The sequence below is a fragment of the Geotrypetes seraphini genome, chromosome 7 (genome assembly GCF_902459505.1).
Source record: "Geotrypetes seraphini chromosome 7, aGeoSer1.1, whole genome shotgun sequence".
Lineage (NCBI taxonomy): Eukaryota > Metazoa > Chordata > Amphibia > Gymnophiona > Dermophiidae > Geotrypetes > Geotrypetes seraphini.
The window spans coordinates 189,875,089-190,083,750 of NC_047090.1; the positions used below are offsets into that span (position 1 = coordinate 189,875,089).

The 208,662-nt window shown below is 45.5% G+C and overlaps 2 protein-coding genes across 8 annotated transcripts; one reads left to right on the forward strand and one right to left on the reverse strand.

The window, feature by feature from the left end:
* Positions 1-5,987: 5,987 nt before the first annotated feature.
* On the reverse strand, positions 5,988-79,100 carry AHSA1 (activator of HSP90 ATPase activity 1). The gene is made up of 9 exons (XM_033952371.1): positions 78,904-79,100; positions 52,566-52,756; positions 43,263-43,345; positions 34,026-34,143; positions 26,507-26,595; positions 16,928-17,056; positions 8,344-8,445; positions 6,666-6,717; positions 5,988-6,526 (listed from the first exon to the last, which is right to left on the reverse strand). The coding sequence occupies exons 1-9, from the start codon at positions 78,981-78,983 to the stop codon at positions 6,354-6,356; spliced, it is 1,017 nt and encodes a 338-aa protein (XP_033808262.1). The 5' UTR covers positions 78,984-79,100; the 3' UTR covers positions 5,988-6,353.
* Positions 79,101-79,191: 91 nt separating this feature from the next.
* VIPAS39 (VPS33B interacting protein, apical-basolateral polarity regulator, spe-39 homolog) lies at positions 79,192-206,890 on the forward strand. Of its 7 annotated transcripts, XM_033952364.1 has the most exons (21): positions 88,986-89,202; positions 89,876-89,923; positions 91,407-91,499; positions 94,200-94,302; positions 94,400-94,543; positions 95,573-95,611; positions 101,717-101,781; positions 113,928-113,984; positions 118,925-119,017; positions 120,026-120,059; positions 120,179-120,281; positions 125,320-125,347; positions 147,001-147,077; positions 150,389-150,464; positions 151,880-152,014; positions 176,258-176,299; positions 177,719-177,808; positions 186,827-186,913; positions 187,686-187,775; positions 199,036-199,140; positions 206,493-206,890. In XM_033952364.1, the coding sequence occupies exons 3-21, from the start codon at positions 91,407-91,409 to the stop codon at positions 206,511-206,513; spliced, it is 1,482 nt and encodes a 493-aa protein (XP_033808255.1). In that variant the 5' UTR covers positions 88,986-89,202; positions 89,876-89,923; the 3' UTR covers positions 206,514-206,890. The 7 variants fall into 7 exon arrangements, with proteins under 7 accessions (XP_033808259.1, XP_033808260.1, XP_033808261.1 ...); XM_033952368.1 differs by lacking the exons at positions 88,986-89,202; positions 89,876-89,923 and adding an exon at positions 79,192-79,212; XM_033952369.1 differs by lacking the exons at positions 88,986-89,202; positions 89,876-89,923 and adding an exon at positions 88,164-88,182.
* Positions 206,891-208,662: the final 1,772 nt, after the last annotated feature.

A 208,662-nucleotide genomic window follows, 5' to 3' on the forward strand; every position in this document is an offset into this window, starting at 1 on the left:
CTCCCGCCCAATTTTCCCTATTCCCTCCTTCGTCCCATGTTAGTGCCCCTTCCTCCTTTGTGTTCCACAATCACACCTTTGTCCCAATATTGTGTCTCAACCAAGTCCCAACATGCTCCTACCCCTTCTCCCTTACTTGTTCCAGGGCTAAGCTTCCTTCAGCACTGTTCAGCTGGACTCCTCCTTCCTGCCTTCAGTGGCACGTGTGGCAGCGGCTTACATGCTGCATGTGGTTGACCCACAGCCTTTCATCTGACATCAGCAAGAAAGCTTCGGGTCAGCAATGTGCAAGAGCTGCACATCCCTGCAACAAGTGCCGTTGAAGGCAGTAACTAGAATCCCCCGCTGACCTGGAAGGCATCCCTCTGCCTTCCGGGTTGGCTTTGGCGAGGGGACGGGCCAAAAGGAAGACATGGAATCCCCATCAGCTTTTGGAGGAAGGGAGCAACCCAGTGCTGTGTACCCCCTAAGAGTATGCCTAATGCAGGGGTGTCCAATGTCGGTCCTTGAGGGCTGCAATCCAGTCGGGTTTTCAGGATTTCCTCAATGAATATGCATGAGATCTATTAGCATACAATGAAAGCAGTGCATGCAAATAGACCTCATGTATATTCATTGGGGAAATCCTGAAAATCCAACTGGACTGCGGCCCTCGAGGACCGACATTGGACACCCCTGGCCTAACGCATGTTGAAAAACTGTTTTATGTCGTCCAAGTGAGACTTGGGTGGTTTTTAGATGTTTACATTTTGATTATAAGCCCTAGATCGTACTGAGGGTAAGGTGGCAAGCTCTAAAGCTTAACTGGATGTAGAAGACACTAGAAAAGATGAAGAATCAGGAAGACAAGTATCTTCTTCTGTTAAGTCAGAATGGCTGGGAGAAAATTGCCCATGCAAAGGAGCTGCATAAGCAACAATGAAGCAGATGAGACAAGGCTGTGGTATATTAGAGATGTCTCATCTCGCCTGGTGTGCAGGTACTAAATAGAAGGCAATATGGGTGGGGGATAGTTGCTGCAAAATCTTCTGAAATAACCATAGTAAGGTATATGCTGAGTGGTGCAGGGAGGGGAACAAGCGGCATTATGGACCCAATTTGTGACCATTAAAGTGGTAGTTCATGGTGAATTGTGACAGTGTGTCATCTTTCCTTGCTAGAAGAGGAGAGGTTATACTGACTAAGAACATGTGAAACAGTGAGACATTGAATTTGCTTTTACCACTGAAATGCCCAGTACAATCAACATGTTGCAGCTTCTGCTGGCTGCTTAGCCTTAGAGTTCTGGTCACCAGTAGTTATCTTGCAGTGTTTTGACCCATCTCTAATTATCTCTACATGAACAAGAACTTGTAGGAAAAACCCTATGGCATTTTAGAAACATTCCCACAAAAAAGTATACACAGCAGCAGAACTGGGATGAATATTCCTTTATTCAGTAAAAGGCCCAGCACTGCCAGTGTTTTGACTCTTGGCCTGCCTCAGTGGTCTTTTTGATCATCTGTTATATAATTTCCTTGTAAAGCCGATTGTCCCAATATCAAATCATCTTCTATGGCCAGCATTCAGAAAAGCTTTCTATACTTGCCATTTTAGAAATATTCATCAGGTCAGCACACCTTGGTATTTACATCATTCCCTTGCAACATCTAATTTTAAAATTCAAGTTTATTTATAGTTTGATATTCCCACCATCAACATGTAGCTTGGTTGGTTTAGAATGCTAAAAAGTAATAAAAGTAAAAATTAAGAAGTGGGGAAATGAGAACATGACTATGACAAAGACATTAACAAAAATAGATACAAGAGGTGCTTGGGAAAGGGAAGATTAGAAATTACATCAAAAAATAAAATTAAAGTGAGGTACTAGGGGAAGGGAAGTTGCTTCCCGTCGCTTGTAGTTCTGCCCTTATATATCTGTTAGTTTGTATGTTAGTATGTCAAACTTATTTACTCTATTATAATTAACCTAATGTGTACACCTTTTTTTCTTTTTATTTGTAAATCGCTTAGCAAATTAAATTAAGCAATTCAATAAGTTAAAAATAAACTTGAAACTCAAAAAGCAGTTCTGATGGTTTGAACGAGGTGGGTGGAAGAGGAATCTTATCTATGTTGGTAGGCATCTTGAAATAAAAAATTCAAAATCTTGTCAAGAGAATTTTCATGACATAAATGTGATGGCATAGCATTCCATAGGGTAGGAGCTGTGGCGGAGAAAATTGTGTTTCTGGTATAATAGAGTTCTTTAATGAGGGAACAGTCAGTAAGTTCTGCTCAGCTGATCAGAAGGCCCTGGATGAAGTTTGTCTAAAAAAAAAAAAAGAAAGGGAGTGGGTAAGTTTAATTTTGAAAATGAGCAGAAGCATCTTATAAGTAGTTTAATGGGAGACTGGTAGCCAATGAGCTTCTCGGAGTAGAGGGGTGACAGTTGTATTTTCTTGGTGGTATTTTGGATCAGCTGTAGTTGATGGATTTCCTTTTGAGTTATTCCATGATATAAGGAATTGCATTAATCAATATGTGAGATAATTAGAGAATGAATTAGGGTTTGGATAAAGGCAGGTTCAAGAACAGGTTTTAAAGCAGATAAACTTTATAGAAAACATTTTTTGGTCAAGGAACTGATTTGGTTGTGATAGGTAAGATCTTTGTCAAGGATAATTCCTAGTAATTTTACTTTGGGTTCCATTTGGATTAGACAAGAGTTGATACATATTTGTCCTTTTAGGTTTCATTGTTTTTAACTGGATAAAGTATCCCCTGGGATTTGGTTATGTTGACAGATAGTCTTAATTCAGAGCCATGAGCTGATTGTCAAGTTTGGTATTAATTTCTTGAATCTCATTAATATGGGATGTAAAAGTTGAATGTCATCAGCATAAGCAAAGTGGTAAATTCAACTAATTGAGCTCAAGTCAGTAGGAGAAAGCTGGCATGTCATTAATGTGAAGAAAAAAATGCAAAGCAGGAAGCACACAGAGCAAAACTGTTAAGTCTTCAATCAAGCTAGAGCACAGTATTCTGTATTTCCAGCATAATGCTTAGCCACAAAACTGGTTTATGCTGCTTGCAGATGAGGCCTCCAGAATCTCAACAGTAGTACTCCAAATGAGATATCAGGAATTAGACACCATCATCTTTTTTCCTGATGGCCATTCTCCACCCTACACAATTGCCCTTGAGCAGCTTTCTGGCTTTTGTTGTCTTAATATACCTGTTTGACCACTTTTAAGATTGGATATAATCATCACCAGCTCCTGCTCTTTTTTGCACAGAACTTCACCCTGATCCTTTGGGATATGCATTACAGATGACTCTATATAGGTGGTTTTTTGGGTGTGTGTGTTTTTTTTTTTTTTTACACATCAAGTTCTAAGCTGAGGAAAGCTCAAGCTGCCAGCTTTGTAAACTCACCATTTCACACCTTTCAGATTTGTCCTGCAGAAACAAGGTTTTCCTGATAGTCCTGGGGCTGTTCTCCCTGGAAAAGCGGAGACTCAGAGGAAATATGATAGAGACCTTCAAGATCCTGAGGGCCATCGAAAAGGTTGACAAGGACAGATTTTTCAATTTGAAAGAAACCACAAGAACAAGGGGTCACTCGATGAAATTGAAGGGGGACAGGTTTAGAACAAACGCAAGGAAATTCTTTTTCACACAGAGGGTGGTGGACACATGGAACACCCTTCCGGAGGCCGTGATAGGAAATAGCACAGTACAGGGTTTCAAGGAAGACCTGGATAGGTTCCTAGAGGACAAAGGGATTGAGGGGTACAGATAAGAGCAGTGGAAGGTTTAGAGATAAGTGTAGAGGTAGGTATAAAATTAGTCAGGGACCGATGCTCAGGCAATATGCCTGATGGGCCACCGTGTGAGCGGACCGCTGGGCGGGATGGACCTCTGGTCTGCCCCGGCAGAGGCGACTACTTATGTTCTTATGTCCTACAAAAATATTGTAAACTGAACTGAATTAATTGCTGTAGCATATCGCCAGGGTTAACTTCCATGCAACCAGGTTCTGAACCTATTGCTTAGCTATACAGCAGCAAGTTAACCATACAAAGTCACTGCTCATCTCTGTGACAGTCTGTGGGTAGAGCCAAGGAGGCTAACATAGTAGATGAAGGCAGATAAAGACCCGAATGGTCCATCCAGTCTGCCCAACCTGATTCAATTTAAAATTTAAATTTTTTTTCTTAGCTATTTCTGGGCAAGAATCCAAAGCTTTACCTGGTACTGTGCTTGGGTTCCTACTGCCAAAATCTCAGTTAAAACCTACTCCAGCCCATCTACACCCTCCCAGCCATTGAAGCCCTCCCCAGCCCATCCTCCACCAAATGGCCAGACACAGACCGTGCAAGTCTGCCCAGTACTGGCCTTAGTTCAATTTTAATATTTCCCGATTCTAGATCCTGTGTTCATCCCACACTTCTTTGAACTCAGTCACAGTTTTACTCTCCACCACCTTTCTCAGGAGCGCATTCCAGGCATCCACCACCCTCTCTGTAAAATAGAATTTCCTAACATTGCCTTTGAATCTACCACCCCTCAACCTCAAATTATGTCCTCTGGTTTTACCATTTTCCTTTCTCTGTAAAAGATTATGTTCTACATTAATACCCTTCAAGTATTAAAACGTCTGAATCATATCTCCCTGTCTCTCCTTTCCTCTAGGGTATACATATTCAGGGCTTCCGGTCTCTCCTCATACGTCTTCTGGCACAAGCCTCCTATCATTTTCGTCACCCTCCTCTGGACCGCTTCAAGTCTTCTTACATCCTTCGCCAGATACGGTCTCCAAAACTGAACACAATACTCCAAGTGGGGCATCAACACCTTCTTCCTTCTACTGGCTACACCTCTCTTTATACAGCCCAGCAGCCACTGCCTTGTCACACTGTTTTTTCACCTTTAGATCTTCGGACACTATCACCCCAAGGTCCCTCTCCCCGTCCGTGCATATCAGCTTCTCTCCTCCCAGCATATACGGTTCCTTCCGATTATTAATCCCCAAATACATTACTCTGCATTTCATTGCATTGAATTTTAGTTGCCAGGCATTAGACCATTCCTCTAACTTTTGCAGATCCTTTTTCATATTTTCCACTCCATCTTCGGTATCTACTTTGTTACAAATTTTGGTATCGTCTGCAAACAGGCACACTTTTCCTTCTAACGCTTCAGCAATGTCACTCAAACATATTGAACAGGATTGGCCCCAGCACCGAACCCTGAGGGACTCCACTACTCACCTTTCCTTCCTCCGAGCGACTTCCATTAACCACCACCCTCTGGTGTCTGGCAGTTGTGGAGTGTGCAGTCATATCCGTCTTGTCAGCCCTAGCTTTGCCTGGTTAGCTATGCAGATCCCGACACTGGATTTTGGCCAGTATTTACTTAACTTATGGGTTAGCAGCTGAGACAGATAATTCAGTGCCTGACACTGCCCCATATCATTATTAAATACAGAGGGTCCAGTTACTGGGGTTCTTGCTTTGAGCTGGCTTAACCAAGACTGACCCTAAAAATAAAGGCACATCAGAGAATGAGGCATAAACTAATGGACAAGCCTTAGTAACAGCATGATATTTTTACAGTACAGACTTCACCATTTACTGTAGATTTTCCTAAGCATTTTGTAATGGAAACTAGAACACACCATGTATAAGACCCAGAAAAGATGAGTTATGACTGACCTGAATCCCAGTTCTGTTCCTGTAGCAGGATGTGGATGACTGCAAAAGCCAATATAAGCTGCAGTATTTTCACAGGTTTGGGTAATAAGGGCTTCATCAACCCTTTGTGGAATAGTGAACAATTTCTAAAGGCTTTAATCTACTGCTCTATAATCTAAACTTCTATTTGTGTGTCGCTCAAGGCAACTGTAAAGAGGGGAGAGGATGGGGAGGGAGCATTTACTTGCTTTTGCCATTGCAAGGCAATATAGGGTTTTTAAGTCACACATAAAGAACAGCACACCAATGCAATGCTTACAAAACACTGTATTTGCAGTTTTGGGTACAGCATATGTCTCAGTCTTTATAAATTAGTTATGTACTTAAAACATTTGATACAGACAACCCCAACATCTTTCAGAAAGAATGCCTTGTAGGTTAACAAGTACTTCTTTAACAGTATGCCAGACTGAACAAACCTGCCTTCAAGTCCCTTGCTGCTGAGCCGGCGGCAGCTAGATCTCCTGGATTTCACGGTGCAGTCCAGTTTCTAGGTCCCACTTCAGCCGAGGAACCCGAATTTAAAATGCATACAACTTAAATAAATTTCAGTCCACACAACAGGAATAGGTTTTGTTTTAAATTGGGAGTAAAAAAAAGTTTGAATGCCAGGCATTAAAATAACCGTGCACCATATCCAAATGTCTGTTTAATGGCATCAAAATAGTATCGTTGCCAGCCTTCCCTGGTTCGCTCTTCCTCTTTGGCAGGGATACTTTTCCCTTCCAGTTTCAGTTCTGTCTCTCCATTCTTGTCAATGAAAGTCAAGCTAATGGTGGCATGGTGCTCTAGAGGCAGAAGGACAGTGTCATTAGCGAGGCATGAAACGTAGCTCAATCTCATCTTAGGAGGCTCATACAAGACAGCGCCATTCTACAATTCAGACAAGCCCTCAAAACCCAGAGACCATATTTTTATACAACTTACCTGAAGGCCAAGATTTAAATCGCCATTTCATAACTATCTGTTTCTCAGGATCCTGAAAGAAAAGAAATCCATCAAATTCTAGACCCTACAGCATTCAAGCTTTTTGTTTCAGAAAAGCAGTGCTTATCGTCCGATACAGACCAGATGGGAATGCAGTTTCCCCCACCTTCCAACACCAAGTACTTGAATCATCATACATGCTTACAGAAGTTAGTAAGACTGATAGAAAGCTACAAGTGGCATGACCACAACACATCCTTCAAGCAAGTACTACATTGGAGACCAGTTTGAAATTTAACCCTTAAGGAGCTATGGCCAAGATTCACTAAAGAGAGCAACTCAATCGCTGTTGGCGGATTTTCAAAATAGCGATTGATTCACTATCAAATTTGCATGCAAATTTCCAGAGGTACAAATCTTTTGCATGCAAACCCACTGACTCAATCGCTCACTAAGCCACCAGAGTCCTTCCATTTGTAACTTCCGGTTTTGTGAAACCAGAAGTTACATCAAAAGCAAGAACTCCAGTCGCAGAGGGAAAGCCTGAACAGGCCTCTGCGTGCAGATCGGCGGCAGCAGTGCTCTCTCCTCCACAGCTGGAAGAATTTCTCTTCCCCAGCCAGGAAAAAGCGGCGGTAGCAAATGCTGCTACTCCTTATGCCTTCTCTCCATTCGGAACAGGAAGTTTTCACTGAGGGTGGGCCGCAGTGGAGAGAAGACGCAAGGAGTGGCGGCAGAAGTAGATTGCTAAATCACTACCGCCACTGGTAACATGTTGTAACATCAAAATAAAGGTAGATGGGGACTTGGGGGGGACGGGACTTGGTGGACTGGAGAAGGACTAACTCCAAAGAACACAGCTTCCCAGCTCTTTGGAAAACTGAGAATTGATGGTATTGCAAGCTCAGATGGGAAGGCACCGGAACACACGTGGCAAGGCCAGTCTCAAGATCTAAAAAAACTCTTTAAAGTGACAGTACATTTTTGTATTATCCATATTGGGCTCTGTGAATGACATTACCTACATGTGAGAATATGCTGCCTCCTTGTCTTAAGATAGTTATTCACATGTAAGTTATTACATCTTCCAATTACAATACAATTACTTCATTAAAATCCAATGATAAATTGCATAGGACTGCATTTTGCCACTTGGTCCATTGACAAGAAATCATATGACTAATTGTACTTCATTAGTAATTTTTCCCTAACATTAGCAAAACTATAATGGTTTATTCAATCATGTACAATTATTTTCACTCCTGTCAGCAATATAGAGGGTTACATCTAGACTCTTATGCTCTCCCCAATCCAGAACCTCCCACCTCCAACTTTTTACTGCACAAAATGAGCTTTTTAATTTGTAAATCACCTAGAACCTATTTAGGCATAGAGCGATCCAAAAACTGAAGATTAGATCTTTAGAAGGCAACAGAAAGTACACCACTTTCCATTAATCCTACTAAATCAATGTAATTAGTTGGGATCGACTACCTTGTAGGAATTAGTGACCCAAACACTAAGGAGAGGGCAAGAGGCATTGTATTGTCATTGTGGTATAAATGAGGGGAGTGGTTAAGGCAGCAGGTACAAGATAAAATTCTAGTCTAACTACCAGTTATATATTTCACCCTTTAACTTGAAAGTATGTTCTGTTCCTGGATAATTCTGAACTCACCAATTCCAAAAATTCTCCACTGACACTTCCATTCAGTAGCTGGAACCTGCCTCCTTTACTTGCATCTATGACTGCAGGAGAATGGGTAAAGGCCTGCACCAGCTGCAAAGAAGTACAAATCTGAGGCATTGAAGATCATAGCATAGAACAAGTTCCCAAAAAGCCAATACACATTTCTCATTCTAAATTGGAAGTGAAGATTGTTGGCCTGTTTGATCTCTAAGCTTTGTTCAGCTTAACACCTCCTACGAGTATATCAGCGCCACAAAAGAGACCAAACAAGGTAATGCACAGAACACAGAGAAAGCATCATTTTAGTACATGATATGAACGCAAATAGTCCAGTTATATGCAATGCACACTATATGAAGTAGATGCCGACACAAGGCGATAGTGTAGAGAATAACACGGTGGCAGTTAGCCGTGGGTAACCTGCTGAAACGGGGGGAGGGGGAGGAGAGTGCTCACTGCGGGCACGGGGTTAAGGGAGGGAAGGCACGTGGTCACCAATCACACGTGATCCCCTCTCTCCGGCCAAATCTATCTCACCATCTCCTGCACCGGCCCAAGAATCTCCCTCCCTCCCCCCTTACCTTTGCGGCGCTTTAGTAAAGAAACTTACTGAAACTGGCGAAGCCTGCCTGCCGTCACGTGTGTGTGGGCGGAAGCTTCTCCTCTGATGCGACTGCAGGCAGGCAGGCTTTTGCCAGCTTCGGTAAGTTTCTTTACTAAAGCGCCACGAAGGTAAGGGGGAGGGAGGGAGATTTTTGGGCCGCTGAAGGGTGGTGAAGGGGATGGGGCAGTGATGGGGACAGATTTTTTTCCCTGTGTCATTCTCTAATATAGTCAATGGAATCCACCACAGGAGACCAGACTCTAGTATTTAGGTGCTAGGGATAGCAAAGTTGCTTACCTGTAACAGATGTTCACCATAGACAGCAGGAGAATGCAGCCACACTTGTTGGTGAAGTCCTCTGAGCCTGTGCATCAGTGCTCTCCCCTATGTGTAGGATGCTCTACACCTGGAGCCCTTACCCCTCGCCCTGTCAGTTTTGTCTTTAGCAATAAAACAAGTCAAGATGGGACGGTGGGCAGGCAAATGTAGCTGCATTCCCCTGCTGTCTACAGAGAACATGTGTCACAGGTAAGCAACTTTGCTTTCTCTGGAGACAAGCACGGGATATTCAGGCACACTTCTTGGCGAGTCCCAAGCTGAAAAAGCAGATAAGTGGTGGATATAAATTACAATGCAAATAAAATTACGCAAGACTGATTGTCCAAAACGAACGTCTTGTGCTAAGCTTTGGTCTAAATAGTGCTTTGTAAACATATGCACTGAAGACCAGGTTGCTGCTCTGGATTTCAAGTTTGCTATTGAAGCAGCTGTAGCTCGTAGTTTATATTCAAACATTTTTATTGATGACAAAGAATCACCACACTTTCAACACCACCAAGTCCACTAACAAGTGTATCTAGTCATCAATCCGTTTTAACATGAATGTTCCACAACTCCCCATAGCCCAGTCCTTGGATATCAGCAGGAGCTAAATAGGCCACTTCATAACTGCAGCAAACAATCCGAGGCCCTGTTTCTTATGGTCCCCGAATTAGCGCTGCTACAAGCTTGTCAGGTTCCATACAACCAAACACCTGCAACTGTTCCTACCAAAAGAATCACATTCCCTTTATAGATGGGCTATTTATTCAATCCCCTAAACAGAATGTACTAAACAAATATTTTCCCTTCTAGTATACAACCCCCACCTTCTTACCAAGCCTCATTACAGCCCCAAACGATAGCCCCCCATTCCCATTCTCAACCCCCCTCCCTAACAATTACATCATAAACTGCACCCAGTAGGTGATAAGATATCCAAATAAGGACCCCACTCTTTCATAAAAGTACATGTTTTACCTTTTCTCTTGGCTTCCCATCCCTCCAATGCCACTCATTAGGTGGCTCCTCTACGACACAATCCCTTCTCCTTAGGCAAAGCTGTAAAAGCTCCAGGTAAGTCTAGCACCATTTGTTCTCGTGTACCCACAAAGGAAACCCCAACCACTAGACGTATAAATCTAATCTCTTTCCAAAAACCCTGAATAGGTGCATACCAACATCCCAGTTTCCCGACCACATGTGGGGTGCCGCAGGGCTCGGTGCTTGGACCCATGCTCTTCAACATCTTTAAACAATCTGGACATAGGTATGACGAGCGAGGTGATTAAATTTGCGGACAATACAAAGTTGTTCAGAGTAGTGAAGACGCAGGGGAATTGCGAAGATCTGCAACGTGACATAATCAGGCTCGAGGAATGGGTATCGACATGGCAGATGAGGTTCAACGTTGATAAGTGTAAAGTAATGCATGTCTGTAACAAAAATCTCATGCAGGAATGCAGGATGTCTAGGGTGGTACTTGGAGACCTCTCAGGAAAGGGACTTGGGAGTTCTAATCAACAAGTCGATGAAGCATTCCATGCAATGTGTGGCGGCAGTGAAAAGGGCGAACAGAGGCGAACAAAATGCTAGGAATGATAAAGAAGGGGATCACTCGGAGAAGGTTATCATGCCGCTGTACCAGGCATGGTGCACCCTCACCTGGAGTACTGCGTTCAGCACTGGTTGCTGTACATGAAGAAAAATACGGTACTACTCAAAAGGGTCCAGAGAAGAGCAACTAAGATGGTTAAGGGGTTGGAGGAGCTGCCGTACAGCAAAAGATTAGAGAAACTGGGCCTCTTCTCCCTCGAACAGAGGAGATTGAGATGGGACATGATCGAAAACATTCAAAGTACTGAAAGGGATAGACTTAGTAGATAAGGACAGGTTGTTCATCCTCTCCAAGGTAGGAAGAACGAGAGGGCACTCTCTAAAGTTGAAAGGGGTTAGATTCCAGTTTCACTAGTAGCCAGATCGGGAGCCCTTTCCAGCAGGGCACCCGACACCATCTTCACTCCTCCCCATTCCAGCAGGGGAGAGAACTACAGGAGGAGCAGCGCTGACGGTGCTCGGCACCAACTGCCAGTTTCACTAGTGGCCAGATCGGGAGCCCGTTCCAGTAGGGCACCCGACATCATCTACACCCCTCCCCCATTCCAGCAGGGGAGAGAACTACAGGAGGAGCAGCGCTGACGGTGCTCGGCACCAACTGCCAGTTTCACTAGTGGCCAGATCGGGAGCCCGTTCCAGCAGGGCACCCGACACCATCTACACCCCTCCCCCATTCCAGCAGGGGAGAGAACTACAGGAGGAGCAGCGCTGACGGTGCTCGGCACCAACTGCCAGTTTCACTAGTGGCCAGATCGGGAGCCCGTTCCAGCAGGGCACCCGACACCATCTTCACTCCTCCCCATTCCAGCAGGGGAGAGAACTACAGGAGGAGCAGCGCTGACGGTGCTCGGCACCAACTGCCAGTTTCACTAGTGGCCAGATCGGGAGCCCGTTCCAGCAGGGCACCCGACACCATCTTCACTCCTCCCCATTCCAGCAGGGGAGAGAACTACAGGAGGAGCAGCGCTGACGGTGCTCGGCACCAACTGCCAGTTTCACTAGTAGCCAGATCGGGAGCCCTTTCCAGCAGGGCACCCGACACCATCTTCACTCCTCCCCATTCCAGCAGGGGAGAGAACTACAGGAGGAGCAGCGCTGACGGTGCTCGGCACCAACTGCCAGTTTCACTAGTGGCCAGATCGGGAGCCCGTTCCAGCAGGGCACCCGACATCATCTACACCCCTCCCCCATTCCAGCAGGGGAGAGAACTACAGGAGGAGCAGCGCTGACGGTGCTCGGCACCAACTGCCAGTTTCACTAGTGGCCAGATCGGGAGCCCGTTCCAGCAGGGCACCCGACACCATCTACACCCCTCCCCCATTCCAGCAGGGGAGAGAACTACAGGAGGAGCAGCGCTGACGGTGCTCGGCACCAACTGCCAGTTTCACTAGTGGCCAGATCGGGAGCCCGTTCCAGCAGGGCACCCGACACCATCTTCACTCCTCCCCATTCCAGCAGGGGAGAGAACTACAGGAGGAGCAGCGCTGACGGTGCTCGGCACCAACTGCCAGTTTCACTAGTGGCCAGATCGGGAGCCCGTTCCAGCAGGGCACCCGACACCATCTTCACTCCTCCCCATTCCAGCAGGGGAGAGAACTACAGGAGGAGCAGCGCTGACGGTGCTCGGCACCAACTGCCAGTTTCACTAGTGGCCAGATCGGGAGCCCGTTCCAGCAGGGCACCCGACACCATCTTCACTCCTCCCCATTCCAGCAGGGGAGAGAACTACAGGAGGAGCAGCGCTGACGGTGCTCGGCACCAACTGCCAGTTTCACTAGTGGCCAGATCGGGAGCCCGTTCCAGCAGGGCACCCGACACCATCTACACCCCTCCCCCATTCCAGCAGGGGAGAGAACTACAGGAGGAGCAGCGCTGACGGTGCTCGGCACCAACTGCCAGTTTCACTAGTGGCCAGATCGGGAGCCCGTTCCAGCAGGGCACCCGACACCATCTTCACTCCTCCCCATTCCAGCAGGGGAGAGAACTACAGGAGGAGCAGCGCTGACGGTGCTCGGCACCAACTGCCAGTTTCACTAGTGGCCAGATCGGGAGCCCGTTCCAGCAGGGCACCCGACACCATCTACACCCCTCCCCCATTCCAGCAGGGGAGAGAACTACAGGAGGAGCAGCGCTGACGGTGCTCGGCACCAACTGCCAGTTTCACTAGTGGCCAGATCGGGAGCCCGTTCCAGCAGGGCACCCGACACCATCTTCACTCCTCCCCATTCCAGCAGGGGAGAGAACTACAGGAGGAGCAGCGCTGACGGTGCTCGGCACCAACTGCCAGTTTCACTAGTGGCCAGATCGGGAGCCCGTTCCAGCAGGGCACCCGACACCATCTTCACTCCTCCCCATTCCAGCAGGGGAGAGAACTACAGGAGGAGCAGCGCTGACGGTGCTCGGCACCAACTGCCAGTTTCACTAGTGGCCAGATCGGGAGCCCGTTCCAGCAGGGCACCCGACACCATCTTCACTCCTCCCCATTCCAGCAGGGGAGAGAACTACAGGAGGAGCAGCGCTGACGGTGCTCGGCACCAACTGCCAGTTTCACTAGTGGCCAGATCGGGAGCCCGTTCCAGCAGGGCACCCGACACCATCTTCACTCCTCCCCATTCCAGCAGGGGAGAGAACTACAGGAGGAGCAGCGCTGACGGTGCTCGGCACCAACTGCCAGTTTCACTAGTGGCCAGATCGGGAGCCCGTTCCAGCAGGGCACCCGACACCATCTTCACTCCTCCCCATTCCAGCAGGGGAGAGAACTACAGGAGGAGCAGCGCTGACGGTGCTCGGCACCAACTGCCAGTTTCACTAGTGGCCAGATCGGGAGCCCGTTCCAGCAGGGCACCCGACACCATCTTCACTCCTCCCCATTCCAGCAGGGGAGAGAACTACAGGAGGAGCAGCGCTGACGGTGCTCGGCACCAACTGCCAGTTTCACTAGTGGCCAGATCGGGAGCCCGTTCCAGCAGGGCACCCGACACCATCTTCACTCCTCCCCATTCCAGCAGGGGAGAGAACTACAGGAGGAGCAGCGCTGACGGTGCTCGGCACCAACTGCCAGTTTCACTAGTGGCCAGATCGGGAGCCCGTTCCAGCAGGGCACCCGACACCATCTTCACTCCTCCCCATTCCAGCAGGGGAGAGAACTACAGGAGGAGCAGCGCTGACGGTGCTCGGCACCAACTGCCAGTTTCACTAGTGGCCAGATCGGGAGCCCGTTCCAGCAGGGCACCCGACACCATCTTCACTCCTCCCCATTCCAGCAGGGGAGAGAACTACAGGAGGAGCAGCGCTGACGGTGCTCGGCACCAACTGCCAGTTTCACTAGTGGCCAGATCGGGAGCCCGTTCCAGCAGGGCACCCGACACCATCTTCACTCCTCCCCATTCCAGCAGGGGAGAGAACTACAGGAGGAGCAGCGCTGACGGTGCTCGGCACCAACTGCCAGTTTCACTAGTGGCCAGATCGGGAGCCCGTTCCAGCAGGGCACCCGACACCATCTTCACTCCTCCCCATTCCAGCAGGGGAGAGAACTACAGGAGGAGCAGCGCTGACGGTGCTCGGCACCAACTGCCAGTTTCACTAGTGGCCAGATCGGGAGCCCGTTCCAGCAGGGCACCCGACACCATCTTCACTCCTCCCCATTCCAGCAGGGGAGAGAACTACAGGAGGAGCAGCGCTGACGGTGCTCGGCACCAACTGCCAGTTTCACTAGTGGCCAGATCGGGAGCCCGTTCCAGCAGGGCACCCGACACCATCTTCACTCCTCCCCATTCCAGCAGGGGAGAGAACTACAGGAGGAGCAGCGCTGACGGTGCTCGGCACCAACTGCCAGTTTCACTAGTGGCCAGATCGGGAGCCCGTTCCAGCAGGGCACCCGACACCATCTTCACTCCTCCCCATTCCAGCAGGGGAGAGAACTACAGGAGGAGCAGCGCTGACGGTGCTCGGCACCAACTGCCAGTTTCACTAGTGGCCAGATCGGGAGCCCGTTCCAGCAGGGCACCCGACACCATCTTCACTCCTCCCCATTCCAGCAGGGGAGAGAACTACATGAGGAGCAGCGCTGACGGTGCTCGGCACCAACTGCCAGTTTCACTAGTGGCCAGATCGGGAGCCCGTTCCAGCAGGGCACCCGACACCATCTTTACTCCTCCCCATTCCAGCAGGGGAGAGAACTACAGGAGGAGCAGCGCTGACGGTCCTCGGCACCAACTGCCAGTTTCACTAGTGGCCAGATCGGGAGCCCGTTCCAGCAGGGCACCCGACACCATCTTCACTCCTCCCCATTCCAGCAGGGGAGAGAACTACAGGAGGAGCAGCGCTGACGGTGCTTGGCACCAACGGCCAGTTTCACTAGTGGCCAGATCGGGAGCCCTTTCCAGCAGGGCACCTAGCATCATCTACACCCCTCCCCCGTTCCAGCAGGGGAGAGCCGACAAAGGAGAGCTGCAGTCCGACGCTCAGACCAACGGTCGGTTCGGGAGCCCGTTCCAGCAGGGTACCTGACACCATCTTCACTCCTCCCCCATTCTAAAGGATCTACCTCTGAGGATCTCGCATCATGTGCAGCAGCGGTGGAGATTACCATGCCAGAGATGTCGCCTGTTCTTGAAGGAAACTCGGGACCCAGATGATAGCCATCGGAACTGGGGTTGACGGCAGTTAAAGAATAGAATGGGAATGGTGGTTGAAGTGAATTGGGGTGGAGATTGAGGTGGGTATGGAGAGGGATAGGGATATGATGTATTCCAGAAAGGCATTTAAGATCTGGTGTTAAATGATCATAATAATTACAAGTCAAAGATCTTGATGCTTTTTTGGAGTGTGTTTCTGTTTCTCACTATGCTTATTTTTATCTCTATTTTGTTTACTTTAATTATTTTAATTCTATCTTTAAATTATTTATTCATTACTTGTTGGAATATTTCATTTCTATCTCTATCTCTGTCTTTATTTCTTCAGGTACTTTAGTTAGATTGTGAGCCTTTGGGACAGTTAGGGAATTTCCAAGTACCTATCTTATTTATTTAGTTTGTATTTATTGTATCTTTAATGCATCATTTTTGTAAACCACTTAGAAACCTCACGGTTATTAGCGGTATATAAGAATTAAATTAAATTCCGTACGAACGTAAGGAAGCTCTTCTTCACCCAGAGAGTGGTAGAAAACTGGAATGCTCTTCCGGAGTCTGTCATAGGGGAAAACACCCTCCAGGGATTTAAGACAAAGTTGGACAAGTTCCTGCTAAATTGGAACGTATGCAGGTGAGGCTTGACTCATTTAGAGCACTGGTCTTTGACCTGGGGGCCGACGCGTGAGCGGACTGCTGGGCATGATGGACCACTGGTATGACCCAGCAGCGGCAATTCTTATGTTCTGTCCATGTCAGTCTTGAAAGAAAAAAGGTGTTTTCTTAGTCTTAAAGCCCGCAGTATTTAAGCGGTTTTTAACACTTTATATTTTGTATGTTAAATTTTATTTCTCGTTGCTTTCACTCTTTTTTTATTAATGAAAAGAATCAATGCCCTAATGGCTAAAGGGTCCTTTGACTTTCTCTTTCTTTCTCCAAGGAGATTGAGGGGAGAGCTGCGACTGTACAGGGGCTGTTGAAGAAAAAACTGAAGGGATGAGGGGAGGGGCTCCAGGTGTAGGGCATCCTGCACATGCTCAGTGAGACACACAGCTCAGAGAACTTCACCAAGTGCTTGCATATCTCCTGCTTGTCTCCGGAGAAACTGTGTACGGTTCCTCACTGTCTCTCTTGTCTCAGTCTTACACCAAGTTTTGGCCTGAAACACTTAAGACACCAGTCTTCTTCTAGCACTTTCACACACAATCCATTATTGATCAAAAACAGGATGAAGCATTGCCAACACAAATTTTTAAGCTACCCAAACTTTTCCAGGAGGGGTGAAGCCTATCCTGCCTCCTGCTGGATGAAGTGACTTGAACATAGCTGCCTAGCCCACCTCCTGTTTTCTAAAGTGATGAGTAATGTATATACCAGAATATTACAAGTTCTCTCTCACCTCTTGAGCAGTAAAGACTCTGTAGAGTTCCTCTGGGGACGTTAAGAACACATCCTTCAAAGTGATCTTGCATGTGTGGATCTTTACTCCTGATGTATGTGGCTGGATTGGGAAATTACTTGTTTGGACCTAAAAAAAAAAAAAAGAGGAAAGGTTACTGCAGCAGTGTTAGACAGTTATCCAAGGTTAAAGCAAGGCAACTTGTGGGAGAGGAAGGGCTTATTGTTTAGAACTGGGCAGATGATATTAGTGAGTGGACTGTACAGGCCCTATGGCTTTCTGATATACTTGACTTAACATAGAAACAGCATAACTGCAGTGTCACACCAGACTTTATACAGTAAGAAAAATAGGCCATTTGCTATCAAGAATTGATCCAAAGTTGAAACCCAGACTAGAGAATGACACGGGGGAAAAAATTCACCATTCCCGCCCCAACCCCGCAAGCTCAGTCCTCGTTCCTGCAAACTGTCAGATCCCAACTACACAAGCCTCAAATAGTTACGATTTTATACTGAACCGATTGTCATTTTATAAACACAAATACAGAGCAAGGTTCGACAAAACCCATCTCCCCTCCCTTTCACAAATATCCCCACCACTATTGTGAAAACTGACCAAATCAAATTACTACAGAATGTTACATAGAAAAATCAATTTAACAGAATACTTCAGTCAAACATGGCAGGAATAGTGTTAGGGGAGTGCAACTGCCCCCTGGTCAGAGAGAGACCTAAGCCAGCTGGAAGCAAAAGAAGCGCAGCCTGGGCTTTGTGGACCCCAGTTATGTCTAATACCAGCTCTAGCAGGATACATATTTCAAATCTGAAATATTCTAATCACAAAATATAAAATTTTTCTCTCTACCTTTTGTCGTCTGGTAATTTTATTATCCCAGGACAAGCAGGCAATCTATTCTCAACATGTGGGTGACATCATCCAAAGAGCACAGATGCAGACAGCTTTGCAAGCAGACTTGCTTGAAGAACTTTAGAAAGTTTGTGACTGCCGCACTGTGCATGAGCGAGTGCCTTCCCGCCTGATGCAGGGCACGCGTCTCCTCAGTTCTTAGTTTTCTGCGGAACTGAGAAGTCCTATTTTGACGCTCTGCGCTAGACTCAGTTCTACTTCGTGCCTTCTCTACCACGGCTCGTGTTTGTTTCACAGGGTTGCTGTGTTTTTGCGCGTTTTCATTAAAAAAAAACAAAAAAACCCACACTTGTCTTTATTTTTCTTTTGTGTCATGGCGGAGCCTGCCTGTGGGCTTCGATCTTGCCGAGGCAATTTTTCTGTTTTATGTCCCGGCCGGCGTAGCCATTGCCAGCGCGCGATCTCCCTCACTGACCTACATAGGTGGTGTGTTCAGTGTTTGGGACCTGACCATCGTCTGGAGTCATTTGCCCGCTGTGAAACATAGAAATAGACGGCAGATAAGGGCCCACGGCCCATCCAGTCTGCCCACCTTAATGTCCCTCCCCTACCTTTGCCCTGTGAATAGATCCCATGTGCCGATCCCATTTGGCCTTAAAATCAGGCACGCTGCTGGCCTCAATCACCTGTAGTGGAAGACTATTCCAGCGATCAACCACTCTTTCAGTGAAAAAGAATTTCCTGGTGTCACCTCGTAGTTTCCCGCCCCTGATTTTCAACGGATGCCCTCTTGTTGTCGTGGGACCCTTGAAAAAGAAGATATCTTCCTCCGCCTCGATGCGGCCCGTAAGATACTTGAACGTCTCGATCATGTCCCCTCTCTCTCTGCGCTCCTCGAGCGAGTATAGCTGTAATTTGTCAAGCCGTTTTTCGTATGGTAGATCCTTGAGTCCCGAGACCATCCGGGTGGCCATTCTTTGCACCGACTCCAGTCTCAGCACATCCTTGCGATAATGCGGCCTCCAGAATTGCACACAGTATTCCAGGTGGGGCCTCACCATGGATCTATACAATGGCATAATGACTTCCGCCTTACGACTGACGAAACCCCTTCGCATGAAGCCCATGATTTGTCTTGCCTTGGACGAAGCCTGCTCCACTTGATTGGCAGACTTCATGTCCTCACTGACGATTACCCCCAAGTCTCGTTCTGCTACCGTTTTTGCTAGGATCTCGCCATTAAGGGTATAAGACTTGCATGGATTCTGGCTGCCCAGGTGCATAACTTTGCATTTTTTGGCATTGAAGTTGAGTTGCCATGTCCTAGACCATCGCTCCAGTAGGAGTAGGTCGTGCATCATGTTGTCGGGCACTGAATCTTCGTCTGTTGTGCATTTGCCCACTACATTACTCAGTTTGGCGTCATCGGCGAATAATGTTATTTTACCTCAAAGCCCTTCTGCCAAGTCTCTTATAAAGATGTTGAATAGGATTGGGCCCAAGACTGAGCCCTGTGGTACTCCACTAATCACCTCCGTCATTTCGGAGGGGGTGCCGTTCACCACCACCCTTTGGAGCCTACCTCCAAGCCAGCTCCCAACCCATTTCGTCAATGTGTTACCTAATCCTATAGAACTCATCTTGCTCAGTAACCTGCGGTGTGGTACACTATCGAATGCTTTGCTACCCTTCAAGCTCGAGCCCTCAAACGTCGAGTTCAGGTGAAGAAACTCTTTGGCAGTATGGATCCACTTTCCCCTGTCTCGACCTCGAATCCAGTCAAGCTTCAGGGGTTCGACTTTCTGCCTCGACCTCATCCTTAATCAAGCCCTTCTGGTTCGGAGGGTCCTCATCCTTGAGCAGATCTGCCAAGTCTTCTGACGAGACGCTTGCCTTGCTGCCTCCCTCAGGTCAGGTACCAGCAGTGGTTATCAAGCTCCCAAGCAGCATGTCTCAGTCAACGAGTCATTCTTCCTCCTCTTCCTCAGACTACAGCAGGGGTGTCCAACCTTTTGGCTTTCCTGGGCCGCATTGGCCAAAAAAAAATGTTTCTGGAGCTTCACAAATGCGCAAATGCTGCAGCAAAACAGAGGAGGGAGCTGGCAAGATGGTAAACACCCAGGGGCAGCAGAGGAAAACACTGCATCGCCCTCGACTGGGGCTGCACAAAATACTTCATTGGGCCGCAGGTTGGACACCCCTGGACTACAGCCACACCAAATGTACCGGATCCTCAAGTCTGTCACATTTGGAAGCTATGATCCAGACCATTTTGGGTCGCCAGTTTGGTAACATGCTTGCCAAACATACTCCTGCCTCGACTGCTTCCTGCAGTCCAGTCTGAGCACTTAGAAGTATCACAAGGAGTCGAGTCCTTGGTAGTGCCTCGAGCTGAATCTACTCACTCTATACAAGGAGTCGAGACTTTGCGAGTGTCTCATCTGGAGCATAAGCACGTTACTCAAGGAGCAGAGTCCTTGTCAGTGCCTCAAGATACCTCAACACAAGGAGTTCAATGCCTTTTGATGTCTCGATCTCCAGTCCTCTTTACTCGCATAAGGCATCGCCCTTTGAGGCATAAAGCATCGCCCTTTCTGAGGCATAGGGCGAAGACTCGATGTTCCTCTCAGCGAGACCTGCCTGGTTCGAGGTACAGTTCTTCACATCAGTCAAGGCATCCATCGAGGCACAGATCCTCTTTTCGAGACAGGCCTCGAGACTGAGGCCTCCAACTCAAGGACACCACCTCCAGAACCTTATGCCTATACTTCTTCACCTGCGAGGGATTCCATCCATTCTCTGAGAGTCATCTATACCTGCATATTCAGACCTCAGGTATCAGTACTCCAGAGAAGCTTCACCTTCGTTCTCTGCTTTGCAAGGTGCCTCGAGATCACCTTCTTTCCCTTGAGGTCAACCTTCCTTGGAGCAGATATCTTTTTCTTCTTTCCTACATCAAATCAGTAAAGACCTCAATATTACTTTGGACTCCGATTCCAAATACTCTATGGACTATTTAGAAGAAATGGGTTATCTCTTGTCCTCCTGCGGAGTCTCTTAAATTGCCCATTAATAGACTTCTTTCTCAAACTTTCAAGCAGAATCTTGAAACACCTTATTCCATTCCTGCTGTACCAGGAAAGCTGGAATCTTGTTACAGGATGGTCCACAGCAAGGGCTTCAAGAAATCTCAGTTATCCCATCAGTCCCTTCTCGTGGAGTCTTCTCTGAAGAGAACCAATCCTGCCAAGGTTTATGCCACTGTCCCTCCTGGAAGAGAGGGCAGGACCATGGACAAGTTTGGTCGATGTTTGTATCAAAATTCTCTTATGGCAACTAGAGTTTTGAATTACAATTTTGGTTTTCATTTATTTCAAGCATTTGGTTGACACACTGCCTGAATATTTCAAATATATTCCTCAACACTATCTTCCAGGGTTTCAGAATGCGATTACCACTCTTGACTCAACTCCGCATGCATCTCCTTCAATCTTCCTATGATGCATTTGAACATTCGAGGGTCAATGCGCCGGCTTGCCTGGCTCCGCACTGTAGACATGGACCCCAAACTTCAAGATCGTCTGGCCAATGATTTGTTTGATGACTCCCATCAAGGCAGCTACTAAACGATTGTCTGAACATGAGAAATCTTTTTGCTTCCATCATTCGTCCTAAGCCTAAACCTTCTACCTCTAAAGGCTTCAGGCCTCTTCCATCTTACCAGAGGTGTTTTCCACAGAGAGCAGCAACTTATACATGAGCGCCTCCTAAGAAACAACCACAACAGCAGCAAAAATCTTAAACTCCTGCTGCACCTAAGGCCTCTCAACCTTTTTGACCATCTAATACAGATGGTAACCTCCATTGTTCTGCCTGTCTTCTCCCCTTCCCATTGGAGGTCGTCTCCGTCATTTTTACCACTATTGGGAGATGATTACATCTGACCTCTGGGTGCTGTCTATCCTCAAGGAAGGATACTCTCGTTTCCTTCAGATCTTCCCCCAAGAGAGTATCCTTCCATTTCATCGCAGACCACCCTTCTTCAGGAAGCTCAAGCTCTACTTTAGTCTCCGTGCCATTGAGGAAGTTCCCTTGGAACAGCAGAGCATGGGGTTTTATTCCCGTTACTTCCTAGTTCCGAAGAAGACGGGTGATCTGCGCCCCATCTTGGATCTCAGACCACTCAAGAAATTTTTAGTCAAAGAAAAATTCTGCATGTTGTCTGGCATCCTTATATCCCCTTCTAGATCAGAACGATTGGTTATGTTCTCTAGATCTCAAAGAGACTTACTCACATTCCCGTTCATCCAGCCTCTTGACAGTTCCTCAGATTTCAGGTGGGAAATTAGCATTTCCAACAGTGCTACCCTTTGGCCTGGCATATTTCCAAGAGTTTTCACCAAGTGCCTAGTTGTAGTAGCAGCAGTTCTGCGGAACCATTGTCTACAGGTGTTCCCATACCTGGATGACTGGATCAAAGATTCAACATCTCAAGGAGTTATTGGAGCGACCCAAAGGACTATTTGGTTCCTTCAAAGTTTGGGGTTCAAAATCAATTTTCCCAAGTCCCAGCTACAGCCCTCTCAAACTCTACAGTTCATTGGAGCTGTCTTGGATACTGTACAACTCAGAGCATTTCTTCCTCTGCAGCGTCAGGATGCTCTCATTCACCTTTGTCACAAAGTGTCATCCCTCACTACACTGTCAGCGAGACACATGATGGTTCTCCTAGGTCACATGGCCTCTACAGTTCACATGACTCCTTTTGCTAGACTTCACCTCATAATCCCTCAGTGTACCCTGGCATCTCAGTGGGCTCAGGCTTTCGACCCACTCTCTCAAAACAGAGCGACTCCTTCGTTGAGTCTCTCCATCTGTGGATGCTCTCTTCCAATCTCTCCAGAGGTTTACCGTTTCAAACACCCCCTCATCAGAAGGTCCTCATGACAGATACCTCAACCTACGTTTGGGGGGCTCATCTCGATAGTCTCTGTACTCAAGGCCAATGGTCCAGCATGGATCGTCAGTGTCGCATCAATCTGTTGGAACTCAGAGCGATCTTCAAAGCTCTCAAAGCTTTTCAGCATCTTCTTCACAACCAGGTAGTCCTCATTCGAACATACAACCAAGTCGCCATGTACTATGTCAACAAGCATGAACAGGATCTTTCCCTCTTTGCCAGGAAGTTCTCAAGGTTTGGAATTGGGCAATTCTTCACAACACCTTCCTGAAAGCTGTCTACATTCAAGGAGAGAAAAACTATCTGGTGGACAAATTGAGTCGTCTTCACGAATGGACACTCAATTCCTCGCCTCTTCGTCACATTTTTTCTCAGTGGGGAACTCCTCATATAGATCTCTTTGTGTCTCCCCACAACAACAAGCTGCCTCAGTTCTGCTCCAGGATATACTCCCCTCACAGACTGGAGGCAGATGCTTTTCTCAAGGAATGGATGAATCAGTTTCTCTATGTGTTTCCTCCATTCCCATTCCCTCTCATTCACAAGACACTTGTCAAAACACAAACAGGAACATGCCACCCAGGCAACCTTGGTTCTCCCTTCTACTTCAACTCAGCAGCAGGGAGCCACTACTACTTCTACCAGTTTTTCCCCACTCTGCTTATAGAGTCAGGGGTCTCTACTTCATCCCAATCTGCAGTCTACAACTGACAGCTTGGTACCTCTCAACCTAACTGCCACTCTACAGTTTTCTCAATCTGTACAGGACATTTGAGGCTTCTAGGAAGCCTAACACTAGACAATGCTACAACCAGAAATGGACTAGATTTTCTGCTTGGTGCACTATTCATCACAAGGAGCCTCAATCTACCTCCTTGTCTTCAATTTTGGGATTACCTGTTCCATTTGTCTCAATCAGGCCTCAAATCCACATCCATTCAAGTCCATCTCAGTGCAATTGCTGCTTTTCATCAGCCTATCGAAGAGAAACCCCTTTCTGCTCATCCTGTGGTTTCCAGATTTATGAAAGGTCTTTTCAATGTCAAACCACCTCCAGTGATTTGGGATCTCAATGTTGTTCTTGCTCAATTGATGAAATCTCCTTTTGATCCAATGACTTCGGCTCATCTTAAATATCTCAGTTGGAAAGTGTTTTTTCTCATTGCTCGCACGTCTGCTCGCAGGGTCAGCTTTAGTTGCAGACCCACCTTTCACAGTATTCCATCATGACAAGGTAGTCCTCTGTACTCATCCTAAATTCTTACCTAAAGTGGTCTCAGAATTTCATCTCAATCAATCCATTGTACTTCCAGTGTTTTTTTCCAAAGCCTCATTCTCATCATGGAGAAACAGCTCTTCATACTCTAGACTGTAAACGTGCTTTGGCTTTCTACTTGCAAAGAACTAAGCCACACAGATCTGCACCTCAACTTTTTCTCTCCTTTGATCCAAACAAGTGGGGACATCCGATTTCCAAGCACACCATCTCCAACTGGTTAGCTGCTTGCATCTCTTTCTGCTATGCTCAGGCTGGACTGCATCTACAGAGTCGAGTCACAGCCCATACAGTCAGAGCCATGGTGGCATCAGTAGCTTTCCTTAGATCTACTCCTATTGAGGAAATCTGTAAAGCTGCCTCCTGGTCCTCAGTTCATACCTTCACCTCATTATTGTCTGGATGCTTTTTCCAGACGGGATGGCCATTTCAGCCAGGCCAGGCAATGTTACAAAAGTCTCTTGAATATCTCTGACTCCACCCCACCTTGTAATTCTACCTTTAACTACGCCTTGTACCTCCTACCTACCTGCCTCCTACCTACCTGCACCCGACTTCCTAAGCTACGCTGATTAACTTGTTTGTAACTTCGCTATTTCCTTCTTGCCTGCTCCGACTTGCTAAGCTATTTTGATTGACTTATTTGTAACTTCGCTGTCGATGTACAGTCTCTTGCCATGTAAACTGCTTTGAACTATTCTGGTACTGCAGTATACAAAAATAAAGTTATTATTTTATTATTATTAACACTCACCATCCCATTCTGGTTAGCTTGGAGGTCACCCACATGTTGAGAATAGGCTGCCTGCTTGTCCTGGGATAAAGCAGTTACTTTCCGTAACAGGTGTTATCCAAGGACAGCAGGCAGTTATTCTCACAACCCACCCACCTCCCCTGGGTTGGCTTCTCTGCTAGCTATCTGAACTGAGGAGATGCGCGCCCTGCGTTAGGCAGGAAGGTACTCGCGCATATGCAGTGTGGCAGTCGAACTTTCTAAAGTTCTTCAAGCAAGTCTGCTTGCTAAGCTGTCCGCATCTGGGCTCCGTGGATGACGTCACCCACATGTTGAGAATAGCTGCCTGCTGTTCCTGGATAACACCTGTTATGGTAAGTAACTGTGCTTTCTTCAAATCACATTGGTCTCGGGCTTTGTTTTGGGTTCCTTTTGTCTTCATTGTGGCATAGCTGGCTCCTGAAGGTAAAATAGGCCCAATAGGAGCTGGAGATGAGATGCCGAGTTTGACATAGGCGCAATTTTTTTTTTACCACAGGAGCAAGACTTTTCATCACTTCCACGGGGCAGTGATAGGTCTTGTCCCCATTCTTGCAGTAAATCAGTTGCAAATGTCCCCATTACTGCGGTAAACTGTCCCCATGTCATTCTCTAACCCAGACCACAAATCTGTGCACTCTCTGGAAAAACAATTAAACAAGTTGGGAGTCAAGCACATTGGAGACTGTCACATTTTATATACAGAGCTGAACTACTCTGGCGATACCAAACTATCCTTCTGGAGACTGATTTGAATAGAAGCATGGCACCAGCCTATGAAACATATGTTAACCCTATGTTCAAAAAAAATAAAAAAAATATGAACTGATGCTGCATGGAAGCATTCTTGCACGCTTTAAACGGACAAGCAGTACGTGAGATGCTACTTACTTGTTACATGTGTTATCCAAGGACAGCAGGCAGATATTCTCACATGTCGGTGACATCATTCATAGAGCCCGGTACGAATAGTGCTAAAGTATACTGTCACTAACTTCTTTAGCAGTCTCGAGACCGCCCATACTGTGCATGTATGAGTGCCCTCCAGCCCGACGTTGGCTTGTGGGACTATCAGTTCCGTAAACAAGCTAAGCAGCCAACTAGAGGAGGGAGGATGCAAGACAAGAAAAGAACGACGAAAATCAGCGATTCTGAGAAAAAGAACCCAAAATCACGGACTAAAGAAGGCACAAGTGAAAAACACTTCACGCAGAGAGTCAAAGACGGACTTCTCGGCTCCGCGGAAAAGTAAGAACTGAGGCGACACGCCCTGCACTGGGCGGGAAGGCACTCATGCATGCGCGGTACGGGCGACTCAAAACTTCGAATTTCTTCAAGCAAGTCTGCTTGTGAGGCGTCCACATCAGGGCTCCGTTGGATCACGTCACCCACTAGTGAGAATACCTGTCTGCTTGTCCTGTGATAACTCATATTACAGATAAGTAACCAAGGACAAGTAGCAGCCAGCAACCAAAAAAGAAACATGTAAAAAAGATGCACAGGCTTGGGGCTCATTCCTGCAGTCGGTCAGTGGTCAGTATTCACTACATTAACTTTTACAAATCTCCAAGACTACATATATGAGACAACAGCTTTACCAGTAGGCCACTCCTCCCCTACAATATACAAAAGCCCAAGCTATTAATCCAAGTAGTCAAGCTACATATCTGGACAACACACAGTATAATCTATAGAGCATACCTTCTGAGGCTGGTGTTTCGGTACTGGCTCTGCATCCTGCTCCTTTGGCTCACCATTCACAGTTGGCAAGATCATACCTTGAGCAAACTCTGAAACAACCAAATGGGAACTGTTCTTTAAACCAAGCGCTTTGCATTTATTTCTGTTTAGTTGGGGAAGGTGGGTGCACATAAAGCTACACTTTCAGGATTTTTCAGCTCTATCAGAAGCAACTGAACCTTGACATCATGAGCAGTCACCACCACCTTAGGATTCTCAACTTCCATTTCAGTTTTTATCTAGGTTCCAAAAGCTAGTAGACCTATACTATGCAGCAAAAGCCAAGTCAAATGCCAAGCAAAGTCTAACACCTTCTTTAAGCATCAATGCACATGGAATAAATTCTTTAGCAAAGTCTGGGAGGCTGCAGAAAGAAAGATTAGGTTCTTACCTCAGCAATCTCCTCTCTTGTAGATGTGTCTAGTGGTCCTGAAATGATAGTGTTCTATCTTGCAGAAAACTGTCAATCATGTTTTCAACTCCGCCTCCTTTCCAAGGAGCTGCCCTACAAGCAAGCTACTGTGGGGGCCATAGTGGCCCCCATTGTCACCCTCTAGATCTGCAGAAAAAAAAGTTTTGATCTAAGAAAAAAAAGTTTTGATCTAACAAAAAATAGTTTTTCTCCAATGCAATTTTAGCTATGGCAGTTAAACTGAACCTTTGAATCCAAGATCTGGAGTGCCTGTAAATGAGTCTGGATAATATTCAACAGCTCGCTTTGTGGGACATCTGTATATAAGGCTGCTATATCCAACGTTACTAAGAACAAATCAGCTGGTAAATCCTTAATGGCTTCTAACAATAGCATGTGTGTGCTATCTTTCACATATTACCAGGCCTCTTGAGATGAAAGGAGAAATTAGGTTTACCTGCTAATTTTCTCTTTTAGACTCTCCAGACCAGTATAGATCTTACAGATAGGTAATATCTCATGACCAGCAGATGGAGAGACAACTTTGGAATAGTACATAATAGGTGACTCTCCCTAATTCCATCAGTCTGCCGAATAGCCAAGCAGAACCAAGAACTATAAACAGAAAAAACACGACTCTGAACAGGAGTAACAATATACATGAGTGCTGTTGGAAAATGCAAAGGAGATACCCCTGCAGCAGAATGTTCCCACAGCTCGCCAGCTATACCAGTCAAGCCACAGCTGCTGTTCTTTGATCTCCCCAGCTTTAGAAAAATACTAGAACCCACACAAAGAGCAAAATCTGTACATGCAACCACTGTTCCCTCTAAGCTGAGCAGGTGTCCTCCAGCTGCATTGCTACCACTAGGGGGTGGAATATTTTCAGTCGCTAAGAACAGGTATGTTCCCTGAAGTCCTGCAGAACTTGCCTGTCCCTCACAATTGAAAATGTGACAGTAAAACAACACCCTCTATTGGTGAGACTGTGGGTGGAGGACTCCTGCTCAGCTTAGAGGGAACACTGCTTGATGCAACCCACAAGAACACGACAGACAGAGTGGGGTCCTATACCGGTCTGGAGAGTCTAAAAGAAAGAAAATTAGCAGGTAAGAACCTAATTTCTCCTTCTTTAGCAAACTCTCCAGACAAGTATAGATCTTATAGATGGGACATACCAAAGCAGTACCCATCAGAGATGGGACCCCCTGAAGGCTGACACCAGAACATGCTCACTGAACACTTTAATATCCAATTTGCAAGTTCTTCCAGAATTAATCCAGGTACCTCTCCTCCCTTGTAACCAAAAAAAACCCCCCCAAAACTGTTGTAACTTCACTGGAAATGTCCAGTTAGCTCTTTTGTAATCCGCCTTGAACTGCAAGGTATAGGCGGAATAGAACTCCCTAATGTAATGTAATGTAACGTGTCCCAAAGTGCTTGACAAATGAATGCAAGGAAGACTAAAGCACAGCCTTACAAATATCCACTGGAAGCACTAACAAAGACTCAACACAAGAAGCTGCCTGACCGAGTGGAATGAGCTTTGAGAAATTCTGGAACAGGCTTTTTCTGAAGGTATGCGGAAGCAATAGTCTCCTTGATCCAATGCGCAATGGTAGCCTTGGAAACGCCATCCCCCTTGGCGCTAGATGGAAAAAAAGATGATCGGATTTCCTGATCTCCTGGGTCCTCTGCACATAAGAGCACATTCAACTTGTGCAACTGTTTCTGCTCACAAGATCCTTCCTGAGTACCCAACACCAGGAGGACCATTGCCTGATTGACATGAAAAGGAGAAACTACTTTGGCAGAAAGGAAGGAACAGGTCACAACACAACCTACTCCCTAGAGAACTCCAGGAAGGGAGACCTACAAGAGAAAGCCTGTAGCTCAGAAACATGTCGAACAGAAGTAATAGCCACCAAGAAGACCACTTTAAGGATAAGGTCATTCAACGAGCAGGCACCCAAAGGCTCCAAAGGTGAGTGCACCAGCACAGACAAGACCAGATTAAGATCCCAAGATGGAACAGACGGTCACATGGGAGGCTTGAGCAATTTGGCCACCTGCAAGAAGTGAACGACATCAGGAATGGCAGTCAAATGCTGTCCTCATAAAAACCCACAAAAGGCTGACAAGGCTGCAAGCTGGACCCAGAGAGAAGACCAAGCCAGGCCCCTGTCCAGGCTATCCTGCAAGAACTCTTAAGATGTTAAGCAGAGAAGTGCGAGAGACCACTCCACGTGCAGCACACCACTCCTCAAAGACACGCCAAACCTGCACATAAGCCCGAGAAGTGGAAAGTCTCCAGGACTCCAACAGGGTTGAGATTACTTTATCTGAATACCCCTTCTTACCTAGGCATTCCCTGTCAAGAGTCAAGCCGTAAGACAAAAGGGACCTGGATTGAACATTGGAATGGGACTCCGAGTCAGAAGGTTGGGTGCCACCAGATGCAGCACCAGGTCTTCGAACCATGGGTGCCTAGGCCAACCCAGGGCCACCAGAATCACAAGGCCTGGATGACAAATGTGGAGAACTCTACCCACTAATGGCCATGGAGAACACGTACAACAGACCATCCCTTGGCCATGACTGAAAAAGCGGGGTGTTTTTGGCGTTGACACTTGTACAAATGCCTTTTGAAAATCCAAATACACAATATCAACCAGCTCACCTTTATCCAAATGTTAATTTACTCTTTCAAAGAAATGTAGATTGGTGAAGCAAGATTTCCCTTAACTAAATCTGTGTTGATGCGTCTCAATTCATGCATATGTATACGCTCCAGAATTTTGCTCTTAGAGTCTCTACCATTTTGCCTGGCACTGATATCAGACTCACTGGTCTACTTTTCCAGTTCACCTCCAGAGCCCTTTTTAAGAATTGGTTTCTGCTTTCCTCATGTTCTCATTCAATTCCTTCCATCCACTGTCTCTCTTCCTTCTGCATCTTCCATTTGCTCTGTTACTGTGCCTCTCCCTTTCTTCCCCCTTCCAAATTGGTCTGGCACCCATCTCCTTCTCTCCGCTCCCCCCATAGTCTGGCATCTGTCTTCTTCCCTGCCAGCGTCTTCTCCCTACTCTCTCTTCCCCATTTCCTTTCAGCGTCCTTCTCCCCCCATCTTCCCCCATGTCCTGTCAGCGTCCTTCTCCCCCCTCTGTCTTCCCCATGGCCTTTCAGCGTCCTTCTCCACCCCCCCCCGTCTTCCCCATGTCCTTTCAGCGTCCTTCTCCACCCTCTGTCTTCCACAAGTGCTTTCAGAGTCCTCCCCCCCCCCGCCCTTCCCATGGCCTTTCAGCGTCCTTCCCCACCCCTTTGTATTCCCCATGTGCTTTCAGCGTCCTTCTCCCTCCTCTGTCTTCAAGTGCTTTCAGAGTCCTTCCCCCCCCTCCCGTCTTCCACCCCCCTCCCGTCTTCCCCATGGCCTTTCAGCGTCCTTCTCCCCACTCCTTCTCTACCGCCCCGGGTGCAGCACAGCCGGCCAGGTCCCCTTACTTTTGTGGCACTTCCCCGACCGACTGACAACAGCCCCGGTCCGACAAACCTCCCTGCCCTTAACTGCGAATCTAAATTACCTTATTACAGCTGCTGTAAGAAGATAATTTAGATTCGCGGCTACAGGGCAGGGAGGATTGTCGGACCGGGGCTGTTGTCGGTCGGTCGGGGAAGTGCCACAAAAGTAAGGGGACCTGGCCGGCTGTGCTGCAACCGGGGCAGGGTGTGGCGGGGTGGACCGCCCCCTCCCTTGGTAGCCACTCGAACCGCGAGGCTACTCTCCTCCTTACCTGCACTGTCTGCAGCACAGAGCCAAACGGAAGTCTTCCCGACGTCAGCGCTGACGTCGGAAGGAGGGAGGGCTTTGTTTAAGCCCTCCCTCCCCTCCGACGTCAGCGCTGACGTCGGGAAGACTTCCGTTCGGCTCTGTGCTGCAAGCAGAGAAGGTAGGGAGAAGAGCCGCGCGACTGAGTACATCCAGCCCCGCAGGAACCCCGCGACCCTCGGAGGCGTCCCCACGGGATCCCCGCGACCCTAGGGGCGTCCCCACGGGATCCCCGTGACCCAAAGGGGGAACCCGCGGGATGCTCGCGGGTCCCGCGGGATTCCCGTCGTCCCCGTTCCCATGCAGCTCTCTACTCCCAACGGCTGAGGAAGATTTGGAGGCGACCTCCGATAGGCTGAGGAAGAGGCAATGATGGTGGGAGACTGGCTATGCCCTGGAGGAAAAAGTCAAAAGGGCTGAGATGGTTTTGAAGGAGGGAGAGGCTTGGCAGGTTGGTGAGACTGTGAGCGAGCCTGAGATTGATGATGTTGACGAGGTCGGCGAGGCTGCTGTTGAGGCGGGTTGAGAGTTCTGGCCGAGAACCTGCGCTGGTATGAAGACTGCTGTCTTTAGGTGCGAGCAGGTGGAGTCTTCTTTTTAGGTTTAATCAGAGTGTCCCACCTGGTCTCATGTGCTGAGTTTCTGGGTTGTTGAGTCCAGGGACTCTCCGAAGAGTTCATCACCCAGATAAGGTGCGTTAGCCAGGCGGTCCTGGTGGTTAATGTCCAGGTCAGAGACTCTCAGCCATGCCAAACGTCGCATGGCCACCGCCATGGCAGATGCACGAGAGGTCAGCTCAAATGAGTTGTAGATGGAGTGAACCATGAATTTCCTGAGTTGGAGGAGGCTGGAAATATGTTGCTGGAAAAGAGGGACCTTACGTTCAGGAAGGTATTTCTGTAAGGAGGAGAGCTGTTGCACCAGATGCTTCATATAGAAGGAAACGTGGAAGGTGTAGTTGTTGGCTCTATTGGCTAGCATGGCATTTTGGAAAAGGCGCTTACCAAATTTATCCATGGTTTTTCCCTCTCTGCCAGGAGGGGTGGAGGCATATACACTGGAACCCTGAGACTTTTTCAAAGTAGATTCCACCAGGAGGGATTCGTGGGGCAATTGAGGTTTGTCAAACCCTGGGATTGGAATAACCCGGTACAAGCTTTCCAATTTGCGAGGGGCCCCGGGAACAGTGAGGGGAGTCTCCCAGTTTTTATAGAAAGTTTCCCGTAAGATGTCATGGACGGGCAACTTTAGAAATTCCTTGGGAGGTTGCTCAAAGTCTAGGGCATCGAGGAAAGCCTGAGACTTTTTAGAGTCGGACTCTAAGGGGATGGAAAGAGCTGCTGCCATCTCCCTAAGGAATTTAGAAAAAGAGGATTGTTCTGGTTTTGAGGCGGTATCGGTCATGGAGGGTTCGTCGGTTGACGAAGCATCCTCTTCGGTACCGTGCGGGGAGTCTTCCCACAAGTCTGGGTCTCTAACGTCAGGGTGTGCACGTTTGGACATCAGTGTGGAAGGCTCGGGATGGCGGGTCTTTGAGAGAGATTTGCCTGAGCGCACCGAGGCGGTACTGGGAGAGGAAGACCGATGTCGTTCCTGGGACCGGGAAGGGTCGGCAGCAGTACGGGTATGCACTGTAGGTGTTTCAGCCAAGAGCACAGGCATGGAGGTATTAATCGGTACCGAGGGGAGTCGACACCGATGGGACAGTGCGAGGCTCGGACCGGTCCCGTACCGGAAGGTGCGGTGCCAGCAACGCCGGCAACAGTTGTTGGAGTTGTTGCTGGAGCTGCTCCTGTAATTGGTTTTGGAGTATGGCCGCGATGCGGTCATCCAGGGGGGGCACCGGTACCGCTTTTTTCTTCTTCGGTACCATAGGTGCCGCTCTACGCTCCGGCGATGAGGAGGCCGATGATGAGGCACTCACCGATATCGGAGCGAAGCGTTTGCGGGGTCGGTGCGGTGCCGGGAGGGCCGGTGTCGCAACCGTGGCAGGAGGGCGCTCAAGGGAAGTGGAAGGCTTCTTAGCCGGCTTACCTTGGCCCAACGACACCGAAGAAGGGTCAGGTGGTGTCGACGTCGTGGGTGCCGACTTTTGTGGTGCCGTCGACGTCGCAGCAGGTTCCATGGCAGATCCGGTACCGAATAAAAGATTTTGCTGGATCTGCCTGTTTAATGTGCGCTTTTTAAGCGTAGCACAGCGGGTGCAAGAGTCAGCCCGATGCTCTGGACCCAGGCACTGCAGGCACCAATTGTGCGGGTCGGTGAGAGAGATCGAGCGTGCACACCGCTGGCACTTCTTAAAGCCCGGTTGAGGGGGCATGAAGGGAAACACGGCCTCCGCAAAATCGAATCCGGAGGCTTGTATGGTGGCAACAGGCCCCGCCGGGGCCGGCCTGAAAAAATAAAGAAAACTGGACGAGTTTTTTTTTTTTTTTGTAAGTAAAAATAGGGAATCCGAAAGGAAAAATTAGAAGAAAAACGAAAAATTACGCGAGCGGGAAGGCAGAAACTAGCTTTTCAACGGCCGTTGAAAGCACATGCGTCTTCTTTGCTCCGCGGAAACGAAGAAACTGGGGACCACGCTCTCCGTCGGGCGGGAAGGCACTCGCGCATGCGCGGTGCGGTCAACTAGAACTTTCTAGTTAAAAAGGTCCGTACCGGGGCTTCGTCGGTGACGTCACCCATGCGTTAAGAATATGCTGCCTGCTTGTCCTGGGATAATACTTGATATTGCGTTTAAATCAAAATCTCAATAAACTTGAAACTTGATTTAATGCATACAAGTTGTTACTTCCACCCTTTAAAAAAAGGTGCTCATTCTCTCTTTTTACAATCTTTTGGAACAAACTACCTATTAATCTAAGCTCATGTTTCATCTATAACTGTTTAAGAGGCTTTTAAACGGGAAGGTACAGAAACAAAAAGCAAGGCAGCAGGAACAAGGAACAGGCAGTAAGGGGAACCTCGCTGCCCAGGTAAACTCCCAGCTGAACTGGACAGAGCGGCCCAGCCTATTTCCATCCACTGTAGCATAGGACCCTTAAGACAAAAGCACTTTGCTTATTTAGATGGACATAATCCACAAGTCTCTGGATTGATCTCTGGAATGTAATGGGACCCCCCCCCCCCCCCCACACACACACACCCAAAAACAAAACAGCTATAAGCAAACCTTCAGAAACACAAAAATAAGTGCCTACTGTGTTATACTAAGAGGAAATAGTGCAACACTGACTCATTACCTGTTTTCAGTGAAGTGATGTAAGTGGCCACTGCAGCTCTAATTCTCTTCACCCCTTCCTTCTTCATGAAGACCAGTAACTGTGTGTGTGGCTCATCTTTAAGAAGACTTGCACAGATCTATGGGAAACAACTTGTATTTACAATTCAGGCTATACCTTCCAGCAGGCTAAATAGCTTAGTACACAAAATGTGTATTATGTGCCTGGTTAATTCCAGGAGAAAAAAAGGTGACCCATCTTAGCTCAAATACAGGTACAAGATCCTTTATACAAAGTCACTGGGACCAGGCATAGTTCAGTGATGTTAAAGTCAGAAAGAGACTATAATTACAATAAAAATTGCCAACTAATCTTACACCAACAGCAGCTGATTGAAAAATTAGGTTCTTACCTTAGTTAATCTTTCCTGTAGATAGAAGCATCAGTCTTAAGCAGTGGGTAATTATCCTACCCAACCTGCAAGGATTTGTAGAAACCCAAATTTGCATCTCAGCTCTTTCCCCTTACACTCTGGGTTGTGTCTGACCTCAGTCCATTCCAAAGCAGTTGAATAGCCTGGTAGTATCAACCTGGAAAAACAGGCAACACGGTGAGCAGCCTCTGCAATACACTTTTGTTCTGCTCGGTATGAAATAAGAGAAAGTTAACCAGCAAATAGTGAACAAGCAACACCGAATGCAAAACTTGCATGAACCAGCTGCATTTAGAATACAGCACACTGTAAACAAAGTACCTCTATAAATCATCTCCTGAACCCCCAGGGGCACAAAGGAAACTAAAGTCATCTGACCATCTAGATGAGACTAAAGCAGAAAGCAGGCTTACCAACTGACTAGACAGACGTCAAGACAGTCATGTCTACAGGAAAGATTAGCAAAGGTAAGAATCTAATCTTTCATTCCTGTGCAACATGACCATCAATCTTGACCAGTGGGATGTTCAAAAGCAGTCCCCTAAGAAGAAAGTGGGACCTGTGAGCCTACTGCAAGCACAGCAGCACCAAAGGCAGAGTCCACTCTTGCCGCTATGTCCACCCGGTAGAATTTGGTAAAAGAATCGAGGTGGGACCACATCACAGCTCTACAAGTCTCCTCGGGTGAGACTGGCTTTACTTCTGCCTGTGAAGCCACCACACCTCTGGTTGAATAGGCCCCGATCTCCGCTGGAGGGAGCTTTCCACTTTCAATATATGCAGAGGAAATCGCACACCGGAACCACCTGGTGATAATAGCTTTTGAGGCCAATCTCCCTCAGCGTGCCACCCCTGTGAGTACAAACAGGTGCTTGAGCAGATAAATCAGTCACCTCCAAGCACCGATAGAGGACTCTTATGAACATCTAGATGCTGCAGAATTCTGTCTTCCTTCTTCACTCCTGTTGACAGGCCAAAAGGAATACTTCCCAATTCTCATGGAACGTGGAAACCACTTTTGGCAGAAAGAACAGTGTGCAAGGATACTCCTGTCTCCGATATTCAGAGGAATGATTCCCTGCAGGACAAGGCCTGCAACTCAGATACTCTTCTGGCCAAGGCAATGACCACCAAAACATGGTCAACCATAAGATCTGTGAGCGAGGCCTCTTCCAAAGGCTCAGAGAGCTTGAGCAAGGGCTCCGAGGACAGTATTGAGACCCCAAGATAGGAAAGCCTGATGTACAGGTGGCCATTACAGCAAAGCCCCCTTCAAACACCTGGACACACCTGGATGAGATGCTAGAGACTAGCAACCTAACTCAAAAGCACAAGTCAGTGACCTGGACCTTGAGAGATGCCACCATTAGACTCCTCATGTAAAAATGCTGCAGCACTGTATATAATAGGCACCTCTGAAGAATCAGTCTGCTATTGGCTGTACCAGTGCTGGAAACATTTCCAAGCTTTCGCATTGGTAGAATGCTTCTTGGAACTCATGAGGGAGGCGATCACCAGATCAGAATACTCTTTATGCTTTAGAGCAAAGCATTCAATAGCCATGCCGCCAACCCCCGAGACAGAAATTGGCGAGACAGGGCCACTGGAGGGCAATTGAAGACCCCTGTTCACTTGCAGATACACTGTCTACATACCAAGGCCTTTGTGGCCAATGTAGAGTGACTAGAATCACCTGTCCCTTGTAGGCAGCAATCTTGTGAAGGAAAGCCACAGAGAGAACATAAAGCAGCTCAGATACTAGGGCTGGACCAGCATGTCCATCCTTGCCCTTCCTGGCTCAGGTCTTTAACTGAAGAACCAAGCAATCTTGTTTGAAACAGTGGCCATGAGGTCGAATGGATCCCCCCAGTGCCCCACAATGCGATCAAAGGCCTGTTGAGAGAGAGACCACTCCACCAGATCCAAAGTCTGCCGACTCAAAGTCTGCCTGGACATTGTCCACACCAACTACATGAGCTGCAGAGACACACCAGGTGAGTTTCCACCCATCAAAACAGCATATGAGCTTCAACAGTTGCTTCTAGTGCCTCCCTGCCTGACATAGGCCACTGTGGTAGCATTTCTAAGAATACCCAGACTACCTTGCTCCTGAAAAGAGCTTCCAGAGCCTGAAGGACCAGCCAGATCACTCACCTCCAAATGGTTAATGGACCAATGCCCAGAATAAGTTGCCTCTGGCAATAAGCCCCCAGACAAACAGGCTGGCATGCATTGTGAAGATCTCCCAAGAGGAGATTTGACAAGGCATCCTCTGTGACAAGACGCTGTAGATTCAAGCACCAGTCCAAGCTGCGCAGAGCTGTGGATGTCCATGGCAGTGAAAGGTCCAGCAGATCCAGTTGCAGGGGCCACAGTGAGAGCACCGCCTCCTGGAGTAGGTTCATTCGAACCTTGGCTCAAGGCACAATCTCTATTGTAGCCACCATGGACCTCAGCAGCTGCAAATGGTGCCATGTGGATGGGGCTTCTATCTCCATGTACTAGAACTGACCCTAAAGCTTCATTCTGCATGCCTCTGTAAGAGAGATACTCTTGTTCTGTGCTGTATTGAAGAGGAGACCCAGATAGTCTAAAGACTAGCAAGGCTGAAAATGGCTTCTCCTGTAATTTATCACTCAGCCCAAGCTCTGCAGAAACTAAGCCACCCGGGCAACAGTTTTGATCCCCTCTGTTTTTTGAAGGAGCTTGTATCAGCCAGTTGTCTAGGTTCAGATGAACCTGTATCGCCTCCTTGTGGAGGTGCGCTGCCACTACCACCATTATCTTGGTGAAGGTGTGTATCTGCCCAAGCCCCACTCTTCCGAGCACTGGTTCTATGGCACCTAGGTCCAGTAGCCTTTGCACAGTAGCCAAGATTCTGGCCACTTTGTCCCACTTTCCTGCCGGAGAGGTACAGAAGAGATCCAAGATCAAAGTGCAAAAAAGTCTGAAAAGTGGTTTGAAAAGGTGGGGGACTTAAAACCCTGGTTTCGGAACCCAGAAAACCCATTTTTGAAGGACCACTCCCTCCCTCCCCGATGTTCCAATAGTGCCTTACTGCAAAAACCTCAGAGGTATGAGAAGACTTTCTGCCTCAGACAAGCATGGGGAGCACTGAAATGGCCCATATCAGACAGCAATCCAACCCCTCTTTGGAACAGGACCCCTCACTGAAGCCTGCAAGCAGTGGGAAGGAAGAAGCACAGTCGGCCCCAATCCTGGAAAATCCACCCAGAGCTGTGCAACCTGCATATACCCACCGCAGACAAAATCTGGGGTGAGCAGCTCAAGCTCACTGAAGATGAACTTGGGGCATGCAAGCTCCCAAGGGGGAATTTTTGAACTTCCTAGCTGACATTTAGGTGGTATATCAAATGCAATAAACTTGAAACAGGAGGCTAGCCACACAGTAATCAAGCAAAACTTGTGGACTACAGATTTCCACTTGAAGCCTCTTCTCGCAGCTAGAAATGTCTTGGGGTGCCGAGCCCCTCTGCAGCACAAAAAAGCTTCGTCTGGAGGGGGGGGAACCAAACCAAAAAACTATACAAGCAGAAGAGAAAGGGCTCCTACATACTTACTGTAGGAAATTAAAGAGTTCAGGCACAGTCCAGAGTGTAAGGGGGGGAGGAGCTGAAAGATACTAATTTAGGTTTCTACATATCCTCGTGGGTTGGGTAGGATAATTACCCAATGGTCAAGACAGACAGTCATGTTGCACAGGAACTATCGCCATATTTATGGAATGTGTGCAAAACTGAGGAAAGAGTCGCAATATTTACAAAGTGTTCCTTCTACAAAGCTGCTACAATGGCTTTGTAAAAGGGGCCGACAAGACTGCAAATTACTGGGGAAGAGTGTCGCAAACATTACACTATAAAACAAACTTGTTCCAAACAGTCCCTTAACCAAATACACACAGAAGATGATGCATGTTAGATGTTTTTGGCTATCTGATGATGGTGCAGGAACAGTGGCAGTCTTTAAAAAAACACTTCTTCCAGTGTCACTCATTCTATTGTTTCAGTAGACTGCCATGATCTCATGCTCACTGATCTGCAAGTTGTTCCATGCCAGCAATTAATTGGTCTTACTAGAGAATGTCCCCGTCACCGCCCCGTCCCACCATCCTCTGCACCGCTCCGTCACCACCATTCCCTTCACCGCCCCGTCACAGTCATCCCTTTCACCGCCTCGTCACCGCCACTGCCATCCCATTCACCGCCCTGTCACCGTCCCCGCTGCATCCATAAAAGCCTTAGTACTGTAATATTTAGCTTATTCCTTTCTTATAAATCAAAGTTCCTGCTGCTGAACTAGAGAAAGAGATGTTCAACTGGCAGGGCTTTGTTTAAAATTTTTATCAACACAACTAATATACTACTTTATCCTAAAGCAAAAAATAAATAAATAAATATAATTTTTTTTCTACCTTTATTGTCTGGTTTCTGCTTTCCACATCTTCTCATTCAATTTCTTCCATCCACTGTGTGTCTTCTCTCTGCGTCTTCCATTTGCTGTTACTGTGCCTCTCCCTTCACCCTCCCCCAATTGGTCTAGCACCCATTTTCTTCCCTCCACTCCCCCCATAGTCTGGCATCTGTCTTCTTCCCTTCCAGCATCTTCTCCCCACTCTGTCTTCCACATTTCCCTTCAGGGTCTGTTCTTCTCTACCCTCTTTCAATGTCTGTTCTATTCCTTTCCACCACCACCCTTCCCTCCCTCCTTTACAATCTGTTCCTTTCTACCACCCTTCAGCTCCTCTCGTGTGGCCTATCTACCTCCCTCCCTCTTTTCGTGGCACGTTACAATGTAATTTGTGCAAGCCGCTGGAGCCTGCAAGCTCTGTTCCTGTCCCATTCCCACAAACTATCTCGCTTCTGTGTTCCTATTTTCCCCATTTCTAATATCTCCCCTATGTATCTGCCATTGCCCCCCCCCCCCTGTGTCCATATACCATCCCCATGGCATGTCCCCTTTATGTCTCTGTCCCTATGCCCCATGCACATAATTTCCCCTCTTTCTGTTACCTTCCTCTGTCCAGATTTCCCCTATCTTCCTCTTCCATACCAGCGTGTCTCTTCTTTTCAACCCCATCTAGCTTCTTTCCCTCTTTCTCCCCCCCCCCTGCTTCCAGCATCTGGCTCACCTGCCTGTCTTCCCCTTTCTTTCCTGCTGTGGGTTTCTTTCTTTCCCTCTTCATCCCCTTGGCCCAGAATTTTTTTTCCTTTCACTCCCTCCTTCCTAGTATGAGCCGGGAACAAACGCGATCTCACGGTCTAGCAGCCCCCACCTACCCGATCGCAACGTTTAGCCAGCTCCCTCCTTCCACCTCACCTTACATTCTGAGTTTGCCAGCTTCCTTTTTCCTCAAGCCGCATGCGTAAAAAGGTGCGGCTGCACGAGTCCATCAAGCTTCTCCTCTCCTGCAACTTCCTGTTTCCGGTTGCGTCAGAGGAGAAGCTTGATGGACTCGCGCAGCTGCGCGTGCACGGCTTTTTGAACGCGTGCGGCTCAGGAAAATGGAAGCCGGCAAACTCAGAATTTAAGGTGAGGTAGAGGGAGGGAGCTGGCTAAACACTACGGGCGGGCAGTGGCTGCGGGGACCACGCGATCCTAAATGCCTCACTGCGGAGACAAGACCATTCACCGCTCCACGGGCGGTGAATGTTCTTGTCCCCGTCCCCGCAGCGACTGTTATTTTTCATTCCCCGTTCCGGCGGGTAACCGCCACCGTGTCATTCTCTAGTTCTTACATTTTCACCATATCCTCCAATGTTCACAAGATCGTTACTATTCTCAAGCTTTTCTTTAACACACTTCAGCAATCTCACCATCACTGAAGGAATGCACAACAGAAGCATATTTTATTAATGAAGTGCTGAATATTGACATCAGCTGCCTCTAACTTATTAAGTTTTTCAGAGGATAGATTTCTAACATAAGCACAGGTTTTATATAGCACAGTTACTTACTGTAACAGGCATTATCCAGAGACAGCAGGCAGATGTTCTCACATGTGGGTGACATTGTCCACGGAGCCCAATATGGACAGCATTGAACGTGAACTGTCACTAAGTTAAGAAACTTTGTGAGTGCCTTCCCACCTGACATAGGCTTGCAGTATCTAAGTTCGGTAAGCGAAGCTAAGAAGAAAACTCGGGGAGGTAGGAGGGATGTGAGAATACCTACCTGCTGTCTCCAGATAACACCTATTATGGTGAGTAACTGTGCTTTATCCTAGGACAAGCAGGCAGCTTATCATCATATGTGGGACTCCCTAGCTGAACATAATGGGATGGAGGGAGAGTTGGCCATTAAGAAGAAAATAAATTGTTAATACTGCCTGGCTGAAATGACCATCTCGTCTGGAATAGGATTCTAGACAGCAGTGAGATGTGAAAGTATGTACTGAGGACCAAGTAGCTGCTTTCCAAATTTCATCAATGGGAGTAGAACGTAAGAAAGCTACTGATGCTGCCATAGCTTGAACTTTGTGCTGTTACATGTCCCTCAAGCTGCAGTTCAGCCTGTGCATAGCAAAAAGAAATACATACCGCTAGCCATGTGGAAATCATTCTTTTGGCTACAGGTCTTCCCAATCTGTGAACAGTTGGTGATATCTTGTGTGGTTTAGTCCTTTATACTTAGTAAGCCAAGACACATTTACAGTCCAATGTATGAACAGCTGTTACTCTAGGATGAGAATGAGGCTTTGGAAAGAATACTGGAAACACAATGAATTGATTGAAATGAAATTTCATGACCACCTTTGGAAGGAATTTAGGATGAGTGCGGAGGACCATCTTATGATGAAATACTGTGAATGGTGAGTCCACCACCAAGGCTTGGCGTTCACTCACTTCCAAGTAAACTTGATGAGTGGAAGCCTTTGGTTCAAATGGCAGTTTCATCAAAGTTGTTAGTACTACATTAAGACCCCAAACCACTGGAAGTGGCTTAAGTGGAGGTTTGGATTTGAAAAGTCCTTTCATAAATCTGGAAACAAGAGGATGAGATGCCAGATTAAGATGGAGCATCCTGTTGGTGGACAGAACGCCACATATTGAAACGTGTCCATTTCTGTTGATAGCACTGCCGAGTAGAAATTTTTCTGGAAGCAGCTATAATGGCAGACATTAATCTTTGAGGCTGTACAAGCTGAGGTCAGGCAAAGAGGTACCAAGCTGTGCAATGCAGCAATATCTGATTAGGATGTTAGAGATCCTTGACTGAGTGAGCAGAGATGAAAGGTCTTAAAGGTAATTTGATCTTTGGCACTCAGCTGAAGTAAAAGGGAGTACAAAGTTGACTGGGCCATCGAGGAGCTATGAGGATCATGGTGGCCAATTCAGTCTTGAATTTGGCCAAGGTCTTGAGAAAGAGGGATTGGAAGAAAAGTATATAGGAACTTGTCTAATCCAGAAGAAAAACATCTGCCTCTATGCACTGAGCAGAATACTGCCTGGAACAATACTGAGGCAATTTGTGATTGTGGGGAGAGGCAAACAGATCCGAGGAGTTCTTCATAGAGAAAAAATGTGATGTAAACACTTTGGAGTTGAGTCCATTTGTGTAGTTGAAGAATCTGCTGAGTTTTGTTGGCTAAAGTGTTCTGAGATACATAGACAGCTTTGAGAAATATGTTGTGAGCAATCACCAATTCCAAATGTACTTAACTTCTTGACTTCCTCCTTGTTTGTTGATGTAATACATCGCTACTTGGTTGTCTGTGCGAAATAGGACTTGATCGGAAAGGCTGCTCTGAAAAGTTTGAAGAGCATACAGAAATGCCCCGAGTTACAACAGGTTGATGTGAAATCCCTTTTCTTGATCTGACCAGGTGCCCTGCATACAAAAACCATACCTGTGGGCTCCCCAAGCATACATGGACAAGTTTAGTTACTGCAATATCACCTCAGTAACTATAGAAAAATAAGACAAATATTCTCAAACTGACATTTCGATCACTAAATTGAAAATAAAATTTTTCCTACCTGTGTTGTCTGGTGATTTCATGAGTCTCTGGTTGCACTTCCTTCTGACTGTGCATCCAATATTTCTTTCTTTCTGCTTCCTGCATGCTTCTCTCATCCAGACCTCATTGCAGTCCCCAACCAACATCTGTTTCTCCATGAATCCAACTTTTCTTCCTCTCTCCCTGCCGAAACCACCATCGCCAATTCCTCCCTACCCCACCCCCGAAGCTGACCTTACCAGACAAGCTCCATTCCCCCACCCCTACCCTGCCGCAGCAACAGGGATGTGCCAGGCGTGTGCAACTGCACACGGCCAGCCCACAAGCTTTCCCCCCCTGGCTGGCCCAGAACCTTCTCTCCAACGTCAAATTGCTGCAGTCTGCTGGATTTACACATTTTGTTTTTTCTTTTTTAATACGAGGAGGAAGTAGGAGTAAAGGGTAAACATCCCATGGGGCTACAGCGGACAAGTAAAGAACTGGAACCACCAGCTATACCCTGATAGGCACCCAGGCAGCCTAATCGCCTTGCTCAACTGAGTTAGCATAGTCAAAACAGGAGCTTAGCTGCACCTGGAGCTGTACCTAGCCCACAAAGCTTCAGATGAGACCAGGAGCTGGAGAAAGACCATCCATCCTGGGAGCCTACCATCCTATGAATGGCAGAGCTCTGTTTTTGTGTTCTCTATCTCCACCTGCTGGTAGATGGTCACAATCCACTTATCTCTGGATTTACCTATACAAATAACGAGTTGATATGTTCTGAAGTACTAGTGTCAAAGTAAATTCATAGCATGCAATGTTACTCATATCAACTCTTAGGGTCATTTGCTCAAAGTGCATTTACCTCAACTTCACTGGCATCATTTTCATCAGAGAGATTAGGGATCTCCACTTGCCCCTTGTACTTCACACCAGACTTGGCTGTACCTGAAGGATCATAAAGACATATCAGTGCAATGTTGTACTATTACAAACTAGGGCTGAACCAAAATATTTGTTATTTGATTCGGCCCCAAATAGTTTCCCAATTGTTTGTATTTGGCCACATAGTAATTTAAAATTCAAATATGAATAATCTGGGATTCAGTGCTAAATCCTACTAAACACACCTCTAATTTCACATTGCTTTTTATATCCATTGTTCCATTTTGCTATTTGCATTCAGTTGAATACTAGTTTGGCCAAATAGTATATTTTACTATTTGGTACAGCTCTACAAAACAATCAATTTTTTGCCATGTAATATTGTTGAAAAAGCACTCAGCTGCTTGTCACCATGCAATGTCAGTGCTGCTCTGAAAAGCATGTGGTGCCAGAGGAAGAGAGGAAAATTCTTATTGCTATTTAGTGCAGCAGGGGTCAGCTCAGTCCTTGGGAAGCACCCAGCCAGATTATCAGGATATGCACAATGAATACACCTGAAACAGATTTGCATACAAAGTAGTAATACATGCATATTAAAGGAAATTATAAAATTTGTTTTCTGCTGTAATGAATTATGTAGAGGCGAGTATTCAGTGCTTCTCACTAAACGCCATTATTAACCTACAGAAAGGGGGAGGAATGAGATTAAACATACTTTGCAGGGTTTAAAAAAGGCTTGGATAACTTCTTAAAAAAGCAAAGTCCATAGGTCATTATTGAGGTGATTTGGGGAAATCCACTGCTTATTTTTTAGGATAAGCAGCATAAAATTTGTTTTACTACTTGGGATCTGGATTGGCCACTGTTAGAACAGGATACTGGGAATGATGGACTAGTATAGCAATTCTTATGTTAAACTGTGCCATATCTGATGAGCAGAGTAGTACAGAGTACCAGTCTGTGAAAGCAAATGCATATGTTAGATTAAGAGTTCCTGTTAGATCTATAGTGATACGAACTCTAAGTGCATGGTAGGATGAAGTTTGCAAAATGGGAGGTAAAATTTTGCTTTTTACCTTCTGACCAATTTCTGCTTACTGTGCATGCTTGGAATATCGATGTGATTAAATGGTAAAAGGGATGGACTTTATATACTGCTTTTTTTGTGTGGTTCCAACCAAAACATATTTTAGAGAAGTATGCATTTTGTACCTGGGACAATGAAGTGACTTGTCCAGAGTCACAGGGAGCAGGCTGGGGATCAAACTCACAACCTCAGGGGGCCGAGTCAGCTGCTTTAACCACAAGGCCACTCCTCCAAACCATTAATGATTCTTCCTGGATGCATACATGGAAATCAGATTTGTAACATTATATAAAGGTAAGTGCAGTTTTGTATGAGGGACAGAGGATCTGGTTTTTGGATCAGTCTTCCAGTGCAGACCAAACAAAAAGCTCTTCTGGTTGATGGAAGGGAATGCAGAGACCTTGAACTGTACCATTTCAGGTGCCCAGAGATACTGGTTACAGCTTAGTGCTTGATAAGAAATTTATTCTTACTCTGGTAAGGCCGAGTAATATTTTAATATGCCAAATGGCGATTGGGGCCCCTATTACAGATCTCCTAGAAGTAGGGAGATTTTGGATTCTCTGCAGCAGTTGGTAATGGAATTCAAGCGGGAGAAGGTGCTTCTGATGTTATTGTGGTTGATCATTTGGCATGCTGTGGTTCAATATTAAAGACAAGCGTAGACGGGGTGCATTTGAAAGTGAAGGTCCTAAACTTAAAAAAAAACAAAAAACAAACACACATTCAGATGCAGAATTATGTCAAGGAATTTTTGTCTGGATGGGAACATCTGGAAGTAGGAAAGCAATGGGTAAAACTTAAGAGGAGCTATTTGCAAGGGCAACAAACCATTTTGTACAAAAAAAAAAAAAAGTCAGAGTATATGACTGCAGATAAAGACCTGAATGGTCCATCTAGTTTGCCCTATAATTACATGCTTTAGAGATTTCATGATTAAATTAAAATTCCCACTACTGGAGTGGCTATTGAGTTCACTCCAGCCTACACAAACCATCTCATTTGCAGGATTCAGACTATGCAAATCTGCCCATTCATATTCTAATTAGCAATATTCTGTTCATGCGTCACCACTGCCCTCGGGAGGGTATTCCAGGCATCCACCACCCTCCCCATGAAAAAGAATTTCCCAACATTACTCTAAGGTCTACCACCTCTCAAACTCAATTTATGTCTTCTCGTTTTACGATTTCCCTTCTCTGGAAAAGATTTGGTCCTATACATATTAATACCTTTCAAATATTTAATATTTAAGTATCTGTATCATATCGCCTCTGTTCATCCTCTCCAAATTATACATATTAAGGTCTTCCAGTCTCTTCTCGTACTCCTTTTGGTCGAACCCCCTACCATTTTTGTCATTTTCCTCTGGAACACTTCAAGTTGTCTTATATTCTTGTCCAGATACAGCCTCCAAAACTGAATACAATCCTCCAAATGGGGCCTCACCAATGGCCTTTCCGCAGCAGTGGGGGATTTTTTTTTTATGGGACAGATATTTTGTGTGTGTAATACACGGAAAATAGCTGTGCCATTTAAAAAAAAAAAAAAACAGCAGGTCTACAGCAGTCTGGTTTTAGGATCGTAAAACCCGATGCAAAATAGCCAAGCAAATGTTAGGGAATCATTCGCTTGGTAGGTTGTTTTGTGAATCAGGTCTGTTAGCAGCAATCATCGCTAAACCTGTAAAGAGAGGTTTACTGACAATCGATGACACTAGTGAATCGAGGTCTAAGCTCTTTTGAGCAGAGAGTCTATGTTTTGATGCACAAGCACTGCATTATGTCACTGCATTACTCACTGGGGAGGAAGAGGCAGTGGAAGATATGGAATTGTTTTAAAAAAAGGTTTTGGGGAAACAGGAATAACCAACAAAGCCCCAGAAGAAACAGATGTCCAGCTATGGGCGCATGACCTTGTGGTCACCCCCAGGAGCAAGACTTGCTCCTTGGGTGCATGCTGCCAAGAGCACATGCCACTGCTGCAGTTTGCGCTTTAAAGGAATCCTTACATCAGGCTTGGTTGTGCAACACTGAGCTGTCCAGATTGACTTAATTAGGGACCCTATGAAGTAGCCACAAACACAGGAGGTCAGCATTCAACAGGTAAAGAACAGCAAAGAGACACAAATCTCAGTGTTTCACCATGCATTAAGTTTGGGGGTATTTTTTTCTTTATGAAGGATCCTCAAGCCCCTCAGCATGGCACCCCCTATTGTGATGGGGGGGGGGTCTAGGTCTGTCCCTTCAACATTCGTTGTGGATATCCTGAAACACCCAGCCAGTCAGGTTGTCTCGAGGACAGAGTTGTGAAGCCCTGGCTTAGAGAAATCATATTTCAACTGAGAAATGGCTAAAATGGAGAAGTTAGGTTGTTACTTGCTAATTCTCTTTTTTTTATCCCTCCAGACCGGCACAGACAGATGGGTTTATGCTCCTCTGCCAGCAGATGGAGACTGAGAACACATTAATTTTTGGTAGTATAAATGGGCTGTACAGTCTCATCAACAATCTGTCTAACAAATAGCCAAGCAGGACTTAACTGAAAACTGATAACTAGAAAAACAGAAAACACACGCAAAAAGGAGACACTGTTGGATACAGACTAGAACAGGGGTGTCAAAGTCCCTCCTTGAGGGCCGCAATCCAGTCGGGTTTTCAGGATTTCCCCAATGAATATGCATGAGATCTACAGTGTTCCCGCTAAGCTGCGTTGGCCTGCGCTCACGCACAAAATATTACATCGCAGCGCACAAGTTTCTCTTCACAGCGCACACACGCGTCGCAAATTTCCCCACAATTGCCATGCTTCGGTTCCTCTTCTTCCTTCCTTCCTCCCCCCCCGCGGGACCCTGCGGCACCATCAACTCTTACTCCCTCTAATGTCGGCCCTGCAGCTCCAGACTTCCTCGCACCTTCTCCCCTCCCCCTTTGGATCGCTATTATTTTAAATGTTATAGCCGCGGAGCTGTATCCATCAGTGGAGATGTCTAACCTCGGCCTGCCCCGGAACTCTTACTGCAACAGTGACTTCCTGTTCCTGCCTAGAAGGGCGGCTGCTGCAGTAAGAGTTCCGGGGCAGGCCGAGGTTAGACATCTCCACTGATGGATACAGCTCCGCGGCTATAACATTTAAAATAATAGCGATCCAAAGGGGGAGGGGAGAAGGTGCGAGGAAGTCTGGAGCTGCAGGGCCGACATTAGAGGGAGTAAGAGTTGATGGTGCCGCAGGGTCCCGCGGGGGGGGGGGGGGAGGAAGGAAGGAAGAAGAGGAACCGAAGCATGGCAATTGTGGGGAAGTGCAGAGCTGCAGGGAAGAGTGTTGCGGTACCCAGCTGGAGGGAGAAGGAAGATGAGGGAGGGAATTAAAGGAGATGCCAGGGCTTGGAGCGTAGGAGGAAGGTATGCCAGTCTAAGGGAAAAGGAAGGGGGAGATGTGAGAGCATGGAGGGGGAGCGAAAGATGGAAGAAAAGGAAAGGAGAGAGATGCCAGAGAATCAGGGAAGGGGAGATACCAGACTATGAGGAGAGGTGTGGGAGAGGGAAGGCGAGGAGAGAGATGCCAGACCAATGGGGTGAAAGGAGAGATGGAAGGGGGAGGCATACAGTTTCTGGAAGGGGCATAGAAGGAGAGAAGATGCCATATAGGGGAAGAGAGACGGCAGACAGTGGATGGAAGGAAGAGAGTTACAAGAAGATGAGGAAAGGAGAAACCACAGAAGACAAAGGTAGAAAAAAATTTCTATTTATTTATTGCTTTAGGAGACATGTGTCACTGTTTCTGTGAAGCATTGTATGCAGAGTCCAGCTTCTTGCTGGTTCAATTTAACCTTTGTCTATGTATTTTTATTTTATCCCCCCTTTTACAAAACTGTGAAGCGTTTTTAGCACCAGCCTTGGTGGTAGCAGCTCTGATGCTCAGAATTTTATGAGCATCAGAGCTGTTACCTCCGTAGCTAAAATCCACACTACAGTTTTGTAAAAGAGGGAGGGGTTAGTTTGTGATTACATATTCCTTACTAGGCGAAGGTGTTTTCTGTGTTCTGTGTGTTTTCTGTTAGGATTGACGGTGTAGGATTGATCTGTGCTGGTCTGGCTTGTTTAGTTTTACAATGGGTGTATTGATGTACTGCTCACTGCAATATGTAAGATGCTGCCTTTTCCTAGGTACTCATGTGTGACGTGTGGTTTGTTACTAAAAATCATGTTTTTCTTACAGATGGGGGGGGTGCCAAAAAATGATGGGCCCCGGATGTTACATATGCTAGGTACGCCACTGTATGTAAAGATACCAGAAAGCTGGCGTAGCAAAAACTTCTAAGTTTTGAGTATTTAACCCTCCCACAATCTCACGGGCACTCGTTTCAAGTTTATTGAGATTTTGATTTAAACGCAATATCAAATATTTTCAATGCGTATAACAAAAATAAATTTGGGGAAATAAATAAAACCATTTGAACCAGTGTTCCCGCTAAGCTGCGCTGGCGCACAAAATATTACATCGCAGCGCACACGTTTCTCGTCACAGCGCACAATCGGAAGAGGCGTACGGCAGATGGCAGGGCGGCGAGAGGAGAATCGGGCGAGTTGGCTCATAACTTGCTGGCGCCCGATATTTTTGGCTCACGGTGAAAAAAGTTTGCTCACAACACCCGCCCGCTTAGAGGGAACACTGGAGATCTATGCACTGCTTTCAATGCATATTCATTGGGGAAATCCTGAAAACCCGACTGGATTGCGGCCCTCAAGGAGGGACTTTGAGATCCCTGGACTAGAACAAAGCCCAAAGTGTGTCCCCACAGTTTTGTCAGCTGAACCAGATACCGCTGCTCCTAGCACAGTCCCCCCAAAAAACCACATAAAGGCACCTCAGGAAAAAAACTGACTCTTCGTGAAAAAAACAAGAACAAAAATGACAAGGTGGGTTCTATGCCAGCCTGGACGGACTAAAACAAAGAAAATTAGCAGGTAAGAACCTCAATTTTTCCTTTATGGTCCCTCTAGACTGGCACAGACGGATGGGACATACCAAAGCAGTACCCATCATGGCTGGAACCCTGAAGAGCTGCCACCACATAAACGTGCCTGAACATCTACTTGGTAGTGACAAAAGAATGAAAAGACCAAACTGCAGCCTTACAGATATCCACCGGGTACATGAGAGAGGACTCAGCCCAAGAAGTCGCCTGACCCCCGAGTGGAATGAGCTTTGAGAAAATCCAGAACTGGTTTCTTCTGAAGGTACGCCAAAGTGATAGTCTCTTTGATCCAGTGCATGATTAAAGCCCTAGAGACACCTTCCCCCTTACGACTGCCCGCCAGGTGAATAAAAAGACGATCCAACCACCTAAACCCGAGTGTTTCGCATGAATATGGAGAACACCGCGAACATCTAACTTGTGCAACTGACGCTGCTCTATAGTGCCCTCCTGATTACCCAAAACTGAAGGGCAACAGTCTGATTCACATGAAAAGGGGAAACAACCTTAGGAAGAAAAGGAACAGGCAGCAACACCACCCGTTTCTTTGTAAACTGCAAGAAGGGAGAACAAGAAAAGGCTTGTAATTCCAACACACAGAGTGGAGGAAATGGCCACAAGAAAAACCGGTCTTCAAAGTAAGATCCTTCAGAGTGCAGGAGCCAAGGGGCTCATGGGGGAGTGGGGAACAAATTAACTCCAAAAGCACCGAAAGCCATTTCTGAGATCAAACTGAAACCGGGTGAACCAGAGGTCAAATCAACTTTGTTGCCCTGGATCACATCAGAAAGAACAACCGACCACGCAAAAGACTTCTATAAGAGGACAAGGCTGCCACCTCAGGGAGGACCAGGCAAGGCCGTGCTCCAGGCCATCCTGCAAAAACTCCAAGATGTGCGGCAGGGATGCCTGCAGGGGAATGACTGCCCTATTGGAACACCAAACCTTGAAAAAGTGCCAAATGCTCACATAAGTCCTGGAAGTAGAAAACCGGTGAGAGCTCACAAGAGCAGAGATCACCTTATCTGAATATCTTTTCTTGCTTAGGTGATCCCTTTCAAGAGCCAAGTCATAAGAAAAGGGACCCAGCTCAAATGTGGGAATGGGATCCTGAGTGAGAAGATCATTTGAGAGGAGCAGAGGAAAAGGATCTGCCATGAGAAGGCAATTCAGACCTGTGGACCAAGGGTGCCTGGGCCAATCCAGAGCCACCAGGATCACACAGCCCACATGACACAATGCGAAGAACTCTGCCCACTATGGGCCATGGAGGAAAGACACACAGCAGGCCATCCGTTGGCCAAGCCTGCACCAGAGCATCCAACCCCTCTGCCTGGTAATCCCTGCGCCGACTGAAGAAACTGTACCTTGGCGTTGACACTCATAGCCATGAGGTTCATGATCGGATGACCTCACGACTGATCAACTTGAATGCTTCTAGCCCAAGACACCACTGAAAAGCATCAAGCACATGACAACTGAGGAAGTCTGCCTGAACATTCTCCACTCCAGCGATATGCGTCGCCAAGATGTCCAGGTGGTGAGCTGGTGCCCACTCCATGAGAAGGGATGTCTCCTGCGCCATGAGAAAACTCTTTGGTCCCTCACCCCATTGACATAAGCCACTGCTATGGCATTGTCTGAGAAAACTCGCTCAGCTTTTCCCACCAGCAACAACTGAAAGACCTCCAAAGCCAAACTGAAGACACCTAAAGAATAAGCTCCTATAGCTTTTCCCAGTGAAAAATATACTATATTAAACTGACTTTTTATAACATGTGCAATGTAGTGTCTGATGAAAAATTATGAGTGTTTTATATGGAAACCGCTTTGGTTCAAGCGCTTTAAAAATTTTAGAAATAAAAAAATGCACAACAGAAACGTACTTGCCAATCGGCAGATCCAAAGCCCAACCAACTGCTGCCATCATTCTCACCCCCCCCCTCCCCAACTGAGAGAGTCACCCAAGAGTTCAGGAGAGTCCTCGGTGAGAAAAAAAAAATCCTCATTCCACGAAACATTCCACGGATGCTTGGATGGAGGAGGGGGGCTGGACGGGGGCCAAAGGGAGTGACCCCCCCCCAGAAGAACTGGAGACTCCAGTGGAAGATGCAGGACCCCCAGCCATATGCAAGTGAGCCTTGTATATGGCCAAGACGAAAAGCACACACTGCCGGGAAGAAATCTGTTCCTGCCTTTTTAAAACAGGGAGGTCACAGGCAAAAATGGCGGAGCTTCCCGCTGAAAAATGCTCCCCCTGAAACTGGCAGTGCTAAAGAGGCCTTACTGAGCCTAGATGCTAAAGAAAAATAGCCAGCAAAAATCAGCTGGCACAGTAAGAAATCCCCAGAACTATCGGTGGTAAGGGAAACCTGATTTCCCACAATGACTGTTGAAACCCATGTGGGTGGTAGGGGAAGTCTGGGCCTCCCCACTGCCAATGGCCAACAAGCAGTGCACACGCAAAGGGAAACCCTGCTCGCTGGCATGCAATGCCAACACGAACTCACCCTCGCAGCGGCCAGGATACTTAGAGCAGATGTCAAATGCATCAACTGCTTGGCAGGAACACACTGAGCACTTATTCAATTTCTTAGATGTGCTCACTGTGAACCGATAGGAGGAAAAACACAAAACTGCCTGTTAATAAAAAGCAATTAAAGGTAATTAAATACTTCCCTTCATACTGGCACAGCCTCAGGACTTTTTTTGTCAAATAAAAAAAAAAATACTAATTTACTGAGCAAAGGCGCAGACCCCACAGGGTCTTTGCCAAACTGTGGCACCTCTAAGAAAAAAATTGGGGTGGGGAATAGGGGGAGGGACTCTGCTGCTTGAGTGTAACACTCCCCGAGGGTGGATGGCCCCTGAAAGGAGTTCCCCCCCCCAGCTCAATCCGAGGAAAGACTGCACAGGCTTACCACCTCTTCCTGCCGGAGCCTGAGAACAGACTGATTGTAGATAGGACTGCAGAGCCCTCTTGTTCTACTGCCGAAAGTCAATGTGTTCTCAGTCTCCCCCTGCTGGCAGAGAAGTGTAAACCCATCTGTTCTGTGCCGGTCTGGAGGGACAATAAAGAAATGGCAGTTTCAGAATTTGAACAAGCATTAATGCACTTCTACAAAAAAATAAAGCACATCTCAGCATAACAGAAAGCAGCACTATCTGTTCTTTACCCACCTGACCATGGCCCAGTTTAAGAGGAAGACTCCCCTCACCTGTCCAGTTCAATATGATGTTCCACTCATAAAAGAAGATGAGCTTGCCCTTGCGATTGTTGATGGAGGCTTCTCCTTCTAGTTTACTCACTTCTGTCACCTCACAGCTTCCTTCCTCATTCTCCACTTTGACTGCCAGTAACAGTTCTTTCAGCTTATCCATGGACCAGTTTGAAGCATCTCGTTCAGTCCTGTATTAATGAACATATATGTTCAGAAGTTTACTGTACAGCAAATGGAAACTCGTTACTCTAACATTCATCACTATTCTATTCAAATCTCCTGAGCAAACTATTTTTAGCATGTGCCACAAAACTAAGATTCCAACTTATAACTGCTGTGTCGCCAGTCTTTTGCACCTAAATGGAGATGCAAGATGACATGAGCAAAAAGCCTAAAAGTAAATATAAAAATAGCCTTACTGGGTCAGACCAATCTCACGGTAGCCAATCCAGGTCACTAGTACCTGGCCAAAACCCAAGGAGTAGCAACATTCCATACAGGATCTCAAAGATCAGCAACATTCCGGAATCCCAAAGAGTAACAAAAGATTCTAGAACCTCAAAGAGTAGCAACATTCCATACAGAATCTCAAAGAATAGCAAGATTCCGGAATCTCAGAGAGTAACAAGGTTCTAGAATCCCAAAGAATAGCAACATTCCATGCTACCAATCCAGGGCCAGCAGTGGCTTCCCCCATGTCTTTCTCAATAACAGACTATGGACTTTTCCTCCAGGAACTTGTCCAAACCTTTCTTAAAACCAGCTACGCTATCCACTCTTACCACATCTTCTGGCAATGCGTTCCAGAGCTTAACCATTCTCTGAGTGAAAAAAAATTTCCTCCTATTGGTTTTAAAAAAGTATTTCCCTGTATCTTCATTGAGTGTCCCCTAGTCTTTGTAATTTTTGAAGGAGTGAAAATCGATCCACTTGCACCTGTTCTACTCGATTCAGGACAATCATATCTACCATTTTAATCTTTCCTCATACGAGTATGTCTGATGTTATAATGGATGATCTTATCTATCACAAACACTAACAAGTGCTCAAAGGAAACAAGCAATCAATAAAATAAAAAAAAGAATATACGTGTTTATGCTAAGACTTAAGTAAAATTTGTTTTCCTGATCCTCTTTTGTGGACTAAATAAGTTTCCTTTATATGTTATATTGAATGTAATTTCTAGATCTGTAGCAAGTAGGAGAAAGCATTGCTTGTATGTAAAATTGAAAATCTTATAAATAGACATATAAGTAGAGTGTGCTCTGTGTAGCGCTGCCTGATTCGCCGATTCAAATTGATTCGTTTTAAATTTAAAAAAATAAAAATTGGGCTCACCAATTCATTCAGGCCTCCTAAAGTAGGAGCAGCAGCGCTGCCTCTTGCAGGCATGGGTCAGTTGTGAAGTGCTGCATGGGTGCTCTTTCTAGTGTCCTCCGGCTTCCTCCCTGGCCTCCCAGTCTCACCTTCAGCTAATTAGGGCAGCCTGCAGAGGATCACCGGTGCTGCATGGGTCAATGATTGGCTGAGTGGTGGTGGTCAACGGCACCCTCTCTGAGACTTCGGAGGTGACTAGCGGAGTGCCGCAGGGCTCAATCCTGGGACCATCCCTTTTTAACATATTCATAAGGGACCTGACCCGGGGGCTTCAGGGTAAAGTATTACTGTTTGCCGACGACGCCAAACTGTGTAACATAGTAAGTGAAAGCAACCTCAAGGACAGTATGACGCAGGATCTGATCACGTTGGAAAACTGGGCCTCGACATGGCAGCTGGACTTCAACGCTAAAAAATGTAAGGTCATGCATCTCGGCAGCGGAAATCCATGCAGAACATACTCCTTGAATGGAGAAACGCTAGCTAGGACTTCAGAGGAACGGGACTTGGGGGTAATCATCAGTGCAGACATGAAGGCTGCCAAACAAGTAGAGAAGGCCTCATCAAAGGCAAGGCAAATGATGGGATGTATCAATAGAAGCTTCGTCAGCCACAAACCTGAAGTCATAATGCCACTCTACAGAACCATGGTGAGACCTCATCTGGAATACTGTGTGCAATTCTGGAGGCCACATTACCGGAAAGATGTGCTTCGAGCTGAGTCGGTCCAGTGGATGGCCACAAGGATGGTCGCCGGACTCAAGGGTCTCTCATACGAAGAAAGACTGGGCAAACTGCAGCTCTATATCCTGGAGGAGCGCAGAGAAAGGGGTGACATGATTGAGACATTTAAGTACATCACTGGTCGTGTCGAGGTGGAAAACGATATATTCATTCCCAAGGGACCCTTGGTCACAAGGGGACACCCGCTCAAACTCAGAGGGGGGAAATTTAGTGGTGACACCAGGAAGTATTTCTTCACAGAAAGGGTGGTAGATCACTGGAACAAACTTCCGGTGCAGGTGATCAAGGCCACCAGCGTGCTCGATTTTAAGAATAAATGGGACATCCACGTGGGATCCCTACGAGGGTCAAGTTAAGGAACTAGGTCACTAGCACTCACTCAATGGGCTGGGTCAATAGAGTGGGCAGACTTGATGGGCTGTGGCCCTTTTCTGCCGTCATCTTTCTATGTTTCTATGTTTCTAATCCTAGCAGGCTACCGTCATTCTCCGCAGCATGTTCCCTCTGCCGCGATCTTACCCTTGATGTCAGAGGAGGAGCGGGACTGTGGCAGCAGCAGAGGGAACATGCTGCGGAAGACGACAGCAGCCTGCTAGGGGGTGGGATGGGTAAAGAGGGTATAAAATAAACCCACCAGGATATTTGAGAAAAAAAAAACCCACCCAATTGGGCAGGAAAATCGGATTTAAAAAAAAAAAAATTGATTCAATAGGTTGATTAGATATTGAAAAATTTTTCCTGAATTGGGCAGCACTAGCTCTGTGGACTTAAATCCCCAGAAAGCTTTGCTTCTCCCAGAGAGCTAGGCTGTGACCACAGAGCTCAAGCCTGCCCTTCTTCAGTTTGAGAAAGAAGAGTTGCCATATTTGTACACTACAGTACAAGGCTGCATGAGAACCCGAGTCTAGCATTGTTCCCACCAGGTTTTCACTCTTTATTTCTAACAGTCTAGGTTCTAAGGCTGGAGCACAGTAATACACAAGGTGTATGGACACTAGAGAATGACATGAGGGACACATTTTTCCTCATTCCCGTGAGTTTTGTCGCTGTCCTATTCATGCAAGCTCTGCCTTAACCACACACGTCTCGAACGCTTATGATTTTAAAGTGTTTGAGGCTTTTACAGATGAGAGCTTGCAGGAATGAGGCAGTGACAGGAAATGAACTCAGCAGGATGGGAAAATGAGTTCCCCTGGAGACAGGGAAAATTTTGTCCGTGTCATTCTCTAGTGGACACTCCCAGCTTCCTTATGAATAGAATATGCTGGTCAAGTGAGAAGATTCTGTGAAAGTTGAACTGCCTTGAAATATCCATTGTTAGGTGTTTATTCTTTACTTCATGTTATTAAGTTGTTCAAGATCTAGAGCAGGGGTGTCAAAGTCCCTCCTCGAGGGCCGGAATCCAGTCGGGTTTTCTGGATTTCCCCAATGAATATGCATTGAAGGCAGTGCATGCAAATAGATCTCATGCAGATTCATTGGGGAAATCCTGAAAACCCGACTGGATTCTGGCCCTCGAGGACCGACTTTGACACCTGTGATCTAGAATCTGGCTGATAACACTAAAAGGGGCAATTTCGATAGAATGTCTAAGTTTGAGGATGGACATTTGGGGTAACATGTCTACAAACCCAATAGAAAAAAAGCAGTTATTTACCGTTAACAGTTGTTATCCTGGGACAGTAGGCAGCTTTTCTCACAAATGGGTGACGTCATCCACGGAGCCCGGATGCAGACAGCCTCGCAAGCAGACTTGCTTGTAGAAACGTAGAAGTTTTGAGTCAGCCGCACTGCGCATGTGCGAGTGCCTTCCCGCCCAGCTCAGGGCAAGTCTCCTCAGTTCAGATAGCTAGCAGAGAAGCCAACTAGGGGAGCTGGATGAGTTGTGAGAATAGCTGCCTGCTGTCCCTGGATAACAACTGTTACGTAAGTAACTATGCTTTATCCCAGGAAAAGCAGGCAGCCTATTCTCACATATGGGTGACCTCCAAGCTAACCAGAATGGGGTGGTGGGAGTGTTGGCAATTTAGGAGAATATATTTTGTAATACTGTCTGGCTAAAATGGCCATCCCATCTGGAGAAAACATCCAGACAATAGTGAGAGGTAAAAGTATGAACCGAGGACCAAGTAGCAGCCTTGCAAATTTCCTCAATAGGTGTAGATCTGAGGAAAGCTACTGAAGCTGCCATTGCTCTGATTTTATGGGCTGTGACTCAACTCCAATAGTTGTAATCCAGCCTGGGCATAGCAGAAAGATACCAGCAGCCATCCAGTTGGAGATGGTACACTTAGAGATTGGATGTACCAACTTGTTTGAATCAAAGGAGACAAAAAGTTGAGGAGCAGTTTTGTGTGGTTGGTGCATTCCAAATAGAAGGCCAAAGCACGTTTACCGTCCAGAGTATGAAGAGCTGATTCTCCAGGATGAGAATGAAGCTTTGGAAAGAACACTAGAAGAACAAAGGATTGGTTGAAATGAAATTCAGAAACCATTTTAGGTAGGAATTTAGGATGAGTACGAAGGATCACCTTGTCATGATGAACACAGTGAAAGGTGGATCAGCAACTAAAGCATGCAGCTCACTGACTCTTCAAGCAGATGCGAGAGCAATGAGAAACACCACTTTCCAAGTGAGATAATTCAGATGAGCCATAGACATTGGTTCAAATGGAAGCTTCATCAATTGAGCAAGAACATTGAAATCCCAAACCACTGGAGGCGGTTTGAGAGGAGGTTTGACATTGAAAAGTCCTTTCATAAATCTGGAAACCACCGAATGAGCAGAGAGGGGTTTCCCTTCAATATGCTGATGGAAAGCAGCAATTGCACTGAGATGGACTCGGATCGATATAGACTTGAGGCCAGAGGTGGATAAGTGCAAAAGATAATCCAGAACAGAAGATAAGGAGGAACCTTGAGGCTCCTTATCGTGAGAAATGCACCATGTAGAAAATCTAGTCCATTTTTGGTGGTTTCATTGTCTAGTGTCAGGCTTCCTAGAGGCTTCTAAAATGTCTCTTACAGTTGAGAAAACTGAAGAGGAGTTATGTTGAGAGGTACCAAGCTGTCAGGTGTAAAGACTGCAGTTTGGGATGAAGCAGAGATCCCCGACTCTGTGTAAGCAGAGATGGAAAAACTGGTAGAAGATATGGCTCCATGCTGCTGAGTTGAAGTAGAAGGGAGTACCAAGGTTGTCTCGGCCACCGAGGAGCAATCAGAATCATGGTGGCATGATTTGTTCTTCAACTTGACCAGAGCCTAGAGAATGAGAGGGAATGGAGGGAATGCATACAGGAAGAGATTCGTCCAATCCAGAAGAAAAGCATCTGCCTCAAGGCGACGAGGAGAATATATCCTGGAACAGAATTGAGGCAGTTTGTGGTTGTGGGGAGCTGTAAAGAGATCTGAGGCATTCCCCACTGTGAAAAATATGTGATGAAAAGGCAAGGAATTGAGTGTCCATTTGTGAGGTTGCAGAAGACGACTCAAGTTGTCCACCAAGCAATTTTTCGCCCCTTGGATGTAGACAGCTTTGAGGAAGGTGTTGTGGCGGATTGCCCAGTCCCAAACCTTCAGAGCTTCTTGACAAAGGGATGGAGATACCGTTCCCCCCCTGTTTGTTGACATAGTACATGGCAACCTGGTCGTCCAGCCGAATGAGGACTACCTGGTTATGAAGATGTTGAAAAGCTTTGAGAGCGTTGAAAATTGCTCTGAGTTCCAACAGATTGATGCGAGACTGACGATCCGTACTGGTCTAGTGGCCTTGAGTACGGAGACCATCGAGATGAGCTCCCCAAGCATAGGTCGAGGAATCTGTTGTGAGGACCTTCTAATGTGGGGGGGGGGGGGGGCGTTTGAAACAGCAAGCCTCTGGAGATTAGAAGAGAGCATCCACTAGCGGAGAGACTGTCTCAAGGAAGGAGTGACTGCAATGTGTCGAGAGTGGGTCGCAAGCCTACTGAGGAATTCAGAGGTGAAGTCTGGCAAAAGAAGTCACGTGTACTGTGGAGGTCATGTGACCTAGTAGTACCATCATGTATCTTGCTGAGATTGAAGAGCGGGAAGACACTGTATGACAGAGCTGAAGGAGAGCTCCCAAACGTTGCGGAAGGAATACTCCGAGTTGGATAGTGTCCAGAACAGCTCTGATGAATTGTAGATTCTGAGAGTGCTGAAGTTGCGATTTGGGAAAGTTGATTTACATAGTAACATAGTAGATGACAGCAGATAAAGACCTGAATGGTCCATCCAGTCTGCCCAACCTGGTTCAATTAAAATTTTTTAAATTTTATTTTTTTCTTAGCTATTTCTGGGCAAGAATCCAAAGCTCTACCCGGTACTGTGCTTGGGTTCCAACTGTCGAAATCTCCGTCAAAACCTACTCCAGCCCATCTACACCCTCCCAGCCATTGAAGCCCTCTCCAGCCCATTCTCCCCTAAACGGTCATATACGGTTCATACCACGCTTCTTTGAATTTCGAATCCCAAACTTTATAGAAACCACGTAGTCCACTGGATCGCTACAATAACCCCCTGAGATGTGGAATCCTTGATGAGCCAGTCGTCCAGGTAGGGAAACACCTGAAGACCGTGATTTTGTAGAGCTGCTGCTACCACCACTAGGCACTTGGTGAACCCTCGCCAAAGGGTAGCACTCTGTATTGGTAGTGTAGATTCCCAACCCGAAATCTGAGATATTGACGGAAGGCCAGATGAATGTGAATGAAAACAAGCCTCCTTGAGATCCAGAGAGCATAACCAGTCGTTCTGATCTAGAAGGGGATAAAGGGACATCAGGGACAACATACAAAATTTTTCTTTGACTAAAAATTTGTTGAGAACCCCGAGATCCAGAATGGGTTGCAGATCACCCGTCTTTTTCGGAACGAGGAAGTAATGCGAGTAAAACCCCCTGTTCTGCTGTTCCAAAGGAACTGGCTCGATGGCACGGAGACAAAGCAGAGCTTGAGCTTCCTGAAGAAGGGCGGTCTAGGATGGACTGGAAGGATACTCTTGGAGGAAGCTCTGGTGGAACCTGTAAGTATCCTTCCCTGATGATTGAGAGCACCCAGAGGTCGGATGTAATTGTCTCCCATCAGTGATAAAAATGATGGAGAAGACTTCCTATAGGGGGAAGAGAGGACAGAGACAGAACGGTGGAGGTTATGCTCTGTTTAAACAGTCAAAAAGGCTGTACAGCCTTCGGTGCAGCAGAAGGTTGAGATTTTTGTTGCTTCTGATTCTGCTGCTTCTTGGGAGGCGGCCGATTGTAAGGAGCTGCCCTCGGAACATAACGCCTCTGGATAACTGGAGGAGGCTTGACAGGAGCTGGCTTAGGCTTTGGTCTGACAATGGAAGCAAAAGATTTTTCATAGACAATTTCTTGGTGGCTGCCTCGATAGATTCATCGAAGAGGTCATTGCCTGCAAATAGAATGTTAGCCAAGCGATCCTGAAGATAAGGGTCTATGTCAATGGTGCAAAGCCAGGCCAGATGGCGCATTGCTACAGAACAAGCAGTCACCCTGTCTGACAACTCAAAAGCATCATAAGAAGACTGGAGAAGATGCAATCTGAGTTGTGACAGAGTAGCGAAGTTCTTCTGTATATTTAATAGCTGAGAAATTTAGGGAGAAGATCAATGAGGAACTTGAGATAAGTTACAAATTATAATTGAGGATTTTGGAGGACATCATAGCATTTTGGTAAAGGCGACATCCAAACTTGTCCTTCCAGGGGAACGGTAGCATAAACTCTGGAAGGATGGGAACTTTAAGGAGGACTCCACAAGCAGGGATTGGCGAGACAATTGCGAGTTGTCAAATCCTTTGCAATGATGAATTCTATACCTGGAGTCCAACTTGCCTGGAACAGCTGGAATTGCATAAGGAGTCTCTAGGCATCGTGTTAAAGTCTGAGACAGAAGCTTGTGAAGAGGAAGCTTAAGGAACTCTGCAGGAGGTTGAGGAAGATGCATGACCTCGAGATACTCCTTAGAGTATTTAAACCAGCATACAATTGAAGTTCCAGGTCATCAGCCATCTGACGAAGAAAAGAAGAGAAAGACAGCTGATTCGCCAAAGCCTTGCCTCGAGAGGGACTTGATGACCGAGGCAGCCTGGGTTGAAGATGAAGCCTCAGCAGGGAAATAGTCTTTAAAAGAATAAGGAGACTTGGATAAGGCAATGGAAGCCTCTGAGTCCTATCGAGAAGTCGGTGGTCTGGAAGAGCTGGAAGGTATAGATCGAGGTTTAGTTAAAGAAGGGCGCTCTTTGGAAGAGCTATGTCTGGAGGTATGCCGCGGTGAGAGAAGGCACGAAGTAACAAAGTTAAACGCAGAGAGTGAAAGACGAATTTCTCGGCTCCGCGGAAAACTGAGAAGACTCGCCCTGCGCTGGGCGGAAGGCACTCACGCATGCGCGGTGCGGCTGACTCTAAACTTCTACGTTTCTACAAGCAAGTCTGCTTGCGAAGCTGTCCACATCCGGGCTCTGTGGATGACGTCACCCATATGTGAGAATAGGCTGCCTGCTTGTCCTGGGATAATGTCCATTTTCAAAGCTGCCAGACGTCTTATCTTATTTTCGATAATGACCTATGGATAAGTTTTGGTCCTCAGGATTCTTTTGTGGCCATTAAAAAAAACAAAACAACCCACAAAACCATCCACATGAAACATGCACAAAAGCAATTTTTGTAGACATACCCACTACCTTGTCTGATTGCAGTAGGGACTCCATTAGCTGAGGCAGTTTCGTGATTCTTGTCAGCTTAACTGATGAGGATTTCCCCTGCCAGTATCAACTGAGTTGGTAGGGAGATTCCTTTCCTACCTCACAAGCACTGATCTCCCAGCCCTCCCCCCACCCCCCACTATACCCCTTTCTTCTCAACAGCACTGGCAACACCCCGTACCTTGCACTGCAAAATCGGCAGGAGGGAAGCCCACTCACTCCTGCCTACAGAGACGCATGCTGCGAATGATGGGCTTTCCCCCTCCAAATGCATCTTGGGATGCAATGGGAGGGGCCTAAGGCCCTGATTGTATCAATCTCTCATAGCCACATTTGTAAAGCAACAAGACACCACTGAGGTCATTTCTGACAATACAGGTACATTGTGGTTCTCTACACAATATACTGTACAGCCCATGTTCAGGACTAGTAACAAGATTTCTGAAATTATTTTGGTTTTTGATGCAGTGTGTTCATACTCTGAAGCAGCCATGAATATGAAAAACTGGCCTTTCCTAACACATATAATCCTATTATTTGTTAATCTTTGGAATTTCAGTGGATTTACTTGCATTAAACAGAGCACCAAATTTGCATTTGAGGAGTTTATGCCTATGAGGTTTACCTTGCTATATCTGCCACTGTAGGGTAGAGGTTGGGATCTGAGGCTTTCCTCCTCATTTTTTTCATTTTAATGGTTGCTCTTTTCCTTTGGGCACTTGTTGCAGTGCCCCTGTATTAGTGTTCATGATACACGTATGCACCTGCTTTGTTTCAGACAAGTATGTTGTATTTTTCTGCTTGCTTTTGTATTGATTCAACCTGGTTTAATATTAAGATAGGTACAGAGAGGGTTTATTCAAAAGTGACGATGTAGAGTAAAAACAAACAAAAAAAAAACACCCCGTATTTTTTGCTCCATAAGATGCACCCTAGATTTAGAGGAGGAAGAACCAAGAAAAAAATATTCTGAACCAAAAATTGTGCTTCTAAACCCAGCCCCCTAGATATAGACAAATATACTGTAGCAGACAGATTTTGATCACTAAATTGAATCCTACCTTTGTCTGGTGATTTCTGGTTGCACTAGATAGTTCTCTTTTTCTTTCCTTCTCTTTTTCTTTCCTTCAGCCCAACAATTGTCTATTTCCTCCCTCCTTCCTGCCTATGTCCCGAGTTTGTGCCCCTCCCCCTCACTGTCTTCCAGCCTTTGTCCTTCCTCCTTCCTGCACCAAATTCTGCCTGGATCTTCTCTCCGACTTCAGAATTGACATCAGGGGAATACTTGTGGTCCCGATTGCACATCGCCGGCCCTTCCCTTCCTGCGGTGGTGAGCAGGTAAGAGGGCGGCGAGAACCAGAGGCGGGTGGGGGCAACGGGCAGCAGCAAAACATTGGGGGGGGGGCAACAAGCAGCAGAATGCTTGGGGGGGTTTATTTGCTCCATAAGATGCACCCACTTTTCCACCCCCTTTTGGGTGCATCTTTTGGAGCAAAAAATACAGTACAATTTTGTTCGGCGGGGGATTGTGTCAAGGAGTTGTCTAGATATGAACATCTAGAAGTAGGAGAAGGCAGTGGACAAAACTGAAAGGAACTATGGAAAGGGCAACAAACCATTTTCTAAGGATAAGTAAGAGGAAAGAAAGCTGCTCTGGTTTTCAAAAGTAGTAGCTGAGAAGGTAAAGAAAAAGGTTAGTCTTCATAAACTACAAAAGATTGCAGAAAGATGAGAGACAAAAATATCTTGAAAATGTTAAGCAAAGCTAGTAGAGTAAGTCAGGAAAGCAAAAATACAGCTGGAAGAAAAAAATAACTGACAGTAAAACAGTGGGACAAGGAGAAATTGGGTCTTGTCTGTTAATTTTCTCTTTTAGTCCCTCCAGACTAACAGAGACAGATGGGTTTTATGCTCCTTAGTCAGTAGGTAGAATTCAGTGTGTTCTCAGTGTCCCAACAGTAGAAGTAGGCTGTGCAATCCCTCATAGAATCAGTCTGATGAATAGCCAAATAGGAACACCAGGAACATTCCAGCTGGAAGAACAGAACTCCAACCCCCACTTTTTTTTTCTTATTGTATTCCCTTCTAAAACACAATTGTTGGAGAAAGATCGGAACAGGCAACCAAAACTGACCTTATAGTTCGCCAACTACATCAGACGAACCAGATGCTGCTGCTCAACTATTTACACTCCCCAGAAAGGAAAAAGGCAAACAGGGGAGAGGGGGACAAAAAATTAAAAAAAATTTAAAAATCTGCCACATTCCTGAGGAAAAAAAAAATGACTTCACATCAAGAGCACACACCGGGCAGGTTCTGTGCCGATCTGGAGGGACTAAAAGTAAATAAAAGAAATAAAAATTAGCAGGTAAGACCCAATTTCTCATTCTTTAGCATCCCTTCAGACCAGCACAGACAGTAGCCATCATGGGTGGGACCCCCTAAAGGGCTGCCACAAGAACACGCTCACAAAAACCAGCACCCCAATGCACCTGAACGTCAACCCAATAGCGACACCCAAAAGAATGCAGAGAAGACCAAACTGCAGCCTCACAGATATCCACTGGGGGCACAAGAGAACTCTCAGCCGAGGAAGCTGGCTGATCCCGAGTGGAATGAGCTTTGAGAAATTCTGGAACTGGTTTCTTCTGAAGGTACACCAAAGCAATAGCTTCTTTGATCCACCGTGTACCACCATGTAATCAAAGCCTTGGAGGCACCTTTCCCCTTATGGGCAGCCGACTAGAAAAATAAAGAAATGACTAGACTATCAGAGCTCCCGAGTCCATTTCACGTTAAGTGCAGAGGACGCCTTAGACATCCAACTTGTGAAACTGCCTCTGCTACAAGGTACCCTCCTGACTACCCAAATCAGAAATGGTTCACATGAAAAGGTGAAACAACCTTAGGAAGAAAAGAAGGAACAGGCCGCAGTACTACATGCTCCTTTCAAATTTCTAAGAACATAAGAATAGCCTTACTGGGTCAGACCAATGGTCCATTAAGTCCAGTAGTCCGTTCTCCCAATCCAGGTCACTAGTACCTGGTCAAAACCAAAAGTAGCAATATCCATGCTACCGATCCAGGGCAAGCAGTGGCTTCCCCCATGTCTTTAACAGACTATGGACTTTTCTTCTAAGAACGCGTCCAAACCTTTCTTAAAACCAGCTACGCTATCCGCTCTTACCACAACCTCTGGCAAATGCGTTCCAGAGCTTAGCTATTCTCAGAGTAAAAAAATAATTTCGCCCTAGTGGTTTTAAAAGTATTTCCCTGTTACTTCGAGTGTCCCCTAATCTTTATAATTTTTTTTTTTTTTTTTTTTATATTTATCAAATTTTACATTTTATAAATCAAGTATCCACTTGTACAGAAAGTGTAAGAAAAGCAGAAAAATAATACTCATAGGTAAAATACATAATAATCAACTAAATAAAAATAAAGGTTTAGCTTAAATTCAGCTCAAGTCCTCTAAATTAGATCCAAAATGGATGAGGCGGACATATTAACAGATGCTGACAAATATCAAATCAAGTATTAGGAAAACAAAGTCCCTTAGCTGAGGAAGGATATCATTTATTCAAATGGACCTCGCTTGATTTCCCTTCATCCAGTCGAGTTCCTGCCAGAAAAGCTGTCAACTGGAATGGCTCAAAGAATACATATTTCTTCATATGGTACTGTATTACACATTTGCAAGGGTGTCGTAGGAAAAAGGTCCCTCCAAGAGATATAACACCTGGCTTCATCAAAAGAAACTCTCGCCTTCTTCTCTGGGTTTCCCGTGCCAAATCTGGGAACATTAATATTTTATGTCCAAGAAATTCTTTCATTTTATTCCTAAAGTACATTCTAAGCAACCAGTTTTTATCTGGTGCAAGGGCCACCGTAAGAAGCAATGTTGCCGGAGATGCTAGCTCTCTGTCCGAAAGTTCCAAGATTGCAGAAACATTAAGTGGTTGATTATCCTCCTGTTGTTTAAGTGGTAATTTAGTAGTTTTCATTGGTAAGTAATATACTTGAGTAAGTGGTGGTAATGTATCCTCTGGAATACCCAAAATCTCTACCATATAACGTTTCATCATATCTCTAGGTGTCACAGAGGCTATCTTAGGAAAATTAATCAAGCGGAGATTATTATTACGAGAAAAGTTCTCCAAATTTTCCAATTTTCTGCGCAAACTTGTGTTATCTTTTACCATTGCTTCATTAAGCTGTTTTGATGCTTTTAACTCCTGTTGTATATTCAGAATTGAGTTCTTGGATTCATCAACTTCAACTTTTATATTTTTTATATCATTTTCTTGAAGAGTAATTTTATTTTCCAGCTGCAAAAGCTGGGGCTTAACAGACTTGGCTAGGTCAGCAACTAAATCCCAGATTGAGTCCAGTGTTACTTCTCTGGGTTTTTCAATAACATATGAAAGATTGGGAATTTGAATAGTCTCACCGGTTATCAGTTGATTCTGGCAATCCTTCTGCTGGGCTGAAATGATCCCTGATGTTTCCAAATCCTCTGTACTTCTTGGACTCACCTGGAAACTCAGGGAGTCCATCTCCACGCTCCCCTCTCTGTTCTTCCTGGCCTCCGAGGGTAGGTGCTTGCTTCCTTCCGGGAGCTCCTCCACTCGTGGGGAGCTGGTAACCTGAGGAGGTGGGGGAGGTACCCTAGCGTCGGGGCTGAGCGTAGTCTCTAGCCCCAAGGAGATCACCTCATTTCCGCCTCTCTGAGGCGTCTCCAGCGGGGGGGGTGCCGACGCTGCCGGGATATCCTGCATCCGACGCAGGAGCTCTTCAATATTGCCGAAAGAGGGGACCGCTGAACGCCGCGAGGCTCCAGCGGCGCTGCGGCCTCTCCTCTTCGGCATCTCAAGTAGGTAATCGCTCCAAAAAGAAAATTTTTTCAAATCAGACTTCTCCGGCGTGCTACTCAGCGTCCGGGACCATCGGCCATCTTGGATCCTTTCGCCGTGACCAGCCCATTCTGAAAACAAAACAGGACTCCAAGGTCAGGATCTTTATAATTTTTTAACAGTAAAAAAAAAAAAAAATAGAGAGATCTACCTGTACATATTCTACTCAGGATTTTGTAGACTTCAATCATATCTCCCCCCTCAACCGTCTTTTCCAAGCTGAAGAGCCCTATTTTAGTCTTTACTCATATGAGAGGTGTTTCATCCCCTTTATCATCTTAGTTGCTCTTCTTTGAACCTTTTCTAGTGCCGCTATATCTTTCTTGAAATAAGGAGACCGGAATTGAACACAATACTCCAGATGAGGTCGCACAATGGAGCAATACAGGGGCATTGTCCCCAAGGGCTAATTTCAACTTTTTAGACTGGCCCCGGCTGGAGTGATCAGCAGGACTCCCCAAAAAGGGGGGGGGGGGTTTTGAGGAAACCAGGGCCAACAAAATCTCACCCCTTCCCGTGCCTCAGAACATGGCAGCTCGCCAAACAGCCATCCACTACAAACAGGGCATGAATCCAAGGTATCCTGCCCTGAGGAGCCCATCCGAGTGGCTTTCTTGCAAAAATGAAGCTTGTGGAGGCAAATTTTTTTTTTTTTTAAGTTCAAATCAGGCACAATTTTCAGGGAAACAGCCCAGGGAAAAAACAGGATCTCTCAAAAAGCTGCTATTTTATGATTTTAGTGGTTGGGGAGGCTAGGACCAACTCCCCCAAAACTACTTAAGACCCCCCTCCCTCACTGGGTCATGCTGCATGCTGGGAAGAAGCAGAAAACAGCCAAGCCTTGCAAACTGGACTGCTGGTCTTCTGACTGCCACCCTGGTCAGACTACTGACCAGGGACCTCCACCACCCACAATCCCAAGCACACCTCCACAGAGCCACACAGCCTACACTCAAACTCACTAGAAGACTAACCTGGAGTGAGCTAACTCCCAAGGGAATGGTCCCTGAGCCCCGATCTGAAGGTGCAGGCTCTCCAGGAGGTAAACTGCAAGGCAGTCAATCATCTGGAAAGACTATTCACAAAGTCTGATAGCCCAGTCAGAGCTATTCCCGCCAAGAACCTCTGCCACACAGACACAAAACGCGTAAGAATACTGATATGAATAATCAGACATGAGCAGAAGAGATTAGATCTTACTCATGCATATTCATTAAGGATATCTTGAAAACCCTGCTGTCTGGGGGGCCCCAGGACAGGAATAAAAACCACTGTATTAAACTGTAGTAAAAAGTGGCCTTAGTGCATGCACCATTATATGCATGTCTTCCCCATGTTAATGCATTTTTTTACCACAGCCACTGGTTTAGTAAAGTGGTGCTTCTCATTGGCCTCACTTCTGCCCGTCGACTGAGTGAACTTCAAGCATTGGTTGCGGATCCGCCCTTTACAGTGTTTCATCATGACAAGGTGGTCCTTCGCACTCATCCCAAATTCCTCCCCAAGGTGGTCTCGGAATTTCATCTGAATCAATCCATTGTTCTTCCTGTGTTTTTCCCGAAGCCGCATTCTCATCCTGGAGAATCAGCTCTTCACACTCTGGACTGTAAGCGTGCTTTGGCTTTTTACCTGGAACGCACCAAGCCTCACAGAACTGCTCCTCAACTTTTCATCTCCTTTGATCCGAACAAGTTGGGATGTCCTATCTCTAAGCGCACCATCTCCAACTGGATGGCGGCTTGTATCTCTTTCTGCTATGCCCAGGCTGGATTACCCCTTCACAGTAAAGTCACAGCCCATAAGGTCAGAGCAATGGCAGCCTCTGTAACTTTCCTCAGATCGACATCGATTGAGATTTGTAAAGCTGCCACTTGGTCCTCGGTTCATACCTTCACCTCACACTATTGTCTGGATATCTTCTCCAGACAGGATGGACAGTTTGGCCAAACAGTGTTACAAAATTTGTTCTCCTAAGTTGCCAACTCTCCCACCATCCCATTGTGGTAAGCTTGGAGGTCACCCACTAGTGAGAATTCCTGCCTGCTTATCCTGGGATAAAGCAATGGTACTTACCGTAACAGTTGTTATCCAGGGACAGCAGGCAGCTATTCTCACGTCCCACCCACCTCCCCTGGGTTGGCTTCTCTGCTAGCTATCTGAACTGAGGAGACATGCCCGGTGCATCGGGCGGGAAGGCACTCGCGCATGCGCGGTGTGGGCAACTCGAAACTTCTAAAAGTTTCTACAAGCAAGTATGCTAAGTTGTGAGATGTCCGCATCGGGGCTCCGTTGGATGATGTCACTAATAGTGCAATTACCAATAGGTATAAGAATCCTGAGTGGGTAACAAGAACTGTTTGTAGAGACAAAAAGGGTCATATTACCCCTTCATCTATGAGAACCTGATGGAGATAGCAAAGACCCCGAGTCCACCGATGGTGGAATAGTCTATAGGTCTGTCCTGGTTCAAAGTTGGGATGATTACCTTGTATAGGCAATAAAGGTGAATAATCAGATCAAACTTTTAAGAGCTGAGAGCCATATGCAAGCCATATAAATAGCAGAGTAGATCGGCTAGGCCTGGATAAGAGAATGAAAGTGTTTCCAAAGCGTGTAAACAGGGCACTGAGGTGAAAGCACAGTTACTTACCGTAACAGGTGTTATCCAGGGACAGCAGGCAGATATTCTCTACATGTGGGCGACGTCATCCACGGAGCCCTGTCTGACAGCTTTTCAAACAAACTTGATTGAAGTGAGATACTTCAGATGAACCTTATAGATCGGTTTGAAGGGAGGTTTCATCAATTGAGACAGAACCACATTAAGATCCCAAACCACAGGGGTTGGCTTGAGTGGAGGATGGACATTGAAAAGACCCTTCATAAATCTGGAAATCACCGGATGGACTGAGAGCAGTTTCCCATCAAGAGGCTGATGAAAAGCAGCAATCGCACTGAGGTGGACTCAAATAGACGTTGTTTTGAGACCAGATCGAGACAAGTGCAGCAGATAATCCAGTACTGAAGATAAGGAGGCAGACAGTGGCTCCAAGTGATACGTAGTACACAACGAAGCAAATCTAGTCCCATTTCTGGGTGTAACATTGTCGAGTGGATTGCTTCCGAGAGGCCTCGAGACCATCCTGTACAGACTGTGAAAAACAGAAGGAAGGAATCACGTTGAGAGGAACCAAGCTGTTAAGTGTAGAGACTGCAGATTGGGATGAAGCAGAGAACCTTGATTCTGACACAGCAGAGAAGGAAACAGAGGCAGAAGCAGAAGCTCCCTGTCACTGAGTCAAAGCAGAAGGGATAACCACGGTTGTCTGGGCCACTGCGGAGCTATCAAAATCATGGTGACATGGACTGACTTGAGCCGGACAAGTCTTCAGAATGAGAGGACACGAAGGGAACGCATAGAGAAAACAGTCCGTCCAGTTCAGGAGGAAAGCATCCGCCTCGAGTCAGTGCAGGGAGTAAATCCTGGAGCAGAAATGAGGCAACTTGTGGTTGAGGGGGGGGGACGCGTACAAATCTATCTGCGGAGTCCACCACCGAGCAAACACCCGATGCAGAGTGGAGGAATGGAGCGTCCATTCGTGTGGCTGGAGAAGGCGGCTCAATTTGTCTGCCAGGCAGTTCTGCTGGCCCTAGATATAAACCACCCTGAGAAAGATGTTTTGATGTAACGCCCAATCCCACATCCTCAGAGCTTCCTGGCAAAGAGGCAGGGATCCTGTACCTCCCTGTTTGTTGACATAATACATCGCCACCTGATTGTCGGTCCGAACCAGGACCACGTAGTCGTGCAGCAGATGACGAAAAACCTTTAGGGCGTTGAAAATGGCCCGAAGCTCCAGCAGATTGATGTGACAGCGACGATTGGCGGACCAAAGACCCCAAGTCCGGAGACTGTTGAGGTGAGTCCCCCAGGCGTACGCGGAAGAGTCCATTGTCAGGACCTTCTGCGGAGGAGGTGCATGAAAAAGAAAATCTCTAGAAAGATTGGAAGAGAGCATCCACCAGCAAAGAGATCTCTTCAACGAAGGAGTCACCGCAATGTGTGGAGAGACGGGATCCCGGTCCTACCTCCACTGCGACACCAGAGTCCACTGAGAAACTCTGAGGCGAAGTCTGGCGAAAGGAGTCACGTGAACTGTGGAGGCCATGTGATCCAGCAGGATCATCATGTGCTTGGCTGAAACAGGACATTAGAGAAACCCTCTGGCAGGGGCAAATGAGGGCCGAGGCAGAAAAGAGTGGAGATGAGTCGTGTCCAGCACCGCTCCGATGAACTGAAGAGACCAAGAGGGACACAACTGGGACTTGGGGAAGTTGACTTTGAAACCCAGACGTTGAAGAAACGTAATAGTCCGTTGGGTCGCTGCAATAACCCCCAGCCTGGACGGTGCTTTGATGAGCCAGTCATCGAGGTACAGGAACACCTGAAGACCCTGCGTCCGCAGGGCCGCAGCCACCACCACAAGGCACTTTGTAAACACCCTCGGGGATGATGCGAGTCCAAAAGGGAGAACCCGATACTGGAGATGGAGATTCCCCACCTGAAATCTTAGAAACCTGCGAGAGACTGGATGAATCTGGATGCAAGTATAGGCCTCTGAGATCCAGCAAGCATAGCTAATCCCCCTCATACATCAGGGGATACAAAGTGGGAAGAGAGAGTATGCAAAACTTTTCCTTGTCCAGAAATTTGTTCAATGCTGAGATCCAGAATAGGACGAAGGTCCCTGGTCTTCTTGGGGACCAGAAAACACCGGAAGTAAAACCCAGTGCCTGTTGACACGAGGGAACGTCTTCCACCACCCGGAGGCGAAGGAGGGCCTGAGCTTCCTGAAGAAGGGGAAGCTGCGACCTGTTGGAAAGACACTCTTGGAGGCAGGTCTGGAGGCGCCGTCAGGAACTGAAGGGAGTACCCCTCCCGGATGATGGAGAGGACCCAAAGGTCTGACATGATCACTTCCCACTGATGATAAAAAAAGCTGAGACGACCTTCGATGGGCAGAGGAAATGGCTCGTGGACGAAAGGGGGCGGCATGCTCAAACCAGGATTGTCAAAAAGACGGCACTGGTTTAGCAGTCACAGGGGCCTGAGGCTTTTGAGGGGCCCTCTGCTGCTGCCACCTAGGCGGCAGCCTTAAAAACACCGGCGTGGACTTCTGAGGATAGCGCCGGGGTGGCAATTTGTACGCCTTAGGAGGAAGAGCCTTCGCCTTCGGTCTCACCAAGGAGGCAAAGGAAAGGTCATGTTCTGAGAGGCATTTGGTAGCCACCTCGATGGAGTCGAAGAGCTCGTTGCCAAAGCACGGGAGATTCGTCAGACGGTTCTGCAGATTCGGGTCCATGTCCACTATCCGCAGCCAGGTGAGGCGATACATAGCGATCGCAAAGGCTATGACCCTCGATGACAGTTCAAAGGCATCATAAGAGGCCTGGAGCATATAAAGGTGAATCTGCGACAGCATGTCCTGAAGCTGATGAAACTCCGAATGGCAGTGGGCAGCCAAATCATCCTGGAAAGATGGTATGGTTTTAATGCAGTGTTTGAGATTGGACGTGAAATTAAAATTGTAATTGAGGACCCTGTTCGCCATCATCGAGTTCTGGTACAGATGACGGCCGAACTTGTCCATAGTGCACCCCTCCCTGCCTGGGGGGACAGCAGCGTAGACCTTGGAGGGGTTAGACTTCTTTAAAGAAGATTCTGGTGGAAGAGCTGCGCCCTCTCAAACCCTTTGCACGGGACCATCCGATAGCGGGACTCCATCTTGGATGGGATGGCAGGGATGGCATAGGGAGTCTCCAAATTCCGAAAGAAAGTCTGCTTCAAGACTGGGTTCAGCGGGAGACGCAGAGATTCCCTGGGCGGATGAGGAAATTCCATCTTCTCCAAATACTCCCGGATATATCAAGATTCAGACTGGAGATCCAACTGAAGAGCCTTAACCATGTCAACAACGAACCTAGTGAAGGACACTTTGGCAGAGGAATGTCCTTCTAGAGGCGTCGAGGATCTGGATCTCGGGGCAGCAGAAAAGGAGGGAGAGGCCTCCCTCGAATACTTCACCAGCACATCCGTGTCAACAAGCATGGACGCCGAAGAAGCTCTGCTAAGGGACAGCAGAGGTGTCGAAGAAGGCTTGTGTGTAGTCTGCCTGGAAGGCGAGGATCCCGGGATCCGAGGGACGGAAACCCAGGGGGGCAAGCTCAGAGAGCCAAGGGAGGAAGAGACCCTCCCGACGTGGCTGAGAGGAGGGAGTCCTCGGCCTCAATGTGCCTCGACTTGGGGATCGGAGGAGGTATGGAAGACCGTTGAGGTCGACGCTGAAACTCCTGGTGTGCCGAAGCCTCGAGGGACCTCGAAGCACCAGAGATCCACCCCGCCGAGGAGGGAGTCCCTCGGCCGTTTGGTAGATGGCAGCTTCAAAGACGAGGCCCGTTTCGAATGGTGCTTCGAGCGGAGTCGGGCGGCCGGTGATGCCCGCCTCGAGGGAGCAGGTGAAGAATCACTTGAGGACAACCGGCGAGACCGGCGATGCTTGGCCCGGGGAGTCTCGATGGGCTGCTCAGGCTGGATTGCAGGGAGCAGGGTCGAGGCCAGGGCAAGTTGTCCCAGAACTGAGGAGATCTGCGTGGTCATAATTGCCTTAAGCATGTCCTCAAACATCGGAACTGAGACCAATGAATCTGGTCAGACAGGTGCAGCAGCATGCTCCAACGAGGGCGACCTCGAGGTAGAGTATTCCCGTAAATTGGAGGCACACTTGGGAAGAGGTCTCATAAAGGCTGGCAGTTCTGCACTCACTGCCTGGGATGCCAGAGACTCTGTGGTGGGCTTCTTGGGTAGCAAACCTGAGGGAGGAAGAGGAGACTTACCCGAGGATGAGGCCTTAGCAAGCAGAGCAGACGAGGCCCTCGAGGCTGAGGGAGACTTACTCGAGGCCAAGGCCTTCGGGACCAAGGTAGAGGCCTTGTCTGCAGGCTGTTCCATCGGGCCAAAGAGTTTGAGGATCCTGGCACATCAACAATGAAGAGCCTGCTGTTGGAGAACGGCACAATGCGGGCAAGACTCAGTAGGATGGCTGGCGCCCAGGCAGAGGATACACCAACAGTGGGGGTTGGTAATTGAAGTCACCCGCCCGCACTGTGTATACTTCTTAAACCCAGTAACAGGCCGGAACAAAGGGAAAAGCTGAAGCCGAGGCCACACGAAGCCAGGTGGCCAGACTGAAAACCGAGGTCCCCCGGTCGAAACTTAAAATAATAAAAGTTGAAAAACGATTGGAAAAGTTTGGAAAACGCACCGCCAAGCACAGCGACTTCCGATCGAGAAAAACAATAAAAGAAGCCACAGTGCAAGAAAGGCACTTAGATGCAACAGGGCTTTCTGGTAGAGAGCTGCACGGGAACGGGGATGACGGGGATCCCGCGGGTTCCCCCTTTGGGTCACGGGGATCCCGTGGGGACGCCCCCTAGGGTCGCGGGGATCCCGTGGGGACGCCTCCGAGGGTCGCGGGGATCCTGCGGGGTTGGATTGCAGCGGGGTTGGTCGAGCCGCGAGGGTAGTCTCCTTCTCCTTACCTGCCCTGTCGCAGCACACATCCGAACGGAAATCTTCCCGATGTCAGCGCTGACGTCGGAGGAAGGGAGGGCTTTGCTTAAGGAAGACTTCCGGTCGGCTGTGTGCGGCAGGGCAGGTAGGAAGAAGGCAATGGCGTACGAAAGAGGGGGGAGGGGGCGGACCGCCCCGGAGAATGTGCACAGCCGGTCAGATCCCCCGATCGACCGACAACAGGCCCGGCCGACAAATCTCCCTGCCCTATATCCGCGAATCTAAATTACCTCTTACAGCAGCTTCACTACTCCAGCTGCTGTAAGAAGGTAATTTAGATTCGCGGCTACAGGACAGGGAGATTTGTCCGACCGGGCCTGTTCTGTTGTCGGTCGGGTGCAAAAGCGCCACAAAGGTGGAGGCAGGGAGGGAGGAAAGGTGGAGTGGAGAAGAAAAGACGCTTAAGGGGGGAGAAGGCCGCTGAAAGTACTGGGGAAGACAAAGGGGTGGAAAAGAACGCTGAAAGGACATGGGGTAAACGGGAGAAAGGGGGGGGGGAAGGACCCTGAAAGCACTGGGGAAGACAAAGGGGTGGAGAATGCCACTGAAAGGACATGGGGAAGACAGAGGGGGGAGAAGGCCGCTGAAAGGACATGGGGAAGGCAGAGAGGGGAGAAGGATGCTGCCTGACAGGACATGGGAAAGATGGTGGGGGAGAAGGACACTGAAAGGAAATGGGGAAGAGGGAATGGGAAGAAGACGCTGGCAGGGAAGAAGACAGAGGTGCCAGACTATGGAGGGAGCGGAGGGAAAAAGATGGGTGCCAGACCAATTTGGGAGGGGGGAGAAAGGGAGAGGCACAGTAACAGAGCAAATGGAAGACACAGAGAGAAGAGAGGCAGTGGATGGAAGGAATTGAATGAGAACATGAAGAAAGCAGAAACCAGGCAATAAAGGTAGGAAAAAAATTATTATTATTTTTTTTTTTTGCTTAAGGATAAAGTAGTATATTAGTTGTGTTGATAAAAATTTATAAACATTAGAGGCTCTGGTAGAAACCCGTTTACAAAGTATGTATTCTTCCCAATTAATATTTCCAAATTAATAAAGTCTTTTTGCTTATTTTTAAATGGGTTTCTACCAGAGCCTTTAATTCAGTAGCATAATTAAATGAAATAACTATTTCTGTAGTTTATAGGGACAGGCGGGGACGTAGGGGATTCCTCGCGGGGACGGGTGGGGACGGAGGGGATTCCTCGCGGGGACGGGTGGGGACGGAGGGATTCCTCGCGGGGACGGGTGGGGACGGAGGGATTCCTCGCGGGGACGGGTGGGAGTCCTCACGGGGACGGGTGGGGACGGGTGGGACTTTGGCGGGGACGGGTGGGATTTCTGTCCCCGCGCAACTCTCTACTTTCTGGCTCCGCGGAAAACTAAGAACTGAGGCCACGCTGAGGAGACACACCTTCTAGCTAGAGCAGGAAGGCACACGCGCATGCGCGGTGCAGCACTAGCAAACTTCAAAGATCTTCAATCAAGTTTGCTTGAAAAGCTGTCCGCGACAGGGCTCCGTGGATGACATCACCCACATGTAGAGAATATGCTGCCTGCTTGTCCTGGGATAAAAGGATATATAGTAAAGTTGCCCCTGCCGAAGTGAAAGAAAAAGTAAACCAGTCATTAATATGACGAAGTTGGTATCCACTTCGAATAGTTGTATATTAAGGAGACCCAGTCCTCCCTTGTCCCTCAGAGAAGCAACAACTCTATGCCAGTTGAGGTCTCTTTCCATTCTATAAATATTTGTTTATGGCTCTAATTATGCTAGTATGAGTTTGGGGCATAAGTGTCAAAAGATAACATTTGAAAGAGCCATAGGGCAATAAAAGCATGTTGTACAGTGCAATCTTACCCGATAGGGAAAGAGGATAAGCCCTCCAGACCATCAACTTCTGTTCTATGAAACGTGAACAGGTGGTGATATTTAGAATTAAAATCAATTTTAATGCATCCACCACAGCTGAATGGAACAGTGTGAGAAGTAGAGAAATAAAAATTCTAATCCCACCCCCAACCCCAATGTTTCCTGTGACCTTAAGCAAGTATTTCATACACCGTTATCTCAAGTATTTAGAACATTTCTAATCTACCAATCACTATCCATCATAGATGGATTCCAAAATGCATATCATTTGGCTATATAATAGCTTGCTTGATAATTAAGACATCATAAAACAAAAAGATGGAGAAGGAATAAAATAGAAACATTATTGAATGCATCTCTCAAGAGGAAGTAGTAAAAAAGTTTGACTTAATGTGCCCAAAAATCTTACCTAGCCCTGCCACCTTTTAACCAAATGTGATACTAAGAAGAAAAATCAAAACAAAACTACAGGCATCTCAATGAGAATGTTGTGATGTCACCAAGGTATGTTGGATCCAGATCATATGTGATGACTGTACTGTTTGATGGTGGATTTTAACTTTAATAATCTCATAACAAAAATTAAATACACTTTTGAACAGAAATATCTACTTCAACCATTTTTTTTATTACCAACAAAAGCGTAAGTAGAATCCTAGCATACATTCTTAATTAACACCCCCAAACACCACGACTTGTAGACACATCACTGAAACCATCCGTCCAATGCGTGGTGGCGGTGAAAAGGGCAAACAGAATGCTAGGAATGATTAAGAAGGGGATCACAAACAGATCTGAAAAGGTTATGCCGTTATACCGGGCCATGATACACCCCACACCTGGAATACTGCATCCAACACTGGTCGCCGTACATGAAAAAGGACATAGTACTACTCGAAAAGGTCCAGAGGAGAGCAACAAAAATGGTTAAGGGACTGGAGGAGTTGCCGTACAATGAGAAGACCGAGAGGGGACATGAAGAGAATTGACTTAGTAGAGAAAGAGAGATTGTTTACCCTCTCCAAGGTGAAGAGTACGAGAGGGCACTTGCTAAAGTTAGAAGGGAAAAGATTCCGTACAAACGTAAGGAAGTTTTCTTCACTCAGAGTGGTAGAAATCTGAAATGCTCTTCCAGAGGCTGTTATAGGGGAAAGTACCCTTCAGGGATTCAAGAAAAGGTTGGATAAGTTCCTACTTGAACAGAACATACACAGGTAAGGCTAGACTTAAATAGGGCACTAGTCTTTGACACGATGGACCACTGGTCTGACCCAGCAGCGGCAATTTTTATGTTCTTATGCTAATATAAGGAAAACATGAAAGCATTTCAGGGATAGGAAGAGGGTGGTATTGGTGGGCAGGAGACAGAAATGTGACAGCGCAGTTTGGAAAGAATTTGCTTTGAGGGGAAGTTTGTTGTAATCCCTTTTTATATATGCAATGCTAATGCTAATGTCCTTATACGAGCTTAAGGTTATGGAATCTGATCACTTTCCATACTTTCAGAATTGTGGACACTGAGGACTATTAAGAAATATTTTGACATGAATCCTTTCAGTTACTGGTCCAGTTTACAGTATTGTCTTCCCTGGATTCTTGTAATATTGTTTGTCTAAGATTACTGAAAAAGATCTTAAGACTCCGACTGGTTCTGAATACTGCGGTTCGTTTAATTTTTGGTCTTAAAAACCTGGCTCTTCTCTAACATGTAATTTCTTTTTTCCCTTACTTTTCCACTCGATTTATAAACTTATGTAAACCATTTCCTACCCTTTCTCATTTTTAAGTTCTTGTAAACCGTGCCGAGCTCTACTTCCGTGGAGATGATGCGGTATATAAACTTAAGGTTCAGTTTAGTTTAAAAATATGATCACGTAAGCCCTCTTTATGCTAGACTACATTGGCTGCCGTTTGGGGCCAGAGTGTTTTTCAAGTTTAGATGCGTTTGCTACAAGTCTCTATTTTGGACTATTACCCTCTTATCTGGTGCCATATCTGAAACTGTTTAATTAAAAAAAAAACATACTAGAAATTTGGCCATGTTTATTTTCCCTACCCCAAGAGCTTGTTGTTATAAAACTTTCTTTGACAGGACTTTAGAATATCAGTGAATTCCTGGATAAGCCCGTTGATTGGTCAGAAATTATTAAAATCTTATTTATTTGATAAACAAGAATGTTAACGTAGTAACATAGTAGATGACGGCAGATAAAGACCTGAATGGTCCATCCAGTCTGCCCAACCTGATTCAATTTAAATTTTTTTTTTTTTTCTTCTTAGCTATTTCTGGGCAAGAATCCAAAGCTCCACCCGGCACTGTGCTTGGGTTCCAACTGCCGAAATCTCTGTTAAGACTTACTCCAGCCCATCTACACCCTCCCAGCCATTGAAGCCCTCCCATGCCCATCCTCCACCAAACGGCCATACACAGACACAGACCGTGCAAGTCTGCCCAGTAACTGGCCTAGTTCAATATTTAATATTATTTTCTGATTCTAAATCTTCTGTGTTCATCCCACGCTTCTTTGAACTCAGTCACAGTTTTACTCTCCACCACCTCTCTCGGGAGCGCATTCCAGGCATCCACCACCCTCTCCGTAAAGTAGAATTTCCTAACATTGCCCCTGAATCTACCACCCCTCAACCTCAAATTATGTCCTCTGGTTGATTTTTGTTAGGCTGTGTTTTTGTAACCTTTTCCTCCAATTAGGTTGTACTTAATTGAGATGTTAAGGGCTGTGTGTATGAAATTGTATTTTAACTTGTTCATGTGTCTGTATTTAACCGCCTAGAACTACTGGCAGGGGGTATACAAGAAATCAATCGTTATTATTACACCTCCATTCAATAGTGATAGTCACCCATTTGATTGGGGAACTGCTGAACTGGCCAGCCAGAGTTTTTAAGGTCGTTTCAATCACGTATTTCACGCGAGTTACGTAACCACCTTTCAGAATGCTCTTTGTTGGGCCTCCAATCGCGCGCGTGGACTCCGCGCGCGCTGCTTCTCGAACCTTGCCCTGGCGCTCTCGCGCCGCCTTCCACCATTAACGCTCCCTCCCTCTTACCAGTGCCAGTTGTTGACGTTGGTGGCGTCCGCCCGCTGCTCCACGATCCAGCGCGGGTCTCCCTGCCCCCACTTAGCCATGACGACGACGGCCCCGCGCTCGCTGACCAGACCAAGCTGCCGCTGCCCTGACAGCCGAGCGCCCCTCCTGCCGCAGCGCTGCCTTTATACTCCGGCGCAGTGGAACGTACTAGAAAGGCCTGGAAGCCGGGAGCGCGTCATTTCCCGATCCGGCCGGCCCTCGCTGCGTTTCCGGTCCAGTTGAGCAGCCATTGGAAGGGTGGCGGAATACACTTCCTCCTCACTAAATGTAAATAGTTCCTACAGTTACTTTGTTTATTAATTATAACTGTTTGTTTTTTAAAACATATCAATACACGCATAATTAAAACAATCAGTATTTTATTTTCAAATTAGTTTCTTATTGGCTCTGAGCATTAAAGAAATTAAAAAATGGAGTGGAAACAATATCATATGGCTGGACCTCAGCCTAGACAGGACTCTACTCCTGGGTTAGAGGACTGAAACCCTACCAATCACAATCTTTGACTACTTCAATGCAATACATGATCAGATAGATCCAAACAGTACAAAATGCTGCAGCTACTGTTTCCGCCCATCCCTGTGAACTTCAGAAGTAGTTATTTCATTTAATTATGCTACTGAATTAGAGACACATTTACAAATAAGCAAAGACACTTTATTCATTTGGAAATATTAATTGGGAAGAATACATACTTTGTAAATGGGTTTATCCCAGGACAAGCAGGCATGATATTCTCACATGTGGGTGACGTCATCTACGGAGCCCCAGCGCAGACAGCTTTTCAAGCAAACTTGATTGAAGTTTCAAGTTTGCTACACTGCACCACCCATGTGCATGCCTTCTTGCCCACTAGAGGGCGCATCCCCACCTCATGGTCCTCAGTTCATTCTCTTCCGCAGAGCCAGAAGCCCTGTGGTAATTGTGCTCTTCGTGTTTAGCCTTTTGACACCGCGGCTGAGGGGTTTTTTCTCGGTCGCTGTGCTTATTTTGGTTTTTTCTTTTATTCTGTATCGAGTTCCGTCGGAAAAAAAAAAAAACACTCTTTTATTTTCTTCCGTCGGCTCCGGGGGCTCCCGGTAGCCGCGGCCGCGGGACCTCGTTAGTTCCCGGACGGTTTTCGTGTCCATGTCCCGTCCCTTGACGGGTTTTAAAAAGTGCACCCGGTGCGATCGCCTCCTTTCAATTACCGATCCTCACCAGTGGTGCTTGCTTTGTCTGGGCCCTGAGCACCCGATGGATTCTTGTACTCGGTGCTCCACTTTTCAAAACAGGGCCCTTCGCCGCCGTCGCGCTCGGATGGCGGAGCTCTTTGCGGTGGACATCGGGGCGGGGAAGGCCTCGACGTCGGCCTCGGCTTCAGCCCCGGCCTTGACCTCGGCCTCATCTCCCTCGACCTCGCCCCGACAGCCCGCTTCGTCGAAGCCGGTCTCTTCGACCCTGAAATCGACGAAGGGTAAGTCCCCACTTCCTTCTTCTCTTCCAGCCTCGCAGAAGCCATCCTCTGGTTCATCGAAGGGGGCGGGTGGGTCGTCCTCGGCCCCGCCCCGAGCGTCGAAGTCGGGTGCCCCGCGGGAATACTCGAGACCGAGGTCGCCCTCGAGGGAGCACCCGCCGGCCCAGGATCTACCTGCCATGATGGCGGTACCGGCCTTTCAGGACTTACTCCGTGCGCTTATTACCTCGGAGTTGTCCAGTGCCCTCGCGCACCTCCAGCCGCCTTCGGTGGCCCCGGCGTCGGCGGCCTCGGTCTCGGTACCCTCGACTTCAGCCCCCGGGACGGCTTCGGCCTCGACCCCGGCCTTGCCCTCGACTTCGGCTGACCAGCCTGAGCGGAGCGTGCGGCCTCGGGACAAGGGGCGGAGTGTTCGGAGGATCTCTTCCTCTTCGACCTCGTCGAGATCCTCCCGGGACTCCTCGCCCTCGGGTCGGCTTTGGGCGAAGCGTCGGTCGAGGAAGCCCAAACGTCAACGGGTTTCTCCTCGACGACGCGGTCGCTCCTCGACGACCGGGGCCGAGACCCTTCGGGTCTCCGAGCTTCGCCTCGATAATCCGAGGCTTCTCCGTTCCTCCGAGGTTGAGTACTCGAGGGACTCTTCGCCGAGACGGAGGGGGCGTGCCTCGATCCCTCATACCCCGGGGACTTCCCGCAGGGGTTCCTCGGGGCGTGGCCGGTCCCCGACCCCGTCGAGGTCGCTTGGTGCGGCCTCTTGGGGTTCGGGTTCGGGCACGGGGAGGGAGCCTCGTTATTCCCGTGAGGCTTCCCCTTCCTTCTTGGCGACGAAAGCTTCTCGTTCTCCCTCGCCTCCTTCGAAGCCCTCTTCCTTTTCCAGATTTGTCCTTGATATGGGAAGAGCCTTGGACCTTGATCTGGCGTCAGGGTCTCAATATTCGAAGGAATTTTTGGAGGAGCAGGATTTGCCCTCTCCTCCCAGAGAGACCCCCCGGCTGCCTCTTAACAAGGTTCTACACCAGACCTTCCTGAGGAACTTGGACTCCCCTCTTACAGTCACAGCTGTTCCATCTAAGATGGAGTCGAAGTACCGCACAGTCCCCTGCAAGGGCTTCGATAAAGCGCAGTTGTCTCACCAGTCGTTGCTGGTGGAATCGGCGTTGAAGAAGTCCCAGCCTTCTCGGGTCTCGGCTGCGACCCCCCCCGGGCGGGAGGGGCAGACCCTGGACAAGTTTGGTCGTCGCCTCTATTCTAACTCCTTGATGGCGGCCAGGGTCCTTAATTATGCATTCACCTTCTCCTCCTATTTGAGGCAGATGGTCAAGGCGTTGCCCAGGTATTATGGAGTCATGCCTGATTCCCATAAGGAGGATTTTGGCGCCTTTAGGGCCAATCTATCCCAGCTGCGCCTCTACCTCTTTCACGCAGTCTACGATGCCTTTGAGTTGGCCTCTCGCGTATCCGCCTTTGCGGTCACGATGCGCCGTCTCGCGTGGCTTCGTGCGTTGGATATGGACCCGAACTTACAGGAACGTCTGGCCAACCTTCCCTGTGTTGGCTCCGAGTTGTTCAATGAGTCCTTGGAGGCGGCGACCAAACGCTTGTCTGAACATGAGCGCTCTATCGCCTCATTGGTCCGTCCTAAACCCCGGGCCCCGCCACAGAAGCCGTTTAGACCTCCTCCGCGGCGGTACCCACAGAAGTCGACGCCGGCCTTCTCCAGGCCTCCGCCCCGGCGTCCCCAGCAGCAGGGCAGAGCGTCCCAACCAAAGCCTCAGGCGCAGGGAGCGTCTAAACCCGCTCCGTCTTTTTGACGTGATGCGCGGTTGGGGGCGGGCCCCCTCCGCACTGTCAAAGGACCCCCTTCCTATCGGGGGCCGTTTGCAGGCCTTTCTTCCAGCCTGGGCCGAGATCACGTCAGACGCTTGGGTGCTCCGGATCATCTCCGAGGGGTACTCGCTAAACTTCTTAGCCAGGCCGCCGGAACATCCGCCGGGGGCTTCCCTTGGCTGTCGAGACCAGCTTCCTCTTCTCCTGTCGGAAGCCAGGTCCTTGTTGAGCCTTCGGGCGGTGGAGCCCGTGCCCCTGAACCAAAGGGGACGGGGGTTTTACTCCCGTTACTTTTTGGTCCCCATTCTGGACCTCCGGAGGCTCAACAAGTTCCTTGTCCGGGAGAAGTTCCGTATGTTGTCCCTTCCGATCCTGTACCCTCTGTTAGAATCGGGGGACTGGATGTGCTCCCTGGACCTGAAGGAAGCATATACGCATGTTCCGGTGCATCCCGCCTTCCGCAAGTTCTTACGGTTCCAGGTGGGGGATTTGCACCTCCAGTATCGCGTTCTCCCCTTCGGGCTGGCCTCGTCCCCTCGGGTCTTCACGAAGTGTATGGTGGTGGTCGCGGCTGCCCTGAGATCTCAGGGGCTACAGGTCTTCCCCTACCTGGACGATTGGCTGATCAAGGCTTCATCCAGGGAGGGGGTTACCTCAGCGACCCGACAGACTATCATCTTCCTTCAACGTCTGGGGTTCGAGGTAAATTTTCCCAAATCACAGCTGTGCCCGGCTCAATCCCTTCAGTTTATCGGGGCCGTGCTGGACACGGTTCGCCTTCGTGCGTTCCTTCCCTCGTCGAGACTGGAGGCTCTGCTTCGCCTGGCCCGCCAGATTCTGCGGCAGCGCTCCGTTTCTGCGCACAGGCTGATGATTCTACTCGGCCACATGGCTTCGACAGTTCATGTCACGCCGTTTGCCAGATTGCATCTGAGAATTCCTCAGTGGACCTTGGCCTCCCAGTGGCGTCAGGATCGAGACCCGCTCTCTCTCCCTGTAGCGGTCACTCCTTCTTTGAGACGATCGCTCCGTTGGTGGACCAACTCTTCCAATCTTTCAGGGGGTTTGCTCTTTCTCTTCCCTCCACATCACAGGGTCCTGACCACGGACTCTTCGGAGTACACGTGGGGGGCTCACCTCGACGGTCTGCGGACTCAAGCGCTATGGTCGGCGGAGGACCGTCTGTGTCACATCAATGTGTTGGAGCTTCGTGCCATCTTTCTGGCAGCTCGGGCGTTCGGTCATCTGCTGCGCAATCAGGTGGTCCTGGTGCGGACGGAAAACCAAGTGGCAATGTATTATGTAAACAAGCAAGGGGGAACGGGCTCCTGGTCCCTATGCCAGGAGGCCTTGCGCCTTTGGGAATGGGCGACTTCCCAGAACATCTTCCTGCGGGCGGTTTACATTCAGGGAGTGAAGAATTGTCTGGCCGACAAACTCAGTCGTCTTCTCCAGCCGCACGAGTGGTCACTAAACTCCCGAGTTCTGCGCGAGGTCTTCGACCGCTGGGGAACGCCTCAGGTGGATCTGTTTGCCTCCCCGGAGACTCACAAACTGCCCCTCTACTGTTCACGAATTTACTCCCAGGACCGTTTCGAGGCAGACGCCTTCCTTCTCGACTGGGAAGGGAGATTCCTTTATGCGTTTCCTCCTTTTCCTCTGATCTTGAGGACGTTGGTTCACCTCAAGTCATACGGCGCCACTATGATTCTCATTGCGCCTCGGTGGCCTCGTCAACACTGGTTTTCCCTGCTTCTTCAACTCAGTACCAGGGAGCCTCTACTTCTGCCGGTGTTTCCCTCTCTGCTGTCTCAGAGTCGGGGTTCGCTGTTGCATCCCAATCTTCAGTCATTACATCTGACGGCTTGGTTCCTTTCCCCCTGACTTCGGCGGTCAGGGAGGTGGTGGAAGCCTCGCGCAAGGCCTCGACTCGGCTTTGTTATTCTCAAAAGTGGACCAGATTTTCATCCTGGTGTACCTCGCACCATCTGGATCCAAGTTTGGTTCCGGTGTCCTCGGTTCTGGAATATTTGTTGCATTTGTCCGAGTCTGGGCTGAAGACAACTTCCATCCGGGTACATCTTAGTGCTATTGCTGCTTTCCATCGGCATCTAGAGGGACGTTCTCTCTCTCTACATCCTCTAGTGGTTCGTTTCATGAGGGGTTTAGTTAATATTAATCCTCCTGTGAAACCTCCTCCTGTAGTTTGAGATCTTAATGTGGTCTTGGCTCAACTGATGAAACCTCCTTTTGAGCCTATTGACAAGTCTCTTCTTAAGTTTCTCACTTGGAAGGTGGTCTTTTTCCTTGCACTCACGTCTGCTCGTCGGATTAGTGAGCTACAGGCTTTGGTTGCGGACCCGCCCTTTACTGTATTCCATCATGACAAGGTGGTTCTTCGCACCCATCCTAAATTCCTACCTAAGGTTGTGTCTGATTTCCACCTCAATCAGTCTATTGTTCTTCCGGTGTTCTTCCCGAAGCCCCACTCTCATCCTGGTGAGGCGGCGCTTCACACGCTGGACTGTAAGAGGGCGTTGGCTTTTTATCTCCAACGTACCAAGTCTCATCAGAAGGTTCCTCAATTATTTTTGTCCTTTGATCCTAATCGGCTGGGACATCCTATTTCCAAGCGCACCTTGTCCAACTGGCTAGCTGCTTGTATTTCTTTTTGCTACGCTCAGGCTTGTCTCACGCTCCATGGTCGAGTCACGGGGCATAAGGTCAGGGCTATGGCAGCTTCTGTTGCTTTCCTCCGGTCTACTCCGGTGGAGGATATCTGCAAGGCTGCCACTTGGTCTTCGGTTCATACTTTCACCTCCCACTACTGTCTGGATTCGTTGTCCAGAAGTGACGGCCGGTTTGGCCAGTCGGTTTTACGTAACCTGTTTTCCTAAATTGCCATCCTCCCACCTGCCCTTTTTTGGTTGGCTTGGAGGTCACCCACATGTGAGAATATCATGCCTGCTTGTCCTGGGATAAAGCACAGTTACTTACCGTAACAGGTGTTATCCAGGGACAGCAGGCATATATTCTCACAACCCGCCCTCCTCCCCGGGGATGGCTTCTTTGCTGGTTATGGAACTGAGGACCACGAGGTGGGGATGCGCCCTCTAGTGGGCAAGAAGGCATGCACATGTGTGGTGCAGTGTAGCAAACTTGAAACTTCAATCAAGTTTGCTTGAAAAGCTGTCCGCGCTGGGGCTCCGTAGATGACGTCACCCACATGTGAGAATATATGCCTGCTGTCCCTGGATAACACCTGTTACGGTAAGTAACTGTGCTTTCTGCCACAGCCTCTAATGTAAATAGAAATACTCAGCTGTCAGCTGAAGACTTCCTGTGCAGGTGGCCGGGGGTCCCTTTTGCCAAGCTTGGCAGGCAGCAGTAGCGTCCCTGAGTCACAGATGCTGGCACACTCAGTGCCTCATGGATGCTGCCAGCGACTGCTGCATATGGTTGGAGGGGAGTTCTGGCCATCTCTAGAGGAGGTCCTCTGCTGGCGGTGCTTAGGGATCCCCACCAGCCACAGCAAGGGTCAGTGGACTGCTGGTTATGATGAACCACTGGTCTGACCCAGCAGCAGCAATTCCTATGTTCTATGCTTTTCTGCAATCTTGGGTTATCTCTGTAACATTGGGGAAAATCCATATTTTTTGACCCATGAATAAATTTTGAAAATGAAAAAAACTTTTCATAATTGAGTTTAAGTCCTGTTCAAAGACTAATTATTTTACCAAAGTACCTCAAAATTCAATCTCCTCCTGGGAATTCTCCAATATATCTGTTAGGTTGTTGAAATCAATTTGCTGTGCTATTTCTTGTTGATTTTCAGGTATATTTACTTTTCTTTTATGTAAGTAGTAAATTCTGTTTATAGGAGGCATCATTTCAGGGGAAAATTTCAGATTTTCCATTAAATATTTTTTAAACAAATCTAAAGGAGTAGATAAAGCTGACTTGGGGAAATTTATTATTTGTAAATTGAGCCTCCAATTTAAATTCTCCAGCTGTTCAATTTTTCTTTGTAAAAAGACTCTATCCTTAACAACAGTAGCAGAAATATTTTGTAAAGAGGAAAATTCTTTACTCATTTGAGCAAGTTTAGAGTCTGTTTCAATTTTAATATTTTGAACTGAATCAGATAATTTGTCCAGTTTACTCACTACTTTAGAGATATTGCTGGCAGATTTAGTTGCTGCAGCTTCTAATTTCAGAAGCAGTCTCCAGATGTTAGCCAAAGTCATCAGCGAGAAGTCGGTTCTCTCCGCTCTTCTACTCAATGTCATCTCAGCTTCATGGATAACGTGGGATCCTCCTTCAGTTTGTGACGGGCTCGTTAGGTCCTCAGCATTCTCACCAATCATGTCCTCCTGAGCAGGATTGGGCGGTAAATGGGCTTCTGGGGGGACAACAATGTTTCAAGCCCTAAGGCTCTGATGGCTCCCTCCACCGGCGCAACCGCAGGGATTCCCCTTCTCACTACTGCCGGTGAGCTTGTTAAGAACCGGTCCATCAAAACTTGCCAGGGTGTAGGAGGATCCACTCGAACAACCCCCTTGCGTTTGCTGTGAGGCATCTTTCAATTCCCCATAAGGAGAAAATGTAAATTTCACGGTCAGTAAAAAACATGACCAAAAGGTATTGCAAGGTAAAACGGAGCTCCAGCTCTTAGCTGCTATCACGCTGCTGCCATCTTGTGTCCCCCAGCTGTTTGGTTTCCACAGTTATGTTTTTGGGCCTGTTATTTTTAACATTTTTATAAATGATATTGCTGAAGGGCTGTTGGGTAAGTATTGCCTCTTTGCGGATGATACCAAAATATGCAACAGAGTAGACACCCAGGATGATGTGAATAACGAAGCAAGACGTGCGAAAGCTTGAAAAATGGTCTGAAATTTGGCAGCTAAAATTTAATGCTATGAAATACAAGGTCATGCATTTAGGCTGCAAAAACCTGCGGGAACAGTACAGTTTAGGGCAGTGGTTCCCAACCCTGTCCTGGAGGACCACCAGGCCAATCGGGTTTTCGGGCTAGCCCTAATGAATATGCATGAGAGAGATTTGCATACAATGGAAGTGACAGGCATGCAAATCTGCTTCATGCATATTCATTAGGGCTATACCGAAAACCCGATTGGCCTGGTGGTCCTCCAGGACAGGGTTGGGAACCACTGGTTTAGGGGGTGAAGAACTCCCTCTCTCTACCCCTCCCTACCATCCACGTGTGGCATCTCCTCCCTCTTTCTTCTCTTCTATTCCCATCTATCCATAAATAGCATTTCTTCCATCTCTCTTCCCTTCCCCATCCCTGTGCACCATGTCCTTCTCTCTCCCCTTTTCCATCCATCCATATGTACCATCTCCTCCTTCTCTTTTCCTCTCCTATGGCCTACCAACTGTCTTCCCCATTTCCTCCTCCTCTGGATCTTTTTCCTCACCTTCTCAGTCTGGCATTTCTCTCCCCTACTTCCTTTCTCTCCGCCCCCCTTTGTGGTCTGGCTGCATCTCTGTCTTTCCATTCCCCACCCCCTGCCTTAATCTGGAATCCCTCCCTTCTCCTTCCTTTCCCTGGTCTGACCTCTCTCTTTTCTCCCCCCCCCCTTTTCCCCATCTCTCTCCTTCCCTTCCCCCCTCCTGTGGTCTGGCATCTTTATCTGCGCCCTCTATTACCTTCCCTGGAGGTCTGCTATATTTCCTTCTCTTTAATCCCTATTCATGCAATCCAGCATCTCTCTTATCTTCCCTGTGCTGTCCCTGGTGGTTGCTCATCTAGTGTTGCTGTAAGTTGTCCAGCTGTCGGCAGTGTAGCTGAAGTAAAAACACTGCCTTTCTGCTACTGTTTCCGCCTATGTGGAGGACAGGAAGAAGTAGCAGAGGAGCTTCTGGGTCGCTGCACAGCATGTTTAGTTTAGTCATGCTGCCAACTGCCTGAAGAGTTACAGCAGTGCTGGGTGAGCACACCCCAGATTCCAGCGGGGGTAGGGGTGAGATGGGAAGAGAGGACTTTGGATAGGTACAGAAGCTGCTGTAGGGTTATTACAGTGTTTCTCAACTCTGTCCTAGGGGACCCCCCAGCCAGTCGGGTTGTCAATGAATATGCATGAGAGATTTGTATATAATGGAGGAGACAGGCACGCAAATATGTCTTATGCATATTCATTAGGGATATCTTGACAATCCGACTGGCTGGGGGTCCCCTAGGACAGGGTTGAGAACGACAGTTATTAGACGTCATTTTCTCAGACATAAGTAATAAAATTTTAAAAAGCTGCCTGGACTCCTGACACAGTCCTCAAACAGAGAACATGTCAGGGGAAATTGAGACATCTGGTAACCCTAATCTGGATTTGTCCTCTTTTGAGCGGGCTGTCCAGGCATCTAGATCAGTGGTTCCCAACCCTATCCTGGAGGACCACCAGCCAGTCAGGTTTTCGGGATAGCCCTAATGAATATGCATGGAGCAGATCTGCATGCCTATCACCTGCATTATATGCAAATCTCTCTCATGCATATCCATTAGGGCTATCCCGAAAACCCGACAGGACAGGGTTGGGAACCACTGATCTAGACGGTTTCTCAAAACCCAGCACTTGTGTCTATGCTTTGGAAACCTGAAGAGGCCACGCGTTCTCTCTGACTAAACATGGAAGTCCAGGGCCCTGTGTATTAGGGTAGAGAGAGGCGTGGCGTTTACAGCTCCAAGGGCGGGGCAGGTGGGCTCGCGACGCTCTCTCTACTAGACATGCGCAGAGGCCGCGTCCAACTGAGGCTCGGAGCGCGAGCGCGCCTCAGGCTTTCCCGTCCTGCAGGCGCTGCGCGAGGTCGAAGCCCAGCCGTCAGCCCTTCCGTGCAGTGCCGCGTCGGGCCCGGAAGAGAGCGGCCGCGAGGCCGGAAACAGGAAGTTGCCACCGAGGGGAAGTTCCGGGCTCGCGGCCGCTGCCGTCGCCGCGCTCTCCGAGGCCAGTGGGAAGGTGAAGGAGAGGGGGCGGGGCGCTGAGTGTGTAAGGCCAAGGGGGTGTTTTGTTTGGAGGGGCCCAAAAGCTCCACCACCCACCTGAGGTAGAATGAAGGGTTCCCGGGCGGCTGCCTGAAGATTTCAAAGTGCAGTGCCCGGGAAACGTCCACCAAACTTTGGGGCCTCCCCCCATTCCGATGCCATGATATAGATACACTTCCCCCTCCCCATTTCGACACTCGCGATTTCACATATTCACAATTTTTGGGGGGGAGGGAGGGGTCCCCTCACCGTAGTTTAGCACATTCCCGCCTCTCTCCAGCCTTCCTCCTTACCTGGTGGTCTAGCGGGCTTTCGTGGCAGGAGCGATCTTCCTACGCTGCTGCCCCGTGTAGATCGCCAATAGGAAATGGCTGCCGTGAGCTCGAGAGACTACGGGAACTCACGGCAGTCATTTCCTATTGGCGATCTGCACGGGGCAGGAGCGTAGGGAGGTCGCTTCTGCCCCGAAAGCCTGCTAGACCACCAAGGGAGGCGGGGGTGGGTCAGTGGAGATGATGCGGTATATAAACTTAAGGTTTAGTTTAGAACCGGACGAGAAGTTATTCGCGGTCCGGCTCTGCCCCTATCCCCCGCGAATACCGAGGGAGAAGTGTACTTATTTTATACCTCATTTTGTTCTGTTGCAGTTTTCGGAAATCAATTGAGGCCACTTTGTTCAATAAGTTTATTACATAGTGAGTTTTATTATTGAAATTCAATTTTACAAATACTTGTATTTTTTATTGTATTTTGCTGATTGTCCAGCTCTTTTTAGTGTAAACCACCTAGAACTTTTTGGTTATGGCTGTATCCTATATAATAAAACCTTACCGGCGCAAGCGCTTTTAAAACGGCGTGATCCCTGCCGCTGTGGTGTGTGATCCATGGCCATGTTCCATTTTAGAACCCAGCGGCAGGGAACACTCTGGCCACTCCCCTCCTCCCGCCCTCACTCACCAACTGCTGCTGCGAGGAAGCGTAGGCAAGCTCTCTCCCTGCCGAGATGAGCCAGACCCCTGAGACACGAGCGCCTGCAGGAGGAGGCCCCCGCCACCGCCCACCAACACCTTCCCAGTCTCCTGAGCCGTGTCCTCGCCACCCCGATTGCCAACCGCGATGGCCGCCGCTGCATTCAAGGAGAAACTTGCTACACGCGCTCCGGCTTCCGACGTCATCAGGCTTCTGGCGCATGCAGGCATGTCAACAGTGGTGGCGAGGGAGGGTGTCGTGCAACGCAGGTAGGGATTGGAAAGGGTAAGGGAGCCGGCAAAAAACAAACATGCTGCTGCACAGACAAATGGGGTGGAAATGAAGGGGGAGGGAATGCTGCTGCAGCACAGGGAAGTGGGGTGGGGTGGAGGGAGTGAAATGCTGCTGCTACACAGAGAAATGGAAGGGGAGGGAATGTAGGAATGCTGCTGTTGCACAGGAAAGTGGGGGGAGGAGGGAAAAGCTGCTGCTGCACAGGGAAGTTGGGGTGGGGGAGAGAGAAAGGGGGCCAGGGTACAAACTTGCTTTGCTTTAGGGGGAGGGGTGTGCAAGGGGGCAGGGAGCAATCTTGGTTTGCTTTGGGGGGGAGACAGAATGGGGCCATGGAGAAAGGCAGGCAGGTAGGGGGCCACAGAGAGATAGAAAGACAGGCAGGCAGCACACCAGAACGAAAGACAGCAGGAAGGTAGAGAGACAGACAGACAAAGGGGGCCAGGGAGAGAGACAGACAGCGGGAGGAAGAGAGAAAGGCAGAAAGAGACAGGGGCAGGGAGACAGAAAGAAAGACAAACAGACATATATTCTAGCACCCGTTAATGTAACGGGCTTAAACACTAGTAAAAGAATAAAGTTATTATGATTACATGTTAAATGTACAGCGCTGCTGTAGAAATTATAAGTAGGAGTAGTACCTGGAGCAATGTAGGGTTAAGTGACTTGCCTAGTGTCCAAGGAGCTGAGGTGGGAATTGAACCCACTTCCCCAAGTTGTCTGGCCACAGCACTAACCATTACCATTCTATTGTATATTTATAACGCTAATCTGGATAAAAGAGCATGGAATTAAGTTGGTTGAAAGTACCATCACTTGATAGAGGGGGCAGTATCTAGAAGCAAGATACAGAGCCATTTGGATCATTTGTGTATATTTTTTAAGTTCATCAGCAAATATTTCTTGTGTATTGTGTAGATGAGTCGAATTAAATTTGATGAGGAGGAGTACTGGAACAGTTCCAAGTTCCAAGCATTCACCTTTGATGATGAGGATGATGACCTTTTCCAGGTAAGATAGGGAGGGTCTAGGGTCAGAGGGAACTGGTAAAGGGAGCTGAAGAAGGATTTGGATGAATACATTTTAGGAAGATCTCCAAAAGGGTCTAATGTGAGGACTTGTTCATAGGCTTATGAAAGAGACTGGGTTGCAGTCTATGGAGTATGCTATAGAAAGACTTGAAGGGTGCCATGCACAATTGTCCTCTAGCCATAACCTACAAAGCCTGATATGTGAGTAAGCATTAATTGAAGCTTAAGAACCATAAGAAAATGAATTAGCTTTTGTAATTTCATTCCACTGTTCAAAACATGACCTGATATATAACATTTAGTATCAGGACTTTATTTTATTAAAAAAAAAAAAAAATTTATAGCCTGCACTATCCAACCTTTCTAGGTAGGTTATAAAATTTAAATACACGTAATTTCAGGTAACAAACACATTTTCAATGTAAACAAACAATCAACATAAAATAAACTAAAAAACAAATAAAAGTAAGCGTAAAATATATCAGCAACTAGCATAAAATAAACACAGCAGTAAAAGACCTGGCTAGATTCAGTAGAATCCAGACTCCAATCTGCTGTGAAAAAATAAAACTTCAAACATTTTCCAATAGATAATCTGTCTAATCTCATTTGGAAGTAAATTCTTCAAGATTGCATCACTTTTATATAGAAAACTGAAGCTCAATAGGTGGATAGTCCAACAGTCTTAAGGCCAGCTGCGATTATTTTGTAAATCCTTGAAATCTTTGTTGTTCTCGCAATTTTTAAATGATTTAACTACAGCCTCAACAAAATTATAATATAGTTATTTTTCTTATGCTCTCTTACTATGTACTCTAGTTTTTTAATTATAGCTCTTCTTTCTCCTATATTTTTTTTGCTATGTACTCTAGTCTTAATCGTATGTGAACCGAGTCGAGCTCCACTGGGAGATGACCCGGTATATAAGCCGAAGATTAGATTAGATTAAGACAAGACTTCCAAGAATAATTTATCGTAATGTGTGTAAGGGTGAGAGATCCTCAAACGGGAAGCCAAGCTAACAGGAAATTAATTATTCAATGCTTTCTGGATTAAGGTAAGAACTTTAAATTTCACATGCCATATGATTGGAAACCAATGAAGCTCTTTATGGGAGAGATACGTAACCATTTTGGTAATCCATTTAACATTCTGGCTGTAGCATTTTGAGCTACCTGAAGGGCCCTAAACATATAGGGCGCCTTTTATCAAGCAGTGGTAGAGCCTTTTACTGTGGGCCAGCGAGGTAAATGCTCCGATGCTTATAGGAATTGAATGAGCATAAGAGCATTTACTTCGCCAGAACACGGCAAAATATAATATAACTTTGTTCTTCTGACGACTTCGAGGCGGTTCACACTGAAGAGAGCTGGACAGTCAGCGAATTAGCAAATAGTGAAAGTACAACATGTTACTCAGAAAATAGACAGAATAAAATTATTAAATTTAGTGTGAATTAAAAGGCTCTACCGCTGCTTGATAAAAGGAGCCTATAATTTGGCAGACCTAAATATGAAGAATTAACAATAGTCATAGGAATAATACCTTGAACAACAGTCCTGAAGTTGGAATAAGTCAAGCAATCTTTCAATCTTTTCAACAGTCTGAGTTAAAAAAAATATTTCTGGATCACATTTCTAATCTGAAGTTTCAAAGACAATGAGGAATCAATAATAACGTCTAAATAATGCAGTTCTGTAACAACTGGAATTTTAATATCATCCACAATTAGCTCAGGAGAAACTAATGTTTCTGAAGAACTATCGGAGAACCACAAAATCTCTTGATTTTGTCAAAATCAATTTAAATCTATTAGCCCTCATCCATACCTGGATCAGTTTTGAACACATCCCAGATGTTACAATGCATCTACCACTGAGGTCAGCAAAGATTTTAAACTGAAGGTCTAAGTAAGGTAATTGACAGATAGGAACCAAGTAAAGATTAACCCTCCCTTTTACAAAGCCATATAGTAAAGGCACTGAAGCCCATTAATTCCCAGTGGGCTTTGGTGAGATTACTGCAGGCCACTGTGGTAATTGACTTTATAAAAAAGAGCCTTAAAGAATTGCAGAAAGAGCTGAACTTTGTAGGATCCCAATACCCAATAATTTCCAATCTGAATGATCTTGCTTTTGTTGCTCTTTAAATGATCACTGATCTAAAAAAGAAGTAAATCACATCATCAGCTTACCAGATAAACCAAATGACTTTAACCAATTTAACAGCATACAGTGATGTATAGTGTCAAAAAGCACTTGGGATCTCTTAGATAGAGGAAGCAATCATGGTTACTGCGAATGGGCTGACTGGATGGGCCCTTTTATCTACCATCATGTTTCTATGTAAATGTTCATCATTTGGTAAAGCGACATCCTTAAAATGCAAAACAATATCGACCTTTTTGCAAAATGCTCATGAGATAAAAGAGCTAGATCTTTTGTCAGGTTTGCTTGTAAACTTCCATAGGGATATTGGAAGGCTGGTAGGGAATGCCTGGTGGTGAATGAGGTGTGCAGAGTTGACTGCTTTTTGAAAGCATTGAGAGCCCTAAATCAAAAAGGTACTGGGGACTTTGGGCTGCTTATGTTGAGGGGACATTGGGAGTCTTGGACTATGCTGGTGGCACATGTTGTTTGTGTGACTGACTGCTTTTTCTTTTTTTTCACTGTGTCCACAGCTGAAGGAATCAAAGCGTGCGGTGAATAGCTTGCGTGAGATTGTTGACAACGATGAGGATGATGAATTGGAGAAGTACAGCTGGAGCGGGGAGCCTGTGGGAAGTGAGTTCCCTAAGGGTTGCAAATACTTCTGGGTACGGTGCACTTAACGTCTTAGGTAAGGGGATGTGTAGTAATTGCCTACTCTTTGTTTTCACAGGTATTTCATGGTCCATTAAAGAGAGCTCTTCTAGCAGCCGAGCAGCAGGAGAGGTGCGCAACCAGGGCCAGCAGAGATGCCAAAGTAATGCGGGTCCGTTGTCCAAGCAGGGATCGTCCTACTCCCTCAGCAGCTTATTCAAAGGTGAAGGGCAGGGGAGGTTTCACAAGTACTACACTGAGTATCAGTTACAAAATGCCAGCAAAGAGGATCATGGAGATGACAGGGTTATTTATTTATTTATTGTATTTATATCCTGCAAAATCCAATGTTCTTAGTAGGTACAAAAAACACACACAATAAAGCCAGCAAAAAACAAAAGATCACAAATACTCCCAAAACATGTAAAACCCAAATTTTATGTGAAAGGCACAAACTTAATTCAAGTTATCAGAATTGCCAATATAATCATGATATTGTAATAGTTTTAAGAGGCAACACCCAGACAAAAAAAAAAAAGGAGAATCACCCCCACAAGTCAGTAGTACACAAATAAACAGTGGAGAAGTCCAACAATCAATGCTCTTTATTAACTCAATGAATTAATGACTTGACATGCACATACTTTGGCCAACCAGACCTGCCTCAGGAGTTAATCAATAATTAACACACATCAAATTAAACATATATGCGAAAACATGAAAGCAAATATGTATACTTTAATACTCGTATAAAAAAAGTATAAATCATAATGTGTAATTTTTGGGTAGGGTGGGGGGAGGGGTATTGATCTGTTTGTATCTTGCGAGAATATTAAGTGATGTTTAAAGTGTAAAATGTTTTTATCCTTTATTGCACTTAAATAAAGATTAAAAAAAAAAGAAGTCCAAACAATTTTTTGAAAAGCTTGTATTTAAAGGTGTATAAGAAAGGTGACAATGTGTACCGTTTTTTGCCTGGGCGTGATCACTTTTGTGCATGTATGCCAGCCACATTCCTCCTTGCCTTCAGTTTAAAAGCGTGCGTAACATTTTGAATGTAATTTGCTGTGAGCGTTGGGGTTTGCACAGGAGCTTTGAGCATAGGGTAGCCTCATAGCACGTATTGGCAAGCAGGGCTCCTGCGTACACACATCCCTGACAGACAACTTTATAGCCGATGAAAGTGAGAGCATACATGTTATTGATACTGAAAGTTCATTTTTTAAAATGTTTGTCCTTCTTTTCATTATAGGATTGAATAAACCTGGGACTCTTAATTCATTTTCTGACGGTAAGATGATTTTTTTTTTCCAAATTTATCTTCACACAGTAGTGGCCTGTCATTACAACTGTTTTTCATTGCTTTTCTAGTTCTTAACCACTTCTGTGGTGTTTTGTTAAAATTGTACCAATTGTCTGGTTCAAGTAATGTGACTTTTTCTTTTTACCCTGATTTTATAGCTATGTGTAAATCACATTGGATTTGGATTTTGCGATTAAATCAAATTTTTAAAGAAACTTGAAACTTTGTTGCTATCACAAGCTTGAAGCTTATGAGCTGTAATGGTGAAGTCTTTTAGCCTTTTCTTACTGTCCCCGGCTGACGATGCTTAGCTAATTCAGTTTTCTCCTGCTGGTGCACACATCCAGACAAGACGGAGTCTGCGCTGAAGGTGGTTAGGAAGCTTGAGGAATGGAGGGAAAAGAGCAGGTTGGACAATGGGAAGTCTCAGAATCTTTGGCATCATCTGCCATGGTCTCTTTTCTTTCTCAGTTGTCACAACTTTTATACATTAGTTCAGTGTCTCTCAAACTGTGTGCCAAGGTACATCGGTGTGCCCCGAAGAGATCCCAGAATTTTACTTTAAAAAAAAAAAAAATTCCCTTCATAAGTATACACTAGAATAGATGACATGTACATCGTATGCGCAAGAGTCTGTCAAAGTTATGTGTGCATAAGGACACAACCACCCAGACAATCATCATTGTTTGATGTGATTGGTCCTTGAAAACTATTGGTAAGTAATTTTATTTTTATTTTTAATGCAGAAGTTATCCTAACTTGAGTAAGAAAGCAATCGAGGCTATGTTATCGTTTGGATCTTTTGGCTTTTCAACTCTGACAGAAATTGAAAAGAAGAGTGACTGCAGATGGTGGATGATGAAATGTGTGTTTTGCTTCTTGACGACTGAGCTGCATTTTGAGTTAATTTGCACTCAAAAGCAAAGACATCCATCACATTGATTAGCAATTCTATTCTATCTACATTAGTTTCACCACTGTTACAATTACCCTTATATGGCTTAAAGAACTTTAATTTTTTTGTTGGTTTTGCAATTTTATAATTTCAATTTTAATGTGCCGTGAAAAACATTTGTTCCGTTTTAGTGTTTGAGACACTGCATTAGTTGCTCGTTGTCAAGAAGGCAGCATTGCCCACTTGTAACAGGTGGTTTTCTTAGCAGCAGGCTTGATCAGGCACACAAATAGGTAGTGTCATCCAGTGGTGCCAGGATGAACTGCTGTGTAAAGTGCATGTGGTCCTTCCTGTGCACAGCAGTCTCCTCGGCTGGTTCCAGGGCTCCAGACAGTGAGACAACACTGAAGGGAATTGTGCTCCTAATCAGTTCTGCTGTTACAGGTGAACAACATTGCTTTTTTCTGTTGACAAGTAGGATTGGGTCAGGCACACAAATGGATGACTCCGAAGCATAGGGCTGCTCAGAGCCGAATTATTTTTGTCTTTTTGAGTAAACCACATAATCAAATGCAAGAGATTTTAGTTCATAAAGAGAGACTGGCCAGCACTGCCTGACTAAATACACTGTCCTGTGTTGAAGCCTAGTCTAGGCAGCACTGTGCAGTGAACATATGAAGAGAACTGTAGCTGTCTTGTAGCTAGTACTCAAGCAGGCAGATTTCTAGAGGGCTAACAATGTTGCAGTAGCTTAACTTGGTCTTGGACATTCTGGGACAGACTGAAGGACCATCAAGCCCAGCATCCTGTTTCCAACCATGGCCAACCCAGGTCCCAAGTACCAGGCAGAAACCCAAAGAGTAGCAACATTCCAGAGCTGAGATTGTGATGTCATAATGCCTCATTCCACCAATGCCTAAGAGCCAAACTCATCAGTGATGTCACAATGGCTTGATTGTCTTATACTTGGCTAACATAAGAATTGTCATACTGGGACAGGCCAAAGGTCCATCAAGCCCAATATCCTGTTTCCAACAGTGGCCAAGCCAAGTCCCAAATACCTAGCTAGATTCCAAGCAGTAAAACTCATCCAAACCACCTCTACCAGGCATAGAAAAACTCATATCCCATTCACTTACCCCCCAATCAAAGAAGTAAAACGGAATAAACTATACAACGGACTACTGGCCACTCAGGCAGCGAAGATAGACAACCAAGTCTCCAACCTATTGACAACAACCCCAGACTACAAGATGTTCAGAAAGGAAATAAAAACTATACTCTTCAAGAAATCCCTTAATAAAGCTTAATACCATGATAAAGCTTAACCCCCCCTCTTACCATCCCCTCCCTAACCCCAGATCCTAATTTTCCCTCTCTTGGAAACCTTCTCTGATCTAACATTGTAACCCTTCTTCCATAACTCTTTTTGTCCGCTTTGAACCAAAAGGTAATGGCGGAATAGAAATATGTAATGTAATGTAATGTAAAACATATTTTATGCTGTTTATCCTGAGAAGAAAGTTGGCATAGCCAATTTGCTAGAGTTCTTGCAACTGACATAGTAGTCCTACTTGGACTGAAAGAGGCAAATGTTGTGTGAACTTCCTCAGTGATGCAGTTCTTTGGAAAGGACAAGCCAAATCCACTTTACACTACAAAGAGCTCTGTCGAATTCAGTAGAGGCTTTGCATAAAAGGTAGGAAGCACTATGTCTTCATAAATGTGGAAAGGCATTACAGTCTTCAAGGAAAACTTGAGATTAATTCAAAGGACAATTTTGTGTTGATGGAATTGGGTATGAGTTTATATGTTACCCCTGCCTGAAGTTCACACACTCATCTAGCTGAAGTGATAGTTACAACCAGCAGCTCTTTCCATGTTAGGAACTCCAGGTGTGCTTTTTCTAGAGGTTCAAAAGGAAACTTCATGAGTGAGATGGGGACTAATTTAAATACCAAGGCATGGGGGGGCTTCTGCAGTGTAGGCTTTTCATGAAGCAGGTGACCAGTTATGCTTGTGAAACTAGAAAGTGCCCACAGAAGCAGGACACACCAATGGTGCACTTAGATGTACTTTGATAGACGAGATTGGAGACTAGCAGAATACAAATGATATAGATAAATGTAGAATTGTAATAAGATCATGGCCATTTGTAGAGCACCAACCAAAAAAAGAACACTTAGATCAATTTATGTTGTCAGACTGATAACTCCCTTAAGATCTATATGTCAGTTGAAGAGAACTTTTGATATAAATATAGTTGTAAATCCTGGTCCAGGTGCCTAACCTGAAGAATTTCAAGTTTCAAATCTATTAGGTGTTTATATACCGCCTATCAAGGCTTATCTAAGTGGTTTTTACAATCAGGTACTCAAGTATTTTCCCTATCTGTCCCAGTGGGCTCACATTCTATCTAATGTACCTGGCATCTAGAACTGTGTATGTGGGACCAGGATTACATAGGTTTTCAGCTTAAATTAAACAGTTAACTATATTCAGCAGGTCTTCAGGCCCCAGAGGGACCTTTAGGTCAAGATCCTGCAGCCACGCATTGCAATGCTGAACTTGTTTTTGTACAAAACCTGAAGGTTCCAAGATTGACATCATTGGGACCCTCACGTTGTTGTCCAACTCGGTGCCCATCTGCTCCTCCTCCAAGGTAGGCAACTGTCCTCCACCAATTCCATCACCGATGACGTTGAACGCGTTTTTATGCTAGTCCCAAAGGTCCTGAGAATTACATCACTGGGGCCCTCACACGATTGTCCAACTCGGTGCCTGTCTTTTGCTCCTCTAGGATAAGCAGCCATCTTCTACCAATTACCAATCAGTCTCTTACTGTCTCTTTTACAAAGCAATGGCCCCTTTAAATCTCTATGGGCTTCAGGGCCATTAGCGCAGCACAGCCGCTAATGCGGCTTTGTAAAAGAGGCCATTAGTCTATGTTTGTGTTGTGGTGTTTGTTGTGTGTTATCCGTTGTCTACCATATCGCCACAAAATGGGTCAGAACAGGTCACAAAAACAATATAATACATCCTTCTGAACATAGCCACTAGAGGAGGAAAATCATACAAACTTAATTTTAAAAGATAGTTTTTTTAGTTCTTTATGAAAAGCCATATAAAAAGGAATCAAGTAAGTTCCAAGCCTTGATCGTTTGATAGCAAATAAATTTTTCATATATAGATTTCACATAGAAACATGATGGCAGAAAAAGGCCAAATGGCCCATCCAGTTTGCCCATCCACAGCATCTACTATTTCTTCCTTTTCCTAAGAGATCCCACATGCCTGTCCCATGCTTTCTTGAATTCAGACACAGTTTTATCCTGATTATGTCTTTTGGTGAAGCCACCCAGCAACTGAAATAAATAGGAAAAACCTTCTGGCACCTGCCCATGCAGAGTTATTTAAAGACCAAATAATATAACTTAAACTCAATATGTAATTCGACTGGAAGCCAGTGAAGGAATTCTTGGGTAGACAGTTTTCAGTGAAATTCCAGAATAAAGGTAATTATAGTAATCTAAAAACCTTGGCCCTTTTGATCACATCTCCGCTGCATTGTCCAAAATACACAGGCTTCCAATCAAAAAACAAGGAATATTCAAGATCCTTATGGTAGCTTTTAAATGTTTCCAAGACATGTGTCCCCATTGTGTGTCGATAAAGCTTCCCATATATCACCCAAACCGGCCACTTAAATCTCAACAAGAAAAACATTTCTGTATCCCCTCAGCGAAACGTCTCCATTTCAATGGGGCTAGTAAATGAGTCTACTCATAAGAACATAAGCAGTGCCTCTGCTGGGTCAGACCAGAGGTCCATCACGCCCAGCAGTCCGCTAACGCGGCGGCCCATCAGGTCCAGGACCTGTATAGTAATCCTCTATCTATACCCTTCTATCCCCTTTTCCTTCAGGAAATTATCTAATCCCTTCTTGAACCCCAAAACCGTACTCTGTCTTATCACACCCTCTGGAAGCGCATTCCAGGTGTTGGGTGAAAAAGAACTTCCTAGCATTGGTTCTGAATCTGTCCCCTCTTAATTTTTCCGAATGCCCTCTCGTTCTATAGTTTTCGAACGTTTGAAGAATCTGTCCCTCTCCACTTTCTCCATGCCCTTCATGATCTTGTAAGTCTCTGTCATGTCCCCTGTAAATCTCCGCTTCTCCAGGGAAAAGAGCCCCAGTTTCTCTAATCTTTCAGCATATGAAAGGTTTTCCATACCTTTTATCATTCGTGTCGCTCTTTTCTCGAGTATCGCCATATCTTTCTTAAGGTACGGTGACCAATATTGGACGCAGTACTCCAGATGCGGGTGCACCATCGCCCGATACAACGGCAGGATAACTTCTTTCGTTCTGTTTGTAATACCTTTCTTGACAGTACCCAGCATTCTATTCGCCTTCTTAGAGGCCACTGCGCACTGTGCTGATGGCTTCGTTGTGTTGTCTACTATTAACCCCAAGTCCTTTCTTGGGTACTTTCACCCATTACCAGCCCTCCCATCGTATAGCTGTACTTCGGGTTTCTGTTTCCTACATGCAAGACTTTACATTTCTGTACATTAAACTTCATCTGCCATCTCATCACTCACTCTTCTAGTTTGTTCATGTCCCTTTGTAAATCTTCACAGTCCTCTTTAGTCCCAACTCCACTAAATAGTTTGGTGTTTGCGAATTTTATTACTTCGCACTTCGTCCCTGTTTCTAGATCATTTATAAATACATTGAATAGAAGCGGTCCAACTCCCACACAGTATTGAAACTGTGGAACCAACTTCCTCCTCACATCAGATCTATAGAAGCTGTTGTCCTTCCATAAAGCAATGAAAACAATCCTGTTTAACAACCAGCTTACCGTTTGAGATTTCAGCCCAGAATCCTGGACTTATCTCTGTTTATCAGATTCATCCGATTGACTTATAATAATGTCTCTCATGAATTGGAACTCTGTTGGGATGTTCAATCTATTTCATAATGTTTAAAATCTATGATTTAACTGTGGTTTTACTTCTGTTGTACTTAAAAGACAAATTGTCTGTCAACCTACTGTAGATGTAACTTTTGTAACCCATTCTGGGCTCTTCTGGGAAGACGGGATAGAAAACCAAATAAATAAGTAAATCTACTTGGGACAACACAGTGATGATGGGAAAGCAAAATTTGAAATCTGTTTCCTGCCCTTTTGCAGCTTTCACAGATACATCTATCAAGAGCTTTGCTCCAGAACTACGAAGACCAAAGGCCGAATACCAGGTGGGTAGGTTGTAAACCAATGGGGTGCACCGATGGAGTGAACAAATGGGAGGAGGGTGGCCAGGATTTTGGGCACAAGGGTAGAGTGCAGAGTTGGGAATGTAAAGACTTTCCAAAGCCTTCTGGTCTAGGTGTGTTCAGTTGTTAAATTATAGTCCACTCAGCTCAGTTTGACCTGATATTGGTCCTATTCCAGTATTTTTTCCAGCTTCCATAGTAAGTTCCATGGATACATTTGTCTTGGTTTCACTGGGGAGCAAATAAGAGTTGAAATACTAAGAACATAAAAATTGCTATACTGGGATGGGCTGACAATCTTTCATCCCAGTATCCTGTTTCCAGCAGTGGCCAACCCAGGTCACAAGTACCTGGCGAGATCCCAAAGAGTAAAGCAGATTTTATACTGTTTATCCTAAGAATTATCCAAACCCTTTTTTAAAAAAAAAACCTTCTAAGCTAACTGCTTTCTCCACATTCTCTTGCAACAGATTCCAGAGTTTAATTACACGTTGAGTGAATAAATTTTTTCTCCTGTTTGTTTTAAATCTACTACTTACTAGCTTCATTGCATTCCTCCTGGTCATAGTGTTTTTGGAAAGAGTGAATAAGTGATTCACATCTACCCTTTCCACTCCACTCAGTATTTTATAGACCTCTATCATATCACTCCTGCGCCATCTCTTCTCCAAGCTGAAGAGTCCTAGCTGCTTTAGCCTTTCCTCAAAGGGAAGTTATCTCATCCCCTTTATCATTTTCATCACTCTTCTCAGTACCTTTTTTGTTTGCTATATATTTTTTTGAGGTGCTGTGGTCAGCGTTTGACTGCCATTCCTGATTTGATTCGCTTCTTGCGGGCGGCCAAATTGCTCAAGCCTCCCGTGTGACCCTCTGTTCCATCTTGGGATCTGAATCTGGTTCTTTCAGTGCTAGTGCACCCTCCCTTTGAACCGTTGGGCGCCTGCTCTTTGAGGGACCTAACTCTTAAAGTGGTCTTCTTGGTGACCATTACTTCTGCTTGACATGTTTCTGAGCTGCAGGCTTTCTCTTGTAGGGCTCTCTTCTTGGAGTTTTCTAGGGAGTGGGTTTTCTTGAAGCCTGTTCCTTCCTTTCTGCCGAAGATAGTTTCTCCTTTTCATGTCAATTAGACAGTGGTCCTACCAGTGTTGGGTAGTCAGGAGGGATCTTCTGAGCAGAAGTAGTTGCGCAAGTTAGATGTCGATGGGGTTCGCCTCATATTCGGTCTGAAAAAATGGGAACACGTCTCCCCTTTTTACCACAAACTCCACTGGCTACCACTGGAATCCAGAGTCCTATTCAAATTTGCCTGCTTTTGCTATAAAACAGTGTTTGGTTTATCCCCAAGCTACATCATCCCTCACTTCCTCCTGAATCACATCATCAAGAACACCCGCAGAATTCAACTCTTCGCCTACCCCTCCTTAAAACTATGCCACTCTAAAAAATTCCTTGACAAAACCTTCGCCTTCCAAGCTGCCAAGCTAAACCCATGGCTAACCCAAATGGCCCTCAAGGCCCCCAACTACCTCGGCTTCAGAAAAATGCTCAAAACCCACCTCTTCCAAGACCAGGATCCTTAATACCCCTTCCTAACTAAATAAACCTCCCCTCTCACCTCCTCCCCCTCCCCCCTGGCAACTCTGATCAAGTTGGTCTTGAACCGCTGTTATTCTGTTTAATCGATGTGAACCATTTGTAACTCTATTTAATTGATGTGAACCGCCTAGAACTTTTCGGGGTATGGCGGTATACAAAAATAAAGTTATTATTATTATTATTATTCTTTGCTCTTATGTGCAGAGGACCCAGGAGATCTGGAAATCCGATCATCTCTTTGTCCTTCTGGCGGGTCCTCTTGGGGGGCTGGCGCTTCTAAGGCTACTATTGCGCGCTGGATCAAGGAGACTATTGCTTCCGCTTATCTTCTGAGGCAGAAGCCTGTGCCGGAATTTCTCAAGGCTCATTCCACTTGGGGTCAGGCAGCTTCTTGGGCTGAGTCTCCAATGGATATTTGTAAGGCTGTGGTTTGGTCTTCCTTGCATTCCTTTGTCAGACACTACTGGGTAGACTTCAGGTGCGTCAGGACATGGTGTTTGTTGAGCGTGTTCTGGTGTCAGCCCTTCGGGGGTCCCACCCGTGATAGGGACTGCTTTGGTACGTCCCACTCGTAAAGATTAACCTCTACCAGTCTGGAGAGTGCTAAAGAAGGAGAAATTAGGTTCTTACCTGCTAATTTACTTTTTTTTAGCTTCTTCAGACCAGTAGAGGTCCCCACCCTGTCTGTTGTTGTGTTCTTGTGGTTGTTGCACGGATAGTTTTGGTTTTAATTTCTACTTTAAAGCGATCTAAGTGGGGCCTCAACAGTGATTTGTACAGAAGCGTTAACACCTCCTTTCTTCTGCTGCTTATATCTCTCTATGCTGTCCATTGTCACATTGTCCTAAGATCCTCAGACACTTAGGGCTAGATTCACTAACCTCACTACCGTGCTGGAGAGCAATCCTAACGCATGCGTAGACCATCTTCTTTGCCAGTAGATGGTCTGTGCATGCGCTTTTGTTCTCCGTGAACAAGCTTTATTATTTTTTGACTTTTATTTTGGCTCACGATCCCCGCAGGTTTAAAGCGGGGCTGCATTGCAGCGTATTCTGGAACTTAACAGAACGTGCCGTAGTGCAGCCGTGCTTTAAACCCACGGAGTTGGGGCAGCAAGAGCTGGAGAGTCAGGGCAGGGCGGCAAGAGCTGGAGAGTTGGGGCAGAGAGCAGGGCAGCAAGCAGGGGAGTCGGGGCGGCAAGCAGGAGAGTCGGGGCAGAGAGCGGGGCGGCAAGCAGGAGAGTCGGGGCAGAGAGCGGGACGGCAAGAGCAGGAGAGTCAAGCCAGAGAGCAGGGCAGTCGGAAAGGACGTGAGCGACTGGTCCCCAGCAGTTGCTTCTTTTTTGATCGGCCAGCCCAGTCAGTGTTCCTGATTTTGGTTAGTGAATTACTGCCTATCTACATTTGTTTATGTTTATTTAAGATTTGATCTACCGCTCCTGCATTTTACTGACCTAAACTAAAATGAAATTAGGTACTTGAGAAAAACTACCGTATCTTTCCCGAAGGCTCACAATCTAGCTGAAGTACCTGATAAACGAAAAATACATAATAACAACATATAATACATTTCCCAAAATCAAAGACATAGAAAATAGAAAGAATGAAAGAAGATAAAAAATTAAAAATAAAATAAAACAAATTTAAGTGATAGAAAAGTGTCTGAAGCAGCCTGATAGAAGTCATATTTTACTGTAGGTCTTAATACAACTCCTGGCACAGCCCACTTCACAGAGCTTGAGAGCATCAGAGAAATTAACATTTCTAAAACATATCCATTAAAACTGTTATATGAAATAAATAAATCCAAATCAACATGAATCAGTACAAATTAAGGCAGATTGCGGTCCCCATTCCATTATTTAATTTGGGAGAGCCATTTGAAAAAAATGTGCTTTTAGATGTCTCTTAAAATTCTGAAATGATTCTTCCTTCCTTAACTCTACTGATAAATTGTTCCACAATATTGGAACCAAGTAGAAAAATGCACTATTTCTGGTTGAGGCAAGGTGAGCCTTTGAGATATGGGGAACAGCTACAGTACTCTATTGTCATTTAAAGATCTCAACGAGCGACTAGGTTTGTAAAATAACACTAGATTAGAGAGATATAATGGTTGTAACTCAAATAATACCCTATGTGCCAGCATCAGGATTTTAAATTTAATTCTAAATTCCATTGGTAACCAATATAATTTCAAATATAATGGAGGTACATGATCATAGATGTGTGAGCGACCTAACAGCCGAATTGCCACATTTTGTACTGTTTGTAAACGTTTCAGTTGCCCAACTGTTATTCCCGCATATACCAAGTTGCCATAATCCAATTTAGATAGAACAAAAGCATGGATTAAAGTATGTAACGATTTCTCATTCAGGAAATCTCGAATAACTCTAAAGATATCTTAATGCCCCAAATCCTTTCGCAACTGTAGATGAAACCTGCTTCTAAAAATTCAAATGACAGTCAATTATAATTTCCAAATACTTAAAACGATCTATTATCTCTATATGCTGATGGTGTAGTGAAAGATCTAGTTGTGGTGTTTTCTTGTCACCGGAAATGCAACATGCTACTGTTTTTGACATATTCAATACTAGTCCATGTTCCCCCAACCATTCTTCTGTCCTATCCAAACCATCCAAAAGAGGGCTCAGATCCAATGTTGAAGGGGATAAATCATAGACCAACAAAATATCATCTGTACTGATTCCTAATTCCTGAATTTGTCTTGTAAGAGGACTCAAAAATATATTAAACAGAATCGGTGAAAGGGCTGAGCCTTGTGGTACCCCACAGTCCAATAATCTTTCACTGGATATTGACCCATCCATAACTACTCTAAAAGTACGATCCCGAGGAAAGACTGCAAACCAATCCCAAACCACTCTTTTTTTTTTTTTTTTTTTTTTTTTATCTTCCAAAACAGACAATATTCGTTTATTGTTAGTATATTTTTTTTTTTATATTATTTTTTATTTTCAAATTTTACAGAAAGTGTACAACATGTTAAAATACAATTGATGAATGTACAATAACACTTTTATATCTAATACATTATGTTCTAAATATATTTTTATCCCCTCTCCCTCCCCCCACCCTTCTATTACTTTTCATTCATACATAACATATTGTATAATATATTATAACATATTATGTAAAAATTATTTTCATTACCCCCCCCTCTATGTGTGTCATAATAAAGATATTTAAAAGAAGAAAAGAAGAAGAAAAAACCTACTATTTACTCATTACAATATTTTGTCAAAGGCCCCCATATTTTTTTAAATTTAATATATGTCCCTCTTTGTATTGCTATTGCTCTTTCCATTTTGAATATATGACATGTTGTGTTCCACCAAAATGTATAATTTAGGTTATTATAATTCTTCCAATTGTTGGTTATATGCTGAATGGCAACCCCTGTCATGATTAATAAAAGCTTATTATTTTCTGGTGAAATTTGACTTTTTTTTCTCATCATCATTCCAAATAATACTGTATCATATGATATTGCTATATGATTTTCCATCAATTTATTAATTTGTGGCCAAATTGAATTCCAAAAACTTTTAATATAGGGACAATGATACAGTAAGTGATCTAACGTCCCTGGTTCAAGATTACAGTGCCAGCATTTATTTGACTTAGAACTGTCTAATTTTTGCAAACGTGTAGGGGTCCAAAAAGCTCTATGTAATAAAAAGAACCAAGTTTGTCTCATAGATGCTGACACTGTACATCCCATTCTCCAAGACCAAATTAGTGGCCATTGAGATGCATTAATTTGATGCTTAATCTCAATGCTCCAAATATCTCTTAGACCATTTTTTGGTTTTTTATTCAAATATCCAGATATTAATTTATACCACAATGCGGCCTGATGTCCTAGGAAGTCTGCTTGAAAACATAAGAACTTTAAACTATATTGATTATTTAATGTTTTCCATTCAGGGAACCCAACCTGAATGGCCTGCTTCAATTGCAACCATTTAAAACTTTGTGTTTTATTAAGACCAAATCTATGTTGCAGTTGTGAAAAATCCAGCAGTTTACCTTCTGAAATAACATCGTCTAGAGATCTAATGCCTGCAATAATCCAGTTCTTCCAAAGGATTTGAGCTCCGCCAATTTTGATCTTGGAGTTTATCCATATAGATTGATTAGTTGATTTGTTTATTGGGATAGGTGTTAATTTATCAATAAACCTCAACGTTTTCCAAGTATCCATTAATATTTTATTTTCTCTGTATCTTCTAGGCATGTTAATACTTGGAAGTTGAACTAAATTTAGGGGAAACATAAGGCGCCATTCCAAATATAACCAATCTGGTGCATTATCTATAAGTTCTGGGAGGATCCAATACATACCCTGACGTAGAATATAGGCTTGATGGTACCTATAGAAATTTGGAAAATTTACCCCTCCCTCCTTAATTGATTTTTGCAAAGTTACTAAAGCTATTCTAGGTGTTTTACCAAGCCAAAGAAATTTTGTTAAAATGCTATTAAGCTTTTTATAAAAGGACCCCTGAAAATAAATAGGTATCATACTCATTTGGTAGCAAACTACAGGCAACATCATCATTTTAATAGTTTGTACTCTCCCCCACCAAGAAATATGTAAAGGGTTCCATTGCTCACACAACTCCATAACTTTTTTAAGTATATATTTTTCATTCTCTTTTACGGTATCTTCAATTGTATTTTTAACTTGAATGCCAAGATATTTAAATCCTTCTTCTTTCCATATGAATGGAAAAGTGTCAAATAATCCTTTTACACAATGAATATTTAAAGGTATAATTTCAGATTTATTCCAATTAATTTTATAACCTGAAAATTTGCCAAACTTATCAATTAATTCCAATAAAGAAGATAAGGTAGACTCTGGATTTCTCAAATAAAGCAAAATATCGTCAGCATAAGCCGAAATTTTATATTCCATATCTGAATATGGAATACCTTGTATCTCCCTCGTTTGCTGTATTGCTAACAATAAGGGTTCTAATACAACATCAAATAACAAAGGAGATAAAGGACAACCTTGTCTAACTCCCCTCTGCAATTGAAAACCATCAGATATCTTATTATTAATATTTAGTCTTGCAATCGGGAAGCTATACAATGTTTTTACCATTTGTATAAATCCAGAACCTATACCAAACCATTCTAAAGCCTGATACATAAAATTCCATTCTACCCTATCAAATGCTTTTTCAGCATCTAATGAAACAGTAAAAACCGGTTCATCCATTTTTTTTGACAAGTTTAACATGTGAAACAATAATCTAGAGTTATTAGAGGAATGTCTTTTAGCAACGAAACCCATTTGATGCATATCTATAATATGTGGGAGAGCTTTGGCTAATCTCAAAGCCAAAATTTTCGCTAAAAGTTTATTATCCACATTTATCAAAGATATAGGCCTATAGTTTGAAACCAAAGTAGGATCTTTATTTGGCTTAGGTAAAACAATTATTATTGATTCAGCCATAGTACCTTTAATATTACCTTTTATAAGTTGTGTCTGATATAAATTTAGTAAATATGGGGAAAGGACATTTTGAAATGTTTTGTAAAATTCTACTGTGTATCCATCACCACCTGGAGCGGACCCAACTCTAAGAGATCTCAATGCTGTTTCTAATTCTTTTAATGATATAGGTTCATCTAAACTCCGTTTTATATGATCAGGAACCTTAGGTCCATTAATTAAATCTAAAAAATTTTTTCCATCTTTTTGTCTCTCCAAATAAGGCTCGGAAGAATACAGGTCCTTATAAAATTTTAAAAATTGTTTTAATATTATATTTGTTTGATTTGTTATTATACCATTATCATCTTTTATTCCATTAATGTTAGTTCTTCTTTTTTTTGCTTTAAGATAATTTGCCAATAATCTCCCCGCCTTATTAGAATTTCCATAATACATTGTTTGCTTGGAAAACAAATCTCTTCTTATCATTTTTGAAGTTAATTCATTATATTTACCTTTTGCTTTCAAAAGAGCTTGCAAAACTTCATATTCCCATTTACTTACCAATTTAGCTTCTAATATTTTTATTTCTTTTTCTAATTCTATATATTGTATTTTAATCTGTTTCCTAATAAAAGCTGAATATGATATAATATTACCCCTCATAGTTGCTTTAAATGCATCCCATACATTCTCTATAGATGTATCCTCCACTAAATTTATTTGAAAGAAATCGTTAATTTGTGTTTTAAAATTTTCTAAAAATTTGTCATCCACAAGCAATGCATTATCAAATCTCCAAAGAGGTCTACCATTCTCTAATTGATCTAATTGTAATTCTATCCATACTCCCGCATGATCCGAAATAATAATAGGATCTATGGAAGCTTTAATCACCTGTTGCACTTTATTTGTTGAAACAAAAATATAATCTATTCTTGAAAATGATTTATGAACCTGTGAACAAAATGAAAATTCCTGATCATCAAAATGAAGAATACGCCATATATCTTTCAAATCACATGATTGAACCAAATTATCTAAACCTAAAGATTTTATACTTTTACCTGGTTTTTTATCCAATAATGGATCCATTACAGCATTAAAATCTCCAGCCACCACTAAATTAGAAGCAGCCAGTGGTAATAACATATTCTGTAACTTTTTAAAAAATTCTGATTGATTCGAATTAGGGGCATATATATTAAACAACGTCAGGGCATCATTTCCCATACCTATATCAATATGTATCCATCTTCCATGTGGATCTGAATTTTTTACCTTAATCTTGGCCATACATTTTTTATTTATAAGAATTGCTACCCCTGCTTTTTTACCCTCTGCTGGAGCAAAAAAACATTCCTTTACCCACCCACCCGATAGTTTCTGTGATTCCTTTATACTAAGATGGGTCTCCTGCAGACAGTAAATATCCGCATTTTGCTTTTTTAAAAATGTTAATACTTTTTTCCTTTTTATTACGTGATTCAGGCCATTGACATTAATAGAATATATCTTAAAAAACATTATATATTTTAATACTTCTCATTATAATCTTTTTCCCCTCTTCTTTCATATTTAAAAAGCAAAAATTATTCTCTATGACACACATATTTACCCCTGAAATATCCAATCCCTTATTAATATTTTCTTTAAACATTCTAATAAGTCCCATCATTTTCCCTCCCCTTCCCACCCAATATAATGACTGCTTAAGGATACACATTAGAACAGCAACCCGAACATTCCCCTCTCCCTAGGCAACCAATATTCTATCAATATCCCTTTCTATCTATCTATATTACTCTTTACTATCTGTAATATTTTTTGCTCTTAACATTTCATTAATGTTTATTTATTCTTTCATCAATTTTTTTTTTTTTTTTTATATTTACTTAGTATATTTTACTTCATAAATAATATATCTTAAACATATATTTAATATGGTATTGATATTAGTTCTTATATCTTATACTTTTCTCTTTATATTTTTATTGTCCTTTTTTTTTTTTTTTTTTTAGATCATATTTTTCTTTCTTCAGTATTTCAATATCTCATACTTTAATAATGTTATCAAAACCAATCTTAATACTTTATATTAAAATGTCATAGGTTCTGATTTGGAAAGAAAGGCTTTTAGTTTTTCTGGATCCTCGAAGTATAAGGATTTATCTCCTGATGACACTCTCATTTTTGCCGGATAATATAGTCCATATTTATATCCTTTTTCTTTTAATTGTGGTCTCATGTCTAATAGTCTCTTTCTTTTATTTGCTGTGTTTTTAGCGAAGTCCGGCAAAAACCATATTCTGGATCCTTTATAATTTAGATTTTTGTCTTTTTTGGCAGCATTTAATATTTCTAATGCTTGTTGGTATCTAAGCATTTTGAATATTAGTGGTCTTGGCCTGCCTTGATTCTCTACATTTTTTACTGGAATCCTATGAGCCCTTTCTATTTCTAGTGGTTGTTTCAAATCAAGTTGTAATATTTTTGGAATTAAGTTTTCTAGAAAATGTATAGCATTTTTTCCCTCTAAATTTTCTTGTATTCCAAAAAGTTTAATATTTTTCCTTCTTCCTCGATTCTCATAGTCTTCCAGTTGATCTTTCAATTTATTCAATTCCAGACTGTCCTTTTTGCATCTGTTTGTTTCACTTTCTATGACCTCCATTTTAGATTCTAGTACAGTTGTTCTTTTATTATTAACTTCCATTTGTCTATGGATGTTCAATATTTCTTCCTTCATATCCGACATATTGGTTACAGTTTCCTTTAGCATTTGTTTAATTTGTCTTAGTTCTTCCATAACTTCAGCTTTACTCAATATGTCAGATTCTTCAACAGGAAGTGGGATCTTGCTTGGTGTTATTTGATCTTGCTTTTGTCTTTTTGCTGACATACCAGCCTCATTTTTGTTTTGTCTGGTACTTGCCATTCTCTTGCACCTTTCTTAATTCTCTTTTTTTCCTTTTTTTTCCGATTTTATTTCTCCACAGCAATTTTTCTTTTTCAATCACTTTGTCCAATATTTTATTTTAGATGTCACTCTTCACAGCACAAAGAAAGCCATTGAAAGAGCTTGTCTTCAGCACTGTTATAAAGCCAGTGAGGAAATAATAAATCTCCTTTATCTCAGGACTTTATTTTAGTTTTTGTGAAGGAAGGTAGTTTCAAACTTTAACCGTTTCCTCACAGTATTATGGAACAGTCAGTAATTTTCCTTCTGTGTCATGTCACTCCAGTTTCCTCAGCTCTAGTTTTCTCCTCAGTAAAATAGAGATTTCAAACTGTCACACTGTCAATAGTTTGCCTAGACAACCAAAACAAAATGAAAGAGAAATAGATTTTACTTCTTTTCCTTCCCACAGGCTATTTTAGTTTTGGCAGCACAAGTAAGTAGCTTTTTAACTTTGCCGCGCCTTTCCAGCTCTGAAACAAAAAAAAAAAAACCGGCAATCTTATTTCTGGCTCTCTTCCCTCAGGCTTTATTTCATCTCCGGCGGCATAAGTCTTTCTTCGGATTAATATTTAAAATTATGTCTGTCACTCACACCGTCAACAGTCTTGCTCTCGACGCCAAGCCGTTTCAGCACAGAAACCAACAGCCACTGTCAGCAACTTACTTGAAAAGTAAATCGACAGACTTTTTTCTTCTTTTCTTCCTCTTTCAGGGTTCCGTTACCAGGCACGGAGGCACAAGTCTGCCTTCCACAGAGATCCTCAAGCCCGTCAGCCACCTGCCTCCGATACTTTGCCGTTTCAGCTCAAAAAAAAAAAAAAAAACCGTCGATCTTTCTCCCTGGCTCCTTTCTCTCATGCCAATATCTCAATTTCAGCAGAGGAAGGCAATATCAATATACCACATTTACATCAGCAATTTTAATTGTTTTTCTTTGAAATTAGCATTAAGGGATAATTTTTTTTAGTAATCTTTGCCTAGTTGAAGGGGAGCGTCGCGATCACACGTCCATCTTGTGTTCGCGTTAAGCCCATCCCAAACCACTCTTATTAAACCTATCTCATGGAGCAATCTCAATAGAAGTTCATGGTCAACTAGATCAAATGCTGAGCTCAGATCTAAAGGTATTACCATTGCGAAGTTCCTGTGATCCAAGATAGAGTGAACTTCACTAAGGAAACCTACTAAAACTGTCTCAGTACTGTGTATAGTTCAAAATCCTGCCTGTCTTGGATTTAGAACCTTTGTTGACTCGATATAAGAGACCAATTGCTCTAAAACTATCCACTCTGTCAGTTTTGCTAAAGAGCAAAGATTTGAAACTGTCCTATAACTAGCTGGATTAAATATATCTAGATCGTTGTTCTTCAAAATAGGCTTAATAACTGCCTTTTTCCAGCATCCTGGGACCTCATCCTTATTTAAACTGTTATGTATCATATTTAAAGCCAAAGCCGATAGCCCATGTCTAGAGCACGATAGCCATTGTGACAGGATGTGATCTAACTCACAAAAAGTAACATGCATTTTACTCAAAAGTTTCTCTAGTTTTGTCAATATAGGCATGCCATTCCACCTCATTTGCCTGCGCTGATCAGATCAGGCATGGATCGGATCGGGAGTAAGATTAGTGAATCGGGTCAGGGTCACAAACTGGTCAGGACACGATCAGTGTAGTGAATCTAGCCCTATGTTCCCAAGGTCCTTATCAGCCAGCACAAACAGCTTCTTTGAATTTCTACAGTACATTCCAAGTCCATCACTCTGTACTTCTTTGCATTAAACTTTAACTGTCAAGCGTTAGACCACTGTCTAGTACCCGCAGGTGCAGAAAGATGTTGTGTGAGAGTGTCTGCTCCTGGAAGGCCTTGAACAGTGTCTCCATAGGAAAACCCACTTTCCTGGAGAACTATCTAAGTGGCTGTTCAGGACTCTGAATCTCATTAGTTGAATGTGCTCCAGTACACAGACATCTGTCATGTTTCATAGCTATTTCCTTGGGAATGTAAGAACAGGCAGGCATTTGGCCTTATTGGGGGGTGGGGAACTGTGCAGGTGAATGGCTAAGCCACTTTTGTCTTTGTTGCAGGACTATGGTGGGGACTGGAGCATTGAAGACACTGTTAGACGGATGAAGAGGGGTAAGGTAAGTGCACTGCTGACACCAATTTGTTTTACATTAAATCAGGTTTTATTGATGACCAATGTAACAGAGCCAATGAACAATAAAGTTCCAAAAATACAAAGAGAAGAGTATCGCCTCCAACAAAGAACATCCAAAAAAATATTTTCAATTTTCTCCCTCTCCATTATTCCATAATTCCCTCCATCCTAAGCCATACATCCAAAGTCAAACTCCCAACTACTCTCAGTCAAATGTGGAGGAGTCAAAACACACTGCCTAAGCATTTGCAACTCTTTAGAGAATGACACAGTGACCCATTACCACGGCTAACTGCAATAAAACTGCAGGAATGGGTAAAATCTATATCTGCTTACCGCTGGTGCGGGAACAAAGCTTTTTACCACTCTGTGGAGCAGTAAAAAGCTTTGTTCTCACGGGGAACACCACCCACCACAGCTCCCCAATATCCCACCATCCCTTCCCCCAGTCCTACCAAAGTCCCCAAACTAATACAGGACAACATCACCACTCCTCTATCTGCTAATATAAGCAATAAAGGCACACTTCCAGTCCCTTCTTATCCACCCACACCCACTCAGGTGACTGCCAATATCAGTTATTCCCCCACAAAGGATGGAATCAAGAAAACATCCAGAACTAAAAAAAAAAAAATCTATGAAACGCAATGTTTCCACAAGAATCTTCCAGGCCAAGGAGAAATATTCATAGAGCTGACAAACCATAAGAGGTCAAGACTTCAAAGTCTAGTCCAATATAGGTAGCACAGATGTCTAAAGCTTATCCTCGAGGGCCAATAGGAGCTTATGCTGTTGTGTTTGAGTGGCTTCCACCCTTCTCATCATTTACATTTACAACTTCTCCTGTACTCATTCCAGTTTGGTATCTATGGCAAGGAGTCACTTGTCCAATATATAGTTGCTTCTGTGACCTTCGTTATAACTTTGGTGATCCAAGCCAATTCAATGGACGTCCCCACAGGACTGTGTGGTGCCGCCATTTTATTTTCCACAGGCTTACTACAATTCCAATCTTTTTTTTTTCTCCACTGTTCTCGTGGACATGTCAGTACTAAAATAAAAGCATTACTGGCATTTGAGATAGCTGCAGGGGAGCTCAAGTTCAAAGCAGCAGTTGAAGATAAAGTTAAAATATCGGGGGTTTTGGAGAGGGTAGTGGGAGAGCCACTTTTTAGTGTCTGTTCCTTTGCATGGTATTATGTAATCTTCACACCAATTTGTTTTAATGCATTTTTATATACCAGGTGAAGCAACAGTCTGACTCAAGGAGAGAGAGTTCAAGACAATTCTTTCTCTATTTATTCCTTATGCTCTGAAAAGGAGTCCACATCTCTAGCTATCCCAGAGAAACATAGAAATGTGATGGCAGATAAAGGCCAAATGGCCATCTAGTCTGCCCATCTGCAGCATCCACTATCTCCTCCTCTCCCTAAGAGATCCCATGTGCCTGTCCCACACTTTTGAACTTGGACAAAGACTATTCCATGCATCTACTACTCTTTCTGTAAAAAAAAAAAGTATTTCCTTAGATTACTCCTGAGCCTGAGTCTATCACCTCTTAGTTTCATCCTGTGCCCTCTCATTCCAGAGATTCCTTTCAAATGAAAGAGAATTGCCTCATGCACATTTATGCCATGTAGGTATTTACACGTTTCTATCATATCTCCCCCTCCCAATTTTTCTCCAAAGTCTACATATTGAGATCTTTAAGTCTGTCCCTGTATACCTTATGACAAAGACCATCAACCATTTTAGTAGCCTTTCTCTGGACCGACTCCATCCTGTTTATATCTTTTTGAAGGTGCGGTCTCCAGAATTGTACATAATATTCTAAATGAGATCTCACCAAAGTATTATACAGGGATATCAGTAACTCCTTTTTCATATTGGTCATTCTTTTCCCTAAGCACTCAATCATCCTTCTTGCTTTTCAACCTGTTTAGCCGCCTTAAGATCATCACATACTATAACACCCAAGTCCCGCTCTTCTTTCATGCACAAAAGTTCTTCATAAGAACATAAGAATTACCGCTGCTGGGTCAGACCAGTGGTCCATCCTGCTCAGCAGTCTGCTCACGCGGCGGCCCTCTGGTCAAAGACCAGCACCCTAACTGAGACTAGCTCTAACAGCGCACATTCTTGTTCAGCAGGAACTTGTCTAACTTTGTCTTGAATCCCTGGAGGGTGTTTTCCCCTATAACAGCCTCTGGAAGGGCGTTCCAGCTTTCTACCACTCTCTGGGTGAAGAAGAACTTCCTTACGTTTGTACGGAATCTATCCCCTTTCAACTTTAGAGAGTGCCATCTTGTTCTCCCTACCTTGGAGAGGGTGAACAACCTGTCCTTATCTACTAAGTCTATCCCCTTCAGTACCTTGAATGTTTTGATCATGTCCCCTCTCAATCTCCTCTGTTCGAGAGAGAAGAGGCCCAATTTCTCTACTCTTTCTCTGTACGGCAGCTCCTCCAGCCCCTTAACCATCTTAGTCGCTCTTCTCTGGACCCTTTCGAGTAGTACTGTGTCCTTCTTCAGGTACGGCGACCAGTGCTGGACGCAGTACTCCAGGTGAGGGTGTACCATGGCCCGGTACAGCGGCATGATAACCTTCTCTGATCTGTTCATGATCCCCTTCTTTATCATTCCTGGCATTCTGTTTGCCCTTTTTGCTGCCGCCGCACATTGTGTGGACGGCTTCATCGACTTGTCGATCAGAACTCCCAAGTCCGTTTCCTGGGAGGTCTCTCCAAGTACCGCCCCAGACATCCTGTATTCGTGCATGAGATTTTTGTTACCTACATGCATCACTTTACACTTATCCATGTTGAACCTCATCTGCCATGTCGATGCCCATTCCTCGAGCCTGATTATGTCACGTTGCAGATCTTCGCAATCCCCCTGCGTCTTCACTACTCTGAATAACTTTGTATCGTCCGCAAATTTAATCACCTCATTCATCGTACCTATGTCCAGAAGGTTTATAAAGATGTTAAAGAGCAAGGGTCCACCCCTAAACTGTGCTGTTTCCTTGTGTTTTTGCAGCCGAAATGCATGACCTAGCATAGCTGCCAAGTTGAAGACCATCCTTCAAGTTTCGCTAAGTCCTTCCTCATGTTTTGTTGGGGTTTTTAAAAGAATATTCCACATACTCAAGCATGTTTCCCTAACTGTCCCGGCGGGCTCCCACTCTTATCTAATGTACCTGGGGCAATGGGGGATGAAGTGACTTGCCCAGGGTTACAAGGAGCAGCGTGGGTTTGAACTCGCAACCCCAGGGTGCTGAGGCTATAGCTTTAACCACTGCGCCACACAACGATGGAGTCAGGAGTTTAAAGTACAAAACCTTAATTTTATATGTTTAAAAAACTTCATTTTGAGCGCCATGAAAAAAAAAAAAAGATGTTGAAGTTCGATTTGGACATTTCCCGCTAAATGTCCAATGTTGGTAGCACAAAAATGGCCGTTTTCAAAAGCGGAACTGCTAGACGTCTAAAAATAATTTTTTTTTTTTTTTCAAAAATCGTCTACTTGGATGCCTAGCTTTATACCCCATTTTCAACCAAGAAATATCATCCAGATGTGGGAGGGGCCAGCATTCTAATGCCAACAGAGCAGTGGGGCACCTTAGAGGGCACTGCTGTGAACTTTCACCATAACCCCCTGTTACCTATATTACCCACCTGTGTAGCACCCCAGTAGCCCTTATTGCTCCAGGTGGCACCTATATGGCAGTTGAGTAGGGCTTTGGTGGCCTTACACTTTCTACCATAAATGTAGTGGTTAGAGGGGCTTATGTGCCTGGGTCCTCCTCTGGTTCACTAGCCCACCCACTAGACAAGACACCTGTGTGCTTTTCTACTAGGCTTTCCCATGGAAGATACTGCTGTTCTAGAGACAGGTATGTACTGGGAGGGGAGTTTGGGGGGTAGGGGGGTTAATGAGTACTGGGGGGTGTCATGCTTACTTACTCCTGTAGTCATCTGGTCAGTTTGGGGACCTTAGAAGTCTAAGTGCTACAAAAACAGGTCTAGGTGAAAATGTCTATGTTCCATCTAGGATGTCCTGCGAATGTTTTGGTTATTTCTGCAAAACGTCCACATTTAAGCCGCCCCTAATCCTGCCCATTGCATACCTCCTAACATAGCCCTTTAAACTCTGGACGCACAATGGATAAGAAGTCCCATTAGACATCCAAAAAAACAGTTTTGAAAATCATCAATTAGGACTTTTTGGGACATTTTAAATTTATTATTTTTTTTTTTTTTTATAAATCTTTATTCATTTTAAATTTTACAACAAGTGTACAGAAAATCATTCATATAATATACAATTCCACTTGAGTTTATACAATTCTCACAGAAAAAAGTTTAATCCCTCCCCACCCACATATAACCCAGATATCCCATAATATAATAATTATATCTTTTCCATTTAACCTTAAGAAAACTAAAACCCACCCACCCTCCCTATACTATCTTATGCTCCTATTTATGTGCTATAGAGCGGTATATAATTCATTTTCTATCTTAGAAACAGTAAACTAAGGGCTCCTTTTACAAAGGTGCGCTAGCGGTTTTAGTGCATGCTACACGTTAACGCCTCCATAGAGCTTGCGTTAGTATTTTTTGTGTAGCGTGTGCTAAAAACGCTAGCGCACATTAGCAAAAGGAGCCCCAAGTTCAAAAACCATTGACTCTCTATCGTCTTCCATTTTTCTTAGTCCTGTAAACTGTGCCGAGCTCTACGATCGTGGAGAAGATGCAGTATACAAACCTAAGGTTTAGTTTAGTAAGATTGGTGGAAATGGCTGAAGAAGGCTGCACAGAAAGTCCTTTTGGCATCCCCTCCGTTCTTGTGTTGCATAGTGAAGCCAAAGCTGGCATTCGAGTAACTCTTTCACCACAGGTATGTTTCTCCTTTCACACAGGTTTACTCCTTAGAAAGATTTCGTTCCCTGAAGGATAAACTACAGCTACTTGATGAGGCGGTTAGGCTACATGATGGGAATGTCATCACTGCGGTAAGTATTCTTTCCATCTGGATTTTAACACTTAGGTGAAGTCTGTTCCATTTTACCTTTTCTTATGATAATGGAGTTCCTTTCCTTTTGTAAACCGCTATGATGTTGTAGTGAAGAGCGGTCTATATAAATACAAATAAACATAGGGAGAGGGGAGAGGGATGGGCATGATATCACAGTGCCAAGTCTTCCTTATGAAGAGAGGATAGCCAATGGGAGAGATGGAGGAAACATGAGGGAATGTCAACACTGCGGTAAACAGTCCCTATGATGGGGGTGGGAGAGGCGGATAAACAATAGGAATGATATCGCAGCATTAAGTATTCGCTGTGAAGAGGGAATGAGGACACCCGATGGGAATATCACATCAAGGGGTAGGGTTAGAGAGGAAACACAATTTGTTATCACAGCATAAGTGTAAGCTCTTTCGAGTAACATAGAAACATAGAAGATGAGGGCAGAAAAGGGCTACAGCCCATCAAGTCTGCCCACTCTGCTTACCCACCCCCTGTCTATGCCCTAATGACCCAATTTCCTTATCGTGACCCTCGTAGGGATCCCACATGGGTATCCCATTTATTCTTAAAGTCTGGCACACTGTCTGCCTCGATCACCTGCACTGGAAGCTTGTTCCAATGATCAACCACTCTCTCTGTGAAGAAATACTTAGGGACCATATCTTGCGTGTTTAATGTACAGCACTGCGTGCATCTCTTAGCGCTATAGAAATCATAAATTGCAGTAGTAATAGTACAGAGTGGGCTATGAAAAAGTAGCCCGTCTCTAATACTGGTGCCAGAAAGATGGTGCTCTCCCTGGAACAGCGACTAGTGATTGTGGAAGGCTATGTGCGAAGCAGATCGATTAAGGAAACGCAAGAGGTAATTTGTGGGTAAGTGAATAAAAACAATCCACTTGTTCGTTCACCTTGTCATACTATCGCTGGAGACGGGCTACTTTTCCAGAAGAAGAGAGACAGCCAATTTACAGACTGCCTTCTTTTTACAGGTATTGATATTTCTGAAGAGGACACTTGGCACAGGTGAGTGGATGATACTAAGAGGACAGAGGGCTGCCTTACATTAGCTCATAGATAGCAAACATTTTATTTACTCTCTTTTCTGAGGCATTAAGTGTTTCACCTTTGGTTTGCTTTCTCAGAAATTTTCTTCCGAGAGCTGGAATTGAGGCCGGTAGCACTGCAACATTTCATTCATTTCCTTCAAGAAATTAATGACCAGAAAATACTTCAGGATCTGTTTAGGTAACACCTCTATGCAGTATTCTCTCCCCACTTCTCCAGTTTAAAGGAGTGGTTCTAAAACTAGGTGCGTCATCTGGCTATGATCCAGTAGCAAGTTTAAACACAGATGACTTGAAAATGTCACATGGTATAACAGCCCAGTTCATTCTTACTCAGTGAAGGTCTTTAGTATGGTCTGCCACTCAGGAGAGGCCCAGTGGTTTAAAAGGCTTTTACAAAAAGAGGATTTATAAACGAGTCAAGAAATGGTATTTAGTTATGATAGAGTCCAGGGTGCCCTCACATCCTTAATAAACAGTCGTGGTCATCTGCGAAAGGTACAGAGAGGGGTCACCGCTTGGAACAACTTCTGCTCAAAGAGACTCAAAAACATTGAGGCATCTTTAGCTTAGAGAAAAACCAGTGAAAGAGAGGACGAGCTTGAGAGGATGCCCCATAATGCTATGAGGGTGACAGATATAAACCAAACAAAAGGAAGCGCTTCTTCACAGATGTTTTGGCCTGGATTCTCGATAGGGTGCCTATAAAGCAGCCACCGATCACGTGTCATGTAATGGCGTCCTATAACGCGTATCTGAAAAAGATAGGTGCTGTTAATGTAGGCCAGGGTTTTCCAGGCACTTATCTTGCCATGAATCATGCCTAAGGAGGTGCTTTACGGCACCTAACGCCACTTCCAGCATTAGCCACTCCCATTGTGGCAGTAGGCGCCATAAAGCACCTACATATTTAGGCACCAGTAGGGCACTGTTTCTAGAATTTTCCACTTTGGGAGTAAATAGTCTTACTGGACTCAAAAAAGAGTTTAGATCATTTTAGTGAAATGGTGTGTTGGCCATGTTAGTCCATTTTTTAAGGTAATATATAGAAATAAAACAAAAACATAAAGGAAATGAGGTGATAAACCTTTTTATTGAAATAACTTAATGCATTTTATGATTAGTTTTGAAGGAAACCGTTCTTTTTCAGATCAGAAATACGCAAATGTTGACAAATATCAGTATATGTAAGTAAAACATGAAAGCATTCCAGTGACAGTCTCAGAGGAAGAGGAAGGGGTGAGAAACAAAGAGGGGGCTGGGTGGGTAGGACAAGGAGAAACATGGATGGATGATGGGGAGATGACGAGGCAATTTAAATTCATTTAGCTGACAGAAAGCCAAGGTCTTAAGTCCTGTCTGGTGGGTATCAAAATAGTTGATCATTTTGATTTCAAAGGTCATATGTTCTTAGATTATCCTAATATTTCCTTTTAGTGTTATCACCATAAAATCATTGGTACAGTATCACAATAGATGTAGAATCACTATGCATCAACATTCCCCATGCAGGTGGCATTACTGCCCTGTGTCATGGAAGCTGCCTTTTCTCACACATGCCTCGCCTGGTTGGTCAAGGAGGAGGCAGATTTCAACCCCTTTTCCCACCACCATCTCTACCTTCTTTGAAGTCTGACTTTTTGCTCTCCAAGTAGCAGTCATCTACCGACCCCCTGATATGTCCCGCTCTTCCTTCCTCATCGACTTTGACTCCTGGCTCTCCTTCTTCCTCAAGCCCTCATCCCCCTCTCTCATCCTTGGTGACTTCAGTATCCATATCGATGACCCCACCAACTCCTTCACCTCCGAGTTCCTTGCCCTAACATCCTCATACAGTCTCCTGCTGTGCTCCACCACCTCTACACACCAGAAAGGACACTGCCTAGACCTAATTCTTTCCTCTCCAGCTGCTCAACCGCCAAATTCTGCAATACCATCCTTCCCCTCTTTGACCATCACCTGTTAACATTCCATATTCATCACCCTACCCTCCAGATCCGGCCAATTGCCACCAACACATTCAGGAAGTTTTGGGCTGTTGACCCCAGAGCCCTCTCCACTGCTGTCTCATCCCTCTCCTCGACTACTATATCACACAAGACAATGAAGCTGTCCTCTCTTTATAATTCCATTCTCGCCTCTGCTCTAGATACCCTTGCTCCTCCAATCTCACATCCAGTTAGGCATGCCAAACCCCAACCCTGGCTCAATCCCACATCTACTACCTGTGCTCATGTGCCCGTTATGCTGAACATCTCTGGCTTAAAATCCCGTGTGCATGCCGACTTCATACACTTCAAATTCATGCTGACATCATTTTAGTCTGCCCTCTTTCTCGCCAAACAAGAATACTATATCCACTTAATCACTTCTCTTAACTCCAATCCTCGCCGTCTTTTTACCACACTAAACTCCTTACTCAAAGCACCCTCGCCGCCTATCCCCCCTTCGATTTCTCCCCAGACAATGGCAGAGTTCTTCTTCAATAAGATTCACCTTGAATTCTCAATCATGCTGCTTCCTCCTCCCCTCTCTCCATCTGTCCCTTCTACTAACCTCCACTCAACACCTCTCCTCTTTCTTTGAGATCACTGAAGAGGAAACCACACATCTTCTCATCCTCCAAATCCACTACCTGCTTCTCCAATCCAATTCCCACTCACCTACTCTGTGCTATCTCGCCTTCTGTCATCCTTCCTATCTGTCACATCCTCAACCTATCGCTCCCCACTGCCTTCAAACATGCTGTTGTCACACCCCTCCTCAAGAAACTGTCACTGGACCCCATGTGCCTGGACTTCCCCTCATCCCATGCTATTCTGAATCTGCTTCGGTCAGGCTTTTGCCCGCTGCATTCCACAGAAACTGCCCTTTCTAAAGTTTTCAATGACCTGTTCTTGGCCTCATCCTTCTTGATCTGTCTACTACTACGAATCATATAGTGCTGAAAGCGTATGCAGCGCTGTACATTTTGGCCCAAGAAAAGGGGAACACCCCCCCTCCCAAGAATCTTGTCAATTAGAGGGGAGAGCCAGAGCCAAAGATTTTTGATAATTCAAAGAAAATCCCGAATAAAAATGGAATTCCTTCAAAGCTTGAAGCAAATGATCCAGGGAAGACTGCAGGTTTCCCAATGTAAACAACAAATCATCAGCAAAAGCCAATACTTTAATGAGCGAATTTGAAATATGAATTCTAGTAATATTGGAATCCCCAAAGACCATCCTTAAAAACGGCTTCAAATAGAGTAAAAACAATCATGGGGATAGGGGGCAGCCCTGACGAGTACCTCGTCCAATAGGGAAAGAATCCGTGCAAATGTCATTGACCAATATCCGTGCTACCGGAGAAGCATAGAGTCTAGATGGCCTGGAGATACCAGCCATCCATGCCAATAAATTTTAACAGCTGAAAAAGGCAAGACCATTCCACCAGATCAAAAGCCTGGGCAGCATCAAGACTAACAATCAAAGTTGAGCATATGCCATAGTAGAAATACCTTATGTACATTTATGACTGATTGTCGCCCTCGAACGAAGCCCACCTGTTCTGGACCAATCAAATGAGGTAAAAACACTGCTAGCCTGTCTGTAAAAATTTTCAGATCTACATTAAGCAGTGAAATAGGTCGGTAGGACTCTGCATGTAGGCCATCTTTCCCCAGCTTCAAGTTGAGTATAATGAGTGCCTCATTGGAACCCTTCGACAGTCCCCACCCCCCTCCCCTCTATAACCCGTGAATAATGTTCTCGTAATGGAGTTCCCAGTTGAAATGACAGCAGTTTATAGAATTCTGCGGTGAATCCATCTGGGCCTGGTGCTGTTATTAATGAATTTAAACTGCTTTGTTAACTCCCCATCACCCATCCATGTCTCTCCATTTCCTACCCACCCAGCCCCCTCTTTGTTTCTCACCCCTCCCTCTGAGACTCACTGGGATTCTTTCATGTTTCACTTACATCCTATATAATAAAACCCTAAGCGCGCATGCGCACTTAGAGTTTCATGTTCCCTGCCGCCATGTTTTCTGATCCATGGCCGGATTCTATTTTAGAACCCGGCGGTAGGGAACACTGGCCACTCCCCTCCTCCCACCCTCACTCACCAACCGCTGGATGAAGCACAGGCAAGCTCTCTCCCTGCCTGCATCCTCGCCTCCCCGATTGCCTTCTGTGGCCGTATTCGGCGGCTTGAGGCGCATGAAAGGCGGTGCGGAGCTGCGGCTGCCGGGAGGAGGGCTTCGCGGAGCAGCACTGGCAGCGGCTGCCAGGAGGAGGGCTTCAAGCCGTTGAGGGTCGGGCGCTGCTCCCTTGAGGATCGTGGCCGGCTGTACCAGACTTCACAGGCCACACAGCACCTCAGTAGAACGTTTCCTCTAACATACGCGATCGCGTCAGAGGGAACGTACTTCCGATGGGCAGAGTAGCCTATGAGGTTCGCAAAAGCCGGCTGCAATGCTCACAACGCTGCATACTGGACTGGGGAAACAGATAAGGGGTGCTGCTGGAGCAGGGAAGAGGGACAGGGGGAAACAGGGAAGAGTTGCTACCTGAGCAGGGAAGAGGTGGTGCTGGACCGCGGGAGCAGGAAAGAGAGACAGGGGGAGCAGGGAAGAGGTGCTACTGGGCCGGGAACAATGAAGAGGAACAGGGGGAGCAGGGAAGAGGTGCTGCTGGACTAGGGGAGCAGGGAAGAGGTGCTTCTGGGCCGGGGGAACAGGGAAGAGAAACAAGGGGAGCAGGGAAGAGATGCTACTGGACCGGGGGAGCAGGGAAGAGGTGCTACTGGGCCGGGGGAGCAATGAAGAGGGACAGGGGGAGCAGGGAAGAGGTGCTGCTGGACAGGGAAGTGGAGTGGGGAGGGAAATGCTGCTGGTGAGAAAAGGGGGCTCGGGCTGAAAGGGAACAGATGGGAGAAGGGGGCTGGGGGGGTAAAAATGGGTTTGGAGCTGGGGTTGAAAATAGGGGACATGTGAGGGAAGGAGGCTTTACTAGCACCCGTTAATGTAACGGGCTTAAACACTAGTTTGCAGATAATTTTAGGGAAGCGAGATCATTCTGAGGCTATTAAATATAAGTGTTTGAGATGTCAGCGACTGCTAGAAACCAGAAGAATTTGATGCTTTCTAAAAGCAGCCACTGCTGCCCTCTGAGCGAAATAGGCCTTTGCTCTGACACTGTAAATTTCTAACAGTTCTCCTTTTCGTCTTAACATTGCAGATTTCTGGACCATGCTGAAGAACTGGCAGTAAGTGTGCTGTCTTCATCATGCACTATTTTTGTTGCTTTTTTAAATATTCAGTAAGAGCTAGCCATTGAATTAATATTACAAATATGCAGATTTGAGCAGAAACCACAAAATAAAAATATACAGGTTGTCAGTCAAAATCAGTGTTACATTTTATTTACAGAGCAATGTTTATCTTATCCAAATATACTTCCAAGTGTCTTTCCTTTCTCGCTTTGCTGTGGAAGGCTTCCATTTAATCGCAAGCAGTTTCCAGATATCTGGATGTTTGTGGCTTGTCTCTGTTCTGCCACCAGCAGTGATGCATGCAATTTATTTTGATGTGTTCAGCTTCCTAAAAGAGAGACCTCCAGTTATCATTGATTAGATTCCAATATTTTTGTATTTCTGGACATCTATCACATAGGAGTGTAAATACCTGCCGGTCCATAATTCTTCCTTGTTACACTTATCCCAGTCTAGTTCTCAACTATTCACCATTCTTATTTTCTCCTGTAACTCATGTTTGATTCTCCTGTCTAATATGTTAATTGCTTTCCTTCTTCTACTACTTTTGAGACCATTGTGTTCTGTAAGCAAAAGAGTGTCATGCACTCTGGAAATTTTTCCTGTTCAAGAAATTTGTTGTAATATAACAACTTCAAAATGTTTCATTATGCTTGTATCCTCATTGCTGCTTGGGGAAATCCACTGCTTATTCCTAGGATAAGCGGCACAAAAACTTTTACTACTTGGGACCTGGGTTGGCCACTGTTGGAAACAGGATACTGGGCTTTATCCCAGGACAAGCAGGCAGCATATTCTCACATGTGGGTGACGACATCTACGGAGCCCCAGCGCGGACAGCTTTTCAAGCAAACTTGATTGAAGTTTCAAGTTTGCTACACTGCACCACGCATGTGCATGCCTTCTTGCCCACTAGAGGGCGCATCCCACCTCGTGGTCCTCAGTTCCATAACTAGCAAAGAAGCCATCCTCGGGGAGGTGGGCGGGTTGTGAGAATATCTGCCTGCTGTCCCTGGATAACACCTGTTACGGTAAGTAACTGTGCTTTATCCCAGGACAAGCAGGCAGCATATTCTCACATGTGGGTGACCTCCAAGCCAACCAAAAAAGGGCAGGTGGGAGGATGGCAATTTAGGAAAACCGATTACGTAACACCGACTGGCCAAACCGGCCGTCGCTTCTGGACAGTGTCCAGACAGTAGTGGGAGGTGAACGTATGAACCGAAGACCAAGTGGCAGCTTTACATATGTCCTCCATAGGAGTAGATCGGAGGAAAGCAACCGAAGCTGCCATCGCCCGGACCTTATGCCCCGTGACTCGACCCGGGAGCGTAAGACCAGCCTGAGCGTAGCAAAAAGAAATACAAGCAGCCAACCAGTTGGACAAGGTGCGCTTGGAAACAGGATGTCCTAAACGATTAGGATCAAAGGACAAAAACAATTGAGGAACCTTCCTATGAGACCTGGTACGTTGGAGATAAAAAGCCAACGCCCTCTTACAGTCAAGCGTGTGGAGCGCTGTCTCCTTGAGTTTGCTTGAAAAGCTGTCCGCGCTGGGGCTCCGTAGATGACGTCACCCACATGTGAGAATATCTGCCTGCTGTCCCTGGATAACACCTGTTACGGTAAGTAACTGTGCTTTATGGCCCTTCAGTCTGTCTCAGTATAACTACGCTCATGTCCTCAACTGGTTCAAAGAATCCCTGAGAAACAGAGAATACTGTGTATGGAAAGATTGCACCTTCTGCCAAAGGTGGAAAGCAGTCTGTGGAGTGATTCAGGGGTCCCCACTTTCACCGGTGCAACCTCACCTTCAGCATTATGAATGTCTACTATCCTATGCAGGTGATATAGTCCTCTTAATCCCACTTTATACCGACGCTAATGAGTCCTTTAATAAAGTTTCGAAAGACATTGAAGAAATCTGGGCACTCTCCAACAAACTAAAACTTCAACACCACCAAAACCAAGTTTCTTTGGTTCCACCATGCCACACAGTTGGCACCCACGGCTCTAACCCTACTCTCTGGTGCGACACTAAACGTTGAGAAGACCTCCAAGGTACTTGGAATCCTGCTTGACACCACACTTTTTCCTACAAACCTCAAATATCCAACCTCTGGAAAAAGCTTTCTACAGCTTAAAGCAGCGACTCTCAAACTTTTTATTTTTTTTTTTTTAGCTCCTGCACACTAAACGGAGCAAATGTTATTCACAGCACATTATAAATAAAATGCTAAAATTGCAAAACTAACAAAACATTAAATTTGAGAGTTATTTATTTAAAGTTCTTTAAGTTATGTAACAATGGTGAAACTAAAGTAGAAAGAATTGCTAATCAGTGCAATGGATGGGCTTGTTTCTGAGTGCGCATTAACTCAATATGCGACTCAATGATCGACACGCAAATACGCATTTCATCATCCACCGTCTGCAGTCATTTTCTTTTTTCTGTCATAGTTTGCAAAGATAAGAGCCAAAAGATAACAAAGCCCTGATTGCTTTGTTGCTCAAGTTAGGATAACTAATGTATAAAATAAAAATAAAATTACTTACTGTAAGTTTTCAAGGACCAATCACATCAAACAATGATGCTTGTCTGAGTGGTAGTATCCTTACACACACAGTCGCTCATAACATTGACAGACTCTTGTGTATATGATGTATATGTCGTCTATTCTAGTGTAAATCCAATAGTAACAGAGGAGATAACCATTGAACTTAAATGGCATTTCAACGCTGTGCTTGGAGTCGTTCTTTTTGTCAGACCAAAACACCGGGACACACGCAAATGTTTAAAGGCAGTAGTAAAACACTCAGTCACTGTACATACTATATGCCAAACAAGTTTGCAAATTTAGAACATTTATCTGTTCATTTTGATGAGTATGAAACTTCCTTCTTATTTGCTATGGGTCCTGACGCGTTTCGCGGCTGCCTCAGAACACTTGGACATCAAAAATTTAAGTAGACACTGAGGAGGGAGTGGAAAACATGAAAAAGGATCTGCAAAAGTTAGAGGAATGGTCTAAAATCTGGCAACTAAAATTCAATGCAAAGAAATGCAGAGTAATGCATTTGGGGATTAATAATCGGATGGAGCTGTATATGCTGGGAGGGGAAAGGCTGATATGCCCGGATGGGTGATAGTGTCCGAAGATCTAAAAGCGAAAAAACAGTGCAACAAGGTAGTGGCTGCTGCCAGAAGGATGCTGGGCTGTATAAAGAGAGGCGTAACCAGTAGAAGAACGAAGGTGTTGATGTACAGGTTGTTGGTGAGGCCCCACTTGGAGTATTGTGTTCAGTTTTGGAGACCATATCTGGCGAATGACACAAAAAGGCTTGAAGCGGTCCGGGGGAGGTCGACGAAAATGATAGGAGGTTTGCGACAACGACAAATGAGAAGAGACTGGAAGCCCTGAAAGGAGGGACAGGGGAGATTTGATTCAGATGTTCAAATACTTGAAAGGTATTAACATAGAACAAAATCTTTTCCAGAGAAAGGAAAATGGTAAAATCAGAGGTCATAATTTGAGGTTGAGGGGTGGGAGACTCAAGAGCAATATAAGGAAATTATTTACGGAGAGGGTGGTGGATGGCTGGAATGCACTCCCAAGAGAGGTGGTGGAGAGGAAAATGGTGACAGAGTTCAAAAAAATGTGGGATGAACACAGAGGATCTAGAATCAGAAAATAACAGTAAATATTGAAGGACTAAGGCCAGTACTGGGTAGACTTGCACAGTTGGTGTCTGTATATGGCCGTTTGGTTGAGGATGGGCTGGGGAGGGCTTCAGTGGCTGGGAGGGTGTAGATGGACTGGAGTGAGCTTTGACGGAGTAGTTCAGTAGTTGGAACCTAAGAACAGTACTGGGCAGAGCTTTAGATCCTTGCCCAGAAATAGCTAAGGAGAAGAACCCCCCCCCCCCCACAAACAAATTTTCAGATTGAACCAAGTTGGGCAGACTAGATGGACCATTCGGGTCTTTATCCCAGGACAAGCAGGCAGCATATTCTTGACTGATGGGTGACGGCACCGACGGAGCCCCGGTACGGACAATTTTAGAGTGATTGCACTCTAAGAACTTTAGAAAGTTCTAGCTAGGCCGCACCGCGCGTGCGCGAGTGCCTTCCCGCCCGACAGAGGCGCGCGGTCCCCAGTTTTCTTATTTCCGCGGAGCTAAGAAGACGCGTGTTTCCAACGGCTGTTGGAAGTTTTTTCTTAAAACTGTTTACTTGCCTTCCCGCTCGCGCGTATTTTTCTCTTCATTTTATTTATTGTTCTTTTACCGTTTGAAAAAAAAAAAAAAAAAAAATTTGTTTTATTTTTTTCACTTTTTATTGACTACCCCGGCGGGGCCTGTTGGCACCATCGAAGCCTCCGGCTTCGATTTTGCTACAGCGGTTTTTCCCTTCATGCCCCCGTCACCGGGTTTCAAAAAGTGTCAGCGGTGTGCGCGCCCTATATCTCTCTCCGACCCGCACAAGTGGTGCCTTCAGTGTCTGGGTCCGGACCATAGGGCTGACACCTGCACCCGCTGTAGTTCTTTACAAAAAAGAACTTTAAAAAACCGACAAATTCAGCAACGAATTCTGTTCGGCACCGACATGGAAGTTGCACCAGTATCGACATCGGCAACTTCCTCTAAATCGGCACCGACTGTCTCGGCACCGACAGATACATCGCCGACGTCGATCCCTGTAGGTAAGCCGGCTAAGAAGCCTTCCCCTACTGTCCTAGGGCCACCAGTCGAGCATGCAGTGAGCCAAGTCCTGCAGACTGAGCGCCGGCCCCGTAAACGCTCCGCTCCCATTGAAGTCACTGCCTCGTCATCGGCATCGACTTCACCCGAGCGTCGAGCGGCACCGAAGGTACCGAGCAAGAAAAGACCGGTACCGGTGCAATCGGGACCTACGTTGGATGAGCGCATTGCCTCTATCCTCCAGGTCCAGCTTAAACAGCAACTACAACAGTTGCTCCCGGCTCTGTTGACACCGAATCCTCCAGTGTCGGTACCCAGTGAGCCTTCGGTGCCGACCGTCGATCAACCCCTTTTATTGACATCGACTTTGTCGGCACCGCACAAATCCATGTCCATGCCTATTTTATCAGCGGAGCCGAAACGACGTTCTGCTCCGGACACTTCTGAACCGGTACCGTTCTCTGAGCCCCGTACCGTTCTTCACTCCCCTGGTACCGTCTCCAACCGTTCGGGGAAATCGGTACGCAAGACTAAACATGTTGGCACCTCGACTCCACTTTCTCAGGGCCGTCTCCAATCGGTACGGGACCCTGACTTGTGGGATGACTCGGATGATCACCTCGGTACCGAGGAAGATTATTCATCTGAAGAGGAGGATCTATCGGTGCAAGACCCTGCTACTAAGCCAGAGCACTCCTCATTTACCAAATTTTTAAGGGAAATGTCAGACACCCTTTCAATTCCTTTGGAGTCTGATTCTAAAAAGTCCAAGGCATTCTTAGATGCCTTGGACTTTGATCATCCTCCTAAGGAGTTCTTAAAGTTACCCCTCCATGATATCCTGAGGGAAACTTTCTATAAGAACTTGGAAACTCCCTTAACCATCCCGGGAGCCCCAAGAAAATTGGAATCTCTTTATAAAGTCATTCCAATTCCAGGATTCGACAAGCAACAACTTCCCCATGAATCCTTGTTGGTGGAATCAACCCTGAAGAAGTCTGTAGGTGCCAGTGTTTATGCCTCTGTTCCTCCTGGCAGAGAAGGAAAGGCCATGGATAAATTTGGAAAGCGCCTTTACCAAAACGCCATGCTGGCCAACCGTTCAGGTAATTACGCATTCCACTTCTCGTTTTACCTGAAGCATCTCATTCAACAGGTGACCTCTTTTCAAAAGTACATTCCGGATCGTAAACTTCCTGCTTTTCAGCAATGTACTTCTAGTCTTTTGCAACTAAGGAAGTTTATGGTCCGTTCCATTTATGATACTTTTGAACTGACGTCACGGGCCACTGCTATTTCTGTAGCAATGAGAAGGTTGGCATGGCTACGGGTCTCAGAACTGGATGTAAACCATCAGGACCGATTGGCCAATGCGCCTTGCCTTGGGGATGAGCTGTTTGGGGAATCCATGGATACCGCCACACAAAAGCTCTCCGCGCATGAGACTAGGTGGGACACCTTGTTGAAAAACAAGAAGAAACCTCCTCCTCCTCGTCCATTCAGGCAACAACCTTCTTATCAAAGAAGGTTTTCTGCTCGCCCGGCTCAGACTCATCCTCCTCAACCTCGCAGGCAGCGTCAACAGCAGCAACAGGCTCGTCAACAACAACAGCCTGCTGTAAAACCGGCTGTTCAACCTAAGTCTACACAGCCCTTTTGACTCTCTTCTCGAGAACATTGCCAGTCTTCCTCCCTCATGCCTTCAAACTCAGCCCATAGGAGGTCGACTCCAGGTTTTTCTGTCTCGATGGGAAGCAATTACCTCCGACCACTGGGTACTTGCTATCATCGCTCACGGATATGCCCTGAACTTTCAGACTCCTCCACCGTTAAGTCTACCAAAAGAGTCTGCTTCCAACAAGGCTCAGTCCCTCCTTCTCGGTCAGGAGGTTCAATCCCTCCTCCTTCTCAATGCCATCGAACCAGTTCCTCTAGACCAGCAAGGCCTGGGATTTTATTCCCGGTACTTTCTTGTACCCAAAAAAACCGGAGATCTCAGACCAATATTAGATCTCAGAGATCTCAACAAATGTCTGGTCAAGGAGAAGTTCAAGATGTTATCTCTTGCCACCCTATATCCTCTTCTCTCTCAGGAAGACTGGCTATGTTCCCTCGATCTCAAGGAGGCGTATACTCACATTCCAATTCATCTGATGTCCAGACAATACCTTCGCTTTCTTGTCAACCAACATCATTACCAATACAAGGTGCTACCCTTCGGCTTAGCCTCCTCTCCCAGGGTATTCACCAAATGTCTGATTGTGGTCGCAGCTTATCTCCGCTCCCACAATTTTCAAGTCTTCCCTTATCTGGACGACTGGCTCATCAAGGCTCCTTCTCCTCAGTCCGTTCACATAGCCACCAATCAGACCATTTCCTTCCTTCGACTGTTGGGGTTCGAGATCAATCTACCCAAATCACACCTCTTTCCAACTCAGCGACTTCAATTCATTGGAGCCATTCTGGATACTGTTCAGATGAGGGCGTTTCTTCCTCCAAACCGCCTTCACACCATCCTTCATTTCTGTCAGCAGGTATTCCAGAAAACTTCCATCTCAGCAAATCACATGATGGTACTTTTGGGGCACATGGCATCCACAGTGCATGTCACCCCCTTCGCACGTCTCCACCTGCGTACTCCTCAATGGACCCTAGCGACTCAGTGGTCACAAGCGACGGATCCTTGTTCACAACACATATCTGTGACCTCGTCTCTTCGACAGTCGCTTCTTTGGTGGTTGAACTCATCAAATCTATCCAGAGGTCTACTGTTCCATCTACCTCCTCATCAACTAGTCATCACCACGGACTCCTCCCCCTATGCATGGGGAGCTCACTTGAACGAGTTCCAAACTCAGGGGTTTTGGACCACCCAGGAAAAGAAGCACCACATCAATTTCCTGGAACTCAGAGCGATATTTTACGCCCTCAAAGCTTTTCAACATCTCCTCTTTCCTCAGGTTCTTCTCATTTGCACAGACAACCAAGTTGCAATGTATTACATCAACAAACAAGGAGGGACGGGATCCCGTCCTTTATGTCAGGAAGCTCAAAGGATTTGGACATGGGCGACTGCTCGTCACCTATTCCTGAAAGCAGTCTACATCCAAGGGGAGCAGAATTGCTTAGCAGACAATCTCAGCAGAATTCTTCAACCTCACGAATGGACTCTCGACCCCTCGACTCTCCAGTTCATTTTCTCTCAATGGGGCACTCCTCAGGTGGATCTTTTTGCAGCTCCCCACAACCATCAACTGCCCCTGTTTTGCTCCAGACTTTACTCTCCTCACCGTCTGGAACCCGATGCATTTCTTCTGGATTGGACCAATCTCTTCCTTTATGCATTCCCTCCTCTTCCGCTCATGCTGCGCACCTTATTCAAGCTCAAGAGGGAACAAGCCACCATGATCCTCATCGCTCCACGGTGGCCCAGACAGCATTGGTTTTCCCTTCTACTTCAACTCAGTTCCAGGGAACCCATACCTCTTCCTCTGTTTCCTTCACTACTTACACAGAATCAGCAAACGCTTCTTCATCCCAACTTACAGTCTCTGCACCTGACAGCTTGGTATCTCTCGGGCTGACTGCACCTCATGCTCTCCTTTCTCAGCCTGTCCGTTCTATTATTGATGCCTCCAGGAAACCGTCTACTCTTCAATGTTACCAGCAGAAGTGGTCTCGGTTTTCTTCCTGGTGCCTGTTACATCACCATAATCCCATTTCTACAGCAGTGGGATTGGTGTTGGACTATCTTTTGTCCTTATCTGACTCTGGTCTTAAATCCTCTTCGATAAGGGTCCACCTTAGTGCCATTGCAGCTTTTCATGAGCCGATCCATGGAAAACCACTCTCAGCTCATCCCTTAGTCTCAAGGTTCATGAAAGGCCTTTTCAATGTAAAACCACCTCTTAAGGCCCCGCCTGTTGTATGGGACCTTAATGTGGTTCTTTCTGCGTTAATGAAGCCTCCTTTCGAGCCTCTGGCCACAACGCATTTTAACTTTCTAACTTGGAAAGTGGTCTTTCTGATAGCTCTCACTTCTGCCAGGAGGGTCAGTGAGCTCCATGCACTGGTGGCTGATCCACCTTTCACTGTTTTTCACCATGATAAGGTTGTTCTTCGTACACATCCAAAATTCCTTCCTAAGGTTGTGTCTGAGTTTCACCTTAATCAATCCATCGTTCTACCTGTTTTTTTCCCAAAGCCTCATTCTAATCCAGGTGAACAGGCTTTGCATACCTTGGATTGTAAACGTGCTCTGGCTTACTATCTTGATCGCACCAAACCTCACAGATCATCTCCTCAACTGTTTTTGTCCTTTGATCCTAACAAGTTGGGTCATCCTGTATCTAAACGCACTCTGTCCAATTGGCTTGCTGCTTGCGTTTCTTTTTGTTATGCTCAGTCGGGCCTGACACTGGAGGGTTCTGTCACGGGCCACAAAATTAGAGCTATGGCAGCATCTGTAGCTTTCCTCCGTTCCACTCCTATTGAGGAAATCTGCAAGGCTGCTACTTGGTCCTCAGTTCATACTTTCACATCTCACTATTGCCTGGATGCATTCTCCAGGCGGGATGGACACTTCGGCCAATCTGTTTTACAAAATTTATTCTCCTAATGGCCAACCTTCCCTCCATCCCTCTTTTTGTTAGCTTGGAGGTCACCCATCAGTCAAGAATATGCTGCCTGCTTGTCCTGGGATAAAGCACAGTTACTTACCGTAACAGGTGTTATCCAGGGACAGCAGGCAGATATTCTTGCGTCCCTCCCACCTCCCCGGGTTGGCTTCTTAGCTGGCTTATCCTAACTGGGGACCGCGCGCCTCTGTCGGGCGGGAAGGCACTCGCGCACGCGCGGTGCGGCCTAGCTAGAACTTTCTAAAGTTCTTAGAGTGCAATCACTCTAAAATTGTCCGTACCGGGGCTCCGTCGGTGCCGTCACCCATCAGTCAAGAATATCTGCCTGCTGTCCCTGGATAACACCTGTTACGGTAAGTAACTGTGCTTTATCTGCCATCATCTACTATGTTACTAGGAAGAAAGTGATCTGTGAAAATATTAAAGAAGGGTACAATCCATTAACACAAGCTTTACAAATCAACTTAATCCAAGATTTAAATTGAAAAAATCATGACAACATCAGAAGGTACCTGTCCATCGATCCATCAAACTTGCAGACAAAGTGTTACAACAGTTGACTCCATTTTATAGGTTCAGACTGGAAATGACATCACCCGTTTGCTGCATGTACTTGACATGAATCAAGATGACAGATTTCAGGAATGGGGAAGAAAAGCACACTCCACTTCTTTATTTAATCCAAATGGGGTAACTGTTTCCCACCTATAGATCCACTTCTGCTCTTTTCTTCACAATTCCATGATGTTCCCTCCCCCCACCTCCCATGCCTATGTGGGCTTTTTTATGTGAGCCATATGGTGCGACCCATTAAAACCCAGAGAGGGGATTTAACAGCTCCTCTCACAGCACACTGGTTAGAGAAAGCGCACACGTTGGATGATCTCAAATATACTGTATATACCACCGTGGGGAGAAAACCTCAGCATCAGAGCCCTTACATATTTTCTGAAAATTATGCACGACCTAGTTTAAAAAGGTATAGCTTTGAACAGGCAAAATACAAACTTCAACCAAAAAAAATTTAAACTTCTTTAGTGTCCTTCCTGACTGGCACAGAAACGGGTTACAGTTTGCATTGACTGTTACAATATAGGGTACAATATAGGGTTTACAATATAGTGTGTTGCACTATATTTTCATATAGGATTACTTACTGATGCTGGTGAAGGGTTGAGGGAGTGACTGGGCAAAAAGATCGTTTTTTACAGCTTTTCTAAAGTTAAGAAGTCCTTTAAGAGCTCTGATATGAGGAGGTAGACTGGTAAGAAATGGGAATAGGATGGTTTCCAGGCTGCCTGGAGTTGGAGGGTGTATGTAGGCAGGCGTATTTCATCTTGGGAGCATAGCGTTGTCTTTGGGGTACAGAGAGGAAGTTTGTCTGTGAAGTATATGGGTGTCATGTTGTAGAGGCCTTTGAAAATGCAGCGTTTGGCCGATTTCAGTGCTGGAGACAGAGACTGGGTCATGGGCTTGTAGGATTTTCAGTAGTCTTGTTGCTGCGTTTTGATGTTTTTTGCTGTAAGACTGTTGACTAAAGCTTTGCAGGAATCCAGGTGTGTAAGGACAAAGGCATAGAGGAATTTGTCCAAATCGCTATTATGTGAATTGCTTTTATCCTATTCTTCAGCATCAAGTTCTAGAGCTTTATGCATTGAGTGAAAAAATAGATTGTATCAGATGTAACTTTCTGGCATGTTCCCTAGTCTTTGTACTTTTGAAAGAATAAACAATTAATTTCACGCACTTAGGATTTTGCCTTTTCTCCGATTCTACTAGATCTTTTTGAGATGCAGCAACCAGAATTGCATTCAATATTCAGTACAGTCATACCATGGAGCAATAGAGGCGTTATGATAGTTTCTTGTGTTTTTCCTTTCCTAGTAATTCCTAACATTCTGTTTGCTTTTTTTGGCTGTCACCACACATTTAGCTATGTTTTATCATGATGGCTCTAAACAGTGGCGTACCTAGCATATGTGACACCCGGGGCCCATCATTTTTTGACCCCCCCCCCATGTATATGAAAAACATGATTTTTAGTAACAATCCACATATCGCACAACAAGAGTGTACCTAGGAAAAGGCAGCATCTTAAATACTGCAGTGAGCACTAGAACACAACACATTCATTGTAAAACTAAACAAGCCAGATCCCGCACAGTCAATTGATCCTGCAGTCAATGCCAACTGAAAACTATGTTCCTTTCATACACACAGAACAGAGCCACACCCTCGCCCAATATGGAATAATCACAAACTAAAAATAGAAATATGTAGACAAAAGTTAAACTGAACCGCCAAGAAACCAGACTCTGCATACAATGCAACACCACAACACCACAAAAACAGTAACACATGTCCTCTAATACTGTGCAAAATATAAAGACAGTAGATGTAAATTTGAAAAAACTGATACATAACAATCACCACTTTACAAATTAACAAATAAAAATAAAACAAATAATGAGAAATAAGAAAATACCATTTTATTGGACTAAAAACCCCGTAAGCTCGGTCCCCATCCCCGCAAACCACCTGATTCCATCCACACAAGGCTTATGAGGAAACTACTAAGTCACGGAATTGAAGGGGATGTACTTAGATGGATAGGCAAATGGCTAGAAAATAGATTGCAGAGGGTAAGCATAAATGGGGTATTCTCGGACTGGGGGAAGGTGACTAGTGGAGTGCCCCAAGGCTCGGTTCTTGGGCCTATCTTATTTAATATCTTCATAAATGACCTTGAAGAGGAGACAACAAGTAATATAATCAAGTTTGCAGATGACACAAAACTATGTCGGGCATTTGGGTCACAAAAAGACATTGAAGATCTCCAGAAGGGTCTAGACCAACTAGAGAAATGGGCGGACAAGTGGCAGATGAAGTTTAACATAGACAAATGAAAGGTGATGCACCTGGGCAAGAAAAATAAGGAACATGAATACAAAATGTTAGGTGTAACATTGGCCAAAACTGAACAAGAAAGAGACCTGGGGGTACTGATAGACAGAAACCAGAAGCCGTCGACTCAATGCGTGGCAGCGGCGAAGAAAGCAAACAGAATGTTGGGCATGATAAAGAAGGGGATCACGAGTAGATCGGCGGACATTATAATGCCGCTTTACAGAGCAATGGTCAGACCACACTTGGAGTACTGTGTCCAACACTGGTCTCCTTACCTAAAAAAGGATATAGCCCTGCTGGAAAGGGTGCAGAGGCGAGCCACGAAACTAGTAAAAGGTATGGAAAATTTGAGCTACAAAGAACGACTAGGAAGACTGGGACTGTTCACCCTCGAGAAGAGGAGACTGCGAGGGGATATGATTGAGACTTTTAAAATACTGAAAGGATTCGACAAAATAGAGCAAGAATCATCGTTGTTCACATTGTCAAATATGAAACGGACAAGAGGTCATGGACTAAAGCTGAGGGGCAGCAGGCTCAGGACAAATGTCAGGAAGTTCTGTTTCACACAGCGGGTGGTGGACGCTTGGAATGCTCTCCCGGATGAGGTGGTGACGGAGACTACCATTTTTGGTTTCAAGTGTAAGTTGGATGTATACCTCCTTGCAAAACATATTGATGGATACAGGTAACCAGGGTCTCCAACTGGGAGCACCTGGCTTAGCCTCCGCGTGTGCGGGTCGCCGGAATAGATGGACCTAGGGTCTGATCCGGCTTAGGCATTTCTTATGTTCTTATTATATTAAAGTATAAAAAGAAACAATATTCTGTACAATTGTCAATTTATAAATCAGCATCTTCTCCCCACTCTCTCTTCCCCATTTCCCTACAGCATCCTCAGCCCACTCTCTCTCCACTTTCCTTCAGCGTGCGCACACATAGAAACAAACAAGTAATTTTATATCATTTTCATTCTATTCATTCATAGAAATTAAAGTCTAAATAATGCCAGTCACACAACAAAACATGATTTTACAAAAATAATTCCCTGCAGTCAAGCCTGCAAGGATTACTAGATGTCTTTCAGCAGCTCCCCTCCCTCCCCCTTACCTTCGTGGCCAAGTCAAAATGATCTACCAACAATAAAATTTTAAAAACACAAAGTACACTGTACGCAGAGAAAATGTTAATTATCATTTATATTCCACGGGTTTTCAAAGAGGTCAAGACAGATGCCTTTATGCAATGTCACCTCATTAACAACTATACAAAAATAGACAAATATACCCCCTCCCTTTTTACTAAACCGCGAATGCCCCATGTTGCTCTCAATGCTCATAGGCTCCCTGCACTAAAAACCGCTATTGCGGTTTAGTAAAAGGGGGCCATAGTGCAAAATATAGACAGCATATATAAATTCTCAAAACGGACACATTTTGATCACTAAATTGAAAATAAAATCATTTTTCCTACCTTTGTTTGGTAATTTCATCAGTCTCTGGTTGCACTTTATTCTTCTGACTGTGCATCCAATATTTCTTCCCTTCTTTCAGCCTCATGTATGCTTCCTCTCCTCCAGACCTCATTCCCTCCCCCAACTTTTTCTTTGTTTCATCCTGCCCCCTTCTTTCTTTCTCTCTCCATGCCTCATTTCTTTCTTTCACCCTGCCCCTTCTTTCTTTCTCTCTCCATGCCCCCTTTCTTTCTCTATGTCTGTCTTTCTCTCTCTCCGTGCCCCATTTTTTTTCTTTCTTTCTTTCTCCCTGCCCTCCTCAGTGCCACCGCCTTTGGGAAACATGCTGCTGCCACCGCCACCGGGGAAAGGCTGCCAGTGCCACCATCGTGAACAGGCTGGTGCCAAGTTCTCCCTCCCTGCTTTTCTTTCCCTTCAGGGCCGAACAACTCTCGCTGCCCGACCTCAATTCTAATGTCGGAGAGGACGTTCCGGGCCAGCCAAGCAGCGATTAGCTGACCCAGAACGTCCTCTCCGACGTCAGAATTGACGTCGGGTGGTGAGAGTTGGTCGGCCTCGCGGGAAAGAAAAGCAGGGAGGGAGAACTCGGTGCCGGCCTGTTCCCGATGGCGGCAGTGGCAGCCTTCCCCCGGCGGCAGTCTATTCCCCGGTGGGTGACCAGCTGTGCACCCCTTTGGGGCATGCACCCGAGGCGGACCGCCCCTGCCTTGTTACGCCACTGGCACTAAATCATTTTCCTCTAATGTGGAACCTGGCATTATAATAAAATAGTAAATGTTAAGAACATACTGGGACAGGCCATAGGTCTAAATACTTAAAAGATTTCATAGTCCTCATATCCCTTCTTTCTTTTTGGGCCTTCAAGTCTCTTCTCAGGTCTTTGGCACAAGCCTCATATCATTTTTGTCTGAACCACCTCAAGTCTTTTGATGTCCTTGGTGAGATAGGCCTCCACAATTGAACACAGTACTTGGATAGCTATATTATCCCATGACAAACAGGCAGGTATTCTCACATACGGGTGACGTCATCGACAGAGCCCAGATGCGGACGCCTCACAAGAAGACTTGCTTGAATAAACCCGAAGTTTCGAGTCGCCCGCACCGCGCATGCGTGAGTGCCTTCCCGCTCAGCGCAGGGCGCGTCTTCTCAGTTTTCTGCGGAGCCGAGAAGTCCGTCTTTGATTCTCTGCGTTTAACTTCGTTACTTGTGCCTTCTCTGAACCGCGGTTCCTCCATCAAGCCTCTGGAGCTTCGATCTACAGTCTCCAGTCCTATCCATTCTTTGATAGCATCGGCTGCTTCAGTCTCCGAGGCAAAGTCTCCTCGATCCTCGAGATCTGCTTCTGGTTTCGATTGTCTCGTCCAAGTCACCATGTTCCTTTGATTCCATTTTTCCTGCCAAGGCTTCATCTTCGACCCAGGCTGCCTCGATGTCTTCGAGTCCTTCTCGAGGCAAAGCATTGGCGGATCAGCTATCTTTCTCATCTTTCCTTCATCAGATGGCTATGGACTTGGATCTTCAATTAGATGCTGGCTCTAAATACTCTAAGGAGTATCTCAAAGTCATGCATCTCCCTCAACCTCTGGCAGAGTCACTTAAGCTTCCTTTTCATAAACTTTGAATCAGACTTTTGGTCGATGCCTAGAAACACCTTGTACCATACCAGCTGTTCCAGGAAAGTTGGACTCTAGGTATAAAACTTTACATCGCAAAGGTTTTGACAACTCACAGTTATCTCATCAGTCCCTGCTAGTCGAGTCCTCCTTGAAGAGGTCTATCCTTCCAAGGTTTATGCCCCGTTCCTCCTAGAAGGGAAGGGAAAACTATGGACAAATTCGGATGTCGCATCTATCAAAATGCCATGATGTCCTCTAAAGTCCTCAGTTATAATTTTCATTTTATTACTTATTTTGAGTTCCTCATTTCTCTACTACCAAAGTTCTTGAATTATTTGGATACTCAAATGCACTTTGAATTCCAAGAAGTCCTTGCTTCTTTATCTCAACTCCGTTTGCATCTCCTCCAGTCATCTTATGATGCCTTCGAGTTGTCTGCCCGAGCGGCTGCTTGCTCTGTGGCTATACGTCGTCTTGCCTGGCTTCGTATCATTGACATGGACCCTAATCTTCAATATTCCTTGTGAGGGCAATGACCTCTTTGATGAATCTATCGAAGCAGCCACCAAGAAATTGTCTGACCATGAAAAATCCTTTGCTTCTGTTGTCAGACCCAAGCCAAAGCCAGCTCCTGCCAAACCTGCATGTCCTGCTCTTATTTATCAACGGCGTTTTGCTCCGAAGCCGGCTCCTCTTAAGAAACAGCAGCCTCAGAAACAACAAAAACCTCAACCTTCTGCTGCACCTAAGGCTTCTCAGCCTTTTTGACGGTTTAAAACAGAGCATAACCTCCACCGTTCTGACTCTGCTTCTTTTTTCCCCTATAGGAGGTCATCTCCATCTTTTTTACCATCAATGGATGACAATTACATCCGACCTCTGGGTACTTGCCATCATCAGAGAAGGATATTCTCTTCATTTCACTCAGGTTCCTCCAGACCTTAATCCAAAAGAATATCCTTCCAATTCTTCCCAGAATGCCCTTCTTCAGGAAGCTCAAGCTCTGCTTCGTCTCCATGCCATCGAACCAGTTCCCTTGGAATTGCAGAACAGGGGGTTTTACTCCCGTTACTTCCTTGTTCCGAAGAAGATGGGCGATCTGCGGCCCATTCTGGATCTAAGGGTTCTCAACAAATTTCTAGTCAAAGATAAGATTCGAATGTTGTCCCTGGCATGCCTTTAACCCCTTCTCGTGCAGAACGACTGGTTATGCTCTCTGGATCTCAAGGAGGCCTACACTCATATCCCCATTCATCCGGCCTCCCGTCTATATCTCAGATTTCGGGTGGGGAATCTGCATTATCAATACAGAGTACTACCCTTCGGTCTGGCCTCGTCTCCCAAGTGCCTGGTAGTGGTAGCAGCAGCCATAAGGAATCATGGTCTTTAAGTATTTCCCTACCTCGACGACTGGCTCATCAAAGATTCCACATCTCAAGGGGTTATTGTAGCAACCCAACGGACTACCTGGTTCCTACAAAATTTCGAATTCAAAATCAACTTTCCCAAATCTCAACTTCAGCCCTCTCAGAATCTACAATTCATTGGAGCTGTTCTGGACACTGTCCAACTCAGAGCATTCCTTCCAACGACGAATGTAAGCTCTTCTTCAACTCTGTCATACAATGTCTTCCTGCTCTTCCATCTCAGCGAGACACATGATGGTACTTTTGGGTCACATGGCCTCCACAGTACATGTGACTCCTTTTGCCAGACTTCACCTCAGAATTCCTCAGTGGACCCTGGCATCTCAGTGGACGCAAGTTTGCGACCCTCTTTCTCGACACATATCAGTCACTTCTTCAATGAAGCAGTCTCTCCGTTGGTGGATGCTCTCTTCCAATCTTTCCAGAGGCTTGCTATTTCAAATGCTCCCCATCAGAAGGTCCTTACGACAGACTCTTCAACCTACGCTTGGGGCGCTCATCTTGATGGTCTCCGCACCAGTATGGATGGTCTCTGGACCAGTACGGATCCGTCAGTGTCATATCAATCTGTTGGAACTCAGAGTGATCCTCAAAGCTCTCAATGCTTTTCAACATCTTCACGACCAAGTAGTCCTCATTCGGACGGACAACCAAGTCGCCATGTATTATGTCAACAAACAGGGAGGGACAGGGTCTGCCTCCCTTTGTCAAGAAGCTCTGAAGGTTTGGGAATGGGCAATCTGCCACAACACCTTCCTCAAAGCTGTCTACATTCAAGGGGCGAATAATTGTTTGCCAGACAACTTGAGTCGTCTACTGCAGCTTCACGAATGGACACTCCATTCCTCTCCTCTTCATCACATTTTTTCACAGTGGGGAATGCCTCAGATCTTTTTGCAGCTCCCCACAACTACAAACTGCCTCAATTCTGCTCCAGGATATACTCTCCTCATCGCCTCGAGGCAGATGCTTTTCTTCTACAAAAGGACCTAACGAGACTGGAAGACTGGGCAAAAAAGTGGCAAATGAGTTTTAACGTAGAGAAATGCAAAGTCATGCATGTAGGGAAAAAGAACCCGATGTTCAACTACAAAATGGGGGGAACACTGCTAGGGATGAGTAACCTGGAAAGGGCTTGGGGGTGATGGTCGACTCATCACTGAAACCATCGGCGCAATGTGCGACAGCCTCAAAAAAAGCAAACAGAATGCTGGGCATCATCAAAAAGGGTATCACAACCCGGACGAAGGAAGTCATCATGCCGCTGTATCGCGCAATGGTGCGCCTGCACCTGGAGTACTGTGTTCAATACTGGTCGCCGTACCTCAAGAAGGACATGGCGGTACTCGAGGGAGTGCAGAGGAGGGCGACTAAGCTGATAAAAGGTATGGAAAATTTTCCATACGCTGACAGGTTAAAAACATAAGAACATAAGAACATAAGCAATGCCTCTGCCGGGTCAGACCCGAGGTCCATCGTGCCCAGCAGTCCGCTCACGCGGCGGCCCAACAGGTCCAGGACCTGTGCAGTAATCCTCTATCTATACCCCTCTATCCCCTTTTCCAACAGGAAATTGTCCAATCCTTTCTTAAACCCCAGTACCGTACTCTGCCCTATTACGTCCTCTGGAAGCGCATTCCAGGTATCCACCACCCGCTGAGTAAAGAAAAACTTCCTAGCATTTGTTTTGAATCTATCCCCTGCTGGGGCTGTTCTCCCTGGAGAAGAGGAGACTTAGAGGGGACATGATAGAAACCTTCAAAATCCTTAAGGGCATAGAGAGAGTAAATAAGGACAGATTCTTCAAACTGAGGGGAGCCACAAGCACTAGGGGTCACTCGGAGAAATTGAAAGGGGACAGGTTTAGAACAAATGCTAGAAAATTCTTTTTTACGCAGAGGGTGGTGGACACATGGAACGCGCTTCCGGAGGAAGTGATAGGCCAGAACTCTGTACAGGGGTTCAAGAAGGGTTTGGATAGGTTCCTGGAGGATAAAGGGATAGAGGAGTACAGATAGAACTTGAGGTAGGTTATAAAAGTGGTCAGAAACCACTTCACAGGTCGCAGACCTGATGGGCCGCCGCGGGAGCGGACCGCTGGGCAAGATGGACCTCGGTCTGACCCAGTGGAGGCAACTTCTTATGTTCTTATGTTCTGGAATGGACGAATCTCTTCCTGTATGCATTCCCTCCATTTCCTCTCATTCTCAAGATTCTGGTCAAGTTGAAGAACGATCATGCCACCATGATTCTGATTGCTCCTCGGTGGCCGAGACAACCTTGGTACTCCCTTCTACTTCAACTCAGCAGCAGGGAGCCATACCTTCTACCAGTTTTTCCTTCTCTGCTTACACAGAGTCAAGGATCTCTGCTTCATCCCAACCTGCAGTCTCTACACTTGACAGCTTGGTACCTCTCAACATAACCCCTCTTCAGTTTTCTCAATCTGTAAGAGATGTTTTAGAAGCTTCTAGGAAGCCTACCACTAGACAATGCTATCACCAAAAGTGGACAAGATTTTCTACGTGGTATTTTTCTCATCATAAGGAGCCTCAACATTCCTCCTTATCTTCTGTTTTGGACTATCTTTTGCACTTATCCAATTCTGGCCTCAAGTCTACATCTATCCGAGTCCATCTCAGTGCAATTGCGGCTTTCCATCAGCCTATTGAAGGGAAACCCCTCTCTGCTCATCCGGTGGTTTCCAGATTCATGAAAGGACTTTTCAATGTTAAACCTCCTCTCAAATCGCCTCCTGTGGTTTGGGACCTCAGTGTTGTCCTTGATCAACTCATGAAGCCTCCATTTGAACCAATTGATAAGGCTCATCTGAAGTATCTCACTTGGAAAGTGGTGTTTCTCATAGCCCTCACTTTTGCTCGAAGAGTCAGTGAGCTGCAAGCTTTAGTTGCTGACCCACCATTCACAGTGTTCCATCATGACAAGGTGGTTTTTCGTACTCATCCTAAATTCCTCCCTAAAGTGGTCTCAGAATTTCATCTCAACCAATCCATTGTTCTTCCAGTGTTTTTTCCAAAGCTTCATTCTCATCCTGGAGAAGTTGCTCTTCATACTCTGGACTGTAAACGTGCTTTGGCCTTCTATTTGGAACGCACCAAACCACACAGAACTGCTCCTCAACTTTTTGTCTCCTTCAATCCAAATAAGTTGGGACATCCTATTTCTAAGCGTACCAAGCGGCTTGTATCACATTCTGCTATGCCCAGGCTGAATTACCCCTTCACAGTAAAGTCACAGCCCATAAAGTCAGAGCCATGGCAGCTTCAGTAGCTTTCCTCAGATCTACATCTATTGAGGAAATTTGTAAGGCTGCTACTTGGTCCTTGGTTCATACTTTCACTTCTCACTATTGTCTGGATACTTTCTCCAGACGGGATGGACAGTTTGGCCAAACAGTATTATAAAATTTATTCTCCTAAATTGCCAACACTCCCACCATCCCATTCTGGTTAGCTTGGAGGTCACCCACATGTGAAGAATACCTGCCTGCTTGTCCTGGGATAAAGCACAGTTACTTACCGTAACAGGTGTTATCCAGGGACAGCAGGCAGCTATTCTCACAACCCACCCACCTCCCCTGGTTGGCTTCTCTGCTAGCTATTTGAACTGAGGAGATGCGCCCTGCGTTGGGCGGTAAGGCACTCGCGCATGCGTGGTGCGGGCGACTCGAAACTTCGAGTTTCTTCAAGTAAGTCTGCTTGTGAGGCGTCCGCATCCGGGCTCCATCGATGACATCACCCATATGGGAGAATAGCTGCCTGCTGTCCCTGGATAACACCTGTTACGGTAAGTAACTGTGCTATTTGGGCTATTCTTCCTAATGTGCATGATTTCTCTACATTCAATTTCATCTCCCATTTGGATACTCAATCTTCCAGTCTCACATGGTCTTCCTGCAATTTTTCTCAATCTGCATGTGATTTCTTAGATTTATCATATGCAGATTTAATCACTTATGTACGTTGTTCCCATTTCTGAATTTGTAAACATGTTAAACACAAGAACCCTAGAATTGCCGCTGCTGGGTCAGACCAGTGGTCCATCGTACCCAGCAGTCCGTTCACACAGCAGCCCTCTGGTCAAAGACCAGTGCCCTAACTGAGACTAGCCCTACCTGTGTACCGATCCCTGCACAGATCTTCACCATTTACCATCCCCCATTGAGAAAACTGGCCATTTTAACCTATCCTATATTTTCTATCTTTTAACCAGTTTCCAGTCCACAACAGAACATTGCCTCCTTTGGCTTTTTTATTTTCCTTAGGTATCTCTCTCATGAGGGACTTTGTCAAAAGCTTTCTGAAAATCTAGATATATTATATCAATTTTACCCACAAGTATGTTCACATCTTCAAAAAAAAGGTTTGTATCAGGTTGTGTCTGAACTAGTCCAACACTGAATTCTGCAACAGCAGATTAGTGGTCGCATTTATATGTGTTTGTAGATATTTTTATAAATTATATAAGCTTTACATGAACTTTTTGGTGGGACAAAAAAGGTGTTTGTTTTTATTTATGAGGTTTTCATTTTTTTTAAGAAATTATTACAGTAGTGGTGGCATACAGTGGGGACAGATGATTGAATTTTGTCAGTGTCTGGAATAATTTTGTGTTACAAGACCCATTGTGATGCAAATTGCTGATCTGCCTTTTAGTTTTCAAAAAAAATTTTTAAAAATCAATTAATCATTTAAGAATTCAGTCAGGAGGAGGATTGCCCGTTGTTCATCTACTTGCCTTAGATGTGTTAAGATTCAACACAAAGCCTGAAGTCTGGTCATAGTGGCTCATTCTTTAGGGAAGTTTGGTAGGGAAATATTTTGGCCTCTTGCAGGAGAATGACCCTCTTGAATTTTTGCAGCTTTCTATGTACAGAGAAAACTTGAATATTCCTAATGCAGAGGAAAGACGGGATTTTTTGAAAACCAAATGCATTCGGTAAGTTTGAGGGTCTTGCTCCCTTCAGCACTGGGCTTTGAGTTGGAGGTGGGAGAACTTGAGTTTCAGGGAAAATGTTCACTGAAATTGAACACTTTTCCAAAATTCACTCCGTCCATTTTTAGTTATGCAACTGATTTTGTTTATCAAAGCAAGATTCATTTATTGTAAATTCACTCATTCATGGTATTGTCATGACTTTGTGTTGAATATTCTATGCAAAACTCACTCAGTCCAGAAACTGCTACCTATTTTTCTCAAAACTAGAGAAGTGCTCTTCAGTTCCTCAAGGGCAGGAGGGGGACATGAGAGGATCTGTAGGAAAGTGTTCAGCCAGAGTAGTGAGAGGCTATTTCAACATAGCTGGAAAAATTTAGAGCTTCCTGAATATTTGTTCCACTGTTAAGCTGTAGTTCTTTTTAAATTCTTGGAACTGGGTTCAGTTCAGTTCAGGACTATACAATGAGCAGCTTCTGCTGGGTGTGGAATCTTCATCGACAGGGCAGATTAGTAGCATTTCTGTCTGGAATGGCTTCGGGACGGATCCTGGTTGCTGGCTGTGAGATATAATACATGTCATTCTGAGACTTAGTTCTGTTTTATATGATTTTATGAAGGGATATCTAAGCAAGGAAGTTAGGTACACCCTATGGTAATATAAGGAGAGGAATGGCCAACAGAAAAAAGGAAGTGATAATGCTTTTGTACAAGACTGGCAAGATCTCATTAGAACCTTCAAAAAAATAGAAATATCTTGGTCCAGAGGAAGGTTACTAAAATGGTTGGTGGCTTTCTTTGCAAAGCATATGGGGACATACTTCAAGATCTCAAGATGTATACTTTTAAGGAAAGATGGGAGAGGGACATTTAAATATCTGTATGGCATAAATACACAGGAGGAAAGTCTCTTTCAACTGAAAGAAGGCTCTGAAATGATGGAACATAGGATGAAGGTGAAAGGATTAATCTAAAGAAATGTTTCTTTACGGAAAGAGTTGGTGGATACATAGAACAGCAGTGGAGGTGATAAGAAAGCATGGGACGGAAAGTATGTGACCTCCAAGGGAGAGGAAGAGAGTGGATGGCATAGGATTTCTAAAGTAAATGTTTTTGGTGGAATTCAGTTTGTCATGTGTTTAAAATGAAAAGAGCGTTGGCAGTTCAAAAAGGTTACTATAATAAATTTAGGGATGTGTGGGGGCCATTATTAAATTATTATAATGAATAATTTACACTTTTCCCAATTTTAATTTTTACATGTGGATCAGGGGGGTGGGGGGGGTTGGATTTTTACTAGTAATATATGTATGATTTATATGATTTGGGTGGGGATAAGGGTTACCGTATTTTCACGCAAATAACGCGCACCCGTGTAAAACGCGCACATGGGTATAGCGCGCAGAAATCACGATGATATGTACAAAAACTTTTGTATACCGCGCTCACGGGTATACCGCGCATGATGCCCGACGCTCCTTTCGCCCGCCCTGACTTTCCGTGCGCTGTCCCGACTCTCCGTTCACCCCCCCTGACTTCCGTGCACTGCCCTGACTTTCCGTGCGCTGTCCCGACTCTCCGTTCACCCCCCCTGACTTCCGTGCACTGCCCTGACTTTCCGTGCGCTGTCCCGACTCTCCGTTCACCCCCCCTGACTTCCGTGCACTGCCCTGACTTTCCGTGCGCTGTCCCGACTCTCCGTTCACCCCCCCTGACTTCCGTGCACTGCCCTGACTTTCCGTGCGCTGTCCCGACTCTCCGTTCACCCCCCCTGACTTTCCGTGCACTGTCCCCCCTTGAAGTCCTGTCCCCCCTTGAAGGTCTGTCCCCATCCTGAAAGCCTGATGCCCCCCCCGATGTCCGATACATCCCCCCCCCCCCCGGCAGGACCACTCGCACCCCCACCCCGAAGGACCGCCGACTCCCCAACAATATCGGGCCAGGAGGGAGCCCAAACCCTCCTGGCCACGGCGACCCCCTAACCCCACCCCGCACTACATTACGGGCAGGAGGGATCCCAGGCCCTCCTGCCCTCGACGCAAACCCCCCTCCCCCCCCCAACGACCGCCCCCCCCAAGAACCTCCGACTGCCCCCCCAGCCGACCCGCGACCCCCCCCGGCCGACCCCCACGACCCCCCCCACCCCCCTTCCCCGTACCTTTGGTAGTTGGCCGGACAGACGGGAGCCAAACCCGCCTGTCCGGCAGGCAGCCAACGAAGGAATGAGGCCGGATTGGCCCATCCGTCCTAAAGCTCCGCCTACTGGTGGGGCCTAAGGCGCGTGGGCCAATCAGAATAGGCCCTGGAGCCTTAGGTCCCACCTGGGGGCGCGGCCTGAGGCACATGGTCGGGTTGGGCCCATGTGCCTCAGGCCGCGCCCCCAGGTGGGACCTAAGGCTCCAGGGCCTATTCTGATTGGCCCACGCGCCTTAGGCCCCACCAGTAGGCGGAGCTTTAGGACGGATGGGCCAATCCGGCCTCATTCCTTCGTTGGCTGCCTGCCGGACAGGCGGGTTTGGCTCCCGTCTGTCCGGCCAACTACCAAAGGTACGGGGAAGGGGGGTGGGGGTCGCCAGGGGGGTCGCGGGTCGGCTGGGGGGGCGGTCGGAGGTTCTTGGGGAGGGCGGTCGTTGGGGGGAGGGGTGTTTGCGTCGAGGGCAGGAGGGCCTGGGATCTCTCCTGCCCGTAATGTAGTGCGGGGTGGGGTTAGGGGGTCGCCGTTGCCAGGAGGGTTTGGGCTCCCTTCTGGCCCGATATTGTCGGGAAGTCGGCGGTCCTTTGGGGTGGGGGTGCGAGTGGTCCTGCCGGGGGGGGGATGTATCGGACGTCGGGGAGTCGGCCGGGCAAGAGGGCTTGGGCTCCCTCTTGCTCCGATCGTGGATGCGGGTGCGGGTGGGAGCGCGTGCGAGCGGTCGTTCGGGGTGGGGGTGTGAGCGGTCCTGCTGGGGGGGTGAATCGGGCGTCGGGCGGGGTGGGAACTATGTTTAAAAACTTTTGTATACCGCGCTCACGCATATAACACGCGAGGGGTATGCGCGGTAGGTAAAAACGCGTATAACGCGCGCATTATATGCGTGAAAATACGGTAAATCTTTTTGTTGTATGCTGTTGTAGATTTTCAAGTGATGTATTTTAATTGTTTGATATTTGCTGTGCACTTGATGTAAATATAAAATGAATAAAGAATTAAAAAAAAAAAAAAGAGTAAATGGCATGGATGGGCAGACTGGATAGGCCTTATGGTCTTTATCTGCCTTCATTTTTTTTCTGTAAGAAAAGGTTCTGGGAGTTTAGGCTGGTGCTTTTTCTTTCAGATTGCCCTTTTCAGCAGATGATGCGACTCATATCAAGGATCATTATACGTTATTGGAGCGGCAGATCATCATAGAGGTAATTTGGCTCCCTCACCGCCTCATTCGTCTGTCTTGAGTGTCCATAAGAAGTGGCAAACTGGGACTGTTACATCTGTAGTCTTCTCTTTTACCTGCCACAGGTACTGAGGTCAGTAAGAGGAGTTTGAACTGTATACGGAAAAGATATGCAGCCAATTAAGTGACTTGGGGAGGGGGAGTTTGTGAGTGTAGCAATATTGGCAGAAGATAAGTTGTGCAACAGAACTTTGAACAGATTGAAGGGGGAAAAGATGGTTTAATGGAAGGAGAGAGATGGGATGATAGTTGGGAGGGCAGCTAGGGTCCAGTGAAAGGGTAACCACAGCATGTTTATTTGATTTATTCTAAAAATTTCTATACCGTTTTAAACTAAAACGGTTTACAAAAGTCTTACATACATAAAATTAGAAAGGTTTAAAAATGCAATGAAACTTGGCTTTTTCAGCAGGCCTTCAGCGACTAATGTTTTGTATTTCTCAGGATCTTGTTGACCGTCCTATATAACTCCTTGTTTTATGCTCCCTTACCTTTATTAGTATTATAGGTTGATTGTGTCTGTTCTATGAATGAATGACTCTATCCTATTTTAATTTGTAGCTCTTTTTCAATATTTTAATTTTGGATTGTGTATCCCTTTGCTCTATAATAATAGTTAAAAGCGGTATAGTAAGTGCAAAATAAATAAATCTTATGCTGCACAGTGTGGTATAAGTTGTGTGTAGCACATGGAAGAGATCTTTTCAGCAGTGATCAAGAAAGTGGATGTCTGGTCTGTCTTTTGTGTTTTATTATTTGAATTCTATTTTGTTTGTCAATTGCTACCTTGTTTAATTGTGTACATTATGTTGTATCTGCCTAGTTTCTTAAGCAGAATTTCTTAAAAATAAAAAGAATTATATAAATTTTGATTTCTTGCATAATATTATAACTTTATATAATATTAAATTTCTAATGAAATGTTAAATTTGATATTAATATATGAGTTAATCAAGTGTGTATATTCAAATTTCTAATGAGTTTATTGAAACACTTGTTGTAACATAAGAAAATGAATAAAGATTTTAAAAACAAAAAAAAAAAATAAAAAAAAAAATAAAAAGAACAGATAGCAGAATGTAATGCGCTTTTCAGAAATAATTTTCTTAGGAAGATACAGGGCATCAGGATGCAAGGCCTTCAGCTTCTCCTAATCTATATGTTGATTAAACCAACAGACTCTATTGGTAGATAAGAGTACCCCAGAGACCAACAAGAGGGAAATCTGGTCCGTTTTCATTAGATGGCAAGCAGGGCTCTCCAAAGGTCCCACCTGCTACAATAAAAACAGTTTCAGTTTTTTAACTTCTATTTTAATACAATGCAACCTAGCTAAATTAAAACTGTATAATACCTGAAAATGTTGCTTATTTGCAGGCAAATGATAAGCACTTAGAAGCCTCAGGGCAGGAAGAAATATTCCGGAAGCATCCAAGGAAGGCATCCATTCTCTTCATGCCCCTTGTGACTACTCTGTTCTACTCCTGTATATACCACTACACAGAGGGAGAGGTAAGAGCTATGTTTGTGAACGGACCTTGGAATATGCCACTACCTCGGGACTCATGAATTCTTGACATGCTGCTAGCTGAAAGTGTGATATGGTAACTACATTTAAAGGCTTTTGAAGCTAACCCTTCTCCTTCTGATCAAAAATAAGCAAATGTTAATAAATATCAGTATCTATAAGTGAAGCATAAGAGCATTCCAGTGACAGTCTCACAGGAAGAGGGGAGGAGTGGGCAAGATGAGAAACAGGGAGGATTGGATAGGTGATAAGAAAGTGACAAAACCATAGAATTTAATGGTTTGTTAATCCAATAGAAGACCATGTTTTCACACCCACCAGACAGGACTTAACAAAGACCTTGGTTTTCTATTGCTTTGTTCTTATCGCTCATTCATATCTCTCTGTCCCTCCACCCAACCCTCTCTATTTCTCACCTTGTATACCCCTCCCTCTTCCTGTGAGACCAACATTGGAATGCTTTTATGTTTTATTTATATATTCTAGTATTTGTCAACATTTGCTTATTTCTGATCTGAAGAAGGCTAATCAAAAAAATGCATTGAGAATAAATTTATGTATTTAAGATAATAATAGAAAGAAATTCAAATGATGTATATAAATTTAAATGATGTAATATTGTACACTTGTTATAAGATGAAAAATGAATAAAGAATTTGGGAAAAAAAATGCACTGAGTTAGTCCAATAAAAAAGTATCACCTTATTTCAAAAACGTATTTAATTTGTTTTCTATCATGTTCTCGCCAATGAGCTCAGAACAGGTTACAGGTTAACATACATAGAATACAGTCAAGACAGGATACAGTTCATGTACAGGCAGTCCCTGAGTTACAGACACCTGACTTAAGTATGACTCGTACTTAAGAACGCAGGCACGGCTTCATTTGATTTCACTGAGCAGTGTTTCCAGTGGCAGATTCAGGAACGATGCAGGGCCACATTAAGAACAGTGTGTGGTTATACATGCTGTACCTTAGAGAGAACACTGGTAGGGACAGTTGACCCTTTTGTCAGCTGGGAGCAGAGGTAAGCAGCAAGAAGCTTAAAAACATACAAATCCAACTTAAGAACAGCTTTAAAAACTGTGACATCTCCGCTCCCCGAGACGGTCATGTCAGAGTGAAACCCTGGTCTCAGTCTCTTACTCGAGACCAGACTCTCCCTGAGAAGGATCAGGAAGAAGATCCTGAAAGCCTAGCTGCCTATCCTGAGCCTTCTAGCCTAGAGCAGTGCCCTGAGGATAGGTTAACTGCCCGGCCCAGAAAAGCTTCCAGTCACACTAAGGGATTTAATCAAGCTCCCAGTGATATTCTACCCTTTAGCCTGAGGGGGAGCCCAAGAACACCCAAGCTAGGCACACAAACACCCAGTGTAGGGCGTGGCCCTAAGCCTGTTAAGCAGCTCTCCAGAGCATTAAAGGAGGCTGTCCAAGAGAGTCTAGGAGAGAGAGTTCTCCGGGCCAGGAGAAGGCCAGACCTCACTCCAGAGCCAATGGAGTATGAGGCTCCAATGCCTCAGGAACCAGCAGAGCAGCTGGATACACCAGAAAGCATGGACCTGGATGAAGGGTGTATGCTGGAGACCGGTATGGAAGAAGCCATGGATGTGGGCTTGGCAACTTTCCACTGAACACTACAGGTACAAGGCTGTACAGCAGTAATAGTGGAGAGGAGTTTTTGGCAGAACTGTTTGATTGTTTTGTGCTGTAAAGACAAGCTCAGAGCAGTGCTGCACCAGCTTGATTGGATTGCTACATTGCAGCTGTGCAGGAGCTCAGGAGAAGCCCAAAGGACTGTGAGCTAATCAGGGCTGGAAATTTAGGAGCCTGCAGTAAGGCTTCAGTTTTTGTATTTTGTGTTTTTGCTTAAAGTTTACCTGGTGAAGAAACTGGACTGTGTTAGTTAGTAAGCCCAGGACGCCAGCTCAGGGCTGGATAAGTGCTTAAGAGACTAATTGTGCTGAGTTTTTCAGAGCCTGTGTGATCAGGTAGAGCAAGCACTAAAACCTGGACTGGAAGTATAATTGATAGCAAGCTTGCTGTGCTTTCACTGGACTGGGGTGAAAGTTAAAAGGCTTTTTGTTTTCTGTTTTCTTTCTTTTTGCCTTGTTTGGGGAGAAAGGAAACTTGGACTATGATAATGGATGATATGATTTATGTGGCAAGTGATTAATTAAACTTTGCACATTATTTTGTTCAACTTGACTCACGGCGCTTTATTTTTAGCAAAGCCCAAGATAGTGAGACACCAGTGAGGTCTCCCCCTTTGGGAGCCACGTCAGGAGTGTGCTACCCTCTACCGGAGGTCTTCTGAATTTTACCAAGACCCCGGCAGGTGACAAAACATAACTCGTTCTTAACCCGGGGACTGCCTGAATTTACAAAACAATATGTTCATCTGAACTTGATCTATTCAGTTGTACAATCTGGCACATTTAATTGACTAAGACATATTTTTCACTAGTATATGGCACTTCCTCTAGTCAGATTTAGCTGGTTCTCATTGGGCCTGAGGGGTTTCTACACCTGGGTTGACAATGGTTTCAACTACAACGTTTGGATGTGTATTTTCCTGTGTGTTTGATTTCTCTATCCTATAATTATTATGGTGTTCCTTTCCAAATTATAACTTTATTTTTTGTTAGCCACTGTGATCTGGTTTAGCATGTAATGGGGTATTAAGATTTTAATGAATATAAACATATGACATTGGATTGAAAAATATTTGAGTTCTTTCAACTGGACTTCATGTGGGAGAACTATTTTACATGTTTACAAAGAATTTAAGGAGAATTACAAAGATTATGGGACTCGGTGAATGGTAAGGGAACAGAGATGACTAAGAAACCCATTCACCATCTTGAATGTGGAAGGGGGAATATGGGATAGAAAAAATGTGGTGGTTTGTAATATGTTTATGTTATGTTTTATTCCTGAAATGCACTACCGAGAGAGGTGGTGGAGAGGAAAACAGTGAAAGAGTTAAAAAAAAAAAAAGCATGGGATGAACACAGAGGATCTAGAATCAGAAAATAACAGTAAATATTGAAGGACTAAGGCCAGTACTGGGCAGACTTGCACAGTTGGTGTCTGTATATGGCCATTTGGTTGAGGATGGGCTGGGGGGCTTCAATGGCTGGAATGGTGTAGATGGACTGGAGTGATCTTTGACGGAGACTTCAGTAGTTGGAACCTAAGAACAGTACCGGGCAGAGCTTTGGATTCTTGCCCAGAAATAGCTAAGAAGAAAAAAAAATTTAAATTGAATCAGGTTGGGCAGACTGGATGGACCATTTGGGTCTTTATCTGCCATCATCTACTATGTTCCTATGTATTAGAACTTGTTATACCACTTCAGTATATGACAGATCTAAGTGGTTTATAATACAAATATTTTATGAAAGGAACTCCATTAAAGATAGGAAAGTATCTCTGGATGGATAAAAAACCTAGTAAATGTATGAAATCATTAGGATTAGATAATTTGGTTCAATCTTGTGATTTGAAAGATATATGGCGGATACTTCATTTTAATGACCGGGAATTTTCTTTCTGTTCACATGTTCATAAATCTTTTTCAAGAATTGATTATATTTTTGTTTCAAATCAATTAGTCCAGCAAGTGACACAAGCCTCCATAGATCCAATCATTTTGTCTGATCAGGGTGGAGTGTGGATAGAATTTAAATATGCTGAACAAGATAATAATAGATCTGTATGGAGATTTGATAATACATTGATTGTGGATTCAAAATTTCACAGAAGAATTTCAGGCAAAAATGACTGAATTTTTTCAATTTAATTCTTCAGATGATATTAATATAGAAATATTATGGGATGCATTTAAGGCTACCATGAGAAGTATAATTATCTCATATTCTGCATATTTTAGAAAGCAACTTAGAAAACAATTTTCTAATTTGGAAATAGAAATTAAGAATCTGGAATCTAAGTTGTCTGATAAATGCGAACAAAATACCCTGCAAGCTTTATTAAAAGCAAAAGGTAAATATAATGAAATTTCTTCAAAATTGGCAAGGAAAGATTTGTTTTCCCAGTTTGCCAGCAGACTCTGTATTATGGAAGCTCAAATAAGACGGGAAGATTATTGGCCAATTATCTTAAAGCAAAGAAAAGAAAAACAAAAATTATTTCAATAAAAGATGAGAAAGGGAATACACATATACAAATTGGAAATATTTTAAATCAATTTCTAAAATTTTATAAAAACTTATATTTTTCTGAGCCTTATGATGATAGGAGGAAGGATGGATTAGAATTTTTAAAATTAATTAATGGTCCAAAAATTACTGAGCATATAAAGAAGAATTTAGAAGAGTCTATATCATTAAAAGAATTAGAAACAGCGCTGAAGTCTCTTAGAGTTGGATCCGCTCCAGGTGGTGATGGTTTTACGGTAGAATTTTATAAAGTATTTCAAAACACCCTGTTACCTCATTTATTAAATTTATATCAGACTCAACTAACTAAGGGTTGCATTGAAGGTACTATGGCAGAATCTTTTTTTTTTTTTTTAATTTCTTTATTCTTTTTCAAACTTACATCAAGTGCACAAAAAGAACAACATGAAATACTATCGTATAACACTTGAATATCAAACATTATATTCTTAATATGTAAATTAATTAAAAACCCTCCCCCCTCCCATCTTTCTATACAATCATTAAAACTATCATATTCCTTCAAAATTTCAATTTTGCTACATCTTATCTTCCAATCTCCCCACCCCCCTATGTATATTATCAAAGAAAAATGATGCCTATTCACTACAAAAATCAACCATCGGTCTCCATATCTTTAAAAAATTTTTATAACTTCCTTTCTGTATTGCAATTGCTCTTTCCATCTTGTAAATATGACACAGGGAATTCCACCAAAACGTATAATTGAGATTACTATAATTTTTCCAGTTGTTAGTAATATGCTGCATAGCAACACCCGTCATTATCATCAAAAGCTTATTGTTATGTGCTGATAATTGACTTTTTTTCCTCATAGACATACCGAACATTATCCCAGGACAAGCAGGCAGCATATTCTTGACTGATGGATGACGGCACCGACGGAGCCCCGGTACGGACAATTTTAGAGTGATTGCACTCTAAGAACTTTGAAAGTTCTAGTAGGCCGCACCGCGCACGCGCGAGTACCTTCCCGCCCGACAGAGGCACTTGGTCCCCAGTTTCTTAGTTTCCGCGGAGCGAAGAAGATGCGTGTTCCAACAGCTGTTGGAAAATTTTTTCAAATTTTTCTCGCCTTCCCGCTCGCGCGTTATTTTCTTGTCGTGATTTATTCACCTTATCGTTTCTTTCTTTTATTTAAAAAAAAAAAAAAAGTCAATTTTTTTCGACTTTTTTCCGGTCAGCCCCGGCGGAGCCTGTTGGCACCATCGAAGCCTCGGGCTTCGATTTTGCTACGGCCGTTTTTCCCTTCATGCCCCCTTCACCGGGTTTTAAGAAGTGTCAGCGGTGTGCACGTCCTATTTCTCTTTCCGACCCGCACAAGTGGTGCCTTCAGTGTCTGGGTCCGGACCATAGGGCAGAAATGTGCACCCGCTGCAGTTCTCTCCAAAAGAGAACTCTAAAGAATCGCCAAATTCAACAGCAAATTCTTTTCGGTGCCGCCATGGAAGTTCCCCCGGCATCGACACCGTCATCTTCCTCCAAATCGGCACCGGTGACTTCGACACCGCAAGATCCATCCTCGGTGTCGCACCCTGTAGGTAAGCCGGCTAAGAAGCCATCCCCTACTGTCCTTAGCCCGCCAGTCGAACAAGCAGTGAGCCAAGTCCTGCAGACTGCGCGCCGGCCTCGCAAACGCTCCGCTCCTATTGAAGTCACTGCCTCTTCATCGGCATCGACTTCGCCTGAGCGTCGAGCTGCACCGCAGGTACCGAGCAAGAAAAAAGCGGTACCGGTGCCATCGGGACCGTCTCTGGATGAGAGAATAGCATCCATCCTTCAGGTCCAGCTAAGGAGCAGTTACAACACTTGCTCCCGGCTCTGCTGACTCCGAGCCTTCCAGTGTCGGTACCTACTGAGCATTCGGTGCCGATCGTCGAACAGCCTGTTTTGTCGGCATCGACGTTGTCGGCACCGCAAAAATCTGTTTCTATGCCTGTTCTCTCGGCGGAACCGAAGTCTCTTCGACGCACTGCTTACTTGACTTCGGAGCCGGTGCCGTTCTCTGACACACGTACTGCTGTACAGTCACCCGGTACGGTGTCCATGAGGTCTGGTAAATCGGTACGCAAAACCAAGCATACCGAACCTTCTACCCCACTTTCTCAGGGCCGTCTGTCATCGGTACGGGACCCTGATTTGTGGGATGATTCTGATGACCCCCTCGGTACCGAGGCAGATTATTCCTCGGAGGAGGATGTTACATCGGTGCAGGATCCTGCTGGTAAGCCAGAGCACTCGTCCTTCACCAAGTTTCTTAAGGAGATGTCGGACACCCTTTCCATCCCTCTAGAGTCTGACTCTAAAAAATCCAAAGCATTTCTTGATGCTTTGGATTTTGACCAGCCTCCGAAAGAATTTTTAAAGTTACCCCTCCATGACATCTTGAGGGAAACTTTTTACAAAAATTTAGAAACTCCTCTCACCGTTCCAGGAGCCCCTAGGAAGCTGGAATCGCTTTACAAGGTGATTCCTATTCCAGGGTTTGACAAACCCCAGCTGCCCCATGAATCTCTGCTGGTGGAGTCCACCCTCAAAAAATCAGCAGGCTCTAGTGTATATGCCTCTGTCCCTCCTGGCAGAGAGGGCAAGGCCATGGATAAATTTGGTAAAAGACTTTACCAAAATGCAATGCTGGCCAACCGTTCAGGTAATTATGCGTTTCACTTCTCTTTTTACCTGAAACATTTGATTCAGCAAGTCTCTTCTTTTCAAAAGTATCTTCCTGACCGTAAGCTTCCTGCATTCCAACAATGCACTTCCAGTCTCCTACAACTCAGGAAGTTCATGGTCCGGTCCATCTATGATACTTTTGAACTCACATCCCGAGCCACGGCTATGTCTGTAGCGATGAGACGATTGGCATGGCTCCGAGTCTCCGACCTTGATGTGAACCACCAGGACCGCCTTGCCAATGCTCCCTGCCTGGGTGATGAGCTCTTTGGAGAATCTATGGATACCACCACTCAAAAGCTCTCTGCCCATGAGACGAGGTGGGATACTTTGCTGAAAAATAAAAAGAAGCCTCCTCCTCCTCGTCCATTTAGACAGCAGCCATCATATCAGAGGCGGTTTTCTGCTCGGCCAGTTCAGCCTCAACCTCCACAACCTCGGAGGCAGCGGCAACAGCACCAACAAGCACTAAACTAAACTAAACTAAACCTTAGGTTTGTATACCGCATCATCTCCGCAAGCGCAGAGCTCGGCACGGTTTACAGAGGTTAGGAGGAAAGGAACTACAAAGATGGATATAGGAGAGGGAATAAGAAAATAGGGAGGGAACAGGGTACTAGAGAACGAGGGGTGATTAGATTTTTGAAAAGAGCCAAGTTTTCAGATGTTTACGGAAGGATTGGAAGGAGATGACATTTCTGAGCGGGGATGAGAGGTTGTTCCAGAGTTCTGTGGTTCTAAAAGGGAGGGATGTTCCAAGTTTTCCTGCGCGGGATATACCTTTTGTAGATGGGAAAGATAGTTTCAGTTTTTGGGAGGATCTATAGGAGATTGGGTTAGAGGAATTCCAAAGGAGTGGGATAACGGGGGGTAGGATGCCATGTAGAATCTTGAAGGATAAGCAGGCACATTTGTAGAGGACTCTGGAGTATACTGGGAGCCAGTGAAGCTTGGAGAGGAGAGGGGAGACGTGATCAAACTTGCCTTTTGTGAAAATAAGCTTGGCCGCGGCGTTCTGAATTAGTTGAAGTCTGTGGAGGTTTTTCTTAGTTAGGCATATATAGAGGGAGTTGCAGTAGTCCAGTCTGGAGAGGATGGTGGATTGAACGAGGATGGCGAAATGAGAATGGTGAAAGTAGGATCTTACTTTCCTCAACATATGGAGGCTAAAGAAGCATTTTTTTACCAGGGAGTTGAGGTGATCACTGAAGGAGAGGGAGGAGTCTAGGACGAAGCCTAGGACTTTGCTTGAAAACTCAAGCTGGAGAGTGGGGCTGGAAGGTAGTGGAATGGAGGAGGGTAAATGGTCTGAAATAGGGCCGAGCCAAAGTAGTTTTGTTTTGGACTCATTTAGTTTCATTTGTACAGATTGGGCCCAGGATTGGAGGTTCGTAATACAAGAGGATATGTTTTCAGTGAGGTTAGAGAGGTTCAAGTCGGTCTCGAGGAGGATGAGGATGTCGTCAGCGTAGGAGTAGAGAGTTTCTAGGGGGGATAGATGAAGTAGTTTCAGAGAGGACATGTAGATGTTGAAAAGGATAGGGGAGAGGGGTGAGCCTTGCGGGACTCCACATTTCGGCTTCCAGGGGGGGGATGAGGTACCGTTTGTATTAACGGTGTAGGAGCGGAAGCGTAGGAATTTCGAGAACCAGTCTAGGACAGTGGAGCTTATGCCTATTTCGGAGAGTTGGAAGATTAGGATGTCGTGGTGAACGACATCGAAGGCTGCGGAGAGGTCGAATTGAAGAAGAACAGCAGATTTGTTACGCGAGTGGAGTTGTTGCACTTTAGAGATTAGTGAGGCCAAGAGGGATTCGGTGCTGAAGTTGGGTCTGAAGCCGAATTGGTGGGGTAGGAGGATAGAGAATCTTTCTAGGTAGGAAGAGAGTTGGGTGGATATGATAGATTCTAATAGCTTGGTTAGGAGAGGGATATTTGCTATAGGGCGGTAATTTGATGGAATGGAGGGATCAAGGTCGGCCTTTTTCAGTAAAGGGGACAATGAAATGTGTCCCATGTCGGGGGAGAAAAGGCCCGATGTTAGGGCAGAGTTAATAAGTTCAGTGAGGGAAGCGATGGCCTGTGTAGGGATATTCTCGAATAAGTAGGAGGGGAAAGGGTCCAGCGAGCAGTTACAAGTTTTTAATTTGAGGCAGAGTTTGGAGACTTGCGGTTCGGAGACAAGCTCGAAGGAGGTCCAGGATCTGTCGGCAGGAATAGGAGTGGATACAAGTGAGGTAGGGTTGAGATCAATAGAGGTCAAGGAATTATAGGAGACTGTGGGGGGGAAGGAGCATCTTAGGGTGGTAACCTTTTCGTTAAAGAAATTTGCAAGGGCATCGGCTGATAGAGATGGTGGGAGCAAAGATAGGTCATTTTTTTTTGTAGTTAGTGAGCGCCAGATGTTGAACAGCGCACTGGTCTGGTTGTTGGATCTCGAAATCTTATCTCCGAAGAAGTTTTTCCTGGCTTTTTTTAATGTTGAATTGTAAGATTTAATATTAGCTCTCCAGGTCTGTCTATCTGAGGGGGATTTAGATTTTTTCCATTTGCGCTCCAGAGCGCGACATTTCTGTTTCAATTCTCTGTGGAGAGGTAGGTACCAGGGAGCCTTTCGGGGGTAGGAGATGGTTTTGGTGGTTAATGGGGCAAGGGAGTGGTAGGTGGACTCGGAAAGGGCGGTCCAGTTATGCCAGTGTGATTCGGGGTCTGTAGGTCTAGGGTTTGAGGAGAGTTTGTTGAGGAATTTGGACCAGAATAGATTGCTCGAGGTTTTTTTGCGGAAGGTTATGGAATGAGAGGAGTGGGGTGGGGAGTGAAGATGTGACATGAAGATGGGGAGGCAGGTAGTCCCTAAGAAGTGGTCAGACCAAGGGACTTGTTCCCAGCGAGTGTCATCGGTTGAGGTTTTGAAAGCGGTAAGATCAATGAAAGAGGTAAGGTCTAGAGTATGCCCTTTTTCGTGGGTTGGGGATGGGGTGGGTGAGGGAAAGCCTAGGGAGGTAAGGAAGTTGTTGAATTCGGATGTATCATTGTTATTGGTGTCGTCGAGGTGGAGATTGATATCACCAACGATTAGAAGTCTTTGGAATTTAAGGAAGGCAGATGTTATAGTCTCGTAGACGAGATTGGAAGATTTGGTCCAAGGGATGGGTGGTCGGTATAATAACAGGATGCCCAGTGGGTGGGCGCGGAGTTCGTCATTTACTGAGGCAAGTAGATATTCTAGGGAGGCATGGGTGCCCGTCTCAAGGAGCTGGACGTCGAAGAAAGATTTGGAGAGGAGTGCAAGGCCACCACCTTTTCAGTTGGGTCTGGGGGAGAAGAGGCCTTGGTAGCCATGGGGGAGGAGTTCGTTTTGTGTGAATTGATCGTCTTTGGCGATCCATGATTCTGTGATGCACAGGAAACCAGGGTTGAGCTCATCTAGAAGATCTTTCAGGATTTGGGTCTTATTGCACGCAGATCTGGCATTACAATAAAGTATCGGGACTGGGGTGAGGGAGTCCGGGACAGTGTTGGGAAGATTGGCAGGGGGTAGGGGCTTCAGGGAATCTTGGTTGACTTTTCGGGGGTTTTTCTTGGGAGGGGAGTTTCTGGTGCGTATCAGTGTGGGGATTCTGAGTCTGGGGCAGATGGTATTGGTGTTTGCAGGGTCGAGTAGGTTGGGGGAGGGAGGTTTCAGACAGAGGGAGGGATAGAGAGGTGAGCAGAGTAGAAGGAGAAGGATCCAGATGGATGAATTCATGGTGGGGTGTTTGGTGTGAGAGAGTCTGCAGCGAGAGGGGATAGAGTTGGTTGAGGAAGGAGCAGGGGAAACTTAAGTCGGGCTGGCTAAGAGCGGGGCAAGTAGGGGAGAGCCTTAATTTTTTTTTTTTTTTTTTTTTTTTTTAGAACTAAGGGGGCTATATCAGAGGGGACAATTGGTGTCTAGGCGCTTTCCATGTGGTGCCTACAGTGGGAAATGGGGCAACCGAGAAAGTGGGAGACTGGTAGGAAACCTTTTGGCTGAGGATACAGTTTGGAGCTGAACTAGGCAAACGGAGAAAAGTGTAGCATCTAAACAGGAGCAAGACACTGGTACAATAAGGTACAATTTGGTACTGAACTAAGCAAAAACAGAGTAAAGATTGGCATCTAAACAAGGAGCAAAGACAATTGTGAAATATGGTACAGTTTGGTGTTGAACAAAGCAAAAGCAGAGAAGAGTTTAGCAACTAAACAGGAGCAGGCAGTAGTAAAATATGGTACAGAAAAGAATAGTGAAATATGGGCTGAAGTAGAGCTGGCTCTCAGAGTCAGCAGGGCAGGGCAGAACCTCCTGCTCGAATGGCGTCGGGTGGAGGAAGGAGGAACACGATGGGGGAAGCTTCCTCCTTCCTCTGCCTTGGAGGCGCTGGAGCGGAAGAAAAAGCTTTCGGCGGCCCGCAGTGGGCTGAAGAGAGGCCGGGTCACGCTGGCCTTGTGCAGCCCTCGGATGGGCTGAAGTAGAGCTGGCTCTCAGAGTCAGCAGGGCAGGGCAGAACCTCCTGCTCGAATGGCGTCGGGTGGAGGAAGCACGTCAGCAACAGCCGCCTACCATAAAGCCTATCACTCAGACTAAGCCGACTCAGCCCTTTTGACGCCCTTCTCCTGGGCATTGCCAGTCTCCCTCCCTCCTGTCCTCTTCCACAGCCCATAGGAGGTCGATTAACCATTTTTCACTCTCGATGGGAGGTAATCACCACCGACCAGTGGGTGCTCTCGATCATAGCCCATGGCTACTCCCTCAATTTTCAGACTCCTCCGCCGTTAGGCCTGCCAAAAGAGTCTGCTTCCAACAAGTCTCAGTCCCTCCTTCTCGCTCAAGAGGTTCAATCCCTCCTTCTTCTCAATGCCATCAAAGAAGTTCCTCAAGATCAGCGAGGTCAGGGTTTTTACTCCCGGTACTTTCTAGTTCCCAAAAAGACCAGAGACCTCAGACCCATCTTAGATCTCAGAGATCTCAACAAATGTTTGGTCAAGGAGAAGTTCAAAATGCTCTCTCTTGCCACCCTCTACCCTCTTCTCGCTCAGGGCGACTGGCTATGCTCCCTCGATCTCAAAGAGGCTTACACACATATTCCTATCCATCTGACGTCCAGGCAATATCTGCGCTTTCTCATCAATCAACATCATTATCAGTACAAAGTGCTACCCTTCGGCCTGGCCTCCTCTCCCAGGGTATTCACCAAATGTCTGATTGTGGTAGCGGCCTATCTCCGCTCTCACAACTTTCAAGTCTTCCCTTATCTGGACGACTGGTTGATCAAAGCTCATTCCCCTCAGGCGGTTCTGCTTGCCACCAATCAGACCATTCACTTCCTTCGACTATTAGGGTTCGAAATCAATCTACCCAAGTCTCACCTCATTCCGACCCAGCGACTTCAATTTATTGGAGCCGTTCTGGACACTGTTCTGATGAGGGCGTTTCTTCCATCCAACCGCCTTCACGCCATCCTCCATCTCTGTCAGCAGGTGTTTCAACAGATTACCATTTCTGCGAATCACATGATGGTGCTATTGGGGCACATGGCTTCGACAGTACATGTCACACCCTTCGTACGTCTCCACCTGCGTACTCCTCAATGGACCTTAGCGAACCAATGGTCCCAAGCGACGGATCCTTGTTCACAACACATATCTGTGACCTCGTCTCTTCGACAGTCGCTTCTTTGGTGGTTGACATCTTCAAATCTATCCAGAGGTCTGCTGTTCCATCTACCTCCTCATCAACTAGTCATCACCACAGATTCCTCCCCCTACGCCTGGGGAGCTCACTTGAACGAATTCCAAACTCAGGGATTTTGGAATGCCCAGGAAAAGAAACACCACATCAATTTCCTGGAACTCCGAGCGATGTTCTATGCCCTCAAGGCGTTTCAACATCTTCTCTTTCCTCAAGTACTACTCATTTGCACAGACAATCAAGTTGCAATGTACTACATCAACAAACAGGGAGGAACGGGCTCTCGCCTGTTGTGTCAGGAAGCCCAACGGATTTGGTCTTGGGCGACAGCTCGTCACTTATTCCTGAAGGCTGTCTACATTCAAGGGGAACAGAATTCCTTAGCGGACAATCTCAGCAGAATTCTCCAACCTCACGAATGGACTCTCGATCCCTCGACTCTTCAGTCCATTTTCGCTCAATGGGGCACTCCTCAAGTGGACCTTTTTGCAGCTCCCCACAACCATCAGTTGCCCCTGTTTTGCTCCAGACTCTACACTCCTCACCGTCTGGCGCCCGATGCATTTCTCCTGGATTGGACCAGTCTCTTCCTATATGCTTTTCCCCCTCTACCGCTCATGCTGCGAACACTGTTCAAGCTCAAGAGGGAACAAGCCACCATGATTCTCATCGCTCCACGGTGGCCCAGGCAACATTGGTTCTCCCTTCTACTTCAACTCAGTTCCAGGGAACCCATACCTCTTCCACTGTTTCCTTCTCTGCTTTCTCAGCATCAACAGACCCTACTGCATCCCAACCTACAGTCTCTACACCTGACAGCTTGGTATCTCTCGGGCTGACTTCGGCTCACTCACTCCTTTCTCAGCCTGTCCGCTCTATCATTGATGCTTCCAGGAAACCAGCCACGCTCCAGTGTTATCAACAGAAGTGGTCTCGGTTTTCTTCCTGGTGCCTCTTACATCACCATGATCCCATGTCTCTAGCAGTGGGACTGGTATTGGACTATCTTCTTTCCTTGTCTGACTCTGGTCTTAAATCTACTTCTATCAGAGTTCACCTTAGTGCCATTGCTGCCTTTCATGAGCCAATTCATGGAAAACCCCTCTCGGCTCATCCTTTGGTTTCTCGGTTCATGAGGGGCCTTTTCAATGTGAAACCACCTCTCAAGCCTCCTCCTGTGGTCTGGGATCTCAATGTGGTTCTTTCCGCTTTAATGAAGCCTCCTTTTGAACCTTTGGCCACAGCGCATTTCAAATTTCTTACCTGGAAAGTGGTCTTCCTTATAGCTCTCACTTCTGCCAGGAGGGTCAGTGAACTGCATGCACTAGTGGCCGATCCACCTTTCACTGTTTTTCACCATGATAAGGTGGTTCTCCGTACATACCCCAAATTTCATCCTAAGGTTGTGTCTGACTTTCATCTTAACCAGTCCATAGTCCTACCTGTATTTTTTCCAAAGCCTCATTCTCATCCAGGTGAACAGGCTTTGCATACCTTGGACTGTAAACGTGCTCTGGCTTACTATCTTGAACGTACTAAGCCCCACAGATCATCTCCTCAACTATTTTTGTCCTTTGATCCTAACAAGTTGGGTCATCCTGTATCTAAGCGCACTCTCTCCAATTGGCTTGCTGCTTGCGTTTCTTTCTGTTATGTTCAGTCGGGCCTGACACTGGAAGGTTCTGTCACGGGCCACAAAGTTAGAGCTATGGCAGCGTCTGTAGCTTTCCTCCGATCTACTTCCATTGAGGAAATCTGCAAGGCTGCTACTTGGTCCTCAGTTCACACTTTTACATCACATTATGGATGCATTCTCCAGACGGGATGGACACTTCGGCCAATCTGTTTTACAAAATTTATTTTCCTAATGGCCAACCTTCCCTCCATCCCTCTTTTTGTTAGCTTGGAGGTCACCCATCAGTCAAGAATATGCTGCCTGCTTGTCCTGGGATAAAGCACAGTTACTTACCGTAACAGGTGTTATCCAGGGACAGCAGGCAGATATTCTTGCGTCCCTCCCACCTCCCCGGGTTGGCTTCTTAGCTGGCTTATCCTAACTGGGGACCGCACGCCTCTGTCGGGCGGGAAGGCACTCGCGCGTGCGCGGTGCGGCCTACTAGAACTTTCAAAGTTCTTAGAGTGCAATCACTCTAAAATTGTCCGTACCGGGGCTCCGTCGGTGCCGTCACCCATCAGTCAAGAATATCTGCCTGCTGTCCCTGGATAACACCTGTTACGGTAAGTACCGTATTTTCGCGGATATAACGCGCACCATTGTAAAACGCGCACAGGGGTATAGCGCGCAGAAATCACGATGATATGTACAAAAACTTTTCTATACCGCGCTCAGGCATATAACGCGCATGCTGCCCGACTATCCTCTGGCCACCCCGACTCTCCTTTCGCCCTCCCCGACTCTCATCTGGTTGCCCCGACTCACCCTGACTTTCGGTGCACTGCCCCGACTCTCCTCTGGTTGCCCCGACTCACCGTTCACCCGCCCTGACTTTCGGTGCACTGCCCCGCCTCTCCGTGCCTGTCCCCCTTGAAGTCCTGTCCCCCCTTGAAGGTCTGCCTGTCCCCCCTTGAAGGTCTGCCTGTCCCCCCTTGAAGTCCTGTCCCCATCCTGAAAGCCTGATGCCCCCCCTCGACGTCCGATTCTTCTCCCCCCTCGGCAGGACCACTCGCACCCCCACCCCGAAGGACCGCCGACTCCCCGACAATATCGGGCCAGGAGGGAGCCCAAATCCTCCTGGCCACGGCGACCCCCTAACCCCACCCCGCACTACATTACGGGCAGGAGGGATCCCAGGCCCTCCTGCCCTCGACGCAAACCCCCCTCCCTCCAACGACCGCCCCCCCCCCCCAAGAGCCTCCGACCGACCCGCGACCCCCCTGGCCGACCCCCCCACCCCCCTTCCCCGTACCTTTGGAAGTTGGCCGGACAGACGGGAGCCAAACCCGCCTGTCCGGCAGGCAGCCACCGAAGGAATGAGGCCGGATTGGCCCATCCGTCCTAAAGCTCCGCCTACTGGTGGGGCCTAAGGCGCGTGGGCCAATCAGAATAGGCCCTGGAGCCTTAGGTCCCACCTGGGGGCGCGGCCTGAGACACATGGTCGGGTTTGGCCCATGTGCCTCAGGCCGCGCCCCCAGGTGGGACCTAAGGCTCCAGGGCCTATTCTGATTGGCCCACGCGCCTTAGGCCCCACCAGTAGGCGGAGCTTTAGGACGGATGGGCCAATCCGGCCTCATTCCTTCGTTGGCTGCCTGCCGGACAGGCGGGTTTGGCTCCCGTCTGTCCGGCCAACTTCCAAAGGTACGGGGAAGGGGGGTGGGGGGGTCGGCCAGGGGGGGTCGCGGGTCGGTCGGAGGTTCTTGGGGGGGGGCGGGCGGTGGGGGGGGGGGGGTGTGCGTCGAGGGCAGGAGGGCCTGGGATCCCTCCTGCCCGTAATGTAGTGCGGGGTGGGGTTAGGGGGTCGCCGTGGCCAGGAGGGTTTGGGCTCCCTTCTGGCCCAACTACACAAAGTACGGGGAAGGCGGGTGGGGGTGTCGTGGGGGTCGGCCAGGGGGGTCGCGGGTCGGCTGGGGGACGGGCGGAGGTTCTTGGGGGGGGCGGTCGTTGGGGGGAGGGGGTTTGCGTCGAGGGCAGGAGGGCCTGGGATCCCTCCTGCCCGTAATGTAGTGCGGGGTGGGGTTAGGGGGGTCGCCGTGGCCAGGAGGGTTTGGGCTCCCTCCTGGCCCGATATTGTTGGGGAGTCGGCGGTCCTTCGGGGTGAGGGTGCGAGTGGTCCTGCCGGGGGGGGGGATGTATCGGACGTCGGGGAGTCGGCCGGGCAAGAGGGCTTGGGCTCCCTCTTGCTCCGATCGTGGATGCGGGTGCGGGTGGGAGCGCGTGCGAGCGGTCGTTCGGGGTGGGGGTGCGAGCGGTCCTGCTGGGGGGGTGAATCGGGCGTCGGGCGGGGTGGGAACTATGTTTAAAAACTTTTGTATACCGCGCTCAGCCATATAACGCGCGAGGGGTATGCGCGGTACGTAAAATCACGTATAACGCGCGCGTTATATCCGCGAAAATACGGTAACTATGCTGAACAGTATCATATGATATTTCCACATGATTTTCCAATAAGCAATTTATTTGAGACCAAATTGAATTCCAAAAATTCCTAATGCAGGGGCAATAAAAAATTAGATGATCCAATGTCCCCACTTCTAGATTACAGTGCCAGCATCTATTAGATTTAGAGCTATCCAACTTTTGTAAACGAACTGGGGTCCAAAAAGCTCTATGTAATAAAAAGAACCAAGTTTGTCTCATAGATGCTGACACTGTACATCTCATTCTCCAAGACCAAATTCGTGGAATGGCAGAATCTTTAAGTATAGTTTTGCCAAAGCCAAATAAAGATCCTACTTTGGTTTCAAATTACAGGCCTATCTCGCTAATTAATGTAGATGGAAAACTTTTAGCTAAGACATTAGCTTTGCGTTTAGCTAATGCTCTCCCTTTTATTATTGATATGCACCAAACTGGGTTCGTTGCTAGGAGACATTCATCTAATAACACCAGATTGGCTTTTCACATGTTAAATTTAACAAAAGCCATGAAAGATCCAGCTTTTTCTGTTTCTTTAGACGCAGAGAAAGCCTTTGATTGGGTGGAATGGACATTTATGTTTCAAGCTATGGAATGGTTTGGAATAGGTTCAGGATTTATACAAATGATTCGAACATTGTATAGCTCCCCTGCTGCTAGAATGTATATAAATAATAATTTCTCAGAGCGTTTTAGTCTGCAGAGAGGGGTTAGACAAGGCTGTCCCCTATCTCCTTTGCTTTTTGATATTGAATTAGAATCCTTTTTATTAGCTATTCAACAGGAGAAGGAGGTACAGGGTATTCCTTATTCAGATCGGGAATACAAGGTCTTTGCATATGCAGATGATATACTGCTTCATTTGAAAAATCCAGAAACAACCTTCCATGCCTACTTGAGTTGATAGAAAAATTCAGAAAATTTTCAGGATATAAGATCAATTGGAGTAAATCAGAAGTTCTTCCACTAAATGTACATTGTACAAAAGGTTTGTTTGATTCACTTCCTTTTGTATGGAAAGAGGATGGAATAAAATATTTAGGAATTTTGATAAAAAATACACTGGAAGACACAGGAATGAAAGAGAATGAAAAATCTTTATTAAAGAAGGTAACAGAAATGTGCGAGCAATGGAATCCTTTATATCTTTCTTGGTGGGGGAGAGTTCAAACTATTAAAATATTGCCTGTGGTTTGCTATCAAATGGGTATGATACCAGTTTTTTTTAAGGGGTCCTTTTATAAAAAGTTAAACAGTATTCTTACAAAATTTGTTTGGCTAAGTAAAACTCCTAGAATCGCTTTAGTATCTTTACAAAAACCAATTACAGAAGGGGGGGTAAATTTTCCCAATTTTTATACATAGAAACATAGAAGATGACGGCAGATAAGGGCCATAGCCCATCAGGTCTGCCCACTCCACTGACCCACCCCCAAGTCTACTATCCTAGGGATCCCACTCCTGGTGACAGGTTCCCTTGGCTTAACCCTCTAAGGGATCCCACATGGGCATCCCATGTGCTCTTAAATTCTTACACGCTGTTTGCCTCGATCACCTGCACCGGGAGCTCGTTCCAAGGATCAACCACTCTCTCGGTGAAGAAATATTTCCTGGTGTCGCCATGAAATTTCCCGCCCCTGAGTTTGAGCGGATGCCCTCTTGTGGCTGAGAGTCCTTTGAGAAAGAGAATCTCTTCTTCCATCTCGATACGGCCGGTAATATACTTAAACGTCTCAATCATGTCTCCTCTCTCCCTACGTTCCTCGAATGAGTACAGCCGCAAATTTTTCAGCCTTTCCTCGTACGATAGATCCTTGAGCCCCGAGACCATCCTGATGGCCATCCTTTGCACCGACTCTACTCTCAGCACATCTTTTCGGTAGTGTGGCCTCCAGAATTGCACACAGTATTCCAAATGAGGCCTCACCATGGTTCTGTATAATGGCATTATGACTACCGGCTGACGAAACTCCTGCGGATGCAACCTAACAACTGTCTTGCCTTAGATGAAGCCTTCTCCACATGATCAGCAGTTTTCATGTCTGCGCTGATGATCACTCCCAAGTCTCGTTCTGTTGAAGTTCTAGCTAAGGTCTCACCATTCAAGGTGTAAGTTCTGCACGGATTTCTGCTGCCGAGGTGCATGATACTATTGATCACCATTTACTCCTTGCTAGACTTCAGACTATTGGGGTGACTGATGAAGTTCTAGCTTGGTTCACTTCATACTTTACTGAGCGTACCTCTATAGTTGATTTCAATAATACTGCATCTCTTCCATCCCAGGTTTCTTATGGAGTTCCACAGGGATCTATTCTCTCACCCTTACTCTTCAATATTTTTTTAGCTCCTTTGATGACTTTATGCCAATCAGTAGGATTTCAAGTTTTTGCTTATGCCGATGATATTCAATTATTACACCCTTTAAACAATAACAATTTAACTGATATCTCATCTATTAATGAGAAACTTGAACAAGTATATCATTGGCTAAACAAAAACAGATTGGCTCTCAATATTAACAAAACCAATGTGATGCTATTTCCTTGGAAAGATAGTTTCTCTCTTGCTCATCCGATATTAATCAATAATGTTCCCTTACAATCAGTTAAGAATATAAAAATTTTAGGTGTTATTTTTGATAATAAACTAAATTTCCATGATCATATCAGTAATATTGTGAAAATCACTTTTTACAGATTACGTAAAATTCGTTCCATTTCAAAATTTCTCTGTTCTAAATCACTTACTATACTTGTTCACTCTTTGGTGATGTCTAAGCTCGATTACTGCAATTCTTTATTCAAAGGGATTGCACTACATGAAATAAAACGATTACAAATCATACAGAATACAGCAATAAAATTAATCAATAATTCAAAAAAATATGATCATGTAACACCACTTCTTAAAGAGGCGCATTGGCTTCCTGTTAATCATAGAATCACTTATAAGTTATGTATAACTATTTTTAAAACTTTGACTAATAAGACTCCTGCTTTTTTATATAGATCACTGATTCCTTATTCTACTAAAAGAATTTTAAGATCTAGCGAACAAAATCTGCTAACAGTTCCATCATTAAAAATTATTAATACTAGGAGACAATTTATTTTTTCCTGTATGGCGCCGCAAACTTGGAATGCCCTTCCTATTGTGCTGCGGGATGAGAAAGACTTGGGTAAATTTAAAACTGCGTTAAAAACTTTCCTTTTTAAAGACGCTTTTTTTACATAATTTATTTATTTTAGAAATTCTGTTTATTGGTCAATTTATTGGGTAAATTTAAATCTGTGTTAAAATTTTACCGTTTTAATGATGCCTTCTTCACATAATTCTTTTACTTTTTAAGAATGATGATTATTTGATCAATCCTGTTCTAATTACATTATTTTGTGTTTTCCTTCATTGTCTTATCTTTATTTAAAATTGTATTTCTTCCCTTCTTTCCCTTTGTTTAACTATGCTTAAATTTATTGTTTTTTAGTTATTACTTAAATATATTGTCTGCATTGTAATGTAATGTATTGTTACTGTATTTTAGATTTATATTGTAAATTTTAAATGTACATCGCTTAGAACATTTGATTAAGCGATTTATCAAGTCCCATAATAAACTTGAAACTTGAAACTTGATGATCTTGCATTTCTTAGCGTTGAAGCCCAGCTGCCAGGTCAAGGACCAAAGCTCCAACAAATGTAGGTCCTGTGTCATACTATCGGGTGAATTGCCATCTCTCACTATATTGCATAGTTTGGCGTCATCAGCGAATAACGTTACCTTACCTTGAAGCCCCTGAGTTAGGTCACCTATGAATATGTTGAAAAGGAGCGGGCCCAAGACTGAGCCCTGCGGTACTCCACTGGTCACCTCCGATGTTTTAGAGAGGGTACCGTTAACTACCACCCTCTGAAGTCTGCCACTCAGCAGTCATTGACCCATGTAGTTAGTGTTTCTCCCAGCCCCATTGATTTCATCTTGCTCAAAAGCCTGCGATGTGGGACACTATCGAAAGCTTTGCTGAAGTCTAGGTATACGACGTCCACAGATTCTCCCAAGTCTAACTGTTTTGTTACCCAGTCAAAGAAGCTGATGAGATTGGATTGACAGGACCTACCCTTGGTGAATCCGTATTGACTGGGATCCCGTAGATTCTCCTCATCCAAGATTGCATCTAATTTACGTTTGATTAGTGTTTCCATGAGTTTGCATACTATTGATGTGAGACTCACCGGTCTGTAGTTTGCAGCCTCTGCCCTGCAACCCTTTTTGTGCAGTGGAACGACGTTAGCTGTTTTCCAGTCTATGGGGACTCTCCCCGAACTTAGGGAGAGATTGAAGAGTCCTGATAGCGGTTCTGCCAGGACATCACGCAGCTCACTGAGCACCCTGGGGTGTAGATTGTCCGGTCCCATGGCTTTGTTCACCTTGAGTCTTGCCAATTCGTAGTAGACGTCGCCAGGTGTGAACTCGAAATTCTGAAATGGGTCTTCCACGCTGGGCCTTGCCTGCAACTGCGGACCGTGCCCCGGTGCTTCGCAGGTGAAGACCGAGCAGAAGTATTCATTCAGTAGTTCTGCTTTATTGGAATCTGATTCTACGCAGTTCCCATCTGGTTTTCTAAGGCATACTATCCCGTCTGTGTTATTTTTCCTATCACTAATATACCTGAAGAAGGATTTGTCCCCTGTCTTCATGTTCTTTGCCAGAGTCTCTTCCACTCGAAGTTTGGCCTCCCTGACTGCCGTTTTGACCGCTGCAGACCTCGCCCTATGTTCTAGTTTAGCTTCCATAGTCTCTGTTCGTTTGTAGGAAATAAATGCTTTTTTCTTCTCCTTGATGAGGTGCGAGATTTCTGCGGAGTACCATTGGGGTTTGTTGTTTCTCTGCCGTTTGTGTACTGATTTAATGTAGAGGCTTGTCGCTTCATGTATGGTAGATTTCAGGGATGACCACATAGCTTCCACATCATCAGTCGTAGCTTGGTTCTGCAGTGTCCGGTGGACGAAATCTCCCATGCGTTCGAAGTCAGTGCCTCGGAAGTTGAGTACTTTTGTTTTCGTTTTTGATCTAGGGAAACATTTCCTGAGGTAGAACCACACCATGTTGTGGTCGCAGGAGGCTAGTGTATCTCCTACCGAGACCTTCGAGACGCTATCCCCGTTGGTGAGTACCAGGTCCAGGATTGCTTGGGCCCTAATGGGTTCCAATACCATTTGTTTGAGTCGTGCTCCCTTTATGGATGTTAACAGTCTCCTGCTGCCGCTGGTTGTTGCTGAGTTTGAGTTCCAATCTGCGTCAGGCATGTTGAAGTCCCCTAGCAGAACAGCGTCTCCCCGTAGAGTGATATTCTCTATGTCTTCAATTAATTCGGAGTCTTTGTCTTCCAGTTGTCTTGGAGGTCTATATACTACACCAAGATACAGGCATTTTTCCCTGCCTCTGGCCAGGTTCACCCAGATGGATTCCCGGTGTACTTGAAATCTGTGATTCTGGTAGTTTTGATGTCTTCTTTAATGTATAGTGCCACCCCTCCCCCTGACTTTCCCTCTCTGTCCTGACGAAATAAGTTGTATCCCGGTATAGCCATATCCCACCCATGAGAGTCTGTGAACCAAGTTTCGGATATTGCCACCACGTCAAGTTCGGCATTCATTATTTCGGTCTCTAATTCTAGAATCTTATTGCCTAAACTGTGTGCATTAACTTACATAGCCCTCCATACCCCGTGATTGCCTATATTTTGTGCCAGGGTATGTATTGGGTCCTCCAGACTGGTTGTGGTTGGAATGGCGTCTCATGTTTCCTCTGCGTTTGTCATGTTCTCAGTATTAAAATGCCTAGATTATATAAAGAAAACAGAATATTAATGGATACTTGGAAAACATTACAATATGTTAGTAACTTAACACCTATTCCAGTACATAAATCAACAAATCAGACTATATGGTTAAACTCCAAGATTCAAATTGGCAGATTTAAGGTCATCTGGAAGCATTGGATGATTGTAGGGATACGTATTTTGGATGATGTTATTTCAAACATAAGAACATAAGCCGTGCCTCTGCTGGGTCAGACCTGAGGTCCATCATGCCCAGCAGTCCGCTCATGCGGCAGCCCATCAGGTCCAGGACCTTTATACAAGCCCTCTATCTATACCCTTCTATCTCCTTTTCCTTCAGAAAATTGTCCAATCCCTTCTTGAACTCCAATACCGTACCCTGTCCTATTACTCCCTCTGGAAGCGCGTTCCAGTTGCAATATAAATATGGCCTCAATAAATCGCAAAGTTTTAGATGGATGCAACTGAAGCAGGCCATTCAGGCGGGGTTCCCTGAAATGGAAAAATCTTAATAATCAATATAGTTTGGAGTTCTTATGCTTTCAGGTAGACTTCCTGGGACACCAGGTCGCACAGTGGTATAAATTGATAAACAGATTAGTTAAAAAGAAGCCTAAAAATGGTCTTAGAGAAATTTGGAGCATTGAGATTAAGCACCAAATTACTGCGTCTCAATGGCCACAAATTTGGTCTTGGAGGATGAGATCTACAGTGTCCGCATCTATGAGACAAACCTGGTTTTTTCTTCTACATAGAGCTTTTTGGACCCCAGTTAGATTACAAAAATTGAATAGCTCTAAGTCTAATAGATGTTGGCATTGTCATCTCGAAGTAGGGACTCTAGATCATTTATTATTCTACTGTCCCTTTATATTAGCCTTTTGGAAATCAATTTGGGGCCAAATTAATTGTTTATTGGAGAATCCTGTGGCTCTATCTTATGATACAATTCTATTTGGTAAGTCAATGAGGATACGGAGCCAAATTTCATCAAAAAATGATAAGCTTTTATTGATTATGACAGGGGTCACCTTACACCATATCGCATCTAATTGGAAGAATTGGAATAGACTCAATTACCGGAACTCGTGTCAAATTTATAAAATGGAAAGAGCAATTTTATTACAAAAAGGATATTATAATACATTTAAAGAGATCTGGGGGCCATTGACAAAATTTTGTAATGAATAAATACCATTTTTCCATTATAAGTATAAATGCAGATGAAGGGTGGGGGAGGGATTTCTGAATTTAAGTACATTTTTGTTCATTGAATAAGAATTCTTGTATGATATATTTGATTCGTTATAGTGTGGGAGGGAAGGGAGTAAATCTTATGTATTAATGTGAAAATGATGAGAAATTCAATTATTTATACACTTGATGTAAGAGATAAAATGAATAAAGAATTAAAAAAACGATAGGAAAGTAAAGAGATAGGATACATATTAGCATAATGTTATAAGAGGCTAAAAAATGGGGTTAAATGGCAACAGTAGAAAACTTGCTTGGCTAACAAATTCATTGTCTTAAGTTGTACTGGAGACAAACTGTGAGTTGCCCATTTTAAGTCATAAAATACAATACATATTAAAGCAAATTTTAAATATGCCCAAATTTAGCAGGAAAGGTTTTCCTTGCTATTAGCAGAATATGGCCAGGAGAGGTGATGGCCACAAGTGTCCTGATAACATCTTTTACTGTCCTAGGGTACATTCAGTAGTCCAGCCAACCTAAAGAAGACCTTCCGGGTAAGGAGAAGCTCCAAGAGTATAAATGCAGTGGGAAGAGAGGCTGAGAGTTTGGGAGGAAAAATTTGAATTTATGTAGCGAGTCTCTAGTATTGTGTCTGTCCCTGTCTTTCCCTTATTGCTGGGGGGGTTTTTCATGCTCATGAGTCTTTGTCTTGTTCTTTTTCACCTCTTCCTACATTTTTGCTTTGTGTTGCAAGACCAGAATGCTTAATTTCTATTTTTTCTATTTAAATTTATTACATGCTTAATACAAGCAATTGGAGCATAAAACAAAATCATACAGAATTACGTAATCAGAAAACATGAAATGCAAAACATAAAAATATAGCATATTAGCTAAATACAAACTAAAACAGCTAAATCTTACTATGCCTTTTAAATCCAGACAAGCTGGTCTGTTGAGAAATTGATAGAGAGTAGGTCCTGTACATGAGGCCTACTCTCAAGTTACAACCAAGGTTGCTGTAGGACAGGAGTTTAAAGATAAATGAAATAAAGTAGGACTAGACTAGCCTACCCTGACTCAGAAATATAAAAAAAATTGTTATCAGTCAGATTGGGATGTTGCATTTTCTTTCAACACTTTAATAAATGCCCATATATGGTCATTTATTTATCAAATCTTCTATAGTACTAATCTAGCACAGAATCATTCAAGACAATTTACAATAAAGTGCATAAAATACAAATAAATAATATACACATAGCCTTACTAAACACTCAGCCCACTCATCAACAGAAACAATGTCCTGTCTTCTCTGGGGATCAGATACTACAGTAAAAATTACTATCCAGCACTTAATTAATTTAATTTGATCGCTATCCCGTCCTCCCGGAGCTCAGAACAGGTTACATGCTAACATTTACATTATGTTACATAGGACAGTACGTTTGACAATACAATTCCATGCAATATAGTAGCATAATGACAGGCTGGACAGTAGAGTAACTTAAGGACAGCTTGGGGGACATTCATAGGAAATTCCTGGGGAGGTAATACAGTAGAATGGATCAGAGGGTCACCAACTAGTGGTTGTTGGCGGGAGAGGGTTTGGAGGGGATTGTTTGCAGCTGGACCTTTAGTTGAAGAGAAAGGTCTTCACAGCTCTTTGGAAGGTCATTAATGAGTTCTGAGATCTGATTTGTGGGGGGAGTTGGTTCCAAAGCTGTGGAATGAAGTGGCTGTAGGAGCGTTTGCGGGCGGTTTCCATCAGGAGATCCCTTCCTGGGGGGATGCACTGCCCATGGCTACTAAAATAGGATTCCTTTATTAGCAGGAAAAGAGTAATGTCTTCAGGTGTTTCTGCTTCATGGCAGGGTTCATCCTTGGGTCCAAGTCAGACATAGATACAATAGGGTTAGGCAGTGATAAGGACAGAACTGCTCCATATGGTGCTGTAAATGTTTTTCTTTCAGATCCCTGAGAAGCAGTATGTTCTCACAGCCCTTGCAGCCCGGGCCAAACTTCGAGCATGGCACGATGTGGATGCATTATTTACAACAAAGGTGGGAGTTTGAGTGCTTTTGCAAAACACTTCTTCTGTGTCATTCTCTAGACCAGTACAGTTCTTTACTGTTGGGTAATATCTCACTGTGACCAGCAGGTGGAGACTGAGACCAAAACTTTGGTTGTAGTATATTAGCTGAGGCTCCCCCTCCTAACTTAGTCTTTCTCAATCTTCAAGCAGGTGGTAAGGTAGAAAAAATTAAGGCTCCCCTTGTTAGTGCTGTTAGAATTTGTTTAGGACTCATAGTCCCCTTTCTGGTGCCGGATGGAGCTTGGATGGGTCCTGTTTGGGGGTCTTTCTGACTTCGGGAATGTCAAACCCGATGGATCTCGCGTTGTGTCCCACCCCCCACTTCTCCACCTCCCCAGGTTTTTGTAGAGGTGCCTCAGCTGGCAGCCTGGCTACTGATACCAATCAGACTTCTGGCCCCCTCTCACCCCCTCCCAAACCTGTTTGCAGGCCTCTGCCAGGCCTGTCATGAGACCTGGTGATCTAGTGGTGGGTAGGACAGGAGAGATCCCTCCCACCTCCTGTCCCAGCCCGATTCTAATTATTTTTATCTCCCACCTCCTCTGTGTACCTTAAGTATCCCTGGTGGTCCAGCAGTGAATCACAGCAGGATCAACCTTTCTTCACTCCTACCCGTGCAGAACTACTAGCTGATTGGCTGCCATGAGTTATTGACCATGAGAACTCGTGGCAGCCAGTCAGCTAGCAGCTCTGCACGGGCAGGAGCAAAGGAAGGTCGCTCCTGCCACGTTTCATCGCTGGACCACCAAGGATACTTAAGGTACGCAGAGGAAGTGGGAGGGAGATAAAAATAATTAGAATTGGCTGGGATAGGAGACGGGAGGCATCCCTCCTCTCCTGGCAACTGCTGGACCAGCAGGTCTCATGGCAGGCCCAGCAGAGGCTTGCAAGGCATCATGAGGGAGGAAGGTGGGAAAGGGTCCAGGGTAAGGCACAGCACTTAACACCCCCCCCCCCCCCAGGTTTATATTCAAGTCAGCTTTTTTTCCTCCTTTTTGGGGGGTAAAAAAGTTACCTCTGTTTATATTTGAATATATAGGGTACTTGGACTGGGTATTGATCTCATGTCTAGTTATCCCAGGACAAGCAGGCAGCATATTCTTAACACATGGGTGACGTCACCGACGGAGCCCTCGGTACGGACCTTTTTAACTAGAAGTTTCTAGTTGGCCGCACCGCGCATGCGCGAGTGCCTTCCCGCCCGACGGAGGAGTGCGTGGTCCCCAGTTTCTTCGTTTCCGCGGAGCGAAGAAGACGCGTGTGTTTTTTCAACGGCCGTTGAAACCACTTTTTTGCCTTCCCGCTCGCGCTTTTTTCCTTATTTTTTCTTTCTTTACCTTCGGGTTTATTTTTTCTTTGATTTGCAAAAAAAAAAAAAAAAAAAACTTTGCTTTTTCCCTTTTTTCTTTCGTTTTGCCCCGGCGGGGCCTGTTGCCAGTATACAGGCCTCGAGCTTCGATTTTGCGGAGGCTGTCTTCCCCTTCATGCCCCCGCAGGTCGGTTTTAAGAAGTGCCAGCGGTGTGCACGCCCGATCTCCTTAACTGACCCACACAATTGGTGTTTGCAGTGTCTGGGTCCGGAGCATCGGGCGGATTCCTGCACCCGCTGTGCCACTCTTAAAAAGAGAACTCTTAAAAACCGAAGAATCCAACAAACTCTTCTCTTCGGTACCGAGTCGGCGATGGACTCCTCACCTTCAACGGCGGTACCTCAAAAATCGGCACCGTCGACCTCGACACCGACCGACCCCGCATCGGCGCCGCTGGCGTCAGGTAAGCCGGCTAAGAAGCCTTCCTCTTCCCTTGAGCGCCCTCCAGCTACGGTGGCGACACCGTCCTTACCGGCATCGCACCGGTCCCGCAAACGCTCCGCCCCGATCTCGGTGAGTGCCTCGTCATCGGCCTCCTCATCGCCGGGGCGTGGAGCGGCATCTAAGGAACCGAAGAAAAAGAAAGCGGTTCCGATGCCACCCCTCGATGACCGTATCTCGGCCATCTTAAAGGCTCAACTCCAGGAGCAGTTGAAGAAACAACTTGAGCAACTGTTGCCCACTATCCTGGCACCGCTCCTTCCGGTACCAGACCGGCCCGAGCCCCGTACCGAGCCCCCGGTGTCCACCCCTTCGGTACCGGTGAACACCTCCATGCCGATCCTTTCGGCCCAACAACTTCATGGCGATCCAGTGGTTCATTCTCAGGCCACATTGGATCCTCCTCGGCACCAGGCGGTACGGCACTCTTCTCGGGACCGAGATAGACGCCGGTCGTCCTCCCCTGGTACCGTTTCGGTGCGCTCTGGAAAGTCTTTGTCCAAGACTCGCCATACCGCGCCCTCCACCCCGGTGTCTCGACATGCACCAGAGGTCAGGGACCCTGACTTATGGGAAGACACTCCTCTCGGTACCGAGGAGGATCCCTCCTCATCTGATGAGGAACCATCGGCACCCGATGCCACCTCCAAACCAGAGCAGTCCTCTTTTTCTAAATTTCTGAGAGAAATGTCTGCTGCCCTGTCACTTCCTCTAGAATCTGACTCAAAAAAGTCTCAAGCCTTCCTAGAGGCCTTAGACTTTGAACAACCTCCTAAGGAGTTCCTCAAGCTTCCCGTGCATGACATCCTACGGGAAACGTTCTATAAAAACTTGGAAAATCCCCTCACGGTACCGGGAGCCCCCCGCAAACTGGACAACCTTTACCGTGTCATTCCTATTCCTGGATTCGACAAATCTCAATTGCCCCATGAGTCCCTTCTGGTGGAATCCACCTTAAAAAAGACTCAGGGCTCCAGTGTCTATGCCTCTACCCCTCCTGGCAGAGAAGGTAAGACCATGGACAAATTTGGCAAGAGGCTTTACCAGAATGCCATGCTTGCCAACAGGGCAAACAACTATTCCTTCCATTTTTCTTTCTATCTGAAACATTTGGTCCAACAACTGTCTGCCCTCCAGAAGTACCTTCCTGAGCGCAAGGTCCCGTTATTCCAACAACACATCTCTGGTCTTCTCCAGATGCGAAAATATATGGTCCGCTCAATATACGACTCCTTCGAGCTCACCTCTCGGGCCTCTGCCATGGCCGTAGCCATGCGTCGATTAGCCTGGCTCAGAGTCTCCGACCTGGACATCAACCACCAGGATCGTTTGGCCAACGCCCCCTGTCTCGGGGATGAACTCTTTGGAGAGTCACTGGATTCCACCACCCAGAAACTCTCGGCCCATGAGACCAGGTGGGACACCCTAATCAAGCCGAAAAAGAAGGCTCCGCCTGCTCGACCCTATCGGCCTCAATCATCTTACCAGCGGAGATTCTCAGCCAGGCCACTCAATCCGCCTCCTCAGCAATCTCGGCGACCCCGTCAACAACAGCACCATGCCCAGGCTCGATCTCAGGCCACTCAACCCTCTAAGCCTTCTCAGCCTGCTAAACAATCTCAGCCCTTTTGACTCTTCTCTCCAGGGCATAGCCAGTCATCCACCCTCGCTGCCTCTTCCACAGCCTATAGGGGGTCGTCTCACCATTTTCTCAAGCCGTTGGGAAGTCATCACGTCAGACCAGTGGGTCCTCAACATCATCCGCCACGGCTACTCTCTCAACTTCCAGACTCTTCCACCGGACAACCTTCCCGTAGAGTCTGCTTCTCACTCCTCTCAAACCCCCCTCCTCCTGAGGGAGGTTCAATCCCTCCTCCTTCTCAATGCCATCGAAGAAGTACCTCCAGATCAAAGGGGTCAGGGATTCTACTCCCGCTACTTCCTTGTACCCAAAAAGACGGGAGACCTCCGTCCCATTCTCGATCTCAGGGACCTCAACAAGTGTCTGGTCAAGGAAAAGTTCAGGATGCTCTCCCTTGCCACACTTTACCCTCTTCTTTCTCAACACGACTGGCTATGTTCCCTGGACCTCAAAGAGGCCTACACTCACATCTCCATCCATCAGAACTCTCGCCGCTACCTGCGGTTCCAGGTACTACACCACCACTGCCAGTACAAAGTACTACCATTTGGCCTCGCTTCCTCCCCCAGAGTCTTCACCAAATGCCTGATAGTGGTGGCGGCCTTCCTCAGGTCTCACAACCTCCAGGTGTTCCCCTACTTGGACGATTGGTTGGTGAAAGCACCTTCATCTCAACTCGTGCTACAAGCTACTCATCACACCATCTCTCTCCTCCACCTCCTGGGGTTCGAGATCAACTACCCCAAGTCGCATCTGCTTCCCACCCAGCGACTTCAATTCATCGGAGCAGTCCTGGACACCACGCTGATGAGGGCCTTTCTCCCCTCAGATCGCAAGCAGACCCTGCTCCATCTCTGCCGTCAGGTACTCATGCATCCCTCCATTCCTGCCCGACAGATGATGGTCCTCCTGGGTCACATGGCCTCGACGGTGCATGTCCTTCCTCTGGCGCAACTCCACCTCAGGACACCTCAATGGACTCTCGCCAACCAATGGTCACAGACTACAGATCTTCTTTCTCATCCCATCTCTGTGACATCATCTCTTCAGCAATCTCTCCAATGGTGGTTGAACTCCTCAAATCTTTCCAGGGGTCTACTCTTTCATCTGCCCCCTCACTCTATGATCATCACCACCGATGCGTCCCCCTACGCATGGGGAGCTCACCTAGGCGACCTACGCACCCAGGGACTTTGGACCCCACAGGAGCGTCGTCATCACATAAATTTCCTGGAACTCAGAGCCATGTTCTACGCCCTCAAGGCCTTCCAACATCTTCTCTGCCCTCAAGTCCTCCTCCTGTGCACCGACAATCAAGTCGCCATGTACTACATAAACAAGCAGGGCGGCACCGGATCTCGCCCCCTTTGTTTGGAGGCTCTGCGCATCTGGACCTGGGCCACGGACCGCAATCTCTTTCTCAGGGCGGTCTATATCCAGGGCGAACAGAACTCTCTGGCCGACAATCTCAGCCGCATCCTTCAACCTCACGAGTGGACGTTGGACCCTCCGACTCTGCTCTCCATCTTTGCTCGATGGGGCACTCCGCAGGTGGACCTCTTTGCAGCACCTCACAACCATCAGCTGCCCCAATTCTGTTCCAGACTCTTTTCTCCTCACCGTCTGGCACCGGATGCATTCCTGCTCGACTGGAGGGATCGGTTCCTCTATGCCTTCCCTCCACTTCCTCTGATGTTGCGGACCTTGTCCAAACTCCGCAAGGACAACGCCACCATGATTCTCATCGCCCCTCGGTGGCCTCGTCAACACTGGTTCTCCCTCCTGCTCCAACTCAGCTCCAGGGAGCCCATTCCTCTTCCTGTGTTTCCTACTCTACTTACGCAGCAGCATCAGTCTCTACTGCATCCCAATCTGTCTTCCCTCCACCTGACAGCTTGGTTTCTCTCGGGCTGACCTCTCCGGAGAATCTATCTCAACCGGTCCGCCTCATTTTGGACGCCTCCAGGAAACCGGCCACTCTCCAATGTTACCATCAGAAGTGGACCAGATTCTCCTCGTGGTGTCTCCGGCATCATCAAGAACCCACCTCTTTGGCGGTGGAAACTGTCTTGGAATATTTGCTCTCGCTATCCAACGCTGGCCTCAAAACTACCTCCATCAGAGTCCACCTCAGTGCCATCACTGCGTTTCATGAGCCTATTCTCGGAAAACCCCTCACGGCTCATCCTCTGGTTTCCAGATTCATGAGAGGACTCTTCAACATCAAACCGCCTCTCAAGCCTCCTCCTGTCGTCTGGGACCTGAATGTGGTTCTCTCAGCTCTCATGAAACCTCCGTTTGAGCCTCTTGCCACAACTTCTCTCAGGCTTCTTACCTGGAAGGTGCTTTTCCTAATTGCCATCACCTCTGCCAGGAGGGTTAGCGAACTGCATGCACTGGTTGCCGACCCACCTTTCACTGTTTTTCACCATGACAAGGTTGTTCTGCGTACCCACCCTAAATTCCTTCCCAAGGTGGTCTCAGCTTTTCACCTCAACCAGTCCATTGTGCTGCCCGTCTTCTTCCCTAAGCCTCACTCGCATCCTGGGGAACAGGCGTTGCACACGCTGGATTGTAAGCGTGCCCTTGCTTACTATCTTGATCGTACCAGAGCTCACCGAACAGCCCCTCAGCTCTTTTTGTCTTTCGACCCCAACCGTTTGGGTCGTCCTGTCTCCAAACGGACACTTTCAAATTGGCTTGCTGCCTGTATTGCTTTCTGCTACGCTCGGGCCGGTCTCTCACTGGAAGGAACTGTCACGGCCCACAGAGTCCGAGCTATGGCTGCTTCTGTAGCTTTCCTCCGCTCCACGCCCATCGAGGAAATCTGCAAGGCGGCCACTTGGTCCTCAGTTCACACGTTCACTACTCACTACTGTCTGGATGCGTTCTCCAGACGGGATGGACACTTCGGCCAATCTGTGTTACAAAATTTATTTTCCTAATGGCCAACCATCCCACCTCCCTCTTTGTTAGCTTGGAGGTCACCCATGTGTTAAGAATATGCTGCCTGCTTGTCCTGGGATAAAGCACAGTTACTTACCGTAACAGGTGTTATCCAGGGACAGCAGGCAGATATTCTTACATCCCACCCACCTCCCCGGGTTGGCTTCTTAGCTGGCTTATCCTAACTGGGGACCACGCACTCCTCCGTCGGGCGGGAAGGCACTCGCGCACGCGCGGTGCGGCCAACTAGAAACTTCTAGTTAAAAAGGTCCGTACCGAGGGCTCCGTCGGTGACGTCACCCATGTGTTAAGAATATCTGCCTGCTGTCCCTGGATAACACCTGTTACGGTAAGTAACTGTGCTGTCCTAGGAGCAGGGACTGGGCACAATGTAAGTTTGCTACATCCAGAGGTATTCAAAGGGGTCCACGGGCCAGTCAGGTTTTCAGAATATCCCTAATGAATATGCATATGAGAGATTTTCATATAATAATAATAATAATTTTATTCTTATATACCGCCAAAGCCATATAAGTTCGAGGTGGTTTACAGCAAGAGGCGCTGGACAATTAGCAAAGAGGTTACAATCAAAATCAGCAATACAATCTTACATAATAAAGAATATGAAAGCTAAAAGGTTCATAGGGTTACAGGATTGAATAAGAAGTGGTGAGTAGATTCTTAGTTAACAAATCGATTGAACAGACTTGTTTTTAATAGTTTTCTAAAATTGAAGTAGGATGAAGAGTGCGCAAAAACGTTACTAAGCCAGTCGTTCCATTTGCCTGCCTGGAAGGCAAGAGTTCTGTCCAAGAATCTTTTGTAATTTATTGTTGGATAGGTGAACAGATGAATTCTTCGTGTGGGCCTAAGATAATTTGCCAGATTGAAGTGGGAAACCAGGTAAGTGGGAGCCAGACCAAATATTGATTTATAGTCAAATAATTTTTATTAGAGCCAACAAGAAAACACAGATGACAATATTCAACCAGAGAAATAGGACTCCAAACAAGTTTTAAGGAAAACATCTCCCTCTCACCCCCAACCCCCCAGGTCCAGAGTTCCCAACACCAAAACCAAAAAATAAGTAAACAGAATAAATACAACAGAGAATGGGGCAGTAAGTAATACATTCAGCAATTTAGAATACGACTTCTGGCCACAGGAGTCATTGTAGTCCAAAAAGGCTCCCAGATGGCCGTAAATCGCTTTCCCCACAAAGTGGAGAAATCAGAAATGTCCCGACGTTCCCAGGACAATAAAAGAATCATCTGTGTTCGCCAGAACGAGATATCAGGAGCTTCCAAGGCCAACCATTTCAGGAAAATACACTTCAACGCCATCAGAATGGACCAGCGAAGAAAAGCATTCAAGACCGGCAGTCTGGGATGCCAAATATTGATTTATAACATAGACAAGCGAACTTAAACAGGATTTGCGCCTCTAGGGGCAGCCAATGGAGTCTTTGATAGTAAGGGCTTATGTGTTCCCATTTTTTCAGCCTAAAGATCAGTCGAACTGCTGAATTTTGAATAACTCTGAGTCTTAGAATGGCTTTTTTGAAGAAACCCAAGTAAATAATATTGCAATAATCGAGCAAGCTCAGGATGGATGATTGAACCAGTAAGCGGAAGGATGGTGCATCAAAGTATTTTTTGATGGTTCTGAGTTTCCATAGAACCGAAAAGCATTTTTTAACTAGTAAGTCTGTGTGTGCATTTAGAGTGAGGTGGCGGTCCAAGGTGACTCCCAGGATTTTAATGGAGTGGTCAATAGGGAAGTCCTGACCATTCAGGAAGACCAAGGAGTCTTTGATTTTGTCGTTAGGGCTTGCCAGGAAAAATTTAGTTTTGTCGGTGTTGAGCTTCAATTTGAATTCGGTCATCCATCGTTCGATTTCATTTAGAATGGATGATAGATGAATCTTTATCTCGGAGGTCAGAGAAGTAAGGGGAATAACAATGGTGATATCGTCAGCATAGATATAAAATTTAACCTTTAAGCTATGTAGTAGGTTCCCCAATGAGGCAAGATAGATGTTGAACAATGTGGGGGAAAGAGGAGAGCCCTGCGGGACTTCGCAAGAGTTAACCCAACTAAAGGATATTTTATTATTACTGTAGACTTGATATGACCGTTTGCTCAGAAACCCCCCAAACCATTTTAATACATTACCTGAAAGACCAATTGATTCCAGACAGGCAATCAGAATAGATTGCCTGTCTGGTCAACTAGATGGAGGCGAAAGGCTTGCAAATCTCTCTCATGCATATGTATTAGGGATACCATGAAAATCTCAACTGGCCTGTGAGACCTTAAGGCAGATTAGTACCCCTGGTTTAATGATTAAGCTTGCCTTTGATGGAATCCTTAGGAGATAAGGTGATTTTATCTCATGTTCCATTGTTCTTTGACCTGACTTCCTGAAGGTGCTTCTCTGGCTCATAAGTGAGAGCATCCAGATTTGTAAAGGATATCCATGCTATTTAGTGGACAAGCAGGATTTGTTGAGGCAGAACAATTTCCTAACAGATGATTTATTTTTATATCTTGGGGTTTTATATAACAACCTTTTTTATTATTTCAGAATTGGCTGGGCTACACAAAGAAGAAGGCACCCATTGGCTTCCATCGTGTTGTGGAGATTTTGCACAAAAACAGTGCCCCGGTCCAGGTGAAAAGGGTTCTGGGATGAAAATGAAGAAGACTCTTCCTCTTAATCTGCATCATAATAATTTTTAGACTAAGACCTTTATTCTTTTCTTCAAAATCCAAGGCTCATTACATTACATTACAGATTTCTATTCCGCCATTATCTTTCGGTTCAAAGCAGATTACAAAAAGAGTTATGGAAGAAGGGTTACAACGTTAGATCAGAGAAGGTTTCCAAGAGAGGGAAAAGTAGGATCTGGGGTTAGGGAGGGGATGGTAAGAGGGGGGGTTAAGCTCATCTAACTGAAGTTTGTTTTAACCCTTTGTCTATTTTTAACTTGAATGTGCTTGTGGTCCAACGACCTACCATTCCCATACAGGTGACCTAGACCTGGTTTCTGAAGCAGTATTCACACCTCTAGGAACAGGCGATCACAGCCGTGGTAAATAGTGACACAGAAGAGATTCAGTTTGCAGTGGACTGTCGCAGTGATGACTGGATGGAGGAAGGGGTTAAATCTCATTTAGTTCTGAATGAGGGCTCGTACCATTATCAGTCCATCAGAGGGCAAGAGGAAAGTGCTGAGCTGAAATAAAGTATAAAAAAGGAAGCTGCCCAAACTCTGAAATTAGGATCTTTGTTTCTCAAGTTTTTAATATGTCCAGCTGAATTCTCTGACTTCTTGCCCTTCTATCCCAGAGAGCAATGAAGAAAAGAGTTTTGCTCCTGCTGACCTATGTGGTGTGTGAGTATGGCAAATGCTGAGCCTGTCTGCCTTCTCTTGTCTCTCCAGGTCTTACAGGACTATGTACGACTGGTGGATGATGTGGATTTGAAGCTGAACATTGCTATAAAGTACAAGTGCCACAATGTGGTCATTGATGTAAGTGCTCATGGGAAATATAGTAAGTAAAAGGTGGAGAGGATTGGGCAGAAAGAGAAAATACAAAAGAGTTTCCAGAGGGCTCATAGGAGAGGATAGTTTGCTCTTGTTCGATTATTTTTTATTTACTTATTTGCACGTTTAGTCCTGGTCACTCTCTTGCCAGCAATTACCAGATGTGGAATTTTCCCTTATGATTGCCAGCTCCACTCTTCGTGATTCATGAGGTGGTTTGGTGGATTTTTAGGTGGGTTTTGCTGAGTGATAAGGTCCATCCATCTGTCTATTAGTGCATAAACACACAGATGGGACCAAGATTTGTAACAGAGTGGACCACTCCAGAGGGAAGTGGAAAACATGAAAAAGGATATGCAAAGGTTGGAAGAGTGATCTGATGTCTGACAACTAAAATTCAGTGCAAAGAAGTGCAGAGTGATAAATTTGGGGAGCAGAAATCCAAGGGAGCAGTATGTATTAGGAGGTGAGAGACTGATATGCATGGATGGGGAGAGGGACCTTGAGGTGATTGTATCTGAGGATCTGAAGGTGACGAAACAGTGTGACAAGGCGGTGGCTGTAGCCAGAAGGATGCTGGACTGTAGAGAGAGAGGCATAATCAGCAGAAGGAAGGAGGTGCTGATGCCCCTGTACAGGTCGTTGGTAAGGCCCCACTTGGAACCTAAGGACAATGCCGGGCGGCTTCTAAGGTCTATGGTCCAGAAATAACAGAGGAAAAAACAGTTTAATCATGAAATTGTAATGCATGCAATTATAGGGCAAACTGGATGGACTGTTTAGGTCTTTATCTGTTGTCATTATGACACACTGTGCCTCTCCCCTTACTCCTGGTGGAATTCTGCGCATTCTTCTCCTGTCCCTATTCCCATTCCCATCCACTCTTCCCGTGTGTGGGTCTGGCCTCTCTTCCTCCAACTGACCCCCTCCCCTTGCGAGCCTCCAAAGAAAGCAGCAGTGGCAGCGCTGTGAACGAGCTGCTTGCGGCTTGTCCCGTTGGGGCTTTCCCTCTGCCACATCACTTCTTGTAAATATGACGTGGCAGAGGGAAGGCCCTGGCAGGGCCAGCTGTAAGCAGCCCGTTCACAGTGCTGTCTCTGCCACCACTGCTGCTGTTATGGGAGGCCTGCAAGTATGTTTGATATCGCAGGGGGGTCGGTCGGAGGGAGAGAGACCATACCTGTGCGGAGGAGGAGAAGGAAACGGGGGCATGGATGCTAGACCACAATTTTTTGGGGGGAGTAAGGAGGGAATTTTGATCGGCATGTAATCAAATTTTAAATAAACTACAGTGAACCCTCGATTTTCTGGACTGTTCAGAGGGAGGGGTTGTCCGTTATATGCGAGTGTCCAGAAAATCCGAATGCATGCTAAATAGATGCAAAAAGACACAATAGACCAGTGTTTTTCAACCTTTTTTGGGCAAAGGCACACTTGTTTCATGAAAAAAATCACGAGGCACACCACCATTAGAAAATGTTAAAAAATTTAACTCTGTGCCTATATTGACTATATATAAAGTAATTCTCTTGAATAGGAATCAAATAAACACAAAGAAAGTATTTTATAATTACTTTCTTATGAAATATTAAGTAAACAGAATAGTGAAAAATTATAAAATACTTTATTCAGTGCGAAACCTGGACCTGTTTGGCTGAACACAAAGCTGATATTCTGGCTGGAATCGAAGAAAGACACACACGTAGCTCTTCGTCAACAGCTCTCAGTCTCTCTCTGTATTTGGTTTTTATAGCATACAAAAATAGACAAATATACCCTCCATCCTTTTTATTAAACCACAATAGCAGTTTTTAGCGCAGGGAGCTGCGCTGAATGCCCAGCGCTGCTCTTGACGCTCATAGGCTCCCTGCGCTAAAAACCGGTTTAGTAAAAGGTGACCATATTGTAAAATATAGACAGCAGATATAAATTCAGAACTGTGCATAGTAAGTGAAGGGAAGTTTTCATCTCTGGGAATTTACCCAGTTAACTATTAAGTTATTTGGGCAAATTCCTTTGAAAACTGTGGTAATACTGCCTCCACTTTGCTAAATTTAAAATAAAATCATTTTTCCTACCTTGTCTGGTGATTTCTGGTTGCACTTTCTTCTTCTGACTGTGCATCCAATCTTTCTTCCCTTCTATCAGCCTGTATGCTTTCTCTCCTCCACACCTCATTCCCTCCCCCAACTTTTTCTTCCTCTCTCCCTGACCTTTCTTTCTTTTTTTCTGTTTCTCTTCTTTCCTTCTGTTTCCCTGCCTGCCCCCTTTCTTTCTTTCTCCCTGCCGTTCCCCAAGCCACTGCCGCTGCCATCGGGGAACAGGACCCACCAATGGATAACAGGCCCCAAAGCCGACGCCGACGCATGCTCTCCCTGACGTCAATTCTGCAATCGGAGAGGAAGTTCCGCCCAGCCAGGCAACGATTGGCTGGCCCGAACTTCCTCTCCGACTGCAGAATTGACGTCAGGGAGAAGAAGACTTATCGGCTCGATAGATTAGATTGCCAAGACAAAGTGAGTCCTGGGTGATCGACTCACTTTGCCTTGGCGAGCTACTGGCGCCCCTGCCTCGGGCCCCCTGTCAGCTCCAGGCCCCTGAATGCAGGACTGGTAGTACTGCCCTGATGGCGGCCCTGCGGCACACCAGGCAAGTGTGCCGCGGAACAGCGGTTGAAAAACACTGCAATAGACTACAACAAAGACAATGTTGCAAAAGTATTTATTTATAAACAAATCAAAACAAAAATCACTGTATTGCAGCACACAATGGATCAGGTTTAGCCATTTATTCTCGTATTGGCCGAAAAAAAAGTTTCTAATGTCACTTGCCTTTTGGAACATTGTTGTTTATTAATTATAACTTCTCTGAAATTTCGGAAATGAGAATAATATTGTTGCAGCTCAGGTTCTGACAACGAGTCAATAAATGAAACCAAGTCATCTAGATGACTCTTACTTGACTCAGTTTCATTCTTTTTATTGTAGGCTCTTCTTCATCACTCTTGTCATCTGTCATTTTTTGGTTCATAACTTCTTCGACATAATTTGATAACCAGGATAACCCTAGTCTTCGTCCAGCCATTCTAGTAGCGCTTCTTCTGTTGTAGCGCTTCTTCATCAGTGAACACCTAGCTTAGCCTCCGCGTGTGCGGGTCGCCGGACAAGATGGACCTAGGGTCTGATTCGGTGAAGGCATTTCTTTATGTTCTTATGTATTATTTTCTCCTGCATTTTTTATCGTTGTGTAAAAATCTTCAAAATCCATTGAACTGCATTTTGCTCTCGATGTTATTTAGAAGTTATTCCACCCATTCGCTTATGTTTCACACTTTACCACCTTCCAAGTGGCTGCAAAATTATTTATCCCAGGACAAGCAGGCAGCATATTCTTAACGCATGGGTGATGTCACCGACGGAGCCCCGGTACGGACATTTTTCACTAGAAAGTTCTAGTTGGCCGCACCGTGCATGCGCGAGTGCCTTCCCGCCCGACGGAGGAGTGCGTGGTCCCCAGTTTCTTCGTTTCCGCGGAGCGAAGAAGACGCATGTGGTTTCAACGGCCATTGAAAACTTCCTTTTTGCCTTCCCGCTCGCGTTATTTTCTTGTTTTTTCTCTTTTTCCCTTCGGGTTTCTTTTTCCGTTCTAAATAGTAAAAAAAAACAAAAAACTTTGTTTTTTCTTTATTTTTCAGGCTGGCCCCGGCGGGGCCTGTTGCCATCATACAAGCCTCTGGCTTTGATTTTGCGGAGGCCGTGTTTCCCTTCATGCCCCCTCAACCGGGCTTTAAGAAGTGCCAGCGGTGTGCACGCCCGATCTCTCTCACTGACCCACACAATTGGTGCCTACAGTGTTTGGGTCCAGAGCATCGGGCTGACACCTGCACCCGCTGTGCCACTCTTAAGAAACGCACCTTAAAAAATCAGCAGATCCAGCAGAACATCCTTTTCGGTACCGGATCTGCTATGGAAACTGCCGCGACGTCAACGGTACCGCAAAAGACGGCACCGACCACTTTGACGACGCCCGATCCTTCCTCGGGGTCGCTGGCACCAGGTAAGCCGGCTAAGAAGCCTTCCACCTCCCTTGAGTGCCCACCTGCCACAGTGGCGACGCCGGTCCTCCCGGCCTCACGCCGTCCCCGCAAACGCTCCGCCCCGATCTCGGTGAGTGCCTCGTCATCGGCCTCCTCATCGCCGGGGCGTGGAGCAGCACCTATGGAACCGAAAAAGAAAAAAGCGGTACCGGTGCCACCCCTGGATGACCGCATCGCGGCCATACTCCAAGACAAATTGCAGGAACAACTCCAGCACCTGCTACCGACCCTATTGGCACCACTTCTTTCGGTACCAGACCGGCCCGAGCCTCGCACCATCCCACCCCCTCGGTGCCACTCAACACTTCCATGCCAATCCTCTCGGCTGAACCACTCCGTTCTCGTCCTGTGGTACAGACCCGCTCTGAAGCCGATCCTCCTCGGGACCAGGAGGGGCACCGGTCTCCCCGGGACCGAGAACGATACCGCTCTTCCCGGGACCGGGATCAGCACCGGTCTTCCTCTCCCGGTACCGTCTCAATGCGCTCTGGCAAGTCTCTTTCTAAGACCCGCCACACCGAGCCTTCCACCCCGACATCTCGGCGTGCGCACACTGACATCAGGGACCCGGACTTATGGGAAGAATCCCCTCCCGGTACCGAGGAGGACGCATCGTCCACAGACGAGGAACCCTCAGTGACCGATGCCGCTTCCAAGCCTGAGCAATCCTCTTTCACCAAATTCCTCAGGGAAATGTCGGCGGCTCTTTCTATTCCTTTAGAGTCCGACTCCAAAAAGTCCCAGGCCTTTCTGGATGCCTTAGACTTTGAACAACCTCCCAAAGAGTTCCTCAAGTTACCCGTCCATGACATACTGCGGGAAACTTTTTATAAAAATTGGGAAAATCCACTCACTGTCCCCGGAGCTCCTCGTAAACTTGACAGCCTTTACAGGGTCATCCCAATTCCGGGTTTTGACAAACCTCAATTGCCCCATGAGTCTTTCCTCGTTGAGTCTATTTTATGGTAAATCATTTTTATTAAATACCACAAGGATAACAAAGCTCATAACAAATCGCTTTTTCAGAACATAACATAGATCCAATCCCCACCCTCCCAACCCACCACCCGCCCCGGCAGCAGCGGTAACATGTCAAAGGAAAGTAAAGGTGCAAATAAGTAACTCAAATATTCCAAATTTGGTGTTGAACATAGGAAGTAAAAGTCAAACTAAAGGGGTACCAACAGTGATAGAACAAACGTCCAGGCTTGGTCAACATGTCCACAATCTCTCGGCGTTCCAATAACATTTGTTGTAGCATTAATGTTCTCCATTGAACTCAGGGCTCCAGTGTTTATGCCTCCACCCCTCCTGGCAGAGAAGGCAAAACGATGGATAAGTTTGGCAAACGCCTTTATCAAAATGCAATGCTAGCCAACAGGGCGAATAATTACACATTTCACTAATCATTTTATATGAAACATCTTGTGCAACAACTATCCGCCCTACAAAAATACATCCCTGACCGCAAAGTTCCACTCTTTCAACAACAAATTTCCAGCCTCCTTTAACTGCGGAAATTCATGGTGCGCTCTATTTATGATTCATTTGAGCTGACCTCCCAAGCGTCTGCCATAGCTGTTGCCATGCGGCGTCTGGCCTGGTTGAGGGTATCTGATCTTGACATCAACCACCAAGACCGCCTAGCTAACGCACCCTGTCTTGGGGACGAACTTTTTGGGGAGTCCCTGGATTCAACCACCCAGAAGCTCTCAGCACATGAGACCAGATGGGACACTCTGGTAAAACCTAAAAAGAAGGCTCCACCTGCTCGTCCTTATAGACCACAATCCTCTTACCAGCGCAGGTTCTCGGCCAGGCCTCTCAACCCGCCCCAACAGCAGTCTCGCAGACCTCGTCAACAACAACACACTCAGGCTCGCTCTCAATCTCACCAACCTGCCAAGCCTCTTCCTCCGTCAAAACCATCTCAGCCCTTTTGACTCTTTTCTCCAGGGCATAGCCAGTCTTCCACCATCATTACCTCTTCCTCAGCCAATCGGAGGACGTCTCCAACTCTTCCTCAACCGTTGGGAGGTCATCACATCAGACCTGTGGGTCCTCAACATCATCCGCCACGGCTACTCTCTCAACTTCCTGACTCTTCCACCAGACAACCCTCCAATAGAGTCTGCGTCTCACTCCTCCCAGTCCCTTCTCCTCCTAAGGGAGGTCCAATCCCTCCTTCTTCTCAATGCCATCGAAGAAGTTCCCACAGACCAAAGGGGTCAGGGATTCTACTCCCGCTACTTCCTGGTTCCCAAGAAGACAGGAGACCTTCGTCCCATCCTCGATCTCCGGGACCTCAACAAGTGTCTGGTCAAGGAAAAGTTCAGAATGCTCTCCCTGGCCACGCTTTATCCTCTTCTCTCTCAACACGACTGGCTATGTTCCCTGGACCTCAAAGAGGCCTACACTCACATTCCAATCCATCTGAATTCCCGCCGCTACCTCCGATTTCAGATTCAGCACCGCCATTATCAGTACAAAGTGCTACCCTTTGGCCTAGCATCATCGCCCAGGGTGTTCACCAAGTGCCTTATTGTTGTGGCGGCCTTTCTCAGGTCTCACAACCTCCAGGTGTTCCCCTACTTGGACGATTGGTTGGTAAAAGCAACTACGTCTCCACTTGTGCTTCAAGCCACTCAGTACACCATCTCCTTCCTCCATCTCCTGGGGTTCGAGATCAACTACCCCAAGTCGCATCTACTTCCCACACAGCGACTTCAGTTCATTGGAGCCGTTCTTGACACCACTCTCATGAGGGCGTTTCTCCCCTCCGACCGCCAGCGGACCCTTCTCCACCTCTGCCATCAAGTGCTCCTTCATCATTCCATTCCAGCTCAGCAGATGATGGTCCTCCTGGGCCACATGGCCTCGACGGTCCATGTGCTTCCTCTGGCGCGACTCCACCTCAGAACACCTCAATGGACTCTAGCCAACCAATGGTCACAGACCACGGATCCTCTTTCTCATCCCATCTCTGTGACATCGTCTCTTCAGCAATCTCTTCAATGGTGGTTGAACTCATCCAATCTTTCCAGGGGTCTACTCTTTCATCTTCCCCCTCACTCCATGATCATAACCACAGATGCCTCCCCCTATGCATGGGGAGCTCACCTGGCAGAACTCCGCACTCAGGGACTCTGGACCCCTCAGAAGCGTCAACATCACATCAATTTCCTGGAACTCAGGGCCATGTTCTATGCTCTCAAGGCCTTCCAGCACCTTCTCTACCCTCAGGTTCTTCTCCTGTGCACAGACAACCAAGTCGCCATGTACTACATAAACAAGCAAGGCGGCACCGGATCCCCCCTCCTCTGTCAGGAGGCCATCCGCATCTGGACCTGGGCCAAGGCCCACAGTCTTTTCCTCAAGGCTGTCTATATCCAGGGCGAACAGAACTCCCTGGCAGACAATCTCAGCCGCATCCTTCAACCTCACGAGTGGACTCTGGATCCTCCCACACTCCGCTCCATCTTTGCTCGCTGGGGCACTCCTCAGGTGGACCTCTTTGCAGCTCCTTACAACCATCAGCTGCCCCAGTTCTGTTCCAGACTCTTCTCTCCTCATCGTCTGGCCCCGGATGCATTCCTGCTCGACTGGACGGATCGGTTCCTCTATGCCTTTCCTCCACTGCCTCTGATGTTGCGGACGTTATTCAAACTCCGCAGAGACAGTGCCACCATGATTCTCATCGCCCCTCGGTGGCCTCGTCAACACTGGTTCTCGCTTCTACTCCAGCTCAGCTCCAGGGAGCCCATTCCTCTTCCTGTGTTTCCTACTCTACTTACACAGCAGCATCAGTCTCTACTACATCCCAATCTGTCCTCGCTCCACCTGACAGTTTGGTTTCTCTCGGGCTGACCTCCCCAGAGAATATATCTCAGCCTGTCCGTCGTATTCTGGATGCCTCCAGGAAACCGGCCACCCTCCAATGTTACCAGCAGAAGTGGACCCGGTTCTCCTCTTGGTGTCTGCTTAATCATCACGATCCCACCTCATTGGCGGTGGAACCCATACTGGACTATTTGCTCTCTCTCTCTGACGCTGGCCTCAAGTCGACCTCAATCAGAGTCCACCTCAGTGCCATCACTGCGTTCCATGAGCCTATCCTCGGAAAACTTCTCACGGCTCATCCCCTGGTTTCCCGTTTCATGAGAGGCCTCTTCAATGTCAAACCACCTCTGAAGCCTCCTCCAGTCGTCTGGGACCTGAATGTGGTTTTATCAGCGCTCATGAAACCTCCGTTTGAGCCTCTTGCCACAACTTCGCTCAAATTTCTTACATGGAAGGTGCTTTTCCTCATTGCCATCACCTCTGCCAGGAGGGTTAGTGAGCTGCATGCACTGGTGGCCGACCCACCTTTCACTGTTTTTCACCATGACAAGGTGGTTCTGCGTACCCATCCTAAATTCCTTCCCAAGGTGGTCTCGGAATTTCACCTCAACCAGTCCATTGTGTTGTCTGTCTTTTTCCCTAAGCCCCATTCTCATCCCGGGGAACAGGCGTTGCACACGCTGGAATGTAAGCGTGCCCTTGCTTACTACCTTGACCGTACCAGGGCTCACCGCTCATCTCCTCAGCTCCTTTTGTCCTTCGACCCTAACCGTCTAGGTCGTCCTGTCTCCAAACGGACGCTTTCCAACTGGCTTGCTGCCTGCATTGTGTTCTGTTATGCTCGGGCCGGTCTCTCACTGGAAGGTGCTGTCACGGCCCACAGGGTCAGAGCTATGGCTGCTTCTGTGGCTTTCCTCCGTTCCACGCCCATCGAGGAAATCTGCAAGGCTGCCACTTGGTCCTCAGTTCACACATTCACTACTCACTACTGTCTGGATACCTTCTCCAGACGGGATGGGCACTTCAGCCAATCTGTATTACACAATTTATTTTCCTAATGGCCAACCATCCCTCCTCCCTTTCTGTTAGCTTGGAGGTCACCCATGCGTTAAGAATATGCTGCCTGCTTGTCCTGGGATAAAGCACAGTTACTTACCGTAACAGGTGTTATCCAGGGACAGCAGGCAGATATTCTTACAACCCACCCACCTCCCCGGGTTGGCTTCTTAGCTGGCTTATCTTAACTGGGGACCACGCACTCCTCCGTCGGGCGGGAAGGCACTCGCGCATGCGCGGTGCGGCCAACTAGAACTTTCTAGTGAAAAATGTCCGTACCGGGGCTCCGTCGGTGACGTCACCCATGCGTTAAGAATATCTGCCTGCTGTCCCTGGATAACACCTGTTACGGTAAGTAACTGTGCTATATAGCCGATTTGATGTTATATGTTTTAAGATTTTGCAAAGTGTGTTCCCCTCTGACATCTCTTTCTTCGGTTTCATCTTCCAACACCACCATAACTTCTTGCAAAAAATTTTTCTTGTAAATCCTCTTGGTTGCCAAAATAACTCCCTGGTCCATAGGCTGGAGAATAGATGTTGTATTTTTAGGAAGAAACATGCATTTAATTTTCCCATCCTGACCACACAAAATTTTTTCAGATGGATGTGCTGGTGCATTGTCAGGTATTAACAGTGCTTAGATGTTTTCTGCTGGTATGGATAATTTTTCCACTTGGAACCTCTTAACTTCTGGCACAAAATGTTCAAAAAACCATGCCGTAAAAATACTTGATGTAAACCAAGCTTTTTTAGAATTGTAATAAATTGTGGGTAATTTATTCATGCACTCTTTCAACGCTCTTGGGTGACATGATTTGCCAACAATCACTGGTTCTAATTTATGACACACTCACAAAATGTAGAAAACAGATTGTTCTAATTGCCAATAAATGAAATAGAGAAATGCTATTTTTTCACACGAATCAATCATTCATTACATTTTTCTTCTTCAATCAACTTGTAGTGTACAAATAGATTTAAGATATATCATTGTCATTGACAGCTTAAAACCATTCATGATAACATGACAACAAAGAACCATCAGCGTTCACACAAAGTAAGGCGGAGATTTATTCTTTGCTTAATTTGCTCCCGGAAATAGTTCTTTCTGTTTTAGAAGCTAGTGTATTTTCTGTCAGTGAACACCAGAACAAACCAGTCTCATCCGCATTATAAAGCTGACATTTTAATAAATTTTCCTCTTCTGTTAGATTGGATAATTTCTTACGAAACGGTTCAATCTCTTCTGTCGGTGCACTCAACACTTCGTCATAAGTCCGTTTGTTTATGATTCCGTGTCTCTTGTAAAATCTCCACAACCACCCATCACTAATTTTTATTTCAATGTTTATGTGTTTAGCTAATGTCTTTGCTGCAGATTGCAATTCAACTCCCCGCACATTTATACCTTAAGAACTTTGCTGAATATACCACTTTATTACAGCCTCTTCCAGCAAAGATTCTTGTGCCATTTAAAGATTTTTTTCTCAGCCAAGTGTTAGAATCTACATCACTAGACAAAGCAAATTTTTTCAGCTTTTCGTTTGCTTTGCGAATGTCCGATACCGTTTGTTTTTTGACACCATATTCCTCAAAAACTTGCGCCACAGATATGCCTGATTCCACTTTCTCGATGAGATCCAACTTTTGTTTTATACTCAAGTTTGTGCGTTTTCTTTTTTTATCCATGACTGCGCTTTGTCTTAATTCGCTGCCGGAAACGAAAAGGGCTGTTTGAGAGACAGTGCGCATGCTTGGCCTTCTTGCCCGGAAATGCGCGGTGATGATTATGGGGTCCACTAAATCCGGTCCGGATAACCGAGGTCCGGAAAATCAAGGGTTCACTGAATTTATTTCCATATTTCTGAACAAGTGATACTCCTTGGATGTAAATTTAAAACTTTTGATTACTCTGTACTGTTAAGCTGCCTTTTAAATAAAAATGTATATACCCTTTTCTTTGGTAATACTTACCAACTAAGTTGGTGTACAAGCAGAAGCACAGTTCTGTACTCCTTTCTCTCTCATTTTAGTGAGGCTGTGTTGAGTTATCCCTCTATTTGAGTCTCTGTTCCCTTAAGTTGGTTTTGCTGGTATCTTTTTGCTCTTTGGTTTGTGCCTTAATGTTGTTGCCTCTCATAGTTGTGTTCTGATCCTGCTAATGAGGTTGTGTTCACTGGATTTCTCTTGTTCACTATTGATTTCCTTTGCTTTAGTGTTTGGATTTTTCGTTTTGTTTGTTTTTGTTAGACATACAAAGATCTGAAAGATCGCCATCAGTTAATGGTTTACAGATGCAAAGTAGACAGAAACTCTCCAGAAGAGGAAAAGATTGACCATATTCTGAGCAATTTGGTAAGCAACTGAGTCCATCACGTACCATCTGTAATATAGATATTCAGCCAGTCACTTATATGCATTTAGGTTCAATATCCAGTTTGAAGTTATGTAAAGTTGTCCAGGTAGATACAGGAGAGCTATTTGGCCAACCAGAGTTAACCAGGTAACTTTGACCAGCCAGTGGTGAATATTAGCGCTGACAGGCCAAAGTAGAACTGCAGTCTAGTGCTTCTTTTTAATCAGAAAAATTTTGTATAGGTAACAAATTGTCTGAACAAAAATTTGCTGATGATTTTAGAAAAGGGGAGGAGGGTTTGTCTGGCTAATTCTCAAAGCCTGAATATGGCAAAAAAGACACTCAATCCATCAATTCTTTTCCTTTGTTCTCCACACTGTAAGGATATATCTTAGCTACCCTGTGAAACCTGTTCATCCTAGATGAGTTCTCCCAGTTCTCAGCAGGAATGAGGAAAAGGTCTATTTCATTGTTCCAAAGAAAGAAGGTTCCTTTTGTCCTAATTTAGACCTCAAGGTGGTCAATTGCTTCCTACAAGTTTTCCACGTCAAGATGGAATCTATTTGGTCAGTGATTACTTTAGTTCATCCAGAGGAATTTTGGACAGCTGTGAATCTCAAAGAAACCTACTTCCACATCCCCATTCAGCCACCCCACCAAAAGTATTTTGAGATTTGCCAAGTTTTGGTGATTGTTTCCAGTTCTGAGCCATGCTCTTCAGGCTGGCAGTGACTCCAAGATCTCTTGAAAAGTCATGGTACAAGGGGATCGTGGTCTATCACTATTTGGATGACTGAGTGATATGAGCCTTCTATCAGGACAGCGTATGAGCGAATTTGAGGTTAGTAAATCTTCAGTTACTAGGTTGGATAATCAACTTCAGCAAGAGTAACCTGGAACCTTCTCAGTGTCTGGAATATTTTTTTGGGGGGGTGTGGTTCTCTTTGATACCCAGGTAGGAAAGGTGTTTCAATCAGAAGCTCTAGTCTCAAATTAGACTCCTGTTGCACAGTGTTGCCTGACAGCCTGGGGCTAAATGAAGATCTTGGGCTTGAAGGTGGCTCTCTGGGTAGTTCCTTCTCAGCTGCTGGTCTCTAATTATACTATGTTTCTATGTTCTATGTTTCTATTCCCTGCATGTGTGTGGATGAAATTTTATTTATTTTGCTTGATACACCACAGTGGGCTTAAAATGTATCTATGTGGCCTCTGTCCAATAGTTCCAAAAATGGAATTCCTTTAATAATCGTCGATTAGCTGGTAGTCACCACAAATGTAGCAACCCGCTGTACTTTGTAACTCTCTTGGAAATGTCCAGATAACCTCTTATATATTCCACCTTGAACCAAATTATCTATCTTGTAATGACCCTGATACAATGTCTGGATCTCCCCTGAACTAACCCGCTTTACTTTGTAACACTCCTGGAAATGTCCAGATAATCTCTTATGTAATCCGCCTTGAACCACAAGGTAATGGCGGAATAAAAGTCACTAATGTAATGTTGGGTTGATGAGCCCATTGTCCGTGTCTAGCGAATCAAGGGAAATGGTCACCCACTGAAGTGGTCTAGCCACCTGGAACTCTGAGCGGTTCACAAGGCTTTGCTGACTTTTGCAGCTTCTCTGATAAACACCACAATGGTAGTATATGTCAACAAAAAAAGAGGACATGAAGCATGTTCAAGTGGCTAGGCAGAACGGCATGTGACCTTCCTCCGAGCAGTGTGGATTGTGGCCCAAAACCACAAAAAGGGGTAAAGACAGTACATTTTGTATCAGATTGCAGAACTTTGAAAACAAAGCAAAAAATTTTAAAATGTATTCTTTCTTGAATCCGGGAGCCAATGAAGTTCTCTAAGAACTGGAGCCATATGCTCGAATCTAGATGTCCCAAAAATAAAGATGGTCTCAAAAAGAGTCCAGCAGGAGGCAAACCCACAAAGACGACAAGCTTCCAAAGAAGAAGTGGGATGGAACAACAGTCTTTCCAAATAAAAAGTAGCCAAAGGGATCATAAAATGCATAAATTTATTATGTTCATCCACAAAGATGTAGACCCAACACCGCACTGTGTTTCGGCATGTAGTACGCCTGCCTCAGGGGTCAAATTGCTTTGAGTAAAGGTGTAATAAATAAAATCAACACCGCTCATGAAAAGGAAACTTTGACCTTCAGATCAACATGTGAAGAGTAGTTAGTTCACGGTGCCAGTGAAAGCAAAAGTGGATCTCTGTTGTTTTGGAGAATGGGGGGGGGGGTGAACTACAGCAGCACAGAGAATTTAGTCAGAATTGATGGCAGGATGAATGTAGCATGGGGAACTTGCATTCATCAGCCAGGAAGCTGCACATGGGTGCACTTGGACTTTCCAACATGACAATGATCCAAAACGGAAGACCAAGCGGACTCTTCAGTGGCTTCAGCAGATAAAAATGAAGGTTCTGGAGTGGCCATCACAGTCTCCTGACCTCAACATCATTGAGGCATTTTGGAGAGAACTCAAACATGCAGTTCATGCTAGACAAGGATCTGAATATTATATCAAAAATAACCCAATAGGAGAAATGGCTAATCAACAAGAAAACGGATTTCTCCAAACAGAAAATAGTAGAGTGTAGCGACAGCAACGACAGAGAACCACCCAAAGTAATTCAAATAACTCATTTTTTCTTTTCTTTTCTTATTAAAGTTATTATTTTTCACATAAACATACCATTTTTCATTGATTTTTGTATGTCTGCGTAGGATCAGCTGTTTTGACGTCCCAACGTAACTCTGGGTTTGCAGTTAAAAAGCGTATGGGCATTTCCCTCCGGAAGCGCTATTTTTCAAACGTTCTTATCACAGCAGTTGATTTTGCCTGGTTAGGCCGCTCTTGGTTCCTGAGAAGGAAGGTTCGTCATTTGAAACAGAGTCCGTTGAACTTCAGGACTGAGCGTCTCTTTGGGTCTGGGCTATTTATTTTACAAAAGCCCAAAGATAAGGACCGTTTTGGTTTTGAACTATTTTCCCTGTTTTGGGGTCAGTACTCTGCTTCGGCAGTGACTGTTTTATTGTGTGAGTCGTTGTATGAGTCTAGCAACAGCAATGATTTTTTGAACTACTTTAATTTTGCACTAATTTGTTTGGCATTTTTGTGCACTATCACTTGGTGGGTTAGGACCCATGGATGTAGCAAAGGTTACCCTTTTTGGGTTTCATTATGTGACAACTTTTCTTTGAGGGGTTTATGCTATCCTGTTGTGAAGTTGTATGAGCTGAGGATCCATCCCACCATTTCATTATTTAATTAATTAGTTATTTGAATTACTTTGGGTGGTTCTCTGTCATTGCTGTCACTACACTCTACTATTTTCCATTTGGAGAGATCTGTTTTCTTGTAGACAAGGATCTGGAGGCTTTCTGCCAAGAAGAGTGGGCAGCTTTACCACATGAGAAAATAAAAGGCCTCATAGAAACATAGAAAGTGACGGCAGATAAGGGCCAAGGCCCATCAAGTCTGCCCACACCAATGACCCTCCCCTACCTCCCTTTGTGAAGAGATCCACAATGATCAGAAAAGACAGCAAGCCATCACTGATGCAAAATATTAAGAACTAAGGGTATATAAGATTTTGAACAGGACCATTTTATTACTTCCTTTATTTCTATGGTTTGTTTAATGGCTGTGCTATTCTGTGATGCATAATGGTTTAGTTTGAAACACATTAAAAATAAAAGAAATTTGTTTGTGATCACTCATTTTCCTCAAATACTACATATCTTACAAATTCTGCCAGCGGTGTGTAAACTTATGAGCACAACTGTATATGCTATAAGTTTGCTATGAGTTTAACTATTCTTACCTGACCTTGATCTGTCCTTGCTATTTTCAGTAGCACAAGCTGTAGAGGTTAGCTCAGCATTAGCCTTATTCCCCAACTGCTAGAGTTCCTATCAAAGCCCCATTCCAGCCTAGCCTAATCATAATCAGAGCATGTAATATGACTGACAAAAGAATACATTTGTATATGCATGCTGAGGGCAGCTTTGAAAGCTCTCCATCTGGATACAGTGGCTGTCCACACACAGCGAGGAGATAGGAGGGGAAATGAGCAGATTCTTATTTCAGGATCTACACATTTATTTTTCATAGAAATTTCACTCATCGAGAAAGCAGATACTTTGTTTGTCTAAAAACCCACCCATGTCAGCACTTGGTTGTCCTAAAAGACAGGTCGTCCAAGTGCCGATAATCAAAACGTCTTTTTGGACGTATCCAGGGACATTTTAGGCCTCTGAATTCCACTGTGCCCAGAGCTGAAAGGGGCATTTTTGGAGAGTGGTTAGGGCAGGGTGTGGGCCGACCTAGACTTAGTCATCCTGCAGAGATAATCGAATGTTTGATGAGACTGCCTAGGTGAAACTTATACGTTGTGAGTTATTTTTTTATTTAATTTTTATTCATTTTCCAACAAATACACAAGAACTCCTCTTGTTACAGAAAACCAGAGCTTCAATATCAGAATATACATAGATACCCTAACTTAATAAAAAGAAAAAAGAGTCCAAATCAACATCCTTAATTAAAACAAATCAGAAATATCTCTTAAGTTAGGATTTTAATTTAACACCATATTAATGCTCTTATTTGACCTCAATTAAGACTGAGAAACAAGAAAAGACAAGGAGCTCTAACTTCTTAAACATCATTTATACTAAAGAAAGGCTTAATGTGGATACTATTCTGGCTCTATTACAATAAAACAGCCTTCAGACATACTACCGGTATGTGATTTTCTTAGAGTTCAAAAAACTATGAAGTTGCTCTGGTAAAAAGAATACATACTTAGTCCCGGCATATTTTACAAGTAAGAATGTGGCTCCCAACCCTTTTACTTCTTCCCTCATATCAAGAAATAATTTCCTTCGATCCTGTGTTGTCTTAGTAACATCCGGAAAGATCCATATCTTTTGACCTAGAAACAAACTATGTGAGTATCGAAAGAACATTCTCATCAAGGAATTTAAATCCTGTTCAAAAACAAATGATATTAATAGTGTCCCTTGATATTCAACCTCTTCTTGGGAGCTTTCCAGTAGATCTGTGATATTATTAAAGTCAATTGATTGTAGCTTATCAACTAAATTAGTCTCTCCTTATAATTCAGTTTTCTTCTTTGGAAGGTAGTAAATCCTATTTACTGGCGGAATAGTTTCTGCAGTATAGTTTAGATTTTCCATTAAGTACTTTTTCAACATATCCAAAGGATTAATAACTGCAGATTTAGGAAAATTCAAAGCTGTCAGGTTAAGCCTTCTGTTATAATTCTCTAAATGTTCAATTTTCCATTGTAGAAACAATCTTTCTTTAACAAAGGAACCTGAGAGCTTCTGTATTAAGGCAATTTCGATATTAATTTGATCAAACTTTTTTAAGTTCAAAAGTTTTATTGGTTTTACAATAAAGCAAAAAGGCATACAAGATCCAAGGATGCATAATACAAACTTAGTATTTGTTTCAGTTTAAATATTTTGAACTGAAGTTGATAAAAGTATCTATTTATGACAATATAACCGAGGTGTCAACTACAGATTTTGCTCTGTAGAACTCGCCATACATTTTCTAATGTCACCTGAGAAGTGTGGTTTCCATCCACAACTTGCTCCATTGAAGACTCAGCGTCCTTGAGAACTTGAGATCTCTCACTTTGGAAAGGCGTTGGACTCATCTGGTCTCCTGTCTTCACGATACCCATTTCCTCCAGCATCAGGTTTGGTGGAAGTCAGGCTGCAGGGGGAGATAAGTGATGTTTCCAATCCCAAAGCTCCGGCGGCTCCTTCCACTGGAGTAACAGCTGGAAAACTTCCTCCCTCAATACTAGCCGGCAAGCTAGTGAAAAATCTGTCCAGCGAAGCTTATCGGGGTGTGGAAAAATTCACCCAGAGAAAGTCCTTGCGCTTTGTGTGAGACATATCTAAAACTCCAACACAGGAAAAGGTAACTCTGAAGAATCGCAAGGTCGAACAGAGCAGACTTTCTCACTGCTACCATGCCGCTGCCATTTTGTTTCTGGCCTCACTTTGTGAGTTAGACGATGTAAAGACGGGTATAAGGGCCCAAAAAGTATCAAAAGTGACCAGATGACAACTGCAAAGACAAAGTAAAGACTCACACACACTCCCCCCTCCCCCCATGTTCACTGACCCCGTTGCACCCCCACAAAGTTCAGAATAAAAATGTACATACCTGCCTCTGGAACACCTGCACATGGCATAGGAAAGCCTAGTAGGGCTGCAGAAAGATGGCTTAAGTAGTCTTGGGGGGTGGGTTAGTGAACCATAGAGAGGAGGACCCAGGCCCATAAGACACTCTTAACCACTACATTCATGGTGGAAAATGTGAGCCCACCAAAAAAACCTCTTCTGTACTGCCATATAGGTGCCATAAGGACAATTGGGGTTGTAGACAGGTGGGTATAGTGGGTTTTGAGAGTGTTTTGGGGGGCTCACCATAACCTATAAGGGAGTTCTGGTGAGATGTTTGAGGCATCTTTTTGTGGCGTTTACAGCAGTGCCCTGTAAGATGTCCCACTGCTCTAAAGTGGCCAGTCCATCACAATGCTGGTCCCTCCCATGTCCAAAAAGTCTTGTTCTGGGCGTTTGGGACTTGGACAAATTTTTGGTCGATCCATCTATACCACAAAGTATGGGATTATTATGTTTTATGACGAGAGTCTTAGGTTGGGATTTTGGGATAGGGGATGGGGTGGATCCTGTTAGGCTTGTTTTTGGTAGGGGAGCGGGGTTTGGGGGATGTGATTTTCAATTATGTGATTCTGGTGTTTTTTTGTATTTGCCTTTGTTCATGTCTTGAATTGTGATTTCTTGCTTTAAATAAAATATATTTGGGGAAAACAAATTTTTTTGGGTCGAGAATGTGGTATAAAGATAGACATCCTATGGCAGTCTGAACGAGCAAAAGCCTGGATGTACAGATAAGATGATTTTTGGAAAAAAATATTTTGGAGGTACTTTTGGAGACTGAACATTTTTCTGCTGTCGACTTTGGGCAGCTAGCACCCTACGTCCAAATCGGACTTAGACGTTTCTTTTGATTATGCCCCTCTAAATATGTAGTTTGTTTTTTGAAAATCAGCTAAAAGATTCTTGGATTCAAAATCCTAGCAGTTTTTGTTCCTAGCTAGATGGTCTGAAATTTGTCCCATACTAGAGGGAGGATTTACAGGTATTCTGGTAACTGTTGATGTTTCTAGTGAAATAGCTTATGGTAGAGGTAATGAAATGTGGAAAATTATATTCTGCTGTTAGGAAAATGCCTAAAACTGTGCTTCTGTTTCCTTCTACAGCAAATACGATGGAAGAACTGAAGGGCTCCCATCCTGCCAGCTATCTCTAAAGCAGCACAGTGCCAAGAATGAAGGCAGAAATGTCCCCCGGAGCCAGGCAGGGCTGGCTTTAAAATTTTTGTGCCCATTTTCAAGGCCAGAAAGTGGAAATCCAGGGATATCAGAGATCCCAAAAATAGGAGAAACAGAAGAGGAGCGGAAGAAAGCAGTAGTATCAGAGTGGTTCCTCTTTGAAGCACCTCATGTACATGGCTCTATAGTAAGCAGAGACAGGTTTCTCTGTGGCCTGGGTATTTGGTATCTTTAAATTGTGGTATCCTAGGCAGATACCCATTTTGCCTAACTCCAGGTCTGGAATCAGGACTTGTAACCAATAAAGGAACTGTTCTGTGAAAAAATCACTTTTTTGCTGTTTGTGACTGAGGAGCAGACTGTCCATAGATCATGGAGATTGGGCACGCCAGAGCTCTGTGGGGGTCAATAATAAAATCAGAGAGTAGCATGGGCCCAGAGAATGCTAACTTTGTATGCAAGAAGGAATGCCAATTATGTTTTATTAAATTTGATATCCCACTTTTCAGAACAACGTAGTTTACAGTTTTAAAAAAGGATTGGGTGGATAGCACATAACCATATGTCAAGGCCAGAATTTCTGCTCCGAGGTACCAACTTTCATTGTCAATTCCCAGTTAGAATTCAGTTCACTCTTAGTGGGCATTCCTTTAATGGAAATCGAGCCAATACTAAGGATCCTCTCTACCCTCTATCCTCTTTATCCTCTCTCTACCCTAGTACTAAAGATGCTGTGTTCTTATCATAGGCTTTACCCCTCCCTTTTCCCAGCATTAAGGATCCTCTGTGCTTCTCCTAGGCTTTACCCCCCCCCCCCTCTACCCCAGCACTAAGCATCCTCTGCTTATTCCTGGTATTCTTGAGCTGTTGCTGTTTTGTTTGTTTATTTAAAATCTTGACATACTGCTTAGACGGATGAGCAGATCACAGTGGAAAACACTTAAATTATAAGAGAGAGAGCAGAAAAGAACACCATAAAATAAAAGGAAAGATGCATTTCTCCGAGGACAAGCAGGCATAATAATCTCACATGTGGGTGACATCATTCATGGAACCCAGTATAGACACTGTACTGTCACTTGAAATCTTTAGGCAGTGCCCACACTCTATGTGCAGATGCCTTCCCGCAGAACAACATTTCTAAGTTTTATTTGCAGAGCTGAGAAGCTATGCCTGGGCCAATTAGTCTTAGGCCACGCCCATTCCATCCCAGGATACACCAGGAAGGAGGCCTAAGCTCCTGATTGGCCCAGGTGCCTTAGCTAGTCTCCAAAAATTTGAACCCCCTTTTACTAAACCGTGGTAGAGGTTTCTACTTCAGCCTAGAGCACTAAATGCTCCAATGCTCATAGAATTCCTCTGAACTTCAGAGCATTTAGCGCCCTGGTCTGCAGTAGAAACCTCCACCGCCGCTTAGTAAAAGAGGGCCTTGATTTCCACATTGCTCAGCCTCCATTGGCTTCCTGTTCAAATGTGCATGCCTGATGTATAAAATTATACATTGATTAATGGATAATGAATTGGGGAGTTTATTGAATCTCTGTGTCCCTGTTTGGTCTTTAATATCTAGTTAACAAGATCTACTTGTGGAACCTTCTGTCAAATCTGTGAAACCAACTGGAACATGTTTAAAGGTCTCTATAGCTGTTCCTCAATTATGAAATGAGCTACTTATTCAAATCCAGCCGGGTCCATCTTTATTTGATTTTTTTTTTTTTTTTAACAAAAATCTTAGCCCTTCTTTTTTCCCCAAAAAATTAAAACATAGCAGTATATTTGAATTACAGGACTCTTGGGGAGAGGAATGTTTGGGGGTGGGGTTTGCAGGGGGAGATATGACTAGGTTTTTCTTATTTATTTTTTGGTTACTTGTTGAACTGCAAATGCTAATTAAAAATTTTACACAAAGCTTTTAATTAAAATCCATGGTTCTTTATGTGTGGTTTATTTGTAATGCTATTTTATGATCATTTAAAATCTTATTTTATTTTCTGTTTTACCTGTATTATGCTGGTGAAGTTTTTAGTTATACTTCTGTTTTAGAACATAAGAGCTGTTATACTGGGACAGACTGAAGGTCCATCAAGCCCAGTATCCT

What these genes read in the sequence shown, in the direction of transcription:
- AHSA1 (XM_033952371.1), bottom strand. Translation starts at nt 78,983, where the DNA reads ATGGCTAAGTGGGGGCAGGGAGACCCGCGCTGGATCGTGGAGCAGCGG. An exon ending in CATCATATTGAACTGGACAG is followed by an intron (nt 43,346 to 52,565) that starts GTGAGGGGAGTC and finishes ATGATCCTTCAG; the next exon opens with GTACAGCCAAGTCTGGTGTG. An exon ending in GAGTCTTTACTGCTCAAGAG is followed by an intron (nt 8,446 to 16,927) that starts GTGAGAGAGAAC and finishes ACTTCTTTGCAG; the next exon opens with CTGGTGCAGGCCTTTACCCA.
- VIPAS39 (XM_033952368.1), top strand. Translation starts at nt 91,407, where the DNA reads ATGAGTCGAATTAAATTTGATGAGGAGGAGTACTGGAACAGTTCCAAG. An exon ending in ATGGGAATGTCATCACTGCG is followed by an intron (nt 119,018 to 120,025) that starts GTAAGTATTCTT and finishes TTCTTTTTACAG; the next exon opens with GTATTGATATTTCTGAAGAG. An exon ending in ACCTAAAGAAGACCTTCCGG is followed by an intron (nt 176,300 to 177,718) that starts GTAAGGAGAAGC and finishes TTTTTCTTTCAG; the next exon opens with ATCCCTGAGAAGCAGTATGT.